The sequence below is a fragment of the Delphinus delphis genome, chromosome 5, assembly GCF_949987515.2.
Source record: "Delphinus delphis chromosome 5, mDelDel1.2, whole genome shotgun sequence".
Taxonomy (NCBI): Eukaryota; Metazoa; Chordata; class Mammalia; order Artiodactyla; family Delphinidae; genus Delphinus; species Delphinus delphis.
Window position 1 is genome coordinate 75,504,432 of NC_082687.1, and position 203,644 is coordinate 75,708,075.

Below are 203,644 nucleotides of genomic sequence, written 5' to 3' on the forward strand. Positions count from 1 at the left end.
GACTGTGAACCTTCTTCCTGGTCCAAGAAACATTTGCCTGGAAGTCAGTTACATAATGATTAACTAAAGCTACAGTTATTCCAAGTTAGTACTTTCTCCTTTTCTCCTTGAGATTTTTAACTCAAAATGGAAGATTTGGGCAGGAAATGGAACATGTTTTCTTTTTACAATAGGTCATGTTCATGATTTCGGTTTTATCAAAATATTGGTTGTAGATAACTGTGCTATGATGTCTCTCATTTCCTTTCCACCCTTTCTCTGCTTTAAATTAGCTTGTCTGTGCCTCTTCCTCCAAGAGTTTGCTCACATGTGATATTCCCTTTTCAGCCCCCAGCCCCCAGGAGTAAACTAAGCTAGGCCAATTGGCTTTTCTCTCCCCAGAATTTGGAATTGGGATTTAGAAACCCCAGAAGTCTCTTTGGCTGCTTGAAATGGGTAATATAAGGCTGGTATGGGTATGAATTGTATATGCATTTGTGCATATATGTGGTAATGGGCCATTGTCTAGGACCATGCTATACCATGCAGTACCACTTGACTCTTGGGAATCTTTTCACCATTCCAAACAGTAGAAATAAAGAGTGCCCCACCACTCTGACACCTCCCTCTCTCAGCTTTCCCTGCTCTCTCATGTCTCTTTTTCTATTCCCTAGCAGCACCAGGACAATGGTTTGGCAATTTTTAGTCCAGAGGCTATCACCAATCTCAACTCATTGAAGCTGATAATGGTTCAGAGGGTTCAAGCACCCCTACTTTATTAGTGATTCTTTTGGTGACTCCCTCCCCAGTCTTAGAGAAGGGGAAAAATCTCTACCCTCTTTCACAATGTAAGGAGAGGAATAACCTCTCTTTAGAACACTGTCTTCTCCCCAAAAGGCAACCTTCACTTGTTCTGTCTTCCCCTTATGTGAGGGAGGGGAGAGTGGTGCAGGTAGTGATGATTTTCTTAACTGGTACCTCTCACTGGGCCCAGTGGGGAAGGGATAGACTCCAAAAGCTGATGGTTCTTCAAACATAGAATAGGTAGCATTGTGTATTCTTAGCTTTGGGCTCAAAAACAGGATCTAATTTCACTTAAAATGAAAAAAGTCCCTGACATAGACAATGATATGAGTTGGACTCCTTTCCAATGCTGTTTCTTATAATTAGCAGCATAAGTGAATCATTTCTGGTAGTGACTTGCAAATATGTGCATAAGACAAATTTTACAAGTTTCAGTACTGGTTGGTTTTTTAATAGTCTAGTTCATTACTGTTTACAAAGCATTTTCACACATATTGTGCCATTTAATTAAGTGTCTGGGCTGTCACTGATCCACAACCCTATCCAGAGATTACATTGGAACCTTCCAGAGCACGCCTGATATCCTAGTTTACTTTCCAATTACCTTTCCTCCTCAAGGTGCATAGCCTCCTTTCCAGATCCAAAATAATTCTAGTCAGAGCTGATCATAGATTAAAGCCTGTCTCAGGAAAGAACATCTTTTCATCAATTTTATTCTCCCATTAATTTGGGATTTAGGTTATTTTTAACAATTGTATTGGAATCCATTTCAGGATTTTTGTACTGTCTGCATATCTACCTTTATTTATCTTTGTTACAATATAAGAAAAAGCACAAGGCCCTGTGGAATTCCTGGGCTTCTTGACCCCTCCATGATTCTATTTCCTCTTTTTTTATTTATTTATTTGGCTGCACTGTGTCTTAGTTGTGGCATGAGGGATCTTCCGTTGCGGCATGTGAGATCTAGTCCCCTGATCAGGGATTGAACCTGGGCCCCCTGCGTTGGGAGCATAGAGCCTTAGCTGCTAGAACACCAGGAAAGTCCTATTTCCTCCTCTTTTTAACTCTTACAACCTTTGCTAGTATGCCATTTGGATTGTGGCTGAAGCTAAAAGAATGTGGATTTAATCACATAAAGAGATAATATAATGGTTAGGAAGAGGCATTTAAAATCTTCCTGTAATACTTGGGGGTCCTTCAAGATTTACAATCCTAAATATCACATTAGGAGAAAAAATATCCTGATAGCAGAAGGTGATATCCTTTTAAACTTTAGGGAAAAAGATTGAAATACCTTTGTGACGGATTAGATGGAGATTGGGGAATAAAAATAGACATAGTTTAATGAATTCCAGAACTCAATTATCTCTTTGTGTGTGTGTGTGTGTGTGTGTGTGGGTGGGTATGGGTGTGTGGGTGTGTGTGTTTAAAATGCTCCAGAGGATGAAATAAGTAATATTTCTAAAAAGAAGAAATGTTGAAGCGCAGTTGGCAACAATACTGAAGCTATCACATCTGTTTCTCCACACTTATTATTAAACATTATCCCCAAGGTCAGAGCACAAATAGTTTGCCTTGTATTTATTTCATCCTAAATGTCTTTCTTTCTTCCCATAAAATTTCTGAAGTCTTCCTTATTTTCCTTCAGGAGGCCCCCTTCTTCAATTTTTTATTACACAAAATCTTGAAAAATCATTCTATTACTTTCTTAAAAATTGGTACATAGGATATTGTCAATATATCAATTACTATATAGCAAACAATGAATATATAAAATCTTGTTTGCCTTTGAAGTTTTAAATTATGAAAATACAACTCATGTTCTCTATCTTCAGGAAATAGTAAGATAGCAATGAAATGTCAAACTTTTCAAAATATAGGAGTAATTTGATTTATTCCTATGACTATAAAAGTGAACATGCTTTCTCAAGATCTATTTCTACTGAATTTAAGTTGTATAACTACCTTCAACAGTGAAGGTTTTACACCGAATAATAAAACAGCTCTACTGTGAATTTGAACTGCCTCATTAACTTTACTGGAGTAGCATTTTTAACCAAAATTAATTCCAAACAAATTAAGAGTTTAAATATAATAAATAATTCAGAAGTTAGAAGACATTTGAACTAAATATTTATTAAATGTTTGGATCTGAATGTTCTTTGTAGGCCTCAGGATTTTCATATTCATAAATGTGCCCCTAGTGCCCAACACACAGTAGGTATTCAACAAATACCTACTGAAATGAAGATAACCTTCTAGCTCAGAAGTAAAAAACAAACAAACAAACAAGACTCTCAAAGGAAAATAGGAAGCAATTGACTAAATTTTTAAAATTTAATCTTAGTACATTAAACTTATAATGAATAAAATGAAAAAGAAGATAGTGAAATGTAAGAGTATTTGAAGAAAATTTGAGAGATGAAAAGTAGAAATCTTTATTTAAAAAATTCCATTTGGGCTTCCCTGGTGGCGCAGTGGTTGAGAGTCCGCCTGCCGATGCAGGGGACACAGGTTCGTGCCCGGTCCGAGAAGATCCCACATGCTGCTGAGCCTGCGCGTCGGTAGCCTGTGCTCTGCAACGGGAGAGGCCACAACAGTGAGAGACGTGCGTACCGCAAAAAAAAAAAAAAAAAAAAAAATTTCCATTTATAATAGCATCAAAAAGAATAAAATATTTTGGAATAAACTTAACCAAGGAGGTGAAAAACTAATACACTGAAAACTAGAAACCACTGCTGAAAGAAATTAAATACACAAATAAATGGAAAGACATTCTGTGTTCACAGATTGGAAGATTTTATATTACTAAGATATTGATACTATCCAATGATACTATAGATCAATGCAATTCCTATCAAAATCCCAATGACATTTTTTTTGCAGAAATAGAGAAATTTATCCTAAAATTCAGATGGAATCACAAGAGATCCTGAAGAGCCAAACCAATCTTAAAAATAAAAAGAACAAAGTTGAAAATCTCACATTTCCTGATTTCAAAACTTACTATAGAGCCATGGTAATCAAAATAATGTGGTACTGGCATAAAGATGGATATATATATAAACACAAATGTAATAGAATAGAGAACCTAGGAAAACAACACTCACATATATAATAAAATGATTTTTGACAAGGGTACCAAGATCACTCAATGGGGAAAGAACAGTCTTTTTAAACAAATGCTGGGAAAAATGAATATCCAAATGTAAAAAATGAATTTAGACCCTTACCTTATACCATATATAAAAATTAGCTGAAAATTGATTAAAGACCCAATGCAATAGCTAAACTATAAAAATATTAGAAGAAAACAGGGGAAAAGCCTCATGGCTTTGGATTTGGCAATAATTTCTTGGAGATGATACCAAAAACACAGGCAACAAAAGAAAAAATAAATTAAATTGGACTTCATCAAAATAAAAGATAAATTGAACTTCATTGAAATTAAAAACTTTTGTGGACATTATCAACAGAGTGAAAAGGCAACTCACGGAATGAGAGAAAATATTTGCAAATCATGTATCTGATAAGGGATTAATATCCAGAATAAAGAACTCGTACAACTTAACAACAACAACAAAACAACCAATTAAAAAATGGGCAAAAGGGACTTCCCTGGTGGCACAGTGGTTAAGAATCCTCCTGCCAATGCAAGGAACATGGGTTCAATCCCTGATCCAGGAAGATGTCACATGCTGTGGAACAGCTAAGCCCATGTGCCACAACTACTGAGCCTGTGCTCTAGAGCCCGTGAGCCACAACTACTGAGCCCACGCACCACAGCTACTAAAGCCCGCATGCCCTGGAGCCCGCACGCCGCAACTACTGAGCCCACGCACTGCAACTACTGAGCCTGCGTGCCTAGAGCCTGTGCTCTGCAACAAGAGAAGCCACTGCGATGAGAAGCCGGCGCGCCACAACGAAGAGCAGACCCTGCTCGCCACAACTAGAGAAAGCCTGCGCATAGCAACGAAGACCCAGTGCAGCCAAAAAAAAAAAAAAGAAAGAAAAATTGGGCAAAGGACTTGAACAGATCGTTCTCTGAAGAAGGTATACAAATTGACAATTAGCACATGAAAACATACTAATTATCAGGAAATACAAATCAAAACCACAATGAAATACCAACTCACACCCATTAGGATGGCTAATATTAAAAAACAAAAACAGAAAGTAACAAGTGGTGGTGAGGATGTGGAGAAATTGGAACCCTCATGCACTGCTGGTGGGAATGTAAAATGTGTGCAGCTACTGTGAAACAGTATGATTATTCCTCAAAAAATTAAATACAGAATAACCATATGATCCAATAATTTCCCTTCTGGTTATATACCCAAAAGAATTGAAACCAGGGGCTTGAACAGATATTTGTACAGCCATGTTCATAATAGTGTTATACACAGCAGCCAAAAGGTGGAAGCAAGCCAAGTTTTAATCAACGGATGAATGAATAAACAAAATATGGTGTGTGTGTGTATATATATATGTAACATGGATGACCTTAAATTATGCTAATTGAAATAAGTCAGTCATAAAAGGATAAATATTGTACAAGTCCCCTTATATGAAGTACCAAAAGTAGTCAAATTTACAGAGACAGTAAGTAGAATGGTGGTTTCCAGGGACTAGGAGGAAAGGAGACTGGGGAGTTACAGTATAACAGGCACAGAGTTTTAATTGGTAAAGATGAAAATGTTCTGGAGATAGATGTTGGTGATAGTTGCACAACAAGATGAATGTATTTAAAGTCACAGAACTGTACACTTAAAAATGGTTAAGATGGTAAATTTTATGTTATATATATTTAACCAGTTAATGGATTGACTTGTGTCCACCCAAGTTAATATGTTGAAGCCCTAACCCCCATTGTGACTATTTGGAGATAGGGACTTTAAGGGCATAAGTAAGGTTAAATGAGGTCATAAGGGTAAGCCCTAATCCAGTAGGAATAATGTCCTTATAAGAGAAAGAGAAACCAGGAGTGCCTTTGCATTGGAGGAAAGGCCATGTGAGGACAAAGTGAGATGGTGGTCATCTGCAAGCCAGGAAGAGAGGTCTCACCAAAAATCAACCCTGCCTTGATCCTAGGGATTTCCTGCCTCCAGAACTTCAAGAAAATAAATATCTGGTTTTTTTTAAAAACTAAATTTACTTATTTTTTTTTTTTTTTGGCTGTGTTTGGTCTTTGTTGCTGTGTGCAGGCTTTCTCTAGTTGCGGCAAGCAGGGGCTATTCTTCGTTGCAGTGCGCGGGCTTCTCATTGCGGTGGCTTCTTTTGTTGTGGAGCACAGGCTCTAGGCGCACGTACTTCAGTAGTTGTGGCACATGGGCTCAGTAGTTATGGCTCGTGGGTTCTAGAGCTCAGGCTCAGTAGCTGTGGCGCACAGGCTTAGTTGCTCTGCAGCATGTGGGATCTTCCTGGACCAGGGCTTGAACCTGTGTCCCCTGCATTGGCAGGCAGATTCTTAACCACTGCACCACCAGGGAAGCCCCTAAATAGCTGTTGTTTGAGACATCCAGTCTGTGTCATTCTGTTATGGCAGCCTGAGCAGACTAATAGAACCACAATTTTTTTAAGTTAAAAAAATTATTAATGATATTTTGAATTGTAAAAATAATGCAATGATATGAAAAAATTCAAATCATACAAAGGGTAAAAAAATCATAAGGAAGCCTCTCACCCCATCCCCAGAGTAACCAATGCCAATAGTTATAAGAATATCTTCCAGAATGCTTTTATGAATATATAAAACATATATTTATATTATAAACACTTTCTTCTTCTTCTAGCAAGAATCAAAGTAGGGTCTGGTTCAGAAAGGGAAGATACCTTCAAGTTTGTTAATGCCTAAAACATAGTTTAACATATTCATCCATTCCATCCATTGTATATTTAGATTATTTCTAGATTTTTTTCCCTCCATCATAAAATGTGATTAACTTGCTTATAGTCACTTAAAATTATTTCTGTTCTCGAGTTTTTTAGATCCTAACATACAATGCAACATTTAGCCTTTCCATTACCATTGTTTACGTAGGTTATTTCCCTATTTTTCTCCCATCATATAAATGTAATTCATATCTCTACAATGTTACTCTTTTAAATTATTTCATTAAGTTCCTAGTAGTGAAAATCGGTCAACAGATGTGATACTTTTATGGAACTTGGTATATATTGCCAAACTGATTACTTGCCAACTTACATTTCTACAGCAGTTTTAACAGTACCAATATTAGATACTCCTCTTTAAAAATATCTCCCTCTCAGGCTTCCCTGGTGGCGCAGTGGTTGGGAGTCCACCTGACGGTGCAGGGGACACGGGTTCGTGCCCCAGTCCGGGAAGATCCCACACGCCGCGGAGCGGCTGGGCCCGTGAGCCACGGCCGCTGAGCCTGCGCGTCCGGAGCCTGTGCTCCGCAACGGGAGAGGCCACAACAGTGAGAGGCCCGCGTACCGCAAAAAAGAAGAGAAAAAAAAAATCTCCCTCTCTGCTAAAAAAAAACTCCCTAAAGTAGTAGTTAAAAAAGGAAATCTTAATTTGCATTTTTGATTACTACTGAGATTGAAGATTTTCAAATATCTATTAGTCATTAGTATCTCCTTTTTGTGTGTAAACCATCGACTCATACTCTTTACTCATACCTGTATTAGAGGCATTAATATCTTTCTTATTGATTTGTATGAGTCCTTCATACATTAAATTACTCCTTTATCTATCAATATTTATTCCAAATATTTCCCAGTTGGTTTCTGTCTTTTAATTTTATGTGTCCATCCAACAAATATTCACCATCTACTATGTTCCAGGTACTATGGTCGGAATTCTACGTTATTTTCTAAATTACTTTATATAGAGAATTACACACATACTTTTTCATTCTTCCATTGTTTAAAGTTTTGAAAGGTTGAACTTAGATCAGGGCAAAAACCCACATATGATTCTGTATCACTGTCTGCGTGTCAGAGCTGGGCCTTTCTATCTCTCATGAGATTGCAAGCAGATGTGGGGCAAGGAGTCATTGAATGCTTGTTTGGGGTTGCAGGATGAGCCCAATCAAGGTAGTTCACTCACATGGGGGTAAAGTGGTGAAGCTGTTGGTGGAGGCTTTTGCTCCTCTCCACATGGGCCTCTTCATACACAGGTCTGCTTGAGTGGAGTTTCGTGGAGCCTAGCTTCCTCCAGAGCAAGCAATCCAAGAGAATGAGGTGGAAAGCTGCAATCAGTGCCCTTATGACCTAGCCTCAGAAGTCACACACCTTCAGCTGTATTCTACAGGTCAGAGTAGCCTTCATTCAAAGGGCTGGAGGAGTATATATTTCCAGAGTGGAGAATCACTGGGGGTTTTCTTGGAAGCTAGCTACCAAAGATCCTAACATCTTGATTTTCCTGTAATTTACTTTATAAAGCAAATACTGATAATTTTGCAATATTGTGTACCAGTCCAATTTTGCAGCATACTGTTCTTTTAAACACAGCTGTGTTTTCAAACACATATGTGCGCATGGGTGCACCCAAGTATTTGAGACTTTCTGTTCCACAATTAATGTTCCACAGATTAAAGACCCTCTATTACAAGGTCAGCCTATGAACTTCATTAGGGCACTAGATTCCACTTCAAACTCTGAAATTTGAGTAAACAGAGTTCAAGAGTGCAGAGTAACAGCCAAGTAGCTGGACTTCTATCTACTTGTAATCTGTTAATTAACTAGGAAACACTTTGAGTCTTACCAGAAATTTTCATTTTCTAGAAAATTTTACCTGCTTTAATTAAAAAGCTCTTCTCTTTGTTTACCTACCTTTATCTAGAACAGGATTTTCTAAGTCCATGTGGCATTTTATGAATATTTTATTTTAAAGGCACAGCAATTATTCCCACGTAGGTTATTCTACAAGAACTCAGGGCACAAGGAGACTTGGCAAAATAAGCAGCCAGACATCCCCAAAAGATTGTCCTCGGGTCTTGCCTCCAGCTTAGTCCCAGGTCCCCTCCCGGATGCCTGTTACCACATATGCTCTAGAGCTGTTCTGTCTCATACGGTGGCCACTAGCCACACCCTACACTTGCAATATTGAAAGTCTGAATTGAGCCTTGCCCTAAGTGTAAAATGCACACCCGATTTTGAAGATTTAGTATGAGGTAAACATTAGTATGTCATTAATAATTTTTATATTGATTATATGTTGAAACCAATATTTTGGATAATTAGGTTAAATAAAGTGTACTATTAAAATTTTAAAAAAAGCTCTAGCAGATGATACTAATTTGCTGAAGGTGATTCAGCTAGTTCAGGTGATTAACCAAATACTGAGGTAGAAGGCCAGGTTAGATGAAAAGGTCAACTCAGAGTAAGGAAGACAGTTTCTTACAGCTAACCTTCACCTCTCCTGCAGGATAGGCAAATAGGCACCTTCGTGAAATCTTTGTTTGGAACTCACACTTTCATTTTACCACTAGTCCCTCTTTAAAGTCTGTCAATTCATGGACCCAAGAAAACAACAGAGTAGCCCTTAAGTTTTCCCAAATTGGGAAATCTCTTGGGCCCCAGTTGTTTAGCAGGGAAACTAAGAAGGTTAGAATGAGAGAGTAGGAAGCACCAACTTAGTTTACAAAGAAATGAGGTTCTTACACCACAAGTATTATCCTTATTTCAATCCCTAAGGTCAAAGCAACAAAGGTTTAAGCTGACTGCCTCCCAGTTCCCCACTATCTCTGGATCAGCCTTTAATACTCGTCTTGAACTGATTTTTAGTCAGCTTTCTGGATGCACTGTTAGGGAGGGTACAGGGGAATAACTGCCACGTTTGACGTACTGTTGTACATATAAGACTAAATCCTGATCCCCAATTTTCACCTGGGCCTGAGTGATCGAAAACAATCTCTACATGTCTCAGAAGACATCAACTTGCGCCCACGTCTACCAATACCCCCGCTATTCTAAAGACTCCGGCTGAGGAAAGCCATCAGCTTAGGCAAAGGGAGACACACTGCAGAGGACGTTGTCCACGACAGACGACACAGAGGACACACTGGCCACTTCAACAGACACGTGGCCTTCCCTCTCCACATCGGAACGCTCGGCTCCACCTCTCCCACCCGGAACTACAACCCCCGCGCTCCACGCCCGCACGAACCGCGTGACGCTCGCGCCCGCCCCGCCTACCCGGACCTACTGGGCAGGCGCAGGGCGCGCGCATGCTCGGCAGGCCGGCTGCTGGGGGCTTCGGGATGCTGCAATCTGTTGCGCCGCCGCCCGCGGAAGCCGGCAGATCCGGGTCTTGTGGCTAAGAGTGACGTGGTCAGTCGAATCAAAACAGAGGAGGGGAGGAAGCAGCGGCCAGGAGCGGCGGCGGCAGGGACGACCGGAGCAGCTGCTGTGTTCCGGAAGCTTCAGGCGGTCTTTCTGCCGAGGCTTGGTCCCGGCCCCCATCTTCCCCGCCCTATCGGTTGTTGTCTGGGCGGGTGAGTGTCTGCCCCTTCTCCCACCGCCGTTTGCCGGCCCACCTTCCCCTCACCCCGGTTTTTCCTGGTGGCTACTCAGGCTCTGGGGGACTGCGGCAGCTGTGGCAGAGCGGGGCTGCTTCTCGGGCTCGGTGCGTCCCCGGCTGGGCTGGCGACTCTGCACCTGGAGAAGCCCGCTGCTGCCGAGCCCGCGTCCCCCGGCGAAGAGCGAGGCGGAGAGCCTGAAATTTGGCTTTCTCTGCAGGAAACCAGAGTCGGGACTTGGCAGGGAAGTGGACGGTAGCCAGGGATGGTTTCATTTTTAGGGCAAGCAGTAAACTCGGGTGGAGGCGTATAATGGAGTAAAAAGAAGAGAGAGAGTCGTAGCTGGAAGGAAAACCCCACAAACCTTGAAATTCACACTATATAATTTACCTCTGTTACTCAGCCTTTGCCGGGTTTGATGAAGTCACTAGGATACCTCCTTTGTTGTGATTAATGAGACTAGAGAGCTGCCGTCCAGAAAGCGGGAGCTTTTAGCCCTTACTGTGTTGTGAATTTGAAGGATTCCATTTTTCTATTTGTTCAGTAAGTGGAACCAGAGCCGACAGTAAAGAGGTAGCACCCTTTATTGGAACAGATGAAGTGCGATAAACTGGTTACCAGAGTACCTGAAGTCTTATGTTGCCATTTAAAGCCAGTTTTCCAAAGTGGCTGTTTCTGTGTGTTTTTTAGCCAAGATGATGTTTGTTAGCCGTAGAGAATCAATAGGATGTTTTCAGTTGTCCTAGTTTGCAAAATCGAAGATGTGGCCTTAAGAGAATGTCTTGGCTTTGCAAAAAGTCGGATGAGCTTCCTGCACGTAATACCTGTGTTTAAAGAGATCTTCCAGTTTTTGTGTTATTGTTAGAAACCACTGGCAGCTGTACGTAGAATAACTTGGCGTAAGACCTTTCAGACGTAGTCTCGAGACCCTTAGGAGGCGTTCTCGCTGCCCAATCTGTGGAGCTTGCAGAAGGCTTGTGTTCCCTTCCACTTTAGATGACCGGCCACGCAGATTCCTCTAGTGTAGCTTGCTTCCAGCCCTGCCGCTCTCCGCACTTTTCCACCGCAGGAACGAGACCGGAAGACCAAACCTCCCTTTTGTCCTAACTTAGTTTTAAAAAAGAATATTTTTCCCCAGAGAACTCATTAATTGAGGTGTTTCTTTAGCAAACGGCAGGAAAGAAAAACAGAGCTATGTGCTAAATTGATCCAGGTCTCAAATCCAGGTCTTAGGAATTTAGACTACTCCCTTGAAGGGTATGTCCTTGTGTGGCATAACATGGACCTCTTCCTAACAAATTTCTTCCTTCCTTGTGTGCAACTGGGATCTTTTTTTCTTAACACCACAGTTGGAATCCTGCTGATTTACACACAAACGAAGTTATGTTTTCTTGAAGTTCTTTTTTTTTTACCTTTAATGCTAACCTATAACTGAATATTTTTGTTTATATGAAATAATTTGTGATAATTGGAGAAAATGTTGATTAAAGCAGATAAGCAAAAAAAAAGAAGAAAATAAGTCATCAATATTCTTGCCATCCAGAGATCACCAGAATGTCAGTAGTGGTTTTATATCCTTCCAGACTTTTTTGCATTTATGTATTTTATACAAAAATGGTATCATACTGCATATGCTTTTCTGTAACCTGCTTTTCCACATAGTAGTACTTCATTTTTGAGTAACAAAGTTTAAATTTTTGCAGATAGGGACTTGTAGACCTTAACTTTTAGGGAATATTCACTGTATGTTTGCCACACCATAATGATTAAAATCGTGCTTCTAAAAGATTTCCTTTCAAATCTCTTATGATGATATTGTAAGATTTATGAAATTAATATGCACTGTGTGACAAGGCTTTGCTTGTTTAACTCTTGAAAGAGCAGGCACAGAATAGCCTGAGATGACAATATGGAAGTTTAAAAAGTTTTTGTTCATTTAGTGATCTGATTCAGGTAAAGGTTTAGTTCTATTCCATAGCTGCTATATACTCCATATACTGACCTGCTGTCCAGGCTTCTGGGAGTAAGATCCTAAAAGATTTTGCTTTACTTTACACACTTAATATTCTTTATTAACATTGAGTCTTCGATGTATGCCCATTTAGTCCAGTGCTTTATCAGTGGTGCCAAAAGAGAAGAAAGTTTCCCCTTCACCTCAATTTCAAAGGATAAGTACATACTACAAAGTATCCTAAACATGCTAATAACGTATTGGGGTCTGTTAGTCATAAACTTAGCTAAATTTGCCTTAAATTATAGTGTTCAATATATATTCTGGATTTGTCCACTTCTTCCCATCCCTACTGCTACCACCTTTGCCAGCTAACCATCTCTCACCTGGCATACTGCAGCAACCTCCTGGTCTCCCTGCTTCCACTTTGGCTTTCCCCTTGCCACAGCCTAAGGGATCCTTTAAAATGTAAATCAGATTGTGTCACGCCTCTGTTGAAAAGCCTCTCATCACGTTCGGAATGAAATCCAAACTCTACCAAGGTTTGCCAGGCAGTACATGTTTTGGCACTGCCTTCCTCTCTTATCTTGTATCCGAATGCCTAGATTAGTACCCAGGAGCCTGGTCACGTGGCACTAGCATTGTCCTAGGAACTTGCCAGGCTTGTTCTTGCCTCAGGGCATTTGCATTTGCCGTACTGTGTGGATTAGATCTTTTCCCAGATCTTCCCATGGCTGATTCCATCGTGTTATTCAGGTCTCAGTTCAGCTTCTCCTTCACGGAGATTGCCCCCACAATTATCTCACCGTTCTCTCTTCTTTATTCCATCACTGTCTGGAATTTCATTATTTTTTGTATTCTGTCTCCTATACTAGAAGTTAAACTCTGGGAAGATGGGGACCTTGTCTGTCCTTTTCACTGCAAAGTAGGTGCTCAACGCATGTTGGTTGAATGAATAAACCTGAACACACCTGCATCACTCTTGAACGTACTGTCTATTTTAAACCAGTTCTTTCTATGGAAAACCCCTTATTTTCAGCTTCTTTTTGTAGGGCTGTACCTTGATTCTCCAACTTCAGTAGTTCCTGATGTTCGGGCCAGAGAACAGTCACATTCTACTTTAGACCTATGGAACTAATCCCTGGGAGGAATTGGTCCCAGGTATCTGAATTTTCAACAAGCCCTTTAGGTGATTTGAATGCTTGTCAAAGTTTGAGAATGTGTTAATATTTTAATGGCTTTTCTCTGGGAGATTTCTTCTTGCTTTATAGTAGTAATGATAGCTGTCATTTTGGGGAACACTTTGTGTCAGGTACTATGCTAAAAAACTCTAAGCATGTTTTTCATTTAACTGTGGAGCAATTCAGATGTAGGCATTCCAGCTCCCACTTTACAAATGAAAGAACTGAGACATAGTAAGTAGCAGAAAGTTGGATTTGATCCCATGTCTGTTTTCTTAATCACTGTACCCTACTGCCTCTGAACTACAGTGTTTAGAACTGTACACAGTACTTTGGTTTTGATAGGCCATGTTTTTGTTAAGGCCAAAGTAATGTTTTTTGTCCTGTTTCCAGTCGTGTCCTTAATGAAATCCATTGTTCTGTTGGTCTTTTTGCCTGAGGTTGCATAGCTGGTAGATGACCTCAAGAAACATTCTGCAAAGGTCTTCTTGCTTTGTTGTATTGAATTTTCAGAGCCTACCAGGTTTAAAGTAAATTTGGATTATTTTCTCCTTCCTATGCATTACCTTGCATTCCACACCCCAGAAATCCATCTATCACTTTTTACCTGCTGGTATAGTCATTTGAATTCTTCCTACATTTTTTAAATTGATTTGGGTGTTTTAATATTTGGACAGCCATTGGATCATCATAAAGTGAATAGATTTCTCACTGCAAGACCTCTTTCCAAATGAGTAAAAAAAAAAATTGATTGATGCATTAATTTGGAGCAGTTAATCCAGAGAAATACCAGTTGTCTTTACTCTCTTCCTAGTCTTGAAGCCTGACTAACTATGTTTATCTGTCGAAGCTCAGGTCGTACATGACCTTTAGCAGAGCTCTATCCTAATCCACCTCAGGATTCTGTAAAGAGCCCTTTGTGGCTCCCATCACTTCACCTTCCATATTATCAGTAAATTGTCTGTGGCTCTCTGGCCTATTCTATTGGGAGGCCCATGAGGTCAGGGAGAACCAATTAAGCAATCAGTAGGCTTGCTGATGGAATAAATAAATGAAGAAAAATCACAACTCTACCTGCATCTATAAAAAGCAGTACAATGCTAAAAGGAAGTACAGTATTTGTAATAATCTTTTCCCATATAATGTAATAAGACTTAGAACAAAAACTTCAATAAAAGACACTGAATTGTCTAAATTGATAATTAATAGTGATATATTAGTATACGAGTTGTAAAGATTTTGAAGAAAATTAAAGACTCCCGACTGTTACATTGTGGCTTATATTAGGATTTTTTTAAGATTGTAAAACTTCTTAGACAAATATTACTACAGGCTTGTGAGTAAAGGTATTCTTTTGGTGTGTGTTTATGTGCATATTCATATTTTGGCCCATACAAAAAGTGCTAATCATCTGAAATGGTTGGGCATATGTCAGTAGATCCTAACGTAGGTAAAGAAAAGCTTGGGCACTTAAAAGGCATTTTAAAAGAGGGCTGAAAATTATTTGAGTCTGAAATTTAAAAAATGTTACCTGTCTGAATATCAATAACAATGGCATTTACTATTCATGGAGTATATATGCCAGCCTCTTTACTTTCTTTACATACTTTATGTTTAGCTTACACATCGGCCTTCCAAGTCAGATATTGTTACCCCTAATTTACACTGGAGGAAACAGGCTCTGGTTAGGTAAGTTGCCCAAGGAAAAGACACTGGGACTGTTGGGATTCAAACCCAATTTTCTTTGACCCAAAATTCATATACTTTATATTACAATAGTGTTGACCAGTCTTTTTGTCTTACACAATCATGGAAGTTACAACAAGTAAACCTACTTGTTCTGGCTGTCAGAATATGCTAATAGAACTGCGATCATGAATTGTTTTGTTCTATTTAAGCCTAAATTGGATATGCATTTCTAGTAGTCCCTCTTTCTTTTTTTTTTTAAACACAAGACATGCTTGTTACTGAAAAGCTGCAAAGGATAGTAATATATAAAGCCAACAACAAAAGCTATAATCCTGTCATTCAGAAGTCATCTCTGTACATGTATTTCCTTCCAGTCTTTTAAAATTCATCTTTGGTACAAATGAGATGTAATACTCACATAAGCTTGTATTCTTTTTCGGGCGTTGTGGAGGGGGTTAACATAGTGAGCTCTTTACTGTGGCCTTAGAAAATTTCTAAACTTGATTTTAACTGGCTGCATTTTATAAGATATTTTGAATAAACTGGTTTACTCGAAGTTTTCATTTTATGTTGGACATGAATGTAGTTTCCAGTTTTCACCATTATAAATAATTTTGTGGTGAACCATGGCTTTAAATAGTCAACCAACCAGTCTAATTATTTAAAAAGTCATAATTGGGCTTCCCTGGTGGCGCAGCGGTTGAGAGTCCGCCTGCCGATGCAGGGGACGCGGGTTCATGCCCCGGTCTGGGAAGATCCCACATGCCGCGGAGCGGCTGGGCCTGTGAGCCATGGTCGCTGAGCCTGCGCGTGCGGAGCCTGTGCTCCGCAGCGGGAGAGGCCACAACAGTGAGAGGCCCGCGTAACGCAAAAAAAAAAAAAAAAAAAGTCATAATTATGACATTTAAATGACTTGAAATGTGATTCAATCATAGTTCAGCAAGTATATATAGCATACATATACTTGTAATCCGAGAAAATTTACATGAGAGTTTTTAATAGAGGTTGCCTGTGAGAAGAGAGTACCTTTTACTTTTGCTTTTTTTTTCAACTTTCTGTATTTGAATTTTAAAATTAAATGTGATTGCTTTCAAAATTTAAAAAAAATGTTTAACTCCTTGGAAAAGTGTATATTTTTCTATACTAAAACCAATTTTTAGGTGTGTAGTAGGGCTTATATTTTGTTTATAACATTTTAAACTTCATTGCTTTTGTTTTGAAGAAAGTTACCTTCTTATTATTTTCATATTGAATTTTCATTTCCTTTTTTAAATTTAGGTTAAAGAACAGATGTGAGTCTCAGTTTTGTAAAAATACAGAATAAAGCTGGGTTTTGCTCGACTGCACTCATTGACAAGTATTACAGGTGCAGCACTTTCAAATTTTAACAGCTAATAAAGATGCTTCAAATCAAGTTAGGGATATAGTAAGCATCTTCTTCGTAAATGAAGACTTAGAGGACAGTGTTCTGGTTACTGTCTTGTTTTAACTTATACTTTTAAAAAGCAGTAATTTTTTCCTATAGTATGTATTTTGTTGCTTTGTACTCTGGGCAAAGGTAATATAGAAGCAACTGACTTGCTTGAAATTTAGAAGACTTTTTTTTCTGTGGTGCTTACTCAAGTTTCATTTTTTTAAATAACATTGCTTTCTTTATCACAGAGGTTCTAAACGTTTTTCCTGTCATCATGAATGGCATTGATGTGCATCTACGTGCAGATATGTCATCTAGGCTGTAGCATGGGTGAGAGAAGCTGTGAGTTACCTGAGTTGGGAGAGCAGTAGCCATAACTCCTTTCTGCTTCCAAAAATCATATAGGCAAGGAAGTGAATGGGAGTGATAGTGAGGAAAAGTCTTGATTCTGCTCTAGCTTATTTGAATGGTGTAAATCATTCACAGATTTGTAACATCACTTGTGATATACCTCAGAATTTCAGAACATACTAGTATTTTGTAATACAGCTATTGAAAGCTGTTTTTTTTTTTAACATTTGTAAGTAATTTATATCCACTATGACTTGGGGTCACAGAATATGGAATTTTTATATCATCTGTTGAATTTTTCTGTTTCTTATGAAACACAGCCTTTTTTCCTGAGTTTAAAAATTTTTATTCAGAATATGACTAAGTAGTACTCGAGTAGAAATTTCAGAAAATACTTTTAGAAGATGAAACTTTGGGTTAAGATATTGAGTATAAACAAAAATGATTCAGTTGGAAAGTTTTCCTTTGTTTGACCATTTATAATAAATTTTACCCCTGGATCTTGAGAGAATCTATGAGATTGTTTAAGAGCAAAGAACAGCTAGGGAAGGACAGGAAATTTGTAGGTGAGGGACCAAGGTTCAGAACAGAAGACTTCTTTCTTCCCTTTTCGCTTTTATGCAGAAGAGTGATAGCTGAGCCCCAGGAGAATACAAACACCCCAAAGCAGTATACAGAGAACTTGGGCTGAAGGTTGAAGATACATTTCAAATCTAAGGGCTTAAGAGTTACTGGCTCAGAGCATTTTACAGTTTATAAAGCACTCTTACAAATTCTCACTTGATGAACAGCCCTTTAAAATGAATAGTTTCAATTATCACTCTTGTTTTTTATAGATAATCTGAAGTCACAGAGAGGCTAATTTATCAATTTCTCAGTAGTGCTGTAACTTAAGTCATTTATCTGAGATATATTCTTTCTGCTATCCCATGCTGTTTTTAGCAAGTGTTGCCTAAGGTGATTCCTAGAATACAATCAAATACAGGTAAGGGAAAAAAGGGTCGCAGAGGAAAGTAAAGGTAATGTCTAAGGTGTAGGAAAATAGGGTCACATTAATGGGGAATTTCCAGAAAAGTGGTGGCAGCCCTGGGGTAGACCTTTAAGAGTCCTCTTCTGCAGAGACATCAAGGAATTAAGGAGGTAAGGAAATTCTAAATAATCTTGAAGAGTTCAGCTTTTAATAAACATGGGATAGAAGTTAAGTTGGTTAAGTAGTTCTCCTTTTGATCTTTCTCCAGAGAGATTATCACAGAAGTCATTTGTCTGTGATATTTATTTTGGCCATTAATTATATACTGGTATGTGATTATATTATTATATGAATGAATTATAATTAATAATTAACTTGATAGCAAGCTCTTGGAGGTGGAGCATGCCTTTTATTTCTTCTGTATCCTCCTCTGAACTCTTCTGCTAGTTACCTAGTCCCCTGGGGACTTGTTAGATATATCCTTTTCAGGAAAGGAGAAATGAGAGAAGACATGGGTTTGAAGCCCACCTCTACTGCATGACTTTGGGTAAGTCACTGACACTCTCTGGGCCTCAGTTCTTTCCTCTTTTTTATTTTATTTATTTATTTATTTATTTATTTATTTATTTATTTGCGGTACACGGACCTCTCACTGCTGTGGCCTCTCCCGTTGTGGAGCACAGGCTCCGGACGCGCAGGCTTAGGGGCCATGGCTCACGGGCCTAGCTGCTCCGCGGCATGTGGGATCTTCCCGGACCGGAGCACGAACCCGTGTCCCCTGCATTGGCAGGCGGACTCTCAACCACTGCGCCACCAGGGAAGCCCCGAGTTCTTTCCTCTTTAAATGAGTGGATGAGAACTGGTGCATCCCCAGAGTTTTAAGAGTAACACTTGTCAAGTTTTGGTTTGTTGAATATAAATAAAGACTTAGCATCCTCTAATCTGTACCTTATCTATACAGTGATATCTTGCACAGGCCTCCTGGTCATACTGACCTTGTTTCTTCTATACATTCCCATTCCCATTCTATGAAAAATGAACATTTTGTTGTCATTCTTTCTAGCGTGCTCTAGTCTCTTCCTTTGGAATAGTATGCCCCCAGAAAGAGTATCTATAAGTTTTTTGTTATCCTGTAAAAATGTTTTATGGTAAGATTTTCAGAGGTGGTTTTTATTGTAGTTTTCTCTTGTAAATAGCTAATTCTAGATGGGCCTGTTGATTTGAAAAAAATGTACAACGTAAGAGCTGTGAGATGAGTTTATTCAGTGTCTTACTGAGGACTGTAGCATGGGAGACAGCCTCTCAGGTAGCTCTGAGGAACCATTCCAACGAGGTGAGGGAGGAGCTGGTGTGTGTGTGTGTTTATGCAGTCAAGTGAAAGGTTACTGCTAGTTGCAAGGATCAGATATCTCAATTTTAGTGCTTTTCTGTGCATGAGAAGATGCAAGAATCTGGGGTCATTGGAATTCTTCCTTAGATATGCATTTTTGACTATCTAGGGGCCCATAAATCCAAAACGTAGAATGCTTCATCCTAAATTCTTTCAGTGTGTACTTATAGGTCAGCAATGGTTGTGGCTAATGATTTGATCATTATAGAACTGGAATGGTAGGCAACATTCTTTGTTTACAAACAATATAGGGTCACCCTATTGGATCAATTTGGGAGTATTATAAGGAATTTGTTACTGTAATTGCTTGGCTATTAATGTGAATTTTAAAAATTTGTCATGATAGGGACTTCCCTGGTGGTGCAGTGGTTAAGAATCCGCCTGCCAATGCAGGGGACACGGGTTCGAGCCCTGGTCCGGGAAGATCCCACATGCCACGGAGCAACTAAGCCCATGTGCCACAACTACTGAGCCTGCGCTCTAGAGCCCACAAGCCACAACTTCTGAGCCCACACACCGCAACTACTGAAGCCCATGTGCCTAGAGCCTGTGCTCCACAGCAAGAGAAACCACCACAATGAGAAGCCCATGCACTGCAATGAAGAGTAGCCCCTTTTTGCTGCAGCTAGAGAAAGCCTGTGTGCAGCAACAAAGACCCAAAGCAGCTAAAAAAAAATTTAAATTAAAAAAGATAAATAAAAATTTGTCATGATAGAATTCAGTAAGTCTTAACTCCTAAGCATAAAGAATTATGGTATTTAAGGTACATAATAGGGTTTATTTCAACATTTAATTTTTAAAAATGACTTTAACTTCCCAGGCATAGCTTTACCGTTTTTTAACAAATAACAGTTGACTGATTTGAACTTGAGTCTGCATCCTTTCCTTGCGCTCTTCCCATCAGAGAATCAGAGATGCAAATGTAGTTTAAGAGAAAAGTATGTCACTAGTAAGAAGTATTAGGAAGTTGGTTGATGGTTATCTCATTTCTGTACTGCTCTAAAGTTGTGTTTATAAGAGTGAAACAAATATACCTAGCATGATTGGTCATATCTGACAGATGTGGAATGAGTCTTGGTCAGGAATTTACATTGTGACTTCCTGTCCAAAATCTGGCTCATACTGGATGGATGTGTGATCATGGTCAAATTGCTAGCTTATCTGAACCTATTTTCCTCGTTTTAAAATGGATAATTTTCCTGCTTTGACTTTGTCGGAAGGGCTGTTGTTAAGATATGAAAGTAGTTAGAAAGCTACAGGCAAATATAAACTATTATTAGGTATGGCTATGTTTGATTGAGATCCATTTCTGATAGAAAGAATAAAGCAAATGAATATGTTACAAAAAAGTATTGTATACGAGTGAATTTGAACACCTTATTGCATTGAGATGTTGAGTCAGTTGATAAAAGTAATCCCAACAACTAATTATAGCATATTAGTACATAGTACAGTAATGATAGTATTACTGAAATTGATAGGCAAATATTTTGTTTAATATGCAAGGTAGCCAGAGTTTTGGGATAGCTCTGCTCATTTGGTTAATCAGTTTTCTGGGTAAAAACTTGGTATCAGAAAGCTATTTATAGAAAAAAAAATTTTTTTAGAGGTAATTACCCCTTTGATATAATTGGGAATAAGATTAAAAATAGACAGCAAACTCAAGTGTAGTCTCCCTGAATGTCTGGGGGGCAGTTCCAGCAGTTTCTCGCACATATGTTTCACTTTCTTGGTTTTATAACTTTGGAGCTTTAATCAATAGCATTGACGCTTTTTAGATAAAAATGCATAGAATGCTTCTTCTGAGTTCCCCATTTCACTGACCAGCATTTCTATTTTCTGTCTTATAAAAACAAATTGCATGCATTCTAAATTATTACTCTGTATTTTGCCCTTGCTCTGGGTTTTTATTATTTTTTAAGATTTTTGTTTTTGATGTGGACCATTTTTAAAGTCTTTATTAAATTTTGTTACAGTATTGCTTCTGTTTTATGTTTTGGTTTTTTGCCTGTGAGGCATGTGGGATTGTAGCTCCCCAACCAGGGATCGAACCCGCACCGCCCGCTGCACTGGAAGGCGAAGTCCTAACCACTGCATCACCAGGGAAGTCCCTGTTTTTAATTTTTAAATGGGAAGAGTTTTGATACTGTTCTTGATCACTGTAAAGATTTGGCTATTTGGAAGAGTGATTTTATCATAAATCACCTTCTTAAAATTACGGTAGAAAGATAGTTTTCATTCTCTGACCTTGAGTTAGGTTTGGTTATCCCTACTTTCTCAAGAAGAGCCCTATGTTTGCGTGGGGAGAAAGAAGAGTTTTTGTTTTGTTTGTCTATAAAAATGTATTTCTAAAAAACTTAGGTATGTTTGAAATTTTTGGTACTAAAAGGTAGAATAGTATCATGCATCCGTATGTACCCATCAACTGGCTTCAACCGTTATTCAGCTTATGGCTGTTTTATTTCATCCATACCTCCCCCTTTGGACGATTATTTTCAACTGGATTCCAGGCATAAAATCTCTTTTAACTGGAAATACATAGTGAGATCTCTCAGAGATAATGACTCTTTTCAGATGTGTCAGTTGACTTTGTAATGTTAAAAAAAAATTAGTAATTCCTAAATAACATTTAATCCAGTCAGTGTTCAAAGTTCCTGGTTGTTTCACAATTGTCCTTTTGCTAGGTTAGTTTGAATCAGGGTTCAGACAAGGTCTCTATATGGCATTTGATTGTTAATCTCTTAAATTTCTTCAACTGTAAGCATATCCCGGCCATCTCTTAAGAGTTTTATTTATTTTTTACCACTTATTTATTGAAAAATCTGAGTTTTTCTCAGTTTTGCTGCATCCAACATTTTTCCTGATTTACAAGAGTTAATATCATTATATGATATTGAAAGATAAAATATACAAAATGAAAACTAAAATCCTGTCACCCAGAGATACCCAATGATAGTTTTGGTATGTTTTCTTTCAACTTTTTTGAGTGTGTTTTTTTTTTTGTGGTTTTTTTTGCGGTACGCGGGCCTCTCACTGTTATGGCCTCTCCCGTTGCGAGCACAGGCTCCGGACGCGCAGGCTCAGGGGCCATGGCTCACGGGCCTAGCCGCTCCACGGCGTGTAGGATCTTCCCGGACCGGGGCACGAACCCGTGTCCCCTGCATCGGCAGGCGGACTCTCAACCACTGCGCCACCAGGGAAGACCCTGTGCTTTTTAAATATGTGCATGTGCTTTGCTTATTTTTATATCCTATTTAATATACTTTTGTGTCGTGTTTATTTCCCCATGTCATTATGAAAGAAAATGAAACATTTGACTGCATAATACTTCACAGTATGTGTCATAATTTAAATATTTCCTTTTAGCCAGAAATTTAGATTGTCCCAATTTTTCACTATGATAAAGCTATGATAACCATGTTAGTACATAAATCTTTGTATTTCAGATTTTAAAATTTTTTTTATTTTTTTGGTCGTGCTGCGTGGCATGCGGGATCTTAGTTCCCTGACCAGGGATCGAACCCACACCCGCTGCAGTGAAAGTGTGAGTCTTAACCACTGGACTGCCAGGGAAGTCCCTCAGATTTTTTTTAAATGAAAGAACCTTAGAAGTGGAGTTATTCACAGGACATGAACATTTTTTGACTTCTGGATTCGTATTGCCGTAAAAGTTATAGCCTGTGATCTCAAATGCAGTCTCCACTTTAAGAATCTGTTTGTATATGCTCCATGTTATTAAGATGTCTTTGCTTGTATTAATGGAATGTGTTTTTTTTTTTAATTCTTTGGCTCTTTTAATTGTATTTGAGAATTTTTTTATGCACACATTTTTATGTTGTAAGTTTGTTGATATTTTTCATTGTGTGTATCTTTAGGAAATTCTTCCACTAGAGGCCAAATAAATATTCACCTAAATTGTCTTCTGGAATCACTGTTGGGTGTTTTTTCCTTCTTAATTGCTAGCAGATTTTCCTAGGGACCATTTATTAAAATGTTGATCCCATCCTCATTTATTTGTAATTCAAGTTTTGATATATAAATATATATATGGTTGGTATGTTCAGAAAATTCTAGAAAAAAGAATTGATTTCCTATTTACTGGGTTGTAATATTATCTCTTATCTCTCTCCTCCCTCCACCCTCTTTTTTCTGCCTTCCAGCTATAGTATGTATCCAGATGTCTTTGATTCTGAATGTGCCTTGGGAAAAAACCTGAAAGAAAGCTAGTCTCATCTTCATCTGTTTTCTTTTATTTTCCTTGTTTCATGTGTATTTTTAAAATGAATTTAAAAATGAATTCCCCCCCCCAAAAAAAATTCCCATTTGCTTTTAAACTCAATTTACCAAACATTACCAAAACATTATACCAACATTAGTAGTTTGTGATATATACTCTGTTGTTTCAGTATTTTGATTCTCTTAATTGTTAAAGCTTCCACCAGAGAATGAGTAGAGGAAGGGAAAGGTAAAACATTGAAAACTGATTTTACAAAGAATGATTACCCAGATTTAGGGCAAAGGTTGACTTTAGAAGTATCCATTGTATGGTCTGTTTATATACTTGGTCATTTCTCACTGATAATGGGATTTGGTTTATTTTGTAACACATTCACTTACAGAGTTTAGAATACCTTTTTGTATATATTAATTCTAACCAAGAAATTCAGTGATGATGGAAGGTCAGATAGAGGGTTAAAATAATTTAGCATGTTCAGTTCAAGAGAAAAATTGAAATGTAATTATTTGTCTCTAGAGCTAATGGTTCTGGTACGGGAAGAACAAGACGCTTACTCTAAGGTTATTCTTTTTAAAAGTTAATAGTTTTTGAGTAATTCAGAAGATACAAAGCAGTATACAGTGAAAAGTTTCTTTACTACTTCTGTCCCCTGAATGCTTAGGCTCTCTTCGAGAGGCAACTAGTTATATAATTATTTTTTAATACTAAATTCTTTTTTTCCCCCTAAATTCTTATGGTTTTAAACCGTTCGCAAGCATCCATAGAAGAAAATTTATCTGTGAGTTATTAATGCAAGGAAGTTCAGCATCAACCTTTAGTATTTATTTTGGATAGAATCTTTTGTTTACATGTGTATGTAAATGTTTACATATACGTACAAATTTATGTACCCATATGTAAATATGTGATTTGATTTAAAAAGTAAAATATAGAAAATTAGGAAAACAAGAAGAAAAAACATCTGATAACCTTAACAGAACCAAGTATAATCGATTTAATGTAGAATACTTCTTCCCTAGGTTTAAATTCTAGACACATAGTAATTTTACATACTTTTTTTCCCATAACTACAAGAATTTCACGTTGAGCATACTAGGTTTCTGACTCATTTCTTATGAAGGATATGAATTTCTTAGTTATATTGCTCTTGGAAGCTGGAGCAGGGAACTAACCCTTATTGAAGACAAGAGGAAATGAGAGGTTGGCAAAAGTAGGGAGGTTAAATAAGGGTACATATTTTTATAATTCAACCTTGAGAAAAATAAAGGAAAAATCAAGCTGTAGTATTTCTGGGTTCTTAGAACTGATTGCTCTTCTTTTTTTGATTTTTTTTTTTTCTTTTAAGGGAGGATTGGATCTGAGATGTGTAGAGGATAAGCTGACATTTTATTGTTTTGAATGCTTGCATGGAAAAACAAATGCCTAATATACAGTACTCTGCCTCTAATCAAAATTAATTTATAAATTTCTTGGTAGAATTTCTTTGAGGGCAATCCCCTAAAGTTTCTGGAGAACAATGAATGTTTGTGGAATTAGTAGTACATTACCCAGGACTTGGCGGTCCAGTGGTTAAGACTCCACTCGTCCACTGCAGAGGGCGCAGGTTTGATCCCTGGTCGGGGAACTATGATCCTGTATCCCATGCGGCATGGCTAAAACAAAAAAACAAAAATAGTACATTACCCAGTATTACTAACTTAAGTAAAATGTCAGTGCTGATTTTTTTTTTTTTTTTTTTTTGGCGTGCTGTGCTGCATGTGGGATCTTAGTTCCTCAAACTGGTGCCCCCTGCATTGGAAGCGCAGACTCTTAACCACTGGACCACCAGGGAAGTCCTAATCTATTTCTTTTTATCATTTATAAGGACTTTCCTAGGGTCACCTGGAAGTAGTGGTAGTCTGCTTTGTCTCCTCTGTTTTGTAGGCTTTCCTTGTTTTTTTTTTTGTTGTTGTTTTGTTTTTTTAATGTCCTTGACAGTTTTGAGGAGTATTTGGTTAGATATTTTGTAGAATTCCCCTCAATTTGGGTTTGATTTTTCTCATAATGAGATTTGGTATTATGGTTTTGGGGAAGAATACCACAGAGGTGAAATGCCCTTCTCATCACATCATGTCAAAGGGTATGTGATATCAACATGACATATCAACATGATGTTTACCTTGATCTTTTGGTTAAGATAAGGTTTGCTAGGTTTCTCTACTATAAAGTTACCTTCTTCTGAATTTTGTTCTTTAGAAGTGGGTCACTAAGTCTAGTCCACGTTCAAGGGTGAGCGAGGGTTAAGCTTCACCTCCTAGAGGGTGATAAATCTACTAATATTAATTGGAATTCTATAAGGAAGATTTGTCCCTTTCCCTCCTTCTACTTTCCCCTCCTCTGTGAGAGTATTTTAAAGCAAACCACAGATAACACACATCATTAATAAGAACGTTTTTATAGTTCTTGATACATATTGCCAAATCCCTGAAGGGTTGTAGATGTTAACTGTAGGACTAGCAATGTATGACTGAATTTTCATGGTACTTTTTTGGTGTTTTTCTTTTAGGTGAAAGTTTACATTTTTTTTTAGAAGTGAATTTTTAAAAAAATTTATTCATTTTTGGCTGCTCTGGGTCTTCACTGCAGCGCACAGACTCTTTGTTATGGCGAGCAGGCTTCTCTAGTTGCGGCACGCAGGCTCTGGAGTACATGGGCATAGTAGTTGTGGCTCGTGGGCTTAGTTGCGGTATGGGATCTTAGTTCCCTGACCAGGGATCGAACGTGGGCCCCTTGCATGGGGAGCATGGAATCTTAACCACTGGACTGGACCACCAGGGAAGTCCCCAAAGTTTACATTTTAATTTGCATTTATTTGATTTACTTAGGGTGACCTTTTTAAATGTTTGTTAATTAGCTGTAGCACCTCTTTTGGGAATTATCTTTTCCTTGGTCTTTACCTATTTTAAATATTTTTTAGAGACTTTCTTGGCTATTTTAACTCTTCTGTCTCATAGACTTAAGAGATTTATTTACCATTTTGCTCACTGGCCCTTCTTTTTTTTTTTTAATTAATTAATTTATTTATTTATTTTGGGCTGTGTTGGGTCTTCGTTTCTGTGCGAGGGCTTTCTCTAGTTGCAAGCGGGGGCCAGTCTTCATTGCAGTGCGCGGGCCTCTCACTATCGCGGCCTCTTTTGTTGCGGAGCACAGGCTCCGGATGCACAGGCTCGGTAATTGTGGCTCACGGGCCCAGCCACTCCATGGCATGTGGGATCTTCCCAGACCAGGGCTCGAACCCGTGTCCCCTGCATTAGCAGGCAGATTCTCAACCACTGCGCCACCAGGGAAGCCCCTGGCCCTTCATTTTTAATCATCTTCAGGGTTTTGTCTTTTATTCAGATCTCATGACCACATCATTCATAGTCCTGTTGTATTCTTTTAAAATTTTTTCCTCCTTCTGTTACATTTACCTACGTATATGATAAGGAAATTTGCTAGCTGTTGGTAAGGCAAGAAGTAAACAAGTAAGGCTATTTTAGGTAAAAGTCATGTAATGGTAGTTCCATTCCAAATTAATGTGAGAACTATTGTGGGTTAATCTAGCATAATTTAGCAATTATCTAGGATTATTTGCTTTAAAAATTCATGACTGATTCTCCCAAGCATTTTATGTTAAAAGTACTTTTAAAATATTTACTATTTTGCAGTGTGTTACAAAAAACCCATTTCAACCCATTTGAAAATTACTTTTATAATCTTGAAACCTATGTTGACATTTTATTATATTTTGGGAATTTTTGTTATCCCTAGGTATTTGTAAAATACTTTCTTTTAAAAAAGCATAATTTATTTTAAAGAAGAAACTTAGGAGATAACAGCTTCTTACAAAGATATATCCCAAACCAAATATTTGCTTCTGTAAGAGGAACCAAGATGAACTTGCACACACACATACAAATGTATTAATGCTTTCCCCCCTAAATCTTTAATGGCTGGAAGACTTTTTTTTTAACTTCATGTTAGTCCTTAACACATATGGCAACAACAAATAGCTCTAAAATAAAAGCTGAAGTAAAAGTGTCAAAAGAAAAATCCAGGGTTTATGTTTATCCTTCAGTTCTTCTAGCTTGTCCTTGGAAGAAGTTAGTAAGTTAAAGCATTAAAGAAAATGAAAATACTCTCCAATTAATATTTCACATTGTCATTGGATGTTATTTCCAATTGCTCTCTTGTGATTTTAGATCTATTATTCTGTGATTTGCAGTTCTGTTAACTTTTTAGTTAATAGTCTGATAGATATTTAAATAGAAAAATTTGTCAAAAGAGACCCTTATAAATCTGGGTTTGGAGCCATCTAGAAGAAAGGGAAGCAAATAATGTATAACAAGTTCTCAATCTTACTATGACATAATGGACTAATAATACTCAGTAATATAAAGAGCTTCTAAAATCAACTAGACAAAAAGAGTTTGAAAAAGAAGAAATACAGATGCCAATAAACTTGAAAAGATGTGCAGCCTCATTAGATAGAAAATAAAAGCAATGAGACATATTTTGGGGGTCTGACATTCTGGCAAAAATTTTTTTTAATGTTATAGCCATATATTATTATACTATTAGTGATAGTAATAATGTATGTAATTACGATGCTATGCAATTCGTGATATGTACTATGTGCTATTGATAGAAATAAAATTGGTAAAGGCTTTTTGTGAATGCCCTTAGACCTAGAGATTTCATTTTTTTGTACTTAGTCCTACAAAAATATGGGCACAAAGATGTTTGTTGCAACATTATGTTAACAAAAATGTTGGAAAGGCCCTAAGTTATCTCTACTAAAGGAATGCTAAAATTGTATGTTTGTGTTTTGGAGTATTATGTAACCATTAAAAAGAATGAAGTAGAGCTTTATATATTGGAAGGTCTCCATGACTTTTTATGTTATAAAAAAGCAAGTTGCAGAACATGTATAGTATGATCTCATAAAACCTACTAAAATGATGGGTATAAATACATATAAAAAGACCTGAAAGTATTCACACCTGGCTGTTAACTATGGTACCTCTTGGGAAAGGGAGTAGAATTGGGGAGATAGGAATGGGAAGGTTGGCATTCGTCATTTTACTCTCTGTGCTTCTACGGATACCACTGATACTAAATATATAACACTGGTAATGTTGCTGTTTTACAAATATTTGCTACTAAGAGTATTTGGCCTAATCAAGAACCACTTTTGAGAAGTTTATTTCCCAAGGAATCAATCCTGTATATAATAAGCATGCAGTTCCATGGCATAATCCTAGAAAACACAGTAGTAGAACTACAGTATCTACTTTTCCACCTTTTCCAAAGTTATAAATAGGCAGTTAAGTTTGACTCCCCAAAGGTGAAATAAGGTAGGTTAAACCCACCCAGCATGAGCTGGAGAGTTTAAGGTTCTATCGGCAGGTAATGAATTGGTTAACAGCACTGGAAAATTCCTTCAGCACATACAGAAACAGGATGACTCAACTGACTTATTACAGCTGAACTCTACCAGGAAAGGTTTGTTAGCTGTAGTTGAAGGAAGAAATGACCTGGATCTGAGGGATATGGGGAATTAATTGCATTTGCCCTCCCAAGATACAGAGTGGATTATTTTACTGCTTTCCTGTGCTAAGAGTTGTTTAGGAGTGGATGGTTTGAGAGCTTTAGATGTATTTTGTCCTTTATGCTGCATAGAAAGTCATCTGTAAACTGTTGCTTAATCTACCCCCAGAGTCAGATTGCTATCACAAATATTCATTATACTGGGAAAATACTGATAAGTTAAATACTTATTATGGAAAATCTTAAAACAGAAAAAAGTAGAAATGTATAAAAGCTCTCCTGTACCTATCACTCAACTTCAATAATTATCAACTCAAGGCCAGTTTTATTTCTTCTATGCCCGTATTTACTTCCCTCTCTCCTCTCCAGGATTATTTTGAACTTTTTCAGTGCACTATTCTTATTTTTATGACTTAGGCCTTTTGTGACCAATTGGAATAAAGCTGGTTGTCTTCAAGGGTCAGACCCATGTCTTTGACATTATTTAGCATTGTTCTCACATTAGGGATATATATTGAGGAGGTGAATAACTCCTCTGAAACATGAAAAGCAAAAGCATTGTTTTAAGTTACTTTCTATCAAAAGCCTCTTCTAGGCTGATTTATCAGAATTCTGACTCAGTAACCCGGTTTTGTCTTACTCAGGATAGAGCAGCTTCTTAATGTCTTTGGACAGCAAAGGATTTAAATGTGGGGTGGGATTGGGTGAGTTTTTTGCTCTAGTGCTTAGCTGGTGGTATGCATTGACACTTGCTCTGAGGTCCGAGCCAAAAGAGGACTTTCCATTCTGTTTTTTTAAAAAGTAATTTTAAAGTGGAAACTATTAACTGAAAACTGTATAGTACTTAAAACAGCTCAAGTTTACATGCAGAAAGTTCCACAGAAGCATAGCACTATTGAGCAATATCCTGTTTATAAACGCGTTTTCTCATTTTACTGGAGGCTAGTTAAGACCAACAGATACTTTAAATTCTAGCTGATATACATGTTCCTGGCATATACAGATACAGAGAAAATAAACATTGTCCAAAATTCAAAAATATTTATTCATTGCTATGGCTTAAGCAATGAGGGAGGTGTTGAGAGACAGAGTGATGACTAAAATAGGTTCCTGCCTCCACGCTGTATTTTTTTGGGGGGGGGGCGGTGGTAGTGGTGGAATCTAATTTTGTAAGTCAAATGGATTAAAAAGAGACTTAAAATACCTGTTTTACAATTTTTATGGGTGATAAAAACAAGTCTCCCTTTATAAAAGTCAGTTTGCTAGTACTTTGCATTTCTGTATCCAGGGGCTATATAGAACTGGATAGACATTGGGCATTTTAGTACTTGAATTTTATTTTAAAAAAACTTAGGACTGTATCTTTTAATTTCAACCAACATTTTAGTGGCCTGGCAAGGCATTGAGAGGGAGGAAGGACCAGTATCTGTAAGTGGATACTTGCATATGTCCACACCCAGCACAGTCTGAGCCCTTGTTTCCTTGTGGACAGTTTGAAAAAACAATTGAGAAAGACTTTCAGGGGTGAACTTTATCTACATATAAGGGTAAATTATATATTTTTTCAGGGGTTTCTGTGTTGGGTATGTACAGTCAGTTGTCTAACATGAAGGCTTATCAATTAAAAAAAAAAGTGTGGACACAGAGTGGCCTCAGACAAAACTGTGAAGTAGTCAGAGTTTGTGTTTGGTATTTCCTACCTTCTGGAGAGTAAAACTCTCCAGCTTAGGTTGCCTGCAACTCCACTTCCTTCCCCTTCCAATCCCACCTGCCCTTAACTCAGGCAAGAAGATATTAGATGGGAAGTAGGATTTCCCTGACTGTTCTGCAACTAGTTTTCACCTCAGTGTATCTTGGATGTTTCCCCAAATCATCACATAGAAATTTGACTCATTCTTTTTAACAGCTGTATAGGATTTCAGGTACTCATACTATTGTTTATTTAATTAGAGCTATATAAATAAACACTTAGAATTACCATTTTTTGCTCTTATAAAAAGTGTTGCAGTGACCATTCTTATACAAAAATTTTGCATGCTTATTTGGATATGGATATCTAAGTTATCTACATAAATTTTCCAATTTTCTGATAAAAGTGTTTAGATTTGCACTTCTTCCATTTTGTATTTGCTTATTGGCTCTGTTTTCCTGTGAACATGCTCTTTGCTCCTTTTTTTCTGTTAGATTGCCATTTTCATATTGATTTTTCAGTTATCTGTAAATTAAGGAAATTAACCCTGAGATGTGTTGAAGTTTTTTTTTTTTTAAAGTTCTTTGTCTTTTTATTTTACAGTATATTTTTGGCTTATAGAAACTGTATATCATTTTTGGCTGTCAAAATGATTGATCCTTTATAGGTTCTTGGATTTATGTTCTTCTACATGTATCCCAGTGGTCTTCTTGTAGTTATACATTTGTGACTTTTTTAATTAAATTTTTTCCATATTTTAAAAGTTTTAATATATAAGTACATAGTCATTATAAGAAATGTTTAAAAATTGACAAAATGAATGGCTGTCCCCCAAATTATATTCTCTCCCCTAGAGCTAACCACTCATTAAGTTTGATGTATTTTCTTCCAGTCCTTTTGTATGCATCATACTTTAGTTTAAAAAAATAGACAACTACTCCACCATTTCTGAATAGTTATGGTTTAAGATGGCACCTTTATCATATTCTAAATTCTAAATAGTCCATGGTTTAAAATAGCACCATTTTAGAAACACAGCTGAAGATTTTGGCTCTGATTTTTACTAAGAAATTTCAGACAGTAAACTAGGAAATTTTTCAGAGTGACAATATGTATAAAATCAAACCTTTGGATATGTAATCTCACAGAAAACTATATTTCAGATTATTACACCTGTGTCATATGTACAACACAGTAGTCCTTTGAAGGTCATGTTTTCTGGAATAAATGACTTTAATTTTCTTGTCCATAAATAACAAATAAGTAATCCTTGCTTAAAAGATTCAAATAACAAAGGAACATATATGATTCCATTTATATGAATTGTTTGTAATAGGCAAATTCATGGAGACAGAAAGCAGGTTAGTGGTTAACTAGGGCTGGGAGGAAGAGAGGGAAGTGAGAAGTGATTGCTAATGGGTACAGGTCTTGTTTTGGAGTGATGAAATGTTCTAAAATTGTGGTGATGGTTGCACAGTTCTGTGAATACACTAAATATTGATTAGTGCACTTTCAGTGTCTGAACTGTATAGTATGTGATTTATCTCCAAGAAATTGTTATAAAAAATCTAAGTAAGACATGTATATAGATATAACAATAGTAAATATTTGAAGAATAACTTTTATAAATATTCCAAAAATAAATAACTAAAATAAAACAGCACCTTTACACATTATACATTCTGCTAAAATCATGGCATCCGTTTGTCAGCATTCTCTTCTGATCCATTGCTCTAGTTGACTATTTCTGTGTGTGGCCTCATTTAAAAAAATCACTCATACATCTAGAATTTGTTTTGGTATAAGGAATGAGGGTAAGGAGTCAGCTTTCCCCAATACCATTTATGGAATAACTTGTCTTCCCCCCCAGTGATTTGATGTGCTGTCCTCAACCTATAAATTTCTATAATGGACGTCATCATCACTGACCTATTGAAGGAGCATTTTGACTAGGCTCCCTATGTTGTCTTTAGCTTCTTTACTGTCAGTTTTCCATAGTGCAACCAAGGTGATCTTTTAAAAACACACAGGCATTAAACCTTATGGACTTCACATTGATCTTTGGATGAAGCCCTAATCTTGAACATCGCCTGGAAAGCTGTGTGTGACCTGGCCCATTGACCTCTCTGGTCTCATTTCAGACCACTCTTCTTGTTGTCTGGATTGCTGTCTGAATTCCAGCACATCGTGCCTTTCTTTCAGTTCCTTCATCAGGTTATACTCTTACTCACTACAGGGTCTTGCACTGCTCTTTACTTTGTGTCTAGAATGCCTCCAGCCCTAGATCCCCATACCTTCCACTTCCACCTTACCCTATTGTATTCCAGTGCATCCTTCCACTTTCAACTCAGCATTAACTTCTTTAGTAAAATCTTCCTAACTCCCTAGATAAGTTTAGAACGTGTATATACTCTATAGGCACCTTTTATCTTTTTTTTTTTAAAGTAAGAGCTTTATTGAGATATTCACATACCACACAGTGCACCGTTTAAAGTGTACAGTGGTTTTTAGTACATTCATGGAGTTGTGTGACCATCACCATAATCAATTTTAGAACATTTTCTTCACTCGAGAGGAAAGCCTGTACCAATTAAGCAGTCACTCCCCATTTCTCCTCAAGCCCCTCAGTCCTGGACAACCACAATGATTTTTCTTTTATTGTGATAAAACATACATAAATTTCACCTTTTTAACCATTTTTTGAAGTCTGTAATTTAGTGGCATTACATTCACAGCATTGTACAACTATCTCCACTATCTGTTTCTAAAACTTTATCACACCAAACTCTTAAGTTATTACTTATTAAGCAATAACTCCCCATTCTGCTCTCCTCCAGGTCCTGGCAACCACAATTCTACTTTGTCTATATGAATTTGCCTATTCTAGATATTTCATATAAGTGGGATCATATGAGTCCTTTTGTGTCTACTTATTTCACTTAGCATAATGTTTTCAAGGCTCATCTGTGTATCAGAACTTCATTAATTTTTATGACTGAATAATATTCCATTGTATGTATATGCTGCATTTTGTTTATCCATTCATCAGTTAATGGACATGTGAGTTGTTTCTACTTTTTGGCTGTTATGAATAATGCTGTTATGAACACTTAGCATACAAGTATCTGTTTGAGTCCCTGTTTTCAAATCTTTGGAGACAAATAGCTAGAAGTGGAATTGTTGGGTCATTGATAATTCTTATGCTTAACTTCAGGACCCATCAAACTGTTTTCCTGAAAGGCCATTTAGGAGGTTTCTAATTTCTCCACATTATTTATTTCCTTTTTTAAAATTAAAGTCAAAAATAAATAAGTAAATAAAATTAAAGTCACCCTAATAGGTGTGAAGTGATATCTCATTGTGTTTTGTTTTGTTTTAAATTATTTATTTATGGCTGTGTTGGGTCTTCGTTGGCTGTCCACGGGCTTTCTCTAGTTGCGGCGAGTGGGGTCTACTACTGTTCGTTGCAATGCGCGGGCTTCTCATTGCGGTGGCTTCTCTTGTTGCAGAGCACGGGCTCTAGGTGTGCGGGCTTCAGTAGTTGTGGTGCATGAGCTCAGTAGTTGGGGCTCGCGGGCTGTAGAGCGCAGGCTCAGTAGTTGTGGCACACGGGCTTAGTTGCTCTGCGGCATGTGGGATCTTCCTGGAACAGGGCTTGAACCCGTGTCCCCTGCATTGGCAGGCGGATTCTTAACCACTGCGCCACCAGGGAAGCCCTGCATTGTGTCTTCATTGCTGCACGTGGGCTTTCTCTAGTTTTGGCGAGCAGGGGCTACTCTTCGATCTGGTGCGCAGGCTTCTTATTGCGGTGGCTTCTTGTTGTGGATCACGGGCTCTAGGTGCGTGTGCGTCAGTAGTTCTGTTACACGGGCTCAGTAGTTGTGGCTCGCAGGCTCTAGAGCACAGGCTCAGTAGTTGTAGCACACGGGCTTACTTGCTCCATGGCATGTGGGATCTTCCTGGACCAGGGCTCGAACCCGTGTCCCCTGCATTGGCAGGTGGATTCTCAACCACTGCACCACCAGGGAAGCCCCCTTTGTCCATTTTTAAATTGAGTTGCTTTTGTTATTGAGTTAGAGGGGTTCTTTATATAGTCTGGACATTAAGCCATTGTCAGATATATGATTTGCAAATATTTTCTCTCATTCTGTGTGTTGTTTTTTCCAGTCTTTTGGTCTATTTATCTTTTATAACATTTACAAGTTTGCATTTATAATTTTTAAAATATTTAGATTAATATCTGTCTCCACTATTAGAATGTGAACACCCTTAGGGTAAAGACTGTATTAGTTTTTGCTCACTTTTATATTGCTAATGCCTAGCACAGGTGCTAAATATTTTTTAAATGAATGAAGGTCTTTTAAGTTAATATACGAGTTCCATTGATTGCCTATTCCATCTTAAATATCTGTAGTACTCCATCTTGTTACTCTTATTTTTCAAAATCTTCCCAGCTATTTCCTGGCTTTTATCATGTTCATTCATGTAAATTCATGCCCTTCCTGCCCCCCACATTGGTATCATTTTAGATAACTCATTTTTTTCTTTTAGAGGGCTTTCTTGGTAGGATAAAGGCTGCAAAGTTGCCATAGTCAGCTTAGGCTGTTATAGTAAAATAGCACAGACTGAGTGGCCTAAACCAGCGGTCCCCAACCTTTTTGCACCAGGGACCAATTTCATGGAAGATAATTTTTCCACGGGGGGTGGGGAGGGATGGTTCAGGTGGTAATGTGAGCCATGGGGAGCGGCAGATGAAGCTTAGCTCACTCACCGGCCACTCACCTCCTGCCATGCGGCCTGGTTCCTAACAGGGCGTGGACCAATAGCCGTCCCGGGGGTTGGGGACCTCTGGCTTAAACAACAAACATTTATTTCTCACAGTTCTGGATTCTGGGAGGCCCGTGATCAAGGTGTTGGCAGATTCAGTGTCTGGTGAGGAATCTCTTCCTACTTTGTAGATGGATGCCTTCTTGCTGTATCTTCACATGTTCAAGAGAGAGAGATATCAGTCTCTTCTTTAAGGGCACTAATCACATTTATAAGGGCTCCACTCTCATGACCTCATTACCTCCCAAAGGCCCTGCCTCCAAATACCATCCCCTTGGGGATTAAGGCTTCAACATACGAATTTTAGTGGGGACACATTCAGTCCATAGCAGTACTGCAGCTAACAAAGTTTAAGGATTTGGTAATTAAGCAGACTAGGGCTCTAGTATCATCAGCTTCACAGATGGGGCCAGTATAGAGTATCTGAAGACATTTGCATTTACAGGAAATCAGTTTGATGGTAAAGTGGTAGCCAATCATTTGTATAGATTCATAATTCATATAAGATTAGTAATAAATTAATAGATTTAAGTCATTAATAAATATGAACTATACTTAATTTAAGAAAACTGTTATGAATCTATACATACGTGAATTCTTTATAGTTCAAGAGAAAGAGTAATTCTGAATAGTAGTCTTATGATATTTTTTCCTTCCTCCTAGATTTAAACAGTCAAGTTAAATCAAGCTGGGTAATCATGGCAGAAGGTGGATTCGATCCCTGTGAATGTGTTTGCTCTCATGAACATGCGATGAGAAGGCTGATCAATCTGGTGAGATGAACAGAACAGTCCTATTCAGAACTCAACTGTACCTCTCTGTCTTGTTTTTGGGAGCATGTTGTTTATTGGAAGATTTTCATCTGATGGGCACTAAAAATTATTTCATAATTGAAATTCCACAGTGGTTTAAGTCATAATGGTTAAAATGCTTGCCAGCAGTTCTTTTATTAGAGATAAAAACAGATTGCTGTCTTTATTTATGGTAGATGTTTGTTGGCGAAATTCACCATCATGGGTGGGAAACACATTTGTGTAAAGGCTTTTCTGTTCCGTATTTTTTTTTTTGGCCACACCATGTGGCACGTGGGATCTTAGTTCCCTGACCAGGGATCGAACCGACGCTCCCTGCATTGAAGTGCGGAGTCTTAACCACTGGACTGCCAGGGAAGTCCTCTGTTCTGTATTAATGCATATGATTTTTGGCTATACGGAGCTTGTTTACCTGATAAACTGCTATGAAGTCACACTTCCTCTTATGATATAGTTCAAATCCTACTCCAACAAATGGCATGACAATAAAAATCTCTATAGTTTATTTCCAGATCCAAATCAATTATTTGACAGAGGCAGATTTCTGAACAACAGGCTTTGAGTGTAGTGAGATTTCAACTGTAGGTTTTTATAGACTTTTTATTTTTTTTATTTTTTATTTTTTTGCTGTACGTGGGCCTCTCACTGTTGTGGCCTCTCCCGTTGCGGAGCCCAGGCTCTGGACGCGCAGGCTCAGCGGCCATGGCTCATGGGCCTAGCCGCTCCGCGGCATGTGGGATCTTCCCGGACCGGGGCACGAACCCGTATCCCCTGCATCAGCAGGCGGACTCTCAGCCACTGTGCCACCAGGGAAGCTCCTTTATAGACTTTTAAAGCTTAAATACAGGGCTGTTTATGTACTGTACTTTATACTTTTTATATACAAAGGAAACATTTGACCATTATTAACAATAAAGTACAATTGACCCTTGAACAGCATAGGTTTGAACTCTCAGGGTCCACTTACATGCGGATTTTTTTTCAATAGTAAATACTGCAGTACTACACCATCTGCAGTTAGTTGAATCCAAGGATGTAGAACTGCATATTTGGAGGAATTGCGTTTACTGAGGGCTGACTATAAGTTACTGACTATAAGCGGATTTTCAACTGTATGGCGGGTTAGCGTCCCTAACCCCTTCGTTGTTCAAGGGTCAACTGTATATTATTATTATGTTATACATTATAACAACATTTTGCTGTTTTAAAATACTCTTGTACCGGGGTATATTATTATAGGCCAGTTAATAAAGGCAGGTACAAACATTTGCTGGAATACTTGAATAAGCAAGTTTTCTGCTCACTCATTGTCTGTGTACAGTGATCAGAAGTACATTGATTGTGAATGATGTTCCTTCGAGAATTAGCATATACTAGGACTTACGATCCTTAAGAATGCCTTAGAGGGATAGAAACAAACTAAGAACTTATAAATTAAATCAGACTCTTGTGAGTATAGAAATAAAATGGCAATGTCATATCTCTGGTAATTGATGTAAAAATAGATTAATCTGAGAAGAGTTTAAAAAATATTTTCTCCTGTTTATGAAGTTTGAGCTGATAGTTTTTAATGTCTTATTTCAATCAAACATAAGGCAAATTTTTTTCAAATTACTCTGATATTAGGAACAAAAAATAGACTTGTAATTTAATTGTGGTAAAATTTCCCAGTAGATTAGTTTTTAATAAGGGCTACTACCTCTTTTTGTTTCTTAGTATAGTATTTTTTATTTTAACATGCTTTATTCTATTAGCTTTGCTGCTTTTTAAGAGATGACTAAAACTAAGCCCTACTTTTTTAGGACTCCCTGTACACTTTACTTTAGTAGATTGTCAAGGAAGCCATGTTTAGCTTTTTTTTTCTTTTTCTAATGGGCACACTAATTCATGCTTGATGGGACGTTACTTATAGCATTCTTGGTTTGAAATACTTCGTAATTGTGTGAAAATAGATTTTAGATTTTTACAGATCTTTTAAAAGTCCACATTTTTTAGTGTAGGGTGGATATTTTCACAAAATATAAATTACTGATGGATGATCCCCTTATGTATAACATGCTGATAGCAGTATTGAAGATTCCAGAGGGAGGAGAAACTCATTTGATTCATAAAGGAAACTTGCTGGCAAAGTTTGATAGATGTTTGTTTGAATTGAATTGTGCTTTTTAATTTTTATTTCATGTGTATTTCTTCTTCTTTTATTTAAATTCAGAATCAAGCAGCATTTTTGGATCCTATCTACATTGTTGATATTTAAGTGGTTTCTAAACATTTTTCCTAAGAAGTATCGTTAGAAATATAGTCTCTAAATTCAGAAATTCAAAGATTTATGATTAATACTATTTATTGTAGCATTATTTATAGTAATAAAAAGTTATAAGCAACCTTAATGTTGACTAGTAGGACAGTGGTTATATCATGGAAATTCATATGGTAAAATCTTGTTTACAATAGTTGTCTTTGAAAAATATTTTAAAACAAGGGAGATGTGTGTTATATGAAATGAAAAAAAAAAGATGTACAAATGGTGTTTAGTAGATCTTGCGTTTGTGTACACATACACATACACCCACACACCCACCCATTTCATGTACATGTGTGCATAGGAAGAAAGACTAGAAGAGAGTACACCGAAATGTTAAAAGTGGTTATCTCTGGATTCTGGAATATGGGCTGAGACTTCTCTTTTATACTTTCTTGTATTTTCTGTGATAATAAATCTTATAATCAGAAAAAGGTTATCTAACAAAAACTATCAGTATTTTCATTTAAATGTCGTTGTATTCTTTTGTAATATGTCAATACTAGACTTTTCTACCTCTCATGCATCCATTATCTTCTACTCATAATTTATAGGACCTTTTTTCCCCAGTATCTGTTATCTTATTACCCTGTGGAACTCTAAGTCTACAGCCTATATTTTATTTTATTTTATTTATTTATTTAAATTTATTTTTTTATTTATTTATTTTTGGCTGCGTTGGGTCTTTTGTTGCTGCGCGCGGGCTTTCTCTAGTTGCGGTAAGCGGGGGCTACTCTTCGTTGAGGTGCGCGGGCTTCTCATTACGGTGGCTTCTCTTGTTGCGGAGCACGGGTTCTAGGTGCACAGGCTTCAGTAGTTATAGCATGCAGGCTCAGTAGTTGTGGCTCATGGGCTCTAGAGCACAGGCTCAGTAGTTGTGGCACATGGGCTTAGTTGCTCCACAGCATGTGGGATCTTCCTGGACCAGGGCTCGAACCCGTGTCCCGTGCATGGGCAGGCGGATTCTTAACCACTGCACCACCAGGGAAGCCCCAGCCTATGTTTTAAAAGCAATTTATCTGAGGGTATAATTTTTCTATATTAGTTATAACTACCAGAATTTAGATGTCTTCATGCTTAGGAAGCTCATAGATACAATAATACTGTGTTATAGTATGATAACAGTGCAGAGATTTATTCTCATTTTTTTAAAAATGGACATCTAATTCATGTTTGTAATAGCGTACCATGTCATTAATTTCAAGTTCTAATTCGGAATTTTTATTATTTTTGACCTTATGTAATAAAATTGGATTTTCTTGTGTATGATGGATATTTTCACACAATATAAATTACTGGTGGATGATCCCTTATGTATAACATGCTGATAGCAGTATTGAAGATTCCAGAGGGAAGAGAAACTCATTTGGGGAAACTTGAGGATTTTAATGATTTTTTTATGGTTAGCTCATTAGTTGTATGCTGGGTTGCAATTTTTGTTTTGCCTGTTCTGTGGAAATAGATGGGCTTTGCCAAGGGATATATTCAGCTTAGAAGCAGTTAAGATTTTACCATTAGTTCCTTTCCATTTTAATAAAGTTCTGTTCATTCACAATTTAAAACTAATTTATTTTCCTGATTTAGTAATGATTTCAGTTAAGGTTCTTCACTATAAGTAATAGTTTTAGGTGATTTAAGCAGAAAAGGACATATTAAAAAAATATTATGTGGCTCACATTGGATAACCTGGCATGGAAAATGAATAGGATCAAAGGGAATGTAAATGCCAAAACGAGCCCATGCTCCAAAACAGCCCAGCCAAAAAGCGGCTGCTCCTGAATTCCAGACTTTTGTGTATCCAGCTGTTGATGCAACATCTCCATTTGGACAAATAGTAGACATTTTGTACTTGATGTGTGCATAACTGAACTTTTCTTGTCCCCAACCTTATACTTCTGTCTTCTCTATTTTTTTTTTTTTTTTCTTTTGGCCACTCCATGAGGCTTAGTTCCCCGACCAGGGATTGAACCCGGGCCACGGCAGTGAAAGCACCGAGTCCTAATCACTGGACCGCCAGGGAGTTCCCTGTCTTCTCTATTCACTCCATTATTCTGGTTGCTCAGGCAACAGCTTTTGTGTCATCTTTTACTCTGTTCTTTCAACCCCATGGCTAATGCAGAACCAAATCCCTTTGGCTCAACCTTAAAAATATATATCCAGAATCCAGCCATTTCTCACACCTCCAGTGAAACACCCTGGTCTAACCTACCATAATCTCTTGCCTAGGTTATTGAAATTAGCCTCCTTGTTGGTCTCCTTGCTTCTACCCTCTTGCCATCTCCATTTTCTTCAACTTTAGTCTCACTACAGGAGTTGAAATGATCTATTTCCGATAAGTCAGGTAATGTTCCTCCTTTCCTCAAAATTCTGCAGTAGTTCCCCATGACACTCATAGTGGAAAAAAAACAAAATTTATGTGGCCCTATGTGATCTATCCCCCTTCACTCCCCTGGTTCCCGTTTGCTCACTTTGTTCTACCGTTTCTGGCTGCCTTGCCATTCCTGAAAATACAGGTCACATACAAAGGATCAAGTGTCTAAATGGCTTTTAGACTTTTCAATAGAAAAGAAAACTGGAAGGCATTAGCACAGTGACTTTAAATTCTGAATGGAAATTATTACCAATCCATCATTCTATATCCAACCAATATCAAATAGGAGGAGAGTCTTCAATATTTTTACCTCATGTACCTTTTCTTAGCTGGTTACTAGAGGATGAACTGTTTTTCACCAAGATGTAGGCATAAACCAAGAAAGAAGAAATTTCGAGTGTAGAAAGCAGTAAGTAGATCCAGCATATGAGAGAGGCAAAAGTAATTTCCAAGGTGATGGTTAATGGAGATCCCAGGATAATGGTGAAGGGACATTCCAGGGTTATAGCTACCCACATGCTTTCTTGATAAAGGAAGCTGTTTGTATACCCCAACTGCTCACCCAGCCTAGTCCTTCATTAATAAATATGAACAGAAAAGCAAAGAGTTGAAGGAAATAAAAGGACTACAATGTGGTCGCAGGTACAGCTACATTAGAAGACAAGATGAAATAGTTAGATCCTTCTAATATGAAAAGTCATTATGAATGTATAGCTATAAATGCAGACCCATACAAGTATGTTATGCTGTTCTTAAGTACCACCAGCAACATGATTTTTTGAAATGGTAAAGTTTCAAAGTCACCAAATTCTTGGTAGAGTCATAAACAAAACTAAGTATAGTCTTCCCTTGACTTAAATGTGAAAGTCCAGTTAAATTCCTCGATAATTCTGTGTCGAGTATAACCATCCAAAAAATACTTTGTGTTTTTCTTTGAAATGGAATTAGATTATATTATAGGCTCAAGTTTTTCACTTAGTGCATGTGTGGCAGGACCTTTGAAAGTTAGGGGGGATACAAGCCAGTCACAACAACCAAAGAACTGCCTCTCAGATATCCGTATGCCCTAGTACTGACGCATTTGAGAACCTTTGAATAGGGGGGAGAATTAGGGTTTATTTAAAAAAGAAAAAAAGAAAAAGGAAAACCAAGTAAGCTGAAGGCAGGCAGGAAGAAAGAAGAGAAGCATAGTTAATAGAAAGCATAAAGTAAAATATTATGTGTGAGTGGATTATACTTATTAATAGAGACAGGTTGGAGGTTTTAAATGCTGTTATTTATCAAGGGAGACAGACACTGAAAACAAAATCTCATAGATAAGTGATAAAAGGAGCAGGGGTGTAGGGGAAGCTGTCCCAAAAGAATGTGATACTCTTAATCTCAGACAAAATTAATTCAAAGCCAAAACAGTTGAACACAGGAATACTACTGACAAAAGAGAGAATCCATCACGTCTGGGACAAACTGTTTATGTCCCAAACAACAGAGAATGCAAAAACAATTAGAAATAAAAGAAGAAACATATTTTAGGAGTATCTGAGAAATGTTAGTGAAAGCCATAGAGATGCCTTTGCAGGTTAAGGTTAGAGTATGTGTAGGTCAGGATAATGTTTGTAAATGCATAGAAGAGGTTCCAGGGAATATATCTCAGATTCATAACAGTGGTTTTATTGGGGAGAGTTTGAAGGGAATGTAGGCACTATTTTAAACCCACAGAAATCCTCTGATGTCGATCCTCCTTTTACAAATGAGGACACTGAGGTTTTCCCAGGTATTGGAGCCGGCCAGGGAGTGGCAGAGGCACATTTGAGCTTGGCATTAGCTCCAGGCCCTGTGCTGTTTCTTCGGTACCATGATCTGCTCTGCTTCCTGTCGGTTTCCTTCAGGTACCTTAAAAAAAGCACTATATTTGCAGTCAAGGAGGCGGTAGAGGGATAGGAGAAAACTGTGGAAGAGAGACTCTTCACTGTATTTTTACCTTTTAAAACTATGAGAGTACATTACCTATTCAAATATTAACTTAAAAATAAAACTTTGTAAGCATCTTCAGAGGTATTATAAGCAGGACAGTTCTATAGAAAAACTAGTAATCACAGACTTTTTCCACTGAAGAATAAAATTTTTGAATGCACTGTTATGTGATTTGCAAAGAAAATATATTCTACCATGTTTAGCTTTTTAATAATTTTAATAAGACTGTATTCTCATCTTACCTTTGTTGATTTCTAAATTGGTACAATTTTTTCTCATGTTAAAAATTTGTATGTCTTCTAAGGCTAAATGGACATAAACAGCAATTCAAACTCCTTACTATTGCCTCACCAGTTCTATGTACATTTTGATTATTTAACTGCTAAGCTGTACCAGTACAAAGAATATAAATCTGATTTTCATGCATTTTATTGTATTGGGTTGACCAAAAAGTGCCTTTGGTTTTTAAGTAAAAATAAGAGACACGTTTTTCATTTTCACCAAGAACTTTATTGAACAATGTAGTTACCCTTTTGTTCCACTACCTTCTGTCATTTTTCAGCCAACTTCATACTTCCATCTTCCCAAAACTTTTTTTTTTATAAATTTATTTATTTATTTTTGGCTGTGTTGGGTCTTCATTGCTGTGCGCAGGCTTTCTCTAGTTGCAGCGAGTGGGGGTTACTCTTCATTGCGGTGCACAGGCTTCTCATTGCAGTGGCTTCTCCTGTTGCGGAGCACGGGCTCTAGGCGTGTGGGCTTCAGTCGTTGTGGCACGTGGGCTTAGTAGTTGTGGCTCGCAGGCTTAGTTGCTCCGTGGCATGTGGAATCTTCCTGGACCAGGGCTTGAACCCGCGTCCCCTGCATTGGCAGGCGGATTCTTAACTACTGCACCACCAGGGAAGTCCTTTCCAAAACATATTATCTTTTTGAGCAAAGAACTGTTCCAGGTTCCTTTTACGGTCTTCCAGGGAATGGAAATTTTTTTCTATTAAGAGAATTTTGTAAAGACTGAAATAAATGGAAATTTGAAGGTTCAGTGTCTGGTGAATACGGCAGATGAATCAGAACTTCCCAGCCAAGTTGTAACAATTTTTGCCTGGTCATCAAAGAAACATGTGGTCTTGTGTTATCCTGATACAATATTATGCATTTTCTGTTGACTAATTCTGGATGTTTTTCGTCAAGTGCTGCTTTCAGTTGGCCTAATTTGGAGCAGTAGTTGTTGGAATTAATTGTTTGGTTTTCCGGAAGGAGCTTATAATAGAGGACTCCCTTGCAATCCCACCATATACACAATCCAACCTTCTTTGGATGATAACCAGCTTTTGGTGTGGTTGGTGGTGGTTCATTTCACTTGCCCCACCATCTCTTCTGTTCCACATTATTGTACATTATCCACTTTTCCTCACCCATCACAATTTGTTTTAAAAACAACGTTTTCATTACGTTTCAAATGCAGAAATATGGTCAAGAAGGTTTTTTTCTGCTTGACTTAACGCAGAACCCAAACATCAAAGCGATTAACATAACCAAGCTGGTGCAGATGATTTTCAGTGCTTGATTTGGATATTTTGAGTATGTCGGCTATCTCCTGCATGGTATAACGTTGATTGTTCTCAATTAATGTTTCAATTTGATCGCTATCAACTTCAACTGGTCTACCCGACCGTGGAGCATCGTCCAGTGAGAAATCTCCAGCGCGAAACTTCACAAACCACTTCTGACATGCTTGATCAGTCACAGCACCTTCTCCATACACTGCACAAAATCTTTTTTTGCATTTCAGTCGTTTTTACCTTTCTTGAAATAATAAAAGCATAATATGCCGAAACTGTTGCTTTTTTTCTTCCATCTTCAATATTAAAATGGCTACACAGAAGTTCACCAGTTTTGATGTCTTTTTTTAAATGCACGTTGATATGAGAGCTGTCACATACAATCTAAAAAAATTGTTTCGAATGAAGTTAAAGACAACTAAGTACTACTAGAGCCATCTTAATGGAAAAGAACGAACGAACTTTTTGGCCAACCCAATATATCTGCAATATGGACTTTTAAAGCAAATGACTTTTAAAGCAAATGACAGTTCAAGGTTAGTAAGACTGCAGTACAAAGAATGCCCATTTTGGGGTGCTCATGACAAGTAAAGCTTTACTTATTCTATTGGCATGTTTCCTTCCTATGATTTAATTACACCCTTGGGTTACACAGGTATTAGACTGTTTTTAATGCAGTTGTATTTTGCCAGGTAAGTGTTTTGCCAGGATTTGTTTGCCAGGTTCTGTTTGTCTCAGGAATGTTCAGAAACATTAAAAAATGGAGGCATTATCTGACATTACAGGCATTTTTCTAACCTAATCTAATACCCTAATTAGAACTTTAATGTTTTACTCATTAAATACTGGCTAAGAAGACTTAAAGAGGTGGATAAGAATATACAGTGAGTCCCTTTCAATTAAAATTGGATATCTTGGGAGACTTCCGGGAAGATGGTGGAAGAGTAAGACGCGGAGATCACCTTCCTCCCCACAGATACACCAGGAATACATCTACACGTGGAACAGCTCCTACAGAACACCTACTGAATGCTGGCAGAAGACCTCAGACCTCCCAAAAGGCAAGAAACCCCCCACGTAACTGGGTAGGGCAAAAGAAAAAAGAATAAACAGAGACGGAAGGATAGGGACGGGTCCTGCACCAGCGGGAGGGAGCTGTGAAGGAGGAAAAGTGTCCACACACTAGGAAGCCCCTTCGCGGGCAGAGACTGCGGGTGGCGGAGCGGGGGAGCTTTGGAGCTGCGGAGGAGAGCACAGCAACAGGGGTGCGGAGGGCAAAGCGGAGAGATTCCAACACAGAGGATCAGGGCCGACCGGCACTCAGCAGCCAAGAGGCTTGTCTGCTCACCCGCCGGGTCAGGCGGGGCTGGGAGCTGAGGCTCGGGCTTCAGTCAGAGCACCGGGGGAGGACTGGGGTTGGCACCGTGAACACAGCCTGCAGGACGTTAGTGCGCCGCGGCTAGCCGGGAAGGAGTCTGGGGAAAAGTCTGGACCTGCCGAAGAGGCAAGAGACTTTTTCTTCCCTCTTTATTTCCTGGTGCGCGAGGAGAGGGGATTAAGAACGCTGCTTCAAGGAGCTCCAGGGACGGGCGCGAGCCGTGGCTAAAAGTGCGGACCCCAGAGACAGACATGAGACGCTAAGGCCGCTGCTACCGCCACCAAGAAGCCTGTGTGCGAACACAGGTCACTATCCACACCCCCTTCCGGGGAGCCTGTGCAGCCCGCCACTGCCAGGGTCCCGGGATCCAGGGACAACTACCCCGGGAGAACGCACGGCGCACCTGAGGCTGACTCAACGTCATGCCGGCCTCTGCCGCCGCAGGCCCGCCCCGCACTCCGTGCCCCTCCCTCCCCCGGCCTAAGTGAGCCAGAGCTCCTGAATCAGCGGTTCCTTTAACCCTGTCCTGTCTGAGCAAAGAACAGACGCCCTCCGGCGACCTACACGCAGAGGCGGGTCCGAATCCAAAGCTGAGCCCCTGGGAGCTGTGAGAACAAAGAAGAGAAAGGGAAATCTCTCCCAGCAGCCAAAGAAGAAGCAGATTAAAGCTCCACCATCAACTTGATGTACCCTGCATCTGTGGAATACATGATTAGACAACGAATCATCCCAAATTAAGGAGCCGTGTGGATGAAAGGCTCTTGGTGCTGCAGCCAGGAGTTAGTGCTGTGCCTCTGAGGTGGGAGAGCCAACTTCAGGACACCGGTCCACAAGAGGCCTCCCAGCTGCACATAATATCAAACGGCGAAAATCTCCCAGAGATCTCTATCTCAACGCCAGCACCCAGCTTCACTCAACGACCAGCAAGCTACAGTGGTGGACATCCTATGCCAAACAACTAGCAAGACAGGAACACAACCCCACCCATTAGCAGAGAGGCTGCCTAAAATCATAATAAGTCCACAGACACCCCAAAACACACCACCAGATGTGGACCTGCCCACCAGAAAGACAAGATCCAGCCTCATCCACCAGAACACAGGCACTAGTCCCCTCCACCAGGAAGCCTACACAACCCACTGAACCAACCTTAGCCACTGGGGACAGACACCAAAAACAACAGGAACTACAAACCTTCAGTCTGCAAAAAGGAGACCCCAAACACAGTAAGATAAGCAAAATGAAAAGACAGAAAAACACACAGCAGATGAAGGAGCAAGATAAAAACCCACCAGACCTAACAAATGAAGAGGAAATAGGCAGTCTACCTGAAAAAGAATTCAGAATAATGATAGTAAAGATGATCCAAAATCTTGGAAATAGAATAGACAAAATGCAAGAAACATTTAACAAGGACCTAGAAGAACTAAAGGTGAAACGAACAATGATGAACAACACAATAAATGAAATGAAAAATACTCTAGATGGGATCAATAGCAGAATAACTGAGGCAGAAGAACGGATAAGTGACCTGGAAGATAAAATAGTGGAAATAACTAATGCAGAGCAGAATAAAGAAAAAAGAATGAAAAGAACTGAGGACAGTCTCAGAGACCTCTGGGACAACATTAAACGCACCAACATTCGAATTATAGGGGTTCCAGAAGAAAAAGAGAAAAAGAAAGGGACTGAGAAAATATTTTAAGAGATTATAGTTGAAAACTTCCCTAATATGGGAAAGGAAATAGTTAATCAAGTCCAGGAAGCACAGAGAGTCCCATAGAGGATAAATCCAAGGAGAAATACGCCAAGACACATATTAATCAAACTGTCAAAAACTAAATACAAAGAAAACATATTAAAAGCAGCAAGGGAAAAACAACAAATAACACACAAGGGAATCCCCATAAGGTTAACAGGATCTCATTCAGATTTGATGGAGAAATTAAAACCTTTACAGACAAGCAAAAGCTGAGAGAGTTCAGCACCACCAAACCAGCTTTACAACAACTGCTAAAGGAACTTCTCTAGGCAAGAAACACAAGAGAAGGAAAAGACCTACAATAACGAACCCAAAACAATTAAGAAAATGGGAATGGGAATATACATATCGATAATTACCTTAAATGTAAATGGACTAAACGCTCCCACCAAAAGACACAGATTGGCTGAATGGATACAAAAACAAGACGCATATATTTGCTGTCTACAAGAGACCCACTTCAGACCTAGAGACACATACAGACTGAAAGTAAGGGGATGGAAAAAGGTATTTCATGCAAATGGAAACCAAAAGAAAGCTGGAGTAGCAATTCTCGTATCAGACTTTAAAATAAAGACTATTAGAAGAGACAAAGAAGGACACTACATAACGATCAAGGGATCGATCCAAGAAGAAGATATAACAATTGTAAATATTTATGCACCCAACATAGGAGCACCTCAATACATAAGGCAAATACTAACAGCCATAAAAGGGGAAATCGACAGTAACACATTCATAGTAGGGGACTTTAACACCCCACTTTCACCAATGGACAGATCATCCCAAATGAAAATAAATAAGGAAACACAAGCTTTAAATGATACATTAAACAAGATGGACTTAATTGATATTTATAGGACATTCCATCCAAAAACAACAGAATACACATTTTTCTCAAGTGCTCATGGAACATTCTCCAGGATAGATCATATCTTGGGTCACAAATCAAGCCTTGGTAAATTTAAGAAAATTGAAATTGTATCAAGTATCTTTTCCGACCACAACGCTGTGAGACTAGATATCAATTACAGGAAAAGATCTGTAAAAAATACAAACACATGGAGGCTAAACAATACACTACTTAATAAAGAAGTGATCACTGAAGAAATCAAAGAGGAAATCAAAAAATACCTAGAAACAAATGACAATGGAGACACGACAACTCAAAATCTATGGGATGCAGCAAAAGCAGTTCTAAGAGGGAAGTTTATAGCAATAGAATCCTACCTTAAGAAACAGGAAATATCTCGAATAAACAACCTAACCTTGCACCTAAAGCAATTAGAGAAAGAAGAACAAAAAAAACCCAAAGTTAGCAGAAGGAAAGAAATCATAAAAATCAGATCAGAAATAAATGAAAAAGAAAGAAATGATAGCAAAGATCATTAAAACTAAAAGCTGGTTCTTTGAAAGGATAAACAAAATTGATAAACCATTAGCCAGACTCATCAAGAAAAAAAGGGAGAAGACTGAAATCAATAGAATTAGAAATGAAAAAGGAGAAGTAACAACTGACACTGCAGAAATACAAAAGATCATGAGAAATTACTACAAGCAACTCTATGCCAATAAAATGGACAACCTGGAAGAAATGCACAAATTCTTAGAAAGGCACAACCTTCCAAGACTGAACCAGGAAGAAATAGAAAATATGAACAGACCAATCACAAGCACTGAAATTGAAACTGTGATTAAAAATCTTCCAGCAAACAAAAGCCCAGGACCAGATGGCTTCACAGGTGAATTCTATCAAACATTTAGAGAAGAGCTATCACCTATCCTTCTCAAACTCTTCCAAAATATAGCAGAGGGAGGAACACTCTCCAACTCATTCTATGAAGCCACCATCACCCTGATACCAAAACCAGACAAGGATGTCACAAAGAAAGAAAACTACAGGCCAATATCACTGATGAACATAGATGCAAAAATCCTCAACAAAATACTAGCAAACAGAATCCAACAGCACATTAAACAGATCATACACCATGATCAAGTGGGGTTTATTCCAGGAATGCAAGGATTCTTCAATATACGCAAATCAATCAATGTGATACACCATATTAACAAATTGAAGGAGAAAAACCATATGATCATCTCAATAGATGCAGAGAAAACTTTTGACAAAATTCAACACCCATTTATGATAAAAACCCTGCAGAAAGTAGGCATAGAGGGAACTTTCCTCAACATAATAACGGCCATATATGACAAACCCACAGCCAACATCGTCCTCAATGGTTAAAAACTGAAAGCATTTCCACTAAGATCAGGAACAAGACAAGGTTGCCCACTCTCACCACTCTTATTCAACATAGTTTGGAAGTTTTCACCACAGCAATCAGAGAAGAAAAGGAAATAAAAGGAATCCAAATCGGAAAAGAAGAAGTAAAGCTGTCACTATTTGCAGATGACATGATACTATACATAGAGAATCCTAAAGATGCTAACAGAAAACTACTAAAGCTAATCAATGAATTTGGTAAAGTAGCAGGATACAAAATTAATGCACAGAAATCTCTGGCATTCCTATACACTAAGGATGAAAAATCTGAAAGTGAAATCAAGAAAACAGTCCCATTTACCATTGCAACAAAAAGAATAAAATATCTAGGAATAAACCTACCTAAGGAGACAAAAGACCTGTATGCAGAAAATTATAAGACACTGATGAAAGAAATTAAAGATGATACAAATAGATGGAGAGATATACCATGTTCTTGGATTGGAAGAATCAACATTGTGAAAATGACTCTAGTACCCAAAGCAATCTATAGATTCAATGCAACCCCTATCAAACTACCACTGGCATTTTTCACAGAACTAGAACAAAAAATTTCACAATTTGTATGGAAACACAAAAGACCCCAAATAGCCAAAGCAATCTTGAGAACGAAAAACGGAGCTGGAGGAATCAGGCTTCCTGACTTCAGACTATACTACAAAGCTACAGTAATCAAGACAGTATGGTACTGGCACAAAAACAAAAATATAGATCAATGGAACAGGATAGAAGGCCCAGAGATAAACCCACGCACATATGGTCACCTTATCTTTGATAAAGGAGGCAGGAATGTACAGTGGAGAAAGGACAGCCTCTTCAATAAGTGGTGCTGGGAAAACTGGGCAGCTACATGTAAAAGTATGAGATTGGATCACTCCCTAACACCATGCACAAAGATAAGCTCAAGGTGGATTAAAGACCTAAATGTAAGGCCAGAAACTATCAAACTCTTAGAGGAAAACATAGGCAGGACACCCTATGACATAAATCACAGCAAGATCCTTTTTGACCCACCTCCTAGAGAAATGGAAATAAAAACAAAAATAAACAAATGGGACCTAATGAAACTGCAAAGCTTTTGCGCAGCAAAGGAAACCATAAACAAGACCAAAAGACAAGCCTCAGAATGGGAGAAAATATTTGCCAATGAAGCAACTGACAAAGGATTAATCTCCAAAATTTATAAGCAGCTCATGCAGCTTAATAACAAGAAAAACAAACAACCCAATCCAAAAATGGGCAGAAGACCTAAATAGACATTTCTCCAAAGAAGGTATACAGACTGCCAAGAAACACATGAAAGAATGCTCAACATCACTAATCATTAAAGAAATGCAAATCAAAACTACAATGAGATATCATCTCACACCAGTCAGAATGGCCGTCATCAAAAAATCTAGAAACAATCAGTGCTGGAGAGGGTGTGGAGAAAAGGGAACCCTCTTACACTGTTGGTGGAAATGTAAATTGATACAGCCACTATGGAGAACAGTATGGAGGTTCCTTAAAAAACTACAAAAAACTACCATATGACCCAGCAATCCCACTACTGGGCATATACCCTGAGAAAACCATAATTCAAAAAGAGTCATGTACCAAAATGTTCATTGCAGCTCTATTTACAATAGCCCGGAGATGGAAACAACCTGAGTGTCCATCATTGGATGAATGGATAAAGAAGATGTGGCACATATATACAATGGAATATTACTCAGCCATAAAAAGAAACGAAATTGAGCTATTTGTAATGAGGTGGATAGACCTAGAGTCTGTCATACAGAGTGAAGTAAGTCAGAAAGAGAGACAAATACCGTATGCTAATACATATATATGGAATTTAAGAAAAAAAAATGTCAGGAAGAACCTAGGGGTGAAACAGGAATAAAGACACAGACTTACTAGAGGATGGACTTGTGGATATGGGGAGGAGGAAGGGTAAACTGTGACAAAGCGAGAGAGAGGCATGGACATATATACAAAATGTAAGGTAGATAGCTAGTGGGAAGCAGCCGCATAGCACAGGGAGATCAGCTCAGTGCTTTGTGACCGCCTGGAGGGGTGGGATAGGGAGGGTGGGAGGGAGGGAGACGCAAGCGGGAAGAGATATGGGAACATATGTATATATATAACTGATTCATTTTGTTGTGAAGCTGAAACTAACATACCATTGTAAAGCAATTATACTCCAATAAAGATGTTAAAATGAAAAAAAAAACCATAATCAGTACTGAAAATGAATTAAAAATGAAACATAAAATGCAAAAAAAAAATCGGATATCTTTACCATGTTACATACAGTTCTGTGTTTCATTACTTGTTAACATGGGAATATGCCTATGGATAAATATGGGTTTTTATTGATGTAGTAGTAGAATACTACTAGATATGTAGAAAGATGCCAACACAAAATCATAGTTTAATTATAAATCATTCTTTTAAGTTGTAGGTTTTTTGGTGTGTGTCTCCTCTGAGGTTAGTTTTGTTTTTAAGGAGGTATTTCCTTATAACTGATATATCTAGTTGTTTGGGTTTTTTTTAAATCACTTATATTTCCTTACAACCATAAAGATGGCCTGGCGAGAGACTTTTTCTGTTCCCCATTTGCAGAATTATTCTGTTTTTATCCTCTTCTGCTCTCTTGCCAGCTACTTCTCCTGTTCTCCTTGACTGGCTGTCTCTTGGTATACAGTTTCTTCTATTAATGATAGGAGTTCCAGAAAGAACAGATGGATTTAGAAATGTGAATTTAGGTTATGCTTTGTGTTTTTCCTCCTTTCTGTTGTAAACTAAGGTTTGGAATGCAGATAATCCCCCTTTTGTTTGTTTGTTGAGCTCTGTATTTCAGCTCTAATCTAAACCATGTAACTGAAACTTCTGCATCTCTAATTTACTTACATTTGTTTCCGTATTAAAGTACTGTAAGCATGTGATCTGGGAGATCATTGGTCAGATTCCCCTTACAAGCCTGAAGGCCTTGTAAATTGTGACTAATGTCCACTGTACTTAAATAAGTCACGTTAGGTAAGACCTATTATTGGCCTTTTCCTGGAAGATGTATGCCTGAAAAGTTTCTTGAGAAACTTCTCTACCCAGCAAATATATCTACTGTTAGTATATTTTCCTATTAATTTATATTTTTGTAAAATGTTTATTAATATGAATAATATACTAATGTTTTTTCACAAAATCAATACATTAAAAGTAAGCCCAAACTTCTCACTCACTTCTCTATATCTGGCATGTTCCTACTTCCCTAGATGAATTTGGTATGCACCTTCCCAGATCTTTCTCACAAATAAACATTTAGATACTATGGTATATATATTTTATCCCCAATTTAATATTATTTAGCAAGTCCAAGGAATAAAGGAGAGGGACATTATTTTATAGAGAAAAAGGAGTAAGTTGGGAGGTGTTGTTTTGAACAAAAACCCATTGGAGAAAAGTGAGAGCTCAGGGTGATGATGGCTTCTCATTGGCTGAGTTGCTGGGGTAGTCAGTTTCTTGTAGGAGATGCAGTGTACATCTTTTCCTGTTGGGGCCTGTGATTGATGATCTTCTGTTGAGGTCTGTAATTGACAATTCTTCGTGTAATTGACATCAGGTTGTACTGTGTGAGGGGACCCCCTTCTGGCCTCCTTCACAGAAGTGAGGTTATGTTTTATTTAAAAGATAAAATAGCGGGCTTCCCTGGTGGCGCAGTGGTTGAGAGTCCACCTGCCGATGCAGGGGACGCGGGTTCGTGCCCGGGCCCGGGAAGATCCCACATGACGCGGAGCGGCTAGGCCCGTGAGCTATGACCGCTGAGACTGCGCGTCTGGAGCCTGTGCTCCGCAATGAGAGAAGGCCACAACAGTGAGAAGCCCGCGTACTGCAAAACAAAACAAAAAAGATAAAATAGCTAGTGCATGTCATCATGTCACAAAATTCAAGCAGTACTAAGTGTAGAAATGGAAAAGTGAAAATCTCCCTATGTTCTCCAGCCTCTCATTGCCACTTTACTGATTTTAAGCTATTTACAATTTCTCTTATATTCCCGTTATTATGGCTGTATAACAAATTACCCTAAAACTCAGTGGCATAAGAAAAACCTTTCAATTAAGTTAACAAACTGTGTGTCTAGAGTTTGTACAGAGCACAGTGGAGATGGCTTGTCTGCTGCATAATGTCTGGGTTCTTAACTGGACGACTGAGAGGCTGGGAGCGAGAAAAGCATCTGGAGGCTTGCTCACTCACTGTCTGGCAGTTGATGCTGGCTGGTGGCTGAAACCCTACCTAGTACTGTCAGCCAGAACACCTACATACGGCCTTTTCATGTGGCTGCTTGGCTTCCTCACAGCACAGTGGCTTGGTTCCAAGGGCAAGAAGCATCCATCCCGAGAGGATGGGGGAGGGAAAGAACCATGCAGCCTGGATACTTTTTATAACCTAGCCTAAGAAGTCACATACAACACTTCTACTATACTTCTGGTTGTAGCAGTCCTGAGCCTGCTCAGCTTTAAGAGGAGGGGGAATAGACTTCACCTCTTTTTTGAATTGAGGTATAACTGACAAATAACAGTTTCAGGTGTGCGACTTGTATATATTGGGAAATGATTGTCACGGGTAAGTCTAGTTAACACTTGTTTCCATACACGGTTACAGTTTTTTTTCTTGTGATGAGAACTATTAAGATCTACTCTCTTAGCAACTTTCAAATATGCAATATGTTATTACTTAACTATAGTCACTATGCTGTGCATTACATCCCCATAACTTAAATTATTTTGTAACTGGAAGTTTGTACGTTTTGACCCCCTTCACCTATTTCACTCACCTCCCAACCCCCCCACCTCTGGCAACCGCCAATCTGTTCTCTATATCTTTGAGCTTGATCTTTTGTTGTTGTTTTAAATTCCTCATATAAGTGAGATCATATGGTATTTGTCTTTCTCTGACTTATTTCACTTAGCATAATTCCCTCAAGGTCCATCCATGTTGTCGCAAAAGGCAAGATTTTGTTCCTTTTTAAGGCTGAATAATAATTGCATTATATTGATATATATATATGATGGATATATGTGAGGTGATACCTCATTTGTGGTTTTGATTTGCATTTCCCTGATGATTAGTGATATTGAGCATCTCTTCATGTACCTGTTGGCCATCTTTATGTCTTTTTGGGGAAAATGTCTATTGAGATCCTCTGCCTATTTTTTAATCAGATTGTTTATTTGGCTATTGAATTATATGAGTTCTTTATATATTTTGGATATTTAACCCCTTATCTGATATATGATGTGCAAATATCTCCTCCCATTCAATAAGTTGCCTTTTCTTTCTTTTTTTTTTTTTTTTTGCGGTACGCGGGCCTCTCACTGTTGTGGCCTCTCCCGCTGCTGGAGCACAGGCTCCGACGTGCACGCTCAGCGGCCATGGCTCACGGGCCTAGCCGCTCCGCGTCATGTGGGATCTTCCCAGACCAGGGCACGAACCTGTGTCCCCTGCATCAGCAGGCGGACTCTCAACCACTTGCACCACCAGGGACGCCCGCCTTTTCATTTTGATGATGGTTTCCTTTGCTATGCAACAGCTTTTTAGTTTGATGTAGTCTCACTTATTTGTTTTAGCATTTGTTTCCTTTGCTTTGGGAGTCAGATCCAAAAACTTATCACCAAGACTGATGTCAGGGAGCTTACCACCTATGTTTTCTTCTGGGATTTTTATGGTTTCAGGTGTTACATTCAGGTCTTTAATATATTTTGAGTTAATTTTAAACCATTTTTGAATTAGGAGACTCCACCTCTTGATGGGGAGTGGTAAGATTCTGGAAGAGCGTGTGTGGTTAGAAATACTGCTATGACTGTTTTTAGAAAATACAGTCTGCTATATATCTCTTTCTAGAAATTTGTTTTCACATAGAAGGGATCATAGTATATTTACGTTTCTGCAACTTGTTTTTTTTTCACTTCATTTATTTTTTCATATTAGCAAATTTCTTAGTTCGGGTTTCTATAACAGAATACTGTAGACTGGGTGGCTTATAAACAACAGAAATTTATTTCTCACAGTTCTGGAGGCAGGACGTCCAAGATCAGGGTGCTAGCATGGTTGGGTTCTGGTGAGAGCCCGTCATCCAGGTTGCAGATCTTGTATCGTTATAGGGTGAAGAGAGGGCAAGAAAGCATTCTGGGGTCTCTTTTATGAGCACACTAATCCCACGCATGTGGGCTCCACCCTCGTAACCTAATCACCTCTGAAAGGCCCCACCTCCTAATACCATCACATTGGGGATTAGGATTTCAAAATATGAATTTTGAGGAGACTCAAACATTGAGTCCATAACAGCAAATCAGAGTCAGCCTCATTTTCAAGTATCATGGTATTGGAATTTTGTCTTTCCTTTTAATGATACTTATAATATGTGAATATCTAAATTATGGACACTTGAAATAATGTAGAAATACAGAGCAAAATGTCAGAGTCCCCCTTCCTCTTGGCCCCCACTCACGTATCCCATTTCATGACATTTATTGCTCTCTTAGCCAGATGTTGCATTGAGTTTGTGGACAGTCATGTATCTATATCTTTATATATAATCAAAATAGACTGTACCATAAAGGTATAGCATATAAGTTATGTTGTTGTCTTGTCAGTGGCCATAAATTACATGATGACTTTTAGTTCAATAAATTAATTAAACTCAAATTTAGAAGGTATTTTTGTAGGATTTGGGAAACTATATGCATATCATTTGGGCAACCTATTAGTGTTAGACATTCAAAAACTATTTTCAAAATACTCAGACTTGGGCTTCCCTGGTGGCGCACTGGTTGAGAGTCCGCCTGCCGATGCAGGGGACACGGGTTCATGCCCCGGTCCAGGAAGATCCCACATGCCGCGGAGCGGCTGGGCCCGTGAGCCATGGCCGCTGAGCCTGCGCGTCCGGAGCCTGTGCTCCGCAACGGAGAGGCCACAACAGTGAGAGGCCCGCGTACCACAAAAAAAAAACAAAACAAAAACTCAGACTTGCCTTTAACCTGATTATTTGAAGTCTTCAGGCTTAAATGTACATGGATTATTGTGGTCCTTCCAAGTTATTGAATATTTTTGTTAATATTGTAGGAAAATATGTAGAGATGCTACTTAGTCATTAAGAACTAAATGTGATCAAACAACCCAATCAAAAAATGGGCAGAAGACCTAAATAGACATTTCTCCAAAGAAGACACACAGATGGCCAAAAGGCACATGAAAAGATGCTCAACACTGCTAATTATTAGAGAAATGCAAATCAAAACTACAATGAGGTACCACCTCACACCAGTCAGAATGGCTATCATTAAAAAGCCTTCAGGGAATTCCCTGGTGGTTCAGTGTTTGAGACTCCAAGGTTTCACCGAGGGCCTGGGTTCGATCCCAGGTTGGGGAACTAAGATCCCACAAACCACGTGGCATGGCCAAATAAATAAATAATTAAGAAGAAAAAATAAAAAGCCTTCAAATAACAAATGGTGGAGGAGGGGGTGGAGAAAAGGGAACCCTCCTACACTGTTGGTGGGAATGTAAATTGGTGCAGCCACTATGGAAAACACACAGTATGGAGGTTCCTCAAAAAACTAAAAATAGAGTTGCCATATGATCCTACAATCCCACTCTTGGGCATATATCCAGACAAAACTATAACTGGAAAAGATACATGCACCCCAGTGTTCATTGCAGCACTGTTTACTATAGCCAAGACATGGAAACAACCTAAATGTCCATCGACAGATGAATGGATGAAGAAGATATGGTACATATATACAATGGAATACTATCCAACCATAAAAAGAATGAAATACTGCCATTTGCAGCAACATGGATGGATCTAGAGATTACCATACTAAGTGAAGTAAGTCAGAAAGAGAAAGATACCGTATGATACCACTTATATGTGGAATCTAAAATATGACACAAATGAACTTACCTACGAAATAGAAACAGGCTCACAGGCATAGAGAACAGACCTGTGGTTGCCAAGGGGGAAGAAGGGATAGGGGAAGAAAGGATTGGGAGTTTGGGATTAGCAGATGCAAACTATTGTGTATTGAATGGATAAAGAAGATCCTACTGTATAGCACAGGGAACTATATTCAGTATCCTGTGATAAACCATAATGGAAAAGAATGTGAAAAAGAATGTACATATATATGTATAACTGAATCACTTTGCTGTACAGTAGAAATTAACACAACATTGTAAATCAGCTATACTTCAGTAACATAAATTTAAAAAAAAAGAACTAAATGTGATCAGATATAGTTAGGTTTTAGCTGTCTCCCAGTTGAAACACTGGGCTTCCTCAGTGGTGTGATTATGCAGGAATAATTGAATTGAATGTACTTTGTCATTTCTTTAAAATTCCCCTCCTCTAATTTGGCAATGTATATCAAAACTTAAAGTGTACATACCTTCACTATAGCAACTCTACTCCATATTCTAAAGAGATTAATCAAGTGTGTAAGACTGTACTTATATGAACATTCACCACAACATTGTTTTTCATATACAAATTTGGAAATGATGCAATTAAATGGAATGCTGTGCAGTATTAAAAATTAGGGGGAGCTGGGTTTTGGCAGTCTAAGGTTATTTCAGGCTAACCTGTTACTGTGAGCTGTGTGAGGTCTGGTCAGAGGACATTGACCAACTGTTTAACACCTGATTTGAAAGTACTTTTTTGTTGTTGGTTTTGGAATTTCACTTTTTGAAAAAATAGTAGTGATAAATATGAATAGGCTTATTTGTACAAACAGGCAGCCCTTTCCTGCATGTTGCTATAATCCGAAAGCATTCTGTGGGCCATGACCTGAGTTTTTATGTACATTTTATATTTAATTTTATATAATATTAATTATGTCATTTAATACTCACAATGACATTAAGGTAGATAACAGATTGTATTTATCTCTTCTATAGTTTGAAACTCTGCCTAAGAAAGTAACAGACACAGAATTTGAAACCAGATACCTCTGACTTTAAAGCTTCTCTTTTGAACCACTGTTCTGTACCACACTGTTTACCAGTCCACAGGTAGACCCGGTGCATGGGAAAGAAGAGCACCTCCAATATACATGAGCTTCTTGAGCAGACATAGAAAAACAGCAGATAAGTTCTTGTTTAGGTGCTGTCTTAGTTTGCTCAGGCTGCTCTGGAAAAATACCACAGACTGGGCAGCTTAGACAACAAGTAATTATTTCTCACAGTTCTGGAGGCACTGGGAAGTCCAAGATCAAGATGTTGCCAGATATGCCAGGGTGATTTGGCTCTTTTCTTGGTTTTCAAACAGCCACCTTGCTGTACCCTCACATGGCACAGAGAGAATGACGGCTCTGGTCTCACCCTCTTCCTGTATGGGCACTAATTCCATCACGGTGGCTCCACTCTCATGACCTCATCTAAACCTAATCACCTCCCAAAGGCCCCCATCCCCAAATTCCATCACTTTGGGAATTAGGGCTTCAACATATGAATTTGGAGTGGTGAGGGAAACACGAACATCCATAGCAGGTACCTTTTGATAACTCCAAAGAGAGACTTTCTGTTTTTTGTAATTTTCTTCAAAGAATTTCTCCAAGGTAAGCTTCCTCATAGAAGTTCCATTTATCTGCTTTTTGTCATTAGAGTCTTATTTTGATCTATGGTTTTTCCATCAGCCTCTGACAGCCAAGGTTCTATATGAGGCTTCCTGGATATCCTAAGAGACTATTTTAGGTTCTACATTTTCCCTAACAGGAAATCTCTGCCAAGACTCTTGTATTCTTTAAATCTCTGTTTTCTGCCTTTTTCCCCAAGGAAGAAAAACGTTTCTTCTAATCATACTATGTTGTCTCTTCGATTTTGAAGCTAACTCATCTAAGGAACTTTACATGGCCATCCTGGTTAGCTGGGGAAGATCCCAGATCTTCCCTGGGATCCTGGGATCAGTGTTAGCATGAAGGTTTACCTAGGCAGCAACCATTGGCTGTAGATAGTCCACATGTAGTTCCCACCACTCCACTGTAATATAGAAAATACTTGAAGTTTATGGCTCCATCTTGTAGATACTGCCATGCCTGTTTCCTTCATTTATTATCCTTGGTTTTCTTTTTTTTTAATTGAAGTATAGTTGATTTACAGTGTAGTGTTAATTTCTGCTGTATAGCAGAGTGATTCAGTTCTATATATATATATATATGTACATTCTTTTTCATATTCTTTTCCATTATGGTTGACTGCAGGATTTTGAATATAGTTTTGAAAATAGTAGGACCTTGTTTATTGGTTTTCTTTTAGTTATGTTTGCTTTCATAAATGGTTTCCTTTTGGAGTAGCCAAAATCAGCATCAGTAGTCCCACTGTATTCTTCAAATAAGTCAAGAGAAAACTGAGATGCACTGTAAGTTAGGTCTCTCTGTTTAAAGAGTTCCATCAAAAGACTCTCTTGTTTTACTAAATGTGTTTTTTAAATTCTTTAAAGACTATAATTTACCCATCGTGTTTGAATCTGACATACTGAACCAACACGCTGGTTTGGGTAAAACACTAAGTCCTGGACTAGAAATGTGGTCATGATACTTTGGCACCTTATTATTCAGAGCCTGCAGCATCATCTGCTTGTGAACATGTAGAGTGTAGCCAGGAACCCATAGGAGATCAGCCAGAAGAGCAGGATCCAGCTCCAGCTCTTGGTGGAATGTCCCAAAGATTCACTGCAGCTTGGGCTAGAGATGGAGTGCTTCAGTCAGCCAGGCTCCCAGTGAATAATTTCTTCTCATTCTTGGTCACGTGTGTGTGTGTGTGTGTGTGTGTGTGTGTGTGCTCGCGCGCGTGTGTGTATGCGTGTGTGTGTATGCATGTGTGAAGGCACTTTTTAACAATTTTCTTAAAGCTGAAAAGGCTTCTGCCTGCATGGCATGAGTTATAATTTGACCTGCTCAAAGTCGTAATTTGACCTCCCACTCTGTGGTTCCCCTTACCTAGAAAAAAATCATTTATGAACCAACACAGCTACCACATAAAGCTGACATCATTTCTATATTTACCAATTGTGAGTGAATTAGTTTTCTAGAAACTTGTATAGCAGGACAAATTGTACATTACCGTTTTTTTTTATCATAGTCCCAAAGGGAAGCCTACTCCTTCTGGTGACACCTAAAGGGAAAGAGATCTCTTTTAGTGCTGAAAGAAAACATTGGCTGTGTTAATCTTAGAGGTTATTAGGTAATGACATCTATGGTCATTTTCACTTTACTCTGAATTTGCTTCAGTTCAGTTTTATATCAGTTGATTATCAACTCACTGGAGTATTCTGTAACCATGCAAAATTGTGAAAAACAAATTGTGGTTGGTTACACAGTGTTTAATGATATGTTAACTAAAATTATGATACAAAATTTTGTATGTTGTAAAGTAGAATGGAATTGAGATTAAAAATTTAGACTCTGGAGTTAGTATTGGATATGTTAGCCAACCTCTCCCAAACACGTTTCTTCATCCATAAAGTAGGAGTTATAGCACCTGCCTCCTGCTATTGAATGTGAAGATTAAATAAATTAAAGTTCTTAGTATAGTCTCTACCACATAAAAGTTCCCAGTAAATATTTGTTATTATAATGATTGTAATTATATGAAAGTATGCATATTTTAATGCTAGAAAACATAATGATAATTGTACTAAGTCAGTGAATTAATCCATATTAATTTCTAAGTATTCTGTAATTTTATTTTTATTATAATGTAATATAAATAATAAATTATTTAAATTATAATTTAAAGTAATATAATTTATAAATTTATCATTAAAATATATTTCTATTTAAATGTATTTCTAATGTGATAATAAGAAGGTACCCCTATTCCACATTGATAAAACATATAGGTATCTGTTATATGTCTCAGAATTGGAGGCAGTCAGACTAATGCCATTAACAGAAAACTGTGCTGATTTGTGCATATCTAGAGAGCATTTGGTTCTGAGGTTGACTAAATACAGCAGCTAAGTAATACTGCTTACACGCCCCAGCCACAGTGGCCTTGTGGTTCCTCAACACCAGCTCGCAGGCACCTTTTCATCTAGGGGCCTTTCCTAGTTGTTTACTCTGTCTGGAATTCCTGAATGCTCATCTCCTTGATCTTTTACTGCTATTATTGTGTAGATAGTCCCTTAAGTGTTACTGCCTCTGTCTGCCTAATTTAAAGTGGCTACTGGACTGCCACTGTATGCCATCCTACTTTCTCTGTGTGGCTCTCTGACATTTTTATAATATACTTGTTAATTGTGTGATTTTCCCCACAAGACTGTATGATCCATAAGACTAGAAACTTCGCCTTTTCAGAAACTTTGTCCTTTTCACACCATATCCTCAGTACCTGGAACTGTACTTGGCATGTAGTAGGCATTCAGTAAACATTTTGAATGAATAAGTAAATAAACGATTGTTGCATTATAACTAGACATAATTAATGAGCATCTCACATTTCTAAATGAACACTTTTATATAGCTACACAAAAATGCTTGTTTTTTCTCATATTTCATGGGTATTTCCTAGATGTCTTTAGCTGGTTGTCATTATCAGTAGTGTTGAGTAATTTAAGGGCCAGATAGTAAATATTTTAGGCTTGGAGTCTCTATGGCAACTACTAAACTCAGCTGTTGTAGTGAAAGCAGACATAGACAATATGTAAACAAATGGGTGTGACTATGTTTCAGTAAAACTATTTATAAAAATAGGCCTCCAGCCTACAGGTTTTAGTTTGGTGACCCTGGCTATAGACTACAAACCCACTGCAAGGGTGTGGGGTGAAACCCAGATCTGCCAGCATCACAGGGAGGTCAAAAACGAACACAGTGAGCATCTTATCTGGTAGACCCACATTGAGAAAGGAGGATGAGACTGATGGAAGCATGAAGAAGAAGCCTAGAGCTGGTGGTGTGGCCCTCCGTGGAAGTAGATTTGTGAGGAAGTGGATATGTAAAGACTTGGGGGCTTTTCACATGGAAATCATGTCATTTGTAGCTATCATTGAGCTACAGACAGCCAGCAAGTCAGACCTGAAGACAAGGGCATCAGTTCAAGTAGAGCTATAGCCAAAAGCCAGGGCTGGCACTTGAGTTACATAATGTACAATGAACTGATAATTCATTGGTCATTTTAATCACAGCTGTAGATTTTGGGATATGCTGTGTGACTGCTAAATACTAAACCCAAGAAAGTTATTTTTACTCCTTATTTGGTATCTTAAGTAATTAGATAGTACTTGTTCAATCCAAAGACCTAATAAATCTTTTTGTTTTACATTCGCTACAATGCTACTTAGAGGTGGAAGAGTAATGGGAAAAGATATATATATGCTTATAAAAATGTAAGGACATCTCTGGAGAGATTCACAAAAAAACCTGAGTGCTGTGGAGGCTGAAGGACAGAAGAGAGCAAAAGATTTACCTTGCATAGAGTATCCTTTTGTACTTTTGAATTTTGTACTGTGTATACGTATTAGTTATTGGGAAAAAATTAATAAAACTTAAAGTATATGTAAAGTAGGAGGTTCATTAGGTCTGATTTGTGACCCAAGGGTCTAGTAATCTTTTTTTTCAATTTCTTTAGAATGTGTAATTTTTTACAATATTATTAGCTATAGTCACCATGCTGTACATTACATTCTTATAACTTATTCATTTTTTAACTGGAAATTTGTATCTTTTGACTGCCCTTCACCCATTTTGCCCACCCTCCTCCCCCTGCCTCAGGCTACCACCAGTCTCTTCTCTATATCCATGAGATCTTTGTTTTTAGATTCCACATATAAGTGGATCATACAGTATCTTTCTCTGTCTGACTTATTTCACTTAGTATAATGCCCTTGGGGTCCATCCATGTTGTCGCAAATGGCAAGATTTCCTTCTTTTTTATGGCTGAATAATACTCCTCTGTGTGTGTGTGTGTGTGTGTGTGTGTGTGTGTGTGTGCGCGCACGCGCGCGCGTGCATGTGTGTGTTTATCGATTCATCCATCAGTGGACGCTTAGGTTATTTCCATGTCTTGGCTATTGTAAATAATGCTACAGAAAACATGGGACTGCATTTATCTTTTCGAATTAGTGTTTTTGTTTTCTTCGGGTAAATACCCAGAAGTGGAATTGCTGGATCATATGGTAACACTACTTTTAATCTTTTGAGGAACCTCCATACTGTTTTCCATAGTGGCTGCGACCAATTTATATTCCCACCAACAGTGCACAAAGGTTCCCTTTTCCCACGTCCTTACCAACACTTGTTATTTATTGTCTTTTTGATAATAGCTGTAGAATGCATAAATTTTTAAAGAGGTTTTGGATTGATTCTTTTCATATTTAAGAAGGTTTAAGGTACCCAGCATATTTTTACATTAATTAAGATCTGTTTTCCCATTCTAATTCAAGTAGAACTACTTTGGGGACTTCCCTGGTAGTTCAGTGGCCAAGATTCCACGCTTCCAATTCAGGGGGCCGGGGTTCGATCCCTGGTCAGGGAACTACATCCCACATGCCGCAACTAAGAGTTTGCATGCCGCAACTAAAGACCCCGCATGCCACAACTAAGACCTGGTGCAGCCAAATAAATAAATATTTAAAAAACAAAAACCAAAAAACAAATAGAACACTTTTAGTGATATACACCAAAGCAAGCCTGATCATCTTAGAGAACAACTTACAAGATGATTTGTTCTGTTAATTCCAATAATTGTTTTAGATGAGGTCATAATTTGTTTGGCACAGTAATAATAATAGCTAACGTTTCTTCTTTCTTGGGTTGTTACGACATTTCATATGCACTGTGTATTTTAATTCTCACTTGTACTCAGATATAGGTAATATCATCCCCATTTTACCAGATGAGGAAACTAAAGCTTAGAGGTGTTAAAGAATTCACCCAAGGTCTTGAAACTCTAGAAAGTTGCAGAGCCTGACTTTAAGTCAAGATCTGCCTTTTTGCAGAGCCCATGCTTAACCAGCTAAGCACGACTGCTCTGTAGTTGCTTCCCCAAACAATTGCAGGTTATGCGTTAACTGCTTTAATGGAGAGGGGGTGTCATTATAAAGTAATGAGGCTGAATTGAAAAGTTGCATGTTCATTCAGTTTACTGTGTATCATCTCTTTTAAGATTTATGAGATGATCATTTCTAAACATCCTAAAAGCCCTCAGCATAGGGTGAACATTCATAAAAGGATGATAGGGCTTCCCTGGTGGCGCAGTGGTTGAGAGTCCGCCTGCCGATGCAGGGGACGCGGGTTCGTGCCCCGGTCCGGGAAGATCCCACATGCCGCGGAGCGGCTGGGCCCGTGAGCCATGGCCGCTGAGCCTGCGTGTCTGGAGCCTGTGCTCCGCAACGGGAGAGGCCACAACAGTGAGAGGCCCGCGTACCACAAAAAAAAAAAAAAAAAGGATGATATATGTTTATTGATAGATGGGTTTTTACTTTTCACTTATCTTTAAAATTCATAATCATATGTTTCCAAAATTAAATTGTATATAAAGATAGACATTGAAAACTTCGGATCCCTTCTCATCAGAGCCCACTCCATTCCTCCATCCCACCCCCAACTCCTGTGGTATCATTTTTATTAGTTTCTTCCTTGTCTAACCACTGTTTATGCAGATGTAAGAAAAAAGGAAAAAAAAAAAAAGCCTTCCTTTCAAAGGTGCATTTTCTACAAAGAGAACCTATTTTTTCTATTAGAAGCAGAGGCTTCTAATTTTCAGGGAGAAAAAAACCTTATTAACGAAGTTTACTCTTTTTCTAGTAGCTCTCCTCTACAGTTAAGTGCTTTTCCTTTGGGAAGTCTAATAACATACGGCAGCAGGAGTTTCTGTCACAGGTGACTTTTTTTTTTTTCTGAATTTTAAATTTTATTTTATTTTTTATACAGCAGATTTCTTATTAGTTATCTATTTTATACATATTAGTGTATATATGTCAATCCCAATCTCCCAGTTCATCCCACCACCACCACCCATCCACAGGTGACTTTTAAAAATTCCTAATTTAAATAGGTGAATTGCACTAGATCACAGTATATTTGAATATTATGTTGAGGAGAAAATAATCCCCCCAAACTGAACAGCCCCTCAATATATTCTATGTTTTTATCTGATTTTGAAGGTGTGATATATACTGTAGTAGCATTCATTAAAAAGCAAAACATGATCTTTCTAATAAATAGTATCCATTTTTGGTTAAGTCCAGTGGCTAACTTTCCTTTCTTCTTATTCATTGTAGTTGAGGCAGTCCCAGTCCTACTGCACAGACACAGAATGTCTTCAGGAATGTAAGTAATGATGGGACAGGAGGAGGCTTGGCATTGGGGGCAGAATTAGAGACCAGAATAAGACTGAATTTCTTGCCAGAAATTATTCTTACAGTTTGCCCTTTAAGGAAATGGTTCTTAGTAATGTATTTCCTACTTAAATATTTAATTTTTTAACTTAAAAAATTTGTTTTTTGGTCCTGTCACAAAAACAAAACCTGTTCATTGAATAAAATTATAAAATCACAGATAAAAAAAAAAAGAAAAGGAAAAACTTCCAGAATAATAAAAGATGACCACTGTTAACAACTTGGTGTAAACCCTTCCAAGACCCTTTTTTGGGCAAATACACGTGGAACAGGGCACTTCTGGCTCGTTGAACTGAACACCGAGGCTGCTAGCACAAACCCCTCACTCTTTCCCTACCATCGATTTGCATCCATTGGCAACTTTGAGAATTTGTGAGTGAAGGCAGGGGGGGCCATTTTTTCCCAACGTTTGGAAGCTTTGGAGACATTGGAGTCATTCCTTTGGCTCTGACATTAGGATTCTCAAGACGGTAAGGGCAGTAGGGAGGTTTCTCCATGGCTTTATGGGCAATGGTGATGGTAAAGTGAGAATCAGTGCAGGAAGATGGATTCCGCATGGTGAATGTAGCTGACAGACTTATAATATGAGGCATCTTTTTTTCAGGACAGACATAACTTGAGGGATGCTTTGAGGGGAAATTATAGCCAATCCAGTCTTATACCATAATAATTTGACTGTAAGAATGGAAGTATGACGTTTACAGGATGGTGAAGCCTGGCACAATTCAATTTCATATATACTTACAAATACGGGATCACTTTGTATATGTTGTTTTTCACTACTGTATTGTGAGTATATCAGCATGTTTTTACCTTAAAAATATTTACTGACTAAATAATAATTCATTATGGGGATGCACCAGTGTTCAAATAATTCCCTTTTGTTGGAATCTTAGGTTGCTAATATATTTTTGCTGTTATAAATAATGCTTGAACAAACATCCTTTTGCACATTTTAAGGCTTTTGACATATTGCCAAATTGCATTTATTAATAGGCTAGTTGCTTATACTTCACATCTCTGAAGCTGAGCACCACTTTATTACGTATGTGAAACTAAAACAAAACACAGTAAGGTATCATTATAAAGGAACTTGTTAGTACATTATTAATTACTGGTATTACTGTGTGAACTGGGTATCCCATCAAATTCTGTAAATGTAACAATTTAGAGAAACAGGAGCTAGTACAGTGCCTGTCCCAAAGTAGAAACTTTGTCAGAATGTAGTCCTTTGGTGCAGCAGGGTAATAATTATATGCCTCTGGGCAAGAAAGTAATGGGCAGACTTGCGTTAGGTTTTGGGGATGATGGGTGGTGGTTCCCCAACTCCAGATTTCTTTATGTTGTCTCTTCAGTAGCGTTCATTAATCTGCAGTGTGCCCTCTGATAAGCGTCGTACATTTTTGCCTCAGCAGTAAAGCTAAAATGTGTTCTTCTAGTTGAAAATAATCTTATTGAACTCCTTATGGGAAAACAAGTGTTTATTATATTTGTGGTATTTGTGACCCTCGAGCCAGTCCCACCTGTAAACCAAGTATACTCTTATTTCTGTAGGTGAAATTTCACTTCTTTAATCCAAATATAAAGGCACAACTCTAGAGCTTGAGTATTAATTCAGTTATCTTGGCCAGTCGTTGCACCCCGCCCCAGTTCTTTTAGCATTTGGTGGAAATCCTTTCTAACAGCCATGTCTTTAAATGGTTTAAGCAGTTGTTTCCTCTGAGCGATATAATTACTTTTCTGTGTATTCTAAATTTTCACGAATGAGATTATGCTGTTTTCATAAAATATATATTAATCGGGGGTCCCCGCAACCCCTTCTTCTGTTTCAATAATTTGTGAGAATGGCTTACAGAAGGCAGGAAAACAGTTTAATTACTATTACCAGTTTATTACAAAGGATACAACTCGGGAACAGCCAAATGGAAGAGATGCCTAGGGCAAGGTATGAGGAGAAAAGGGGTACAGAGCTTCCCTGTCTTCTCTGGGTGCACCACCCTCCCAGCTCGTCCATGTGTTCACCAACCGGGAAGCTCTGTGAACCCTGTTGTTTAGGGTTTTTATGGAGGTTCCATTCCATAGGCATGAATGAGTAAATCATTGGCCATTGGTGAATAACTTGGAAGCTGGAAGTTCCAACCTTCTAATCACTTGGTCAGACTCCCAGTGAGTCCCCATCCTGAAGCTTTCTAGGGGCCCACTAAGAGTCACCTCATTAACATCAACTCAGATATGGTTGAAAGGGGTTTATTATGAATAAGAAAAGACGTTCCTGTCACCCTTATCACTCAGGAAATTCCAAGGATTTTAGCAGCTTTCCGACAGGAACCAGAATGAAGACCAAATATATGTATTTCTTATTATATCATAATATCACAGTATCCATTGTGCCTGCCATGATGTGCTGCATGTATTTGAGATGATTTAATAGAATATGAAGCTCTTTACTTCATGTGGTAGCAGAATCTAGGTGCAATCTGTGAACATATCTAGTTGCTGCATGATTCTTTATATTGAGCTACATTCCACTTCATCGTGATATTTACCCACAGTTTTGTTCTCTAGAGCTGCATAGAATGAGTCTGCCCACTCTTCTGAAAGACTGTCTTTCAGATAAAGAGTTGTGGAAACCAGCTCTATTGCTAATTTAATTTTGGAGTAAATCAAAAGATGGGTAGATGTTCTGAGGATATTGTAATTACTGTATACAACTCCAAAATCACAGGGTTAAAGCCTGCTGGTGCACTGTCCAATTTCACTGCTGTTCTGTTTCTGCCTTTCCCACTGGAAACCTGTATACATTTATAGAAATAATCCCTCAGGATCTGCCAGCTCTTAGAACCTCCCTCTCTTTCATCTTCCTGGTGTCCAGCTAAGTTAATAGCTTCATTGTGAATATTCCATTTGACATCTTATTTGTAGTACTTTTTCTTGTAACCAAAGACTTAACCCTTGAGCAAAATGGAACCCTGTATTTTGGTGTACAAAGTCCTTTTACATTTTTATGATTTGACATTTTTCTAGACCATAGAGTAAAAAGTATTTACCCTTTTAAGGCAATTAATTCCTAGGCAGTGAGGGGAACAGACTTTATATCCTGCATGTGATTGTGCTTCTTTTTTTTTTTTTCCCCAGTACGCGGGCCTCTCACTGTTGTGGCCTCTCCCGTTGCGGAGCACAGGCTCCGGACGCGCAGGCTCAGCGGCCATGGCTCATGGGCCCAGCCGCTCCACGGCATGTGGGATCCTCCCGGACTGGGGCACGAACCCGTGTCCCCTGCATCGGCAGGCGGACTCTCAACCATTGCGCCACCAGGGAAGCCCAGATTGTGCTTCTTAATATCTAGATTACTTGGCACTACGTTAATATTTAGAATATTTAGTGCCAAACAGTTGTCACAATAAAAACCATAGTGGTCAGCTCATTCAAAGGCCCTTTCAGCTCTGTGTGTTGACTTTAAAATAGCTGCTCCTGGTATTTGTTTGTATTAGCCGCATGCTGTGTCGGGGAGTTTGAGTAGCATGCCTGTTCTGAGACTTCACGAAGAAGTAGATCTTGTCACAAGGGACTGCGAATAATCACAGAAAGCCTATAGTGACCCCATTCATCCCTATTCCTGGATATTTCAAAAAGTCTAAGTCAGTTCAGATACCCAGTGTCTCCAATCCTAAGACATTTTAGGTTTACTGTTTTTGCTTCATTCAATTTAATGTTTTTATATATGGTTCAAAAATCAAGAATTAGTGTATAGTGAAAAGGTGTCTTCCTACTCATATTCTCCCATCTAACCATGTCCTATCTCTAGGTATTATTGGCCTTCTATGTAGCTTTCCAGAATTTCTTTATGCATGTACAGGCAAAATATATATTATTTGCCCCGCTTTCTTAGTACACACTGTTTTTCACCTGCTTTTTTTCTCTGTCAAAAAATAGCATATCTCATGGAGACTTCCCTCAACATTGTTTTATAACTTCATAGCATTCCATTTTACAGATATACCATAATTTCTTTTTTTTTTTTTTTTGAGAATTACATTTTATTTGATAGACTTGCTGAGGACTTAAGCCTGGAAGACAGCCTCTCAGATGACACTGAGGGACTGCTCTGAAGAGGTAAGGGAGGAGCCAGGATATATAGGAGTTTTTGCAAGAAACCAGGTAGTAGGAACATCAAAAGATTATTGTTAATTAAAGAAAGACAGGGACTTCCCTGGTGGTCCAGTGGTGAAGACTCCAGGCTTCCACTGCAGGGGGTGTGGGTTCGATCCATGGTTGGGAAACCAAGATCCTGCATGCCATGTGGTGCAGCAAAAAAAAGAAAAACAAAAAGAAAAACAGACATCTCAAGTTAATGAAGTCAGCGCTTTTCTTTGTACGGGAAGATGCAAGAGTCTGAGTTCATTTAAATCATTCCTTGAATAGGCACCTTATCAATGAAAAAAAATGATGCCTGCCAATTCAGTAAACAAAGGATGTTGTAGCCATCAAGCCCTCAAGCCCTCACATTACAGCTGCCTGAGGGTGAGCCCTGAGGGAACTCAGCATAGAAATAGGATGCCTGCCATCAGACACTGCAGCCACCACCAGCCCCCCATAGTGCACCCTGAGGAGATGCAGGATGAGAAAACATGGGAGAGAAATATACCATAATTTCTTAATCAGACACTCTTGGCAGACGTTTAGGTCTGTTTCCAGTTTTTTGTTAATAACCTTGCACTGTTTGTCCCTGTGAAAGTACATTCTAGAGCCAATCTTAAGTTTGTGCTACTGCTGTAAACAGAAAAACATTGACTGTGATCAAGAGGTTCGACTATAATTGGTTCCGCTATTGTCCTTTATTCTGAGATGGGCCTTAAGTTATTAGAGAATAAGAGAAATGCTCTTATCAAACCTGGGGTGTCAGGTCAAACCTGGGAAGTCAGATCAAACCTGCATCCATTTGGCCTTTTAAGTGGAGAATTCTTCTGCATACTACCGCCCTGCAGAAATTTTAGAGGCACCCTTACTTTTTCTTCCTCCTACCATAACCAGTCCAGGCAGTCGCCAAGTGTTGTGCTTCTTTCATCCTGTTACCATTTGTGTCTGACCCTTTTTCATTCTCACTTCACCATCTTATCCAGCCTAGCTATTCACACAAGGAATTTTCTGCACTCAGTCTTTTCTGTGTTCTAGTTGATCCTAATACTGATTTTAACTAGAGCACAGATTGATAATGGTTGATGTTTTTTGAATACCTACTGTGTACCAGGCACTGTGCTGCTTTCCATGTACTGACCATTTCTCTCTTCTATCTTTCTAACTACCCTATGAGGTGATTGTAATATTTCCATTTCACAGATAAGGAAATCGAGGCACAAAGATTATATATCTAAGAGGTGGTGGAGTCAAACAGCTATGAGATGGTCTCAGATCTTAAAAAGTTAATGACCTAATTAGGAGAAGTAGGAAACCATTCCTTCAAACTAGAAGTGCTACACTAGTCTAGAGAAGAAAGGAAAGAGTGGGCAGAGAAAACGGAGACTTTTTTACAGATGAGAGAGGGGTGTAATTAAATGAGATTAGTTGTAATATCATGCCAGATGGGGAAGAATAATCAGTCCCCAGAAGGACTGAGTTTGCAAAGTTGGCAAGTGCTGTTAGCCACACTAGCATTGAACTATTGCATCAGATTCGTTTGGAAAGCTTTAAAAATATTTTTGATTCCTGACCCCACCCCTGAGCTGCTCCTGAATTAGATGATGTGAGGCAGGGCCTTGGAAACTGTGACATTGGTATCATCACAGGCTATTCTGATGGGCAGACAGGCCAGGGAACCACTGGCTAAAGAAGGAAGAAAGAATGGGGTTGACTAGACCAGGGGATGCTTTTTCTGAGAAATGGTAAGAGGTAATATTGATGAGTAGGGCCACATCTGATGAGGAAAGGCCAGGCTGAAGAGTTCAGAGTTGAAGCAGTAGCAGTGGAAAGTGAGTCACTGGATTAGCCAGCAGAGATGTGTTAAGAGCAGTGTTTTTTAAGCAGACTTTTTTGGCAGTAGTATGCAGGAAGGAAAGGCTGCAATAGGAACCAAGCTAGGAGACAGTTATGGGGAACTAGGAGTTGTATTATCACTATGAGAGTCTTAAAATGGAGCGGGCATTTTGTCAGGGTTGCTTTGTCTAGAAATAGGCATTAGTAAATTTGTGGTAACTCTCTGAAGCTTCACAATCTTTTACCTGTGAAGAGTATCAAAAAGTAAGGGACCCATTTTCCAAATTGAATAACGTAAGAATTGGCGTTGGGCTTACACTTCTGGTCTGTACAATTAATCAAGCATTTTACTTCTGAGAGGGCACTATAAGAAGTGATCATGTATAGAAGGCACAGTTATCTTTCTCTGACTACTTTTAAATAATCTAGTTTTACCTAACAGCTAGTTATGAGTTTATCTATCAAAATTCTTTTAAAATCTGTATTTTCCAATTTTTATTTTTTTAATTTAATTTTATTTTTTGGCTGCGTTGGGACTTCGTTGCTGCTCGTGGGCTTTCTCTAGTTGTGGTGCGTGGGCTTCTAACTGCTTCTCTTGTTGTGGAGCACGGGCTCTAGGTGCATGGGCTCAGTAGTTGTGGCATGCGAGCCCTAGAGCATGTGGGCTTCATAGTTGTGGCACTCGGGCTCAGTAGTTGTGGCTCACAGGCTCTAGAGCATAAGCTCAGCAGTTGTGGTACACGGGCTTAGTTGCTCCACAACATGTGGGATCTTCCCGGACTAGGGCTCGAACTCTTGTCCCCTGCCTTGGCAGGCGGATTCTTAACCACTGTGCCACTAGGGAAGTCCCTGTATTTTCCAATTTTACTACCCACAGGAGTAGTAATTTTCAGGGATCTGTCTTCTAATGTGATACTGTCAGAAATTATGACAGCAAAGAGGTTAAGAGCACAGTCTATGGAATGAGACCACTGTATTTAAATCCCAGCTTTGCCACATGCCAACTCTATGACATTGGGATTTAACCCCCACTTTTCCTGAGTTTCCTCATTTATAAAATGAAGATATGATAGTACCGACCATAAAATAAGATTGTTGAGGAACTCCCTGGCAGTCCAGTGGTTAGGACTCGGTGCTTTCACTGTGGTGTCTGGGGTTCAATCCCTGGTTGGGGAACTAATATCCCACAAACCTCCAGGTGTGGCAAAAAAAAAAAAAAAATTGTTAAAAGGGATTAAGAGAGAATGCCTGGTTCAAAGTAACAACTCAACTTTTAGCTATTATTTAGTAATAAAAATAATAGTATTTGATTTTTAAAAAAATACCATTCTTGGAGCAGCTTAAAGGACAGAATTAGAGGAGGCAAGAGTAGGTATGGGGAGATCAGTTAAGAGACCGGACAAGAAGTGATGGTAGCTTGAGCAAGTGTGGGCACGGAGCTAAAAGTGGACAGACTTGAGTGATATTTAGGAAGTAAATATTTACTTCCTAAATATCACTCGACAGAAACTTCACGATGGGTTAAATAGAGGGTCATTGAGGGAATAAAAGGTGTTTTCATAGGTTTCTGGCCTAGGCAGTTGGATGGATAGAAATCCAATTTGGTAGGGCATGGAGGGTGGGGCAGGGGAGATGCTCGTGATTTTAGTTTGGGATATTGAGTATGTTAAGTACGAGGTGGGGTTCAGGTACATTTTTAAGAAGCATTGGCTCTACAGTACACCACAGTTTAGGAACTGTTGATATGAATATTTAAAAAAAAATAGAGAACTACTGATGTATATAGATAATTGGATACTGGGTTTGAAGTTCAGGGAAGTTGGGGCTGAATATAAATTTAGGTGTGGTCTGCATACAGAAGGTAAGTGAAGCCACAGGTGAGGATGATAGTATGCAGAGAAAGAAGAGAAGGGAACCTAAAACTGACCATGAGGAATTCCAAAATTTAAAAGCCAGGAAGAGGAAAATGAGCATGTAAAGGAGTGGCTAAGTGTTAGAAAGAAAATCTGGCAGTGGTAATGGCACAGAATACAAAGGAAGAAAGTCTTTTTAAGGAGAGTATGGTTGTGGAAAATGAGCACTGAAATTACCCATTAGGCTTAGCAGCCTGCAGGTGTCATAGGTGACCTTTCAAAGAGTTGTTTGAATGTTGATGTAGGTAGATGCCAACCTAAGGAGTGAATGGGAGGTAGTGAAGTGTAGTTGTAAATATAGACCACTCTCAAGAGGTTAGCTTTGATAGCTGGACAGAGAAAGAGGTTGAGGGAGGGATATATATTTTTTTTAAATATGGGAGAAACTTTTTCATGTTTAAGTGATTATGGGATGGCTGCAATGGAGAAGAGGGTGTTGAATTCACAAGAGAGAGGATAATGGATAAATTTCTGCAAGAGTGATGGGATCTAAAACAAGTGGAGAAATTGGTTTTTAGTTATGAAGGGAGGCACATATAATAGGAGGGAACAAGGAAAGGAATGAATATGGATATAGAGGGGGGAAATGCTGATTTATTGTGTGATAAGCATTGCAAATTGATGACCCCCGAGTACTGTGGTACTTGTTCCTGGAGAAGTGATTGGGTTGGAACAGAGACTAGGTTCCTCTCCAGTCTGCTCTTGGGATAGCTCAGCTCTTTGCTTGACTTTGTCCCCTTTGGCCTCAGCAGTGCCACCTCGGCCCTGGGCCCGTGGACCTCAATGTAATGCATAATGCATCTGCTTAGTTTCAGAATCTTGTCTGGATTTCTTTTACTTTTTCCTGAGGCAGTGAGACCAAAACCAAACATTTATACATAGTCTTGACAGGCTATTTAAATCTAATCTTCTAGAATTTTCATTTTTGATACTTTGAGTTCTCTAATATACATTTCATTTATTAGAAATTTATTAAGTTCATACCATGAACTAGGCACTGTGCTAGGTACTTAAATAAATATTTAAGATATGGCTGCTTTAAGGAGCTGGAAAGACTGATACCTACCCAGAAACCTGACTTTTTTCTCTTGATAAAGGCATAGACTATAATATCTAGATCTGAATCCAAATTCTTTTTGCAAAAAAGAATGCCAAATTAATATCTATTTGTTTGAGAATGCCATAAAGGGATATTAATTCATAAATTATACAACGTGGATGTCCCCTTTTCCTTAAGCTCTGTTATTTTTTCATGCTACTTCTGTAATTAAAATGCATAATTTCCTCACCCCTAGAGTGTTTTAACCATGTATCATGTGGTCTTAACCTGAGTTCTGTAGATCTCAGTATATCTATGGATTGGTGGCTTTGTGGGTCCATGAATCTTCTGCAATTATATGCAAAATTGTTGAATGTGTATACATGGATTCTTATAGTGGAAAGAGTACCAGGACCCCCTTTTTTATCAAATTCTCAAAGGATTCTATTGCCCCAAAATATTAAGAACTACTATACTATTAAAAATCTTTATTTAATAGGCTCTGGCTTATGAGTATTTTACACCATTTACCATTTAGATTTCCTCACAGGAGGAAAGGGAAATTGAAGCTGTAATATTTAATAATTCTTAAAATTACTAATGCATTTTTTATATAATTTTTCAAGTTGCTATTTAAACATTAGGATTTGTTTTTACATTTATCTAACAGTATTATAATTTTTCTACAGTTTTTGTTACAAATACATTTTCTGTTTGTCTTTAGTACCAGGACCCCCTAGTGATAATGGCATCAGTATTACTATGATCTTGATGGCCTGGATGGTTATTGCAGTGATCTTGTTTCTACTGAGACCTCCTAATCTAAGAGGATCCAACCTAACTGGAAAACCAACCGGTCCTCATAATGTAAGTGTTGTGGATTAGAAATGTTTTGGGGTGGGGGGATGGGTGTGGTCTGGGAAAGGGGAGGAGTTTGTTTTGACGGAAATATCTGAATTAGCAAAAGGAAGATTTAGCTCACGGAGTAAGTTCTTCCTGTGTAGTCCTAGTAAATCTTGAAACCCCAAATGGCTTAATCTTCGTGGAGTTACATTTAGAGAGAAGTACAGACCAGTAGCCCCCAAATCATTTTAAGGTGAATTCCAGTCTTTACTCATGTGAGAAACATAAAAGTGATCCAGTTCATAATAATCCACAGCAGTATTTCTCAAATCTCAGTCTTCCACTACCCAGTTCTATCCACCTCACAGTTGATCCCTTGCCTTGTATGCTTCCAGCTCCCTCTCCCCAAATTCTCTTACTAGCTACAGTTCAAATGTTTCTACACACACATTCTTCATTTTCTCCGCTTCTGTCCTCACTATCAAATACAACAGAGACACTGAGCCTATCTGGCTAAACCTGTTTTCCCATCCTATTTCTCTCAACTTCATTCTTCCAGTTCTGCATCACAATAGGTCAACTGAGCTGGCAAAAGGAGAGGTAGGAATCATTCATGTTGATAAACTTGATAGTCATGATTACAGCCATTTTTAGAACCTAACTGAAAGTATGATAAAGTGACCCAACAGGGAATTTTTGATAGAGCCTCCATTAAAGGATTCCTTTAATCATTTTCAGAACCAGTGTTTATATTTTTTTCTTTCCCATTTGATTTGGATATTACGTCTAAAAATATTTCCATGACAGATTTACTTGTTGAACACCAAATTATCCCACTAATTCCCTTCTCCAACCTAAAATAATTGCTTCTTTTCCCCAATCCTTCGTTGTTACTATTAAAAAGAAGTTTGGTTAGACCAATTGCTTATACAGGAGAAAGCAAATGTGCAGTGTTAACTGGTCAGTGCTTTGGGGTTTTTTAGGATTAAAACATTTATATATGTAGCATGCTGACTTAAGAAAGAAGGCATCATTAACACTATATAAAATGCCTTAAATTTATTTTAGAGTTTTCTTGGAGAGGAGGGTATCCATAAAACAGCTTGTATATTGTCTTGATAAAGTGCTTTCTCCTAAGCCTTTTTTCTTACTTTCTGTGCACAGTTTTATTACTTTCATATCAAAAAGCAACATCCTCAATGTTTGGAACTAAAGAAACCCAACTCAGTTAGAAGCCATTCAAAAGTGACAGTCCCCTGAACCTTAGTTCATTGTAGACCAGCAGTTCTAAAAATAATAGTCCCACAGCTCTAGGAATAAGCAAGAAAACATATTGACTAATTCCAAGTAGAAAAATTCATTATCCTCAACTAGGGCCTCATATAGCATGTCAGAGTAAATAAATGGAATCTTCCTGAAGATTCCTAGAAGGTCTGCTCTCTCCTTTACAGTTCAGAAGCTTTCTATTACAAGTAACAAAAATCTGTTCAGGGGCTTCCCTGGTGGCGCAGTGGTTGGGAGCCTGCCTGCTGATGCAGGGAACATGGGTTCGTGCCCCGGTCCAGGAAGATTCCACATGCCACGGAGCGGCTGGGCCCGTGAGCCATGGCCACTGAGCCTGCGCGTTCGGAGCCTGTGCTCCCCAACGGGAGAGGTCACAACAGTGAGAGGCCCGCGTACCGCAGGAAAAAAAAAATCTGTTCAGCCTGGTTTAAGTAATTGGCTTTATTGGTTTACACATTAAAAAATCCAGAGGTAGGATTAATGTTTAGAAAGTTTAACAGCGTCATCAAAGATCCGGGTTCTTTCCTCAGACCATTAGCTTTATTCCAAGGTGGGCTCCCTTTCTGGTCCCTATAGGGCGGCTGCCAGTTGCAACTGGTGCCACATACTTCCTCATTGACTGACATTCTGTAGTGAGAATTATGTCTTTAGCTTCACTTTGATTGTACTGTACTTAGTCACCTTAGCAAGAGGGATGAGAGTACCTTGATTGGTTTAAATATCACCTCTGGAGCTGTCAGGGAGAGCACTTTTACCTAAGTCAATATCACCGTTACAAAATTTTCCTTTCTTCCGTGCTACAAGGAAGAAAGAGACAAACCGGTGAATCACAGTGTTAATCTAGTGCTCCCTTGTGCAAAAACGTACAAGAGGTCCAAATAAGTATGTGAGTTGGGATGGGAAGGTGAGGGGCATTGCTGCTCAATTCTTACTGTATGTGTTAGACTGGTTGCACTGGGAGATTTAAGAAGTCAATTTCATAATTCCTCTCTCTTTAATGCCAGGGACAGGATCCACCAGCCCCTCCTGTGGACTAACTTTGTGGATATGGGAAGTAAAAATAGTTAACACCTTGCACGACCAAATGAACGAAGATGACCAGAGTACTCTTAACCCCATTAGAACTGTTTTTTCTTTTGCATCTGCAATATGGGATGGTATTGTTTTCATGAGCTTCTAGAAATTTCACTGGCAAGCTTATTTTTGCTTCCTGTGTTATCACCTTTCCTATATTTGAGTAAATGATACATTAAAAAGTTACATGGGGCTTTTTTGGTTATCCTAAACTTAAACATTCCATTCATTCTGTTTGTAACTGTGATCATACTTTTTGTGATAATTTCTGGCCTGATTGAAGGAAATTTGAGATCTCTACATTTAAATATTTTAAAATAGTTTTGATGGGTTTAAAGATTGTTTTTTAATAAGGTATTTATAAAGTTACTTGGGGTTATCTGAGATTGTATGAAAGAAAATTAGAACCACATTGTATTTACACTTAACCTTGGTAGTTTATTTGTGGATGGCAGTTTTCTCTAGTTCTTGGGACTGTGACAGCCTTTGGAATATTTTACAAGTTACAGCTGAAATCTGTATCATCCACTACAACTGGCTTATGTGGCAAAGAAAAGGAGGAAAGAAGAAATGAAGTAATTGTTTACTAAGTTTTTATTCCCATAAAAATGTCTAATATAAGAAAACTTAAACATGATTTAAATATGGTGGGTGATTTACAGTCCATTATATGAAATTTGTAAGCCACTGTACACTAGCCTTACACAGTTCATGAAAGGAGGAAAAAATTTAATTCTTTCTGCATTTGCCAGGTGTAATCTATACAGTAATAATTTAAGCTATAATTTATTTTTGAAGTGGGTGCCTCTCAGGAAGCTGCTTTTCTGTTGTAAAACTTCCCTGTTAAATGAAACTATCTTAAAGCTGTATTGGGGGCCTGTTTGGTTACTGATATTTGAATCCTGTTTACTTATTTACTCTATTATTTTCTTTGAAGAAAAAATTTTGAGTCTTGTTATCTTTCTGACTTTAAACAATATTTAATGAATTCTTGATTTACTCCAAGGGAAAAGGAGGAAAATGAGAAACATCAAGGATCTTTTTTTTTCTCAACCTCTGTCTCATTCTTGTTTGGTAATAGGATGGATTGGGGTGGGGAGGAGCATTAATATAAGTAAAAATTTGAAATGTGAAAAAATGTAAAAGGTTGCATTGTTTTTTTTTCAGTTTGATAGAAAATGAATACAAATGGCATAAAAAAATTCTGCATGACCTGTGTGGTTATGGAATTTTTTCCTAGCAAGTGATTGCAGATGATTTATGGGGGCTGGAAGATATTTTGCTATCAATGTAAGGATTTTCCCCCACTAGATCAGTTTAGCTTTTAGCTGTATAGATCTGAGAAATTACTTGTATGAATTGAATAAACTTCTCTGTATCATTGTACTGTTTAATAGAGTCTCTGATACAATTATGTGATGCTCATAGGGTATTTTTTCCCCTTTATTATGATTATATTCTAGGCTATAAACACTGTAAGGGCTTCATTTCATTATATAATCCATTATTGACTGCTTGCATTCCTCCTGTGCATCTTGGCTTTGTCCTCAACTTCTTGAAATAATATAACCTACTCTTAATTACTTGTGTTAATTGAGAGGTATTGTAACACAGGTAAGCCAAATCCTGGATAAATGAACGCCATAGATTTAAGGGTTTTTCTCTCAATATGGCCTATTGGAAGCCTTCCCAGCTCTACAGCTCTTAAAGCATTTAAAGCAGAGAGGCAGGAATGGCTTAAATGGAGCTAAATCCCTATAAGCATTCCTTTTTCTGTCCTTGCTCCTGAACTTTGAAGGCTAGCACATATGTCCTAACGATCTGCTGTCTAAGCTGCTAGAAGGCTAGTCTATGGATATGATACTGATGTGTTCACTGAATCTGTGGCTCACAAATAATTAAGAATTGACTTTGGTTGAAGAAGTGGCTATGACATGGAAACAGAATATGTAGCGTTAGCTAGAGACCTAGAAATCTGGGTTCTTGTTCCTAGTTCTTCATTTCTGTCACATATACTTAATTGACATTACATTAGAATATTAACGTTTTCCTATATGGACCATCTATTTAATTAGTAACAAAAGTTTTTAGTGAAGTATTAAGTCTTGGTTTTTTTGCTTGTAAAATTTCTCTGCACTCCTGACAAAGACGGTGTGCAATAGCACATAAAGTATTTCTATTAACCTAACTAGTAATTCATATTATTCTCTTTAATTCCTAAAGCTTCTACATGTGGCCTTTTTATTGAGCACACTCTTACTCATTACTTGGCTTGTAAACATTCACCTGAACTGTGGCTACTGTCATTTTTAAATAATCTGGAAAAAAGAAAGATAAAGCTTCACATTTTAATCACTTTTGGCTCTTAAACATTCCACAAATGCCATTAAGAGTTTATTTTGTTTTAGAGTTATTTAATGTTCTTTTATGCAAAATAATGATTTTTTGCTTTCCACGTGGAAAAAGTTAACATTGGAACTGTGTATAGTAAAAGATTTTATCATGTATTTATCCAAGCACTATCCCATGGTCAGCAAGTCATATTTTAAACTACTTGGAGAAAGTTTCAGAAGTAACTATTAAATACAGCTCTTCCATGGTTACTTTTAGTGTCTTTGTGGTATGCGATATTACAGTGTTTATAGAATTATCTTTATCTTACATCTTCAAAGGAACCTCAGAAGTCTGTCACCCTGAATCAAAGTCTGTCACTCTAAATGAATATGTGCTAAAATTTGACGAGCTCAGCTTAAGACACAGAACAACAACTTGAAGGAGAAATGGAGAGAGTTTAAGTTAATGGGTTAAATTTTTGTTGTTGCAATAGTAGGTTTAGTCTTAACATTATAATATTTCTAAATGAAAAGTCATATGTATTTGTTACCATGTCTGATGATTACTTTGTTAAAAGCAAAGGTGGTCATGTGATGTACCAAATGTTAATTGCTGTTTTTAAATGTTTAAATCATGCCAAACAAATCATGTCTGTGCCATCCAGGGTTTATTGTAATCTTTTACTGAGTACTTGGATTGGGATAAAGGGCTTGTACTATGCACTTTTTATTAATGAATAAATAGAAAACATTAGTAACACTCACTGTTATCTGTTTGGCTTTTGTGGGAAGAGAAGTGAGCATCTCTTGCTTAGTAAAATGTTAACATCCTTTATTAACCAGTTTCTTTGTAAGACTTTTTACCCCTAACTAAAAATTCCTAAGATGAACTTTGAGTTACAAGAAGAATATTTATGTAATAACAGTATGGGGCCAGTATTCAAAAGTAAGGATTCTAAGAATCTCTAGGAAATTAGGTTGCAATTACATTTCTTTTGCTACTTTTTATTTCTTCCTAGAATACAGGTTCAATAGACATTTGCTTTGAGAGTATAATATCCTATGTTAATTATTTGAGCGGACATATGTTACTCAAAAGGAGCTAGACATGTAACTGTACTGAAAACACCCAAAACTGAAAGTTTGTGTTTGCTCTATGACCTGGAATGCATCCAGATACTAAAGATCAGGGACTTACCTGGTGGTCCAGTGGGTGAGACTCTGCACTCCCAGTGCAGGGGGCCCAGGTTCGATCTCTGGTCGGGGAACTAGATCCCACACTCATGCCGCAACCAAAGAACCCACATGCCACAACTAAACATGCCGCAACGAAGATCCCACATGCCGCAACTAAGACGCAGCGCAGCCAAAATAAATATTTAAAAAAAAAAAGATCATTAATAACCATACACATAAAAATAGTATAGTTTTTCTGGTATGATTATGATGTCAATGTCTGTGTGATACTTAAGTGTTAAAATAGCAAAATTTGTGAAATATATAACTTCCTGGAGATAGTGACAAAGTCTCAGTCTAAACTTGTCACTGTATGTCAGTGCGTATCTGAATCCCCAGCAAAACTGTTTTCATTAAATGGCTCTGCAATACTAGTTTTCCACCCAGAAAATGGAATTCTAATAAAATAAGTTTTTGATCCCTGCCATTTCTTCTGATAGTTTTCTCGACTCAGAATCTCAATTTATAAAATTGGTTCTCCCCCACCCCCCAAAATGTTCTGTAAACACCAACCATGATTATCTCCCATGTTTAGGTTTTTTAAAAACTGGAGTTATCAATGTGATTTTTCCTCACAAGGAACTTAACCCTGCATATCTTTTCTCAAACAAATTGATTACGTCTGTTCAATTAACATTTCAACAAGTGTTTATTTTTATTGCTTAACTGTTTATGCTTTAAAATGGGTGTTATTCAGGACTAGATTATAGAAACCATTTTAAGCCATCATGCTAAATTGAGATGTCTGTTGATAGGGAGGAGGGAGATGTCTGGAGGTAGGGAAAATGTAGGGATGCACAACAACACGTGTAGTTTTAAGAATAAAGCAACTTTCATATCAAGTATGACTTATTATTCCCTTAAAAACTCTGCTTAAAAAAAAACTGCTTATTTTTAGAAAATTTAGGAATCAGAAAAAAGTTATTTATAATCCTTGTGATGCCAGAGGTCTGACCTCTTAAATATATGCTCCTACGCCCTACACTGCTCATAAGCTAAACTCAGGCTATGTCTTGATAATGAAAGGATTTAAATTGCATTGTTTCTATTCACTTTGAAAAACTGAGCAGAATTAAAGAACTTAAGTACCGCATAGCAGACTCAGCATTGTGGAAAAATCTGTGTTGTTTTTAAAGAAATGTATCTGTTATATAGTCACTCATCAATTCAGTGACAAAGAAAGACATGCTTTTATAATACATACAAAAGGCATTACCCTAGACTGAATGCAGCTTTCACTAACTAATTAGTATGTAAACATCAAACTTTGGAAGTCTGGATGTCATAAAGGGGATTCCTTACAATCCAGTAAGTACAATTTTGTGGTTAAAACATACAGGACGGGGACTTCCCTGGCAGTAAAGTGTTTTAGTAACACTAAGTCATGACTGTGCTTTCTTTCTTTAAATTTGACGTTTAAGATGACCTTGGAGTGGGGAAACAGGAACAGAACTGCTCTCACTAAAAGTGGGAGACTCCATACGTTAATTTCACTTCCTCTTAGGCGGCACTTACATCTTGCATGCTCTGCTATATATCACGCACAGACATCTCAGATCCCGAATTTGGCAGGAGTATTTGGAAAATGTGCCTGGAGGGCCGTCCCACTTCTCTACCCAGGGATCAGGACGGGGATCACTAACTGGTCCAGTCATGACGGGACTCAGCATCCTTTTGACGTGAGGCGCCTCCTTCCCAGAAGCGGCGGGTCGGAGGTAATGACTAAACCCTGGGCCGCAGGCCCGGAGGGTGCGGCGGACCCATGGGACCGGAAGGCGTGGGAGTGGTGTAAGCCGCTGGCCACGTCTGGTCCACAGAGTCTAGGGGGCCGAAAGACGAGGCAGGCCCTCTAGGCTGCTGGGGAGACCGGAAAGGGGGCCTGGACCTTCCGGTCCCCCTGGGCCGCAGCCTCAGAGTATGGCTGACCTGGCGCGCACGCGGCACCACCTCATAGCCGTGAGGCAGGATGGGACACAGGGAGGGAAGAGGGGGCCAGACGGCAAGAGCGAGCTCTAGACTACCGGGAAACTAGACCCTGACCTAGGCGTAACTGGGAGGCTATCCCTCGGTCCTCGGCCGACCTGCGGCGCAGACAGCTCAACCCAGCGCCGCTCGCGGCAGGGGCGGGGCCGCTGAGCTGGCCCGAGCGGATTTGCCCAGGCTCGGCCGGGGGGTGGGGTCTGCCCCTCCCAGCGACGACTAGTCACGCCCCCGTATCCACCGCCCCTGGGCCCCGCAGGAAATAGGGGCGGGCCCCGGCCTACAGTGGCGGGAGGGGGAGCAGGGATGCAGCGGAGGGCCAAGTCCGGGAGGACTTGGCTGCGGGGGAATGAAGCCTCCGCCTTCTCGGGTGGAAACCTTTAAATACAGGCTCGGGCCCGGGACTCGGGGTGCGGCGCTTGGCAGCCCGAGAGGGGTGTGCGGTGAGGGGAGATCAGACGGAGCAGGGCGCGAGTGCTGAAGCTGCGGCTGCGCGGCCCAGAACGAGGAGCTGTCCGAGCGGTCGGGGTTGGAGCGTTTACCGCTCTCTGTGCCTGGAAGTGGGTAAGCGCCTTTCCCGGGCTGGCTCCGCCACCCCGTGGGGATGCTCCCGGGTCCCGGCGGGATGTGGAAGGAGACGGGCGGGGTGTGCGCGCTGCTCTTAGTCGCTCCCTGCGCTTGGTCCCAGGCTCCCAGTGTCACGACCCCCCGTCTCCTCTTTTGGGCTCTGGGCGGGAATAGTCTTTTGGGTCTGCTGCCCTGGAAGAGGGAGAGCTTGGGCTCAGGACTCGCGAGTCTTCCATCCGCTTCTCTTTCTGCTTTTCCCCACTTTCCGACTTAAATGAGATTTCGCTGGCGCCTCTGAAAGCCGAACGTCCACCAAAGGAAGTGGTCCTCTGGTCAGGGACCCCATTTTGGTCTCAGAATCATAGTCTTTTGTTTGTGTTTAGAATCTGCTCACATGGAGGGCTGCTGATTTCCTCACGTCGCTCGTCTCTCTTCTTAAGAAACTAAAGAGAAAACGAACCAGAGAGCCCTTCTGAAGGCGAAATCCTAAGACATTGATTCTGTCGTGACCTCTGTATGGACTGTCCTGGAATCCATTGTTGGCCGCCACACTGTATAATGGCTTTATTTCATATTAGGGAAGGCCTTTCTTGGGTGCTTCAGGAGATTGCGTTTGTGTGAGACCTTGAAAAATTATTCCTCTTTACATATAGGAAAATAATTGAGTAAGGTCGAGAATTCTGGTATATAGAAAAGAGGGATTCACTGGTAGGGAACTTTTCAGGGATATACAGAGGAGTAGCTGTTCATTGACTGCCTGCCCTCAAAGACACAGTGAGTCTTTGAGTTTCTTCAAATCCCCTATGAAATGGACAACAGTAGTCTAGTCTGTTTCTTGGGGGATGCGGGGAGCGGGGGGTGGTTCTAGAAATGAAAGAGGTTACTGTCTGCTCTGATATGTGCTTGTTAGTGCCCAGCATCTAGTTTAAGGTAAGGGATAGACAACCCTGATTGAAAGGATCTCATTTCTTCTCCTATTGCTGTACTACTCCTTTCTCCAACATAAAATCTGTAACCAATAAGCATACTCCATCTTCTCTCTTGCTGTTTCCACAGCTTTACATGATACCCTTTAGATATGAGGTTAACAGTCTTTCTCACTGATTAAATATTTTTCCCGGGGCAGGCATCTGTTAGTATTTAACTTTTGGAAATATCTAAGATGATGTGTGAAGTTGATGTATCCATCTGTAATGTCCATTGCCTTAGATACTGGGTATACTGAAGAGGGGTGGAGGTGGGGGGATTATATTCAGTTTAGATTGTAATAGGAGCTTCGCTATTTGTTAGCCACATCTTTTAGGCTGAAATATTGATCTGAATTTGTAAAATTTTAGATGAAAAGTAGTTTTGGAATGGCCTGGTTTGCTGTGACTTTCCCAAAATACAGAGGTAAAAACTCATTTCAAACTGACTCATTCAGTAAGCAGACATTCTCATTTCCCTGACAGCACAGTAGAGGGTCAGAAGGTAAATAAAAGTAGAAATAGAAAATGGAATCAGAAGATATCTGTGTCAGGCAAAGTATATCACTAACACTGTATCAAGCTCCGTATTAAAGCTTATTGAAGATTTTGTTGAAACTTCCAAGTGGTAATTTATTTGGACTTGCACAGATTGTACATCTAGCTTCTTCAGTAATTTTCCCATTGTCATCTGCGAGCCATACTTCATACTTCATGTGAAAGAGCAACGCAGGGATACGCTAAAACACATGCAGTTCTATAATACAGACCCACCTGCCATCAATAGTTTACCCCAGCTGCCGTCTGAAAGGCAAGCTGAATATGGTGTGGCAACCAAGGTAGATAAGTAGTAGCTCTGAGAAGACATGCTGAAGTTCTACCTAAAGAAGAAAGATTGATAGGATTGTGGACAGTCTGCAAAAATACTCTGATCGAGCATCTGAGATAAAGATATTCAAATACCAGTCTTCATCTCAAAACGATAGGCCCTTATTGAGTTACTCATTCAATTAATATTTATTGAGAGTTCTAGGTGCTGAGGTGAACAGCAGCAGAGAAGTGTTAGCCTGGGAGTACCTTATAAAACTCTTGAGCCCAAGAGTTCATCATGGGCTCAGCCCATGTTCTGGTTCAGCCATGTTCTGGTTGAGACTGAGGGCATAGACTGCCCTTATAACCTCTTGGCTGTGGATTAAGTGGTAACACCACAAGATCCTCTGGTCCAAAAATCCTTTGAGATTTTACTTTTTAGGTATTCCAGATATACTGGTTTTGATTAGAGAGGCCACCTATCCAGTAAGGGGTTACTGTTAGTGGTAGTCCAGGTTCATGACAGTTCAGGACTTGATCTTCAGCCTTGCAGATCTGGAAGGTTGTTTTTTTTTTTTCCTCCCACAAGCCTAAGGGTTAATGAGGCTCTAGGTAACTTATGATGACTAAGCTCATAAGAGACTGATGGATACTCTAGAATGGAAACTTGCTATTACAGTAGGGAAACTTTATTCCAGTGTCTGGAATACTTATGTCTCAAATCCAGGCCATCCCTTTCTAGTATTATGATTCCTGGCAATCTGAACTCATAAGGCATAGTGGAATCAGAACAAAGAATTTGGGGGGAATATGCCATCCAAGCATTGGGAAAGCTTTTTTCTTGCCCCACCTCTCTGAAACCAGAACACTTCTGACTTCCAGATTCTGTGTCACTCTTTAGAAGCGCTGAAATAAACACTGTGTCATTCTTATTCATATTCTTTTTTTTTAATTAATTAATTTATTTTTGGCTGCGTTGGGTCTTTGTTGCTATGCATGGGCTTTCTCTAGTTGCGGCGAGCAGGGGCTACTCTTTCATTGCGGTGTGTGGGCTTCTCATTAAGGTGTCATCTCTTGTTGCAGAGCACGGGCTCTAGGCGCGTGGGCTTCAGTAGTTGTGGCACGGGGGCTCAGTAGTTGTGGCTCACGAGCTCTAGAGCGCAGGCTCAGTAGTTGTGGCGCAGGGGCTTAGTTGCTCTGCGGCATGTGGGATCTTCCCGGACCAGGGCTCAAACCCGTGTCTCCTGCGTTGGCTGGCGGATTCTTAACCACTGCGCCACCAGGGAAGCCCATCATTCTTATTCTTTTTTTTTTTTTAAAGATTTTTTCCATCATTCTTATTCTTTTTTTTTTTTTACATCTTTATTGGAGTATAATTGCTTTACAGTGGTGTGTTAGTTTCTGCTTTATAACAAAGTGAATCAGTTATACATATACATATGTTCCCATATCTCTTCCCTCTTGCGTCTCCCTCCCTCCCACCCTCCCTATCCCACCCCTCTAGGTGGTCACAAAGCACCGAGCTGATCTCCCTGTGCTATGCGGCTGCTTCCCACTAGCTATCTATTTTACGTTTGGTAGTGTATATATGTCCATGCCACTCTCTTGCTTTGTCACAGCTTACCCTTCCCCCTCCCCATATCCTCAAGTCCATTCTCTAGTAGGTCTGTGTCTTTATTTCTGTCTTACCCCTAGGTTCTTCATGACATTTTTTTTCCTTAAATTCCATATATATGTGTTAGCATACGGTATTTGTCTTTCTCTTTCTGACTTACTTCTCTCTGTATGACAGACTCTAGGTCCATCCACCTCATTGCAAATAGCTCAATTTCGTTTCTTTTTATGGCTGAGTAATATTCCATTGTATATATGTGCCACATCTTCTTTATCCATTCATCCGATGATGGACACTTAGGTTGTTTCCATCTCTGGGCTCTTGTAAATAGAGCTGCAATGAACATTTTGGTACATGACTCTTTTTGAATTATGGTTTTCTCAGGGTATATGCCCAGTAGTGGGATTGCTGGGTCATATGGTAGTTCTATTTGTAGTTTTTTAAGGAACCTCCATACTGTTCTTCATAGTGGCTGTACCAATTCACATTCGCACCAGCGGTGCAAGAGTGTTCCCTTTTCTCCACACCCTCTCAGCATTTATTGTTTCTAGATTTTTTGATGATGGCCATTCTGACTGGTGTGAGATGATATCTCATTGTAGTTTTGATTTGCATTTCTCTAATGATTAAAGATGTTGAACATTCTTTCATGTGTTTGTTGGCAGTCTGTATATCTTCTTTGGAGAAATGTCTATTTAGGTCTTCTGCCCATTTTTGGTTTGGGTTGTTTGTTTTTTTGTTATTGAGCTGCATGAGCTGCTTATAAATTTTGGAGATTAACCCTTTGTCAGTTGCTTCATTTACAAATGTTTTCTCCCATTCTGAGGGTTGTCTTTTGGTCTTGTTTATGGTTTCCTGTGCTGTGCAAAAGCTTTGCAGTTTCATTAGGTCCCATTTGTTTATTTTTGTTTTTATTTCCATTTCTCTAGGAGGTGGTTCAAAAAGGATCTTGCTGTGATTTATGTCATAGAGTGTTCTGCCTGTGTTTTCCTCTAAGAGTCATCATTCTTATTCTTAATGCCCCTTTTCCAGGCTCCAAGCTGATCATTCCCTTTGCCCCCTCCCCCTTTTTTTTCTTCAGTGGAGTTTATTAGATTTTAGCTAATATATTAATGACTTGATATGGTTACTTTCAGCTGTGTTACCTTAAGTTATTAAATTATAGCCTCATGGATTTTTATGGTCATGCTTTCCTGAAAGGGGCATTCAAGACCCACTTCCAATTCATTTCCACCCTGAGACAGTTTTTACCTCTCACTACTTCTTAACACCCACGTTTTTGTGCAACTAGGCAGATCTCACTTCTTTGGACTCATTTCTTTCTCTTTTTTTTTAATTAATTTATTTTATTTTTGGCTGTGTTGGGTCTTCGTTGCTCTATGTGGGCTTTTCTCTAGTTGCGGCGAGCGGGGGCTACTCTTTGTTGTGGTGCGCAGGCTTCACTAGTTGCGGCGTGTGGGCTCAGTAGTTGTGGCTCACGGGCTCTAGAGTGCAGGCTCAGTAGTTGTGGCGCACGGGCTTAGTTGCTCTGTGGCATGTGGGATCTTTCCAGACCAGGGCTTGAACCCGTGTCCCCTGCATTGGCAGGCGGATTCTTAACCACTGCACCACCAGGGAAGCCCTGGACTCATTTCTGTATATAAGTCCTTATTTATTTCCTTCCTGTCATCTGGAATGCCCTGCCCACTTATCTTTCCTTTTAAATCCTACTCATTCTTTAGGTCAAGCTTAGATTTTACATTTACCTTGATATAGATACTTTCTTATTTTGATTTTTCCCCCTCTGGACTTTAACCCTCACTTTGTCATTTAATTGATTATACTGCCTTGTGTAATTTAACCATGTTACCTGGATGCAACTAACTCCATTTTATCTTTTAAGTCAGTTTAAAAGTCACCTTCTCAGAGAGTCCTTCTTTACCCTCACTAAAATAGTCCTTTCTCCATATACAGTCTTTCTCTTTTAGCTACATGTTTATTTCCTTTATGTGGAATTTACCGCAACTGCCATTATTTTGTTTGTGTGCTTTCCTACTAGAATATAACTATGTAAAGGTAGGAGCTGTATCTGTCATGTTCACTATTGTATCTATAGTACGTAGAACAATAGTGGCTGTTACATAGTGGGGTCTTTAATAAATATTTTTCAGTTGAATTATTTGCTGAATAAATTGTTAAGTACTTGAGTGTCAGGACCCATATTATTCTATGGCCAAATTCTCTGCTGTGCCCACACAGTAAATCCTTAAATTGGAAATATTAATATTTCATGAATGAGAAGAAGGGAATAAGCCTGAAGCAAGTTGAAGCAATTTTTCTGAAACCAGATGCCAAGACTTTTCTGCTGTAGAGGTGGGGACGGCAGCAGTGAATGCTGGAGACAGATCTTTGGTAAGCCTGCTCCAGGCCAGCTGTCCCTCCCACAGGTGGGAGCTTTTCAGAACATCCGGCTCAGTCTTAGCCACTTAGCAATCCCAGTGCAGTCTATCTCCCCATGCATTCTCCTCATGTATAGGGCACTTGAGGCCTGGAGAGTGTGAAGGGCAGAACTGAAAAGCAGAAGAAGGGTGAAGAAAGATATATGGTTGCTAAATGTAAATTTTTCTAGGCTCAGTGTTTTTGCTAAGGTGAATCTTGAAATACTGATAAAGAGGTTGCTTGTAGAAGCAAAGTAGAGGGTAGCAAAGTAGATGTGGGTGGAGTAGGTGTGTGGCTTCTGAGTGTTTACCTTGTTATAGAGATTTAATGAATTTTTTTTTTTTTTTTTTTTTGGCCGCACGGCCTGGTTTGTGGGATCTTAGTTCCTTGACCAGGTATCGAACCTGGGCCCATGGCAGTGAAAGCGCCAAGTCTTAACCACTGGACCGCCAGGGAATTCCCCAGATTTAATGTTTGAATCATATGAATTATTACCTATTCAAAATAAAAATACATTTAAAATATTTCTTTGTATGTATATTGCTAAGAATATTTCTTTCTTTTGGGGAATCATTAGATTCCAAATTCTGTTCATATTTACTGGTTTACTAAAATTCCGTTTCTTTTAGGTTATTAAAAAGTCATTAGAGGGGGGCTTCCCTGGTGGCGCAGTGGTTGAGAGTCCGCCTGCTGATGCAGGGGACACGGGTTCGTGCCCCGCCCCGAGAAGATCCCACATGCCGCGGAGCGGCTGGGCCCGTGAGCCATGGCCGCTGAGCCTGCGCGTCCGGAGCCTGTGCTCCGCAACGGGAGTGGCCACAACAGTGAGAGTCCTGCGTACCGCAGGGAATTCCCTGGTGGTCTAGTGATTAAGACTCCGCTATTGCACTGCCGGTGGGGGTGGGGTGGGGTGGGGTGGGGTGGGGTGGGGTGGGGTGGGGAGGAGGGGCTGGTTTTCGACTCCTGATCTCGATCCCTGGTCGTGTACCTAGGATCCCACAAGCCATGCGGCCAAAAAAAAAAAGTCATTAGAGATCAGACTCTATGAGTTGATATCTGCTAATCATAACTACTAAAGATCAATTTATAAGCCAGATTACTTGCTTATTAACACAGACCAGGATACTTGTTTGGGTTGTCAGCTCATTCTCTTCCAGTTGGGAACTCTTACCCAGAGAACCAACCAAGATTAGAGTGTTGTTTGATTAATACAGATTCAGACCAAAGGGAATTGGATCATCTTAATTATGTGCTTTGTGTATCTTTTTTCATAATAGGGATATACTTGCCAGGCATTGTAATTAGATCAGCCTTCCAGAGTACCTTCTCTGATCCATGCAGGAATATACTAACAAATGCTTAAACTCTCCAGGACAAAAATTCTAAGAATCTTATCAGTTTGACCGTTCTCGTTCTCATTACTGAATAAACTGAAATTCTTACATATAAGTCAGTCCCTTGTCATTTTGTATTCGAGTGAATCAATTCACTGGTTTTTGAAAAACCCATCAAAATCTGTGTAACAGCTTTGCTAACTACAGAAATCACTTTCTTTTAACCATCTCCTGGTTTCTGATTAAAGTTGAAATAGAGTTTAAGATCATTGTCCAGTACCTAAAAATGAATTGCTGAAACCAAATTGTGCAGGGAACATAATCTCAGAGGCAAATTCTGGACTTAGGAGCTAATCTTAATATCTGTCATTTTAGTCTAAACTTGTTGTAAAGCTGACCTGTGTACACCAGCATTTAGTTAAGCAAGAATTGCACTGGTGTGTTCACCCTTGAATTTTCCCTCAGCAATCAAAGTTACCCTAGAGTGTTAGAAGATTAAGTAAGGTTTTATTTTGCTTCTTGACTTTCTATATTAGTTCATTATAATCTTTGTGACACTTCTTTAGTAATATCAGTTACTATAATTTTTTCCATATTTCATGCTGGTACAGCTGAGAACAGGCTAGGTCATCCAATTGGAACATTATTTTTTTTATTATCATTGTCTTCATAATTCTTAATGAGTGTGAATGTAGGAAATCTTTCCAGTATCTGTCACCTTGACAGTTTTTATAAAGGGTGATGAATGTGCAGTGTGATTTCTTTAAATTTTCTGTTCTCAATAGTTGGACGGTCTTACTGTTTCCCTTCTAGTACAATCATGTTTGAAATTAAGAAGATCTGCTGCATCGGCGCAGGCTATGTTGGAGGACCCACATGTAGTGTCATTGCTCATATGTGCCCTGAAATCAGGGTAACAGTTGTTGATGTCAATGAATCAAGAATCAATGCATGGAACTCTCCTACACTTCCTATTTATGAGGTAAACCATATTAAACAATGCTTTGTTCTTATGCTCTTTGTTTTCTTACTCTTTTTGCTAAGTAATTTACTTTTAATATAAAATTCTATGACTTCAACTGATAAGAAATTAAATGAAAAAACATAAATACACAATGTTATGGACATTACAATTATAATTATGTCAAATATGCCCAGAGAAAATGCCTAGAAAAAAGTAGGTTGAATATTAATAATGGTTATATTAGTGAAGTGAGATTATGGGTAATTTTCTTATCTTCTCTATTTTCTAATTTTGTTTGTTAGTATGGTTACCATATGGTAATAGTACAATTAAAAAGTGACATCTGGGGCTTCCCTGGTGGCGCAGTGGTCGAGAGTCCGCCTGCCGATGCAGGGGACACGGGTTTGTGCCCCGGTCCGGGAAGATCCCACGTGCCGCAGAGCAGCTGGTCCCGTGAGCCATGGCCGCTAAGCCTGCGCGTCTGGAGCCTGTGCTCCGCAATGGAGAGGCCACAGCAGTGAGAGGCCCGCGTACCGCAAAAAAAAAAAAAAAAAAAAAAAAAAGTGACATCTGTAAAAATTAAAAAACTGTGGATGTTTATAATAATAATTCATGTAAGTATTGTATTTTTGGGTGATTGTATTTATATCAGGTAAACCTTGGATGAATAAATGGTGTCTTTCATATTCAGTGTTTAGTATCACAAATTTGTTTAAATTGGAATTTCAAAATTTCTGTGAATTTAGAGAACTCATAGTTAGGAAAATATGCCTCTATTTTATTAAGCAGGGTTCCATTTTTAAAAATTTTCACTGTAAAATGAGTTCATGATATTATGCTTTTGACATACAGAGAAGCACTTGAAAATTTGAGGGTAACATTTTCTCTCTAACATTAATATATTCTTTTCTCTTTTTTTTCTGAAAAGTTTTATTATTTATACGACTCTTATCAACCATAGTCTTTAAGTGATCTTTAGAAGGGGAAGTCTCTGTAAGATGAATCTGCCTGCTATTTATAGGCCTATGAATAGAAATACATGAAAAAGTACCCATAGATTAGTAGCCACTTATCACAGATTTACCAATATCTGAATCAGACTTAGGATTAAAAAAAAAAAAACCCTCTGTGTGTGTGGTAGCTTCTGTTTATGCTTTACCCTTTCTTCCTCTACCAGATTAACTTCCCATAATAGTTATTTAAATACCTCAGTGTTATAGTATTTCTTTTCCTGTTATATAAACATAACATTACTACTATATTAGGTCTTGGGGAATTTTTAAAAACATTTTAAAAAACACTTTGGAAAGATAACTTGATTAAGAGTTTTATAATTCTGATATCCATAAAAGGGCTGCAAGTCATCTGAAACCTTGTGAGCCATATTTATATCCAGTCATTCAGTAATTAATTATGTCAGCAGTATACTCTGCTTTTCAAACACAAAATGTACCAGAATGGCTAAAATTATCACTACTGCTAATACCAAGTGCTGACAAGGATTTAGGGCAACTGGAATTTTATACACTGCTGGTCAGAGCGTAAATTGGGATAGTCGTTTTGCAAAACTGCAGCAGTATTTACTAAAGCTGAAAATAAGCATCTCTGACCCAGAAATTCCACCTGTAGGTGTATATCCAACAGAAAGGCATACATTTATGCGCCAAAAGACAGGTATTAACAGTGCAATTCATAATGACCCCAGATGGGAAACAACCTAGATGTTAATTAGCAATAGAATGGATACATAAATTGTAGTGTAATCCTGCAGTAAAATACTATACTGTATTTAAAATCCATGGAACTACTTCTGCATGCAAGCATATGTTTAAATTCTCACAAAAGTAATGTTGTCAGACACAAAGTAGTCCATGCTATATAATCCCATTTGTATAAAGTTCAAATATAGGCAAACTAATTTCTGGTGATGGTATTCATCATGATGGTAGTTTGAGGGGTTGTAGAGACTAGAAGAGGGCATACTGCAGGCTCTGATTTACTGTTTAAGGTTTTTGGGGTTTTTTTTGGCCATGCTGTGTAGCTTGTGGGATCTCAGTTCCCCAGCCAGGGATTGAATCCAGGCCTTGGCAGTGAAAACCCAGAATTTTAACCACTAGCCAGCAGGGAACTCCCTGTTAATGTTCTTTTAATTCTTGTATGGATAATGGTTACACAAGTGTGTTCACGTGTGAAAATTGAGCTATACACTTTTCTATACTAAAATATATGCACTTTTCTATATTTTTGTTTTACTTCTATAAAAATTTTACATAAAAACAAAATAAAAAGGTTATCTTGAGCTAGAAAAAAGTATAAACTATAATATATTGGATTTAGACGTTTTTCTTGGAGAAAACAAAAAAATTAGTTGGCCAGGCACATTCCCTGGCCAGATTCTTATTATTAGTACTATTTCTATTATTTGAAATCTGAAACTCTTTTTCCTAAGACTTCAGTGCTTTAAATTAAAAATAGTGTGTTTGCACAGGTATTATGTAATAACCTATAAGGGAAAAGAATCTGAAAAAAGAATAGATACATATGTATGTATAACTGAATTGCTTTGCTGTACACTGGAAAGTAACACAACATTGTAAATCAACTATACGTCAATAAAAATAAATAAATAAAAATTAAATTAAAAGAAAAAGAATTTAAAAAAAAAAAAAAAGTGTGTTTGGACTTCCCTGGTGGCACAGTGGTTAAGGATCTGCCTGCCACTGCAGGGGACATGGGTTCGAGTCCTGATCCGGGAAGATCACACATGCTGCGGAGCAACTAAGCCCGTGCGCCACACTACTGAGCCTGCGCTCTAGAGCCTGCGAGCCACAACTACTGAAGCCCTAATGCCACAACTACTGAGCCCATGTGCCACAACTACTGAAGCCCATGAGCCTAGAGCCCATGCTCCACAACAAGAGAAGCCACCACAATAAGAAGCCCGCGCACTGCAGCGAAGAGTAGCCCCCGCTCAAGGCAATTAGAGAAAGCCTGCACGCAGCAACAAAGACCCAACGTAGCCATAAATAAATAAATAAATGGGAAAAAAAATAAAAATAGTGTGTTCTACAGATATAGAAAACAAACCTGTGGCTACTAAAGGGGAGAGGGAAGGGAGGAGGGACAAATTAGGGGTAAGGGGTTAACAGGTACAAACTACTGTATATAAAATAGATAAGCAACAAGGATATACTGTATAGCACAGGGAATTTTACCCATCATCTTGTAATAACCTATAATGGAGTACAGTCTGCAAAAAATACTGAGTCACTATGCTATAGACCTGAAACTAACACAATGTTGTAAATCAACTATACTTCAATAAAAATAAATAAAAACCAAAAAACCCCAAATAAAAACAACAGTAAGCCACAAAAGAAGTGAGATGATCTGAATTTGCCATGTTATACTCTTGTTACTTTTTTATTTTTTTTATATTTTTGCGGTATGCGGGCCTCTCACTGTTGTGGTCTCTCCCATTGTGGAGCACAGGCTCCGGACGCGCAGGCTCAGCGGCCATGGCTCACGGGCCCCGCCGCTCCACAGCATGTGGGATCTTCCCGGACTGGGGCACGAACCTGCGTCCCCTGCATCGGCAGGCGGACTCTCAACCACTGCGCCACCAGGGAAGCCCTCTTGTTACTTTTTTAAAAATTAAAAGTTAAATTCCTCCAAAAAAGAAAATAGTGTGTTCTACATTGATATTGAATCCAGTTGGGATATATAGTTATATTAAAAGAGCTAAGAGCTAAGATGATTTTTTTTCCACATCTTACTTGTTTTTCTCAATAACCTAGCTTTTATAAACAAAGAAACAAAAGTATTTCTTGTTGTTTCACAGTTTTATTTCATGAATAAATTTTTTCTTCTTTAAATCTCTTTAAATAGAATATAAAAGATTTCAAAGTCTAGCTAGCACTGTGCTCATTAGAGGCAACTTCTGAGTTCTCAGAACTCTAATGTCCCGTAATTGTATTGGCTTTATTTAATGATTGTAATTATTTGGTCTTTAAAGTCTTATTTTTATCTCATTTTTAATCTGTCTACTCCACAAAATTAGATGATGACAACGGAAGCAGCTATTTTAGTTCTGCACTATTTAGTTGTAGCCTGCAAAGGAAATGGAATCTTTAAAAAAAAACAACCCAGTTCACTTTGGAGGTTAAAAATATGGCACTGCTACTTCAAAATTCTAGAAGGAATCTTTTTAACAAGTAGAATGATTTTCCTCTTAGCAAATGACTTTAGGCTTATAATTTTCATGTGTCTTTCTTACACATCAGTTGTTAAAAGAAATCTGCTTAAGAAATTTATAAATCTGAAGAAAATAAATGATTTCTGTAGCGTGTATTTAAAAAGACAAAACAAAACTGTGTGTCCCAATTATCCATTTTCAAAGATACGTTAGGCCTTTGTTCCATTTTTTGTTTATTTTATGTTGTAAAACTAACTATTCCTGCACATTTCCTTGGCCATATAGGAGATGTAAAATGTTATGTGAAATGTCAAACAGGAAGAACTATAAAAGAAGAAAAACAAAGGGCAGGTTTAACCAGAATTCATGCTGCTTTCTGAATTCCTTTATTGAGTAGCTTATAGATATTGTTACTACTTGTGATTTTATACTGATCTACCTTGGACAAGGCAAAGAAATATTTTTATTTCCAGAGAAACCTTAGATACCTTTGCAGTTAGCCTCCTCCTTAAATTTGTATTCTATTATGCATTAAAAAACACACAAACAAGGGACTTCCCTGGTGGCGCAGTGGTTAAGAATCCGCCTGCCAATGCAGGGGACACAGGTTCGAGCCCTGGTCCGGGAAGATCCCACATGCTGGGGAGCAACTAAGCCCATGCACCACAACTGCTGAGCCGGTGGAGCCTGTGAGCCACAACTACTGAAGGCCGCGTGCCACAACTACTAAAGCCCGTGCACCTAGAGCCCGTGCTCCACAACAGGAGAAGCCACTGCACTGAGAAGCCTGCGCACCACAACAAAGAGTAGCCCCTGCTAGCTGTAACTAGAGAAAGCCAGCAAGCAGCAATGAAGATCCAATGCAGCCAAATAAATACATACATACATACATAAAATTTAAAAAAAATACACAACCAAGCAGATATTTGTTTTCAATGATATTATAAAAATCTATGGCATTGATTTTTCATTGTAAATACCAATTTTTCATATCAGAGAGTCTCTTTTGGTGACTAATGTTTAACTCCTGGTTACTGATAAAGAAAAGATAACTAATATGTAATCATAATATTTAATGAACTTTTGAGTACACACCCTCCTTGATAGTTGTTCCACCCTCACTCCATTCAGTCTGAAACTCACTAGACTAATTGGAGAAATTTTTTTTTTGGCCTTACCCCGTGGCTTCTGGTATATGACCAAGGAATTCCCAAGATAAATATTTAGAAGGAAAAATGATCAGACTTGATTGTTGATTCAAGAAGGATGAAGTAGAGGAAGGAATCTAGAATGATATTCAAGAATTCAGGGCTGGGGAATTCCCTGGCAGTCCAGTGGTTAGGACTTAGTACCTTCACTGCCATGGCCTGGGTTCAGACCCTGGTCAGGGAACTAAGATCCCACAAGCCATGCAGCATGGCCAAAAAAAAAGAAATTCAGGGCTGAAGATGTAAACTTAAGATTATTCAGGAAGTTAAAAAAATAAATTATGCAGGCAGTAGTTAAAATCAGAGTAGTTGAGCTCTTCCAAGAAGAGCCTGTAGAGAGAACAGAGCGTGGGGTCAAAATGCTAATGTTTGATGAGAGGTGGAGGAAGAAATGCCTTAGAGAAGCACTGAAGAGTAGTTCAGAGAAGGTGAACCAAAAACCAGAAGAGTTTTAGTAGTGCAAGCTCCATAAAGATGTATATGTTTTGATTATGAGTGATGAACACAGTGACCAGTACTTAGTAAGTGCTCAACAAATATCAATATTTGCTGAATGAATGAGTAAGCTGTCAATTCTGCCAAACACAGGAGAAATAAGAACAGAGACATACTCATGAAATTCGGTATTATGGGGGCCATTGTAACTTTTACAAGAACAATTACAAAAGGTAGGAGATTGAAGTGAAAGAGTGTAGAAAATGAGTAAGACTCTTCTTTTAAAAGGTTTAATTAGCAGGAAATAAAGGGGGTGGTCACCGGAGAGGGACACAGGGTAAAAGCAGTGATTTTTTTTTTAAATTTATTTTTGGTTGCGTTGGGTCTTCGTTGCGGTGCTCCGGCTTCTCATTGTGGTGGCTTCTCTTGTTGTGGAGCACAGGCTCTAGGCGCACAGGCTCAGTAGTTGTGGCTTGTGGCTCTAGAGCGCAGGCTCAGTAGTTGTGGCACATGGGCATAGTTGCTCCATGGCATGTGGGATCTTTCCGGACCAGGGCTCGAACCCGTGTCCCCTGCATTGGGAGGCGGATTCTTAACCACTGTGCCACCAGAGAAGTGCAAAAGCAGTGATTTTTAAACATATTTTTTCCTATGGTTGATAAAGAATCAAGCATGTTAATAAACTAAGGTAGACAAATCACATAGAGAAGGAAAGGTCAAAAGTATAAGAAGAAAGGGGCTAATTGATGGAATAAAGTCTAGAAGAATAGCAAAGATGATGGGATCAAAAACACAAGAAGAGGAATTGGCCTTGAAAGCCTTTTTCTCAGACTGGAGGGAAGTAAACAAGGGTGGATGAAGATACTGTTTTGTTGGTGGGAACAGGAAATAAAAGTGACTGAAACGTTGGTCATCTCAATTGAAGGTGGGATGCCAGCTACTCTGAAGAAGATGTAGTGGAGGTTGGAGCAGTAATCTCAGAATGAGAGGACAAGTAAAAAGGTTACCAGGCTACATTGAAAAAACCCAGCTAAATGTACTTAGGGTCCATGAATTTATGTGTTCATTGTGGTTCTTTCTAGTCTTATAGGCTTATATTTTATGGGTCAAAACTATGTTAATAAAAAAGTAGTCATTTTTACCACCTGAGAAGTAAATAGTAATGACTATCAGATGAAATATGGTAATAAGATATTCAAAGTTTTACTCAGGGAACAGCATAATAGAAACTCTTAATATTTAACAATGAAGGGAATTCCCTGGTGGTCCACTGGTTAGGACTCCACACTTACACTGCCAAGGGCACGGGTTCAATCCCTGCTTGGGGAACTAAGGTCCCACAATCTGCACAGTGTGGCCAAAAATACCCAAACAAACAAAAAAACCAATGGAAACATTCTGTTTTGTGTTGCCATATTTATTGAACAGTCATTGCTTTTTTGTTAACTTTGTTCATTAAAAAAACAATGTAAAAACTACTTCTAAAAAGCCAAAATGGATAATTTGCTTTGCTTTTTCTGAGTAAAATGAAAGCTAATTTTATCCTTTGAAAGGATTTTTCCTCCATAAAAAGTGCCATATAAATTCTAAATACTAGTTATGAAAATTACATAATGAATCTAATAAGAGGTAGAACCTATATTATCAACTGCTTCTGCATCCAGTTTGGATATCTACAAATATCCCATTGATTTTAACGGAATAATGTAGTTGTTCATTTTGAGGTCTTATTAAGACTTAGTATAAATTCTGCGTTGCTCTGATTTTAGGTTACTTTAATTTAAATGTTAGAAGATTATATAGGATTGAATTAAATCTTCTCTGTAAAATTCCAACTCCATAACCTTTTACTCTTATTTTCTAGAACCTAGTCAAAATAACTAAGGAACCAGTTGCCATAATTAGTGACACTATATTCATGGTGCAGTGGTTCATATATTTTGCTGGTCCTGTTATACATTTTAGCCAAACTAATAGAAATTTTGAATTTTCATTTTACACTTTCTCTGATTGCTTATGTTAAAAGTCCACAGAACCATGAAGAAAAGCGAATTACCTCTGGATATAATTCTAGACCTATGCCCCTGAATTGACTTTTTACTTTGCTATATAGTTTTCTATACATCCATAATATTTTGGATATTATTTGAACCTTCTCTCCCAGGAGAGAAAAAGGTCTGTTTTGCTTTGGTTTTTACGAATTCTTAAACATGTCCTTCCCCTTCATGGTTTATTTGAATCAGAATCCAAGTAAGAGCCATATATTGCAATAGATTTGTATCACTCAAGTGTCTTTTAAGATCACTATATACATATATATAATATATATATATTATATATAAAAATATATAATATATATTATATATATATATTTTTTTTGCCTCACTGCACAACATGTGGGATCTTAGTTCCCTGACCAGGGATCAAACCTGTGCCCCCTGCAGTGGAAGCACAGAGTCCTAACCGCTGGACCTCCAGGAAATTCCCTAAGACCACAATTTTTTTTTTTAATTTATTTATTTGGTCGTGTCGGGTCTTAGTTGCAGCACGTGGGCTCCATAGTTGTGGCTCCAGGGCTTCTTAGTTGTGTCTCACTGGCACCTTAGTTGCGGCATGCAAACTTTTAGTTGCGGCATGCATGTGGGATCTAGTTCCCTGACCAGGGATTGAACCCAAGCCCCCCCGCATTGAGAGCCTGAAGTCTTATCCACTGTGCCACCAGGGAAGTCCCAAGACCACAGTATTTTAATCTCTCTTTGTTTTTCTCTTCAGTTTGTTTATTGAAGAAACCAGGTTGTTTATCCTGTAGATAAACAGATTTTGCTGATTGGATTGGTCTTATCAGATTTAGACCTGATTTTTTTGGGGGGTGGAGGCAAGAATACTTGTTAGGTGGTGTTGTACAGCTCAAAATTCTTAATTATATCTCCTGTTAAATTGTATGGGAAAAGTAACAAATTTTTTAATAGAAGTGTTTCTTATAATGGGACTTAGAAAAAATATATATTTATGTGTAAAGACTGTTTCACAACCACTCTGAATGGCCTGTATTCTATGGCCTGAATTCTTGGGAGTAAAAACCTGTATTCTAGTGACAATGCAAAATCAAATGTTTGCTTGAAACCACAAAGACTTTTGACTTTTCTGATGATTGTGTTGATACTTGGAGTTAATTGTTAACTCTTATGAAGAAGTCCAGAACATGGAAAAGAATGACATGCATTAAATTAATCTGCTGCTTTAATTGTGGCAAGTTCAGGTTTGCTTTATTTGTTACATAATGTACACCTGATGGCCTTCAGTACCAGTATAATCTTTGATTTTTCTACAGAGGTGTTATTTGAGAGCAAATCTAGACCTTTAAATTACACATGACCTTCCCCTTAATGAATGTAAGTCATATGGGTTATCTCATATGACTGGTAAAATGTATGTACAACTTCTTTTCTTTTTTCTTTTTAGCCAGGACTAAAAGAAGTGGTAGAATCCTGTCGAGGAAAAAATCTATTTTTTTCTACCAATATTGATGATGCCATTAAAGAAGCTGATCTTGTATTTATTTCTGTAAGTATTTTCCTTTGCTGTGTGAGTTTTTATGTATTCTTGTCTATATAGAAGTTTCATTGTATTTTAATAGTAAAGCCATTGATATTAAGCCACAGCATTACTTAGTATAGAGTTGTCCAATTGAATTTTGATTATCACTAACTTTATCCAACACTTCACCAAACTCTATAATCATCTGATCATTTCAGATCATTGAACAAATAAGTTCAGAGAAAGTTTCTAATATGAGATCTAGAATTAGGAAGTGCTGGTAACATGTGAGCATGTGTGAGCACATATGGTGATAGTATATGTATTTCATCATTTCTTGTTTCCACTGCGTGGTGGAAGTGAGATAAAAAGAATCAGGTAAAGTTTGCTGCAAACTTACAGGCATCTCCTATTTAGATGAGTTTATGTTCCAAAAGTCATTTTAAATTAATTATTTAGAACTTGGCATATGTTTGTTAGGTTATTAGGCTAGTCCACAGACACCTTCAGCTCATAATAGGGCTTAACTGTTTTACCTTTGTAATGAAACAAGTAGAATGAATGCTTGGGAATACCCTCTGATAATTCAATATTTGAACCAAGGTAACTTTTTTCTTGCTGTCCTGGTAACCATCTACTCAAATATTCTGTGTGTGATGGTATAGTTATCACCAATTGGTGGCTGAGCTAAGGTGTTATATGACTCAAGACCTGTACAGCCTTAAGGAATAAAGGGAAAGCCAGTGGTGTGAGCTTTGACTGGGTTCCATGAGATAAACACCATGGGGTCCATAGAGCAGAGATGATGTTGAATTGATTGTGTGTTGAGACAAAAGCAGTACTGTGAAGAAATAGGAACTCCAGAAGAAAGTAGTAATGAAACCCTTGGTAAAACTGTGTTACGAATTCAGTCTCTCTTTTTAAAAATTACTTCAGAGAAAATTGGTGCCACTTCTATGACTCATCTACCCAATCATCTACTTAAGCTTGCAGGAGGTTAGGGTAGAGGCATAGAAAAGGAGAAATTATTTTGGAGTAGCTAGATGCTTGGAGAAAATCAAGAAGTTACCTTAATCCAACATTTGGATAACCATAGCCTGGAATAGGAATAGGGGACTTTTCTATATGAAAAAAATTTTTTTAAGTATCTATTCTTAAGGCAATAGAGTTCACCTTAGTGTGATCTGGCACAGATAGCTGATTTTACGCTTGCTTCTCTGCTGATCTAGCCTGAGCTGCCTTAAATCTTTCCAAGCTATTACTTTGTGGGCCTGTTAGGGTAATTTATTGTAGTATAACTCCTACCTAGTTCCCATTATTCTCTGCATCAGTTTTGTTTTTTTTTTTAATGTGCTTGTTGTGTACTTTTCATTGTGGAAAATACCAAACATACAAAAAAATGAAACCAACAATATAGTGAACCCCATTGTCAACAGTTTTCATGGCTGATCTTGATTTATTTACTACTTCTCTCCCTTTCCTCCCACCCCAGATTACCCAAATTATTTTTAGGCAAATTCCAGGTAGAAATAGTTTTATACCATTGAATCAGTTTTCAACCGTTATCTTCAGAGCTCCTTTCCCAGGGAAGCCATCTGATCATCCCCATCTCTGGCATGTTTCACATTATCTCATTAACCATTTTTGCCCTTCTGTGTTCCACTGCACCCTTACTTCCACGTCTAGGTCTTTTCCTAAGTTGTTTCATGTGTATAAACCACTTTTTCCTCCTGCTTTTTACACCTCAACCCAATCTTCACGTTTTGATTTATTTTGGCTTGATTCCTTTATTTAGTCTCCCATTAAGTTATAAGCTTGTCAAGAGAAGACACTTGGTGCTACTTACTGGTTCAAAAATTATTCCTACATAGAATTTTAGACTTTTCAGAGTACTTTCATTTTTACGAGAGTGTTATAAAGCTTGTGTGTTAGATTTTAGAGAGTGTGTTATTCTCATTTTCCAATGAGGTCATTGAGACAAAGGCAGCCACACTTCTCCAAGTTTACATGATACAGCTAAGCCAAAACTAAGCCTAGACTCTGGACTCATGATTTATTTTTCTTTCTATACAATAGTCTTTGTCCACGTAGTATTCTGTATCCTGAAGGCGCTAGATAATTTCTAGCTCTAATGAGCCAAGAAAGCATTTGTGAATGATACTGCAGACATTTTAAAAAACCTATTGATATAGACCTATAAAAAAGGATTAAAAAGGAGTTTAAAGTTTAGTTTTAAAGACCAGGATGATATATTACATACCATCAAGAAAGGAAGAAAGAGAAAACTTACATTTCATTTCAGACTGTGAACTCCTTTTGGAGTCTCTTTCATCTTTATATCTGCAGGCTTAGCTTGGAACCTGCCTGCCCTGATTCTGACACGTATATAGTAGCTTCTCAACAGAAATGTACTGAATGAGTTCTCATAAAATATTATTTCCATGGAACTAATAGAGGGTGAAACCAGGGCTCCTAATGATGTTAACTTCCCAGTTGACTAGTCAGTTGATGGTCCAGGGCAGATCTTGAAATCAGTGAATATCTCATACTCTGTTCTTAATCCCGTGTACTTTCATCAGGTGAACACTCCAACCAAGACCTACGGAATGGGGAAAGGCCGCGCAGCAGATCTGAAGTACATTGAAGCTTGTGCTAGACGCATTGTGCAAAACTCATACGGGTACAAAATTGTGACTGAGAAAAGCACAGTCCCAGTGCGGGCAGCAGAGAGTATTCGTCGAATATTTGATGCAAACACAAAACCTAACTTGAATTTACAGGTATAAAAAAAGGAAGCATTAGAATCTGGCTCTTCTTATGTAGATATCGATGCTTTAAAGTTGTCCGTAATTAATTCTAGCTTAAAACTTTCCTTTGCGTTGGGAGTCTAGGTGCTGTCCAACCCTGAGTTCTTGGCAGAAGGAACAGCCATCAAGGACCTGAAGAACCCAGACAGAGTACTGATTGGAGGGGATGAAACCCCAGAGGGTCAGAGAGCTGTGCAGGCACTGTGTGCTGTGTATGAGCACTGGGTTCCCAGAGAAAAGATCCTCACCACTAATACTTGGTCTTCAGAACTTTCTAAACTGGTTGGTACACAGCACTCAACTCTCTATTAAATTTAAAGCCAAGGACTTATTTCTGTTAACCCTGATAAGCTACATAGGTACTTTCTTAATATTAATAAAAAGATATGCTTTTGAAGATAATATTCTTGTATATTATGAAATAATATTCACAAGGGGATCAAATATTTGGGTATAAAATATTCTGGAATATGTAAAAGAAAATAGTAATTACATTACTATTAATGTAATTAATTAAAATAGTAATTTAAAAAATCACTCTTTCCCTTCTTTTACCCTTTCTTCATCATCTTTCTTCTCTAATTTAAAACATTTTCCCTTACCAACCCACCCATTGCCTCTGCAAATTGAGCCCATCAGTAACTTTTATATCTCCCTCAGTAATTTGGATCAACTCAATGAAATATAATACAGATATATAAAATTTTTATTTTAGCTCATCGTATTCTTCCTTTTTTTTTCTTTTAAGGCAGCAAATGCTTTTCTAGCACAGAGAATCAGTAGCATTAACTCTATAAGTGCCCTCTGTGAAGCAACAGGAGCTGATATAGAAGAGGTGGCAACAGCCATTGGAATGGACCAGAGAATTGGAAATAAGTTTCTGAAAGCCAGTGTTGGTAAGTTGAAATTTTTCTGTACATAAAGTAGGTTCATTTAGCTAGGTCTCTAACTTTAAGGAAGCCTTTGCTTAACTTAAATGCCCTTAAAATAATGATTCCATTATACATGTAGGCTTCAGCCTATTAGGAACTTTCTAAGTGAGGCAACTGTTACTTATATTGTTTAATAATTACTGACTGATTGGTAGATAAACATAGTTCAATGTTTTAGGAGGAATATATTAGTATTTTGTTAGAACATTTAGGTAGAATAAGTTTGGGAGACCACATAGGAAATCATGTAACACCTTACTGAAGCAAATAGGAAAAAATTCCTTATCATTTGCTTTTCCTACTAATACAATTATGGAAATGTGACCTTGGTGAACTACAGTCAATCCTCATTATTTGTGGATTCCATATTTGTGAATTAGCCTACTTGATAAAATGTATTTGTAACCCAGCGTCAATACTCATGTGGTCATTTGCAGACATGAACCGAGCAGCAAAAAATTTGAGTCACCCAACACATATATTCCCAGCTGAAGTTGAATAAGGCAATACTCATACCTTCTTGTTTTAGCTCTCATACTGCAAATATGTGCTCTTTTTGTGGTCTATTTAGTGCTGCATTTTTGTGCTTTTTTTCCTGTGATTTCACTGTTTAAAATGGCCCCCAAGCATATTGCTGAAGTTTTGTCTAGTGTTCCAAAGCATCAGCAAGCTAGGATGTGCCTTACACATGTGGTTTGATAAGCTTCATTCATTCAGGCATGAGTTATAGTGCTATTGGCTGTGAGTTTAATGTTAATGAATCAACAATATTTTTAAATAAGGTGTCTTTAAACAGAAATACACATAAAACAAGATTATGTTGATCAGTTGGCAAAAATGTGGCCAGAAGCTCACAGGAACCTAATGCTGTATTTCACCTAGGAGCGGTGCTTCAGTATTTGCTAATTCAGCGTTTGTGGCAAATCTGTAGAACATAATTACTGAGTTTAACAAGAACTGACGATGTTTCTTTTGCATATAAGTTAATAAGATTGATGTAAAGGTAAATAGAGGCTTTTACAGATTGGGCCATAGACAGCCTTTCCTGTATTTCTGGGGCTTTATGACATTTCTCAGTACTGATTTCCCTGGCCTTTTGTATCTTTTTGATATTTTCTCCTAGTGGCCATTTAATAAAAATAGCTCCTATTTACTGAAGGCATATTATGCACCAAGTTCTGAACTTTATATATCTTAATTATTAATCCTTATAACTGGGACTTCCCTGGTGGCGCAGTGGTTAAGAATCCACCTGCCTTTGTTATACAGCAGAAACTAACACAACACTGTAAAGCAATTATACTCCAATAAAGATGTTTAAAAAAAAAAAAAAAAAAGAATCTGCCTGTCAGTGCAGGGGACATAAGTTTGATCCCTGGTCCGGGAAGACCCCACATGCCATGGAGCAGCTAAGCCTGTGAGCCACAACTACTGAAGCCTACACACCCTAGTGCCTGCGCGGCAGGACTACTGAGTCTGTGCCCTCTAGGGCCTGCATGCCGCAACTGCTGAGCCCGCACGCTGCAACTACTGAAGCCTGTGCGCCTAGAGCCTGTCCTTAGCGACAAGAGAAGCCACTGCAATAAGAAGCCTGCGCACCGCAACGAAGAGTAGCCCCTGCTTGCTGCAACTAGGGAAAGCCCGCGCGCAGCAACAAAGACCCAACACAGCCAAAAAAAAAAAAAAAAAAATCCTTATAACCTTTTACATAGATGTTGGTATTTCTAGAGATGATTAAGGATTGGGGGAATTTTTGTAACTTGCTCAAAGTCATAAAACTAATGAGTGGCTAGATGTTTCTGACTCCAAAGCCCACGCCAACCCTCATTGTATACTGCATTGCAGTAGAACAGGGGTGGGCAAACTACAGCCCCCAGGCCAAAATGCGGCCCACAGCTTGTCTTTGTAAATAAGTTTTATTGGAAAATAACTATGCCCATTTGATTACATATTGTCTATGACTGCTTTTGAGCTACAAAGGCAGAGTTGAATAGTTGTGCCAGAGACTGTATGGCCCATAAATGCTAAAATATTTTTTACCTGGCCTGTAAAAGTTTGCCAGCTCTATGTTAGAGTTAGAGATGCAGGGCAGTGATACCAGCTGAATGAAGGGAAAAAATAGAAAATATAGCCACAATAAAACTTAAGCTAGAAAGTGATTTATAATTATTTAAGATTATTTATAATTATTAGGAAATTATTTATAGAGTTGATTAGTTGCTTGCAAATTTCATACAAGTTATAAACCCATTAATTTCCAACATTCAAATTTTATTATTAAAAATCCAAGCATAGGCCCTCTGATTAGTATGACAAAGAAATTTGTAATATGATTTAGTTGTTTGGTTCCTAAATGAAAATATTATCTTTTTTTTTTTTTCCTTTCTTCAGGTTTTGGTGGGAGTTGCTTTCAAAAGGATGTTCTGAATTTGGTTTATCTCTGTGAGGCTCTAAATTTGCCCGAAGTAGCTCGTTATTGGCAGCAGGTATTAATCTTTATAGTCAACAGCTTATGATTAACTTCTAATTAAAACATGTCACCCTTTTCTGTCAGATGTTTTTGATAGGATTAATTTTTTCCAGGAACTCAATTATTATTATATTCAATATGTTCATTTTAGGTTTATTTGCTGGGGTTCTGTGTTTATAATTTGTCTTTTTTGGTAATCATCTATGATGGAAGTCTATGATAAAACAGTATTCCTTCTAATTTTAATAACTAAATTTGCTCCCTGAGTAAAGCAAGAAATATTACTTTTTTTTTTGGTGAAATATTACTTTTAATTATAATTCTTCTCTATCTTGAAAGGCTAAGATAAAAGTAAAGGCAAAAGAACCTCTATTGTCGTGCTTCCAAGTGGTTTGCATATGTTGATATTTGTTTTGTCCCTTTGAGATTCACAGAGCTAAAATTAGAGACCCTTCTCAAACTGGAAATAGAGTTAACATTTATTGCATGCTTACTCTGTGCCAGGCACTCTTTTAAGCACTTTACATGTAGTATCTTAGTCCTCATCGTTAATATTATCCCTCACATATAGATGAGGAAGCTGAGGCTTAGCAATGTTAAGTAATTTGTTCAAGATACCAGCCAGTGTATGTAACTTTCCCAAATATTTTTTCCCCAAGTTTACAGTTTTTCAGATTTCAGCAGTGAGTAGGAATGGAAGGAAATTAACATTTTTAGGGAAATGTACACTTTTAGGTTCATTTCACTCAATCCAGTATGATGGCTTTATCTTACTGTCCGTTGTGGGGAAAATGCAGATAAAGGCTTGATTTTCGAAAACTTTCGGCTCATTTCTCAAGCTCTCAGGCTCTGAGACGGCTTCTAGAAGCTTAGAGCCTTAAAAAAAAGTCTTTCCTTATATCCATCTGGTCACCAATATGATGTCTTGTTTGTAAATTCTTAGGAGAGTAACAGATTAGGTGATCAGAGACTATGTTATGTTTTACTCGTAACATTTAGTTAAAAATTTTGCCAGATGTTTGTGCTGTTATGGTTCATCCAGAGGCAGCTATAACTCTGTACATAGTTTGACTGTTCTCTGTCCATTTTCTACTCACACTCAGTTTTGGTGAGGGGTCGGGGGTAAGCATATGAAGGAGTACTTTGGGGTTTAATTGCTTCCACAGTGTTTGGAGAAGTTGGCTATGTGCATTTTTTTAGGTGGACTCATGGCTGGACCTCAAATGGGGTTGAAATTTAGCTGTGCTCCCCACCTTAACATCCATCCCAGCCCAGTGCATGGAAAGTTAAGCCAAATGAAAATGAAAATTTTCAGGCAGGCTATGAGGAGTGGGGGGTGGGTAATTCTTTCTTTCTTTACTTTTTTCAGTCTGCAGATACTAAAGAGGTTGTTAATCTTTGTCTCCTGTTAATTTATAAGGCTTGTATTCATACAAGAGTACTCACCATAAAGCTGTGAGCAGTGTATGGTACAGGCTGCACCTCTTCTAACTGATCCTTGCATAATTGTCCTTGTTATTTCAGGTCATAGACATGAATGACTACCAGAGAAGGAGGTTTGCTTCCCGGATTATAGACAGTCTGTTTAATACAGTGACTGATAAGAAGATAGCTATTTTGGGGTTTGCATTCAAAAAGGACACCGGTGATACGAGGTACCAGTTCTTTGAAATATTTCAACCTTTTTGAGAATGTTAACTCCTCATCTTATCCTGATTTTTTTTTTTTTTTTTTTTTAGGTAAGAAGTGGATATATTTAGAGAGAAACACACTCCACAGACAGAGTGTGGGCCATCTCAGAAGGCGAGAAAGGCCTTATCCTGATTTTTTGATGGTGGTTGTGTGTGTGAAATACATGTATGTATATAGTATAAAGAATAAAAATAAAGTGGACATCAATATCTTCACAAGAAATAGAATCTCACCTGTATATTAAACCCCTTAGGTATTAGAATATATGCCATTTATGGGACTTCCCTGGCGGTCCAGTGGTTAAGACTCTGTGCTGCCAATGCAGGGGCTGTGGGTTCGATCCCTGGTTGGGGAACTAGGATCCCACCTGCATGCGGCATGGCCAAAAAAAATAATAATTAAAAAAAAAAATTTAGAATATATGCCATTTAAAAGTGCAGCAATACTGATTTTTTTTCCCCTTCAGAGAGTCATCTAGTATATATATTAGCAAATATTTGATGGATGAAGGCGCACACCTCCATATATATGATCCAAAAGTACCAAGGGAACAAATAGTTGTGGATCTTTCTCATCCAGGAGTTTCAGAGGATGACCAAGGTAAGTAGGCTTTGAGTCTCATGTATCACTTTGAGTTTGGGCCCCCAGACTTTGTTCTCTAGAAACCTTTGGTTGTTCAGTATTTATCATTTATATCATTGGTAGGCCCCTCTTTTCAACCTTATTTCTCTAAAATTAAACTCTCAGACATTGTTTCATCAACTTTGATTTGAAGTAATCAGCTGTGGGTTAGTCTAGTGATTTTTCCAACATATTCTAAAAAGTCCCGGAGATTCCAAGGTGTTGCTTCTGGGGCAAAATTGGGAGTACTCCAGGCCCCCCCCATTACCCCTACTCACACTTCAACCAGACCATTCCACTTCTGTCAGACCCTCAACTCCTCCAGCAATCTTAGTGTTAAAATGCATAATTTCAAATCACTCCTTTCTTATTCCAACTTTCTGTTGGGCTGTTATAGTGGCCCGGCTGGTGACCATTTCCAAGGACCCCTATGAAGCATGTGATGGTGCCCATGCTGTTGTGATTTGCACTGAATGGGACATGTTTAAGGTGAGGTGACAGTAGTGAGATTAAGGAAAATTTTAGAGGTGTTCTAGTACCATTTGGGGTTGAGTATGTGTTCCCATACATGCTCTACTTGTTTCTTTGGTTCTGTCTTTACAGGAACTGGACTATGAACGCATTCATAAAAAAATGCTGAAGCCAGCCTTTATCTTTGATGGACGACGTGTCCTGGATGGGCTCCACAATGAACTACAAACCATTGGCTTCCAGGTAAGCACGATCCTGGATTGGTTTTGTTTCATTTGTTTGGTCATTTCCTTTTTAAAGGCTTTGAATTTTAGGACTTAAAATTTTTTTTCATTTAGCAATAGCATAACTCTGGGCAACATGTCAGTCAATTCTCTGGGAAGTTCTGTGGTATTTGTGAAGTACTACACTCCGTCCTTAAAATTGTGATCTAAAGGTCATTCAGTGTTGGTCTTTCTTACATAATATCAGTTGCCTATCATATGGGGCCAAGATATACCTTGCCTTAACTCATATAAACATCAAATAAGAAAATATACACATAGAAAAAATTTTTTTTTTCCTGGACCCTCTAAAGCTACTCTGCTGCACTGTCTGCATCACACTGACCCGCTCTGAGGCCAGGTCACTTATTCCTTTATGAATGTTTTGAAAACTGCAATATGCAATATAGTTGTCACATGTTGGTATAGGATCCTATGCCTCTGGGTGCTCAGCACTGTGCTGGTGCTGTGAGAGGTCTGAATGAAAAGTATGGGAGCTGCAGTGGTACTGGCCCTCTTTTAATTCAGAGTTTGTCAGTTAATTATGGAACGTTTAGAGAGCTGAAACAAACCTGCACAGTACATTTTATGTTGCATCCATTTCAGTTCTACCAGGGGCTCCAAACGTATTAATAAGAGGGAGCTACTTTCCATTTCCTCAGAGCAGAAATGGAGTGGGAGGCTTGGGGGGCGGTTGGGAGGATAAAGAAATCTGCCGGGAGATTGCTGTCAGCATAGTCCTGAATCAGGGCAGAGTGCAGCAGTGTTTAGAGCTGGCTGTGTGCGTCTGCTCAGCACCAGCTGTCTTGGAGAGGTACTGATAAGCCTTCATCCACTGTTGAAAATATCTGATCTGGTTCTCTTAACCTGTCACTGACTTGTTGAAGATCCTTCTTATTTAGAATTCAGTGCCCATGTCTCATTCATGAGAGATTAACTTGCAAGAAAAATCAGATGACATCCTTGTCTGTTCACACTCCATCAAAGACCGTGGGGACCCTTTTTTTTAAAAAAATTAATTAATTAATTAATTAATTTATGGCTGCATTGGGTCTTCGTTGCTGCATGTGGGCTTTCTCTAGTTGTGGCGAGCAGGGGCTACTCTTTGTTGCGGTGTGCGGGCTTCTCACTGCGGTGGCTTCTCTTGTTGTGGAGCACGGGCTCTAGGCATGCAGGCTTCAGTAGCTGTGGCACATGGGCTCAGTAGTTGTGGCGCACAGGCTTAGATGTTCCACAGCATGTGGGATCTTCCTGGACCAGGGATCGAACCCATGTCCCGTACATTGGCAGGCGGATTCTTAACCACTCTGCCACCAGGGAAGTCCCCCTGGGGACCCTTTTATCCTACTCCTCCTTAGTGAGTAATGTGCCTTTTTCGCAGTCATGACTGAAACTCAGCAATGTTATTTTTTAAAGATTATTTGCAGGCACAGACACATTTTCTCTCATTCCTGTTTTACTCATCTAAAGGAGAAGATATGTAGAGGTATATATATTTAAAATGAGTTTGAGTTCTTATAAAATTAACTTTTCCAAGTAAGGACTAAAAAAACAATTAGACTGGAATTACTAAATAAAGGGAATTTATAAGCCACTAAATAAGATAATTGATGAATATAAAGCAGAAGCCCTTTGTGGTATGAGTCAGCATTAAATATTAATTTTTAATTAAAAAGACATTTATGAAGATTGTTTAGTATATTTATCTGTGCTGTGTGGAGAGGAGATAAACTTATGACTATTAAAGAAGCAGTTTCTTTAAAGATAAGATTGATTATTTTGGATAGAGGGGAAAAATTTTAAATGTAATATGCAAAATGAAAATTGACTACCGTTGATTTATTGAAGGTTGGCTCGCATGCCTGATACTGTGCTGAGCGCTTTATCTAATTGAATCCTTACCACAACTCTTTGAGGTAGATGGGTAACACCATTTACGACGAGGAGGAAAGACCTTTGAGTGTTTAGGTTAACAGCACTTATCAGTCAGGATTCCAGCTGGAGCCTTTCAGACTCTGAAGCCTGAACTTCTAAAAAGCTATGCTGTTATAGCTTATGCAAGCTTTTTAGAATGAGGGAAACAGACATTAGAATAGAGTTTGAAAGAATGTGAATTAACTGGAATCCAGTCTATTTATTGCTTTCACATGTGCTACTGAAACAATCGTGGCAGGTGGTTCCCTATTCTGTTTGAGGGGGTCTGGTGTGGAGAATGACAGAAGTCAGTGTGCCCTGTTATGAATATGAAAGGGGGAATGCAGACTGACTCTAGAAACATAAACAGTGTGGAAGGAACCAAAGATCTTTCATAGCAGCCCAGATGACTTGAGAAACTTTTTCTGCCTTTAAAAAGAAAAAAAGCATTTAGGTTTTAGCCCTTATTATACTACATTACAGAGTTTTTACATTTAAGTATTGTAATTGTTAATAATTTTCTTTCTAAAATCTTTTTTTCCCCTCTAGATTGAAACAATTGGCAAAAAGGTGTCTTCAAAGAGAATTCCATATGCACCTTCTGGTGAAATTCCAAAGTTTAGTCTTCAGGATCTACCCAACAAGAAACCCAGAGTATAGACATTGCCATTTTTATTTGTAATTTTTTTGGTACTTCAGGATAGCAAATACCTATCTGATATTAAATGGTAAATGAATCAAGTGCTTTTAAGGAAACAAAACTATTTTTTTAATAATCAAATTTATACTAGCTGTATGGGAATTAGCATATCTGGTAATTATGAAACTAGAATATTTTTTACATATTTTTATAATATTGTTACCTCAGTGATTGGATGCATAGCAAATAATTGTGTTGGTTTTAATGGTGTCGATTTTTGTAAAATTAAACTTCAAACACTTTTTACTTTATAAAATGTCTTTAGGCAGCACTTGAATATCACATTGTAATGGGAATGGCATGCTTCAGTTTTTCTGATCATTGGTTTATCTACTTGTCCTTAAGTATGTATTTTAAACCATGAAATGACTATGCTAAATATTGGGCTAAACCTGTTAACCTTTCCAAAAGTGTCATGGAAGTTTAGAGCTTTCTGGATTAATTGGGTAAGATGTTTTCCATGCCATTTCTTGTCTCTCTGAACTGAGGAGCATGCAATGGACAGAATGTGGCCTTTGAGCTTTTTTTTTCCTATGCTTCCATGTTAGAAGTAACCCTACAAGTATGGTTTGGTTATTGTTCTTTTGTTCCTTTTGTTTTAATGAGCTGTGTTTTTGGTTTTCTAGTCCAAAAAGATCATCACTGCCCACTTCCAATCAATCCAAATAAGACTAAAAGGCAATATTTTTTTTAACATGAAGAGAAAATCAGTGTAGTGAAATGAAAATCTATTTCACCCCACTTCTTGTTTTTCCTCACTGATCACTATGTTTTTTTAGTCCAATATTTGTTACTTTTACTTTGCATTTTCTTCCTGTAACTCATTGCAATTTCTCCCTTTTTCTTTAAGTAATAAAACCAATATAATCTCATATATAAACTTAAAGTAGTAGATTTTACAAGTTATGTATAGCATAATCCTAAAATAGGGAATTTTGTGTCTTCAACTACTTTTTTTCTTATGTCTCTTTGACTTATATTTGATTTTCTCTTGTGTTTATCATTATTGAAATATGTCAGATGTCCATTTGATGCTTGTGCTCTGCTGAGCGTATACAAATTGAGTTAAACAGTCTCATCCTTTAGGAATTTTGCGGTTCAATAAGGATACAGAGACAAAGATGAGGACAGAGACACCTATAGAGGTATCAAATACATAAATAAAATATTCTGCATAAGCCACTGTGTGGGTTATTTTTTGTCTAGTGCAAGTAACTAATAAGTCATGACAGTATGACATTAGACAGGAAAACACTCCTTACTTTTTTGAGATAGCGGAATTATATTGTTCTTTCAAATGATGCAAGAAAGCGAGGGAATTTAGCAAACAGACCAGGTATTGGCAAACTAAATCCCATTGGCCAAATCTGGCCAGCCACCTGTGAGCTAAGAATGTCTTTTACATTTTTACATGATTACATTTTAAATGGTTATATATTGCTATCTGGTCCTTTAAGAAAAAGTTTGCAGACCAGAGTGAAAGAAACAAAACACCAAAAAGATAAATGCCAGAGTATTTGAGCATAAGATGATCCCTTGCTCATAAGACTTTGAAGTGAGGATGAGCTTATTAAGTAGAATTTGCTTTACATTTTTGCTTGAAAATATTTTTGTATTGTGCTTAATAATCTTGTATTCTAGTAAAGGGATTATAACCCAAAGATGTCTTGCTAAAACAGATAGAATTAGGCACTGGTTTCAAGTTGCAGGATGCTTCAATGCCTAGGATTGATAAGTAAACTGATAAGTAAACATGTAAAATACAGTTACTGATTAGAAGGTAGGAGAACTGGTAAGTGGAAGAAAATACAAAAGACAGTTCATAGAGCCATGTAAACTGGCTCTTTGTAATGGGGAAAAATCCCCCAGTGACTGGGCAGGTAACTTACAGCTATTTGAGGCCTTTGTATGAAAAGTTGGAATAAGATGGTTAGCCTTGTTCTCCCCTATTAAGAAAATTAAAGACCATGTGTATTTTAAAAGCTGATACAAGATTTCTGTTTTTAGGCGAATTCCCTGGTGGCCTAGTGGTTAGGATTCCAGGATTTCGCTGCCGTGGCCCGGGTTCAATCCCTGGTTGGGGAACTGAGAGCCCACAAACTGCACAGGTGTGGTAAAAAAAGATTTCTATTTTTATTAGCTAGTACTTTATGTGAGATTATTAACTAGTAATTAAAATTGAAAATAATACATGGACATGATTTTTAAAAATTCAAATAGATACAAAAGAATATATAAAAAAGTAAAATCTGTCTCCCACAATATGTTCTCCAGAAATCATGTGTTATTCCACTTAAGACTTCCAGCTTTAAATCCTGACTGCATTATTTTCCTCATCCGTAAAGTAGAGATAATTCATCTCTAACTCAGCTGTTATGCAGATTACATGAGATCAGTGACTACACAGAGATCTTACGGGCAGTGGCCGGCAGGTGATGGGCACTCCCGTTAGGCCCACTGACCCAGAGCCACGTGTAGGCTCTGGAGTCACTAAGAGTACAGTAATTAACACAGCCTTACAGGGCAGGCACTACACTGAGTGGTTTAGGTGCATTTTCTCATCTATTCCTCATGTAAGGCCTTTGAGGTAAGTTCCATCCCATTTTCAGGTGGAGGGCAGAAGGCTAGAAAGATTAAGTAACTTGCTCACAGTCACGACCATTTGAATAGGAGCTTTTCTTACTTGAAGTTGAAAGCATCCTAATTTCAGAGGTATTATTATTAAGAGTGGGCACTTGTGACCTTAAGCAGACTGATGGGATAGCATCCCAAGGGAAGAAACAGATGATGGATAGGGCAAAACAGCATGAGCGGCAGCAGAGAAGGATGTAAATACTTGCCTTTCCCCCTCCCAGGGACTCCCAACTACTAGAAGAGGGTCTGAGGTTCTGCAGGGGGTAGGGATGGGGAAGAAGAGGAGCGAGGTTCAGTAAGACAAACTATTGAAGTTAAGGTCTCGTTTTCTATGTAAGTTCATTTGTACTCACATTTGAGTAACCCTATTTAAACTATTTCAAATTGGGTGTCTGTGTACCCACTATAAGGCAGATGCTGTGTGGTGCTAAGAAATGGAGGGCACAGATGAATGAGAGCAATTTTGTGGAGAAGCTAAGACACATGCAGAAATAACTGACAAAATATGAAAACAGCCATAAATGATAAAAACAAAATGCTATCTGGGCACTTGAAGTGGGCCTTAACAGACAAACATGATCTTGATAGGGAAAGTGGGTCAAATGAGCACGTCAGTGGCAAAAGCAATGGGAGCAAAAAGACGCCTGCAGGAAAATTCAGACTGGTTCTAGGGAAAGCAAGTTGCTTTTTGTTTGGGGTTGGGAGCATGAAGAGGAACAGCTGGAGAAGACTGGAAGTTTAGACTAAGGACAGATTGTAGAAAGTCTTGAACTTCAGGCTGAGTTTGGGCTTCACTTAATAGTCAAAATGGAGACACCAGTGGTTACACAACATTGTGAATGTACTTAATGCCACTGAAGTGTAAACTTTAGAACTGTTAAAATGATAAATGGAGGACTTCCCTGGAGGTCCAGTGGTTAAGAATCTGCCTTCCTAATGCAGGGGACGTGGGTTCGATCCCATGTCGGGGAACTAAGATCCCACATGCCGTGGGGCAAGTAAGTCCGCGCCGCAGCTACTGAGCCTGAGCCACAACTAGAGAGCCCGTGTGCTGCAACTACTGAGCCTGTGTGCTCTAGAGCCTGTGCGCCACAACTAGAGAGAGGCCTGCATGCCACAACGAAGATCCTGCGTGCCGCAACTAAGACCCAATGCAGCCAAATAAATATTTTTAAAAAATGATAAATGGAATCACCGAAGGTTTTCTTTTTAAAATGCAGTCATTTTCTTTCTTTTTTTTTTTTTTGCGGTACGCGGGCCTCTCACTGTTGTGGCCTCTCCCGTTGTGGAGCAGAGGCTCCAGACGCGCAGGCTCAGCGGCCATGGCTCACGGGCCCAGCCGCTTCGCGGCATGTGGGATCTTCCCGCACCGGGGCACGCACCCGTGTCCCCTGCATCGGCAGGTGGACTCTCAACCACTGTGCCACCAGGGAAGCCCTGCAGTCATTTTCTTAAAAAAAAAAAAAAAGATATCTGTTAGTCATACTAAAGGACAGACTCAAACTTGCTTTCCAGAGTTGCTGCCCCAAACTAGATGTTACCATCTAGTTTATTCATACATTGACACTGTATTAAAGTTTTAGACCAAAACCCAGGCATGAATATATCATTAGTGCCAGACTTGCAAAATAATACTTACAAGGGACCTTTAAACTTCAGAGGATAAGTTGGATACAGTGACCTCTTGCTGTCTTCCTCCCTTCCTTTTCCTGAATATAGTCCAAAAGATCACTCATTGTAGATCTGCATTTTACAATATACCACTAGTAACAAGGCAGATTATTTTAGGTGAACATACATTTTTCTTAATTTTAATAGGCATTTATTTTAAAGGCATTAGAATAAACATGACTTACAAATTATATTAGTATATAAACTTGACAGCTCTAACAGAGACCAAAAATGATAGTGTTTTAAACAGAAGGGAAACATATTTCGCTCAGACATGGAAGTCCAGGTCAGTGGTCCACAGCTGGCAGAGTACTTCCATAGTCATCAGAGGCTCAGACTTCATCACTTGGGCTCTGCCACCCTTTACACAAGTCTCCTATCTCATGGTTCAAGATGGCTGCTCCAGCTACAACATCATGTTCTCATTCCAGCCAGCAGGGAAGGGGAAAGAGAAGGGAAAAGTAGGACCCACCCTTTAACAGCACATTCAGAAGTAGCACAAATCATTTATGCTCACATACCATCGGTCCCAACTTAGTCACATATCCACAACCGGCTGCAAAGGACTCTGGGAAATACAATTTTTAGCAGGATAATCAACCACACGCCAGCTAAATATTCTACATGAAGTTTCACTTTAAAGGAATTTAAGTTTAGAAATTTAGTCAATTGTAAAAAAAAAATTAATATATAATACTATAGTTCCCATTCAGATAGGGCAAAACTTTGTGACGGTTTTACATGAATGACTGGAGTTTAGGAAACAGTGGTAGGTGATGTATTTTAATTAGTAACACTAAACATAGTGTTTGTTAGTTTTTCTAACACTAATGAGCAAGCATACATAATGGCAAACATACAGATGTAAAGTGAATATTAAATGTTACTTGTTCTCTACCAATGATTTTCAAACCATGACCGACCCAAGCATCCAGAGATGCTTCAGGAATTCAGCAAATGATTGATTTAAATATAAACATAAATACATATATACACACATAGATAATTATATATGTAAAATTATCACAAAGCTACTATTAAAAAGACAGCAAGCCGAGTTCTTGGTCAACATGGCAAACTGAGCACACATTTATATCCTCTCCCTTCTAAGGACACCATTAAAATTACAGTGAGAGGGGGAAAAGCCATAATCCAATAAAGCAAAGAGAATAGGAGGGGGCCATCAGTGGTCAAGAGATTTTAAATAAATTTCTGGAAAGCCTTGAGTGGATAGATGTATACGGACTAAAGAGAAGAGTTGCTTCCTGGAATATTGATGTGAGGGCCAGAGGAGGAGGCCCTGCCCAGCAGAACAGCAGAGACTCTACCCAAAAGGAGGTGGGAGAGAGAGGGGCACCCACCAGGGCCTTAACTGTAGGTCTTTAACTTGAACAGTCAACCTTCTCATCTCATCCACCTCTAGAGGCACAATGACAGGCAGCCTGGCATTTACACCCATGTGATTACATCTTCCAGCCCCCAGGGTCAAGGGGAAAAAAAAAAAAAAGGTAGGTGGAGGCAGGGTGAAGTTTCTTCTCTAAAGAAATTGATTCGACTGCCTGGGGAGAACTATAACAATGAGTACTGTTCTCCACCAGAACAAACCCTAAGTCCAATACCAGCTGTCTGCAAGTCTGCCCTAAAGCAAAGCCAGCAAGTCAAAGCACTGTCTGCACTTTTGGGTTACGTGCGTTGAATTAACCACATGCACTATTTTCATTCTCTCCTGAAATCTCACTAAAACGGCAGTAAAGAAATAAGAAAGCTGTAAATAGATAAGGACAAAGAATGAGAAAGGAGGCACCAGTAGATGAGAGATGTCAAACAATTTTTAGAAAGTGGACCAGCGGAGGCTAAGTAACTTACTATAAAGAGCAAGCAGAAACTTCAATGCCCACATAAGGGACTGCCTTCTAGATGTAGGTAACTGGTCCCTGAGAAGATCACAAGAATTAGAGGCACCACATACCACAACAGGTGGGGTTTAGGTGTGGGGCTAAACACAGGGGACTTTGATGGAAGGCTGTATAAGGAAGAGTTGACTGCACCCAAGTCTCTACCCTACCCACACCAAGAAACTCCCTTTGCCACCCCTTACTCTCATGGGATATTAGAGGTTTATTTTCAGGAGGAATAGAATTAGAAAGGTTCAGCCTTGGGGAGGGTGTTAGTAAGTTGCCAGACTGGAAACGAGGAAACTAAATAAAAGCCTGCCTATGGAACAGAGACCCACGCTCCCCTAACCAGCTTGCTTTTACTCATCTGGCTCTGAGTAAGCAGGCAGCCAAATTTATAACCCTCAAGGCAGGAGACTTGAGGATTATAATTATTATTTTCAATCCTGACATTTGGGAGTCACTCATTGAGAAATGTAGCTCATGCCCCAAACACGCTCCAGTGGAGCTCTATCAATTAGATAGCTCCCCCCACCCCAGCTTCCAAATAGCTTTAGAGTGGCTCATCACTTAGTATGTCTGTACAGCCAAGGAGATGAAGGAGAGCCACACAAAAGGCAGAGACCAAAACAAACAAAGGAAACAGAGACAATGCTCAATGCAGAGAATGACACTATCCTCAGAGAGAAAAATGGAAGAACTTGTAGCTAGGAAACAAGAACAGAATGCTATTTAAAAGGGGGGAAAAAAATCAGAGAACTGCTCTTGAAAATTAAAATGTGGTGGCCAAAATTTTAGCAAGAGAATAATTATCAAATGAAATTTTCATGGAAATCCAATACAAAATAGATTAAATGGTATTTTATTAGCACAAATGTATGTGTGGCTTCTGAGTAGCTGGGAGTCCCCACAAGGATGAAGGGCATGTACTCAAATCTCTCTCAGCGGCTGCTCCTGCTGTTCTGCTCTACTCATACTCTGAATCTTTCTTTGGGGTGTTATTCCCATTTTTCTGCCTAAGTCCACTGGAGCTCATGCTTCTTAATGCAGTAATACAAATAATATCTCTAAAGTGAAGATGTTTTCAGGAAATTCCCTGGCAGTCCAGTGGTTAGGACTCGGCACTTTCACTGCTGGGGCCTGGGTTCTATCCCTGGTCAGGGAACAAAGATCCCCCAAGCTGCATGGTATGGTCCAAAAAATAATAATAATAATAATAGTAAAGATATCTCACCAAACAGGAATTGGGTTTCAGGGTTGGCTGATTCAGTGGCTGGAAAGGGGACAGTGACCCCTGTACTAATTGATTTCTTAAAAACCATGTGTATTTGTCACTTTCACTTTCTTAAAAATACTATTGGTGCTACAGAAAGAAAAAGATCAGACATACTGAAATGGGCACATGCCAGATTTTAACACATTGGAGACCACTGATGCATTAACTTGTGCTGCGCGATCAAGAAATTTTGTATAGGCCACCTGCCATGTCTGTGCATTTAAATACACTTCTTTTTAATGCATCATTGTTTACGAAGGTCAAAGCTCTGCCTTGGCCTTTTAAAATTCAAGCCTGTCCATTCTTGTACATTTATGCAAGGGACTACACCTCTACAGCACCCACTCTCTACGCTCAAATGTCCAGCAAGATCCAGGCATTTGTTCACATATTCTAATGAGTGAATGAATAACAAATTCAGAAGATACTATTTGTGATTCCACTTTGAAACAAACATTTCCTGCTAATCATCTTTCAGGTTTTTGGATTAAATTTAACTGGAGAGTATGCTGAGATTACAAGATGTTTTAAATTTTAAAAATAATTTATCATTATTTAGCTGTATCAGTCAGGATTTTTCTCAATACTATATAACCAAAATAAAACAAAGGAGTAAGTAGACTGTTGAGGCCTGACAAAGACTGCAAACGTCATCCATGACTCCCAATTTCACATATGTATCAAAATAGCTTCATCTTATCATTCACTATTTTTATGTGTAGTTGTTACAAATCTAAAACCTTGACATACATTTGTGCTAATAAAATGCCATTTTAATTATTTTACATTGGGATACCAAACATTTCATTTGACAAAATGACTCTTCTGCTAAAATGTTTCATTACCAACTGCCTACACTGTGCAAAATTAGGAAACATCAGATTATGTTACAAAATCAGAGTCTGAAAAGTAATCCATTTTTCCGGTGAAATAATAGATTTTGAAGGAGGGTAGTTGCCGGAGATGTTAAAATGGAAAGTTGATGGGGTTAATTTTACACAGCAAAATTTGTTAGGATCTATAAGGAAAGTGAGTCAAAGTATATATGGCTCCCTGAGTTAAATTAAAATGTAACTAATTTTCAAAGTTATGCATTTTATAAAAAAAAAATTAGTTCACTTATTTAAAACTTCAAAACAAAATTGGCTATCCAAATTACGTATTTTATAATACTGCCATCTAAGTACTTCCTTTGTGAGATGTAGTAGAAAAACAGGATTCAGAGTCAAAAGATGAATTTGAGTTCTAGTACTTAGGAAAGAAATTCCTCATTCAGGTCATTACTATGATAGAACACAGCCACCTCACCAGAGTGGTGAGAGGAATGAAAGGAACAAATGGATAGTGCATGTGATGTAGCAAACTATTATAAAATGAGAGTTAATATTTTATTTTTAGGTTATATTTCCCCATCTTGGACAACATCATGGTCTTGGTTTAATAGAGGTCCTAAATAAGCAATCAGCATAAAACTCTTCTGTAGGTATAAAGTAGTCATATCAATGTGAAGAGTCAACACTGAAACTCTTAAGTCTTTCTACATTATTCCAACGATGTTATGCTATTATGCAAAGGACATATGCTACTTATAAGTAAACAGATACAATCTCAATCTATTTTGACTTTCATCACAGTATGTCATTTTTCAGAAATGAAACGTGACAATGATGTATAGAGGCTTAAAAGATTTTCTACAAGTCTTTAATGTATTGTTTAAACTACACTATTAACAGTAAACTCTTACAAAGATGTTTTATGATTACATCATAACAAGCAATTGTTTACTGGGACAAAGAAGATATGCTAAAAGACAAATGAATTATTATAATTAAATATGCACAGCTTATTGATATCTTTCATAAAACAAAAAGACTGGGATATATCCACTGAAGTTTAGGCATTCTGCCATCACTTCTGTTACCAACTGGAGTCAAAGTTTTAAAATTCCTGTGATCTTGAATGTCTTGTTAAGTGTTAGAGGGCTTTTGTTTTTCTTTTAGCCACCAGACTTTTCAGGAAAAATTCACCTATTTAGGAAAAATAAAAATACATTAATAGCAATTTAAAGTAAACTTCAGAATAATTATACTTCAGTGTTTCCCTTTAAAGAAGACTTTTGTATTTATTGGTGTTTTTCTCTTCTCAAATCTCAATGGCAATAATTTTCTAACCACATATATCTTTGGTACTTTCCTCAACCATAATGCTTAGTCATTATTCTTTTTCTTTTAAAAGAGCTTTTTTTTTCATAAATTTATTTATTGTTCGTTTTTGGCTGTATTGTGTCTTTGTTGCTGCACGCGGACTTTCTCTAGTTGTGGTGACCGGGGGCTACTCTTCGTTGTGGTGCGCGGGCTTCTCACTGCGGTGGCTTCTCTTGTTGTGAAGCACGGGCTCTAGGTGCGTGGGCTTTAGTAGTCGCAGCATGCGGGCTCAGTAGTGTGGCGCACGGGCTTAGTTGCTCCACGGCATGTGGGATCTTCCCAGACCAGGGCTCAAACCTGCGTCCCCTGCATTGGCAGATGGATTCTTTTTTTTTTTAATTATTTATTTATTTTTGGCTGTTTTGGGTCTTTGTGGCTGTGCGCAGGCTTTCTCTAGTTGCAGTGAGTGGGGGGTACTCTTCATTGCGGTGCACCGGCTTCTCATTGTGGTGGCTTCTCTTGTTGTGGAGCACGGGCTCTAGGCACTCGGGCTTCAGGAATTGTGGCTCGCGGGCTCTGGAGTGCAGGCTCAGTAGTTGTGATGCATGGGCTTAGTTGCTCTGCAGCATGTGGGATCTTCCTGGACCAGGGCTTGAACCCGCATCCCCTGCATTGGGAGGCAGATTCTTAACCACTGCACCACCAGGGAAGCCCAGCGGGTGGATTCTTAACCACTGCGCCACCAGGGAAGTCCCTAGTCATTATTCTTAAAAAACTTTTTCTATCACTACAATTTTTACCATTACTCTTTCTAGTAAAGAAATATTATAAAGGGTGACCCTATCGTATCTGTGGGCTGCTTCTGTGCATTTATTCCACTTCATGTGCACCATCTATTCCTCATCACCGACAAAGTATTGCTGTTGGCACAATTCATTTCAGAGAGCGATTCTGCTACATTATTAGCCCGGATCTGATGTTTATAAAACAGACCTTGCTGCAGTTGAGCAGATTCATTTGATGGCATCTCTTTAGCTTATTCCTCTCTAGGGAAGCAAGAGCTCTCATTTATAATGGGCTTGCTTTCTCTCCACCCCCTAAGACGTGCCTACGCACTAAGTTAGCTGCTTAGAGGGGGCCCTTTCACTTTTCCAGTCATTAGGGTTCCATTTAGTCTATCACTGTTATAGCACGGCTCAAAGCTTATTGGCAGAGTTCAGCACTGCAGGCCCGACTTTATGAGGAGTCTGATGAACTTCTCTGCCATCTTAATACATGAGTAGAATTGTGATGATTGTATCTGTACACAATCACCAAGAATCCTAAGACTCATAACCTTGCCAAGTAATGGAGAGAATAATCCGTGCTGCCCCATGCCTCATCTAAATCTGGTAAGAGTAGAACCATATTATCACATCCTAATCCATCATCTAAATCTAATACTTTGACCTTTTACTGGTAATTTTAAAGGAATTAAAAAGTTTATAATTCACTTCCTCATAATTGTTAGAAATTTTCCTTACCAAAAACAAAAACAAACAAAACAAAACAAAAAACAAACAAAAAAACCCAAACCAACAAAATAAAAAGTCCTTTCAAATGACATTATTCTACTCTGACCACCCTGGAAGCTGATGTTGGTCCTATCCTTTATATATATTTTTAGCTTGCCAATAGTGCTCCTTAAAGAATAAATCACTTATCATTATTGGTTTCCAAAATTCCCACATCCTGTCAGTCAGTGTTGAATCAAATTCTTGGGTTTTATAACTAAGATAAGCTGTTGTTAGTTCATTAAAATGTCTTCAGTTTCTTTACAGGAACACATTGAATATTACTAACATCGGAACATTAATTTTTACAAATAGAATTTATGCCTAATTTTAACACATCTAGGATTTAGACTCCACTATGTAAGTCATTTAAAAGATCATTAATAGTATAACATGGTTTGGACATACCCAAAAAACAACTAGCTGTTTATTCTTGTAATGGCCATTACCACATGACTTTATCTCTTGAAAAAGGCTTTTAGGACTTCCCTGGTGGCACGGCGGTTAAGAATCCGCCTGCCAATGCAGGGGACACGGGTTTGATCCCTGGTCCAGGAAGATCCCACATGCTGTGGAGCAACTAAGCCCATGCTCCACAGCTACTAAGCCTGTGCTCTAGAGCCCGTGAGCCACAACTGCTGAGCCCGCGTGCCACAACTACTGAAGCCTGTGCGCCTAGAGCCTGTGCTCCGCTACAAGAGAAGCCACCGTAATGAGAAGGCTGTGCACTGCAATGAAGAGTAGCCTCCGCTCGCCAAAACTAGAGAAAGCCCGTGTGCAGCGATGAAGACCCAACGCAGCCAAAAATGAATAAATAAATTAGAAAAAGAAAAAAAGAAAAAAAGAAACTGGCTTTTATTTTTATAAGTCAGCTCAAGCTACTGATCAAAATAAGAGCCGAAATTACAGAGGTAAAAAAATTGCATTGTAGGACTTCCCTGGTGGCGCAGAGTGGTTAAGAATCTGCCTGCCAATGCAGGGGACAGGATTCAATCCCTGGTCGGGGAAGATCCCACATGCTGCGGAGCAACTAAGCCCGTGCACCACAACTACTGAGTCTGTGCTCTAGAGCCCGTGTGCCACAACTACTGAAGCCTGTGCACCTAGAGCCTGTGCTCCGCAACAAGAGAAGCCACAGCAGTAAGAAGCCCATGCACCGCAAGGAAGAGTAGCCTCCGCTCGCCGCAACTAGAGAAAGCCCGTGTGCAGCAACAAAGACCCAATGCAGCCAAAAGTAAATAAATAAATTAATAAGTTAAAATAAATAATTGCACTGTAGATAATAAAATTACACTAAACATTTCCATAGGGAAAATAACCTTATGGATTTTTTTTCCTGTTGCTTCTGGGAGGAAAAACACAAAGATATTAATGCAAGCAGCAATGTTGTCAAATAGATACTTACCCTTACGGAGCAAAGTTCCTAAAGATATTTCAGGAAAAAAAAATTTTTTTTCTTCCCCACAAAAGACAACCATAGCTATTATCATTTTAATGTGGAAAATTACAGACTAAATAGAACCATGCTCTGCAGTCTAACTTACCTGCTTTATATGAAGAACGCACCAGAGGGCCACTTGCAGTATAATGAAATCCAAGTTCATTTCCTACTTTTTCCCAGTATTTGAACTTTTCAGGAGTAATGTATTCTTCAACCTAGATTTAAAGAATTAATTCTAGATTCTAGAATTTTCCTAAATCATTTCGGTTCTATACAAAAATCTACTTGTTGGCTACTCGGTCAGAACGTAATTATAGTGAAATTAGAGAAGGGGGAAACATATCAATTTGGAATTACATTAGCTATTCCAAAAGGGAAAGAAAATGAGACTATTTGTAGAGATTATATATCTGTATCATTCCTTTATTGACCAACAGGTACAATCAAAAATTAGTCACACCTATTTCTATAAGATTCCTGACAGAAAAAAAAAAAAGATTCCTGAGGACAAGACTGTGTTACTCATCTTGTATCTTCTGCTCGGCACTGTGTCTGGCACATGGTCACTACTCAAGAAATGTTTTTTGAATGAATGAATAAATGTCCAATATAGAAATAGGGAGACCTACTTTTCTTTCTTACTTCACCTCTGGCTCTCATATAATTCTAAAACAAATCACAAGATCACCAAGTGTGAATGAACACAACTTTCCAACTTAAAAATTTTTTTCCTGTAGGTCACTTAAGTTATACAACTTGGGGGGCAGCAAATAAATGCCAGTGTAGCTGCTTTATGCAGATAATAAAATGGAAACTGGAACTTAGAAATATACACGGAACACTACACTAAAAAGCCAGCAGCTTCTTAATTTTACCTAAAGAAAATAAAGATTTAATTCAGATTACCATTAAACATTTGGCAATTTATGGTAGTTGTACCTTAAGGTGGCGCTTTGTTGGCTGCATATATTGTCCTAAGGTCAAACAGTCCACATCTGCTTCACGAAGTACTACAGGAAAAAAAGCACACGTTACATAAGCAGATGTTTCTACAATGCTAACTGTATGCATTGTTGTAAAGAGCAGCTTTTAATTATTATTTGAACTTATTACTCTTTGAACCAATAAATAACTGTAAGTTGGCCAAGGATCTTCAGGTAAAATAAAAGCTTTCATATTTTAAAAGTTAAGAAGCGCAAGAATCACAAAGCAAATGGATTTAATGGACTAAGGTTCAGCGAAGTCCAAAGCACACCATGTTGTGTAACGATTCTATAAGTAAGCACTTCCTCAAAGGCCTGAATTCATCCTAGTCATCTTTGGATTGTCAGTGCTTGACAGAGCTCCTGGTACCTGGCTGGACTCAAAAACTGTCTAATGAGTGAATAAGTGGACAAAATCATGTTTTCAGTTGATGAAAGGGTAAGAAATAAAATGGGATGCAAATTTCATATCCTGAGCATCCTGTACATCATTCCATAAAGTTTTAAGAAAACATACTTCCTTTCCTGCTGTTTACAACACATACTATACATATGTTCTCACTGGCACTTTCACTGAGACTATGGAGAAAGCATAACAGGTCCTTCAAAGTGGAACTCCTGCTATTACTCAAATTAAATGGAAAAGAGTTTTCATTTTCAATTTATTTACCTTTCATCATTGCATATACTTGCTCGTCATTCTCACCTAAACCCAACATTATAGATGTTTTAGAAATAACATCAGGTCGAACTTTCTTGGCATGTTTCAGTATGCGTAGAGACTGGTCAAAATTGGCCCGGGGATCACGAACCTTCCTTGAAAACAGCAAAGCTGTTGTCAGCATGAATAACCACAAGCTCAACTAAGTACATAATTATGCAAGCAACGTGAAAGACCAGAAAAGTACATTCTGGACATCATGCTACATCATATGGTTCAATGGTAACATTTTTGCACAAATTTCTAAGTGCTACTTTAAGAAAGAAAATCAGGCTTCACTAGGCCCCCAACTCTGTTGACTTTTCAGGCCTTTCAAGCCTGGGGCAGAGAAAATGAGAATGGAAGTAATGAATGAAATAATTCATTTTATGAATTACTCATTGAGAAACCAGGATTCCGAAGCTGAGAATAAGTGATTAGAAGAGTAGTCAAGAGAGAAGGGGAAAAAAGTGGAAGAAAATCTCGATACTGAACAAAGAAAAAACCATTTAACCTGAACCATTTCAGAGGAATGAAACTTTTATGTTCATTTCTAAAGACTAAGCTGCCCTCTGCTGGTAAGTATATAGCTTGACATCTCTTAGGTAAAAAAATACATGATTCTGGAATTTTCACTGCAAAGGATAATGTTTTTTATTATTTTTAAAAATTAATTAATTAATTTAATTTTTGGCTGTGTTGGGTCTTCGTTGCTGTGTGTGGGCTTTCTCTAGTTGTGGTGAGTGGGGGCTACTCTTTGTTGTGGTGTACTGGCTTCTCATTGCAGTGGCTTCTCTTGTTGCGGGGCACGGGCTCTAGAGCACAGGCTCAGTAGTTGTGGCGCACGGGCTTAGCTGCTCCGCAGCCATGTCGTATCTTCTGGGACCAGGGCTTGAACACGTGTCCCCTGCATTGGTAGGTGGATTCTTAACCACTGTACCACCAGGAAGTCCTGGATAATGTTTTTAAAATGAAAACAGAGAAACTGGCACCCACTGGTGGTGGTATCATGAGATATGACAGGGTTGGAACAGGCTGTGTGCTAGACTTCAACAGGGGCCAAACCAACATGGCTTAAATGGATAAGGCCCAAAGGACACAAAGTTGGTGATGTTAAATCAGCCTTCATTTGAATTCTAATGTACCTTTATTCTGTGTAATTGATTTGTTGTTATGGTTGTTATTTTTAATCAGAGACCAGTTCACAGGGAAGAGAGGAAACAAATTAATAAATTTTAAAATAATCACAGAGACTTCTCTGGTGGTCCAGTGGGTAGGACTCCATGCTCCCAATGCAGGGGGCCCAAGTTTGATACCCAGTCGGGGAACTAGATCCCACATGCATGACACAATGAAGATCCCTCATGCAGCAACTAAGACCAGGTACAGCCAAGATAAATAAATAAATAAATATTAAAACACACACACATACACACACACAATTGATAATAAGGAAATTACTTTTTGGAAGTTATTTCTCCACTGAATTCAAGTCATGCTCCCTAATATATTTATGATTTAGTGGAAATGCTGGTTATTGTTTATCCTACTTCTTTCTTTAACACAGAATAATGTGTAGAACCTAATAAAATCACTATCAAATGCTTTACTAAAATAATGAAAATGAATTATTAATCTTGCCCCAAATTTTTCATTTTTCTGAAATATGAAGGTACTTATTGATGTAGAATAACAATCTGTAATTATTCCTAACTACTAAAATCATTAGGAAGAGTAAGACAGCATAGTATCTACTTTTTAAGAGAGATCTGAAATACATCTGAGTGTACTAGGTTTTTCTTCAGCATCATTTACTGCATATATTATTGCCAAGTGGATGGTTAAAAGACTTTTTTTAGAACTACAATCAAAGCAATTGCTCGAGTAAGTTTTTCTTCTTGAAAACTGTTCTTTGAAAAAAACAGCTCGTTGGTACCTGCAATGATACTTTACAAAAAAAAAAAAAAGAAAGAAAAAAAAGATGCTCATTATGTGTGTGTGTACCAAAATGTATACACACACGTATAAATATATAAGTATATATATTACACTTAGATGTTAGTAATTGATACTACTAGGTGGAAATATTATGGGTGATGTTTACATTCTTTTTGTTGGCTACATTTTTTTATTTTTCTGCAATAGACATATGTTGTTTTTGTTTAAAAACCGAGTTCACTTTATAAAAGCGAATTACAAAGTTCTCCCCTGAAACAAGTGAGAAAATGTAGCAGATTCTGACCCTCCAAACTTCCCAACATTACTCTGTATATGAAATCACCTTTGTAATTCTGGAACTGTTTCTACATTATGTGCATACACATCTAATCCTGACAGAGCAACTTTTTCTATTGCTTTAAGATCTCCTCGGAAATCAGGGGTGAGACATTCCACAAGGATTTTCGGATTCCTAGGGTGAAAAAGAGATAAGTGTCAAACTGAGGAAAAGAATTGACATAACTGTTGCTCAAAATAGGAGCCACCAGTACTCATTCAGTATCAGTTTCAACACGGTAAGCTTTAGAACCTTGCCAAGAATAGCATGAACACACAAATGTTTATATATGAACTGTTAAATGAAAAACAAACAAAAAACCCCCCAAAAAACCAAACAAACCTATAACATCAAATAATGTGCACACTGTGGTTAAAACACATATGCATGTAAATAATGATCAGAATAAATTTTGGTAAATTTTGGGATTATATAGAATTTTAAACTTTATTAAGTAGGTATTAAAAAATTGTTTAAAGGAATTAAAATACAAATATAAAACATTAAATATAAAATAACCATTGTATTTTTTTAGAAAATAAATTGGGATATCTCTTATGTGAATGCAAATATTAATTCCTTTAATTCTGCATTCTTTTAAAATTCATGAATAGTGCCCTCCTCGCATCCTCTAGACAAATATTTCACAAGTGCTCTGACCTTTAAAAACTATCTTCTGAGTTGCTGAGTCATGAGCTTTGCTTAAATGAAATACAAGCTAAACATTAATCTTCCTATTTATATTCTGGCTATATTTATGCATTCAAGCATTAAAATATGAACTAGGTCATAAAGCTGCTCCCTTTGACAAGTAGTAGAAATGACTGGGAAACTAAAACTTTTTCACAAACCCAACTGCAAAGTTTTTTTTGGAGCTGTTTCATTCGAGAACAGATGTAGAAAGGACCACATACACACCCTCCCATGGATACAAGAGATGTTCAAAGAACACATCTTGTAACCTACGGTTTTTTTAACTGCAAGTTGAGACTCATTAGTAGTTTGTCAGATCAATTTTGTGGGTGGCAAACAAAACTTTTTTTAAATGAACTGTAAAAAAATAAAATAGAAAATATTGGGGGAATCACTGAAAAAACATTTACTGAGGGTGCTAGACTAGTACTGAGCTGTAGAAAATAAGCATAGGACTTTCCTGGTGGTGCAGTGGTTAAGAATCCGCCTGCCAGTGCAGGGGACATGGGTTCGAGCCCTGGTCCAGGAAGATTCCACATGCCTTGGAGCAACTAAGCCTGTGCACCACAACTACTGAGCCTGCGCTCTAGAGTCCGCAAGCCACAACTACTGAAGCCCGCGCACCTAAAGCCCGTGCTCCACAACAAGAGGAGCCACCGCAATGAGAAGCCCACGCAGCACAATGAAGAGTAGCCCCCGCTCGCCACAACTAGAGAAAGCCCGCGCAGCAATGAAGACCCAATGCAGCCAAAAATAAATTAATTAATTAAAAAAAAAAAACCCTCCTTTTTAAATGCTTTTTAAATACATAGAATTTACATGTTAATAAAATGTGAGTTATGGGTAAAATTCCCAGGGCATATCAATAGTGATAAAATTTATATCAAGATTACATATTTTAACAATGTGGGAGTTTATCTCATCCTAACTTCTTCTAGATGATGGTTTATTTAAATCAGTGCTAGGAAGATTAGTTTTATACTTCTCATAAAATTACTCAAAGTTTAGACTGATACTCAAATATGAAGGAGGGGCTCTATGGACTAAAGGTCCATGAATAAGTTTGTGTCCCTACATCCCTAAAATTTCTGCGAATATGTATCTGTATGTTTGAATACGACTTTTCTGGAGAAAAGACCACATAATTTCCAGCAGATTATGAGACAGGTTTATAATCCCCACAAAAGGTTAATAACCACTGCTTTAAGGTAAAGACCTAAAATAAACTGAATTTACATGGATCAAAAGTCCTTAAATTACACAAGCAAATGCAAAAACAAGTAAGTACCTTTCCTTTAAGTAAGACACAGTCTTTGCAAAGTGCTCAGCTCCTCCATCAGGCATATCTAGAAACAAAAGAGTCCATTGCTTAAGATGATATCATAACTTGATAAGAGCCAATTTCTGGAAGAGGTAATGAAGATGCACTAACCATCTCGATCCACAGACGTCAGGACTACATAATCCAGACCCCACTCTGCAATTGCCTTTGCAGTATTGTAGGGCTCATTGGCATCCAGTGGAGGTGGATTTCTTGCAGTCTTAACAGAACAAAATCTACAACCTCTTGTACATGTGTCACCCATCAACTAGAATAGAGATGTTACAATTTAAATCAAATAAACAGATGACTTAGAGAATGTAATGTTAAGGGAATAAAACTGCAATGAATGTATAAACTTTGATTCTGTTTTTAAGAAATTTAAAACATTCAAAGCTAAACAATACAGTTAAGGAATACAAACATATATGGTAAAACTAAAGAAAAAGAAAGGCAAGGGATAAAACCAGAGATTTCCATTATGGAGTATTCAGAATCACTCCTTCCTTCAAGAATTGACATTGCATAACTTAGATAAACTCTCTGGTTGGCTCTGTATTATTCCAGAAGGAGCTCTATCTCATAAGAATCCCCAGCTCCTCGTCTAAATAGTCTCTTGCTGATATAACTCAACAGTTTATCAGACATTCCCCAGACAAGTATGAACTTTCAGTTGCACATAATTTATATTTAACCCAATACTTCAATCTCCAAACTCCTCTGTATAAATAATATGGTAGATTGCACTGTTAATCCCATTTCTTACTCTATCATATTAAGATTATACATCTCACCCACTGCCATGTAACTTGCAGGACCCGCCTACTTGGGGAGGAAGTTATGTCTCTACTCCCACTCATGCTTGGCTTGAGTGGCTTATTTTGGCCAATAGAATGATAGCAGCCATGATGAAGCAGAAACCTCAAATGTGCATGGATGGCTTGCCCTCTTGTGCTCCTTCCATCCTCCATGATAAGAATATGCCTTGGAGAGCCACCGGTCCATGAATAAAGCTCTCTAGAGCAGACCTGAATCCAACCTACTTCCTGGAGTCCAGCTTAGCCCAGTCAAGAACAGATGAACACAGGCCAACTGAAAGTCCCATAAGGGAGAAAAATAAATGCTTATTATTTAAGGGGCAAAATGAATAACAAGTTAAGCCAACATGAAGAACATTTCCAAAAATTAATAGAAGAGATATGTCAAGGCAGCACATGATTAACCATCAGGTAGATGGAAGAATCAATAACAGACTTATTCAGAGAAGGGTGAGATCATAACAGGCTGGATTATTCTGTCGGGTTTTTTCCCACATTTCTCATAAACTCATATGTAACAAGAAATCTGATCAGAGATTCATAATGTATATTTGTAGGAGAAAGACATAAAACATTTCCTTTCAGTCTCTAGACTTTAGAATTTGAGGCTGGGCTTACCATGATTGTGGCAGTGGCAGTGGCATGTTCTCCGCCCCCCCAACACTCTCCAATATTGGGACATCGAGCTTCCTCACACACCTGTGGGTAAAAGGGAACTGAGTACGGTCAGGTTGAAAAAACTTACCAACTGAGCAAATTAGTCAACAGGCATGTTTACACTATCCATTCTTCACAGCATATTTATGAAGAAATTCACTATTCAAAAATGCTGTTAAAACTGTCGAAGTATATAGATATTAGGATTCCATTTTTAAATTAAAAACGATATGAAGGGGGCTTCCCTGGTGGCGCAGTGGTTAAGAATCCGCCTGCCAATGCGGGGGACACGGGTTCGAGCCCTGGTCTGGGAAGATCCCACATGCAGCGGAGCAACTAAGCCCGTGCGCCACAACCACTGAGCCCGGGCGCCTAGAGCCCCGAACCCCATGCACCGCAATGAAGAGTAGCACCCACTCGCCGCAAGTAGAGAAAGTCCACACGTAGAAACGGAGACCCAATGCAGCCAAAAATAAATAAGTAAATTTTAAAAAAACAAAAACAACAAAAAAAACCTATATGAATGTATATATTTTACATGTGCAAATAAAAAGCCCTGCAAGGGTATATGTTGAACAGTTAAAGTGGTATAACAGTTAAACATTTGAGATTGCACATAGGATGCTTCACATTTAATATACCCTTTCCAACAAGCATGTACTTAATTTGTAATATAAAACACACAAAAACCCTCATTCCCGAAACTGCAGAAAAAAATTTTTTTTGTTTGTACTGTTAAATGAAAGGTTAAAAAATACAATTACTTTTTGTTTCTTTTGCAGGGAAAATAATCTTTAAATGTATTTCCATTACTGAGAGTAATGTATCACTAAACATCTTTATTTACTTTCCTTGCTATTTTTGATATGTATTTTATTAATTTTTAAGTTACATATATATGAACATTACGGCTTCTGGTAAAGAGGGATATTTAACCCTCTGATAACTTACTGTATGAAGATTTAAATTCCGCAATGTATTTTTCAGTTTATTGTAATTTTTCCCCATGGGAATCTCTGTCTTTAGCCATGGAGGTAGTCTTAACCTGAGGAAAGCCAAATATAACTATACATTAACAAGTATGTTCCCAAATAATCACACAGCTTTGAAGTTACTCTGCTCTATTACAATTCCTAGTTAGGAATTTTCCCCCCATAATCCTGGATTAACTCTTTTAATTTCTGCCATAGGAGTAATAACAGAGAATGAAATTTAGATTTGCTCAAACCACTTTAGAAAACACCTATAACTGTGTCTAGCAGGGCACTGTGCTCATGTCTACTTTTGCAAAGGCACAGAGTAACACCAACCCAATAAAAAAATGAAGAAGCTTTTGAACATCTCATTCCCTAAAAAATAATACTGACAAAAAGTTCTAAATTTGTTCAGATTAAGGAGAGACCCCCACAAGTGGACTTTCTGCTCTACATTCTAGATTTTGATAGTTATTAAGTGGAAAAAAATCTAAAATTTGGAGTGAAGACTACATTTCCTCAGGTTCCCTTTGACTTCCACCCACTTGTGATCTATAAGTTGCTAGGTAAAGTATCTCCCAATACAATTTGCTCTCTGCACTAAATTCCCTTACAATTCTTTTAAACTAAGGCATGCTATCCATAGATCATATGTACATTGACTAGGCGAAGCAACAAGTTAGATCACCGACACCCAGTAACAATGAAAAACTTATTAAAGTGTAATAGACTAGTAACAAGGTGATAATCTTTGCTCTCTGAAAAAATTTGTTGCTGGGTGGAAAATGGGAGATGGTGGTGTAGGATGGCTAAGTCCTAGGAAGGTTGAAGAAAAACTGTCAGAGGGCAGAGAGAAAAGAAATAGATTCCAACAATCTCACCTATTCACCTATTCTATGTTTGTTATCACTTCTTTCTAATGATGTTTAGCTAAATTTAACAAGCTGATTAAAAATATACCCTAGGGCTTGGTTATATCTGAAAATGATGCACTATGAAGAAATGGGACATTAAAATTACCTCAAAATTTCAATTACCTTTCTCCTTTCTGGCGTTTTAAGTCTCCTTTATATTCGTCCCAGGTGCTCTTGTCTGCTAGATCACCAGATACAAAATCTTGAAGGTCTGGTCCATTCTGCAAAAATTTCTTTTTTTTATCTGGCAAGGAACTTACTTCTCTTACTGGACTGCATAAATATCTTCCAAATACCTAAACAAAGGGTTCATTATGACATTTATTTAGTGGGGTTTGGAATAACTTAGTTTTAACCTATTTTAATACCTAAAAGGAAGGGTAAAGCCCAGAGAACTGATTCAGAAATTATGTCAAACTATTTACAAGCTCTTTGTAGGAGCTGAGAATCTAAGATTAAGGAGGACCCAAGGGGAACAAACCAAACCTAAAGGAGAATGGGAGCTGACCATTTCCTGCTGGATTTAGAATAGATTTGGAAACCATTGGAACTGGCTAACATGCCACACTTTTCATGTAACCCATTTAGGTACTAAAAGTCTGTTTTTCAAGTTTAAATTGCAATAAGGGAGAAGACGCTACAGCTTTGAATTTTCTATTCCTGACTTGAGTCAAGGACGTTTAAATGAAATTTGAAGTAAATCTCTCTGCTTTGGACTTTGGATAAGCATATGTGTTAAAACGTAGAAGTGCTCAACTAGTTTCACAGAACTTGAAGAAGGGAAACCAAACCTAATGTTTTAATTTTCTAGGTTACATTCTGTGTTTAAAGAAGGAAGTCCCTCAATATGTATTTGACCATAAGAAGCCATTGGCTTCTAGATCTGAACACACACGGACAAGACAGCCAAAACACTATAAAATTCAAGTCAGTACTTATAAAGCAAAAGAACCTTCAAGAATTAAAAAAAATATATACAGCGCCTATTAATGCTGCACGATTGCTATTGTACTTGCCCAGGACTCCCACTTGAGTCTAGAGCATAGATTTGGGTTCTAATTGCCCAAACTGGTGTCTAGTACACAAGAGCTCAACACAAAGCAGTAATCTGGAGCGCTCACCGCAGTGGTCCTATAACGCTCCAATAAATACAGAGTACAAACCACTGATACGCAGAAAAAAAGCTCTCAGCGCCAGCCAGAGAGACCTACAAACAAACCAGTACCAGAGACTTAACCTCGTTGGGGTGTCGGAAGAATTAAATGAGATACCACAAGAAAAATGTTTAGAACAGTACGTGGCTCGAAGTAAACACTCAGTAAGTGAGGGCATTACTGGGCGCTCTAAAGGGATGGGAGCCCCCTCCCGCCCACGCCCGCACCCTGCTCGCCCCGCAGCTCACCCGGGGGCCCACGGTGCGGACCACGCCCTCGCAGCGTAGAGACATCCTTCTCTTTTTTTTCTAGCAGGGCCGAGCGATCACTAATTCCCGGGAAAAAAAGATGGAAAAACCGTCTCTCGATTTATGACCGACAAGCTGAGCCACACCTGACCCTGTGGAACCTGCGCTGCTCCGCAATTGGCTGCTTTAGCCTAGTAGCGTCGCGCGCTTATGACGCAATACGCAGTACTCCTACGGCCTATAAGAACGTGATGACGAAAGACGCTCTCTCTTTGCCGCATCTACTGCGAGGTGAGGTTGGTTACTGTAATCGGTGGGCCTTGGGAATCTGAAGCCATCGGCTCAGGGAAAGCCAGCGGCGCCAGTCTGGCCCTCAGAAGCCGTATTTTGGTTGTCTCCCCACACGGCGAACGCCGTATGAATTTGGTGGCGATGGCATTCGAGCCCTGTGCTGGGCTTTTAGGCCTACTCCCGCTCCTCAGCCTTGCCGGGATGGCGCCGGCTTGATGGGAGTCCCAGGGTTGCGTTGAGCGGGAGTTGGCCCGTTGGGCTTGTAACACCCGCAGAGGAGCTGCTCCTTCCAGGCCAGAGCGTAGTGGGGGCCGCTCTCCCTGCTGGTCCTCCCGTATCCTTCCCGGGATTTTTGCCTGCGGTCTCCGGTAGTAGTGGAGGTCCGTGCATCGTAGTTTGGTCGAAAACAGGTCCTCTGCGGCCTTCTTACCCCAAGTGTTTGTGTTTCAGAATGAAGACCATTCTCAGCAATCAGACTGTCGATATTCCAGAAAATGGTACGAGACTTGGTGCTTGCATTTTTCTTACATCTTTACTACACGCTCTATACCTTGTTCCGAGACCTCACGAATACGTTCTCTCCTAGTCGACATTACTCTGAAGGGACGCACAGTTATTGTGAAGGGCCCCAGAGGCACCCTGCGGAGGGACTTTAATCACATAAATGTAGAACTCAGTCTTCTTGGGAAGAAAAAGAAGAGGGTGAGTTTTTGTTTTTTGACACTTCAGTTGCTTGTTTGGAAGGTTGTGATTTAAGAGCATCAAATTGGGTTGCTTTTAAAATTATGGAATTGAGGTTCAGTGTTTTAACTTAAAATTTGGTGTCCAGAAGCATAACTAGTTTCGGTGTTGTTGCTTCAGTGAAATTGGAAAACAAGATTCTGAACAGAGTGGGTTATAAAAGATCAATACTAGTAGTTGTCATTCGTATCAAGTATTATTGCTGTTACAAGTTAAGTTTATTTTTCTTCTGATTGTTTTGTAAGAATCTTAGGAATGCAGCAGTAGATCTTTTAAACCTGGTATTTTAGTTTTCCAGGAGTGAAGTTTGATGCAGCTTCTACAAAACTTGTGTTCTGGGTTTTCATTCCTTTGTGAAGTAGTAGTGTACCTGTAATGTACAGTAACAAAAATGTCAATTGAGGGCTTTGTGGTTTAATTTTTCCTTGAAAATCGTGTTTTAATTTGGGCAAATACTAGAATCTAGAGTACTTACTGTGAATAAATGGACTTTTTTCCAAGCCTACTTACTACCGGAAAGAATTTTCTAAAGTTTTTGTTCTGTTACAGCTCCGGGTTGACAAATGGTGGGGGAATAGGAAGGAACTGGCCACTGTTCGCACTATCTGTAGTCATGTACAGAACATGATCAAGGGTGTTACACTGGTAAGCAGGTTAACCAGACTACTTTGTTTTGGAAGGGGAGGTTTCTCAGCTGTGATTTACGTATGCAACATAAATGTCTCCTGCAGAGAATAGATTATGCATGTAACTTAGTTATGTGTACTTATTAAGTACGTGGGAAAAAGTGATCTTGGCAAATGTGTTTAATAGGCATTCCTGGGTTTTAGGATTAAGTGATGTGAGTAAAGATTGAGTGATAAATAAGAGTAAAGACCAGATGGTCTTAATAGTATGCTGATGGTGTTTTTTCCACACAAAATAGGACTCATCTTCGGGGTGAATTTTTTTTTTATATATAAAAAATGTAACATACAGGGTAGGCTTTGGTTTCTTGTTTTATCCCTGTCACCACCAGGACCTCTTGTAGGGATAGAAAAAGGTGGACCTAATTTCTGAGCTGCTTGTCCATTTCCTTAAAAACATAACAGGTTAGGTTCCTTGAGGGCAGGGGGCCTGTCTTGGTGTCATCAGTTCTTGGAATCTGGTGTACCTTAGTAACTCAGTATGTTAGTTTGATGTCCAAGATGAAGGGCTTCTCCTTTAATGGGAAACTAGCATTGTTTACTGTGGGCATAGCAGGTGGTAAAATACATGCTTCCTTAAGGAGCTTCACAGTCCAGTGAGGAGACACAGAAACACATGTTTTTGTGTAAAATTGTTGTAAGGATTGGTATAGGTGATACATTTTACAAAACCTTGACAATGAGTGTTGCGTGAGAACTGTTTCAGTTTCTTTTGTCAGGAAGGAGAAAATTTTCCTCTAAAGTCTCCATTGATAATTTCTAGATATTTGGTCATCCTTTTCTAGGTGCAGGGAGGGAGACAGCCTTGACAAATATGTAAATGTTCCCTATAAAAGGGCAACTCCTTGGTTTTCAGAGAAAAACTGGAAATCCTATCTTTCAGATTTCTCAGCATTGCTAATAGTTTGTTTATTTTGTTTATTTAACCTAGGGTTTCCGTTATAAGATGAGGTCTGTGTATGCTCACTTCCCCATCAACGTTGTTATTCAGGAGAATGGTTCTCTCGTTGAAATCCGAAATTTTTTGGGTGAAAAATACATCCGCAGGGTTCGGATGAGGCCAGGTATGGTTTAGAAATTTTCTTTCTACTTGTGAAGGCTGGTATTTTGGGTTAGCTATAAATAAGACCAGATTTATTTCAGAATTATCCAGTTTGATTATGGCTTTGTATCATATTTGTACCAGTTGTGGTTCCTGAAGGCTTACATTTGGGGTAGTTTGCAGGCCATGGGAGCTGTGATTGGTTTTGCAAACTGAAATCCAAAAAAAGACCCATTTGAAAAGAGGTTAATACCTAGATTTCCTAGTTTCAGGTCTCAGCTCTCACTGTCAACCTTGGGCAGATTACCTCTATGTAGCTCATTTTACTTATCTGTAAAATTGGGAACATCTCATGATTAAATGACTTGAAATTGAAATGTGTTTTAAAAATAGTTCTTGTCTGATGCATAGTTAACACTGAGGCATTAGAAAGTTTTAAAACTTAGTGCTCTTGATGCTTTTTGATTCCATTGAATTGTGGGGGTGGGAAGAAGGGATTGTACCAATTAATGGCTCTACAAAAATATTACATGATAGTTGCTGTGGTCAGCAGTACTTAATGAGAACCCTTAGGTGAAAAATGAGCTTTGAGGGATACCAAATATACAGTAGAAGTAAGACTGGATACAAATCTTTGTACAGCTAAATCCTACTAGCTGGATACCTTTTTCTCATACTCCTTAATTGAATCATAGTCTGTTATGTTGACACTATGCACATGCTCTCTTACCTTTTTAGGTGTTGCTTGTTCAGTATCTCAAGCCCAGAAAGATGAGTTGATTCTTGAAGGAAATGACATTGAACTTGTGTCAAATTCAGGTTTGTATGTTTACTGTGCCTGATTATGCCCCTAAAATCTTACCTAAATCTTGTAGTTGAATACATATGTTCTTTTAGTGAGCTTTTCTTTTTTTTTTTCATCCGTTTATTTTACTTACAGTGTTCCGTGGGGAGTTTGTAAAGACACTGGTCAGTCAGTTAGAAACAGACCTGGGAACTCTGTGTACAGAAAAACAATTAAACATGTGAAGGCACAAAAGAAAAGACTCTTAAGTACATTGGATATTAATAGGGACAAAAGGACTCAAGTTTAATTTGTTATACGTCTAATAGAGCAATCAAACATAAGTAACTAAATAAAAAATATTACGGGGAAGGAGAGAGAAATGAGATAGACAAAAAGATTGGTGAGCTTTTTTAAATTGTGGGACCCTAATAAACTATCCCAAAGATACTTGGGTTTTGAGTATGTAGCATATAATAAAATACTTGCTTATGATTTGGGTTTGGCTGATAAAATAATTGCCTTATCTTTTTCACTCTTACAGCTGCTTTGATTCAGCAAGCCACAACAGTAAAAAACAAGGATATCAGAAAATTTTTGGATGGTATCTATGTTTCTGAAAAAGGAACAGTTCAGCAGGCTGATGAATAAGATCTGAGGTAGGTTCTTGTAATGTCCATATAAATTTTATTAACTGCTTTAGTTGGGGGTCTTAATTGATTAAGAGACTTAAACTGGAGGTGTAGCAGAGGTAGAAAATGGAGACCTGCATTCTGGAACACAGTAAATTTGGCAGAATAAGAGATAGAATTGACACATTTTTACTATGAACCGGTAAGTCATAATTTTAAAGTATGTTTTAGATGATTCAGAGTAGAACTTTTCTGGGCAAGGATATTGATGGAGATTTACTGACATTTTCATTTCTTTTTACAGTGATCCAGTTACAGAAACCACAAGAGGCCAGGCTCATATGTGATATTTTAAAAATGAATAAAAGCTCTTTTGACTTGAGACTTTTTCTTAAATTGATTACCCTTTCCAACTATTTGGCCAGTAAGCAGCTAAGTAAATTCTAGTGTGCTAAGAACAATAACAGAAGGAATAGGAGGGTTTTTTTTAGTAAGACTTAATGCGAGAAGTGGTTTGAAGGAATAGCAAGGGTATTTCAGGCAAGAGGAATATGGGTATCAGTGACTGGCAACACTGTGGTTGTTCATTATTGGATGAAGAACTTTGGGAGATGTCCTGAAGGTATGTGTAATTTCGCAGAGGCACGAATTTGAATATTTGTGAGGGCAAGTGCCTGAGTTGCAGTAACCTTGTGTGAAAAAGCAGCTGAGAAGTAATACAGTCTTAGTAAGAATTAGAAGATGGAGTTAATTTATATTCATGATAAACATGGTTGCTGTGGCCCAAGGTTCTCTGTTTTAGCGTAATTTCAGCCATTTACTCCTATGTCCTAGTCCTTGATATCTAAAAAAAACTTACAACCCTTCCATAGTCTCTTCATTCCATGTGTCATGCTTTAGATGCACTACCGTACTAGACTATCTTAACTCAATAGGATTGCCTCTAAATCTCTTCCTTGATAGAAACTCCAACTTTCTGATTTCTCAGGCAAAACTTAACATTCAAGTTTGATTTCTCTAACATCCTGTGTGTCTAGTCTGTTAGAAAAATCTGTGGGCTGTGCCTTCAAAGTAAGGTATGTTCAGGGTCTAAGCAAGGAAAAATAAAACCCATTTGGAGCATAAGGATCTTAAAAGATCTTCATTTAGATAAATGAAATTAATTTTTATATTGAGTTAATAATCTGGTTTGGTAACTGGTTAAGTATTTAAGAAATGGATGAAATTGTAAATGCAAGTTTTGCTTTGAAATATTTTAGATGAGGTTTGGGGTAGGCATTGGATGGGGTTCTAGGTCTAGGGTTTCAATACATTGATATTTGTTGAAGCTGAATGATGGGGATTCATTATACTATTCCTATTTGCATAAAGTTTTGAAATTTTTCGCAATTAGAAGATGAAGCCAAACCCTTTAAACTGATCCACCCTTGCTCCTCCCTCCCCCATCTGTTCTCAGTAATAGCCAGAATGCATTTTTCAAACTCCCTCATAACCTTTCTGACCACACTGACTGAGCTGACCTTCCTGCTCCTCAATACCACTGCCTTAAAGCCTTCAAGTTGTCTTTCCCTTTGGAGTGACAGGTTATCTTGAAGTCTATAGTCCAGTGTTTTCAGTGAAGCCTACGTTGACCCTCCTATTAATTGTACTCATTTTTACTTTGTTATGTATTGATTGTATGCTTTTTTCCTGCTAGAGTCTGACCTTCATGAAGATGTGGTCTTTTCTATCTTTTTTTCACTGGGATATTCCAAGTAAAGAACCTGGAAAAATATCTGGCATTTAGCTGTTTGCTGAGTGAATGGTTCCCAGATTGCCAGGGATATTCAAGTTATGCAGATTCAGTAATAGTAATGGGACTAGAAAGATGTTTTGGAAGGTGTTGACAGAATTTGAGGGTTGAGGAAGTAATTTCCAAGTGGCAACATTGCAGAGGGATAGAGAGGTGTTACTGTTGAAGAGTGTCAGCATATAGGCGGTAGTAGCAGCTGTAGGAGTAAGTGTGATGCTCTCCAAGAGTGAAGTGGGTGGTGTGAGACCTTCACAGCATTACTATTGCAGTCTGGTTGTAGCTAAGGAGTTATTTCCATTCAGTAATTTGGGTGTGGTAAATGAAAGTCTAGTTCTCCCCAGGGAAGACCTCCACGTTTTCTGTGTTTACTATGGATAAGCACATGTGTGTTTTTTCAGTTTTGAGGTGTAGGAGTCCACGTTGTATAATCAGAAAACATACTCAGGAGTAAGTTACCCAGTTGGCACACAGTTTGGGAGGATGGGGGAGGCAGTGTTGGGGCACAACCCAGTTACAACACCAAACCCATTCACATTCCACAGTTCTTAAAACTGACTAGATTGTTAGTTGAATATAAATAATCAGCATAAACCGGTTTATTTGGAATAAATTACATCGAGAATTAAATACCTAGTCACAATGTACTGACCTCATTTTCCAGAGGCTCTTTAAACACCATAGTTGTGATATTTCCATATGTATCAGACTTTTTAGTGAAAGGTTACATTGAATACAACAGTAATGTAACAATATACAAAGTAACACAAGCTACATTTTAAGATGATTTTCTTTCAAGTCTCAGAAAAGCTTAAATTTAAAGATCTTACCCTGTCAAAAGCTATCAACAGTTCTTAATTGACCCTTTGATTTTAAAATGAGTTTAAGAAAAACCTGAATAGTAAATATAATTGATCATGAGCCAGTTTTAATGTTTACCTAGGGACTTTCATATGATGATGGCTTAAACCAGTGGTTAAGACTGCACTTCCACTTCAGGGGGCGGTGGGTTTGATCCCTGGTCAGGGAACTAATTCCCATATGGTGTGGCCAAAAAAAAAAGTAAAATAATTCCCAAGTGGCCATAAAAAAAGGGAAGAGGGTAAGCATTGGGTTAGGGACTTTACTCTTAGCAAGAATTTATGGCAAGGCAACAAATTTAAAAAAGGGGGTCACAAGTCAAGCTTAAGCACTAAATGTAAAGACAAAATAATGCTGCTTAGTGGAGTTACAAACAATGAATACAAGATACTTTAGTCAAAACACAAAGTAGAGACCATAAAAGCAAAATCTTAATTCTAAAGCTTTGTTATTCCTATGACTGAATATGCATTTCTTTTTCAAAACCTTGGACGTTAGAGGTTAAAGAGTTGATGAGTTGCTCAACTGATAATCCATAAAATTAAAATAATTGACTAGTTATTGTAATTGTGTATAGCCTCAAGGCCAATAACTAAGTGGTTCTCAAAAAGAAAATACAAAAAATTCCTTGCATAACCTAAAATCTGCTAAGTTAGAAGGAGGGGTGCATTTGGAACAAGGAGAATAGAAGAACACATCTGCGAAATTTTACTATTTGAATTTGGCCAGCCAGAGAGCAAATTGATGTCTCATCACTTTTGCATTTGTTTGAATTGACCAATTGTTATTTGTATCTTTGAAACTTAATGCTGTTATCAACTAGTATCTCAGCTATGTAGGAAATAAGAGCTTTCCTTTGACTTTTTTTTTAGATTTATTTATATTTACTTATTTTGGGCTGCGTTTAGTCTTCGTTTTTTTTTTAAATGCTCCTTTTTTAAAAATTCATTTTTTGGCTGCATTGGGTCTTTTGTTACGCGCAGGCTTCCTCTAGTTGCGACGGGGCCTACTCTTTGTTGTGGAGCTCGGGCTTCTCGTTGCAGTGGCTTCTCGTTGCGGAGCACAGGCTCTAGGCACGCGGGCTTTAGAAGGCAGGGTCAATAATTGTGGCACACGAGCTTAGTTGCTCTGCAGCATGTGGGATCTTCCCAGACCAGGGCTTGAGCCTGTGTCCCCTGCATTGGCAGGTGGATTCTTCACCACTGCACCACCAGGGAGGTCCCTCCTTTGACTCTTAAAGTCAAAATTCCTGGAGAGTAGACAATGGTTAGTTATTTAAATACTGACTCACTTAAAGAAAGAATGTGTATAAATGCGTTTAGATTCAGGTTTTCTTCCAACATTGAGAATACAGTGAATGAATATTAAGCATAGAGTTCAAGAAAGTCAAACTGCAAATTCAGGTTTAAGAATTTGCTTAATCCTAGTTTCAAAAGTTGCAATGTAAGAATAGTTTCCACTTATGCAGACCACCAACGTTCTGAATTGTGTCCAAAGAGACACAGTTGAGAGGTCCAGATATGGCTGCAGTCAACAGGTCTCTGTGTGCATGTGTCAGAACAGTGAAGCACTTCAGGGGAGAGAGCAAGTCTTAGGGGATAAATGGTCCTTTGGTAACTTGATAATTTAAAACTTTTCGTCTTTTTAGAATGTTTTAATTTTCCTAAGTATGATACATCTTGTCACCTCAGAAAATTCAAGTGAAGAATAATGTCAATTTGTCTAAAGAAGTTGCTGTACGTGTACGGTGAGGTTGAGTGACTTCCCTGTTGGGTCTAGCTGTTTTTTTTTTTGCGCAGTACGCGGGCCTCTCACTGTTGTGGCCTAGCTGTTGGGTCTAGCTGTTTTTTTTTTTTGCGTAGTACGCGGGCCTCTCACTGTTGTGGCCTCCCCCGTTGCGGAGCACAGGCTCTGGACGCGCAGGCTCAGCGGCCATGGCTCACGGGCCCAGCCGCTCCGCGGCATGTGGGATCTTCCCGGACCGGGGCACGAACCCGTGTGCCCTGCATCGGCAGGTGGACTCTCAACCACTGCGCCACCAGGGAAGCTCTCTTTTTAATCTTAGTCATCTGATATTTAACGTAAGATGAGTTTTGGAAATTAAATGTTATTTTTAAAAAGTCATTTGGAAAAAGAGAGACCTCACAAAATTAGATGTTTTGTGAGTGCTTAATTTAATTTTTATTGAGAAAAACTAAGGGATTGATGTGCTACAGTCTATATTGTAACTGGCTATACACAAGCACTACTTACCCTATTTTTTCTTTCCATTTGAGAAACACCCTCACCAAAGGGGAAAGCACCTTGTTAGAAGTGACAGAATTTATCACTGACTATCCTGTGTTAAGAGTTAAATCTCTGCTATGGAGTTTTTAACAAAGTTGCACTTTTTTCAAAACAATTTCTTTTATCATAAGTAGCTATTGGTATTCCTAGAAAAAAACTGTAGAATAATGATAGGAAACAGCTCATCAAACTCCATGAAACAATGTATCAGATAATCCTCATACCTTACCTTCTAGGGAAGCCTTTACCTTAGATCCAAGAACTGAATTCACTGATGTTAACACATAAGGGAAAATTTGAACCACATAGCGGAGACATTTATTGTCATTACCTTGGCTATCACTAATATCTCAAAACTTGTTTTTCTACAGTATAGGTGTATCTTCTGTAAGTTACCAGTGTATGGAACTGGAGTGAATTTTTAATCTTTTCCATCATGCAGACAGAAATATGGTAGGATCAGCTTAGCTAAGAACTCTCATGGCCTTTTTTTAATGGTATGTGTTGTAAGTTCTTTGCTTTCCAAAATTTTCTTCTCTTTCGCTTATGAAAAACGGTAATTGATAAAAGTAGAACCAGGGTGGAGAAGAAACAACATCCAAAGAATATCAGTGGTTTCTTCTGTACAAGAAGTAAGCAGACAATACACTCTGTGTTTCTTTGAGTCTGACTGCATCTAGGACTACTGTTCTTAGAAAGGAAGCCATTGTTGCTGATCAGTCCGTTGTAAAACTGGATTGAGGATTTAGCTTTGAAATCAGATGTGAAGAATCCAAATCTGGGTCTAGATTTTTCTTCAGTCAGTTTGAATACATAATAGCCTTTGATTTTGATTTTATCAATCAAGTATGCTGAAAAATATCAGAAATGAACATTATTAATCATAAGTGGACTATAAAATATCTTTGAATAAGAATTTAGTTTTCATTGAAACAATCTGAAACTCGTGCCCATAAAATGTGATTTTCATTAAAGGTTTTTTTGACATTCTTTTATGATTTTAAGAAGATGAAAGTATGTGTAATGCTGTAACTTTAAAAAGAAATTTGAAGTAAAACTTTGATCTATAATAATACAAAAACACCTGGAGGAAAAGCAGATTTAAGAATTGGAGCCATGAAGCTCAAAGGACTTACTGTTACTTCTGTTCCTAGTGTCAAAAGCAGAAAAATCTTGCCTATTTGGCCTGATTTTAAATCTCAGATGTGCCCTTTGTGCTGCCCAATAACTACACTTGGTTTCCCCAGCGATTTACTCTAGCTCTCCTCAACTTTTTTTAAATAAATATATTTATTTTTATTTTTGGCTGTGTTGGGTCTTTGCTGCGTGTGGGCTTTTTCTCTAGTTGTGGTGAGTGGGGGCTACTCTTCGTTGTGGTGCCTGTGCTCATTGCGGTGGCTTCTCTTGAGCACGAGCTCTAGGCACGCGGGCTTCAGTAGTTGTGGCTCGCAGGCTCTAGAGCACAGGCGCAGTAGTTGTGGCACACGGGCTTAGTTGGTCCGCGGCATGTGGGATCTTCCCGGACCATGAAGATGCAGTCTCTCCTGCATTGGCAGGCGGATTCTTAACCACTGTGCCACCAGTGAAGCCCTCTCAACTTTTTCACACCTTTCTGTCCTCAAACTGATAGACCCTGCTCTGTCATCCTTGCTTTGAAGTGATGACCTTCCTCCCTACTTCTGCTGAACTAAAGCTCTCAGGAGAACTTCAGTCTCCTATAATCATATCTACCCACCTACTGGCATCTGCACTGGTATTCTGCTTTCTCTCCTGTTACTATGGATGACCTATTCATGCTCCTGGAGGAAGCTGACTTCTCCACTTACACATTCACTAAGTTTATTCTCGTCTACTCAAGGACATCGCTCCATTGTTCTTTCTCTTTTCTCATGTATTTTCCCTCACTACTGGATCATTTCCATATAAATATGCTATAACTTTGGTATCTTAATAAGCAAAAACAACAACCTCCCTTGATTGCACATCCTCCTCTAGTTATCTTTTACAGCATTGGCTCCTGTTTAGTCTTTTTTTTATATATATACTGGTTTCTCAGGGCTCAGCCCTCTTCTCTATGCTTGCTTTCTTAGTGATCTCCTTCAGCTTTATTGTTTTAAATACATCCATTTTCTCATGATTCCCAAATTTGTGTCTCAGCCCCAGACCTCTCCTCTGAACCTGAGGTTCATATCTGTTAGCCTACTTGACATCTCTAATTGGATGTCTAAGAGACATCTCAAACTTAACCTTTGCACAACAAACAACTCATCTCCAAAAACCTGTTCCCCAACCTGATAAATGGCCACTCACCCTTTTAGTTACCCAAGCCAAAATGTTGGAATCATCTTTCTTCTCTCATACCCACATCCAATCCTGTTTGACTACCTTCAAAATACATCCAGAACCTGGCCACTTCTCACCATTTCCACTCTTAATAGCCTGATCCAATCCACTGTTATCCATACCCAGACCAGTGCAATTCTCCCTGTAAATTCTCCTTTACAGTGTATTCACAAAGAGTAACCAGAGTAATTCTTTTAAAGTGTGAGTTGGAGCATATCACCCTTCTGTTTAAAATCTCCTAGTCTTCCTATTTCACTCAGAGCCACAGTTCTTACAGTGGCCTACTAAGCCCTACCTGATTTGCCTCTTCCCTTACCTCCTTGACCTCATCTTCAGTTACTTTCCCCCTTGCTCATTATTTTCTAACTATCCTGACCTCTTTCCTGATCCTCAAATAGGCCAGGCATGCTCCAACATCAGGGCTTTTGCATTTGCTCTTCTCTTACCTGGAACACTCGCTGCCTCACTTCTCTTTGAGGATCTTCGAGGTTCCCAAGCCACTCTATTTAGAATTGTAACGACTCTCCTGTCTCCCACCCTGAGGCACCCTCTTCTCTGCTGTTTTTTCTCCACAGACCTTTTCACCCCTGACATGCTATATCTTATACTTGTTTGTTGACTCTTATTCCAGAAAAATATAGGCTCCATAAAGGACAGTAATCTTTATTTTTGTTCAGTGGTGGCATAGTGCCCAGAACAGTTTTTGCCCAGATCAGTTTTTGCCCATACTAGGTACTCAATAAATATTTGTCAAATAAATGAATAAATTTCTAGGAACTTTTGCAGCTTCAACAAATTGATCATGAACTTTTAGAAATAATATTTTTTAAAAATGTGATATTAACCGATGCTGGGAGGAGTATGTGAGATAAGCACTCTCAAACACTGCTGTTTATAATATATGATCCAATAATTCCGTGTTGGAGAATCTATCCCAAGGAGATCATTAGAAATGAAGACAAAAATTTATATACAAAGATACCTATTTTTTAGTAGTTGAAGAAACACCTAAGTATCAAACATTTGAGAGGTGGCTAAGTGCACTGAGATATGTCCCTATAATGAGATATTAAGCAACCATTAAAATAATGTTAACAAGGAACTTTTAATGACATAGAACACATTTATAATGTGATATTAAGAAAAAAGTTGGCTACAAGACTATATTGTAGTATGAGCTCAATTGTATTAATGATATCTAGTCAGCACGAGTCTAGGCACTTTTTTCGGGGGTGTAAGATTTCAGGTTTTAAAAAATATTTTTCTGTACTTGCCAAATTTCCCATAATGAGCTGACACTGTCTGTCATTAATGAACCTGTTCCCCTCATTCTTCTGTTCATATTATCTGGGAATGTCATACTTCACTGTATCTGAAATAGCCCCCGAACCTCACCTTTCAAAGCCTCCTGAATGTATTTCTCTAAGTAGTATTTTCGGAGTTCATCATTTTCCAGAGACTGGTCATCGATGCCACTGGCCGTGATGTAAACATCCACGTCTCCATAGTTCCTCCGGATCCACTTCAGCACCTTGTGCTCTCCCCAGGGTATCACGGCCAGGCGGGTGGGGGAGCTCAGGCAGGTGATGTCCTGCAGAAACTGGATGTCCCTGTCCGCGTCGTAGTTGCTGCCGTTCTGCCGCTCGTGCATCACGAACCTGGTGGTGAAGTGGTTCAGGGCATAGAAGTCTGCAGTGCCCTTGACCAGCCTCCTTTCCTCCTCGGTGAACTGAGGCAGTGCGGAGCGCGTGAGCCCTTGCCTATTCTTGGAGGTGATGTACTCCCTCATGGCCAACGGGTAGTCCCCAGTCTTGAAGAGGGGTTCTGCGAACCAGGCGATTTCGAACTGGAGGAAGCGCTCGGCCGCCTTCCAGTGCGAGTCCGCATAGGGATTGGCGGGTTCGGCCCAGTCCGAGTGGAGAGACAGCGACACAACCCCACGCTGTGCAGGCCTGTACTGCTGGTCGTAGAGGTGCCAGGCCAGGGCGTGGGCGATCATCAGGTGGTGAGCTGCCCAGTAGGTGTCATTACTAGAGCGGTCGTAGATGTCACTCAGCCGGTTAGGCTCGTTGATGGTGATCCAGAGCTTCACGAGGTCCCCCAGCTCCTGGAAGCACAGGTCGGCATAGTCCTGGAAGGCCTTGGTGGTTGACCGGTTCAGCCACCCTCCGCTGTGCAGCAGAGGTGCGGGGAGGCCTAGGTGGGCGTGGGTTGGATAGTACAACGTGACCATTGAGGAGATGTTGAGCTTTAGTCCCTCACTGACCACACACCTGTAGTATCTCAGAGCCTGTCGGTTAACCGTGGACAGGTTGCCAGTGGGAAGGATTGAGGGCCAGTCCAGAGCAAACCTGTAGTGGGTGACTTTCATTCTTGCCAACATCTCAAGCTGTCTTTTGACACTGACAAAATCCGTGCATTGAGCTGGTCGTGTTTTCAGCCTCACTCCTTCCACTCGGTGCAACAGTCTGTTGCCTGTCACATTCCATACATACAGGTGAGGATCGCTGAACTGTGGGGAGGAAGCCACCGACTCTGGCTGTGAAAAACAAGCACATTCAGGTAAAGCACACCCTGGCAGACAGACTTGGCATACATCCTCTGAGAAGAAGAGCCTGATCTTATTTTGCCTCTCACTGACAACAGAGAAAATAAATGATGCACATGTCCTTCATAACAACATATGTCTTCCTGCTATTCTGGCGATGTCAGAAAAAAGGCCTGATGGGTTATCCTCCCTCTCAGCCCTTGAAATTTACTGGGGAGACCAGAAAATGTAGAGAAGGAACTACACCCAGGGCTTGCCTTGGAAAACAAGTTGTCTTTCAGAAAACACTGAGAAAGGACTTTGCTGGTGGCACAGAGGTTAAGAATCTGCCTGCCAAGGCAGGGGACATGGGTTCGAGCCCTGGTCCGGGAAGATCCCACATGCAGCAGACCAACGTAGCCTGTGCACCACAACTACTGAGCCTGCTCACCTAGAGCCCGTGCTCTGCAATAAGAGAAGCCACCGCAATGAGAAGCCCGCGCACCGCAACGAAGAGTAGCCCCTGCTCGCGGCAACTAGAGAAAGCCCATGTGCAGCAACAAAGACCCAACACAGCCATAATTAATTAATTAAAAAAAAAGAAAACACTGAGAAGCTGTTTTCCAGTTTGTCGGTCCTAAAAACACAGTAATGTAGTAGGGGTCTCTCATGTGATTCTGTTCAAATGCATCAGGAAATTGGCTTAGTCCTCTCAGTTAAAAGGAGTCACAAAAGATGGACCTTCCAAACCCTGCCATAAATTGAAGGCAAAGTTAACATTCCAGTTGTCGAGGATTTCACTGAGATAGGCACTTGGGTTTAGAGGGGACTGGTTGACCCCAGCCACGTTTCCTAAAAGAGGACAGTGGGACAGGGTGGGGAATGACCCCTTGCATTTGCTGAAGGCATCTCTCTAACGCACCTGATTTGAAAAGTCCCAGTGATATCACATGTGCATCATTCTGTTTCTCCCCCACCCATGTGCCTGTGAGAACAAAGCATTTATTCATCTAAAGGGAGAATACTCAACACCCTCCTTATATAAGGTACTTGAACTATGAAAAGAGAGGACCCTAAAATAACCGTGAGAAGCTCCCAAGTTGACTCTTGGATCTGATGGCGTCCCATTCCCTGCCCCTCCACCAGGGAGAGAGCCCTGGATTCCTGTTCTAATTCTGTCCCTTTAAAACTCAAGGCTTGGCAACTCTGTATAGTGACAGAGCAATCTCACGCACCTCACAGGTGTGATCTGGCCAACTGCTCTGTCAACTCTAAAGCACTCTACAAACATAAGGTACTTATAACTTGGGTTTAGTTTTCCTTGCAATAATTGCCGGCTAGGCCCTTGAGTCTAAATTAAAACAGAAAAGGGCTTAAGAAAAACATATCCAAATTCAAGCTTAATTTAAAAAAGTAAAAGTTCTGAACTTGTTTTAAAGTGCTTTTTCTTCCCATGACTGAATTTAAACACACCTGGAATAAATGGGTAATTAACCTTTGGTAAATATTTTCCCTCTAATTGTTTTCTCGTGTGTCATCTTTCATAGTCTAATTACAAAATCATATCATTCCCACTTGCCATCTGCCAGCCAGTTATCTAGAACATTAAACTGAGAGAACATTGATCATGTGAGCATTAAGGTAAATCTGTATATAATTATTTGAGTAAAACCCTCCTAGCCTAGATGGTCAGTTCCAGTGTTTTGAAATCGCAGAGCATCATGATATTGAAAGGGTATTTACAAAGGGAAATCCTGCCATAAGGTAAGGCAAGATCAAATGAAAAATCTCTTACTTTTTTTTTTTTTTTTTGGCCAAGGCACGGTTTGCAGGATCTTAGTTCCCTGATGTGGGACTGAACCGGGCCACGGCAGTGAAAGCGCCGACTCCTAACCACTGGACTGCTAGGGAATTCCCCAAATCTGTCTTATTTTTAAAAATATCCAGAAAGCATTAGTCTTAGCCAGTGTGTGATTAATCTGCCAATAGATATAAAGTATTGCACCCTGATCTCAACCCTGGCTCCCAGAGCTTGGTTCTAAAGTTCTATTTTCCACTAAAAGGATCCTGGGGTTTTTGGAGTAATGGCTTTTTCCAGGTCTGGGGCACGAAAAGAATGAAGTGATGCTGGTACATCTTGTGCCAGAAAAATAAGGAAGTGCTTAAAACCTAAAAGGGAAATGTCAAAAAGACACAGGAGCAGCTTGAAAGAGTCCCATTGGCCAAATTTGAGAAAATTTGAGTAGCAAAAGGCCCAATGAAACAATGACAACAATGAATTATAACACATTGAATTTAAAAGAATTCACCTAATAAATATAGAAGGAATAATCTAATTAGAAATTCACCATTTTGCAATCTACAAAGTAATCATTAATTCAGGCAAGGTTATTGTATCAATGTTAAGACCACTGGTTAAATGTTGTTGGGGAACAGGATATTTATATGGTCTCAAAGTATCACCATCAGATTAATTCTTAATTACAAATGGAAAAGGTACTTTTCAGTTAAGAGATCTGGCAAATGCCACCTTAACCAAGAAATCTGGTGACTATTACTTCAACTAATGTCTTCAGTAATGAAACAAACTGATTTTATGTGCCTCCTAATTTGATGTATGGGAAATACACAACATCATCTATGTAGTATTATTTCCAGAAATGCTTAACTAATCTAATAAAGAAACAGAGAAATCCATGAAACACTCTACAAGCAACTGGCCTGAACTCTTCAAAAATGTCAATACCAAGAGATTAGGGGGATTGCTCTGAATTAAAAGGCTAAAGATACACAACAACAAATATGTGTTCCTTATTTATGATTTTAAAAAAAAGGTTTTTTTAATCTATAAAGGACATTTTGGGGACATTTAGAAAAATTTTAATATGGATTATATGTTGGATTATATTGAATAAATATTAAATTTCCTGAGTATGATAATAGTATGAGATAGGAGAATATCACTGTTCTTAGAAGACATATGCTGAAATATTTTGGGGTAAAGTATAATGATGTCTGCAACTTTTTAATGGTTCTGAAAGAGTGAGATAAACCAAACATGGCAACATGTTAACAATCAGCCAATCTTGATGAAGGGAATATGGGTGTTTATTGTACTAGTTTGAAATTTTTCAAAACAAAATGTTGGAGAAGAATATTGAAGGATGGGCTTCCCTGGTGGCGCAGTGGTTGAGAGTTCGCCTGCCGATGCAGGGAACACGGGTTCGTGCCGCGGTCCGGGAAGATCCCACATGCCGCGGAGCGGCTGGGCCCATGAGCCATGGCAGCTGAGCCTGCACGTCTGGAGCCTGTGCTCCACAACGGGAGAGGCCACAACAGTGAGAGCCCCGCGTACCGCAAAAAAAAAAAAAAAAAAAAAAAGAATATTGAAGGAAAAAAAGGTTGGAGGAAAATAAGATGTGTGTGGGTAGGCATAGCAATATTTTTAAAATGTTACTTTCACTTTATTAGTCTTCCTATAGAGAACATCTACTCTTTTGCCTACCCATCATCTTTTCATACATCATCTGGCTGAGTTTTCATAATGCACCCTAATTTTTCTTGGTGAGCCACTCATCCTCACTCCTGGTTTAAGTTCAAGGGATGCTGACTCCTTGATGGGCTCCAGGTGTGAGCAAGAAACCCAGGCCTGATTGATCACAGAATTACTTTCCCCTGACCCAAGTGATCAGCTCTTTCTCTGAGTAATAGGAGTAGGGTCCTCAGAGGGGGCAGACATTCACAGTGTCAAACACTGGGGAACAGATGGGTCTTCAGAGGAAGCAGGAACTTACAGGTTGGGTCATGTACAGGCTGGAACTCTTGTCTCCCCTGGGGCCTCTCTTTGCTGGGTCTGGAATTTTGGAAAATATAAACCTACTTGAAGTGGTATGGAAAAGATGGCCTGCCTGTGCCATGTGGAGGAGGAGATAGACACTGGGTAAGTAGGTGGCTCTCCAGGGGACACAAACTGAAGGTGAGTCACTGTGTTTATATTACTCTCTGTATCTTTCCCCCTTTTATCACCTCTGAGCCTTTACTAAAGTCTTATTTAAATATCGATAGGGGTTGAGATTCATAACTTTGCCCACTAATGGTTTGGGCCCTTTTGTCTGGTCCTATCACTTGCACATCTTGTTTTTCCATATGCTTCTAGAATACAGGTAATAGTGTGGTATTGTGGGGTCTTATAGCATAATGGTCAGGAGACAGACAAATCTGGGTAACCCGGACAAGTTATGTAACCTACCTAAACTTCGGTTTCTTTGCCTATAAAATGAGGTTTGGTTTTTTTTTTGAATTTTATTTTATTTTGCAGTATGTGGGCCTCTCACTGTTGTGGCCTCTCCCATTGCGGAGCACAGGCTCCGGACGCACAGGCTCAGCGGCCATGGCTCATGGGCCCAGCTGCTCCGCGGCATGTGGAATCTTCTCGGGCCGGGGCACAAACCCGCGTCCCCTGCATCGGCAGGCGGACTCTCAACCACTGCGCCACCAGGGAAGCCCTTGAATTTTACTTTATTTATTTTTTATACAGCAGGTTCTTATTAGTTATCTATTTTATACATATTAGTGTATACATGTCAATCCCAATCTCCCAATTCATCCCATCACCACCAACCCCCCTGCCACTTTCCTCCGTTGGTGTCCATACGTTTGTTCTCTACATCTATGTCTCTTAAAATGAGGGTTTTAAGATTAAGTAAACAGGGACTTCCCTGGTGGTGCAGTGGTTAAGAATCTGCCTGCCAATGCAGGGGACATGGGTTCGAGCCCTGGTCCAGGAAGGTCCCACATGCTGCAGAGCAACTAAGCCCCTGTGTCACAACTACTGAGCCTGCACACCTAGAGCCTGTGCTTTGCAACAAAGAGAAGCCACCACAGTGAGAAGCCTGCACACCACAACGAAGAGTAGCCCCCGCTCACCGCAACTAGAGAAAGCCTGACCGCAGCAAAGAAGACAAAACACAGCCAAAAATAAATAAATTTTAAAAAAAAGATTAAGTAGACAGAATGCACATACATACAGCGGTTAAGTGCTTGGTACATAGTAGGAGCTTCAAAAAATAGTTATTATTATTTTGGAAAGAGCATTGTGCATCTGGGGGCTTGAAGTTTGCCTGCTACAGTTCTGCCACTATTTGTGTTACCTTGGGCAAGTCACTTAGGTCTCAATTATTAACTGATGGGTCTTACTTTCCTCAGCTATAAAATGAAGAATTTGGAGTAAGAGGTTTCGAAGGGCTCACCTGGCTCTAAAAGTTGACCTTATTCATGCACTATGCATTGAGCACCTGCCATGTGCCTTACATTGCTCTAGTAAGGCATACAGCAGGCAGCAAAGCCTCAAACCTCTCCACCCTCTTGAGGAGAAAGTTTGCATTCTTGTAGGGGAAGACAGGTGATCAGTAAGAAAAATGTGTAAAGTGGTTATCAGGGGCTGAGGGTGGGGGAAATGGGGAGATGCCGGTTGAAGGGCACAAACTTCCAGTTATAAGATTAACATGTTCTGGGGGCCTGTTGTACAGTATGGTGACTATAGTTAATAATATTGTATTACATACATGAAAGTTGCTAAGAGAGTAGATCTTAAATTTTCTCACCACAAAAAAAGAAATGGGAATTGTGTGTGATGGTATGGAAATGATAGCTAATGCCATAGTGGTAACGATTTTGTAATATATAAACGTATCAAATCATACTCCTCAAATTTACACAATATTGTATGTCAATTGTATCTCAGTAAAGCTGGAGAAAAAAGGGAAATGTGTAATGTACATAGTATGCTAGAGAATGATGAATGCTATATAGGAAAATAGAGCAGGAAGGGGGAATGTGCACTGATAGTGATGGAGTTATGCTTTTTGGAGTGGAGGGAAGCCTTATTGAGAAGGTGACATCTGAGTAGACATCTGAAGGTGAGGAATGAGACAAGTCAGGAGGCCCCACTGGGGTATAGAGACTTCATAAGGCAAACAATCCAAATTTATCAAATAAGAGGAATCACTTAAATAAAAGGCCACTAATAATTTGCTTTTGACAAAACAAAAATCTAGGGAATTCCTGGCGTTCCAGTGGTTAGGACTCCGTGCTTTCACTGCTGAGGGCGTGGGTTCAGTCCCTGGACTAAAATCCTGCAAGCCGTGCAGTTCAGCCAAAAAATTTTTTTAAAAATCTATAAAATTATTTTCCTTTAATTTTGACACTACTAACAAATGCCTCTCACAAAAATGACTGTAAGTTCACTCTAGACTGTATACAACTTGAGGGCAGTATGAAAAGCTCTCAGTAAGCATGAATTCTTCCTCTTCCTTCCTCTTTCCCTAACTTCCCCTCATAACCTCCAGGTGATCATGGTATTTGATATTGTCTGACAGCTATCTCCTAGATGTCACTGAGTAAAGTGAAAGAAAATATTGTGTACTATTTGCACCACTTTATAGTTAATTTGTAAGTAGCCACTTACCTTAAGGACAGATTCAGTGACGCCCCAGGAGAAATCACAGGGAAACTGACCCTGCACATCTGGTGTGGACTCTTTCAAAGTGAAACCATTTTCTTGTATGATCTGTTTATAGTAATGTGCTGAAGACTTGGGCTTTCTTTCTTTTTGTTTACTATTAAAATCCACATAAAATAATCCTCGGCGAGTGGTGTAAGCATCCTGCCATTCAAAGCCATCCAGGAGGGACCAGGCAGTGTAACCAAACACTCGTATTTCATCAAACTTGATTGCTGCACAGAAGGAAAAAAGCAGAGGTGTTCAGAGGACTACACACTCTGGTTCATGTTTACCACTTCACTAATGACATGCCAGGGGCAGCATATTGTGAAACCAACCTTTTTCCTAAATTTGCAGGCCCAATATATCAAATAGAAAATTAATTTTTATATTTGAAAAGGGGCAATTATTTTCATCTAGAGTGGTCTTCTCAAGTGAATGACACAGTTAAAGGATAAAATTTAAAACATTCCTGAGGCTTAGTGTGCAAATGTGTGTCAGAGGACTTCCCTGGTGGCACAGTGGTTAAGAATCCGCCTGCCAATGCAGGGGATGTGGGTTCGATCCCTGGTCTGGGAAGATCCCACATGCTGCGGAGCAACTGAGCCTGTGCACCACAACTACTGAGCCTGCGCTCTAGAGCCCACAGGCCACAACTGCTGAAGCCGTGTGCCTAGAGCCCATGCTCTGCAACAAGAGTAGCCACCGCAGTGAGAAGACTGTGCACCACAAAGAAGAGTAACCCCCGCTCGCAGCAACTAGAAAAAGCCCGCGTGCAGCAATGAAGGCCCAATGCAGCCAAAAATAAATAAATAGCAGTTGAGGATTTATAAGAAGAAAAAAAAAAGTAAAATACTGAATTAAAATAGTTAAAAAAAAAAATCTGTGTCAGAGGGCATGATGATTTCCAGAACCCTTTGGGACCAATGTAGACGTCTGCTTGTGACCAAGAGTTTCTCATTTCAACCTTGGGCTGGTTCACATTTGTGGACAAACTATCTTCTGTGAAACAATCCTCAGGGACTGAAATATCAGCTTTGAGAATGAGCATGTGTGAATGTAGATTTAAGGAGGAGAAAGAAGCACAGTGATGTAAGAGAACAAGAACTGACTGGGCCGAGGGGCAGGAGGGGAGAGGGCTTGCTCTACTGTGCTCCTGGGATGGGGCTATTGGGCAAGTTTCTCGATCTCTTGTTTCCTCATTTGTAAATAGAGAAGTTTGGAAAAGATGATCTCTCAGGAACTTTCTAGCTTTAAATTCAGTAACTTTTAGGAACTAGATAAAAATGAAATATGCAATAAAAACAACAAATACCCCAATCAATCGTGAACCATTTTTCTTTTCTTAAAAGCTTTCATTTTCTCATGGTAATGTCTCATTTCTGCACTTTGGGGGTTTTATCACTGATATTCTTTTCCTAAAAGGTGGAGTCAATGTCAAGGGAACTGATGTCAAGAGATTCTGATGTGGGACTTCCCTGGTGGTCCAGTGGTTGGCACTCTGTGCTTCCACTGCAGGGGGCGTGGGTTCCATCCCTGGTTGGGGAATTGGGGTCCTGCATGCCACATGGCACGGCCTAAAAAAAGGGGTTCTGATGAAATAAGTATGTTTCAGCAGGCCCTGGTTCTAGTCTCTCTGGTGTCGTAGGGTCCTGAGGAGTGGTGGAATGGTAACGCCTGGGGAATGACACCACTTTTGCCAAAGTGCTTGGCATTTGGCCCAGGCCCTGTGGGCAGAGTCCTCTGCTCTGGAGGCCCCCATGTGCATGTGCCCCGTGGCTGGGCAAGGCTCTGTTCCATGTACTTCTCCTGCAAGTTGGGACAGCACATTTTGCTCTCCCTGAGGACCCTCCCTGAACACTCTCTTCTGCAGAACAAGGGAGTTTTCTCCAAGCTTGTGGCATTTTTTTTTCTTTTGGCCATGCTGTGCCACTTTCGGGATCTTAGTTCCCTGACCAGGGATCGAACCCGGGCCCTCAGCAGTGAAAGCCGTGAGTCCAAACCACTGGACCTCCAGGGAATTCCCTCCAAGCTTGTGACTTCTAAAGAGAGCTACAGAGTTGTAGAAAGGTCCACTGAGGATTCCTTTATATAGGAGAGAAATGGAGCCCAACTCTGTAGGAGACAGAACATCAGAATTCGAGCTTGTCCTCTGCTCCATTATTTCAGTCAGCCACCTGCAGATGTCACTACCTGAGTAAAGGAAAAGGAATGAGGGGATGGTCAGGGGTTAGAGAAATATCCAAGAACAATAGAAGTTGCTCACCTTAGCCATTCATGGCTCATTCATTGTCTTCAGACTTTTCGTCATTGAGTCATGTAGTAGAGTAAAAGGAGCACAATCAAAAAAAGCTTTCAGCATCTTAGACTAAAGTACTACTGTTAGAAAACTTTTGACATGTCTCCTTTAGCATTATGTCCTTTTAAAAGGAATGAAACAGCATCCTGTTGCCAATTAAGGATGTATCTACAGTCTAAAATTATTGTTTTCAAACCTTTATTTAAAAGGACACGAGAGTGGGACTTCTCTGGGGGCGCAGTGGTTAAGAATCCACCTGCCAATGCAGGGGACGTGGGTTTGATCCCTGGTCCGGGGGGATCCCACATGCCACAGAGCAACTAAGCCTGTGCGCCACAACTACTGAGCCTGCGCTCTAGAGCCCACGAGCCACAACTACTGAGCCCACGTGCCGCAACTACTGAGGCCCGCGTGCCTAGAGCCTATGCTCCGCAACAAGAGAAGCCACCGCAATGAGAAGCCCGCGCGCCGCAACGAGGAGTAGCCCCCGCTCTCTGCAGCTAGGGAAAAGCTCATGCGCAGCAATGAAGACCCAACGCAGCCAAAAATAAATAAATAAATACGTTTATAAAGAAAAAAGAACGAGAGTCACGTTAAAAAATTCTGTCAACATTGGAAAATAGAGAAGTCCCACAATGACCGGAACAACAATAATCATATATTCAAAGGTGACTTTAAATACTCTGTAGCATAAGTATTCAAGACAGTTGTTTTGAGCTAATGTGCAACCAACCTTGGAGAACCTGGTTGAGGAAGTTCTTCATCATGTAGATGGCTGTGGTATCCTCTGTTTTCACATGACTGTCTGTGAACCAGCCATTCTCAGTGATCAGGATTCGGGGATTGCCATATTCCAGTTTAATCCAGTTCAGCACGTCTCTTAAATTGAGGGACACATTTTGTCCCATTTTAGCCATGGTGTTGTAGGGCTTGAAATTGTTGGGTCCAAAGGAAAAGGCAAAGAAGTCAGCTGTGCCCCTCACCTCATTCTTCTCTGCTTCAGAGAAAAGGGGTAAAATGGAGAACAACTTCTTTTTCATCACCTCTGGATAGTTACCATCCCCGTGGATAGGGTTGGCAAACCACCCGAGCACAGAAACCATGGACTGTTGGCACTTGAGTATATCCATTGTGTTTTCTGATCTGTTTGGTTCAATCCAGTGGGATCCCAACGTGATTGATAACAGACCCTTCTGATGTGGGCGGAAATTTCTATTGTAGTTATGCCAAACTTTCGAATGAGCCTAAGAACAAGAAAATATTGTTAATCTTTACTGTCCTTACTCAAAGGGTTGTGACTTGGCTGATAGAAGGTCTTCTCGTGGGCAAATTAGTGAAGCGTCGGGTGCTGCAAGGGAAAGCTGCCAGGGAACGCTGATGACCGCAAAGTCTGCTCTCTGTTCACTTCCCCTGTGCTTCCAACCTAAAGCCTCCCCTATAGGATTACCGAGAGGCAGGCAGAGAGCTCTTGTCCCAGCTCCATCTTACTTCTCCTCTCCCTGGCTCCCTTCCGGGCTCTCTCGGGGCTGGGTACAGGTGAGACACTATGTGGATTATAGGGTTTCTTCCTCTGCATAGAAAAACTCAGAGCAGTGCTCTTTCATTGTTCTACAGAGTCTTCTTTTGGCCCTAACTTAGAAGTCCAGGATAATACAATTTCTATATTCTGTAAATGGATAATAATAGAGCTCACCTCCTAGGCTTGTTGTAAGGATTGAATGAATTAACGCACTCTAGAATGGTGGCTGGCACACAGTATAGCTCTATATAAGCCTTAGCTATTATTACTATTATTATAAAAGGGTGGCAGGCATGGCACAACTCAGAAAACCAGTGGAAATAGTGTAGGATTTGGCATCAGCACAGTTGGGCTTGAAGTTCAGGTATTAACTATAGTAGCCTTAGATAAGGCACTTAACCTGTCTGAAATCTCTTCGTATCCTCAGCTGTAAAAGGAAGTTAAAAATAATAATACCCTTTGTAAAGTTGTTGTTAGATGTAGAGCTAATGTACATATTAAATATGTAGCATAGAATAGAGCACCTAGGAGCTACTGCCTAAAGATGGATGTTATTATTATTGGTCCCCCTGGAATTTACATTTCCTGTTGCATTCACTTAAAACACCCTGGGAAGAGATATGGGAACATAGGTATATGTATAACTGATTCACTTTGTTATAAAGCAGAAACTAACACACCATTGTAAAGCAATTATACCACAATAAAGATGTTAAAAAAACAAAAAAAACAGAGCCTCACGATCAGTTTCCAGTCTATTTACTAGGTACTTACTGAGCGCTGACTCAATGCCTGTCTTGCCCTGCCCTGAGAGGCTGAAATAAATGGTGCAGGGATTTGCTCTCAGGAGCCAATAATCTTAATGGGAAAATAAAACTAAAATGTATGAAAGAGAAACATATAAAACTGAATAAAATAAGACACTAAATTAAGGCAGAGGCATGGTTCAATAAAGAACCATGAGCTAGCTGTATGGTTCTTAACTTGAGGACTCCAGTTAAGGACTCAAGGCCAGTTAAATGCGCAAGGTCTCCTTCCTGCCTGGCCAGCCAGAGTTTGCTCCTTTATGTATCTGCCTCTCCTCCTCTCAGCACCTGACTTGCTTGTCTCTTAATGGCTCTTCCCAGGACTGCTAATTTCTCCTCTAATTGGGTGTTTCTAAAACAAGGGCACAAACCCTTACTGTTTTTAACCCACAAAGTCTGCTTTCAGTCTTGTTCTTTAGCTTTCCTTTTGCTCATTGGAGATGTTTTATATTGGGCTGAATTATCCAAAAGTGCCTTTTTGAAGGTCAAAAACAAAAAAATACAAGCAATGGCTCAAACTTAATAGATCCTGTGGACATTAAAAATGTTCCATAAACTCTGTTAGGTGGGGAAAGATAGACATTAATGTAAGGGCTGAGGATTCCAAAACTGGTGTCTCCTTGTTTTATGCAAGAATAGCTAATTTAAATAATTCCATGAAAGATTTTCTGAAGAAGTAGATGCCTCAAGGTATTACCTCTATCTACCTGTTCTTACTCCATTTTCATTGGAAGATCCTGGAACCACTTAGCACCCAAATGTTCCCAAAGATCCTTACGAATGTCCTTCTCAGAAAAGTGTTCAGGCTGTAGCCTCCTCCCCTGCCTCCACCCCTAGGTTCCAGCTTCTGAAAGGAATCTCAGGGCAGCCCAGGGCAGATTCCACTTTAAGTGGTCTCAGCAGCTCTTTCTGGACTTTTCTGGGGCTGGAATCATAGCAGAAAGTCTTTTTTTTTTTTAACACATTTATTAGAGTATAATTGCTTTACAATGGTGTGTTAGTTTCTGCTGTATAACAAAGTGAATCAGCTATACATATACATATATTCCCATATCCCCTCCCTCTTGTGTCTCCCTCCCACCCTCCCTATCCCACCCCTCTAGGTGGTCACAAAGCACTGAGCTGATCTCCCTGTGCTATGCAGCTGCTTCCCACTAGCTATCTATTTTACATTTGGTAGTGTATACACAGCAGAAACTCTTAACTGCATTTTTCCTGATTTGAAACAAAAGTAATCATGCATTACTAGAATTCACAGGGAGGCATTCTTTGCTTTATTCTAAGCGGTCACTTAATCCCTTGGTAGCCTCAGCGCTTTCAACCATAAAAGCCGCAGTGAGTGATCAGTACGCCTCTTCAGGGTGGGTGTGTATCTCTTATGTGTAAACTGTGAAGCACTAAACACACGTAAGATTCTGAGCCATAAACTAGCTGTCTTGTGAATATGATGCCATCAGACACTAAAGGGAGAGTGAGATGAAATTAGTATAAATGTAATAAACCAGTCCTAATAGCAGTTAACCGGTTCTAATAGGGAAAAAAAGCAGGGGGGCTTTTCTTTGAAATGGATATTCTATTGCATATTTCTGTAACTATATGAAAGATGACCTAAGCTGTGATGACAGACATGTACCTTTGCAATAGCTTTCCAAGCGAGTTTTCTGGAGATATATATCTCTCCATATATCTATATATACATGTGTTTTTATGCCCCAAGTTGACCTTGGTGTTTCACAGTGTCTCTTTCACCTTTGCTGCTATTTGCATAGGCTATCAAGGTATCTAGGGTTATCTTTGCTCTGGGCTGAAGACAGCCTCTCCATCCTCATGTGGAGAATGTGGGGGAGGTTCTTTGTGCAGCACTTGTAGTTATAACCTGATCCTGTTCGCCAGGTAACAAGGTAAAAACTATTGCTCTGAGGCAGTGAGTTTGACATAACTCCTGATGAAACTGGGGTATCTATGCATGTGCTTTGGTCCAATGCTCATAAAGGAGGTCTGTTGGGGAAACTGAACTGGGGTTGGCGGGGGAGTGCAACCTGGGCCCTGCAACCTTGCACAACAGTCATTCTGTGATTTTCCAAGGTTACCCTCTATCTTGTACAAGGCCGTCTACCTTTGGAATGATTGATTTAAGGGAGCTTCAACCTTTGTTCTTTAGATTCAGTAGCTTAAAGGGGAAGTCAGCTTTTTCTTTTTGAGGCAGATAGCAGGGCCTAATGTCATTGAGAGACAGCCAGGGGCCTAATATCTCATTCTGTTCCCTCCTCTAATCTAACGTAGCAGCTCTTTGATGCCCCTGGAAGTCCAGACTCAGATAAGTTCTGTGGATGATAGGAGGCAAATAAGATAGCTGGACAACTTTAGACAAAGATGAAGAAGGGGTCAAAGGTCAGGGAGATGTGGTGGAAGGGACACGGGTGGAAGGCAGTGCTTTGGAAGGCGTGCATTGAAGAAACCTACCTCATCACACATGTCTGTATTTAAGGAACACCCAATCATTTGTCAAAAAATAAATTTTTGTTAAATTTTCAAATCTGTGCACGAATTTAGCCACATTTTGGCTGAAATATTTTCATGTGAACTATAAACTTGTTTATTGTTAAAGCTATTTAATAAAGTATTAAATGAAAATAATTAAAGAAAATATACTTTAAAACTCCACAGAGCAAACTGTTTTCATATTTCTGTGTTCCCCCCAACTTTTCCAAATATATTTCCCAGCTAAAGTCACTCTAACATTTTCCATGTTATTTTTAGTTTTCATAATAATCTTCGTATAACAATTCATCAATCTGATGAAATATGATTTACTTAGTCATCTCCCTCTTTTCATAAAAATTAACTTGTTTTCCTTTTCCTGCCATCTTTCCTTCCTTCTTCCCTCCCTTTACTTACCCTCCTTCCCTCCCTCCTTCCTGTCTTTCTCTTTCTCTCTCTTCATGCCTTCCTTCCTTCCTGTCATAAATAATGTAGTAACTAACTTTGGTCATATAGCTTTTAATTTGTTTGAATCCTTTCCTTTTTTGAATCCCAGGAATGAGCTACCTATTTTTTGAATTGTTTTGCATGTTTCCAAATTGATTTCCATACATTTTGTCCTTCACTGAGAGTGTTTTCTGACCACCTGCTTGGAATCATTGATTGCTCTTTCGGGGGATAACTGGCCATCATGAATGATATAAAAGTGCTACTCACCTGCTTGGTACCACAGGGGACAGGACCCGGGTCTTGAAAGCAGGACACCCAGGCTCTAGTACTGGCCCTGCTACTAATTAGCTTTACGGTCTTGGATCAGTCAATTCCCTCTTAGCAGCCTCAGTTCCCTCCTTCATTATACTGAGCTAAAAATAAACACTCTAGAGAATCGTTGTGAACATAGAATGAGGTAATACATGTAAAGACCCTACGAAAACCACATGAACCTACATTTGAAGGACTTTGAAAGAGCAAGCTGAAAATTATTTAACCTGCTGTGCAGAACGGTGGGGAGTTGTGTAGGCTTGAGGGGTGTTCACAGATGGCGCTCCCTGACCTCTCAAGGCTCGCAGCTGACCGCTTTGTCCTCATTTATTTTTTTGCTGCTGGTCAAAATTATTCATTGTTCATTTGGGCTAGGATTCATTTCAGTTTGATTTATTATTTAATTTACTCAGCACTTCTTTATATTAAGTATCAAGTTTTCTACTAGTTACAATTGCTGCTCTTCCAGATTATTTAACATTCATTCATTCCACAAATATTTATTGGGTGCTTAAGATATGTGAACTTTATTGTTCATTGCTAAAAATAAATTATGTGATTGTCATTTTCTTATTAATTTTTTGATAATCTTGAAACTCTCTTGGAAACAATATCTTACCCTCATTATTCTTAGGAGAGAATTTAAATATTAACAAAAGTTACCACCTTTCATAAAGAAAATATTTACCCATTCTATTTTTAATGGTTTGAATTCATATTTTCTATGGTTGGACTAACTTAGTAACGATCATATTAAAATTCGTTTTCCTCCTATTTTCTTTTCAATCATTATATTTTCAACTTATTCTAACAAATCATCTATTGCTATCAATTTGCCTAGTGTCAGGATTTCCGCATAGAAATCATGTAAAAACTAAACTCTAATATATTTGTTCCTTAAAAAAAGTCCTATTATTGTTATAGAATTCTAATTTCAATTATAATATTACTAAACTAAACCAATGCCTGAGCCAGAATCTAAACCTGGCAACACAAAGGGAAAAAGGTCTAGAATAAAGTTCATAATTTATTAAATGAAGCATCTGTGGGTTTCCCCAGATATTAGAAGGGCACTTAGAAGACATCAATATCAGTAAATTGGTACCTTACTGAAGTTCAGGTTCTTTGCCCAAGGAGAACAGTTGCATGCCAACTTTGCAGAAGGTGAAATGACATTTTAAGCTTTCTGTTAGTACTAAATTAACAATAGTGATCCTATTAGTAATCTTTTTAATGCAAAAAGACTGTATCTCCAAGTATAATTGAAGCTAAAATGACCTGGGTTGGAGACTTTAAGCCTTTCCTCAGGATTTAGGAATAAAAAGTTAAAGATAGTCAATATAGAAACCACTCTGAAAATTACAAATAAATTTGTACAGAAACAAAAATAAGACCTACCATTTTGGGGCCTGCAACAAAGGCAGACTGACCATGAACCTAAGGAAGCTGAAACTTCAGGACTCCTCACTCGCCTGAGTCCCCATGAAATGTGGTGGGAGGGTGGGGAACCAGGTAGTGATTGGAAACATTTCTAAGTAAGTATCGATATTTCTGATAAATTCCTTGAAGAGACCTCAGAAAATAAGGAATCTGAATCTCCAAGACCACAGTAATTTGTTGTAATATTTTTCTCATTCTAAATAGATGTTTACTTTTGTACCAACTTTTGTGTCCATAATTTTGAATTTTTTCCTTATGTAAGTCTCAGGCCCATGCAACATAGATCCACTCCTGGCCTACGAGCTTCTTGAGTGCAGGAACTGTACCTCTTTTGTTCACAGTTATACATACAGATGTCCAGGGAAGAGCCTGGCATAGAATACTTGTTGAATAAATGCCCACTATGGATCAGCTAGTTTGTTGGTGACCTGACATACATTGTTGATAATACAGCCTCTGCAAAGCAGGTTTTTTTTTTTCCCCCATTTTAGAGAAGAAACAAGTTCACAGAGGCTAGGTAGTCATGGAGACAGGATGTGAATTCAGGCCTCTCTGGTCATTATACTAAACTATCGTGCTTTCTGTATGTCCCACCAGTTCTAAATTTTGAGTGTTGGGGAAAGGCCATTTGACATGAACCACAGCATACTGTTTTAAAATTGTATTTTCTTTCGGCTGTACTTGGTTATTAAAAGAACTAAACAGTCCTAGAATGAGGGTCCCACTCTCACCTGTTGAGAATAAAATATCTATATGTGTCTGGAATTTAGGATCACCTAGAAAGTTCATGGAGGACCTGCCAGCAAATTTGAGGTATTCAGAAAACCATGTAGTTGTCCAAGTGTCTAGTACAGCATGTAACATTTATGTGTAATTCCCTGTACCTCTTTCCTAGAACCAGCGATGTTGACATTGGATATTGTCCTTACTGGCGTCAGAGGCTAAATGAGTCCCTTAGGAACCATTTCTACACTTGACTGTCTTGACCAAGGATGGTGATCATTACACCCTTGTCAATGTTAGACTGAAAGGGCAGGGACGCTGTGGTTGCATAGCAGTTAGCCTAGCATCGCCTTTGAACAAATCATAATTAAATGGTCCTTAAAGATGAGTGAATTTCATGATCAAATATAACAGAATAGTGGTTAAATTACAGAACCATAGAAAATTTACAATATAAACAGTAATAAGAATGAACATATATTTAGTGCTAAATGTGCTGAGCACTATTCTAAGCACTTTCCATGTACTATCTCATTTAATCCTCATTTAAATCTTGAGAGGTAGGTACTATTATTATTTCCGTTTTATAGGAGAGGGAAGAGAGGTTAGGTAGCTTACTCATAAGCAAAGTCAAGCCCAGGCTGTATTGCTCCAAGTTCTGTGTTCTTGCCTGCTAATTAGAGATAGAAGATGGACTTTAGAGATCATTTGGTCCAATTCTTAAAAACTATCTATTATAGATAAGATGCTAAAGCAAAAGAAATAAGTGACTTGGGAATTCCCTGGTGGTCAAGTGGTTGGGACTCTGTGCTTCCACTGCAGGGTCCCGGGGTTCGATCCCTGGTCAGGGAACTAAGATCCCACAAGCCGCATGGCGTGGCCAAAAAAAAAAAAAAAAGAAAAAGAAAAAGAAGTGACTTGCCCAAGGTCTCAGTTAGTGCAAAGCCAGAATTAGAACTAAATCCTTCAGCCTCTAGATCACTGTGATTTCTGGACATGATGCAAATTAAATTATGAGCTTTTGAAACACACTTTTACATCTTAGACTCAAAGGTGATTGAACAGGCTGTGCAAATGCAAGGGTATGTAACAGACATGGCACAAAAACAAGGGCCAGTACATTGAGAAAGCCATCTGACAGTGTTTGGGTGCCAGGACCACTCTAAGAGACAATCTGAGAGTCATGGTTTTGATTATGTCTTCATCCAATTCCCTCAGTCCCCAGTCAAACAGTTCATCGGCATTACCTTCTGTTCTGCTTAATTATTTTTCCCCTTCAAGAAATTATACACATCAGCAAAATCAAGTTTAGAGAAATTATTTTTACTTATCTCTTCCCTTCAACCCATGGCTATTTTTAAAAAAATAAATTTATTTATTTATTTATTTTTGTCTGCGTTGGGTCTTCTTTGCTGCACGTGGGCTTTCTCTAGTTGTGGCAGGCGGGGGCTACTCTTTGTTGCGGTGCGCGGGCTTCTCATTGCGGTGACTTCTCTTGCTTCAGAGGACAGGCTCTAGGGGCGCGGGCTTCAGTAGTTGTGGCACGCAGGCTCAGTAGTTGTGGCACACGGGCTCAGTAGTTGGGGCTCGCCGGCTCTAGAGCTCAGGCTCAGTAGTTGTGGTGCATGGGCTCAGTAGTTGGGGCTCGCTAGCTCTAGAGCTCAGGCTCAGTAGTTGTGGCACACGGGCTTAGTTTCTCTGCGGCATGTGGGATCTTCCTGGACCAGGGCTTGAACCTACGCCCCCTGCATTGTCAGGTGGATTCTTTTTTTTGTTGGAGGTAGGAATTTTTATTAATTAATTTATTTATTTTTGCTGTGTTGGGTCTTCGTTTCTGTGCGAGGGCTTTCTCTAGTGTGGCAAGCGGGGGCCACTCTTCATCGCGGTGCGGGGGCTTCTCACTATCGCGGCCTCTCTTGTTGCAGAGCACAGGCTCCAGACGCGCAGGCTCAGTAGTTGTGGCTCACGGGCCCAGTTGCTCCATGGCATGTGGGATCCTCCCAGACCAGGGCTTGAACCCGTGTCCCCTGCATTAGCAGGCAGATTCTCAACCACTGCGCCACCAGGGAAGGCCTCAACCCATGGCTATTATTTTATCCTTTTCTTCACTCTTCATTCATTTATGTTGATTGATTGCTTAAATTCAAGTCTATAAACACTAACTTAACAAACACAAGGTAGCTCTGTGCAGTGGCAGTATCATAGCCAATGAGGTTTATCCGAGGCATGATTATTGCTAATTGAAAATTTTCCTAATACCCTGCCATGAAGACTTGAAATATAGTTGGCATTGGCAATTTTTGAGAGTCTCTATGGAGACTGCTTAAAAAAAAAAAGCAAGTCACCTTAGTAGGCATTTAGAAAAAATATTAACAAGGTAGCTCCTGCCTTCAGATGAACTCTGACCTCTAGTAGGAGAGAGAAGTATAGAAATAAGTAGAAGAAAAACAGTATACATCTACATTTCAATTAATTAGAAATGATAACAAAAGCTTAATGTAGTAATATTCAAATTTGTTAAAAAAATGACTATATGTATATGCTTATATATACATAGAAAAATATTTGGACGTTGAACAAGCTGCTAGCAGTTGTTACTTCTAGGGTATTGGATTAGGGAGTATGAAAAGAGGAGAGCTTTCCTTTTTAACTTTATGTCTTTCTGTGTTGTTTGAATGTTTTGCAGTAAAAATGCATTATCTTTGAAATTTAAAAAAGTCATGAGAATTGGTTGAAACAGATGGTTTCTGTCAGTGAATTTAATTGCTCTATGCTATTACTCTTCACTTTCTCTGAAGTTCCAAAAATCTCAAAGGAAAAGAAAGAAACTTAAATTAAAAGTTCTGTTATTCTGGATTTCATTATGTATTTTTACTCTGGAATAATACGTTGATATTCAAAGGTAGAAGGAGGAGGCGTACAATACACACATGATTAACATGGAAGAAGAACTGATAACAGTAAACCCAGCTCTTTATTTAAGATTCAGTCACATAATCTGTGGTCAAGATATGATGCTATAAAGAACCAATGAATGGAATCCTCCAAATACTAAAAGATCCTGGTTTTCATCAGCCTTAAGGCTCCCCCAAACAAGTAGCACTATTAGATCACCCAGGAAGTCACTTTAATTACTTCTGTGATTCACTGTTTATTGGTTAGTAAGTTAGAAGGTTCTGATCTATTCTCAGCATCCCTCTACTTTTCAGCAAGAGAATTGCTGTTAATGTTCAATAATTTTAATTACTCCTTTTTAACATAGACTATTTTCTAATATTGAGTTTTCTCAGTAAGATTTTTTACATGCAATTAAATGATACATGTATTATATTATAAACGAGTGTGAAGTTTCCCTCAGTTCATAATTTCGTCATATCTAGCACTGTTTCCACTACTTACAATATTTTCTGTTCTCCAGTTGGGCCTAATTTTCCATGTATGAGAGTGTTCATATCAAATTAAGCTGTTTAAATACGATCATAATGGTATTCTCTGAACATTTATAATTACATTTATTTAAACCTGTTAATCATTCACTGAAGTATAACTTTTTCTACTTAATGATTAGAAAAGGTAAATACTGCTCTCTTGAAGGTTATAAAATACCAATTGCCATCTACAAATAGTTTTTTTTTACATGACTCTTCTGTCTAACAATGGTATTCTGGTTATTGAAACTTTTTAGCAATTCTTATCCGAAAGCTGTTTTTACCTTTTATTCAAATTTGATTAGGAACATCTACAAGAATACTAGTTTTAACTTGTTTGATCATTATTTCCTATATTTTGTTAGAGGTGTCTTAGATCCTAATGAAGATGAGTTGGGATAATAATATAAGTACTACGGGGAGTTCCCTGGTGGCCTAGTGATTAGGATTCTGGGCTTTCACTGCTGTGGCCCGGGTTCAATCCCTGGTCAGGGAACTGAGATCCCAAAAGCCGCGTGGCGTGGCAAAAAAATATATATATATATGTATGTATTTATATATATATATGTACTATGCATTAGCTAATTAAATGAATAATTGTTTTAACATTTTTAAACTTTAGATGGCGTCGCAGAGGACACACATATGTGATTTCACAGCACTTTAATGGGACACTAAAGTTTTGAGCAAATAAAAAGTAAAATCATGGGGACAAAGGAAAAAACTAATGGTTAATGTATGGGTCAGTGATAAATTGTTCATAGGTTTTGTGGACAAATAAAACATGTAGATAGATTTTTAAAAATAGATCTTTATTGGAGTATAAATGCTTCACAGTACTGTATTAGTTTCTGCTATATAACAAAGCGAATCAGCTATGTGCATACATATGTCTCCATATCCCCTCCCTCTTGCGTCTCCCTCTCACCCGCCTTATCCCACCCCTCTAGGTCATCGCAAGGCACTGAGCTGATCTCCCTGTGCTATGCAGCTGCTTCCCACTAGCTAGCTATTTGACATTTGGTAGTGTATATATGTAGATGCTACTCTCGCTTCGTCCCAGCTTCCCCCTCCCTCCCCGTGTCCTCAAGTCCATTCTCTATGTCTATGTCTTTATTCCTGCCCTGCCATTAGGTTCATCAGTACCATTTTTTTTTTTTTTTTTTAGATTCCATATATATGCATTAGCATACGGTATTTGTTTTTCTCTTTCGGACTTACTTCACTCTCTATGACAGACTCCAGGTCCATCCACCTCACTACAAATAACTCAATTTCGTTTCTTTTTATGGCTGAGTAATATTCCATCATATATATGTGCTACAACTACCATATGACCCAGCAATCCCACTACTGGGCATATACCCTGAGAAAACCATAATTCAAAAAGAGATGTACGACACTGTTCATTGCAGCACTATTTACAATAGCCAGGACATGGAAGCAACCTAAATGTCCATTGACAGATGAATGGATATACATAGATTGTTTTGGTCTTTTTTTTTTCTTTTTGCGGTACGCGGGCGTCTCACTGCTGTGGCCTCTCCCGTTGCGGAGCACAGGCTCCGGACGCGCAGGCTCAGTGGCCATGGCTCACGGGCCCAGCCGCTCCGTGGCATGTGGGACCTTCCCGGATCGGGGCACGAACCCATGTCCCATGCATCGGCAGGCGGACTCTCAACCACTGCGCCACCAGGGAAGCCCTGTTTTGGTCTTTAAATAGGGAATATGAGTCAAATATCTATTGAGTCTGCATCAACACAAGTGGCTGCAATGGAGTTGTAGGCTGTAAATTGTTTTTCACTGAGGCTAGGTAGCTGATTCATGTCATTAAACCTGCTAGCTTGGATTCGGACAGATGAAATTTAAATTTTGGATCTGACACTTATTATGAGTAAAAAACCCACACTTGTACAGCTTTGTAACCTCAGGCAAATTTCTGTGGGCTTCAGTTTCATCAACTATAAAATGCCTATAAGAATATCTACCTGGCAGGGTTGATGTGAGAATTGAATGAGCTAACATATATAAAGTACCTAGTACAGTTTCTGACAATACATTAGGTGTGTGAAAAAAATTCTGCTTAAAATAATAGTTATTAAGAATAGTATGATAGAATGTCAAAAAGTTATCTGTAGTAATTGTCTCAAGTCTCCATTTTAAGACTTAAGACCAATCTCTGTCCTTTATGCTCCCCATTTCTGTGTTCTTTTTTGTTTGTTTGCTTGTTTTTGGTGTTGGCGGGGACGTGGTGGAAGGTAGCAAGTAAGTTTGTTTTTAACCTTCTCACTGACAGAAAAGCTTGGGCTAGTTTTTTAGCTACAAGATTTAGCAAAAATTAATTTTAATGTATTATTGTCTTGCAACCCAACTTTAATAAGGGAGTTTTTAAAAATTCCTTTTTTTTTCATGGAAAAAAAACGTTTCTGACGATCCTTGAAGACTTTGCTTCTGTCTAACCAAGGCAAGCTAAAAATGCTCCAGCTAGAAACTCCATTTCAAACTATTACACTTAGTCTTCAAGATATTGGTAGGGGGGTTGGGCCAAAGAGGTTTAAAAATGACATTTGATCTGTTTAAATGTGCCTGTGAAACACTGCAACCTTCTTGTTCAAGAAAGCAGGGACTTCCCTGGTGGTGCAGTGGTTAAGAATCTGCCTGCCAATGCAGGGGACAAGGGTTTGAGCCCTGGTCTGGGAAGATCCCACATGACGTGGAGCGACTAAGCCCGTGAGCCACAACTACTGAGCCCACGTGCCACAACTACTGAAGCCCGCGCACCTAGAGCCCATGCTCCACAAAAAGAGAAGCCATAGCAATGAGAAGCCCCTGCACCGCAATGAAGAGTAACCCTCCCTGGCTGCAGCTAGAGAAAGCCCACGTGCAGCAATGAAGACCCAATGCGGCCCAAACAATAAGTAAATAAAAAATAAATAAATTAATAAAAAAGAAAAAAGAAAGCAATGGCAGCTGTCTTTTGCCAAAGAAGGCTTAGCTATAAATCATGTGAATGCTGGCTTTTTCACAGCTATTTTTGCAGTTTTAGCACTAAATTTTGGTTAAGAATTTTGACAAGTCCTTAAGAAGTGTACTATATAAAGATGATTGTTTTCTTTTCTTTTCTTTTAAAAATACAAAATATTCTCATTGCTTTCTTATGTATTTTTTGCTTTTGTCACAACACGTAAAAATCGAAAGAATAGTATGATGACCCCTCAAAACACATCTCTCAGCTTTAAGGATGATCAACATTCTGTACCTTGTTTTGAGATGGGCTTTCAATGTAAACTTTTTAATAGAAGCTGGTATACACAGAAATTGATTTGCATGTTCTGAAAAGACTATATGTTTATGCCAGTATCTGGGTTGGTGTGCGTGTGTGTGCATGTGTGTGTGTGTGTGTGTGTGTGTGTCTGAAGTCCACTTTTATTCAATTACAATTTTAAATACTTTCTGGGGCAAGGCAGATCTCCCTTAAATAGAAAATAATTAATATTATTTATTGAACACCTAATACATAAGCAGCTGCTTGTGACCTTCTCTGAGGAAATGACGCCAATAAATGCCAAGACAGAGTTCCTCAAAGAGGTGGAAAAATAGGGAATAAATCAAGTCTTATCGTAGGCTCAGGAACAAATGGGTGAGGCCTTGACCTAGAGTAGAGTTTCCCAACATTTCTTGTCCTGAAACCCTCTTTCACAGTATTAAGAAATCTCTTGAGCTCCTGAGGAATTTAAAAAATCATTTCATTATTTGTGTGTGGTATACAAACAAGTGTTGACATATATTTTATTTTATATAAGTCTATTTCTTTAAAGATTGTACTGAAAAGTTTATTTCAAAGAAGTTTAAAATATTCAGAAAATAAAATACTCATATATAAAATACTCATATACATAAACATAAGTATTGGCATTTTCCCATTTAATAAATATTTTTATATTTTTAAAATTATTTTAATTACATAAGAAAAAGCATTTTATGACACATTTTTAAATGACACAATGTGTTTGGTTTTACGACTGAATATATACTAAAATGCAGAATAAAATTTACATATTCAGTGGTCTTTTCCAAGGCTGGTACACCTGCCTCTTTTTGTATGGGATATGACATTGGGCATAACAAAGATGAACATTTTTTTATTTTAAATGTTACATATTTATTTTAAGGATATTAGAAAATACTGGTATTTCGTGTATAATAATAGTATATAAAATTTCCTTTCAAAATAACGTTTTTTGTTTTTTTTTGGCCACACGGTTTGTGGGTTCCCTGACCAGGGATTGAACTCCGGGACACAGAAGTGAAAGCACTGAATCCTAACTACTAGACCACCAGGGAACTCCCCTCAAAATAAACTTTTTTTTTTTTTTTTTTTTTTTTGCGGTACGTGGAACTCTCACAGTTGTGGCCTCTCCCGTTGCGGAGCACAGGCTCCGGACGCGCAGGCTCAGCGGCCATGGCTCACGGGCCCAGCCGCTCCGCGGCATGTGGGATCTTCTCGGACCGGGGCACGAACCCGTGTCCCCTGCATTGGCAGGCGGACTCTCAACCACTGCGCCACCAGGGAAGCCCCAAAATAAACATTTTTTTTTTTTTTTCGCGGTATGCGGGCCTCTCTCTGCTGTGGCCTCTCCCGTTGCGGAGCACAGGCTCCGGACGCGCAGGCTCAGCGGCCATAGCTCGTCGGCCTAGCCGCTCCGCGGCACGTGGGATCCCCCCGGACCGGGGCACGAACCCGTGTCCCCTGCATCAGCAGGCGGACTCCCAACCACTGCACCACCAGGGAAGCCCCCAAAATAAACATTTTTAAAGAAAACTGTTTTAATAAATAATAGTGCATGTGGTACTTGGATATACAAACAAACAAAAAGGCCAGCAAAAAAGCCAGCATGAAGTGATGCACAAAATACCCAAACTTTGTGAAACACAGTGTTATGGCATCAAAAATGGATAAATATTTATATATTTATAATATTGCTTCTATAACATTCTGTTTGAATTCTTGAATTTTGCTCTTAAAAAAGTACAAGCTTTCAAAAGTAAGTTTACTGTTTTGTTCATAAATAACTATATAAGAGAAATAGTTTGGGGCAACTCTTTCAAGTATTTTACAAATAACACAAAGTTAGTAGGAACAGTCTTTATTCCCAAAGTGTGAAAAGCCAAATTAGATACAATCATCAACACTATTTCCTCATTTAACATTTTTAAAAGAATCGTTTGTTCTCTAAAAACATCCTGATATGGCATAAATTAGAGTCTATGTATGCGACTTACAGGTCTGGTGAAAATCTCCTTGAGTCAATTTTGTAAAACTGAGGCAATTTTACATCCCTCATACTGATTCTATTTCAACCTTCTTGTTTTTTATGCTTCATTGTCTTTAACCAGTTGCCAATTTATAGGTTTAAGTCAGTGGTTTTCATGGGAGGGAAGGGGGAGAAATTTTATCCCACCCCCCGCCCCCAACTCCAGGGGACATTTGGCAACGTCTGGAGACAATTTTTGTTGTTGTAACCCTGTGGAGGAAGGTGCCACTGTCATCTAGGGGGGAGAGGCCAGGGATGCTGCTAAACGTCCTGTAATGCACAGGACAACTCACGACAAGAAAGAATTATTTGGCCCAATATGTCAATAGTGCCCAGTTTGAGAAATCCTGGTACTATGTAAACAGTTCACATCTATGAAAGATAATAATTTAAAACCATGAAGTGGTCAGAACTATCATGGAAGCTGGCAGTATTTAGTGGAGAAATAAACTGAATGAGTTACCATCTTATGAGCAATCTCACATCCTCCAACCTCCCTGCATGTTTACTCAGAGGCTCTCAGATATTTCATTTTAAGGAGGAGGGGATGGAATCTATAAATTTCAGTTATTATGCATATTTACTGCTTTAAAAATAGAATAAAAACCGACACCATTATTGCCTTTACTAATGTGAAAACGTGTGGCTCTGCTGCTCTGAGGCACGAGTGCATAGGCCAAACAGGCTAGGATCTGTCTCTGGGGTTTTAAAAACTGAACTTGGGAGAGAGAACGCTCCTCTACAAAGGAGAGAATGAGGAGAACCCACAAGAAGAAATGGACATGAGAGACTGAGATAAAGGGCTTCTGAGAGTGTCCTGGTTACTGGGTCCATTCATCCCTGTGATCTGGTTACTGGAAAATGCACATTTTTGCTTGAGCCAACTTGAATTAGGTTTCTGTCTCTTACAACCAAGAGTCCTAACTTATAAACACACCACTGGATTAATATAAGCAATATTTCAAGAATTAGCAAGAATGCAATGAAATATGAATTTTGAACTTGAGATTGGTTCTTTGATTACAAGGTTTAAGATAGAAATCCTAAACCACTCATTCCTCAAATCTTAATACCTATCATGTACCTAATATTCTGTGCTACGTGCTGGAAACATAAAACACATGAAAAATAGTCTCTCCTTGCAAAAAACTCTCAGACTAGTTGGGGGAGATGGAAAAGTACCATATGAAAAGACTGCTATGATAAAAGCAAGCACATTTTACTATGGGAGCCCTCAGGAGGGACACTAAGCCTAACGAGTCAAGGAGAACTTAGAGCTGGTGGCTGCCTAAATTGAGTATTGAAGGACATTAGATGGTTAAAGCAGGGAGTAAGGAGGGTGTTCTAGCTGGATAGAGAGTTGGTAGAGGCTGAGTGGAGAGGAATAGTAAGGTAAAATTAAGGCACTCCTAGTCATGCATTATTGTGGAGTGTAGGGTACAAGGGGTCGGCATTAGTGATGGGGACGGGAGAGGGATGGGGATGGCCAGGAAGGAGGGAATGGAGGCTGGGGTTGTGTCTTGAAGATCTTGATGAAAACTTGGGACTTTATCCCTAAAACTTTGGGAAGCCACTAATGGATTTTATGCAAGGGAGTGACATGATGCTTGGTAGAAATGTCACTCTGTAAATGGAGATAATAATAGGTACCTGGCAAGGTTGTTGTAAAGATTATAGATAATGTATAAAGCTATGATTACAGTGCTTAGAGATGGTTAAGGCCAAAAAAGTCACCCTCTTTCTGTTCCAAATATTGTAAAAAACTCAGAGTGGAGCATCTGTTAGTCGGGGTGGTTATGGTAAATTTCTACCTGAGAGACTTGCTCTAGGTGCCACCAAGTCCACATAAAGTGGAGTCTAGATTCCAGGTCAGTCTCAGGACTGCCTAGACCATTTAGGTTTCCTGCAAACCAGGACATTTCAGACTGAGTTGGCGTTTTCAGCATCATCCTGGAGCTAGAAACATTGCAATAGGCGCTGTGAAATCTTTTCAATATCTGAGGATTGGGGAATAAAGTGGTCTATAAACCAACCATGAATTTAGTTTTATATTAGTTTTTTTAACTCAATAAATATTCTTGGACAAAAAACTAGTCCTAAAGAATGCTTCTTCTGGGTCACAAGGTGGCATAATGAGGAAGAAATACTTCATTGCAACATAAAATATCAAATTAATCTTTTCTATGTTAGAAGGAGGACAGAGAGGGAGCAAGTGAGAAAATCTAGTTCACCTCAGGCCGCCAGACTATTGCAAGATTTCTCTCTGGTGCTGTAAGCCACTGGGTTATGCAGCAGAGTTCACTTTCTAACTAATTACAAGGGACCCCTCATGCTCCTTATGTAGGTTTTTGATTTAGAAACTTTAAAGGGATGAAAGAAATTATTTGGAAAACATAATAATTTAAAAATGTAATCCATCAATTTAAAACTATAAAATTTATCTTACTATCAGAGAGTGTTAATCTTGTGTTAGAGGCAGAGTTTATCTTAAATTAGAGGAAAATGAAAAACATCTGAAAATATAGCTTTGATAGGATAAGTTTGGAAGCAGTATCTATTTGTTAGTTATAACTTTTTCTTGTGTATTTTTATCAGTCAGTTTTTAAGGCTTTAAATGAATCACTGAAACATATTCTTCATGATAATTCTAATTGTTAACATTTTTCCAGGTAACCAAAAACTTAACAATTTAGAATATTTTTCTTTACACAAAAGTTGAATAAGCATATATGTGCATGTATTTGCATAGATAACTTTAAAAAGACTATATAAAATACTACTAATACTAGTTTTCTTGAGGTTGGGATTATCAGGTGGGGAGGGAGGGAGAAATTTAAGCTTTTCATTGTGTACCCTTTGGTACAATCTGATGTTTCTCAGTTTACACAAGCATGTATTGTTTTAATAATTGAAAGAACTAAATAAAAGGAATATTTTTTCTAAAATATATATCATAACCTTCATAGTTAATAGCTATAATTTTTCTCCCCTTGAGGCCTATTTGCCAAATCACAGTATACCCACATATTAATAATATGTTCTATATACAGCTATATTCAAAGCTATGTAAATGACCTTGAGATTGTAATGCAATCTGTTAACTGCAAGGGCAGATGTGACTGAACCATAGTGCAATGCACACGTGTAATAAACCAGAAAGTTCAAAAAGAAAAGAAGGATTAACATATTTTGTATGTGCAAATTTAGACATGGAGTAATTTTATGTTCCTATATATTTTTCTGTTTCTATATATTTAACATTTGATTATTAAAAAATCAAATTACGTCTCGTAGCACATTATGAAACCCTACTAGTAAAGCTTTTTTCATTTTCAAAAGGTAGCAGGTGTCCAGGGTAATTTATTTTTCCCAAGCAAACTATTTAGCTCAAAAAGTGAAGTCTGATTCTAGATATTAGCCTCAATGTGAGATGAAATCTCTTGAAAATTCCTGAAAGATTGCTCTTTTAAAAATATTCTCAATAGAGGCATCCAATGTTTACTAATGTTGTAATTTATAAATTCCATGTTGACCACAGCTCCTTTTACTCTGTAAACTTGGGCAAGTTATTTAATCTCACTAAGCTTCAGTTTGCTCATCTTTAAAATGGGGATAATAATAGGACCCAGTTCATAAGGTTATCATGAGGATTAAATGTGATAATGCATGTAATATGCTTAATGTCATCTGTGGTAAATAGTAAGCACTCAATAAATATTAGCTATTATTTTGCTTACATTTTCACTATTGTTTTAATCATGTTAGCATTTCCCAGCATAAACTCTAGCTTTTGAAATATGCTCCTTTAAAACACTTAAAGCATATTCTTCCCAGTTTTTATGGTACTAGTTTAATTTTAGCTCCTAGAACAAATAATCTCATCTTTTCTGCCATGTAATACAAATAAAACCAACTGTGAAATACATTTATTTCAATTCCTGCATTTAATATGTATCATCAGTTAGCTAACATTTATTTAGCTTACTATTTCTAAATATCACTAAGAATAGCAAGACTAACAACAAATACATATTTGAAATGGTCATGCCTTAATATAAAATTCTGAAATTGTTGCATGTGGTCAGAAAAGGGTTTCAACAATTAAATTTATAGAGGACTGGTTTTCCACAGAATGAAAGTAAACTCACATTCTCATGCTCTGATGTATAACAGTAGATTTAAAAATAGTTAATTTAAAAAGTGCAATATTTAAGGAAAATAATTGGATTAATATATTAATAATAGCTTAGATAGATAAGACATACACTAAGAATGAAATTTGAGGATAGAACTTGTGAATTAGACTAAAATTAACTGAGTTGATTTCAATAAAAAGAGTTATTTAAATAGAAGATACATTTCTTAGAGTTTCTTTTAAACTCCTGCTCTTTATCCTCTGAAGCTATAATAAGTCAGCTGTACAGTACCTTGATCAGGTTGTGTCCCACGGTGTAGACAGCTGCTAAATTTCCCTTCTCTCCAGGGGCATGGATACCTGTCCCATACCCATGCCAAGCGACTAGATATGGGTTGTGAATTGTAATCCAATATTTGACTCGGTCCCCAAACGTCTGGAAGCAGTATGTGGCATAGTCATTGAAGATATCTATTATGGTTTCATTTTTCCACCCCCCATATTTTTCTTGCAGCGCCAAAGGCAAATCCCAGTGGTATAAAGTAACTAAAGGTTCAACGTTTCTAAGTACCAGAGCATTGAGAAGAGTATTATAGTACTGGAGACCTTTTGCGTTAGCAGCTGATACTGTTCCATTGGGGAAAAGCCTTGGCCAGGAAATTGAAAATTGATAAAAAGAAACGCCTAAAAAATCCAGGGCTGATAAGTCTTTTTCCAGAAAAATGTAACTGTCACTGGAACTATTTGTGCCGTTGACATTTTTAAGGTGTGTATGGATGAAATGATCCCATATAGAGGGTCCTTTTCCGTCTGTCTTCCAATTCCCTTCCACTTGAAATGCTCCAGTCCCAGCACCCCAGAAAAAGTTTTTAGGAAAAGTGTCATAGAGAAACAGCTGACTTTCATTTACCGGACTAAAATTAGGATTTTTAGACCATATAGCTCTTCCGTCTCCAGAGAATCCAGTAACAGCTCGAAGGAGAATAAATGCTGACAGGATGACAGATCTTTGCAGTCCCCCGCTGGACATTGTTTTCCTATAGCGTATGTTTCTTTCATCGGTGCTGAAGAAAATCCATTCATTCCCTGGAGATCATGCCGCACAGCCTGGCTTCATTTGCCACTAGCTTCTCGACTGTCTTATCAACGCTTCAGTAAAAAAGCTTGTGATTGTAAAGCTCTGTCAATGATTAGCTTGAACTGTGAGACTTAGGATGGGTCATGGAGAGCAACGTAATTTGAGGGAGGGGGCTCTATTACACTCACCAACACGTCACCTTCTCTCTTATTATTGGAAAAATTAGATGGAAATGCATGTGACAATAGTTCCAATGTGTAACAAACACACATTAACAGTGAATAAAATGCCATAGTTTCTTTGTAGCCTTTCATATGGATCCAAATCTTTTCTGAATGTTTTGGACATTATTGAGTAAAGTGTATATCTTTTCTATTTTTATAGTTTTTGAGTGGTAATTTTATTTTTCACATTTCAGGAAAAACAATCTTATGGACAAATAAATAGTATTCCTATATGCCCCAAATAAAGAATTAAAAAACATAAGATATTACACTTCCACGAAAATTACAACACATCTAAGAATAATCTTATTAAATGCTATCTATTTTAAGAAAATTATAAAAGTGTCTTTATAAATTAAAAAAAGATGAATGAAGAAATATATAACACTGAAACATTGAATAATTGTTTGGGTGGAAGCATTGAGTCATTTCCAATTTAATTTATACATTTAATGCACTTTTAACCAAAGTCCTCTAATCCCAAATTTTAGTTCAACAAAGTTATTGTGGGGGTTCACTTAAAGAATAAATAGGCAATCATTAAAAAAAAAACTGAAAAAGAAAATAGTGAAGCTGTTTACTACCTTCAGATATAAAAACATTAAAAAACAATTTAAAGAGCATTGTCTGCAAAAAGAATAAATAAAAAGAAATATTACAGAATCTATAGCCTCCAAATAACCTTGAAAATAGTTAAAGTTTTAAATATTTGAAGCATCGCATACTAATGAGAGGCAGAGTGCTTAATAGTTTGGCCCCTGGAATTAGACTGCCAGTCATACAGCTATGTGACTGGGGACAAGTTCTTTCACCTTTCTGCTCCTCAGTTTCCTCTCATGTAAGATAAGGCATAATAATAGTATCAACTGCCTGAATTATTGTGAGGATTAAATGAGTTAATACATGTAAAGCACTTCTAGCAGATACTGACACATACATAGTAAGTGCTCAGTGAACATTACTTATTTTTATGTGAAAGGTAAGGATTATTCAGGAAGTGATGCTAGGATTTAGCATAAGAGACACTAAGTTCTGGCTCCTGCCTACATTTTTAGCTTCATTTCTCATCCGTTAACCACAAGTAACCCCCTTCCCTGCAGCCATAACAAATAACTTCTAAATAGCTGTGCACACATTGATCAGTCCCTGTGCCTTGGTACGTGTGCTCTCTGCTCTCTGCATAGGATGTGTTCTCTCCCCTTCAACTAGCTCATGTCTACCTGTTTTTCAAAACTTCAGTACCTCTTCTGGAAAGCCTTTTTGACTCCCCAGTTTGATTTTATTTATTTTAAAATTTAGATTAAAAATTTTTTTTAGTTTATCAATCCTCTTGTGAAAAATCTTCACAATCGCTGCAAATAAAGTCACTGCAGAATCTACTCCACCTGTGTCCAATCTCCAGCTCTCATTATGCCAGTGTTAACATTGGCCTTACAGTCTCCAGACTTTTCTTCATTCTGTTCTTGCATTCCTTTTGCTTGAGGTATGCTTCTTCTTATACAGGCCACGTCTTGCAAGTCTATGTCTGCGTTCATTTTTTGGGGTGTAATCTAAGGAACTGTAAATCAGCTGTCTTGTTACCACCAAAATAGGTTCTGAATCCAAATACAAAGATGACATCTGGTGTGGTCTTGTACATTTTAGCTAGTTTTTCTCGAATTTCTGTCTTAGGTACTGTTGTGTTCCCAGGAAGAAGGATGTCATTGACCAGTTGTTTCTGCTGAAGTAGTCATTTGGTTATGAACTTCCTGGTCCAGATAGTTACAGTGTCATTCATGCTGGCAGTTGATCCTCAGGCAGCCAGGGAGTGAAAAAAGCCAGTTTGATATGATTTAGATGGATATTCTCTGTGTCCCCATGGCAGCCCATGCTTTTGCTGTTTTGACACTTAACATACAATACATTTATTTGTATCCTCTGTTTGACTGTCATCTCTCTCTCTTTTAAAAATATGGACCGTTACTGTTTGGTTCCCTGTTGAATAACTGGGGCCTAAAGTATTAGTTGAATGTACCTATGGTATACTATGTATACCTCTATCACTGTATTTATCACATAATCCGGGAATTCTTTGTCTCCCTTACTAGACTGTAAGAATATCTCTTATCTAAAATTTTATCATCGCTTATCAGAGTAAATGCTTAATCACTGTCTGTTAAGTGAATGGAGTTGATGCAGTTAATTCCCTATTTTATTTGTTTTTTTTTTTTTTTTTTTTTTTTTTTTTTTTTTTGTTCTACGCAGGCCTCTCACTGCTGTGGCCTCTCCCGTTGTGGAGCACAGGCTCCGGATGCGCAGGCTCAGCGGCCATGGCTCACGGGCCCAGCCACTCCGCGGCATGTGGGATCCTCCCGGACCGGGGCACGAAACCGTGTCCCCTGCATCGGCAGGCGGACCCTCAACCACTGCGCCACCAGGGAAGCCCAATTCCCTATTTTAAAATAAAAATTTTCCAGGTTTGGGACTTCCCTGGTGGTCCAGTGGCTAAGACTCCACGCATCCACTGCAGGGGGTGCAGATTTGATCCCTGCTCGGGGGACTAAGATCCCGCATGCTGTGTGGCGCGCCAAAAAAAAAAAAAAATTCTAGGTTTATTGAGATTTAATTGACGTATAACATCGTTTTAGTTTAAGGTATACAACATAATGATTTGATATATATGTATATATTATGAAATGATTATTAAAAATAAAAAAATTTAATGTAATAATTTGAACCCTCATAAATATATTTATTTCAAAAATATATAGCCACAGACATTTAAGATGGTAAATTTTATGTAATGTGTATTTTACCACAATTAAAAAAAAGTATATATATATAGGGAATTCCTTGGCAGTCCAGTGGTTAGGACTCTGCTTTCACGGCTGAGGGCCCAGGTTCAATCCCTGGATGGGGAAATAAGATCCCACAAGCCATGTGGCACAGCCAGAAAAAAAAAAAAAAAAAAAAAATATATATATATAGAGAGAGAGAGAGAGAGAGAGAGAGAGAGAGTAAGAGAGAGCCACCGAACTCTAGAATAAAACAGAAATAAATATGAAATTATATAAATATATATTTTGTATGATCTTATGTATATATGATCTCATATAATTTATAATTAAAATATTTGAAAAAATAAAAATTGGAAGACTAATAACAAACTTGAAAAATGAGCAGATATAGAAAGAAAATGGCCAACTTTTTGTTATATAAGTGTTTCATTGCAAATCAGTAAGAAAAATACTCTAAATCAAATAAATGGGCAAACAACATGAATGAAAAATATACAAAGAGGACTGTGTAGCTAATGAAAAAAATTTAAATGACCAATAATTAAAAACACATACAGGGGCTTCCCCAGTGGCGCAGTGGTTGAGAATCCATCTGCCAATGCAGGGGACACGGGTTTGATCCATGGCCCGGGAAGATCCCACATGCCGTGGAGCAACTAAGCTCATATCCCACCATTACTGAGCCTGTGTTCTAGAGCCCGTGAGCCACAACTACTGAGCCTGCGTGCCGCAACTACCGAAGCCCGCGCGCCTAGAGCCCGTGCTCCACAATGAGAGAAGCCACTGCAATGAGAAGCCCGCGCACTGCAACAAAGAGTAGCCCCCACTCGCCGCAACTAGAGAAAGCCTGCATGCAGCAATGAAGACCCAACACAGCCAAAAATAAAAACAACAACAAAAAAAACACATACAAAAAAACTATATAATATTTTCTTTTATAAAATTAGCAAAAATAAATATAAGTAATGAAAATCAGTGTTGATGAGATTGTAGGACATTGCTTAGAATATAAATTTGTACAATATTCATGGAAAGCAATTTTTCAATATATCATGAACCTTAGATTTTTGTCATACCTTTTAATCTAATAACTTCAGAAATGTATCATAATAAGTTATTACAAATATATAAAATGCTATATGTGCAAATATTTTTATAGCAGCATTATTTATGACAGAAGGAAATTAAAAATAATTTAAGGATTTATTCATAAGAGAATAATTACCTAAAGCATGAAATATTCATTTGGTGAAATGTTGTAGAGTCATTAACATTTTCAAAGAATATATAGTAACATTAAAATGTTGAAGATAAAAAACTAACTGAAAAAATCCAGATAATAAATTGAATAATAGTATGATTATAATGATGTAATAAAAGCTATAACCAATACATAGAATTATAAGAAAATACCCACATTTTACCATATTGTGTTTGGATGGTGAAAAATAGGTTATAATTATTTCCTTTATTTTATATATTAAAAATTTTTACTTTTAATAACAAAAATGAACATAAAAAGTCAATATTAGATATAAAACTTTATTGATGAGAAATTAGATAGTTTCCTGCTAAGATTAGGAACAAGGCAAGGATTTCTACTCTCACCACTTTTGTTCAACGTCATACCAGAAGTCCTAGCTAATGTAATAAGACAAGAAAAGGAAATAAAAATTATTATTTTTATAGATCGGGAAGCAAGAAATAAGACTGTCTTTATAGATGATGATCATTGTCAATGTAAGAAATCCCAAAGAGTTAACTAAAAAAAAAAAAAAATTCTGGAACTAGTGAGCAACTATATCAAGGTTGTAAAGTACAATTTAATATACAAAAATCAATTGTTTTCTTATTTACCAGCAGTGGACAACTGGAATTTGAAATTAAAAAGATAATACCATTTACATTAGCACCAAATAAAGTTAAATACTTAGGTATAAATCTAACAAAATATATGCAAGATCTATATGAGGAAAATTACAAAACTCTGATGAAAGAAATCAGAAAGATCTAAATAAATGGAGAGAGATTCCATGTACATGGATAGGAAAATTAAATATTATCAAGATGTGAGTTCTCTGTAACTTGATCTATAGATTCAATGCAATCCCTAAAAATCCCAGCTAGTTATTTTTATGGATATTGACAAATTGATCCTAAAGTTTATATAGAAAGGCAAAAGGCCCAGAATAGCCAACATATTATTGAAGGACAATCCAGGGACTGATGATACTTGACTTTAAGACTTTCTCTAGGGACTTCCCTGGTGGTCCAGTGAGTAAGACTCTGCGCTGCCAATGCAGGGGGCCCGAATTTGATCCCTGGTCAGAGAACTAGTTCCCACATGCCTGCCACAACTAAGAGTTTGCATGCCACAGCTAAAGGTCCCACATGCCACAACGAGGATCCTGTGTACTACAACTAAGACCTGGCACAGCCAAAATAAATAAATAAATATTTAAAAAAAAAAAGACTTTCTCTTAAGCTACAGCAATCAAGACAGTGTGATATTAACAAAAGATACACAGAGAAATGGTACAAAATAGAGAGCCCAGAAATACACCCCCATAAATATGGTCAGTTGATCTTTGACAGAGGAGCAAAAGAAATTCAATGGAGTAAGGATAGCCTTTTCAACAAGTGTTGCTGGAACAACTGGACACCCACTTGCAAAAAAATGAATCTAGTTAAAGACCTTACACACTTCACAAAAATTAACTCAAAGTGAATCACAGACCTAAATATAAAGTGAAAAACTGTAAAACTTCTAGAAGATAACACAGAAGAAAATCTAGGAGACCTTGGGTTTGACAATGACTTGTTAGATATAACACCAAAAACATGACCCAACAAAGATAAAAATTGACAAGTTAAATTTCATTTAAAACAAAACAAAACAAAACAAACAAAAACCCAAAAAACCAAAAGCTTCTGTTCTGCAAAAGACATTGTTAAGAGAATGAAAAATTACCCACACATTAGGAGAAAATCTGTGCAAAACAGATAAACATCAATAAAGCACTAGTATCCAAAATGTACAAAGAATGCTAAAACTCAACAAAAACAATAATAAAAAAATCCAATTAAAAAGATGCAGAAAACCTGAACAAACATCTCAGCAAAGAAAATATACAGATGGCAAATAAGTATATGAAAAGATACTCTGCATTATATGTCATTAGGGAATTGCAAATTAAAACAATGAGATACTGGTACATACCTATTAGAATGGTCAAAATCCAAAACACTGACAATACCAAATGCTGGCAAGGTTGTGGAGCAACAGAAACTCTTATTTATTGTTGGTGGGAATGCAAAAACTTATGGACGATTTGGAAGGTGGCTTGGAAATTTCTTACAAAACTACTTATAAGTTTCTTACAAAACATACTCTTATCACACTATCCAGCAATCATACTCCTTGGTATTTCCCCAAATGAACTGAAAATTTATGTCCACACAAAAACCTGCACGTGAATGTGTGTAGAAGCTTTATTCATAATTGCCAAAACTTGGAAGCAACCAACATGTCATTTAATAGGTGAGTGGATAAACAAAGATGTGTAATATCCATACAATGGAATATTATTCAGTGATAAGAAGAAATGAGGTATTAAGCCAGGAAAAGACATGGAGGAGCCTTAAATGTACATTACTAAGTGAAAGAAACCAATCTGAAAAAGCTACATACTGTATGATTCAAACTATAATATATGTTAAGCTGTAAAAAGATCAGTGGTCCCCAAATACTGGGGAGAGGAAGGGATGAATAAGTGGATCACAGGGGATTTTTAGGGTAGTGAAAGGAATATTTTCTAGGATACTGTACTTCCCTGGTGGCACAATGGTTAAAAATCCACCTGCCAATGCAAGGGACATGGGTTCGAGCCCTGGTTCAGGAAGATCCCTCACACCATGGAGGAACTAAGCCCATGTGCCACAACTACTGAGCCTGAGCTCTAGAGTCCGTGAGCCACAACTACTGAGCCTGCATGCCACAGCTAAGCCCGTGTGCCTAGAGCCTGTGCTCCACAACAAGAGAAGCCACCACAATGAGAAGACCGTGCACTGCAAGGAAGAGTAACCCCGCTCGACACAACTAGAGATAGCCCACGTGCAGCAACGAAGACCCAACGCAGCCAAAATAAATAAATAAATAAACTAATTAATTAAAAAAAAAAGAGTGAACCCTAATATAAACTATGAACTTTAGTTAGTAATATATCAATATTGGCTTACCAATTATAACAAATATACCACACTAATGCAAGATGTTAAAAATAGGGGAAATGTGTGGGGAGGGAGTGATGGAGTGTATGGAAGCTATAATTGCTCAATAAAAGTCTTTTAATTAAAAAAAAATTTATTGACAAAGGGAAGTTTTGAAATGTGTACTGAGTATTTTTTAAAATTTATTTTTATTTAACTATAGTTTATTTACAATATTGTGTTAGTTTCAGGTGTACAGCTTCAAATTCTTTTCCATTATAGATTATTACAAGATATTGAGTATAGTTTCCTGTGCTAAAAAGTAAATCTTTGTTGTTTATCTATTTTATATACAGTGGTATGCATCTGTTAATCCCTTACTCCTAATTTATCCCACCCCTTCCCCTTTCCATTTGGTAACCATAGGTTTGTTTTCTATGTCTGTGAGTCTGTTTCTGTTTTGTAAATAAGTTCATTTGTGTCATATTTTAGATTCCACAAATAAATGATATCATATGGTATTTGTCTTTCTCTTTCTGACTTACTTTACTTAGCATGATAATCCCTAGGTCCGTCTATGTTTCTGCAAATGGTAGGGTTTCATTCTTTTTTTATGGCTGAGTAATATTCCATTATATATATATTATAGTATATATTATTATATATATTATACATACTATATACATAGTATGTAATATATACATTATATATATAATGGAATATATATATCACATCTTCTTTATCCATTCATCTGTTGATGGGGCACTTAGGTTGCTTTGATGTCTTGGCTTTTTTTCTTTTTCTTTTTTTAAAGAATGAAAGAGAGGGCACTGGCCATGGCTGCAGCGTCTCTTGTATCCACTTTGGCCACCCTGCTGCTCCAGCCCAGCACAGAGCTGTTGCCTCCACCATCGCCACTTCCAGCAATCAGCAGTCCAAAATGAAGCTGTTTTCAATGCTGGAAGGAAACTTGCCAAGCAGATCAAGCAGGAAGTGCAGCAGGAGCTGGAAGCGTGGGTGGTGTCAGGCAACAAAGGACCACACCTGAGCGTGGTTTTTGTTGGCGAGAATCCCGCAAGTCACTCCTCTGTCCTCCACAAAACCAGAGTAGCTGCCGATGTGGGAATCAACCGTGAGACAATTGTGAAACCAGCTTCAATTTCAGAGGAAGAACTGTTGAATTTAATCAATAAACTAAATAATGATGATAATGTAGATGGCCTCCTCGTTCAGCTGCCTCTTCCAGAGCACATTGATGAGAGAAAGATCTGCAATGCTGTTTCTCCAGACAAAGATGGTGATGGCTTTCATGTAATTAACATAGGGCGAATGTGTTTGGACCAGAATTCCATGTTACCAGCTACTCCATGGGGTATGTAGGAAATAATTAAGCAAACTGGCATTCCAACCCTAGGGAAGAATGTGGGTGTGGATGGAAGGTTAAAAAATGTTGGAGTGCCCATTGCAGTGTTACTACACACCGGAGGGGCACACAAACATCCTGGAGGTGATGCCGCTGTCATAATTTCTCATCCATACACTCCCAAGGAGCAGCTGAAGAAACATACAGCTCTTGCAGATATTGTCGTCTCCGCTGCAGGCATTCCAAATCTGATCACAGCCAATATGATTAAGGAAGGAGCAGCTGTCATTGATGTGGGAATAAATAGAATTCAAGATCCCATAACTGCTAAACCCAAGTTGGTTGGAGATGTGGATTTTGAAGGAGTCAGGAAGAAAGCCGGTTACATCACTCCAGTCCCTGGGGGGTGTTTGTCCCATGACAGTGGCAATGCTAATGAGGAATACCATTACTTCTGCGAAAAAAGTGCTGAGCCTTGAAGAGTGGGAAGTAGTGAAGTGTAAGGAGCTTGGAGTAGCAAGTAATTAACTATTGTGTCTTCTGTGTCATGCACAGCACTCCAAGCTAGTTCACAAGGAAAACCAGGCCGATAGAAGTGCAATATTTATTCTACTTAAATGGTTTAAAACAATGCTTTGTATTTATTTGTAAGCTTAAATGGGTGGATATTTGCACACATAGTTCTGCAGTTATCCACCAGGGAGCATGCCGCTATCGTGCAGGATCATGTGATCCAGCCAAGAGAAGCCATTAACCTACTGATTAACAGGGGGACACTGTCACATTGAGAATGGCTGCCTAACTTTGTCAAGCCACTTCGGTTAAAATTTGTCTTTTTTAGGAGGACAGCTATGCTCACTAGACCACCAACGCTGCACAAATTTGTCTTTTCTACAATTGCATTTCCCAAGTGCTATTCCAATAATGAGTTGATGCTCACTTTAGGTTCCGAACCTCTTGAGTTCAACTGGTCAAGCCAAAGGAAAAATGTTGCAAGAGAAAATTAGGGAAAAGGTAAAAAGAAAGAAATGATGGTAATTGAGTGGAAAAAATATTACCCTAATTTAATATATGTATTGATTGATAGCCAGAAGAAAAACTACATGTTAATAGTCTCCTAAACTGTCATTTTGTAGCTTAGTCATTAGGAAAATGTTTGGGGTTGTTTCATTTGCTATTAGCCCTCGTTTTATGTTTGTTACTGTTTCTGAGGTCTCCCCATTTTAGTTTTCTAGGATTGACAGTCTTATTTTATAAATTAGTCACGTGTGTGGTCATACTTGACTTTCCTACATCCTTCAACTTCATTGTCAAAGTTTTATACTGGTGGGGGTGTCTGTATGGTTTCTTTAGTGTATCTTGAAACCTGTATTTGGACAACGTAACTTGGGCTTGATGATCATTAGGGCAGCTCGTATAAGTATGCAACTTACTTTTCCACCAAAGAACTGTCAACAGCTGCCAGCTTTTCTCTGATGCACCTGTTGGCTTTCCTCGATTGATTTCTGAGAACTTGAGTTAATACTGAATTTAATCAGAATTTCTGATTAAAGGACTTTTTGCTTCATTTTGTTTTTTTAAATGAAATACTCTGACCGGTATAGAATAATAATAAAAAAAAAAGAATGAAAGAAATAACACATATGAAGAAATTTTATGATGACAATGACTTAATACTGAGATTAAAAATTTCTAAATATTTATGAAAACAGACTATGAATTCATGAAGTATTTATCATGACTTAGTGAATCAGGATAGGGCATCATCTTTCCTAAACAATTATCAAATATTTATTCAATATTTTACTCATAAAATGACCCATCTTAGGTCCTAGGAGAGAACTATATATATGTCCCTGCCCTCAAAGAGTATACAGTTTAGTCAAGGAAATAACATAATAAAAACCATAAAATGTCTAAGAATATAAATAACGTCTGCCAAGTACCAGGTTAAGTGGGACAGATATACACACTCTAGGAATTCTACATTCAAAACATCACTTCATAATGCTTTGTACAAATGACAGAATTTTACTGCTGGAAGGGTCTTTAGAGATCATCTAGGTCAGCCCTTCATTTTATAGATGAGCGTTTTGAGACCAAGATATTAGAGGCCAGAATTCATCATTTAATCACTCATCTATTCATTCAACAAATCTATCTATCTCCTATGGATCAAGCACTTTGCTGGAGGCTGGAATTTAAAACTGAAGATGTCACAGTATTCATAAATCTTATAGATTTGTGGCCACCTGTAGAGGAAAGGCCGGCTGGACACTCTATTCTCTACTCTATATTCAATGCTGTGGAAGGGAGAGCACACATTTTGGTGTTTAGCTGGCATCCTCTGCCACAGGAGAGTGCCCTGATCAGATCTGCACTCTAGGAGAATCACTCTGGCAGGGAGTGGGTAATCCTGGGGGCAGGGAGATTGGTTAAGAGGCTCTTCTGTTAACCTGAGTGAAAAATGATTTGGCTTGAACAAAGGTAGTAGTAGTGTAGGTGGCGAGAAAGAGACAAGTTCAATAACTAGTTAGAAGGGCTTCCCTGGTGGCGCAGTGGTTAAGAATCCGCCTGCCAATGCAGGGGACACGGCTTCGAGCCGTGGTCCGGGAAGATCCCACATGCTGCGGAGCAACTGGGCCCGTGCGCCACAACTATTGAGCCTGTGCGCTAGAGCCTGCGAGCCACAACTACTGAGCCCACGTGCCACAACTACTGAAGCCCATGAGCCTGGAGCCTGTGCTCTGCAACAGGAGAGGCCACCTCAATGAGAAGCCCGAGCACCACAACGAAGAGTAGCCCCCACTTGCTTCAACTAGAGAAAGACCGCGCGCAGCCGCAAAGACCCAACGCAGCCAAAAAAAAAAAAAAAGAAAAAAGAAAAAGAACTAGTTAGAAGATAATATCGACAGGCCGCAATAATCAATTGGATGTTGAGACTGAGTTTAGGAGAAGAAGGAGCCAATGGTGACCCAGAATTCTGATTTGGGCAACTGGGTAAAACAGAATACAGAAGACTTTGGAAAGAAGATGGTGTATCAAACATTTTGAGTTTGAGGTATGAGATATCTGATGACCAGGTAATATTTGAGAATAAAGTTTGAGGAAAGATTTTTTTCTGAAGGTATAGATGTGTGCACTATCAGTATATAGACAATAGTTGAAGTTTCAGAAATAAATGGAGATGCATCACACAACAAGAAGTGAAAAAGTAGTTTTTCTCAAGTCTTTAAAAACATTTTTATTGTAGTAAAATATATGTAACATGAAATTTACCATTTTCACCATTTTTAAATGTACAGCTCAGTGACCTTAAGTGCATTCCCATTGTTGTGCCACCATCACCGTCATCCATCTCCAGCATTCGGTCACCTTCCCAAACTGAAACTCTGTACACATTCAACAATAACTCCCCATTTTCCCCTCCCCTGAGCCTCCAGCAATCAACAATCTACTTTCTGCATCTATATGAATTTGACTTCTCCAGGTATCTCACATACATAGAATCACACAATACCTGTCCTTTTGTGTTTGTCTTATTTCACTTAGCATTATGTTTTCATAATGGTTCATCCACTTGTAACGTGTCAGAAGTTAATTCTCTTCTAAGGCTGAACAATATTCCATTACGTGGCTATACCACATTTTGTTTATCCATTCATCCATTGATGAACATTTGGGTTGCTTCTAGCTTTTGCTTATTGTGAATAATGCTGCTATGAACGCGAGTATATAAATACCTGTTAAGAGTCCCTGCTTTCAGTTCTTTGGAGTGTATACCTAGAAGTGGAACTGCTGGATCATATGGAAATTCTGTGTTTAATGTTTTGAGGAATTACTGTACTGTTTTCCACATTCTCAATTTTTGCTATGCATCAGAATCACCTCTTGAGTTTTAAAAAATACATATGCTCAATCTCCACCCCTGGAGCCTGATTCAGAAGATCTGAATAGATACCTGACTTCCGTTTCTTTTTAGAATTCAAATTCTTTAAAATACTAGAAACAAATTATTAAGAGGTGATTTAAAAGAGTAAAAATAAAAGAATATGGAGTAAAAAGCTGAAGTCCCCCCTGTTAACATTTGGAGTCTATCTTTACACACACACACACACACACACACACACACACATACACACACACTTTTTGTACTTTTAAAAACCATAAATATGATCACACACCATACACGGTATACTACAACATGCTCTATTTTCTTTTTTAAAAAAATAAATTTATTTATTTTCTTTTATTTATTTTTGGCTGAGTTGTGTCTTCGTTACTGTGCGCGTGCTTTCTCTAGTTGCAGCGAGCGGGGGCTACCCCTCGCCGTGGTGCGCGGGCTTCCCACTGCGGTGGCCTCTCCCGCTGCGGAGCACGGGCTCTAAGCGTGCAGCCTTCATCAGTTGTGGCTCACGGGCTCTAGAGCGCAGGCTCAGTAGTTGTGGAGCACGGGCTTAGTTGCTCCGCGGCATGTGGTATCTTCCCAGACCAGTGCTGAAACCCGGTCCCCTGCATTGGCAGGTGGATTCTCAACCACTGTGCCACCAGGGAAGCCGTCTATTTTCTTAATAATTTATTGTGAAACTCTTTCTATGTCAGTACACATGAATCTAGCTCAATGGTTTTCAATAGATGCATAATATTCCATGGCATATATGCACCTATATATTTTATTTATTTAACTATTTACAAACTGGTAAACATATAAGTTTTTCTATTTTTTCTATTACAAACAATTCTGCAATTAATAACCTTGAATCCATAACTTTGCATATGTGGGAGATACAAGAGATTGCTAAAACTGGAGTTGTTGGGTTAAAGAGTATGTACATTTTCTATGTTCAGGGATATTTCCCAACTGCCTTCAGAAAGGCAGTAGATACTTTCAAGCTCCTACCATTAGTGCATGAGGGCCATTTTTCCCTATTTTCCTCAGTATTGGGTATTATCAATAGTTCTCTTTTTTGTCAATATGGTAAAAAAAAGTCATTTCATTTTTGTATTCATTTGGGTTTCTCTGATTACTAATATTTTCATATTTTTATTGGTCCTTTGAATTTCTTCTTCTGTGAGTTACCTTTTCATCTCCTTTGTTTACTTTCTTATTTTTTCTTTTTCTAAAGAATTAGAGGAGGAAGCTCATTTTATATAAAGTATTAAATCCCTTGTCCTATGTATATGTTGCAAATATTTTCTCCCAACGATCTAAGTCTTTTTAAAAACAGCTTTATTGAGATATAATCCCCATACCATAAAATTCATCCACTAAAAATATACAATTCAATAGTTTTTAGTATATTCAGAGTTGTGCAACCATTACCACAATCGATTTCAGAATATTACTGAACTTTGCTTTAAAATATTTACATGTGCAAAAGGCTTTCACTTTGTACAATCAAATTATTCATTTCCTTTTGGGTTTCTGGGCTAGGAAAGCGGTCCCCACTCCAAAATTGTAAAGATATTCTCCTATATATTGTTTTTAGTCCTTTTATAGTTTTGTTTTTCATGCGTGATCTTCTTAAAATTAATTTTTATTTTTATTAAGGTATTTGCTCCCATGTCCCCTCCCCTAATTTCAACTCTGTAGCTGTTTGTCTAGAATTTGTACATCACCACATCTGTATTTTGCATAATACTCAGGTACTGCTATCTGTCAATTCATTAGTTTTAGACTATCTATTGATGTCCTTTCATGGTAGATAAAGATTTAAGTTTCTGGTATCACCGTTTTCTGTTGGTTAAAAAAATTACCTTTTTGTTAAATTGATATCTAGAGTTTACATTATTTTTTACATAAATATAATTCATTGCAGAGTACTGTAGTATACTATGATTATGTTCTCTCTCTTTCTTTTTGTTTTTCTTATAGGTTAATAATTGCCTTGTTTTTCATTTGCTTAGTTGTCTGTACCTATTGCCAAGTTCCCACACCTGCCAATAGCTCTTAGTACAAGGTCAATCTCTTCTATTACTAGCTTCATTCTTTTTTCTTGGAGTTACTCCTCTTGCAGACCTTTGTTCCCCTCTATCTACTGATGCTCTGGGCCTGCACCATTCTGCCTCTTTGTCATTTTGGGACTTCCCTTTGCTGACAACTTAGGAATTCCTTTACCTTTTCCTAGTTTGGATTCCATTACATGAATCTCATTCTTTCATTTTTCCTGGTTTATTCCCTCCTTGTCATGGAGTAAATGTCCCAGTAGCTTTGTCCAGAGGGCACAGTGATGACAGCCTTTGCTACGCGTGTCTCCTAAGTGACACTGCTGCAGTCCGGACCGCTTGCCCTCTCTCTACACCTGGGGCACACCTGGGGATTCCCCTCCCTTTTCTTTTTCTGTGCTAGATTGCCTTTTTCTTTACCTGATATCTTCCTTTTCGTTTGCCCCCTCATTTTGATGAAGCACATTTTCTAGTAGTTTCCTGAAAAAAAGATACAGAGGGAATACATTTTGGAGGACGGGAGGGCGGATTTCATGTCTTCCACCCCCCCACCCCCACATTTGTTTGGTTGTTTGGCTGGTTTTAGACTTCTAGGTTGGGGATCATTTTCATATAAACTTTCGAAAGGAGACAGAGGTGATGCTTCCTGTGATGGTAGAAGCTGATGGGCCACTTCTAGTACCACTAGTAGTTGAAGCAGCCAGCTCCACGTTCCCCGGACTGACTCCAAATTCCTAAGGGTGGGAGGCCTTGGCAGTGGCAGGGGTCGTGAAAGCAGCAAGAGTAGTTGCAGTTTCCAAGTGTGACCTTAAAGCCAAAAGTCTAGCGATGGTGTCTGGCTTCATTTCTTAAACCTCTGCCTCTCCAACATATTAAGTACTAAATTCCTGTAAAAAACCAAAACAGTACTCTTTTCTGAATGAAATATCCAGAGTGATTTCTGCTTCCTATACTGTTGGTCAATAGATGAAATGTTCGTTTCTGTGATTATGTCTGTAAATACTCCATACATAGCTGTTCTGTATTCTGAATCGCTAGTTATTGGGAACCTAAATCTGTTTTTTGTTGTTTTTTGCTGACTCTCACTCATGGTGCTGGTGTTTGGTCGTCTTTGATTGTGAGTAGAGGCTTTGCCGTGGTGAGGAGGTGAACTATACAGATAGTTGAGGGAAGAGCACTCGGCAGAGAGTGAGTAGAGAGTGAAAAGTCCTTGAAGCAGACGCATGTCTGGCACCTTCAAGAAATAATGAAGAGGTCAGTGTGGCTGAGGTGGAATGACTGAGAGTAGTAGGCAGTAAGTATAGAGAGGTAATAGGGCCAGATGGTGCAGGGGAACAGGGAGGAATTTGTCTTATACCCTTAATGAGAAGAGGAGCATTAGAGAGTTTTCAGCAGAGAGTGACATAATCTAACTCACATTTGAAAAGAATCAGTCTGGTTGCTGGGTTCAGAGTGTACTGTGAGGGGAACAAAAGCTGAATCAGGGCAATCAGTCAAGAGATGATAACCAGGTGAGAGCTGATGGTGGCTTGGACCTGCATGGTACTGGTAGACGTAGTGAGATTTGTTAGGTTCTGGTTATGTTATTATTATTATTATTTTTTTCTTTTGCGGTATGCGGGCCTCTCACTGTTGTGGCCTCTCCCGTTGCGGAGCACAGGCTCCGGACGCGCAGGCTCAGCAGCCATGGCTCACGGGCCCAGCCGCTCCGCGGCATGTGGGATCTTCCCAGACCGGGGCACAAACCTGTGTCCCCTGCATAGGCAGGCAGACTCTCAAGCACTGCACCACCAGGGAAGCCCTGGTTATGTTTTGAAGGTAGTACCAACAGAATTTGCTGATGGCTTGGATATGAGTGTCTGTGTGTGTGTGTGTGTGTGTGTGTGTGTGTGTGTGTGTGTGTGTGTCAGAGAGAGAGAGACAGAGAGACAGAGAGACAGAGAGAGACAAAGTAGGATTGCTTCAAAAATTTTTGACCTGAGCAAATGGTAGGATGCTATCAGTTGAGATGCAGGTTTGTGAGGGAAGATTAGGAGTGTAGTTTTGGACAGAGTAACTTTGATATGTCTATTAGACAGCCAAATGGAGATGTGAAGTTGGAAAATGGATATATAAATCTGAAGGTTACAGGAAAAATCAGCAGTTGATAGAAATTTGGAAGTGTCAGTATTTATATAGTATGTAAGTCTATGAGATTGGATGAAATCACCAGGCAGTGAGTATAGAAACAAGCCCTAGGGTAATCAAATATTAAAAGGACAGAAAATTAGGAGCAATGAACATAAGAGTCTGAGGACTGACTATTGACGAAAGAAGAAAACTAGGAGACTACAGATGTCCTTGAAACAAAGTGAAGAAAGTATTTCATCAAGAAATACTTCTCATGAAGAAATGTTTTGTTGAAATCATAAATATTTAAGTTCCAGGTTATTAATAATTTATTAATGTTATACCTTCAAGTTTTTTTTAAACAAATGATCTTTTTTTTTTTTTTTTTCCTCTGGCACGCGGGCCTCTCACTGTTGTGGCCTCTCCCGTTGCGGAGCACAGGCTCCGGACGCGCAGGCTCAGCGGCCATGGCTCACGGGCCCAGCTGCTCCGCAGCATGTGGGATCTTCCCGGACCGGGGCACGAACCCGTGTCCCCTGCATCGGCAGGCGTACTCTCAACCATCTGCGCCACCAGGGAAGCCCAATAAATGATCTTCTTAAAAATTTCATTAAGCTTCATAGCCATGTTATACATTACTTGGACATAAATACAAATTTTCTAATTTCTTTGTTCATGACTATTTCTTTCATTCCAAGTCTAAAAGACATCTCAGATTTAACATGTCCAAAAAACAAATTCTTGTTTCCTACCTCCAATCCTGTTTGTTTAACAGCACAGCCATCTACTTTGGGGTCATCTTTTTTTTTTCTTTTTACTTAAAAGTAGTTATAGGAAAGTTGCAAAAAGTGTACAGAGAGTTCACACGCATCCTTCACTCAGTTTTGCTTCATATTAACTTCATTATTTTTTGCTTCATATTAACTTCATTATTTCATAATCACTTGCAACGATCAAAACTGGGATACTATGCTATGCTACTATTTACTAAAGTACGGATCTTATTCAAATTTTACCTTAATTCCTTCTAATGTCCTCTCTGTCCAGGAAGCCATATTGCATTTAGTTACTGTGTATTTTATTTATTTATTTTATTTATTTACTTTTGGCTGTGTTGGGTCTTCGTTGCTGCGCATGGGCTTTCTCGAGTTGCAGTGAGCGGGGGGCTACTCTTCGTTGCGGTGCGTGGGCTTCTCATTGCAGTGGCTTCTCTTGTTGCGGAGCATGGGCTCTAGGCACGTGAGCTTCAGTAGTTGTGGCACGTGGGCTCAGTAGTTGTGGCTTGCAGGCTCTAGAGCATAGGCTCAGTAGTTGTGGTGCACAGGCTTAGTTGCTCTGCGGCATGTGGGATCTTCCGGGACCAGGGCTCGAACCCGTGTCCCCTGCATTGGCAGGTGGATTCTCAACCACTGCGCTACCAGGGAAGTCCCCTATTGTGTATTTTTAGTCCTCTCCAATCTGTGACAGTTCCTCCATCTTTCATGGCTTTGCTTTCATGACCCTTCATAACTGTTGCTGAATCCTGGTCAGTTAATTTGTAGAAGGTCTCTCAGTTTTGGTCTGTTTAATGTTTCCTCATGATCAGATTTAGATTATGCACCCATGGTGCAAGAAGGGAAGAGAGGTGAAATTCAACTATAGTAATGGTTTCAACATACAGTAATGTTATGTTTTTGCAAATCATATTCTTAGACTAAAATAAACATTTTCTGAAAAATGTTTAGGGAATCCCAGGTATTAGTGATACTCTGTATTTACTTTACCAGTTATAATGCTTCCCACCATCCCAGAGCTAATGATAATATTTATAGAAAGGCATCAAACCAGGTAAAATATTTTAAAATAGAGTCCAAAGCACTTGACTTTGTCTTAAAGCAAGGTTAGCTCTTCCTATAGGAAGTAGCAATTTAAATGCATATGTTAAAAGTATTGTTTACATCCTTTTTGTGGCAATGAATCATACGTCATATGAATAAGATTTTGCTGTATATTTTACGGAAGATGAGAATTTATGGGAATTCCTTTTTCATGCGTCTTTTCTATTCTGACTTGTGTTCATTTACAAGATTTTTTTTTTAACCTCTAATATACACTACTCTGTATAAACAGTGATTACATTCAATTCTGTTTAAACTGCATGTTGAGAAAGATGACCCGTGAGATTTCAAGGAAGTTCAAAAATGTTTTTATTGCAAACTTTGTTGAAATATGAATAATAATTCTAGGTGTATCTTATTATAGAAGCTCAGATTCTCAAGAGTCTTAAAGGTCTATAATATCCAAGTATGTGGTCATTCTTACTATAGCAGCAGTTCTCAAATAACTTACTGTAGTTTCCTTTATTTGCTACGCCTCACATTATTCCTATGAAACAACAAAAAAATTCTAGAATTACTTTGATTTGTAGGACTTGGAGAATGAAAGATTAGCCTAATCGTAAAATCTACCATAGCTACAAAATACTGTTGGCATTCCTGTTACTCTGTCTATAAACACCTTTAAAATTGCCAATGAATATTTTAGGGAGTTAATTCACAATTTGAGATACATTACATATATAATCAAATGTGTATGTCAATAGTAAAGTTATATGCTTTTTGTTAAATTTTCTTTTTTAAATGTAAATGTTTCTTCTAACTTAAGTGAAGAGACTGATTTATTAATGTAACAAACTTTATTATTTGTAAAATATCATCAGTCAAGTTTATATAAATTTAGATTACTCAAGAATAATCATATTAATGATTGATCATATTAATATGATTAATATGATAATCTTAATTCATCCAAGAATTAAGATAAATGACATAGTGCCTAATTTCTTAAGTCCACTTTAATGGTGACAGATTATGACTTAATGATTATATTCATAAATGGATTACAAGGTCAACATCATTGTTCTGGATCTCTGCAGGTATCACAAACACAGAAAAGGACAAGCTGCCTAACGGATTGTTTTCTATAAGGAAAATGTTCCAGTAAACCCTGACAAAGCAGGACATGCTAATATTTATCTAGAGGGCAGAAAGTCACATTTGTTGTTGCACAGTGAAAATTCGATTGATTTCTGCCGATTTATAAAAGTCTATGTGAAAGACAATGTAACTATTGTGCTCTTGAAAAGCATTTCCAAGTGACTCCAAGTAAAGAGTTATTCCCATCACACAGATAAGTTAACTAAGGCACAGGCATTAACGCTGAGAATTTATACTGCCCTTTGCAATTGTTTTTCACTTATATATGGCAGTAGTTAGTTAGATTATAAAGAATGACCAAAATTCAAGTCATGCGCTTTCTAACACACAGCTTTTGAGTCATTTTGGGGAGGGCAATGATTTAACTCCCTGTATATGTTATGGAAAGGGAACCAATTATTATTCGCTTAATCCAACTATTCACACATTTAGAAACATACTAGTAGAGATATCACTGTCAATATTCTAACTTTTCAGGTAAAGAGTTCTTCAGGGAATGTCAACAATTTTTCTACCAGTGATATATCCCTAAGTGGAGGAGGGAAAGAGATCCCTAACTTTCACAAAATTGGCTTTGTTTGAAGCCCTTTCTTTTAAGGATTAAGAGAAGGCCAGTGAGCATCAGGTGATCAGATCCAATACATAATATATCCCTTAAGATGGGTCTTCTCTGTGATAGGTCTCAAACCATTATTAAAAGAAAAAAATATTTAAAAAATATTTTAGGCTTTTAGAGATGCCCTTAATTCTGGAAACTGCAGTATTTATTCAATTGCTGTGTTACGTTACCAGTGTTACTCTACAAAAGAATTATTGGTCTTATTTATTCATCAGCTGGTTTCAGAAACATTTATACCAAGAAGAGCTGAACTAAGGAAAGCATGACTAAGGAAAACATGAGCAGACAGTTTTTATGAAAAAACTTTCAAGAAAACATGCAAGGAATCTTTGTTAGCTAATGTTTACATCACCGAAAAATGACTTTCTGGGCTTCTCTAAAAAAACTATCTAAAAATCAACAGCCCTATTTTGTTGTATTCTTTCTTTGTGTATCCTCAGTTTCTTAGAGATGCATTATTGTAGTCTTTCAGTTAATAGTGAGAGATGGGGAACTTCCCTGGTGGTCCAGTGGTTAAGACTCTGCACTTCCACTGCAGGGGGCACGGGTTCCATCGCTGGTCGGGGAATTAATACCGCTTGACACAGCCAAAACCCCCCCCCCCCGAGAGATGGGAGTAGTTATGACCTATTATCATTTTATTCTCATTGTTGAAGAAAGGCCACACAGAGATGGAAGGGGCTGGTTTTTTGCCTGGAATAAATTCAAATTAGACACTGTTATAGACTAGTGCCCTGTAAAGGTTAAAATCCAGATGCAGTTATTATGCAGAAACAAACCTAACAGGAGACTCTGCTGCTCTCCTACAGACAAATTAAAAAAAATCATGTTTGGTAATCTTTTCAGCACTCTTCAAATTTCTCTGCCATGGGAAACCAATGAGTATCATATTTTGCCACAAAACACATAGCAATCTTTTTTTTTCTTTTTTTGGCCATAAAATACAAAGTGTAAAATGATGGGATCATAGCAATCTTTTGGCCTGAAGTCTCATGAAGTCTTTCTTTATAGCACTTACCTTATCTGAAAATACAGAATTTATTTTTGTCTACTTACTTATTTTTCTCTTTTCCTCAAAAATATGAACTTTAGGGAAGCTGGGACTGTCTGTCTTGTTTACTATGGTTTCCCAGCATGCACATAAAAAAGTGCCGACACACAGCAGATGTTCAATAAATATTTGTTGAATGATGCATCAAAATCACCACAGTGGAGAAAATAAGCATGAATATTCTGTTCCTGCTTATTTTTTGTTACACTTTGGGTTCTTTAAAACATTTCTGTTTATCTATTACTTTACAACAATCTACCCCAAACTTAGTACCTTAAAAGAACAATAATCTTATTATGCTCACACTACTGTGGGTCAGAGAATTTAGGCAAGCCTTGACTAGATGATTTTTCTACTCTACGTAGTGCTGACTGGGGTCACTTAGTGGAATTCGACTAGCAGCTGGTATGGTGGGTCCAAGATGGTTTCACTTACAAGCCTGGTACCTGGTGGAGATGGCTGTAAGCCTGGGCTCAACTGGCCCCTTCTCCTGCTTTACATGGTGGCTCAGGGCTTCAAGAGAGCAAGATGAGAGTTGCTGGTCCTCTTAAAGCTTACATTTGGAACCGTCATAGTATCATTCCCACCATATTCTTAGATC

General features: G+C 38.6%; 5 protein-coding genes, 1 non-coding gene and 1 pseudogene across 9 annotated transcripts; 5 read left to right on the plus strand and 2 right to left on the minus strand.

The window, feature by feature from the left end:
- The first annotated feature begins 10,059 nt into the window (after positions 1-10,059).
- Positions 10,060-81,596, plus strand: SMIM14 (small integral membrane protein 14). Its single transcript, XM_060012680.1, has 5 exons — positions 10,060-10,247; positions 36,203-36,312; positions 66,243-66,291; positions 76,006-76,148; positions 78,413-81,596. The coding sequence occupies exons 2-5, from the start codon at positions 36,238-36,240 to the stop codon at positions 78,443-78,445; spliced, it is 300 nt and encodes a 99-aa protein (XP_059868663.1). The 5' UTR covers positions 10,060-10,247; positions 36,203-36,237; the 3' UTR covers positions 78,446-81,596.
- Positions 81,597-84,330: 2,734 nt separating this feature from the next.
- UGDH (UDP-glucose 6-dehydrogenase) lies at positions 84,331-116,050 on the plus strand. 2 transcript variants are annotated; one of them, XM_060012681.2, is made up of 12 exons: positions 84,331-84,595; positions 92,554-92,722; positions 102,005-102,106; positions 104,659-104,859; positions 104,971-105,168; positions 105,635-105,782; positions 108,210-108,304; positions 109,813-109,943; positions 110,447-110,580; positions 110,999-111,090; positions 111,205-111,315; positions 113,799-115,127. In XM_060012681.2, exons 2-12 carry the CDS (start codon positions 92,561-92,563, stop codon positions 113,907-113,909), a joined length of 1,485 nt encoding a protein of 494 aa, XP_059868664.1. In that variant the 5' UTR covers positions 84,331-84,595; positions 92,554-92,560; the 3' UTR covers positions 113,910-115,127. The 2 variants fall into 2 exon arrangements, 1 of the variants encoding a protein (XP_059868664.1); XR_009519574.1 differs by lacking the exon at positions 84,331-84,595 and adding an exon at positions 115,957-116,050 and having other exon boundaries at positions 113,799-115,094.
- A 1,819-nt stretch (positions 116,051-117,869) lies between these two features.
- Positions 117,870-137,565, minus strand: LIAS (lipoic acid synthetase). Of its 3 annotated transcripts, XM_060012682.1 has the most exons (11): positions 137,301-137,564; positions 136,022-136,194; positions 134,962-135,055; positions 133,972-134,052; positions 132,647-132,803; positions 132,503-132,560; positions 130,528-130,656; positions 128,217-128,362; positions 127,503-127,573; positions 126,667-126,778; positions 117,870-123,452 (listed from the first exon to the last, which is right to left on the minus strand). In XM_060012682.1, exons 1-11 carry the CDS (start codon positions 137,343-137,345, stop codon positions 123,400-123,402), a joined length of 1,119 nt encoding a protein of 372 aa, XP_059868665.1. In that variant the 5' UTR covers positions 137,346-137,564; the 3' UTR covers positions 117,870-123,399. The 3 variants fall into 3 exon arrangements, with proteins under 3 accessions (XP_059868665.1, XP_059868666.1, XP_059868667.1); XM_060012683.1 differs by lacking the exon at positions 130,528-130,656 and having other exon boundaries at positions 137,301-137,565; XM_060012684.1 differs by lacking the exons at positions 132,503-132,560; positions 132,647-132,803; positions 134,962-135,055 and having other exon boundaries at positions 137,301-137,565.
- A 476-nt stretch (positions 137,566-138,041) lies between these two features.
- RPL9 (ribosomal protein L9) lies at positions 138,042-141,858 on the plus strand. Its single transcript, XM_060012685.1, has 7 exons — positions 138,042-138,088; positions 138,178-138,293; positions 138,882-138,977; positions 139,950-140,082; positions 140,799-140,879; positions 141,389-141,503; positions 141,781-141,858. Exons 1-6 carry the CDS (start codon positions 138,043-138,045, stop codon positions 141,493-141,495), a joined length of 579 nt encoding a protein of 192 aa, XP_059868668.1. The 5' UTR covers position 138,042; the 3' UTR covers positions 141,496-141,503; positions 141,781-141,858.
- Positions 141,859-146,880: 5,022 nt separating this feature from the next.
- On the minus strand, positions 146,881-181,814 carry KLB (klotho beta). Its single transcript, XM_060013182.1, has 5 exons — positions 180,985-181,814; positions 160,817-161,327; positions 157,749-158,017; positions 150,151-151,294; positions 146,881-147,263 (listed from the first exon to the last, which is right to left on the minus strand). The coding sequence occupies exons 1-5, from the start codon at positions 181,720-181,722 to the stop codon at positions 146,881-146,883; spliced, it is 3,045 nt and encodes a 1,014-aa protein (XP_059869165.1). The 5' UTR covers positions 181,723-181,814.
- On the plus strand, positions 169,994-170,133 carry LOC132426369 (U4 spliceosomal RNA). The gene has a single exon (XR_009519665.1). It is a non-coding gene; the product is annotated as a U4 spliceosomal RNA (small nuclear RNA).
- Positions 181,815-189,816: 8,002 nt separating the features above from the next.
- LOC132425476 (bifunctional methylenetetrahydrofolate dehydrogenase/cyclohydrolase, mitochondrial pseudogene) lies at positions 189,817-190,871 on the plus strand (annotated as a pseudogene).
- The last annotated feature ends 12,773 nt before the right edge of the window (positions 190,872-203,644 follow it).

What these genes read in the sequence shown, in the direction of transcription:
- RPL9 (XM_060012685.1), top strand. Translation starts at nt 138,043, where the DNA reads ATGAAGACCATTCTCAGCAATCAGACTGTCGATATTCCAGAAAATG. An exon ending in TTGGGAAGAAAAAGAAGAGG is followed by an intron (nt 138,294 to 138,881) that starts GTGAGTTTTTGT and finishes GTTCTGTTACAG; the next exon opens with CTCCGGGTTGACAAATGGTG. An exon ending in TGATCAAGGGTGTTACACTG is followed by an intron (nt 138,978 to 139,949) that starts GTAAGCAGGTTA and finishes TATTTAACCTAG; the next exon opens with GGTTTCCGTTATAAGATGAG.
- SMIM14 (XM_060012680.1), top strand. Translation starts at nt 36,238, where the DNA reads ATGGCAGAAGGTGGATTCGATCCCTGTGAATGTGTTTGCTCTCATGAA. An exon ending in TGAGAAGGCTGATCAATCTG is followed by an intron (nt 36,313 to 66,242) that starts GTGAGATGAACA and finishes TATTCATTGTAG; the next exon opens with TTGAGGCAGTCCCAGTCCTA. An exon ending in AACCAACCGGTCCTCATAAT is followed by an intron (nt 76,149 to 78,412) that starts GTAAGTGTTGTG and finishes CTTTAATGCCAG; the next exon opens with GGACAGGATCCACCAGCCCC.
- LIAS (XM_060012682.1), bottom strand. Translation starts at nt 137,345, where the DNA reads ATGTCTCTACGCTGCGAGGGCGTGGTCCGCACCGTGGGCCCCCGG. An exon ending in GGAATTTAAATCTTCATACA is followed by an intron (nt 134,053 to 134,961) that starts GTAAGTTATCAG and finishes TTTTACCCACAG; the next exon opens with GTGTGTGAGGAAGCTCGATG. An exon ending in GCGTTCTTCATATAAAGCAG is followed by an intron (nt 123,453 to 126,666) that starts GTAAGTTAGACT and finishes TTTCCTAAATAG; the next exon opens with GTGAATTTTTCCTGAAAAGT.
- UGDH (XM_060012681.2), top strand. Translation starts at nt 92,561, where the DNA reads ATGTTTGAAATTAAGAAGATCTGCTGCATCGGCGCAGGCTATGTTGGA. An exon ending in CTGATCTTGTATTTATTTCT is followed by an intron (nt 102,107 to 104,658) that starts GTAAGTATTTTC and finishes TACTTTCATCAG; the next exon opens with GTGAACACTCCAACCAAGAC. An exon ending in AAGGACACCGGTGATACGAG is followed by an intron (nt 109,944 to 110,446) that starts GTACCAGTTCTT and finishes TTTCCCCTTCAG; the next exon opens with AGAGTCATCTAGTATATATA.
- KLB (XM_060013182.1), bottom strand. Translation starts at nt 181,722, where the DNA reads ATGTCCAGCGGGGGACTGCAAAGATCTGTCATCCTGTCAGCATTTATT. An exon ending in CCTCAACCAGGTTCTCCAAG is followed by an intron (nt 158,018 to 160,816) that starts GTTGGTTGCACA and finishes CCTTCTGTGCAG; the next exon opens with CAATCAAGTTTGATGAAATA. An exon ending in CATTCAGGAGGCTTTGAAAG is followed by an intron (nt 147,264 to 150,150) that starts GTGAGGTTCGGG and finishes GATATTTTTCAG; the next exon opens with CATACTTGATTGATAAAATC.